This window comes from Rousettus aegyptiacus, unplaced genomic scaffold (assembly GCF_014176215.1).
Source record: "Rousettus aegyptiacus isolate mRouAeg1 unplaced genomic scaffold, mRouAeg1.p scaffold_m13_p_11, whole genome shotgun sequence".
NCBI lineage: Eukaryota > Metazoa > Chordata > Mammalia > Chiroptera > Pteropodidae > Rousettus > Rousettus aegyptiacus.
In genome coordinates this window covers 18,871,133-19,159,490 of record NW_023416286.1, presented here as the reverse complement: position 1 = coordinate 19,159,490, position 288,358 = coordinate 18,871,133, and the positions used below count along the sequence as shown (strand labels likewise).

General features: G+C 35.3%; 1 protein-coding gene, 1 non-coding gene and 3 pseudogenes across 7 annotated transcripts; 3 read left to right on the top strand and 2 right to left on the bottom strand.

Moving 5' to 3' along the window:
- Window positions 1–108,881: 108,881 nt before the first annotated feature.
- Window positions 108,882–282,792, top strand: FNDC3A (fibronectin type III domain containing 3A). 6 transcript variants are annotated; one of them, XM_036228570.1, is made up of 26 exons: window positions 108,882–108,964; window positions 133,339–133,476; window positions 176,843–176,918; window positions 216,804–216,880; window positions 233,494–233,731; window positions 236,802–237,071; window positions 238,202–238,260; window positions 241,997–242,154; window positions 244,089–244,148; window positions 245,185–245,323; window positions 249,173–249,226; window positions 251,434–251,558; window positions 251,917–252,091; window positions 255,857–255,943; window positions 263,833–263,971; window positions 264,699–264,767; window positions 265,575–265,693; window positions 267,264–267,369; window positions 267,457–267,632; window positions 269,009–269,122; window positions 269,846–269,995; window positions 270,094–270,377; window positions 270,479–270,691; window positions 272,824–272,990; window positions 273,910–274,037; window positions 280,266–280,580. In XM_036228570.1, exons 2-26 carry the CDS (start codon window positions 133,378–133,380, stop codon window positions 280,578–280,580), a joined length of 3,597 nt encoding a protein of 1,198 aa, XP_036084463.1. In that variant the 5' UTR covers window positions 108,882–108,964; window positions 133,339–133,377. The 6 variants fall into 6 exon arrangements, with proteins under 6 accessions (XP_036084463.1, XP_036084467.1, XP_036084465.1 ...); XM_036228572.1 differs by lacking the exon at window positions 108,882–108,964 and adding an exon at window positions 109,745–109,810 and having other exon boundaries at window positions 280,266–282,792; XM_036228571.1 differs by lacking the exon at window positions 108,882–108,964 and adding an exon at window positions 109,822–109,839.
- On the bottom strand, window positions 119,863–119,978 carry LOC118609834 (annotated as a pseudogene).
- Window positions 130,365–130,469, bottom strand: LOC118609461. Its single transcript, XR_004953443.1, has one exon. It is a non-coding gene; the product is annotated as a U6 spliceosomal RNA (small nuclear RNA).
- LOC118609354 lies at window positions 167,971–169,947 on the top strand (annotated as a pseudogene).
- On the top strand, window positions 264,304–264,422 carry LOC118609493 (annotated as a pseudogene).
- Window positions 282,793–288,358: the final 5,566 nt, after the last annotated feature.

Here is a 288,358-nt window from a genome sequence, read left to right as displayed (position 1 = left end):
GAGCAAGCTGACTGTGAGCAATTGACCCTGATCAAGTTGCTGACCATCCTAAACTTCAGAGCCCTCCTCAGTCTGGTGGGAATAATAACAATAGTATCCACCATTTAAAGTGGTTGAGCTAAATGAGTAATGCATTAGAAGTACACTTGCCAAGTGTACATCAAAGGCTTAGTCAATATTAGGATGATGATTGATGATGATGCTAATGGTAATATACCTTGATTATTGGAAAGGAGGACGGAAATTGGAGAGGAAGAAGGGTGACGGGGCTTGAGAGAATATTTACTTGATTCGTGCCTTGAAGATGTCAGCTAGACATCAAGGAATCTGCAACAAGCTGGGCAGCCAGAGATTGAGGGGAAAGAGGGTGGAGGAGCCTCTGTAGTCTTTAGAAGGCAGTAAAGCTGGATCCCTGAAGAAGAGTAGTTTCCAAGGCAACGTGAAGTCTCCTTGTTGGGCAGTAATAACATTACCAAAGAGCCCAGTCACCCCGACTCTGTTCCTGAGAAAAACCAGCCCATTCTGAAGATTCTCTCAACCCCACCAGCCCTTCCCTTACCCACCCATAGCCCCTCAGATATCCCTGCTCAAATCAAAGTTCTCGCTTGAGTCTTAGCCATGTCTCCCTCCCCAGAATACCCAGTCTACGATCTGACCTTCCAATTCTAGAATTCTAATTTTCTTCCTATTTTTTTTCTGCTGTGGTATAATAGAATATTAGAGGGAATTGCTCCAAACTTTCTGAGTTCATATTCTGGCTCTGTCACTTGCTAAATGTTTAACCATGGTCAAGTTATCTTCTGAACCTCAGTTGCCTATCAGTAAAATAGGGACAAAAATATTACCTATGACATAGAGTTTTGTGAAGATTAACTAAGAGCTTACAATTGTGGCTAGCAAGGAATTTAAGTGCTCAGTAAATGTTAACTGTTATGATTTTCCCCCTTGGAAAAAGTCAATTCTAGTAAATGCTAATTGGGGAAACATAACAATTACTCACATAAAATCTGAGATTATTTGTATATTTCAGCTATCAGTTTTAAATCTGTATTTTCTCAAGCATGGGTAAATAAGAATTCCATTTTGGGACTTTTTGTTTGTTTGAATTGGTTTCCAAAGATAATATAAATGATGCGAGAATATCCATTAATAAAGAAGGAACATAATACCTATTAATGACACTTTAAATATGGTCATCAACTTTCCTAAACATCTCCAGAAGCCTAAAAGTTAAAAATTGCAAGAAGAGGGGTGTGCGTGTCTGCCATTTATATCCATCAGAGTTCCACATGGCAACATCTGGATGAGATAAAGACAGAGGGACTGATTCAGGAGAAGCAGAATTGAAATTGCTGAGATTCAAACCAAGTCTCACTGCACGTGCTATTGCCTAAACAGCCCCCCTACTACTTGCTAATGTATGGTAGAAACTTGAAGCTACTGTCTGCTATTGTGTTGTGTAAAGTAACTTTCATATTTTTATCATTACAAAAGTTATACTTGTTCACTGTAAAAAAACTGAGAAAATATAATTAAGGAAAAAGAAGAAAATAATCATCTACAGTTACAATTCTCAGACTAATCCAGGTTTAACATGTTTATATCATCCAGTTTTTTTTTTCTGTACATTAGGCATATGAAAAATTTTCAGAAAAAAATAGACATTATTTCAAAAAGCAATTCTAGAGTTATATAAAGATATTTCATAATGATCAAAGAGTCAGTCCCCCAGAAAGACATCACAATTCTAAATCTGCGTGCACTCAATAACATAGCTTCAAAATACATAAAGCAGAACTCAGTGGAAATAAGAAAGAAATTTTAAAATACTTTTCTCAATGATGAACAGTTTTTTAAAAAGACAAAAATTAGTAAGGATAGCGAATATCTAAACACCACAATTAAAAATCTTGACCTAATTGACATACATAGAATACTGCATCCAGTAATGACAGAATACACATTCTTTATCATTGTACATAGAGTATGTCAAAAATTGAGCATAAATAAATCTCAACAAACCCAAATGATTGGAATTTTGAAGAGTATATTCTCTACTATGAAATTAAGATAAAAATGAATAACAAAAAGAACTGTACAATCTCAACTTTTTGAGGAATAAGCCATGGCTAAATAAGGACAAACAAGAAATTGCAACAAAAATTAGAAAATATTTTTAACTGAACAATAAGTTGTGTAATATTCTAAACGTACCAAAACTTGTAGGATATAACTAAAGCAGTGGTAAAGAAAAATATATAGCCATATTTAACATATATTTAATACATGTATTAGAAAAGAAAACTAAAAGTCAGTATTCTAAGCTTTAATCTTAAAAAGCTGCAAAACATGCTAATCCAATGCAAACGAATGAGAAGGTAGAAAATAAAATAATAAGAACAGAAAAACAAGAAATGTACATAGAGACAATCAATAGAAACGAAATTAGGTCTCTGAAAAGATTAATAAAATAAATAAACATAGAAAACTGAGAGAAAAAAAAGAGTGAAAATATGTATTACTAAAATCAAAAATAAAAAGGGAATATCAAGCATGGGTAATTGAGAATTCTGTTTTGAGATTTGTTGTTTGATAGTCATTAAAATATCAAGGTATTAAATATATATATAATGAAATACTTTATATTAATAAACTTGCCGATTTGACATATAGGACAATCCTTTAAAAACATGTTATCAAAACTTACAAAGGAAGAACTAGAAATCTTATTTTTTTTAAAACTGCCAATAAAAAGAAATCCTAATCATTGGAACAGTGTGGTATTGGTGCAAGGATAGGCAAATAGTCCAATGGAATAGAATATAATCCAAGAACATAGAAGGTTACCTAATTAAAATTAAAATGACTCCACTGCAGTGCAGAAAGGATGATCTATTTTTTTAATGGTGCTTGGTCAATTGGATATTCAAATAGAAAACAATGAATCTTGACCACTATCTACTATGTTGTATTACACCATACAAATATCAATTCCAGGTGCATTATAGATCTAAATGTCAAGAAATTTAGGTCTTAAAAATAGGAAAAAATGTCATTATGATAGGCCAAGATTTCTTAAGTAGGGCATAAAAAGCACTAGCCATAAAGGAAAAAAGAATGATAAGTTGGACTAGTTGCAAGAAATGGGCCATTAAGATCTAGAGTGTTGGAGCAGAGTGGAAATGCTGGTGGCTCAATCAGTGGCGGATTTACCAGGAGACTAAGATTTAGGACCCTCTTTTGCACAGGCTCCTTCTAATGCACAGGCAATCTGTTCACGTGGCCATATACTTTTATTAAATTATACAAAAGCTAGGCTTCAAGAATCCTGGTCCTGTTCCAGGGAATGCTGGGTACAGTTCCTCTTCCTATCCTATGGCATTCTGCCCCACAAATCAGACTCTGTTCACCCTGAGCTCCTGGTAGCCACTGCCAATCAAGCAGAGCTGAAACCAATTTGACCTCCTTTGTGAATTCTTTTGCCCAGAGTTGGGGTTGGTTCAGAGATTCGAGACTGTCAGCAAGTATGGGTTAAGTGACTTGGAGAGAAGAGAACTGTGGCAGGGAAAAGATGATGGGATGCAGGGGGTGACCAAATATATAGGTGGTCTCTTTTTGGCCAAACTTTGGTCAGGCTCCTGGAGTCCTCTTCTGGACTTGGTCCCAGTCATTGGACTTCTGTATTTACCTTTGCATCACCCAGTTTTAGCAAAAGTCTAAACTGGTTTAGCAAGAATTCCCACCCTCAATATCTGATCAAATTCCTCATCCCCCACCTTTGGTGTCTGATCTCCCTGACCTGCTTAATTGAGTTAGCTAGAATCCCTCCTTACCCCTGATGTTTCCTCTTAGCGATCTTCCATCCCGACCCCAACCCTGCTTCTTGGCTATGAATCCCCACTTGCCCACAGTGTATTCAGAATTGAGCCCAGTTCTATATTGAAGTCTCTTTTCCCCTATTGCAAAGTTTGTGTTTTTTAAATAAAATTTATCTTCACTGTTTGAACAAATGTCCAGCTCTAGTTCTCTTTGACAAGTTAAAGGACTTGACACTCGCCAAAATTCTAGAAATGTGTGGTTTGGCTTTAACAAAACAGACTCATATATGGATGCCATTTCTACCTAATTATCATTCAGCACAATAACGATTACATATATTTTTATTAACTTTGATGACAATTCTCAGCAACATTGAGGAGAGACTTCTTCATAGTGTTGCTCTCTGTTTGCTAATCCAATGGTACTTGAAAAACTCAGAGGATGTTGCTTTCAAGCTGCACTAAGTAAGTTGTGTTACTACAGTGTCACAGTTCCCACATAGAACTGGAAGTGACTCATTTTCTCAGTAATGTGTGCTATATATACTTCAGAAAAAATGAGTTGGCATTTCTAAGAATATCTTATAGAAAACAACAGAATTTTTTCCTTCTCTCCCTGTCATCTGAAACTCTTAAATCATAGACAGTGCAATGAGTAGGGAGCTGAAATATGCACTCATCCACAGAAGCAGCTAGTATAGCAGCTCCCACCCCATCCTACCCTCACCTCCCCCCACCCCCCCCCCACCCCCCACACACACCTGGTATCGAACAAGTTCTCTAACTCTGAAGAAATTTTCTTTATGAAAGTATAACAGTAGTAAGATATTTTTTCATCATGGAAACCAACAAAGAACTATTAAATATCTAAAACAAACACAGCTCATTTCTTCTTTTCCCTGAGGCTTGTTTTTTGATCCTATGATGGAAAATTTTGGCTGGATAAATAGGAAGCATAGAACTACAAGTTATTACCCACAAGATATTTTATTCTCTCACTTCGCAGCTCTAGATACTCCTGGAAAAGATGAAGAGGAATAGGTGAAAGAGTCACTGTGTATTTTAAAAGTCCATTTATTTAAGTAATCTGAGACGAATAAAAGTTTATCACATTAAAATATAATTTACGTCTGAAAGCTTTCCCTTTGTGGAAATTGGAATTATGGAAGGATTAACAGTAAGGCCTCATGGGGGTGAGATTCATTGACTTACGTCTTTAGTACAGCTGTGTTACTGGGGTGAAACCAAGTTGATTGACCAAGTAATAACTGTATCATTTGTTTCCACTTCTCTCTAGATAAAGTCAAGAAACAGGAAGTAAAGAGGAAACATCAGAACAACAAAAATATTCACTTAAGCCCATATAACTTAGAAGAAATTCATGCACACTCCCTGCAAGTCTCTCTTAGAAGTTTATTTTTAATATATTCAAGGAAGCTTGATTGTTTTTTCAGCCAAAAAATATTAGAAGCCAAGTGGAGGGCCAGGGATGTTACTAAGAAGAGACACATTAGCTATTTTAAAAAGGGAGAGCTAATAATTTAACACAGAGAGAAGAGGCAGAAAAGCAAGTACACAAAATAAATAAACAAAGAAATAAATAAGTAAATGAAAAGAAGAGCTCAAACCCATAATAGCCCAGGTCATTTGGTATGGGGAAAAGGCCCCACCTACTTCAAGAGCATCACAACTATGTCAAAGCAGAGCACAGTTACTAACAATAGTAGCGATGACCTCAGAACCACAGGATATCAGTACATGTTGCTGAAACAGAGTATTCTATGTTACGTAAGTATAAAATATCCTGGATTAAATTAAAATAAACGTTTTTTTTTTTCTTTCGCGACTTCTCATATGCCTTAAGATGCTGAACTATGACTTTCTAAGAGGGAAATATGACATGCTGCTTTTCTTAAACTTTATCCGACCATAAAACTTTTGTCCTGTTTTTTTTTTTTGGTTGTTGTTGTTTGTTTTGAGAACACCTCACAGGATTAGGTTAACTAGGAACAAATCCTGGGAAACATTGCACTAAGTTTTCAAGAAAAGACGACATCCTATCAACCAGAAATAGGTCTCATAAATTTTAGGGAGATTTCCATCTGTATCAGCATAGCTGGCTGTACACCAAACATTTGTACTTGATTCAGAGTTGTCATTGAGAAGCGGCTATCCAGCCAGGGACTATATTTCTGACCCACCTTTGCGGTTAGATGAAGCCAGGTAATTAAATCCTAGCCAAAGTAAGGTGAGCAGAAGTGATACTCACCAAGTTAGGTTCCTAGTCACATGTTTTCACCCTAGGCTATCAGAATGCTGACAGTCAAAGTGACTTGGGAACCTAGCAAGGGGGCCATGAAAGATGCTGACAGAGTGACTCCTTTCAAGTACAATTGAATATCTTAGAAATCAACACTGACTGGGCCCAAGGCCCTTCACCCTTTAGAAAGGCCCTAACTTTATTTGGAAAACCCATCTCATTCTCTAGAGGTGCCAGATAAATTAACTTTTCAGTAGATATGCCTACTAATTTTGTATTTGTGCAAATTCCTTGATCTCTGGGAATCCTGTTAGAGCAACACTTGGCATAGCAATGTTGATTGAGAACCCACTATGCATCAAGTGCTTGGCAGCTAAGAGAGGTTTTGCTCCAGAGCAGCAATAACCAAACATCAAAATAAGACAAGGGACTTGAAAGCCACATTCCCAGGCTAAGCTGGAAAGCAATCCACATTCATCATTAATGCTAGCCCTGATGCATAGCACTTTAATGCTACCCTATGGCTGTCTCTTTACTCACACAAGTACAGCCTTTCAAAACAGTGCCCAATGCTCTAAGTCAGTGATTCTTAAAGTATGGCCCCCAAATCAGCAACATCAAGACTACCTGAGAACTCTCTAGCAATGAAAGTTCTTAGGCCCCATCCTAAGCCTGCTAAATCAGAAGCTCTGGGAGTGGGGCCCAATAACTTGTGTTTTGCCAAGTCCTCCAGGTGACGCTACCACATGCTAAAGTTTGAGGATCATTGCTCCATTCTTCCTACTTTCCTTCCCTTTGAATGTAATCTCCTTCTACCAATTCCACCTGGACTCTTCTCTCTGCTAAGACAATGAACTAAATGCTTACATTAATTGATGACAATAGTTAAAATATTGGCTTTCTCACAGTTAATAGGTATTTCAAAGGCCAGACTTTTAATACATAGGCAAGAATTTCTGTCTGGGCCTCATGTTGGAGATTAACCCTGTGTCTTTGAAGTGAGAATGTCAAGGCCATAATTCCTGTCTGCTGGCTCTCTTCCAGCCCTAGACAAGGTTTCACTTTTATCACACTCGAGGCAACTCTGCATGGCAGAGTAGAGTTGCAGCCTGATGCTTCCACACAGTTGCAGAAGTCACATTTGGACTTCAAGTGGTGGTAGCTAGAGGGAGCAGGGATATGGTGAGCCTGTCTCCAGCCTGAGACTGCTTCTCACTTACCAGAAAAATATATATTTTTATATAATAGCCACTGTTACCTACTAACCAGCAATGTTCAACTTTGGACCAAGAAGATAATATTAATAACAGTAAAAACATATAGCATTTGTTGAGATCTTTTTCGTGTGCCAAACATTTTGCTAAATGTACTGCTACTCAATTTATTCTTCACAACCACCTCATGAAAGAGGTGCTTTCATACTGTCACATTTTACAAAAGGGAAAATTGAGCAGTAGAAAGAACCACTACTTGGAATCCTCCCTCCCACTTTGACGTATAAAGCCTCCTTTCTGAAATAGTATTTAATATCTGGCTGCCACAGGTAAATAGAGTAGTAGATAAGAAATATTAGCAGAGTGAAGCTTAGAACAAATTTTTTGAACCCGTGTCCTGGGGTATGCAAGCCCAGGCTCTCTCCTAACTTTTGCAAGGCTTGACGCTACATACAGCACCAAGAGATTTAAGTTGTAAATCAAACTAGCAAACTTAAATAGAGTATCTTACTGCCTTTGGAAATATACCTTCATAACAACTTGGAAGGCCAAGTTCAAATTTAGAGTTCTTGGACTCCACAGCATTCTGCGATGAAACGATTGTAGAGAGTGAAACCATTCTCAGCAATCTCCCTTCTCTTCCCATCCTTGACTCCTAACCATACCAAGAGAGACTTCATGTGTGAATATAATAGTACACACATCCAAGCTCTGTCCTCAAACCCCAGTAAACAGCTGCCTTTGGCCATCCCTTGGCTTGGGCACAAGGGAGTCCACTCTCGGGAGGACAAGTTAGAATAGAAACACAGGTAGGCCCAGAGCAAAATGTGTAAGGGTGAACCATGATTCTGAATGAGAATATCCCCAATGCCTTGCAGGAGGGACACAGGCAGAAGAAGGCCATATCAGATTCCAGGCAAGGGGACTTTCTTACCTTAGCTCAGGGCGGTTCTGCCCATACCATCCCCCAGATGCTCTGAGAAAGATTTCTATCCAAATAAGTTTGAGAAATACTGCCTTAGAAATTTATAGTGAACATTGGCATCTGAGTAAACATTAGAGTCTTTGCTCAGATTGCCATAATAAAATACCACAGACTGAGTGGGTTAAAACAACAGGAATTTATTTCTCACAGTTCTGAAGGCTAGGAAGTCCAGATGCCAGCCACTTCAATTCCTTCATGGAGATCTTCGTCTTGGCTCAGAGACTTCTCACTGTATTGTCCATGGTATACAGAAATGTCTCTGGTCTCTCTTCCTCTTTTTATAAGGACATTAATCACATCATGGGATCCCGACCTGTATGATCTCATCTAAATCTAATTACTTCACAAAGGTCCTAGCTCCAAATATCATAATATTGGATGTTAGGGCTTCAACATTTGAATTTGATAAGATATAAATATTCAGCACATAACACATAGTAAAGGCCCTGAGAAGGTCTGATGAAAATAAACCTATATGACTTTAACTCAGTATTACCTGCATATATTTATTAAAAAAAAAATTAAACTTGGTGGACCAATTATACCAAAGAAAGTCATAGTATTTGCTCTAAATCACAAGTACTTTAAATCAGTTATCACCTTTGGCTCTATCCTTCTTGGCCACAGTTTATTTCACCAATATGGCACCTTGCTTCAGTCTGTGACCTCACATCTGCATGTGATAAACACCATTAATAAACCCTCAACTAGATTTCTTTGTCTTTCATTCTCAGACCTGTCCTCCTTTAAGTTGTTTGAACAATTTGAACAATCCTTAGAGCAGCAGTCAAGCTTATTTTATTCACATTTTCTAGAGTAATACCTACAATATAACCCTACCTCAGTAAGCAAGCAGGTGATGCTATGACTAACTTCTAAATGCAATCATTAAGCAAGTGGTTAATGAAGTGCTAAACGAAGATTCTGACTTCATTTCTGGAGGTGTATTGTACAGTATAACGATTATAGGTAGTAATACGCTATTGTGTACTTGAAATTTGCCAATAGAGTAGATCTTAAGCATTCCCACTATATACATACACAAAAATAGTGACGATGTGAAGCAAAGAATACATTAATTAATTAAAATAATTGTGGTAATCATTTCACAATGTATACTTATATCAAAACATCGCATTATACACTTAAAATATATACAGGTTTTATATGCCAACTTTACTACATTGTATACCTAAAACATATACAGTTTTTATTTGCCAATTTTACCTCAGTAAACCTTTGGAGAGGAGAGGGACAAAGTTATTTTCTATCGAGCCTAATCATAATTTTGTTTAGAACTGCATAAAAAATAGACTAACATAATATATTTTTCAACAACTTTACTTCTCATGTATTTTCAAACATTAATCTATTTAAAAACCTTTGCTGTTGTTATATAATTCTCATCACTCTCAGATCATTTCTCAATCATATCTTATTTATCCCCCCTTTTTTTCCAATAATAGGCCATTATAGAAAATTATGACTATATGGCTGAACTGTCTGATAAAACATTCCTGATTTTTTTCCCAGTCTTTCATTCCTGATGTGAATTTAAGCTTTATCATTTTGATTTTAATATTGATATATCTATAGTGTGAGAAATTTTGTAAAAAAGACTAACTTCATAAAATAGATTAAAAACTACTCTTTGAGTTCACTATTCTTCTCCCCTTATCATCTTGCTTTTTCTTTCAATTTGGAGATATATGCAGCCTGGTAGGTAGAAAATAAAGGGAAAATTCAGGAATGCAGAATTTAAAATGAGATAAAACCTATGTTTTTCTATACCCTAAAACAAATACTTTACTCACCCCCTGCCTTTCTACCACCCTTTAAATTGATATATACTATGAACATATCCTTAGCATTTATAAAATCTAGAAGAGGAAAAATAGTAGAAGTGTTGTATAAAAATCCAGAAAAGTGTTTTATGTTGAAGAACAATCACAGTGTATACTTATGTTTACTAGAAAAAAACATAAAGGGTTCCCAGCAGGCTAATTCTAAAAGTTAGTCACTATTAATTTCATTTGAAGCCATCATCATAGCTTCCCTTATTCCTCAGCTGAAAGCTCCCAAGGGTTCCAGTCACACCGTTGCTGTGGTGACTGCTGCAACCACTTGCTCATTTGAGTTGAAAAACATATTCAGGTTGTCAGCCTGTGCCACCAGATGATTTTGGCTCTGAACACTGAGATTATTGACATTGCCTTCTCAAAGCATGTCATAAATCCAACATGCTGCAGTAAGGGAAAAGCTGTTGTCTAGGCTGGTAACCAGTCAGGGTCTCAGCGGGTAACAGTGTCCTTGGTTATCTCATTTAGAGTCCAGTCCTCAAGTTTGTGTCTAGAGGGTCAGTTCTGTTGGTATGCCTAAGAGAGAGTTGCGTTCTAGGGTGTCAATTAATTTTAATCAAATTCACAAAAGAAAAATATATAAACTAGAATGTCTATTATTTTTTATTAAGAAATATAATCACCAAGAATACTGTAGTTACCATGCCCATTACTCAGTAAATTCTCTGTGCAGTACCTAGAAAACCAAATTCAAGTGGGAAGATTGTCCTGTTATCCGGGAATCAAAGCCATGGAAATAAATGAGATGATTTGGGTGGCTGTCATTATCAAACTCAACAACTCTGCTCCAACCTTTTTCTAAGTTTGTTGTAGTGCATTTCTGTGTAAACCATTTTCTTTAACACAGTGCAAAACCCAATTAATTTGCCTACCTCTTTAGACAGGCAAATACAGGCATGTTTTTCTCAGTTTATAGTTTGAATGCCTTAATTTAGTGTTGGGTATTTCCCAAATTTTTCAGGTTCACTTTACAAGTCATTGCTTAGGATGTGGTCGTTCTATAGATGGTTGATGTCAGGTTGACTTTTCCTAATATAATCTTATGTTCAGTTTTGAAGAAGCCTATACCAAACACCAAAAACACTTCATTTTTTCAAACGTTAGAAGGAAAAAACAGTATAGACACTATAGAATAAAGACTTGGTACCAATTTAATATGTAACCTTGAGTGAGAATTAATTTTTTTTAATTAATTCTTAATATGCTCTGAAAGATGAAAGATAGTCACCATTTGTGGAAGGCATAATTCTAAGATACCACTCAAATTCCTACCCCCTGGTATACAGGTCTAATATAATCACAACCCCACTTGAGTAGGGGCAAAATCAGTGAATATATTGGGAATCACTACTGTGATTAGAATCCTGATCAGTTGACACTGAATTAATTAAAAAAGAAAATATCTTTGGTGAGCCTGATCTAATCTGGCAAGCCCTTTAACAGAAGGTAAAGCAGCAGAGAAATGCTCTCTCCTGCTGGCATGGAAGAAAGCAGCCATGTGGCGAACTGCCTGAGAAGAGGGCCATGAAAGATACCGTTACTCTAACAACCAAACTTCATCAGATTTCATCTATATACATTCTTCCAAGGAACTTATACTCTATATGACATAAGAAAAATAATAAGACTCCCATAAGTCACCAAGAAGGAAAGAGAATATATAGCCGTTCTAACAAACATGCTTTTTTTTTTTTAATGCTATACTTTATCATATCTCCTTCCAAAAACTACTAAAGAGATAGTTCAGGGCTTATTACAGGGTTATGTCTTTGTAAATAAGCTGAGTTGAGACAACATTCTATAAAACATACTGCTACCTGGTATTGCCCTTCTTGACAGGTAAGACCCATACAGAAACAAGAGTTTTTCTGAAGACAAGCAGAGTATTTGTTGATAATGACTGAAGCCACGATAAGAATGAAATACAATTCATTCTAAATACTTAAATGTGTATGTTTATGAATAACTAAGACTTAGGAGGAGTAATATTGACCTCATGTTGTCTGAAGGAATAATTTAGCCCAGATTAGATCCTTCTTGTTCTAGTCCCAGAGATCCCTGTGTGTGTCTCACTCACACCATCTTGTCCTGTGCCGTGCAGACTGGCTAGAATGCCCTCTCCTTTTTTCAGGAATCGTGATGCAAAATTTGTAGTCTTTGTTTATGAAATTGTCAAAAATGTCATCTTTAAATGCTGAATCTTTATCAGTGAATTTCTGGGGACCTCTTAAGGTCCTCTTAAGAAATATTAGGTTTCCTATAAATATGTTTTATGAAATACTGACTGCCTTCATCCTTGTGTAATAAAAATGACAAACCACTTCTGCTCCCTGGGGGCACCGAAATAGCATAATCTTCCCAAAGGGAAAATAAATTCCTACCTTCCTACTCCTTTCCATAAACCGAGATGCACGAGGAAAAAAAAATTACACCTATGTCTTGATCCTATTAAAGAGAAGACCACAGTGGTGCTTCGAGTACCAGGACAGATGGATTTGGGTGAGCAGCTTAATGAATTATTTCTCGTGGCTATCTGATCTGAGGTCCAGAGCTACGTTTTGGAATAGAAGCAAGAAAAAACCAAATTGCCTAGAATGATGCAGTGAAAGAGGAGTTGAGCTTTAGGAACAAGAAGGGAGTTCAACAAGAAGGGGAAAACCCAAGGGCAATAGAGGACAGAAACTTACTTGGGCAGGAATGACCTAAGGACTTCTGAGTTCAGGATTAAGAGATATTCCAAGGCTGCGGGGACGCCACCCCCCTAAATATGATAGAAGCTTAAACCATTTTAATTTAAAAATTATAATGGAACAGATGAGCTAATAACACTGAAGGACTTAGGAAACCTCAGAGGATTGACACTTGCTCAAAAGACTCACTGTGTGATGCTACAGGTATCTCTTTATCTCCTTAATTTCAGCATCTATGGATGCATTCCCCCTGCATAAGCAACCCTCACTATGGGAAGAAGAAGGGCATTCAAACTTCTTATGGTAAGAACTACTGCTTTGTAACAATGCAAACTAAAAAAAAAACCTTTGTAATACTAGGGATGCCATTTCACTGCCTGAACCCCACCACTGGATGTGCCCCTGATCGCAGAAACTTAGGGACAGCTTGTTTGTTCAGATACATTGTTCAGTTGCTGCAAACCCATCAATTGTCATCCACTTCGGACATCATCAGAGGAGTAAGAAGCCCCTCTGGGGACAGAGGAGAGGAGAGCCCATTAACTCTGACCTGGAAATCCATGCGAGACACTTTAAAACTCCTCATGCTGTCATCTCAGGTAATGGATGATGCCAACATGAATACATTGCTCCCATCTGACCTGGTAGATCAAGCCCTATTATAAGAAAGCCTGTTTTAACAATACCCCATACAATATCAGACTCCTCTCCCATAAGACTTCCACGATTATGTTTTTTGAGCATTGATCTTGCATGATCCCATATTTAAAAAAAAAAAAAAACTCAGATGCAAATAATAAAATCACAGAATCTCTCTGAATAATCTGAAACAGTAAACTTCATAAAGGCAGAAATTCGAGGCAGCTTTGGTTCACCATTATCTCCCAGAATCTAGCACAATGCTGGGAAAGTAATAGGCCTTCCACGACTTGGTCTTTTGACTATTCCTAAATGTCAGGCTCCATTTGTGTGGTCCGGTCTCATCTTCAGGCACTAGACTTTGCTCCATCCAGGCTGATGGCTGCCTCTTTCCCTGAAGGCTTCCAGGACGAGAGGCTACACAGCCTCCTTGACTACTGAGTCATCTTCCTATCAGGAAATTGTTTCTGCCTTAGCTAAATAAGTAAGCAACTTTTTGCCCCTTTCAGTACTAAAACCTAAGTTTAGAAAAAATTAAGTGAATAGTTCAAGGTTATCTGCAAACTCTGGCCCAATTAGGAATAGAATGCAAGTGATTCCTAACATTCTATCCTACAGTTTCAATCCTATTCCTTTTGCAGAGGAGCCTATCTTTATAATTTATAAATATTGTTCCCTAATCACTCACTAGAAATTCTGCCTAAATTGAAGATAAAACAACTTAATGTATCCAATAGAGAGAGAATAGGTATAAAAAGAAATTTTTCCCACATGAGAAATGAATCACTGTAAGGAACATTTGCTCAGTTGTTTCATTATAAAATAAGAGCATTCTTCCTGGCTGCCACAAAATCCAAATGCTCTATTTTGTTACTAAACAATCCTTTTAACACCAAGCCAAAAATAAGTCACAGTGTTAACGCAAACATCTTGCAAGCCAAATAAAAGGACTCGTGCCTAATTTATCAGATTTAGAGGGAAATTGTGTTGGATCTGTCTATGAGAAACTTTCTATTAGATCACTAGTCAATAGGGTACCAGCATCTGCAGATGCTGACTGAGGGATGTGAGTAATAACAGACAGCTTTAGAAAATATATCTTTCTTCCGTAGTTAGTAATGTATGACTCACTAGAACTCTCCAGACACTATACTTCATGAATGACTCAAAAGTCTGCCAAGGACAGAGCACAATCAGTTCTCTCTTCCTGCACCAGGATTTCTCCTTTCAATTATCACTGATTTGTTATCTTACTTTAAAGGCAGAAATTTTTGATCCACTCTACTTCCTCTTTTAAAAACAGGGGTACATGTTTTAACACAAAAATAAATATTGAAGTGCTACAGGAAAACAGAAATTGAACATTATAAGTGAATGCTGAAAGCGAGCTTCAACTGGCCCTGTTCCTACTGTTTAGGAGACCATATTGGACAATGACCATGGTTAATTTCCTTCTGGAATATTGACAAAGAATGGAGACTGTTGAGAAATATCTTATTGTGACAGACCAATGAATGACCTGCTCATCCAAATCTACAGTAACCAGTAGAAGTATCAAAGATATCCTAAGAAATATTTTAGTAGTTACTCTCCATGACAGAGGTCTAGATTTTCTTCAAATAACTCTTTTTTTTTTTTTTTATAATTGCAGTAGCCTCCCAATTATGGTACACACTTCTAGGCTCTTTCCTTTCCATTATATCTGGCATTCCAACTCTAGATTATTGTTCTGATTATGAAATCAGTTTAGCATTATGACGAAGAGCCCAAGTCTTAAAATTGGACCAACTTAATTCAAATTTTGGATTCACCAGTTAATTTTTAACTCCTCTATGCTTCAGTATTCCCTCTGTGACATAAGTTCGTAAGATGCTTGCATAACTTTATTTTAACTTTGTGTAAAAAAAAAAAAAATGAGCATGTAAGAAAATAGAGCATTCATGGTTAAGAGCATAGGCTCTGAAGTCAGACCTGGTGTTAAAATCCTGGTTCTACCATTGAACTGTCTACAAAACTATACCAGTTATCTAACACTGTGTTACAAATTGCCCAAAAACCTTCTGGCTTCCAACAGTGAAATTCATTTTTTATCTTCTGCAGATATTTGGAAGTGGCTTGAATAGGTAATTCTGGCACAGGGACTCTTCATGAGGTTGCAACGAAGTGTTGGCTGGAGCTGCAGTCAGCTGAATACCAGTCTGGGACTGATAGCTCACTCATATGGTAAGTAGGTAGAGGCTATTGGCAGGAAGAGTCAGCTCCTTCACACATGGGCTCCACAGGCTGCTTGTGTGTCCTGATGACATGGCAACTGGCTTACTCCAGAGCGAGTGATCCAAGAGAGCAAGGCAGAGGCTACAGTGATTTCGTGGTAGTAACATATCATCGCCTCTGCCATTTTTTACTGGCCACACTGGCCAGCCCTGATTCAGTGTGAGAGTGGACTACACAAAGGCACTAACACCGGAGGGTGAGGATCATTGGCAGCAAACTTGGAAAATGATTACCACAAAGAACTTGGACAAAAGTTTTTAAGCTCTTTAAACCTTAGTGTTTTTATTTGCCTAATACAGAAAATAATCATACACTTATTGCCTAGGGTGGTTATGGAAATTGGATGAGATGATACACATAAAAAGTACTTGGCTACATAGTAAGTATTTTAAAAAAACTATTTAGCATTATTATAATCCAATAATAGTCAAACTATTCCAGGTGCTATCATGAGGAGGAAGATATTATATTCTGGAAAGAAGGCAGAGCTATAAGCTCTCTCCTTCCCTGATTATTACTTCTTCTGGTGGACTTTATCTCATATGCTTTAGGTTTCCTCATAAGATTTTCACTTGCAGAAAGGATTCAGCATCTTTAAAAAAAGCGAACCACTGCTGTAAGTCATTATTTATTTAATATATTAGAAATTATAGCATAAATATGTGTATGTATATTTTTTCCATATAGAAAGCAGTGCCTAGCTAACAGACATATAATGTGACTGGAAAGCAGAGAACATCAGATTGAAAAGCCCATAAGAGACTACCTAGTTCAGTGTTAAAAACCTTAAGATTATCAAACCACTCATTTTCCACAGCAATCACATGGAAGTAGTGACATTTGAGGCTGCTGAATGAATGGATTAAATAAACCCCTATATATCCCAAAGGTTCACCCATTTAATATAGTATTTATTTAAGCATCTATCTTGTGCATGGACTGTCCTAACTTTTGGATAAAAATCTCACCTGTCATAGAACTTACATTTTAGTCAAGGAGAAACATGAAATAAACAAATGAATAAACATCATAATTTCAGGCAGTGATAAATGCTATGGTAATGAAACATAGCAATGTGGTAAAGTGACTGAGGAATGAAAGGGCTGATTTAGCCAGGGTGGTCAAGGGAGTCTTTACAAGGAGATGGTATTTGAACTGAGACATGAACAATGAGAAGAAACCAACCATATCAGGAACTGAGAGAGGAATTCATAGACATGTGCTAACATGGCACTTTGGGAAGAACCTCATTTCAATGGAAGTCTCACTAATCATTAAATCTTTAAAATTTGGTTTGGAAGATACCCAGGATAAACCTGTGTGCCTTTGATTATCTGCTTAGGGAAATTTGGCTAAAATTGCCGATCAGAGTCAAGTTTTCTATTAAAAAAAAAAAAAAATGATGGAATTGACAATAGTGTGGCTAAACTAATGCTTCAAGTTAAAAAAAAAAACTAGGCCTGAATCTGGGACACTCTAAAAATATCCTAGACTATCTGGAAGAGCAAATAAAGCCTATGAAAACAGAAATCAGTAGAACAAAGACCTAAGTGTAGAAGAGGTAACATATACACTCTAATCTACTTTCTCCCCAAACTTTCGACCCTTATTTTCCCGACTAAGTAATACAGTTAGAAAGGTGTGGGAGTGAAGCAAAGAAGCAAAAAATAAATGGAACCAAAAATCTTAAGGAGGAGTGGGTTACAAGGTAAAATCGAACTATGTTAAAGGTGGAAGAGACCTTAGCTATGGCCTTGTCCAAATCCTTAATGTTATACATGAGCAAATCAAAGTGAATCAATGGCTGCAGGCAGCACTTTCACACACAAACAGAAGTGGGAAGGAGTTCCTTGATTCCCCTACAGCTTCATCTTCATATAGGTGAACAAGGACCCCTTCATCCTGCATTCAGGTAATGCTCCACCCCCAGATACCCTTCTCAGTAGATACCTTAATCTACAAGAATCTTCTTCTGAAACTTCTTGTCCCTGGGATAGTAATGATAGAGTCCTTTTACCAAACACCTTTTAAATATTATTTTTAATTGATCCTTCTTTCCTTGCTCATATTTCCCTTTCTTTCTCTCTCTTTTCTTTCTCTCTCTTTCTCTCTTTCGGAGGAGGAGGGAGGAGGGAGGGAGGAGGGAGGAGAGTCCTATTTCTCTTTTCTCTATTAGTGCTTTCTTTGCATTTCTGAGTTCTTCTTCTTTATTTCCTTCCTTTCCTTTCCTTTCCTTTCCTTTCCTTTTCCTTCCTTCCTTTCTTCCTTCCTCTTTCTTTGTTTCTGTCTTTCCACAAATATCTTTTTAGTGCCTGAGACATACTAGTAAGCAAGATGAATACAGTCCCTGTATTAAAGACCTAAAAACATAGGAGGAAAAAAATCAATTAAACAAATCTCTGCAATATACTTTGATAAGTGTTATACTAGGGGAGGTTCACGGCATTATGGAAATGCTGAGTACGGGCAACTAACCTGGTCCAGAGGAAGGTAGAAATGAGGGAAGTTTCCCTAAGGAAATAGCATTTAATCAGAAGACAGAAAAGGATGGGATGTGGCTTGAGCATTCCAGGCAAAGAGAAGCACCCTTTCAAAGGCCAAGTGGAAAGCAAAACCATGACACATCTCATGGATTAAAAGACGTTCAGTGAGATTGCAGTATAAGAAATAAGAGGGCAAGTGGCAGGAGATGAGAGGTCTGGACAGAAAGATATCTATTACTTGGACTACTCTGGTGACAATGAAGAGCGAGAGAAGTGGAGAGATGTTTAGGGTATAACATGGACAGGACATAGTGATGAACTGAAAATGGAGTAAGGCAGAAGGTGAAGTTAGGGATGCTGCTCAAGCTCTGGTTTAAGGGATTGGCTGGAATGGGGATCCATTCACAAATCTGGGAAAACTTCAAGAAGAGCAATGTTTTGTTTTATTGGGGATGGAGGTGAGGATGAGTTTGGTTTTGGACAAAATGAATTTGAGCTGCCCAAGAAACACCTATATAGTGTCTAGTAGGAAGCTGCACATAGGGTTAGGAGCTTAGGAGAGAGATTTGGGCTGAAACATAGATTTGTGAGTCTTCAGCATATTACTTCCTGTTTTAGATGATAAATCTGAGACACAAAAGTATGAATGAAATTGGCCAGAGTCATACTAGTAGATGCAGAGCAGGGATTTAAACCCTAGTCTTCCCAACTCCCATGTCTGTGCCCTTTCCATAGAGACTAGCAGATGTAATTATGTGCTTTAATGAGGAATAGTAGGAAGGCGTTGGAGCAGAACCATACTCTGACTACCACTGCATATTTCTATGTCTAGAATACATAGAGAAATATATGTCTTATGTGCGTAGCTATATGCATTCGGTAGCGTGTGCAACCACCAGATTACTTACTCACAAGAACCAGTCACTCACCCTTGTCCTTTGGGTACATTTCCAACAAGAAATCTCTGCCAAACTAAAAGAAATCCAGTAACAGCTTCTGAAAGTTCTCTTTGTCACTCCTGTAATCTATCAAAAAAAGTACAAGCTGTCAGGTGTGCCCTTCTTTTACAACCACCTTAGGCCCCTGACTGTTGTCTGTGCATCCCAAGGAGTTTGTGTGGGAGGAAGCAGCAGGCATCAGGGTGTCAGTTGCACCAAGACTGGGAGTCCCACAAGTCATCCATGCAGCCATAAAGTAGAAACTGTAACATCTAAGGTAGTTGAGTAAGTGGATTAAATGCTTTTATAATAACTATATTAGAAAAATGGCAGAGTGAGAGATGTCCCAGATCTCTCTCCTTAAAACAACAATAAGCTGAACATCTAAAACTCAACAAAAAACACCCAAACTACACACCAGCATGTTTGAGCATGGGATCTGCTCATAAGAGCTACCACAGGCTAAAGAGAAACCTGAATATAATAAATCTTATTGCTGGGAGGAGGGGGAGAAAGCAGACTACACTTCCATTAATGCCAACATAGAGAAATAATCCATTAAACACCATGAACAACCAAAGTGACAAGACATCTCAGAAAGAAAGAGAAAAATCTCCAGAAAATAAGCTTACAGACATAGAAATATGCGACTTAAATAACAGAGAATTCAGGATGGCACTTCAGAAAAAAACTCAGTGCAATACAAAATGATTCATATCAACAATTTCAGGAATTGGAAAAACAACCAGATGAGCAGAATGAGTTCTTTAGCAAGGAGGTTGAAACCTTCAAGAATTACTGAATAGAACTTCTGGAGATAAAGAACACACTGCAAGAGATGAAAAATGAAATAGAAAGCTTGGAAATAGAGTTGACCAAATGGAAGAAAGGGTCAGTGATATCAAAGACAGAGATCTAGAAATAAATCAAAAGAAAGAAGAGAGAAACTAAAAAAAAAACATAATTAAAAAGAAATTAAAGAGTAAACTGATACCATCAGGAAAGGAATCATAAGAATAATGAGCATTATCGAAGGAGAGGAAAAGGAGCAGACTAGGAAGCATTTTCAGAAAATTGTTAACAAGAATTTCCCAAATCTAAGAAATGAGCTGGAGCTTGGAATTCAAGAAGTCAACAAAACACCCAATTATCTCAACCCAAAAAGGCCTTCACCAAGAAACATTGCATGAAAATTATAAAAATCAACGACAAAGAAAGAATTCTCAGGGTAGCCAGGGAAAAGAAGACAGTGACCTATAAAGGAAAACCCATTAGATTATTGTTGAACTTCTCAACATAAATCTTACAAGCTAGAAAGGAGTGAAATCCAATATTCAAACTATTAAATGAAAGGAACTATCGGCCAAGAATAATGTATTCAGCTAGGCTCTCCTTTAGATATGAAGGAGAAATAAAGACCTTTCCAGAGGGAATTCTCCTCTGCAAGGCCTGCATTACAGAAAATACTGAAAGGGGACAGCTAACCTAAAACAAAATGACAAAAAAAAAAAAAGCATAATTAGGAGTAAGGTGACTAGCAGGTCGATAGGAGCAGAGGAGTGCAACCCTTACTAGGAACAGAGCATTATGAATTTAAACAATAAGAAGAAATTTGCTATACCAAGATAATAATGAATATTCAGCACACATAGGGACAAATTGAGACAACGATGACAGAAAAAAGGAATGGAGATAAGGCACAAACAGAAGACAATGGATGTTATATATATGTAACTATCCTTTACATATTCGTAATGGTAACCACGCACCAAAGATTCAGAACTTAAGTATATAACATAAAACAAGAAGGAACAAAGGCAAAACCCACAAAAGCCAACCAAAATAAAGAAAACAGAAACACAAGGATAAGAAAGCAATGGAAACATCGAGCTACCAGAAAGCAAAAGATAAATGTCTATAAAGAGACCTCATGTTTCAGTAATTGCCCTAAACTTAAATTGACTAAACTCACCAATAAAAAGGCACAGGGCTGCAGATAGGATCAAGAAAACCCCAACCATATTCTGCCTCCAGGAGATATATCTCAGTTCCAAAGACAAATATAGACTCAAAGTGCAAGAGTGGAAAATGATATTTCAAGCAAATGGCATTCAGAGAAAAGCGGAAGTAGTGGTACTAACATCAAATGAAATAGACTCCAAAATAAAAAAGGTAAAGAAAGATAGTGAGAGACACTTCATAATGATAAACGGAATCATGCCCCAAGAAGATTTAACACTTATTAATATCTATGCTTCCAATCAAGACCCCGAAATATATAAAGCAATTACTAACAGAACTAAAGAGAGAAACAAACCAAAACACTATCGTAGTAGGAGACCTAAATACCCCACTGTCAGATATGGACAGATCATTGAAACAGAAAATCAGTAAGGAAATACTTCCCAACTCATTTTATGTGGCCAATATTATCCTGATACCAAAACCTGGTAAAAATAACTCAATAAAAGAAAACTATGGACCAATATTTCTCACAAACACAGATGCAAAAAATCCTAAATACGATATTAGTGAACTGAATACAGCAACATATTAAAAAGATTATACACCACGATCAAGTGGGCTTCATCCCAAAGGCACAGAGATGGTTCAATATATGCAAATAAATTAATGTGATACACCACATAAACAAATTAATAATAAGAATCATACGATCACATCAATAGATGCAGAAAAAGCCTTTGATAAGATACAGCACCCCTTTATGATCAAAACACTTAACAAAATTGATATAGAAGAAAAATACATTAACATAAGAAAGGCCATATATGATGAACCCTCATCCAGCATTATACTTAATAGTGAAAAACTAAATACTTCCCTCTAAGATCAGTAACAAGGCAAGTCTGTCCACTATCACCATTGTTATTCAAGATAACATTGGAGGTCCTAGTGAGTGCAATCAAGCAAGAGAAAGATATAAAAGGCATCCAAATAGAAAATGAAAAAGTCAAATTGTCACTATTTGCGGATGACATGATTCTCTATATAGAAAACTCTAAAGACGCCACAAGAACACAACTAGAAACAATAAACAAATATAGTAAATTTTCTGGACACAAAATCAATGTTCAAAAATACATATCATTCCTATACTCTAATAATGACTTGTCAGAAAAATAAGTGGAAAAAATAATTCCTTTTGCAACTGCAACAAAAAGAATAAAATACCTAGGAATAAACCTAATGAAACATGTGAAGGAGTTTTATAATGAAAATTATAAAACTCTATTAAAAGAAATTAAAGAAGACCCAAAGAAATGGAAAAATATTACCTAAAGCATTATACAGATTTAATGCAACCATCATCAAAATCCCATCGGCATTTTTTTTAAAAAGTAGAACAAAAAATTATCAGATTTGTATGGAAGCACAAAAGACCCCGAATTGCCAAAGCCATCCTGAGAAAAAAGAACAAGGCTGGAGGCATCACTCTGCCCAACTTCTATACTACAAAGTGACAATAATCAAAACGGCATGGCACTGGTAGCAAAACAGACACACAAACTACTGGAAAAGACTCGAGAGTCCATAAGTAAACCCATGTTTAAATGAGCAAATAATTTTCGACAAAAGAGTCAAAAACATACAGTGGAGAAAGCCTCTTCAATAAATGGTAGTGGGAAAACTGGAAATCTACCTGCAAAAGAACGAAATTAGACTGTTGTCTGTCACCACACACCAAAATTAACTAAAAATGGATTAAGGATCTGTATATAAGACCCAAAAGAATAAATTGCATAGAAGAAAACATAGGAATTTAACTCATGGACCGTGTACTTAAAGAAGATTTTACGATTTTAACCTCAAATGCAAGGAAAGTAAAAGCAAAAATAAATGAATGAGACTATATCAAACTAAAAAGCTTCTGCTCAGCAAGAGAAACCATTAACAAGGTAAAGAGACTACAATTTGAATGGGAAAATATATTTGCAAGCAATACCTCCGATAAGGGCCTAATATCCAAAATATATAAAGAACTCATACAACTCAATAACAACAAAAAACACAAACAATTTAATTAAAAAATGGGCAGAGAACCTGAAAAGACACTTCTCCCAAGAAGATATACAAACAATCAACAAACATGTGAAAAGATGCTCAACATCACTAGCTATTAGGGAAATACAAATCAAAATCACAATGAGATACCCTCTCACGCCTATTAGAATAGCGGTTCTCAATAAGACAAGTAATAACAAATGTTGGATAAGATACAGAGAAAAAGGAACCCTCATACACTGCTGGTGGGACTGCGAATTGGTATAGCCGCTATGAAAAACAGTGTAGAGGTTTCTCAAAGAACTAGGAATCGATCTACCATATGATTCAACAATCTCTCTACTTGGTGTTTACCCCAAAGACTTGAAAACTCATATCCGAAAAGATATTTGCACACCAGTGTTCATAGCAGCATTATCTACAGTGGCCAGGACATGAAAGCAACCAAAGTGTCCTACGATAGATGACTGGATAAAGAAGCTGTGGTACACATATACAATGGAATACCACTCAGCCATAAGAAGTGATGAAATACTGCCATTTGTGACAACATGGATGGATCTTGAGATAATCATATTAAGTGAAATAAGCCAGACAGAAATGAGATCATTATATGTGGGAAATAAACCTAAAAGCAACGAATGAACAAGACAAACAAACAGAGACTCATGGACATGGACAATAGACTAGTGGTTACCAGAGGGTAGGGAGAGAAGGAGAAGGGATGTAGATAGGGCAAAAGGGGTCAAATATATGGTGACAGAAAGTATTCTAACTATGGGAGGTGAACACGCAGTGTAAATATATATACATATATACGTATATATACACATATATATACATATACGTATATGTATATATATGTGTGTGTATGTATGTGTGTGTGTGTATATATATATATATATGCCTTACTGTTAAAGTGTACAGCTGAAACTTACTGGATTTTGTTAACCAATGTCACCAATAAATAAACAAATAAATAAACAAAAAAAATAAATGAATAACTATACTGAATACCAAACAATGATCAGAAAAGCCCTAAGGGTGAATTAATCATTTCGACTGTATTATTTTATGGTCTGAAGTACACAATGAAAAACAATGGAAGATTCATAGCTATAGATTAAAACTCTGGGGACACCACAAAAAGCTTTCCAGTCACAGGGAGACTGGCCCACTATTCAACCTCCTTTTGTTCAACAAGCTTTTCTTGAGGCCTTCTAAGATGCCAGCCTCTCTCTCCCTACAATTCTTTTTGGTCCTGTATGTTCTGTTTCTCTGCCTCAAGCCTAATTAGCTTTACCCCAGACCTCTCAATATTAACTTACAATTTAAAAAGTAAGAAATTTACTATTATTAACCCCTCTATTCCTCCTAAAACTCCTAGCTATCCTGCTTTCCCTGACATCACATTCCCATTGTTTATTTCCTACCTTTCTAACAGCTTCATTTCTGCCCATATCATTGACAGCCTTTCTTTATTTCCTTTAAATAAGAGTGCATTTCCTAACGTTTTTTCACTTTAGATCTATTTTCTGCAATCCTTACTATTAATTCCTTTGTGATCTCATCAACTTCTCCCTTCCCTCATTCAGCTTTCTTTGTAGATAAATGACTTCTAAATTCACATCTCCAGTCCTGAATTTAAAGGTATATGTTTTCGAGTGTCTGGTAAATATTTCTCCTTGTAAGTCCTAATCAGCCCCTTTTCTAACTTACATGCTTTGCTGTTCTTAGGCAATGAGACTCTGAACCACCCAGACTTGAAAACTTAAGAGTCATGGCTCTATTCACTCTAATCTTCTTGATCACCTGAGCCCACTGTCTGGAGTAAAAAGTGTAAACTTGGATGACATTCACAACTGCACACAATCTGGTCCCAATCTATCTTTCTAACTTTATCATTCACTTTTCTCTCCTCCCGTCTATTCTAATTCTTTCATCTTGCTCTTTCACTTTTGTTGTTCTCTAAATTATTTTTATATCTGGCATTTTCATTTTTCCCCTTACCTTAAAGTCGATTCCTTCACAAGCCTCATCTTTAACTGTTAGAGAAAAACCCATTTTCAGACCCATCTCAAGTACCATATTCTCAGAATATGGTATATTTCCTCCAGCAGGCACCCACCTGTGAGAGACAAATTATCCTTGATGTCCAAATGTTTTCTCTCTCACTCTCCATGTTTAATCTACCACCAATCCAAGAAATTCTACTCTCTTAATATTTTTTGAATCCATCCATTTTTCTTTATCTCCACTATAATACTTCTGTCCAAGCCGTCACTATTTTTCACACTTTCTGGCTGACCACTAGGTCTTCTGTTGTTACCTCCAGTTTGTGCCTCACAATACATGTAGAGTGATTATTCAGAACACATATTCCTTCAGACCTCTTTCAGTGACTTCCAATAATGCCCAAACCCACAGCCCCTGGTGCTCTGGATTATGCTTGTGTCTCCAGCTACTCTGGCTTTTTCTCAGTCTATACCATGCTCTCTTTTGTCATGGAGCCCTTACACCTTCTCTTCCTTCTACCTAAAATTCTCTTTCCTTTCTACCATGTTCTCTTACCTTAAGAACTCACTCAAGTGTCTTTCATTCAGAAAAGCATTTGCTGCCTACCTTCCCTCAGTTATCAGTGGTATTGTGTGTGCGCTTTTCCTTTATGACACTTCTTCCTGCCCATTATTTACTATATATTTTTATTATTTGGTCATCCCTCCTCCTCAACTAGATTCTCACCGTTTCATCTGCTTTTATTTCAAGTTTCCAACAAAGCCTGGACATAGCAGGAGATAATAGATCATTGTTTATTGGAGTGAGTTGTTACTCTCTACCTTCAGATTTCCTAATTAAAAGAGAATCTCTACTTCACACCTATTTCTCTCTAATAATATTGACTATGGTTTTCTGAAAATTAAGGTGAGAAATTTTAATCCACTTTGTTTAACAGGTTCTGTGTGTGTAACAACAGGCATGATTTCATTTTCTAGCTTCTTAAAAAATGATTAATGGGTACAAGAACTGGCAATGAGATGGAAAACATAGGTAGGAGTGAATGAGGTTAAGGGAGGTTCATGTTTTGACTCCACAGTAGACCAAAGTAATTTATATGTCTTTCCTTCATCCCACACACCACTACTTTTCAGAAATTGGAACCAAACTATGGCACTAATAAAATGTGATGTTCACAGGTCATAATGAAAACATTTTTAAGTGCTTTCTCCCTCAGTTAACTAATTTATTTTAAAGCTCGTACTGAAAATGATTTAATCTGAGTTTTAAAACTAAAAAATTCAAAATCTTTTTACGTCTGAAATTTCTGTGAAAACCAAAGATGGGAATGAGAATGGCACTGAGTTGGGGAAAATATTCAAAGGAAATACAAATTCAGTGTCCATCCATCCATCTGGTTCTATGAGGCATATGCTCAAAACTCTGTTTGTAAACGTTCCTGTTCAGATGTATTGAATTTCACTGATAAGGACTGAGAGGACAAAAGTAGTGAAGAGGCACAAAGAAATGGAAAAAACTTTAGACTAGGTGACGGAAAACTAGAATTCTATTTTTCAGCTCTACCTCTTAATAATCATTTGACAAAGCATTTAATCTTTCTGTGCTCGAATGTCAAGATCAAGCTTTGGCTAGAAGGGCAGACTACACACTTGCACTTACCTCACTCCCTTCGCAGACATCCCATAGATAAACAATAAAAAGGTATGAGAGGAGACACATTCATAATGGTACTAGGAACTTAAGAATTTGAAATGGCTCATGTTGAGAGAGGAAGTCACAGCCCTGGATCTACACCGGATATTGCAGCAGAAATAGTGTTTAGAGGTGTTCTGCCATCTAAGACCAGGAGAGGCTCCAAGCCCAGAGTTAGCACGTATGAGAGCAGAAGTGGACTGAGGAAGACAATAAGCATGATTAACTAAACATCTACTATTAAAACAGACCAATTTTCTCCCTCTCCATGAAACTCACATACCCAGAGATACTGGCAGAACTGTGGTTGGCATAGGAAAATCATACCAGCTCCCCATAATAATCCCTAGTACTTTATTCATGAATAAAAATGGAAAGCTAAGGATTCCTCATATTTAAAGGGGAAAAAAGAACAAAAAACAAACAAACAAACAAAAAACAAAAACAAAAACAAAAAAAGAGAGAGACCAAGCTGAGTGAAATTATAGAAACTTCCCAGAAAGTAGAGCATAATTTTTTTTTTTTTTAAAAAAAGGAAACCAAGAGAACAAAAAGTTAAGAAATATGGCAATAAATCTAGGCAAGCCATGGTGCATCTAATAGAAAATTCAGAAAGGGAATAGGGAAAACAAGAAGCTTTAACAATAAGTGACTCAAGAAAATTTTTCTTGGAGCTGAAGAAAGGTTGAGTTGTCAGACTGAAAGAACCCACTGAGTGTCCAAATGGATAAAATTTCAGAAAACTCGAAAGAAAAAAGCTGAAAACTTTGGGAGTAAATAATAGATTTCCTATCCACCATCCATCCCCCACCCCAAAGAATTAGATTGACATTGGGTTTTCATCAGCAACCTTATAAACTAGAATACAAGGCAGAATTGCATTTAAAGGGATTAAGGGGGATTATTTTGAAGCTAGAATTATCTGTTCAGCCAAATTATCAATCATAAAGTTAGTGAAAATTTTTTTTCAAACTTTCATATCTTATAAAATTTACCTCCTGTTTAACTTTTGTGACAGTTACTTGAAATCGTATTATATGTTTTTAACACAAAAGGTAACCCAAGAAAAAAGAAGATATTTGACAGAGCACCTAATCCAGGAGTGAAGTGATTAAAGAATTTTTAAGAATTTAGATGTATAGTATACTTAGAGAGCAATTGATCCAAACTTCATCAGGAAGTTCAGAGGATTCTAAGAGAAATGCATTCAAGATGAAAGTGGATTTCTTCAAAAAGGAGTAATGTAAAAAAGTAATCATTAGTGATTCAGTGAAGGCTTGTGATCTATCAAGTGTCTTGGGTTGCATTTTCTAGCTGTCTTCAGCAGCTCAAGGTAATATAATAAAATGGCATAGACTGGGTGACTCTAACATTTATTTCTTACAGTTCTGGACACTTGGAAGTTCAATATCAAGGTATCAGCATATTTAGTATCTGGTAAGAGCCCTCTTCCTGACTTGCAAACAGTGGACCTCTTGACATACATTCACATTGCCTTTTCTCTGTGCATTTTCATGGAGAGAGAGGAAGAGGTCTGATCTCTTTTCCTCTTCTTATAAGGACGTTAATACCATTATGAAGTTTCTACCCTCATGACCTCATCTAAACTTAATTACCTCCCAAAGACCCCGTCTTCTAATACCATTACATTGGGAATTAATTCTGTAAAACATGAATTTTGGGAAGACACACATTCAGTCCATAACACTAGCAGAGTCTAAGATGAAGATTCTTTTACAAGTGATTTATTGAGAAAGCGCACTTTGGAAAGTGGGATGAAGGAAACAATAGAACTCAAGAAGAAAGTTAAGCAAGAATATAGCTCAGCTGAATATGAGCTATACATTGACTCCACAGAGAGATAAGAATCACAAATTCCACCAGAGAATGGATCCCATCTGGAGGCAAATTGGTCTCTTACACCCTGTGTCAGTCAGTCAGTCAATCAGTAAATTAGCTACAGGTCTTGTGTGGGAAGAAGTAACTTCCGTGATGAGGCAGCACCTATTAGACCAAAGGCAATTCTCTGGAAAAGTGGGCAGCTATTAGAAGCTAACTCTGATTGCAGCTGAGGCATATCTGTTAACTGAACCACTAGCATAATAGAAAAAAGTTAAGAAATTTAAAATTCAGGAAAAATTAAAAGCTGTATAAGAAAGCCGTAGATACAAATGTGAAGCAAATTGCAACATTGTAGTATAATTTTAAACAATTGGTATTAGTTGTCTCACTTGACTTTGATGCTTAAACATTCTTCTTTGAATTATATAGGCTTAGTTACAAGATGACCTTTTCTCCTTTGTGAAACTAATCACTAATTAAACCTGTAGATGATATTTCGTAATCATTTTAGTATAAGTATCACATCTTAATTTTTTAATCAACCTGTAAACAAAACATATAAGACTTAGAGTTACAGGATAGAAGGTAAAAATTTAAAACTTTAACAGTATAAAAGTTCTGGTAGAACTGATAGTTAAAAATAAAAGGGGGAAAGATGAGTTGAAGTAAAGTATAAGAATAAAAATTCTTCGTCTTCCATAAATGAAGTTAATATATACTTTTTCTAAAGTTTAGATAAAAAATAATACAGATGTGAGCACTGTTACTTAATATTATACAACAAAAGAATCAAAAATAAATATAACTAACAAAAATTTGAAGGAAGGAGAAAAGTAATTTAAATAAGCTAAATATTGCTTCCAGTCAATATGGAGGAGCAGCAAAATGCTGTGCTCACCTCCTCCCACAATCACACTGAAATTATAACTAAACTACAGAAAAACCATCTTTGAGAACCACCTGAAGACTAGCCAAACAGAAGTCCTATAACTAAAGACATAGAAGAAGCCACCTCAAGACTGGTAGGAGGAGCAGGGTTGCAGAATGGGCTGATCCCACACCCACGGTCTGTCAGTTTAGAAATGAGAGGATATCATGACTGTGGAGGTTCCCCCTGAGAAGTGAGGGGTCCCAGCCTCACACCAGTTTCCATGGTGGAAAAAGAAGTACCCATAACTTCTAGCTATGAAAATCAGCAGGAATTCTGTCTGGGTAAGGCAGAGAATAGCTAGAGTGCCAGGAGGTTCCTCTTAAAGGGCCAACGCACAGGCTTACTCACTGACAGACTCACTCCCTCTGAGCTCCAAAGCTGGGGCATCAGCTCAAAAGGCACCAGGGACATATGGGTTGAAAATGAATGGTCTGGCTTTAGGACTAGGGCTGGAGAAGCAGCTTTCTCCCAGATGGAAATGCAGGCAAGCACTATTGTCCTTTAATGAGCCCTCTCCCAACCCAGCCTGTAGGCACAGGCAGGAGCCAAGTTTGAATCACCATAAACCTACATAACACTGTTCATCCTGCCCTGGTGATTACATGAGACCCACCTACCCACCCAACCTGTCGCCAGCCAAAGCCATTTCTAGTGGCTTTTCCATACAAATGGCCTGTCTTGGCTCATGCTTCAGATATCCCTAAAATCTCTCAAAGGTTCACACACCACAAACAAGCAGCATCTGGCCTTGGGGCTAGGGCGGGGTGTGTTATGCCTCTTACCAAGCCCAGCACTAATAGCAGCTGGCCTCAGTTCACAGCTTAGCCTCTCCCTGACACCTCCAAGCCCTGAACAAATGGCAACCAAAGGCAGATCATTTTGTAGCTCATACCAGGTGGTCCCTGGCAGAGAACAGGCAGCAGCTGACCTTGACCTGCACCAGAGCCCTTCCTGAGAGACCCCAGAACCAACATACTGGAAGACCAGCTTCAGACCACACTAGAGCACCACACAATTAGCTCCATAAATGACAAACCTAAAGGGCAGACTCATCATGACCACAGGTCCAATAAAACTAGTCCTGCTCTGTAGGTTCAGCCCCTGCACAACAGCCCCTCCACTCAGGCATGGCCAGTCCTCACAGCAAATGAGCTGAAGGGTCAATCCCTCTCATTGACATGCCAACAGGAATCAAGGCTCAAATACAACATAAGGGCAAACACAACCCATATAAGGGACACACTTGGAGCACCAGGCTCAAATGACCAGAAAAACTGTGTCAATGGGCTCCATGGGACACCTACCACATAGGGCCATTCTACCAAGACCAAAAGACATAGCAGATCTACCTAATACATAGAAACAAAAACAAGAAGTCATACAAAATGAGGAGACAAAGAAACATGTCCCAAATGAAAGAATAGAACAAAATATCAGAAAAAGAACCAAACAAAATGGCAACAAGCAATTTACCAGATGCAGAATGCAAAACCCTGGTTATAAGGATGCTCAATGATCTTAGAGTGGAATGTAGATGAATTCAGTGAGAATTTTAACAAAGAGATAGGAAATATAAAAATGAAATCAGAAAACATAAAAAGAACCAGTCAAAAATGAAGAATACAGTAACTGAAATGAATACACTAGAAGGAATTAACAATAGATTAGATGAAGCAGAGGATTGAATTAGTAATTTGGAAGAAAAGAACAAAGAAACACTCAATCTGAAGAGCAACAGGTAAAAAGAATCCAAAAAAGTGGGAATAATTTAAGAGGCTTCTGGGACATCAAGCATACCAATATTCACATTAGAGTGGTACCAGAAAAAGGAGAGAATGAGCAAGAGATGGAAATCCTATTTCAAGAAATAATGATGAAAAACTTCCCCAACCTGGTGAAGGAAATAGACATGCAAGTCCAGGAAGTGCAGAGTCCCAAACAAGATTAACTCAAAGAGGTCAACACCAAGACATCATAATTAAAATGTCAAAGTTCAAAGAGAAAGAATCTTAAAGTCAGCAAGAAATCACATACGAAGGAGCTCCCATAGGACTATCAGCTGATTGTTCACCAGAAACTTTGCAGGACAAAAAAAGTTGGCACAAAATATTCAAAATAACAAAAAGCAAGGATGTACAACCAAGAATACTCTACCCTGGAAGTCTATCATTTAGAATTGAAGGACAGATAAAGAGCTACCCAGACAAGAAAAAGCCAGTTCGAAACCAAACAAGTATTATAAGAAATGTTAAAGGGACTTCTTTAAGAAGAAGAAGGGGAAAAAATAAAAAATATTAATAATAAAATGCCAGTAACTATATACTTATCGGTAATTATTTTAAATGTAAATGGATTAAGTGTTCCAATCAAAAGACATAGGGTGACTGAATGAAGAAAACAACAAGACCCTTACATATGCTGCCTACAAGAGACCCACTTCAGATGAAAAGATGCACAGAGACTGAAAGTAAAGGGATGGGAAAAGATATTTAGATATTTCGTGCACATGGAAAAGAAAAAAAAATGCTGTGGTAGCAATACACATATCAGACGAAATAGACTTTATAACGAAGGCTGTAACAAGAGACCAAGGAAGACCCACCAATTCCATTTCTGTGTATTTACCCAAAGAAATCCAATACATTAATTCTAGAAGACATATGCATACTTATGTTTACTGCAGCATTATTAACAATAGCCAAGATATAGAAGCAACTTAAGTGTATACTGATAGACGAGTGGATAATGTAGATGTGGTACATCTATACAATGGAATATTGTTCCACCATTAAAAGAAAAATTTTACCTTTTTTGACAACAAAGATGGACTTAGAGAGTATTATGCTAAGTGAAATAAGTTAGGCAGAGAAATACAAGTACCTCATAATTTCATGTATTATGTAGAATCTAAAAAACAAAATAACAAACAAAATAGAAACAAACTCATAGATATAGGGAATAAATTGATGGTTGCTAGATGGGAGCAAGTGTTGGGGAGATGGCTGAAAAAGGTGAAGGGATTAAGAAGTACAATTGCTAGTTATGAAATTAGTCATGGGGATGTAAAGTACATTATAAGGAATATAGTCAATAATATTTTAATAATTATGTATGGTGTCAGATGGATACTAGACCTATCAGGGTGATCACTTTATGAAGTATATAAATGTCTAACCATTATGTTGTACACCTGAAAATAATATAATAATGTATGTCAACTGTAACAATAATAAAAAAATTATTTATGAAAATAAGCTAAATTTTTTATCTTTCACAGAGATCAGTAGGTTGTACCCAGGCTGATAAATAATTTTTTAAAAATGACCAGTTAATATCATTAGGAGTTATGGAGATAAACATCTGTTTTCAACAGAAGAGTTGAAAACAGAAACAGTTGAAAATGGTTACCTCTGAGGAGTACTGTGGAGAGGGGTAGAGAAGCAATAAATTTTCCTTTTGATTTTGTAACCATCTATTAATTTCTCTAACTTATTTTTCCTGTCCTCCACATGTATTGCTTTTGTAACACCAATAAAAATGGCAATAAGAATACTTTCCAGCCTATCCTATCAAGAGAATTAATTAATTAAGAGAATTAATTAAGATAATGTATAGAAAAGCATTTTGAAAACCCTCAAATGCTGAGATAAATGTGAAATGTTATTAATAGCTCAGTCTTAGGCAGTTCAAGGTTGGAGGAAGGAACGTAGTGCTTTCCTTGATCAAGCCACTTTTTAAGATGCCAAGATCCAAATTAAAAAGGAAGCTGTCTCTTAAATGCTGACTGTAAAATATTTGAGAGTAAGCATTTGGAAGAATGACAAGAAGGAAATTTACATAGTAAGTGTTGAGACAGAATTATTGAGTTCCCAACAAATTATTTCTCTAAACCAAAAATTGTGTGAGGACCTAGACAGCAATAGCAGTGCTTTCATCTTAGAAAACACCATGGCAAAACATTTCTTGTTAAAACATAGGCTTATCATGTCCTTACATCTGAAACTATTGTGAGTACTTCTCTAAACAGTTTCATAATTAGCATCACAAATGTACTAAATACTGTGTGTTCCTAACTTCTGAAGTAAGCACATAGATCTAATCAATAGTACTGTTAGGACTTTGAAATGTAATTGTTGGTCCATGTTTCTGCCTCCTTTGCAGGAAAGGAACTATTTCTAAACAAGAAATAATGTGTTAAACACTTTGTTCTGTCTCTAGCGCCTGTCTCAGGGCCCCCTAGCACATAGTAGGTGCTCAATGGATAGATGGATGAAAGAACATGGGAAAAATGCTTTTTTATAACAAAAAATTAATATTGTCTCTGAGCCATCCTGCCTTTGACAGTATGTGGCAATAGAGGTACAGTAAATTGAACCTGCACTAAAATTGCCCACTTGAGCACTTTAGATGGGACAACAATTGCATCTTCTGTCTCTACCTGAGATCTTTCATGAACATGAACTTTGGCTTTGGATAGAGGTGGGTTTATTCCCACTCAGCTGTTTAGAAACTGTGTGACTTTGAACAACTTTCTGAATATTTATTCAACAATCACAATCAGCATCCAATAGGTATTTATGGAGGACATACTATTCAGATACACTTTTGGGTGCCTGACTTCTCAGAGACTCATCTAAAAAATGAAAATGATGGTATCTAACTCAGAGAATTGTGATAATGATTTACTGAAATAATGCATGCAAAGTTCTGGGCACATAGTGAATTTTTATTAAATGTTGTTGTTATCAACTTGCAGCTGTTATTACTGAGAAACTACTATGCGCTGTCACTGCCCACAGAGCTAGCTCAATAAAGATAAACAAGACAAGCTCCTCACAACCCAGTAGGGGAAATAAACAAGCTGCCAGGCCACCCTATTGTGTGTTTCTTTCTCCATGTGCTCCGTGGACAAGCTCCTCTAAGAAAGTATCTCTAACGGGAAAATGTTCCCTCCTGGATACCTACTAGGTTACCGGCCAGTAAGAGAGGAAACATGAGGTAGGATAGTCAATTACAGAGGTCCTTGTACTGAATTCTCTGTGAACATCTTTCTCTCTCCTCTAAACGGAATGAGGGGTTAAAAAAAAAAAAGCCTTCTCTGTTACTCCTAGTCTCTAGCACTTGTTTCCCATAGAATACTAAATGAATGTTAGTTGCATGGGCCTATGTTAGTCAAGAGACTGAGCAATGAGAAACAATCCAGAAAGTAGTTCACAATGAAATACAGCATGGAAAGTCATGGATCAAGGGGGTCATGGTCTGACCCCAGGCACAGAAGTTCTGATTCTACTACTCCCCAAACTACTCCTAACAAAGAGGCCAGAAGCAGGTTTTTATTTAAATCATCAGACTTTGTATCATGTGACCCTTCCACCCTGGCTCCAACATACTGGAGCTGGGAATTGGTGACTAAGCCTTAGGATATGCAAATAAGCAAGGAAGTAATTCCTTGATTAGTTCCTTTGCTAAAAGCCCTGCCTTCAGGGTCTCCAGAAAAAGATGGAACAAAGGACCCATTTTCACCCCCCACCCCTACCTCAGCTCTTAAATTATTTTCGTCCTAGGTGCCATAGTCTTACATTCTTTGGCATGTATGAGATGACACGAATAGCGACATCTTACTGGAGTCTCCTCAGTTCTGTGCTCTTTCTGATTATATGGTAAATATTTTCTATTTCTTCTCTCCTCATTTTCTTGAACTCAGATTTTGTTCTTTTTAAATTAGAAAGGTAACATCCAAACTTGACAATAAATTGGCATCATTTTAAACCTAGTTTCCGTTTTTTATATCATAAATGTTTCATCTTTATAATGTCCTTTTTATTTGAGGAAGAAAGATTCGAAAAACTCTGTGAGAAATCAAATGTGCAAAAATTTTGTGATTGTTTGAATTACAGAGAGTGCATCAGAACAGCCTCTTCCTTGAGTTCACTTCAGAGTCAGGCCTGGGGTCAAATGTGATCACATTCTCCACATCTCTGGTTGATATACTTCATTCAGATCCTTATCTCACAGCACAGCATCAGTGTCTCCTGATTGTCCTTAGCCCCTGCTGATCAAATGGCAAGGACCATTTCTCCTGGCCCTATTATGATTTTTCAGTAAAGGGCAGAATCGATTTCAGAGGTATGACTCAAGTCCTGGTAAAATATTGGTCAAGAAATAAATATAAACAGACATTGACACTATGGAGATTTCTGTTCCTTGTTAGCAGCTAAAAATATTCATGTAACCAATTATGCTAATTTAAAGAAAACATCTAAGTTATTTGAGTACTTAGAGTTTTCTTCAGAATCTTTAAAGGATTAAGTACAAGTACCTCTGTAATCTTTCAAGGATTGCTATACTGATATTCTTTATTCAGCCATTTTGTGGGGAAGAAAGTGGGCTGGTGTAATTAATAAGGCCTTTTCTTTACAAGCCTACTATGTGTCTGCCACTGTATGGAGTAGGGTTAGGGTCGGACAGGGAGGTATGTAAACAGAAGAAGCATAAGAATGTAACTTCCAGGAATTTATAGTCTAGTTCAGGCAGCTGAAAACAGTTTGTTCATTAAACAAAAGACCCAGGAGGAATGGCCAAGGTTACTAGTGCCGCTGGGGCTCAAGAATTCAGGTGACCATGTGTCCCATGATGCAGGAAGAAATAGGAGTGGAGAAGGGGCTTCATGCCAGCCAAGCACTGCTGAGCCATCCTGGGTCACCCAGACAACTGGGGCTTCTACCATGCACCCCTGTCATGGCCATCTTTAAGGATGAGAGGGGAGCTAGAGAGCTTTTTGCTGCCGAACCTCTAGCTCCTCACTCCCCCTGTCTTCAATCATGTGGAAGGAGCAGATGCTTTTCCTCTTTGGGCTGCAACACTGAATATGACTCAGAAGTAACAAGTTGGTCCTCCCCCATATCTTACTGCCCACACAAGAAGCCCTAAAAATTCACGGAAGAGCCTCTGTGACCTGGCCCCAGCCTACCTTTCTCCATAGTCTTTCCAACAACAACTTTTCCAATCTTTGTGCACCATAGAACCAGATTCTTAAAACCTGCCCTGTGCTTTTTTAATTCTATGCTTTCACTCATTCTGTCCTTCCTACCCAGAAAAGCCTTCCTTGCTATTTTTCCCCACTAAAATTATATCTACCCTCAAAGCCCAGCTTCAATATTCTTTCTTCACAAAATCTTTCCTGACTCAATCCCTAAGCCACTGATTGGCTAAAAATAAACTCATTCCACCAACCACGCCAACAGCATTTTGTTTTAGCTTACATCATAGTCTTCACATTATACCTTGACCTGAATTCTCTGTGAACATCCTTCTCTCCCCACCAAACTCTTTGAGGGGCAAGAAAATGTCTTTTGATCTCTGCACTGACCCCAATTTCCTGTGTGTTTCTCCCATAAAGTACTAAATAAATATTTGGTGCATAGCCCTAAGCTAGTCAACATGAGACCAAGCAATGAAGAGCAATCCAAAAGGAGGTGGTAATGGAAGCTCTGGTCTTTGGCAGCATGTTCAGAAGTGACCATGCCAAGGCTTCAATGATTCATTGTAATTTAAGATGCTGGTTGCCATTTTACATTAGCAATGATTTTTTAACATAAACAAATGGTAGTCAAGTGTAAACAGGGCTTTGAAAACGCTTTAAATTTTCATTTCAAATTAAATGGAGAACTGTCTGGTTTAATGTGATCCTTCCACTTGAACACTGCCCCACTCCTAGGCAGCATACCCTAGCTCGCCTCTATACCCACCACAGCCCCAAGCTTGGAGATGGCTCAAAGGTCAGGAACAAGACTCAGGTGCCTGTATTGTACCTTGGCCCTGCCAAGCTAACTGCTTAAGTTACAAAGCAAAGGCAGTTGAAAGAGATTTAAACAAAGAGTTTTTCTTTAAGGCAAAATAGAAGTATGTAATAATAATTTTAAGTAATATTCAATAAAACCATAAAACCTTGAAAGGAATTCCTGGATCTAGATAGCAGATTATTTTGGGTTATAGTGACACCTTTCAAAAGAAAATTTTAATTTCTTTAATTTCTTTCTGAAATTAATTATAAACTGCTTTCTAGACAGAGCACACAGAATCAAATTTACTCTCCTTTGTACATGACCTATCGTCACTGCTATGAACACCAATGCAATTAGTTAACTGTGCAGATCTGACCCAGTCATGCCAACTTCTTTGCCTTCTCACTCAGTGCTCCTGGACAACAGCACTGGAGGTTCTAGGTCTAACACCTAGTTTGTCTGATTCCTTCCATGCTCTCAGCATTCTAGCCATTACTTTTTCTTACTTCTAGTAAGCCCGCCTGAAAAAAAAACCCCGAACCCTAAAGTCTTTTCCTACTCCTAGCCCATGTAACTGTCTCTTATTTACTTTGTTAGAATGAGATCCATAATATTCAGAAAGAGGCTCTGACTGAATGGTTCTTCAATAAGCAGAGAAATTTTTCAACAAAACTTTTGGCTACCCAGAGACCTGTGTTCATGTATTATTTAGTATTCAGCTATGTTCTCAAGTAATGGGAACTCTAGCTAACTTGGATCTGCATAAGAAAAGCTTATTTTGACATCATTAGTCAAGGTAACATATCCCATGATAGATAAGGAAAGAATACTTTCTTTTTGATAATTCTTGATGATGTTCTTTTAATGCCAGAAATATTTTTTTCCTAAAAAAAAAAATGCTATTCCCTCTGCCTAAAAGGTTCTTTCTGCTTTCTCTCTTTAGCAAAATCCTACTTATCTTTTAAGACTCAAATCCACATGTTTCCTTTTTAGGGGATTTCTTCCCTGATTATCCTTGGTAAAATTATCTTTCCTGCCCTTCATACTTCCAAACCTACAGTAGAAGTGTCTGACCAAACAGACTGTGAGCTATTTGATATCAAGAAGCACATCTTGTTCACCTTTGGATACCCAACACCTGACACAGATACCGACATTTAGTGCTTAAAATATTTATAAAGAAATGTATGTATTTTAGATTATTCTATTGCACTTTGTGGCCATCTTAAGGTGGTTAGAAAGATGTAAAAATAATTGAGGATGGTACCAGAAAAAAAAATAGATGCGAAAGAGGAACAGGCAATAAAATCGAGGAATGGAGAAGGAGATAAGGAGAAAGAGAGTATGTGAATAATGGAGAGGGATATATTGAGAAAGAGTACAAGATTTGATAGGTTTAGAGCATTGGATTACCCACTTTACCAACTTTTCCATTTGTTTAAGCCATACATTTCAGAGTCTGGTTCTTTTCTTACCTGTCCTCTGAGATTCTAATTAGCTTTCAAAACATTAGTCATAATATTTAATTTTTCCTAACTTAATTCGTACAGCTTCAGAGCTATTCATCCACCACTCCTACTTTCCTCACTCAGGTTTTCAAGTCTCTTAACCCTCTTCCTCTGTGTTAACATCAGAATAATATACTCAGAATGCAGGAAACATTTCTGTTTTCAGAACACATAAAATGGGGTGAGAGGGATGTGTTGTTTAAGGACCTATGATTTATCCTTGAGCAGAAGAAATTTATTGTGACCATCACCAGAGGAAATAAGTCTCATTTAAATCTTGGGACTGTATTCGGTACTTCACAAGTTGTCCCTTTACTTAAGAAGAGGATAGAAAGAAGAGGGTGGAGATGAGAATGCAAAGAACTTGCTTCATATGATCTATAAAATCAAAAGTCAAACAGCAGAGAGTCAGATAGCAATGGGGGAGTTAAAGAAAGAAAATATCAAACTTCTGAATTCTATGGTTTTAAAACTGGCTTATTCACCATGAACCAATCTTACAATTCATTAGCTTCACCGCAGAAACAAGACTGAATGTTAACTAGTTTTCTGACCTATAAATAATAGGTACCACTTGCATAGAAATAGATTTAGAGCATAATAACAAAGTGAATCAATATAATTTTTACAAAAATTACAAAGCTGAAAAAAAAATAATAACAGGCTAAGTCCTGAATCTTTGGAGAGAGGAGAAAATTCTTATTCCCTGCTCTTTATTGAAAAAAAAATTTTGACAAGAAAATTGATAAATTATCTTTTAGCAGCACTAAATTTGAAACAAAAAAAGTCTAAAAATCAGAGATTAAACAGCACAGTTTTCAACCCTTTGTTTAACCTGAGTAAATAGCTGAGACAATGATATTACCTCATAGGTTAATGATAATGGTGGGTAGTTAAGTGTGGCAAGACAGAATCCCTGACAGTGTATGTGAACAGAACGTGTTGCTTCAAGGCCTGGCCCTAAAAAAACAGCCATGCACATTCCTCCATGCTCTTTCTTCATTCCTACTGATGAGAATGAAGATGATTATGATGACTTGGAAAGCATTTGTTCAGTATGGCAGAGCCTCTATCAGCCTGAGTTCCTAAATGACTGCATGGAGTAGAGCCACCACCAACAAGCCTGGCCCCTGCAGTATGCTCTGTTATATAAGTAAGAACTATACTTTTGGCTTTCAAAGCCACTACACTTTGGAGTTTTATTTGTCAGAGTAGCTTATATACATACAGGCTTTTATTTCATCTTTAAAAATTTTTAATAAAAATAATGCAAAGTCATTGAAGAATAACTACAAAAGTTCAAAAAAGAGGATATTAAAATCCATAATTATTTAACATAATGAGATCTACTATTTCAAAACAGGAATCACATTTTACTTACCATTTTGTAAAGCACTTTTTACTTTTTACTTAAAAAATCATAAACATCTTTACTTCTGTTTCATTAAACAGCATTTTGCCATGTAATATTTAGTAGACATGACAAAATTTATGCAAGTCATTGGAAAAATCACAATTGAACAAATAGCAATATTTCCGTTCACAAACTAATGAACCTAGAACATCTCTAGGCAATAGTCCTTCTCAGAATGCTTAGATCCCAGATTAATTTGTGACCATTTGGAAAATTATATTTGGTCTGGTACATGAGTATTGAACTATTTGATATTATGGTAGAAGTTAAGCTGCTATAAACAAAAAAAAATCTGTCAGAATGCAGGAGAGATTTCTATTATCGGAATAGATTATCAGATGGGGTGAGAAGAAGTAGTTGTTTAAGAACTGTGGCTTATTCTTGGTCAGAAAAAAATTAGCAGGTCCAGTCCAGCTTGGCAGCTCTGCTTTTCCCCATGGGAAAAAGAAAAGTCCATGGTAAGCTATTTTTTTTTAATAGCTGAAAATATTCACTGGTGAAAATGACATAAAAAATTTTTTTTAATAAAATTTTTTAAAATTATAGTTGGAACACAATATTATATTAGTTTCAGGTGTACATCATAGCAATTAGTGATCTACATAACTCACAAAGTGATCACCCCAATAAATCTAGTACATCTCTGCTCCCATAGATATTTATTACAACATTATTGACTATATTCCCTATGCTATACTTTGTATCTCCATGACTATTTCATAACTATCCACTTGTACTTCTTAATCCCTTTCCCTTTTTTCATTGACTCTCCAATCCCTTCCCACTGGTGACCCACAAAATTTCCTCTGTATCTATGAGCTTGTTTCTGGGTTTGTTTGTTTGTTTGTTTGTTTTGTTTATTTCTTTGTTTAGTTGGTTGGTTGTTGTTGTTGTCATTAATTTTGTTCTTTAGGTTCCACGTGTACGAGAAATCATATAACATTTGTTTTTATCTGATTTACTCCATTCAGCACAATGGACCTCTAGGTCCATTATGCAACATCTTTTCCCATCCCTTTACTTTTAGTCTGTGTGTGTCTTTTAATCTAAAGTCTTTTATAAGCAGCACATTTAAGGGTCTTGTTTTCTTATCCATTCAGCCACCCTACCTTTTGATTGGAGCACTGAATTGTTTTTTCATTTGAAGAACTTGTCGATAGACATGTAGTTATTGTCATTTTTTATTCATATTTTTTATACATGTTTTTTCTTCTTCTTAAAGAAGTCTCTCCAACATTTCCTGTAATACTGGCTTGGTAGTGATGGACTCTTTTAGCTTTTTCTTGTCTGGGAAGCTCTTTATTAGTCCTTCAACTCTGAATGATAGCTTTGTTGGATAAAATAATCTTGATTGTAGACGCTGGGTTTCCATCACTTTTATTATTTTGTGCCAAACCCTTCTGGCCTATAAATTTTCTTTGGAGAAATCAGCTACCGGACTTATGGGGGCTCCTTGTAGGTAACTAACTACTTTTCTCTTACTACTTTTAAGATTCTCTTTGTATTTAAACTACGGCATTTTAATAATTATGTGTCTTGGTGTGGACCTCTTTGGGTTCATCTTTTTTAGGACTCTCTGAGCTTCCTAGGCTTGTATGTCTATTTCGTTCACCAGGTGAGGAAAGCTTTCCATCATTACTTTTACAAATAGGTTTTCAACTTCTTGCTCTTCTCCTTCTGGTACCCCTATGATATGAATGTTGTTACATTTGGTATTTCCCCATAGACTCCTTATATCATCTTCATTATTTTGGATTCTTTCTTCCTGTTGCCATTCTGATTGGTGATTCAATCCTCTTTTTTATCCGCTCTGTTTATTCCCTCTAATATACTCTTCATCTCAGATATTGTAGTCTTCATTTCTGACTGGTTCCGTTATAATTTCCATCTTCATTTTTACGTTTTTTATCTCTTTGTTAAAGTTTTCACTGAATTCTTCTACTCTTCTAAGTTCATTGAGCATCCTTATAACCAGTGTTTTGAACTCTGCATTTGGTAGATTGCTTGTCTCCATTTTGTTTAGATGATTTTCTGGAGCTCTATTCTGTTCTTTCATGTGGGACATACTTCTTTGTCTCCCCATTTGGCTGTCTTTCTGTGTCTCTTTCTATGCGCTGTGTGAAGCTACTAAGTCTCTAGGTCTTAATAGGATGGCTTTGTGTGGTCCAGGGGCAGTTCTGAGAGGGATTCAACTGCCTCAGCCTGTGCCCCTCCAGGGCCACCTGTTAAGATTCAGCAAGCAATCCACAGATTGCTTATAGTTGCCTCAAGAGGCCACACCAAAAACCAAGACCAGCTTGCACCAGAGTGGGGCTTGGAGCTGCTCAGCAAGGGGCACAGGACACACTGAAGACACCACTGGATGTGGCTTAGGTAGGGCCACAAGTTGGGAGGGGTGGAGTTTCAGGGAATCCTCTGGGAAGAGCGACCTCTATTTTCCAGTTTGATGATCTCTTAGCTATGATGGCACCTGCATTTGCATGCTAGGAGTGGGGAAGGCTCAACCAAGGATTGATGCCTACTGCCAGCACTTCTTTCCAGAGTAAACTGCCCCTCTACTCCTCCTCTCTGAAGCCGTGCAACTCAATGTCACCCCTGTATTTCTCTGGCACACACTCCCCCTCTGCTCTGGAGCTCAGGAAGAGCAATTTGGTCTCCACAAAAGTCCGGTTGCAGTCATGGCCACTTTAAGAGGAACATCTGCACCTGCCAGCTTCAGCCTGAATTCCGTGTCCTCCTCCTTCAATTTCCCCTAATTTTATCATTTCACATAACCGTAGTACAATTGTTAAAACTAGAAAATCAACATTAATACAATGAAACTAACTATTCTATAGATCTTATTTCACCAGTTGTTCTACTAACTTCCTTTTTCTAGTCCAGGATCCAATTCAGGATCCTACTTGACATTTAATCATATATCCCATTCTCATCGATTTGGAACAGTTACTCTTTTAAGAAGACTATAGGCCAGTTATTTTGTAGAATGTTTCTCAGAACATCTCTCAGTTAGAATGTGTCTGATTTCTTCTCATGATTCGTTGAGGTTATGTGTGCCTAGCAAGAATACCACAGAAGTTCAATGCTCTTAGCGTGACATACTAAGAGGTACAAGGTATCTATATGTTTAATTATGGTAATGTTAACTTTGATTACTTGGTTAAAGAAATGTTTGCTGGGTTTCTACTCTATAAACTTACTGTTTTCCCTTAATAATTAAGACTATCTTTAGAGGAATGTATTTTAAAAGTATACAAATATTGGTTTCTCATGATGTCTTTGTCCACTAATTTTAGCAACCACTGATGGCATTGGTAACAACTGTTACAGTTGTGTTTGCCAAAAATTGATTTTTCTATTTCCATCATTTCTTCTACTTTTTAAAATTGGTATTCTACTGTAAGGAAAAATGATCTTTCTCATTTATTATTTATTCAATTATTTATTTATATCAATATAAATTCTTAGATATTTATTTTTGGGTTATAACCAATTACTGTCATTCTTTATTTTGTTACTCAAATTGTCCCAGATTTGGCCATGAGAAGCTCTAGAAGGGCTTACCGGTTTCAAAATTGTCTCTGAGGAGACCTACTGGAAAGACCTAAGGCCATTTGTGGGCTTTGAAAGAAATGACTAAGGAATGTGTTTTATCGTCTTCTTAATCATTGTAAAATTTTCCCATAGCAAGCATGTGTATTAGAGATGAAGTTTTTGGACTTTGTTCAGAGTTGCCTGGGAGACAGACATTCATTTATGTGTTTACTGCTATAAATCCAGGAAATACTGACATAGGTTAATATCCTTTGGATTTCTCCATTCAAACATACAACAAAATCACTTTCATCCCTTTGGGGAAGTCAGACTCTCCCAAAGATGAAGAAGTGTCCAGTCACATTTCTTGTTCTTTTTTCCAGTATACTATAAGATCTTTCCCAAAGAGAAGGAGCATCATCAATCTCATTAGAGACTAAATACTGATTGGGCTATGATTTACTACTGGGTGAGCTTACTGTGCCTTATAAAAAACACAAAGCCATGCCCTGCTTTTCCCCTTGTTCTTCCTGGGATATCAGCTAGCCTGCATGGTCTGCCTCCAAGGCAGACTAGCCAAGGCCTCTCTCAGGTCCATTCTTTCCTATTTCAGATAGATACAAACAATGCATTCATTTCTGTTTTCAAGCATAAATGAATCAAAGGCTAATTGCAGCCTCCCAGCCTAAGCCATCTTTGAAAATATAGCTTTTTACTGGTGAACCCTGCTTTGGAGAGTGTTGAGTTCTTACCACTCAAAGAGCAGTACTTTGTCCTTTGGGCAACTGTCTGGGCAATACATACCGTTGGGGAGAAAGTGTGTTGAGTAGGGAAAAAAATGACAATTTTAAATCCCAACATCCCAGAATAGATACGTGATCACCCCTGTGTCATCCCATTTCTCATCCCTCCACAGTCACTTGCTCATCACGATGATCACCTGGACAAGCCTCACCTGTGGTTCAGATGGATCAGCCAATCTTGACAAATAGAAAACTCACTGTATGATCTGTAAACCAGAATCATCTGCTAAAAGTTCGGATTTTGAGCCTCACCCCAAATGGACTTACCAGGAGTTAGGTTCCAGGAATCTACTTTTTTTTAAGCAGATGCCCCAGATGCACATTAATTTTGAGAATCACAGTTCTGTTGATTGGGCCTAAAGTTAAATCATCTTCTTGAGAGCAAGTGGTCCAATCAGAACTGTAGACATTCCAGGTCTCTTTGGCCCACCTTCCCTCTTGTGAACCAGGCCAAGATATTTTATATTCTTTAGCAGCTTCCAAACTTGTCATATTCCATACCACCAGTATAAGTTTATATGAAAGACTTTCTAACGAACCCCCTTCCCTACCCCTTCCTGCTCTGCCTCACATTCTGCCCTATTTTAGGATAGAAGCATAACACTGAACCCTAAGCCTCTTGGGGACCAGATCCTATTCCCTGCCTGACAAGCTAAGGCCTTCCAGAATCATACCATACTCTCTTCCTGATTCCCAAGCATTCTACCATTTCATGAATTTCTTCTGTGCTGACACATACCACTAACTCAATATTCCATGACAGTGCCTTGAGATCTAGGACTGGATCCCTTAAACCTTCCTAACTGTACCTGGACAATCTAGTCCTCCCTCCTATCAAGGTAACATCCCTGTCAGCTCTATTTCCCTCATTCTTTCCTGTTCCTGTTTCAATCTACTCCCTACCAGCTCCATTTGGCTGAGATCTCAGTCCATTCTTTGCCCTCCCCCAACATATATATAGGAGAAAAGACCAAACTCCAACACGTGGGGATTACCCTGATTTCTAATTTCTTCCAAGCTTGTTTAAGGCAGGGACCAAGCCACGTTATTTTTTAATAACTTAATAATGCTCAGCATTCTGCTTTGACATTTACAATTCCAACCCATATTGAGAAGTTTTAGTTCCAGGTAAGATGGAGTAAGCACCTGTCTCTCCCACTGAAAACAGCTATGGAATGCTTGGGACAGCTATTTAAGGATACTTTAGAGTAAATAGTAGCAGGCAGATTGGGGAAGAAGATAAATTTCAAAGTACCATCAGAACCACAGTGAGTTTATTGTATTTTCCCCTCTCATCTCCTCTGGCCTGGCAGCCCAAAACCTGGATGTGGGTATTGGTGTGGACAGAGAGGGCTCCAGGAGAAGCCCTGTAGTTCAAGCTCAAGGAAGAGTCAGAGGTCTCCTAGCAATGATAGCAGACGTACTGGGGTCCCACAATGCCTGGTATATCATTGGTGCTGAATTGACTAATAATAATAATAATTATAATGAATTACATAATGATGGTAATAACAACAACAGCTAGTATTTATTAAGGTCTTACTGTGTGTCAAGAACTCTTCTAAGCACTTTGTTAATTCTCATTTTTAAAAAAACTGACATGAGGTAGGTGATGTTACCATTCTATTTTGGACGTCTCCAAACTTTTTCTGTTAAGGGTAAGATAGTAAATGTTTTCAGCTTGGTGAACCATATGGTCTCTGTCATAACTGCTCAACTCTGTAAGTGACAAACAATATATAAATAAATGGCATGACTATGTTCCAATTAACCTTTACTTATACAAACAGATAGCAGAGTAGGTTTGGCATGAAGGCCATAATTTGCTGACCCCCTCCCTATTTTGAAGATGGAGATATTGAAATGCAGGGAGGTTAAGTAACTTGCCCAAGATCGCAGAGGTGATAAATGGCAGTGTCAAGGTTAAAACCTGGTTCTTGTGTCTGATTCTCAATCACTATGCTACACTGATATTTTTTGAGTCAGTGAATGAACCGATGACATGAAGATGGACCCAAGTGATATCTTTGGGATGAAAATTTTCAGAGCCTACAGGTAGATGATGAATGTCAGAATGTGCCAAAGATAATAAAATCACAGTCCTGAATAAAGTCTTATTAGTTTTGTATTGCTGCTATAACACACTACCACAAAGTTATGGCTCAAAACAACACAAATTTATCTTAAAGTTCTGGAGGACGTCACTCTCACTAGGCTGAAATCAAGGTGTTAGCAGGGCTGCATTTGTCCTGGAGGCTCTAGAGGAGAATCTACTTTCTTACCGTTTCCCCACTTCTAGAGGCCACCTGCATCATTTGACTGTGGCCCCTTCCTCCATCTTCAAAATCAGCAACATAGCACCTTCAAATCTCTCTCTGACTAACCGTCCTGCCTCTCTCTAATAAGACTGCTGATTACATTGTCCCACCTGGATAATCCCGGGTAATCTCTCCATCTCAGAATCCTTGACTTAATCACATCTGCAAAGTCTTTTACCATGTAACAGTTAACAGGATTCAGGGATTAAAACGTGGACATCGTGGAGGAGCTATTTTTTCTGCCTACCACAAGGCCTTCAGGATGAATAGAACTGACCCAGCAGGCTTTTTCCTCTAATGTCTGTTCACAACACTTCTTGCAATTTGAGCAAAAGCAAAACTGATGCTGTACTGTGCCCTCATGTCTTTATGCATAAGTGTGCACAGCACATGTCACACTCACGAGGAAAATAAAATACTTTGGGACCCAAGATAAATAAAAAATAAAAATAAAAAAGATTGGGTCATCTTATCCAGGTCTAGCCATCAAAATAAATGAAACCAGAAGCCTTTCTTTTAACAAAATGGTGGTGTTAAAGTTTTGTTTCCTCAGCAAAAAGTTCAGCCCTGATGATGATGCAAATATTTATTCAGGGAGATGCTTGTGAAGGATTAAGGGTCTAGGGAGCTGGAGAAGGCTGGGAGATATCTGTGAAAAGAGAGGAGGAAGGAGTGGGTATATTGTAGAAAGAACCTTTGGGTCCAGTACAGCTTTGGGAATGTCTCTGCCAGGTCAGTGGGGAGCTTCAGGGAAAAGACTGATCTTTAGAAGAGTGGCCAGACTTGTGTGCCCCATCATGCTCAGTCCTTGGCTAGGAGCACCCAGGGAGACAATGGACTTGGTGTAAATGCTGTGGCACATCCCGAAGGTGTGGCAAAGCTGGAGCTGCCCACTAACTACTTTTTCCATGGGAGGTTCTCTCTTGAAATCTGAGAGGCACACCACCATAATACAAACAACCTTTATGGCTATGATAATCACTAGAGAAACTTGTCTCTCTTCAACTCTAAACATACTAATTGCAAGGTGTTTTTCCTTTAAGTCACTAGAATTTTTAAATATTCAACCAGCTGGTTCTTTTGGAAACTTCTTTGTGAGTTTCTTTGCAAGTAAACTCATTTCATTCCTAAATGGTTTGTCTCATAATCTTCCTTTGACTTTTGTTATGGTAATAAAGAGGGACGTAGGGAGGGTAAAGAAACTAAAATGAAAATATTAAAATATTGCAATAAAATAAGGGATTTTTCATTTGGTCAAATGCACTTGTATGAGCTGGACTTGTTACAGTGCTTGCTCCCATAGTTCTATCAGAACCATGAGGCCAACGTGCTCTCCTGAAGATCTGTGAGCTGAACAAACTACCATCTTTACTGTATCCCAAGAGGCGGCAAGTCGCTGGGGGCTCCTGGTGACTATGGATTTCTGCCCCAGCCTTTTCTAAAGAGGATTTGAGGAGGGAACAAGCTATCAGAATAGAAATAACTCATAAACTGAAAATGGTCTGCACATGGTTTTACTGATAGTTTTAAGTAAGTGCACTGACACAATGGCAACTTTGGAAACACAGTTGGACAGAGACACAGTTTAGAGGAAACAGGAAGAATGGTCTCCCCCACCCCTAGCACATTCTCCAAAGTATGACATATTTTCCTTTTAGACTTCCTTACAGCTGCTCAATACACATTTACCAAATTGAGTTCTGTAGGCAAGCTCCTTTTAATAAATGTTAATCCTTGCGGGGGACAGATCTGGAAACAAACAGAAAAGAAGTCAAAGGGTGGGGTTTTCTGGTGACTTCAACCATTGACAGTCAGTCTTGTCCCATTTCTGTGCATTTCAGGTTCCTAGGGTAACTCTGGGAGAATAAGACAGGCCAGGGTTGGGGAGCGTGAGAATAGCAGTGATGAGGTGAATAGAGAAAGAATAGTCCACGTATTCAAAATAACTTGGAAAAGGGAATAGAAAAAGAAGGGAAATAGGGGAGACAAAAGCAACTGCTGACTTGACAGTTTTGCCTTTGTTCTTCTTTGCAATAATCTCTTCTCACATTTTGACATAACTCTTTGAATGTCACACTTGTGGTTCGCCTGGGCAGCACCACCAGGGAATTTAACTTATATTGATAAAACTGAAAAAAGAGAAAAGAATACAACGCTGTTAGTCAGAGTCCAACCAGGAAACAGAATTTAAAATAGGGAGAATTTAGTGCATTAAATTGGTTAACAAGTTGACAAAGGAGGCTGGGAATCCAACTAGGGAACAGTGAAGGAAACAGCAATTAGCCACCACTCCTAGGCTGGAGGGACAAAAGGAGGAGACAGTGTTCCCAGAGCTTAAAGCCAGTAGGAACTGAGACCTCTCCAGGCCTGTCCTGTGGAAGCTGGAGAGATACAGCACCTGGTGGACACTGTTGAGATGAAGTGAGAAATACCCTTGCTTACCCTTCCTCCTGGTTTTCTATCTCCCACCAGTGCCTCTCATTGGCCAAATCAAGCCAGGAACCAACTGATGAGAAAGCCTGGGAGATGCAGCCTTCAGCAGTCAGCCCCTGCAATATAGAACAGGATAGAGAAAGGGGTGAGCGAGCAAGTCTAGGGCATACTCAAGCTATGTGTCGTGGCCAACTTATAAGGCAGAAATTGCCCTGTAGACAGACAAGGATACATGGGTTGGAAGTTTCTTTCTCAAGTGATATAGCTACATTTTCAATAAATTAAACCTCAGGTGGAGTTATGTAGGCTATGAGAGGGCCTTTATAAATAATTCACCTTCTCCAAATGAATAGATTGTCTTTACAATGCTTCTTTGAAAGTCAGTTGCTCATGACTTTAGGATCGTTTCAAAGAAACAATATTATGTAATGGTTCATTTGCCAAATAAGCATTCAGGAACACTTTTAAACTATAATTTTAGTGACCATATTTTCCAAAGCATGGTGTCTTTCAAAGGAATTTTGTGCCTCTTCAGGATTTAAAATAATCTGAGATATTTGGCATTCTCAAGGACAATGGGACAAAATATTTGAAATTATACAGTTCTTGAAATTTTTAAATTTAAGATCCTTGTACCAATATCACATTTGCCCCCAACACATAAGTAGAACATATGTCCGTAGGAAAACTTATATCAATCCAACTCAAAACACCAAAACACATCTTTATTCCCTATAGAACTCACAGTAAAATTGTTTCATCAAGTGTATGGTTTCCCTTTAGAACTGAGGATCTAGGCAGATAAGGGAACATTCACCTCAAGATGAGTTAAAAAGTAATACAGTCATATGACTAGCCCTGCCCTTTGTTGTAGAGTAACATATGGGCCTTGAGGGCTGCTCAAAAACCAGGTCATAGGACTAATAATACCTGTCTTCAGTCAAGTCAGAGCTTGGGGCATGTTTAGAATGATTCATTTTTGTTTTAACAGATGCAGTCACCATTCTTGAGATCTTTATTTGGATTTCATCCTCCTCTTTTTTCCCTGGGCCTAGATTCAGCTCTGGACATTCAGGCTCCTGTTAGCCATAGGAAGTTTTGGCCAAAGTTTTTGATCACAGTTTCATAAACTTGATTCATAATACTGACACCATCCTCCCTTCTCATTCCAACATACTTTTTTTGCCCCTGAGTGAGCTCCTAGCCCCAATTCCTCCTTGCTTGGACCACCCTATTCTACTGTCCCCACAATAGGATGTCTTATATTCACACAAGTACAGATATCTATCCAAGCCAAGGATGACAATGGGGACTGTCATGTGACAAGATCAACCACTTAGTAACTGCTTGAAATCCATTTTTGAAAAGTATTCTGAGGCTCAGCTGCAGTGCACAACATGATTGATTGCCAGTTCCTTTTGCTTGATTCCAAGTTCCTGGATGCTTCATCCAGAAAGATCAAGCTACTTTTAGTAATAATAATCCCAGTGAGAACCTCTAATGTTTGCATGCTTGGTGTACACTGGACCCTGGACACAAGCACTTGCATGCTTTCTTAATTAATCCTCATGATGAAGAAAGTGAGGCTCCCATAGCTAAGCAACTTCCCATTGTAATACAATTAGTAAGGGACAAACCTGAGACTTGAACAATTTGACAGATTTTAGTAAAATCTTGAACTCCAGTCTGTCTCATCAAGAACCTTGGCTCTTAGGTCAAACACTTCTTTATATTCTGCATAAAACACCTAAGGGCACCTGTTCCTATGGATTAAAAGAAGCCTCATCACTCATTAGGGGTACAATCATTGGTGAACCATGTACTCGTCAATTGAGATCTGCCTATTCAGACCTTTAAGGAAACCAGGGGATGGCGGGGGAAGCACAAGTTATAAGACTGAATCAATGAAGGCACCAAATGAAGAAGTTTAATGGAAAGATATGGCAAGAAAGATGAATACAAGATAGTATCTGGCATTCTCATCTAAATACAGTGTTGAAAATAAAGTACTCATTTTACTCCCTCAATCACTGCACCATATATTGGACACATTGAAGTCCTGAAACTTGAAGTCTCCCTACTTGAAGTACAGTGTTCTTTAGGAGAAAAATACAGCAAAAAAAAGCTTCACCTTGCAGTTCTCTGTGACTATCCAAGGATTTCTCTAGTTCTACCCAAACTTTCTAGTACCATGTGACAGCACCCAGCCAAGGGGACTTTAAGGAGGGACCAGAAATGTAAAAGAGCACAAAATTCAGGTCTAGCTCTACTCACCAAGTTCTGTGCCTTTTTTTTTTCCTAATTGGCCCACCCAGAGGGCACACATTTTCTGAATTAAGTGATAGTTACTGCCCTGTGTGAAGACTCATTTTTTTCCTAGCCTCCCCAGACCAGATTTTATTTATTTTGTAGTTCTTTAGACCTTTCTCTGGGAGTGGAATGAACCAGAGATGTGGTTTGTTCATGGGTTAAGAAAGGAGATCTCTTTGATAATGTGACATTTGAGCCAACAGTTGAAGGAGGGAGAGAGTAAACCATAAGGCTAATAGAAGGCAAAAAGCATTCCAGGCAGAGAATAGCAGATGAGAAAGCCCTGAGGCAAAAGTGGGCTTTTATGGTTAATCAGGAGACCAGTATGACTGGAGAGAACTAACTTTGTAGGAAATAACATCAAAGAAGTAATGGAGAGCCAGTGACTTTTACTTTGGAGTAGATGGGGAGTCAGTGGAGGATTTCGAAAGAGAAAAGACATAACCTGACTTAGATTTTAAAATAATCTATAGGCTTTAAAAGGCTGCTATGTTGAGAATAGACTGGGACAAGGGACTGTGGAGGGGAGTGACAACAGTAATAGCAGGAAGACTAGTTAGGTGACACTTACAATAACCCAGGAAAGAGATCACAGTGGCATGGACCAGGGTGACAGAAGTTGAAGTAATGAAGTGGTCAAATTCTGAAATTGTTTGGAAGATGTCACTGATTGGATTTGCTGATGGATTCCATGTGAGGTGTGAGATGAAGCAAGATTCAAAGATTACTTCATGTTTAGGGCCTGAGCAACTGAAAGGATGAAGAAAGATAAGGTTTAAAGTTGGAAATCAGAGGTTAAGTTTTGTACACATTAAATGTGAAATGCCCATTAGTCATTCAAGGAGAGATATTGAATAGGGGAACCAAGAAAGTGGTTCTCTAGAAGCCACTGTTTCAAGGAGGGAGGAGTATTGTTTTCAGATGTTGCCAAACAAGTAAAATAAGGACTAAGAATTGGCCTTCATACTTTTCCAATTTGTGGGTCATTAATGGCCTTTACAAGAACAGTTCCAGTGGAATAACAGGGCAAAAGCCTGATTGGGATTCAAAAGAGAATGGGAAGCGAAGGAAGTAGAGACAATGAGTGGAAACAATTCTTTTTTTTTTTTTTTTTTTAAGGCAAGGCAATCCTTGGTTGACCTCACATATTGCAAGGACCTTATCAGCTTAAGGTCCCTTATTTTATTTTATTTTTTAAGCCTACAGGGCAAGGTATTCCTAGGTGGTCTCCCATCCAAGTACTAACCAGGCTTGACCCTACTTAGCTTCTAAGATCAGACAGGATCAGACTTATTCAGGGTAGCATGGCCATAGATAAGTAGAGACAACTCTGACAAACAGCTTTGCTGAAAATGGGAGCAAAGAAATGCAGTGGTAGTTGGGGGAGAATATGAAGGTTATGGGAGGATTATTTTGATGGGAACAATCCAGCTGGGCTCCTATCATCCCACTATAGGATTAGATAGAAATCTCTTACTGAAATTCTTTGATCCTCTTTCTCATTCACCCATACCCAAGCAGTTTTTTCCTATCCTACAGCAGCTCAGACATGCAACCTATCTTCTCCCATTTTCTAACTACTGACCTTGCTGATTTTTCTTGATTCCAATAAGTTTTTCTCCATCATGATTCCCTTCCATCAGTAGTTCATTCTCTAAACAAACATTTAATATGCAAGACATTGAACTGATTGCTAAGGATGTAGGGATGAGTAAGACTCAGTTCCCAACTTCAAAATTCTCACCACATTGTTAGGGAAGGAAAACATGTAAAATAATAATTATGATAGGGTGTGATGAATAGTAAAATAGAGTTAGAGAAGGGTGTAATGGGAGGAACATAGGACAGACCAGAGGAAGCAGCTTGAAATTCCAACTTTATGAAAAGTCAAACAAGACTCTACAGAGTAAGGTGACATTTGGTAATTTAGGTGGCATAGGGGTGAGTGTTGGACCTTAGAGGCAAAGAGATAAGTTGATTATTTTCTTCAGTTTATGATTCCTTACCTATTTTGCTTTCTGCCTTTTATTCCCATTAATTACTCGCATAGTCCTCTCTCTCACAATCATTCACTTTGAGATGTTCAATATTTCTCTTTAACTATATATATGCATCCTTGTAAAATCTGGAATGTTACTTTGTATGTGTACATGTTTATAATTTAAATAAATAATATCCAGCTATTGATATTTGTTTTGTTTTGTTTTGTTTTCACTCAACTATAGAGCTATCAGTAATGCTGTGTAGTACACCTAGTCCATTGCTTCTAATTGTTGTATAGTATTCAACCTTTTACCTATCACTTCCCTATAGGATATACTTGCTTCCAACTCCTCACTACCTTAGATAATTACTGCACTATAAATAGCCCCTTATTTGTCTCTCAGAGACTTCTGCACAGTGTCATAAGACATATACAGACTTAATTTTACTAAAATATGTCAAATTGTTCTCCAGAATAGCTGTAGCAATACACTCAACAAATAGTGCTTAATGGTCCCCATTTATCCACATCTTTGTCAACACTTGCTATTATTTGTGCTTTTAATGTTTACAAAAACATTAAACGAACAATGATATTTCATTATTTTTTTAATTTGCGTTTTTCTGACTGTGAATAAATTGAGCCCCTCTTCATATACTTGTTATACTTCATATACTTGCATTCCCATTTCTGTACATATCCTTTGTCTATTTTTCAATTGTCTTAGTAAATAATACTAAATTGATAATTTTTAACATTGGAATTACCTTCTCTTGGTTTGGCATCTGTCTGTTAAATCTATTAAAATGTCATGTGTTAAAAAGAAATCTTTAATTTTTGTATAGTCAAATCTTTCAGACTTTTGCCTTATGGTTTAGGTGTGTTTATTATTTTACGTGTTCTTTTCTTAAGTTAATAGATTTATGCATCCATCTAGAAGGCATCTTGGTCTGCTTAATAAGCTAGGAGTTCAGGAAGGGGACAATTGAGTATAAAAAGTATCTGCTCATACACATTTCTGTCTCTCCAACTCCCACCATGCTTAAGTCATTGAAAATAACTACCATCCTAGAATTCTACATCTAATGAAATTATCTACCAAGAATGAAGTAAAAATGAAGCCATCTTCATACAAACAGAAACAGAGAGAGCTTGCCACCAGCAGGCTTTCACAGAAGGAAATTCTAAAGGACATATTTCAGGCCAAAAGAAAGTGATTGCAAGTGGAAGAAATAGAAATCATTTAAATAGTACATATGTGAGTAAATATAAATAAATAAACAGTAATATTATTGAATTATGTTTAAAACAAAGCAAGAATTCAAATATTTGGCATCTATATCATTCTGGTAAGGAGAGTAAACAAATGCGGTTTAAGAATCTAAAATCTATATTGTTTGGAAAGAAAGTAAAGATACTACAGTTTATATGTAGATAAGTTAGGATTCATGGTGTACTTTTTGGAGTAAAAAACACTGGAAGAATAAAAATAATAATGTAACTGTCAAACTAATATGTTATTTCAAGTCCAGTGAGAAGTAGGTGCCAGAACAGTATTAAAAATGAAAGAGATTTGTTGGGGCTAATGCCTATGAAGGATAAAGGAGCAGAAGTCAGAGACAGCAGAAAGAACCTTCAGATTATGATGCAGATCTGACATCTGTGAAGGAGAAGGAGAAGGAAGAGGGATTGGTTAGGATCCACGCTATTTTTTGAGGAGAAAGTTCCAGGAAAAGGAGGAACAAATACAAAGCCAGAAGGAGAGAGAGGTCATAATACATTCCATGACCTGAAAAGGGTTCAGTATAACGGGAGCATTGTGCAGGGACCTCTAAAGAGCAAGGTAGGAAAGGACTGAACAGATTAGTAAGAGCACGGTCACAAAGGGCCTTGCATGCCATCCCAGGAAGAAATTTGGATTTTAACCTGAAAGCAATGGAAAGTCATTAGGTGATATTTTCTAAAAAAATAATATCTATTCAACAAGTATTGGAGCACCTACTGTATACCAGAACTCTGTGGTTGCCTTGGAACAGAGACAGACCCACCTTTCTGTTGCAATCAGGATTGGCAAGGGGAGACATAGGTTTCAGAGTAGGACTAATCAGTAGATAGCTATGTGGGGAACTGGGGTTCCAAAAATAAAGTAGTGCAAGTAAATAAAGTACAAGATCCAAATACACACCAGGGGAAGAGCTGCATAGTGCATTGGTAGGGCCTGGACTAGGATGAGGCAAGCAAGATACCCAGAGGTTAAACTTTAATGAGGCACTTACTCTTAGGTTGATGCAAATGCAGCATTCACACCTGAAAATAAATGCCTCCTTAAATTTTTCTTTTGAATAATAATTTTATTAAGACATAATTTATTACCCTGATACCAAAATTCGGTAAACATAAAAAAAGAAAACTACAGACCAATATCTTTTGTGAACACATAGACAAAAATCCTAAATAAGATTCTAGCAAACAAAATATAACAACATATTAAAAAGATTATACACCATGATCAAGTGGACTTTATCCCAGGGGCACAGAAAATGTTTAACATATGCAAATATATTAATGTGATACAACACAATAACAAAACAAAGAATAAGAATTGTATGATCATATCATTATTTGCAGAAAAAGCCTTTGACAAGAAACAGCATTTGTTTATGATCAAAACACTTAATAAAATAAATATAGATGGAAAGTACTGTAATATAATAAAGGCCATATATGACAAACCCTCACCCAGTATTATACTTAACAGTGAAAAACTGAAAACATTTCCTTTAAGATCAGGAATAGAGTAAGTCTGCCCACTATAGCCACTGTTATTCAGTATAATATTGGAGGTCCTAGCAAGTGCAATCAGTCAAGAGAATGATATAAAAGACATCCAAATAGAAAATGAAGAAGTCAAATTGTCATTATGTGTGGATGACATGATTCTCTATATAGAAAACTCTAAGGACTCCATAAAAACACTACTAGAAATAATAAGCAAATTCTGTAAATTTTCTGGATACAAAATCAATGTTCAAAAATCCATAGCATTCCTATACTCTAATAATGAAGTGTCAGAAAAAGAAATGAAAAAAACAATTCTTTTTGCAATTGCAAAAAAGAAGAATAAAATACCTAGGAATAAATCGAACAAAACATGTGAAAGACCTACATAATGAAAATTATGACTCTATTAAAAGAAATTGAGGAAGATACAAAAATGGAAAGATATTCCATGTTCTTGGATAGGAAGAATCAACATAGTTAAAATGACTTTATTACCTAAAACATTATACAGATTTAATGCAATCCCCATCAAAATCCCATTGGCATTCTTTAAAGAAATAGGACAAAAAAAAAATCATCAGATTTGTATGGAAGCACAAAAGACCCTGAACAGCCAAAGCCATTCTGAGAAAAAAGAATGAGGTTGGAGGCATCACACTGCCTGACTTCAAATTATACTACAAAGTGACAGTAATCAAAATGACATGGTATAGGCAGCAAAACAGACATGCACACCAGTGGAATATAATCGAGAGTCCAGAAGTAAACCCATATTTATATGGACAAATCATTTTCAACAAAGGAGTCAAAAACATAAAATGGAGAAAGAAAAGCCTCTTCAATAAATGGTGTGGGGAAAACTAGAAAGCCACATGCAAAAGAATGAAACGACTGTTGTCTATCACCACACACCAAATTTAACTCAAAATAGATTAAGGGCCCAAATATAAAACCTGAATCAATAAAATGCACAGAAGAAAATATAGGTACTAAACTCAAGGACCTTGGACTTAAAGAGTATTTTATGATTTTGACCTCAAAGTCAAGGGAATTGAAAGAAAAAATAAATGAATGGGACTACATCAAACTAAAAAGCTTCTGCATGGCAAAAGAAACTATTGCCAAGGCAAAGGAACAACCATCCAAATGGAAAAATGTATTTGCAAACAAAGCCTGTGATAAGGGCCTAATATCCAAAACATACAGAGAACTCATACAACTCAATAACAACAAAAAACAAACAATAAAATTAAAAAATGGACAAGTCTACAGCCATGTCACCCTGAACAAGCCCAATCCCATCTTATCTCAGAGGTTAAGAAGGGCCAGGCCTGGTTAGTACTTGGATGGGAGACCACTTAAGAAGACCAGGTACTATAGTCACAAAAAATAAAAAATAAGGGATTGTAAACTAACAAGGTCCTTGCAATCTATGAGGTCAAACAAGGATTGCCTCATCTAAAAAACATAAAAATAAATTTTTTAAAAAAATGGATAGAAGACCCAAACAGACACTTCTCCTAAGAAGACATACGAATGGCCAAAAAATATATGAAAAGATGCTCAACATCGCTAGCTATTAGGGAAATGCAAATCAAAACCACAATAAGATATCATCTCACACCTGTTAGAATAGCTGTCATCAACAGGACAATAACAAGTGTTGGAGAAGATGTGGAGAAAAAGGAGCCCTCATACACTGCTGGTGGGACTGCAGATTGGTACAACCACTGTGGAAAACAGTATGGAGGTTTTCTCAAAAAACTAAAACTTGATCTACCGTGTGATCTAGCAACCTCTCTACTGGGTATTTGCCCAAAAAAACTTGAAAATATGTATCCAAAAAGATATTTACATATCGCTGTTCATAGATGCATTATTCACAGTGGCCAAGACATGGAAGCAACCAAAGTGTCCTATGATAGATGATTGGATAAAGAAGTTGTGATACATATATACAATGGAGTAATACTCAGCTATAAGAAGAGATTGAAATACTGCCATTTGAGACAGCATGGATGGATCTTCAGATAATCATGCTAAGCGAAATAAACCAAACAGAAAAAGTTGAAAAGCATATGATATCACATATATGTGGGATGTAAATCTAAAATCAACAAACCAGCATGATAAACAGAGACTCGTAGACATGAACAGTGGGCTAGTAGTTACCAGAGGAAGAGGGAGAGAGGGGAGATAAATAGGGTTAAAGTGAGTCATATATGTGGTGGCGGAAAAAAATCTAACTATAGGTGGTGAACACAAAATGCAATATATATATGACTTACTGTTGAATTGTACACTTGAAACTAATTGGATTTTGTTAATCACATCACCCTCCCAAAAAAATATTTTTTAAAAAGATATAACTTACTACCATCAAGTTAATCATTTTAAAGTATGAACTTAGTTATCCCTCCATTACCACTAACTCAGAACATTTTCATTACCACCCCCCAAAAAACTCATACCCATTAGCAGTCACTCCCCTTTCGCCCTCCACCCCTAAATCCCTGGTAACCACGAATCTATTTTCTCTGTCTCTATGGATTTGCCGATCTGAACATTTCATATAAATTGAAGCAGATAATATATCTGGCTGCTTTCACTTAAGATAATGTTTTCAAGATTCATCCATGTCATTCCATGCTGAATGTTTTATTGTATAGATCTGTCTTTGTTTATCATTCCTCAATTAATGGACATTACAGTTGTCTCTACTTCGGGTTATCATGAATATTGCTGCTATGAACATTTACGTACAAGTTTTTGCATGAACATTTGTTTTCAGTTCTCTTGGGTATGCACCTAGGGTCATATGGTAACTGTTAGCTTTTTGAGGAAATACTAAGGTGGTTTACAAAGTAGCTATACCACTTTGCATTCCCACCAGCAACATATGAGGGTTCCAATTTCTCTACAATGTCACCAACACTTTTTATTTTCCTTTCTTTTCATTATAGCCAACCTAGTTGGTGTGAAGTATTTCTCGTTATGGTTTTGGTTTTCATTCCTCTAATGACTAATGATATTGAGTATCTTTTCATGAGCAACTTTTCAATTCACTTGTCATCCCAACCATCACCTCAGAATGTAAAGAAACGAGGGACATAAAAGCATCTCCTTCTCAATAATATAGAAGACTCTGGGGATGCCTGTCCTGTGTCTCTCTCTCCTGCACCCAGCAGGTCCTAAACTCCTCTTAGCAGGACTTCAGAATTTATACATTTCAGCAATATGGAACCAAATATTCTTACATTTTGGTCACAGGCTCCAGCTTACTCAAAATCACCCTATAACATTATTTACTTTATCAGGAGAAGGCTCAAGATTTCTTCACAAACAGCCGACCTAGGAAGACCTTTAGAAAGAATGCCTCTTTAACCTCCTTATCTGGTATAGTTAAACCACCTTTTTACTCACACAATGCTTCTCAGATACAGGAGAATAAACCAAGACTTTTGTTTTTGTTTTCCTGGATTGAGCTTCAATGTCAAATATTCTCCATGCAGACGAAAACACTTGCAGACTATGAGGCTAGCACAGTTAAACTTAAATGTTTGCATGTGATTTATTTGGTGGTAAATTATGCAGCTTGTTTACATCAGCCTTGTCAATAGCAAAATGAAGCCATTTACCAAAAAGCCATATGATGAAGGATGCTTCTGTGGCATAGAACTGAAATCTGACTGAAAGATATCAAGAAATACCATCTGTGTTGTGATTTATGACAATATTGAAGAAAAAACCTCTTAGACTGCTTTGGAAGTACTAAACGCATTAAGGACTGAATGTAGTATTTGGTACTGCCTTTTATTATTTGAATGCATTTTAAGTATTTCTGCCTCTGAAATGCACTGTAGTTTCAGGGGAAAAAATGTCTTTCTTAGGTCTGATTTGTTTTGAATGAAGACAATCATGGGAAAGTTAGGCATCAGTTTATTAAAACTTAAAGCAAGATTCAGAACAGCTTAATTACGGAATATCCTTGCAATTAGTTCCTGGAGGAAACTTATTCCTGACTATTTCCATATTTTGTTCCTTATTTTTAAGGCCAAGTTTATCAGCCATGAATCTATTATGAATCACTGAATCGAAACAAACATATCTTAAGTAAAAAAGAAAGAGAATGTCTTTTAACTAGTAGAGTATCGATTAAATTTGAATTTTGCCTTTTAAAAGAATTTTATCACATTAAGGGTCAAGATTTTATGAGGAATCAATAGAATGTCAAATGCCTGCAAAGTATAGAATAAGAACAGAAATAAATTGTGTTTAAACTAAATGCCAAATTGCATTTTTCTCTATTATTTTTCCATTCTAATTAATCCATTTAATATCACCTTCTTCCAGCTTTCAGTATTTTCATCATTGAGATAAGAATTCCAGTTCTTATAAGCAATAAACACAATTCTTTAAAGGCTTTTGTTCTTTAATATGGAATTTCTGAGTAAATAGCTACCCTTACCAAAGTGATAATTATTTCTAATGGTTCGTAAATAAATGTTTCTTTAATTCTCTCATTGTCTTGCTTTCTCATAAACTCGAAGTAATAAGAAAACTGGGGAGTCAAACAGAGTCTAAGATTGTCCCATAACTGCAAACCCGCCCTTTTGTTCCCTGCTGTGGTACCCAGGCCAGGACCCTGAAAACCACATTTCTGCTGTGCCAGCTGGCTCCCTTTGCCACATGGCAGCACTAGAGGGAGACGGCAAGGCTGGAGAATAAAGAAGAGACTTGCAGTTCTATTTGCTTTCTCTTTGCTTCTTGTCCACTTCCAGTTCCTGTATCACCCTACACTGTGGCAAGTATGGTCCTTTCCTGTAGCAGAAGCTGGATTGATTTTGCAATTTTTCTAATACTTGCAGGATGCGCCATATTACACTCCACTCAGAGACATCAGCACCAGCTGGCCAGGGTCCCCATCTCAGATGTCTGAGCCCCAGTTCCACAAGGTTTATCCTTCAAATTCAGAGACGTCAGAGATTGTTAAGCTGTGCCTCTTTCCAGAGGTTTGAGTTCTAGTTCTACTGGGCCTCCCCTCCAAAATTTTAAGTTTTAGTAATTCCAACTTCTTCCCTTTGATATCCAGCCACAGCAATAGTAGCTGTTCCCATAGTTGCTGTCTTCATGATATATTAATGTTATCTTTTTACCTCTTCAGTTACCTAATAACAATTTAATATACACTTAATAATTTTATAGCAAATTATCTCTTAAAATAATTGGTATGTTTCTGTCTCCTTAGTAGATACCAACTACATATAAATTAATACTAGGATTATTCTAGGGGGAAAATGTTTATAAGTGTGATTTGGGGGTTGGTTTGGTTGTGTCATTGGACTTGAATGCAGTGCTGAACTCCCTGACAATGGAATATGGGACACTAATGATCCATGCATTGGCATTAAAATTAACAGTATTATACCTGTGGTTGGTTATGATGAAGTTCTTAATGAATTAAATACCCCGGGGAAAACAAGTAATTGCTTCACTTAATTGTTAATGAAATAATGTTGACTACAAGGATTGTGGCATTGAATGATTCTTCTGAGTTCATTAGAGCACTTATGGAAATAAAATTACACGCTCAGGTCTTTACACACTCAGCTTAGATCATAGATTACCAGAGAATTTTGATTATATCCCTAAAATAATCTCTTATTTCTTATAGCCACAGGGCAAATATTGAAACCAAACACCAAATTTAACAATATTGGTTGCAGAATTACATATAAATTGAATGCATAACCTTTCTAAGTCTCCTATATAAAAGTTATGTCATTGATTAGGTAAGAGTGAGACCCAAAACTTGGAAAGGGAACATCTACTTGGGTTTGCAACACTGAGAATCTTAACCCCAATACCGCCATCACCAACTCATTCAAAGGTTCTCTTGCACATTTCTTGCTTAAATACCTTGTAATAACCTCACCTGAGGCAGTTGCCTTGCAAGGTGGTACTCATTCTCCTAAAGAGCCCGAACATTCCTTGTTGCCACCAGGTTCATGAAGATCAAATCTCATCATGTTCAACAGGGAAAAGTTCATAGTCTGATCTAGGAAAAAAAAAATGATGTATAAACCAAAAGAAGGACAAGAGTTGCTAATAACATTGACATAGACTTGGAGAAAACATGCAAGAATATAAGCCAGAAGGTGAAAGATAAACCCCATGACAATTCAGGAACCCATCACCTCAGTAAAGTTTCTGGGTTCCAATAACCTGCCGAGCTGTCCCTTCCCATGGAGAAGAAAAACAAATTGCTGCATGCTCTACCACCTACCATTAAAAAGGTGGCATGACACTTGGTGGGACATTTTATTTATTTGTTTTGGGGGGACTTTGGAGCAATTTATATCATGTTTTAGTACGCTACTTTAATTTGTTTTCAAAATACATGTAAGACCATCAGTTTTGAGTGTGAACCAGAGCAAGAGAAGCTGTAAATCAAATCCAGGCAGAGATGCAGCTGCTCTTCCAAAGGCACTTTTGACCCATTTTCTACAATGGTTTTCACTATACAGACCAGAGAAACATAAGAAGGTATAGTTACTGACCAATTTTATTCAAGAGTACATATGCAGAAATATAAACAAAATTTAGCAAATTCAATTCTTCTGTGTGTAAAACACTGGTATGTAAGCTCCATGCAGGTAGTGATTTCTAGTAGTTTGTTTTTCCATAACATATCCCAACACCTTAAACACCACCTGGAACACAAATGAGCATTAAATAAAATGAACAACAAAAATAGGTGTAACGCAGGAACACAAAGTTTGTTTAACTATGGTTAATCTATAAATCTAATTTTCCTTATAACTAAACACACATATGATCACTTTAATGGATGCAGTAAAAGCATTGGATAAAATTCATTTCTTAGCAAATATAATTTAAAAATAGATACAACCTACAATAACAAAGAATATCTACTTAAGAATAAACCTAATGTAAATCTATAAGAACTTTATGGGAAAAAATTTGATGTGTTATTAAAGATGATATAAAAAAAAGTCCTAAGTAAAGAAAGTAGTTCCCCAAGCACAGTTTTATAACTAAATATGTTGAGGGGTTTTTGTTGTTGTTTTTTCTGTACATCTTTGCCCTGGAAGACTGTTGGGGTTTCCATAAAGTTGGAGAGACATAAACAACCCAGTGTGATAAAAGTGCATTAGAATCTGTAAACAATATTTACAAGTCTTACTGTTCTAACCAAGTCTTCAATAGCCCCTTGAGAAATGGGTACTATGCTCTTATCATAGGAGCAGTTTCTGGGGTCCATATGGTTTCTGCAATCAGTATTATTGGGGGGAGCAATTCATCTACATGATATCCCTTCTCTTTCCTTATTCTTCCTCTTTTAAAAATAAAAAGATCTCCCAACAAAAAAGTCAGGGATGGTAATTAGACAAATAATCATAACATTAAAAAATTAGAAATTCAACCTGAACCATAAATACCCTAATAATAATTGCAAACATTTATTGATAGAGTTGGTTCTCTCTGGGGGTCTGAGAAAGAATCTGTTCCATCCCTCTTTCCTAGCTTCTTGTGGCTGCCTGCAACCCTTGATCTTTGGCTTTGAGATGCATAACTTCTATCTTTGCCTTCATTTTCACATGGCCTTCTTGTATATCTCTGTTTCTTCTCCTTTTCTATCTCTTATAAGAACACTCGTCATTAGATTTAGGGCCCACCCTAATCAAGAATGATCTTACCTCAAGTACCTTACCTTAACTATATCTGCAAAGACTTATTCAAAGGTCACATTCTGAAAATTCCAGTGGCAACATATTTTGGGGCCACAATTCAACCTACAACAGTTAGTAAGCAGTAGAACCAGGAATTCAAATACAATTCTGTTTGACTTTAAGATCTCAATCTCTTATACACTATTCTATATTTGTCTTTTTACCAATTCTTACGTATAGTAGTTGCCCAATTAAAGGTTAATGGCTGAATAAGAATTAAAGTAAATAAGATATCTGGAGTTTGTTTTATTAGAATTCATTCTATAGTTGCTTCTCAGAAGACTACTTTTGAGTAATCACACTGTGTATAGTTACTATTCCTTCTACAAAAATGTCACTAACTTACCACTTCCTCCTTGTCATTATCCAGTTCCTCTTTGATCCTTCACAATCTGTTGTTCTAAAAACAGAAACTAGAGGCAAATTACAAATTCACTCAAGAAAGAACTGAAGAGAGAGGTGTGGTCAGAAAGCCCCACTAATTAGGTAAAATTATCAGTACCAGACTTTATTCCCACTGATCAAAAGGCAAAATGAGCAGTCACAGGCCTCTCTCAGTGTCTCTGTTTTAACTCTCAAATAAACCTTGGACTATAACACTAATTCACTTCTCATGTTTTCTAAGAACTCTCCAGCAGAATTCCTAGAATAAAAAGGTAGCAAGATCACAGGATTTTGTTTTGATTTTTAATTTCTTTCTTTCTTTCCTTTTCTTTTTTCTTTTTTTGTCATTTACTGTGATATGAGCCTCAGGATGTTTCTGAGGTGGTTAATCTTTCAAATCTGTGTACCAAAAGAATAAGGGCATGGAAAAATAAGAGAGAAGAAAAATGATACTTCTGTTCTAAGTGTTTTTTAACCAAAAAAAAATGTCATCATATGATGAATAAAATGTATAAAATTTCCAGTGGATGCTATCAGCTCTCTGTTCTAAAAATTGTTTCTAAAATGTATGTGAAGAAATATTTATATTTGAAACCATAATCATGAGAGATTGCTTTAGTCTTTATGCTTGAGTCAAAATAGTGAAAACCTTTAAGAGTAAATAAATATGTGTAATTGTAATCTATCTCTCTAATTATAATATGTCAAGTACAAATATGTTCTTAGATAATGACAATAGAAAAAGGTTTTTTAAATATATTGCACAGAATTAAATTTGTCTCAAATTGTCTTATTGCCTGTCCTCCTCACTCCCACAAATGCAGGGCTAGGGACAGAATTGCGGGGGCACAGTTAGGGATTGGTTGACTAGTTAATTTTATCTATGTTGTCACACTTTCTGGAAATTATTTCCAGTTTTTCCACCAGAAAGTTGACAGTACTATCTTATAGTGATAACTGAAGTCGATGTTCATCTGTTTTTTAGGACACGTGTCCACATTTTTAAATTACAAATAAGGTCATATATTTCACAATTCTACCACCTTAGGACACATAAAAACTTGTTATTTAGAACTGACATTTTGTGAATCCTGAATAAGCCCTGGGTCTTAGATATCCTGAGAAGTCCACATCTTCCTCTTTCTACCCCTAATCTTCCTTGAATGACCTGGTCCCCAGAATTAAGCTTCAGCCTACGTTACCTAAGTTCCAGCTTTCTGTCTACCTTAGTCAACAAGTGCTGTAGTCTCAGGATGGCTTATGCCCGAGGTCACCCAGATTTCAAAACATCCTACTTCATCTCTCTGTAGCCTTTGATAAAGATCGAGATACATTGCTACTTTGACTTTTAGGACACATCTGTATCTTAATTTTCTCCCTACCTCTCTGCCTATTCTTTCTCATTCTCCTTCACCAAATTCTCTTCCAAAGCCAACTACTCTAACAATGAGGTTCCTCTGGATTCTCTCCATAGCCCCCTGGCCTTTTCAGTCTATTCTCATAGGTAATCTCATCCAATGCTATGGTTTCAAGAAGACGTCAGCAAACTATAGCTCACAGGCCAAGTCTGAACAACTGTCCATTTTCAAAATGTTTGTGAAAACACACCTGCACTCACTTATTTACATACTGTCTATGGCTATTTAGGGGCTACAACAGCAAAGTTGAGTAGTTAGACCATGTAGTCTATAAGTCCTAATCTACTTATTAGTTGAGCCCTTACAGAAAAAAAATTATTGACCCCTGGTTTAAACAATTGCTTCTACATTGATAATTCCAATTCTGGTTATTGCACCTAGCTCAATAAGAGACTGGAAAGATACAATAAGCAAAGCCTGCAGATGTGCAGGATCAAGGTCAAAATCAATGAGCAGACAGTATGTTCAGTCCATGACCTACAAAGCAAGAATGAGGCTAAGCAACCAATGTCTATATCACAATGCCATTTGGAGTCACTGAGAAGACTCCCAGGTTTCTTTCTGGCCATGAGCGATTGGTAATCACTGCTTGAGGAAGGGAATATAGGCAGAGGAATAATTTTAACAGGAATGAAAGGTGGCAAGAGAATACATTTGACTTTGGGATCTCTTCAATTGTGTCCCAATAGGACAGCCAGTTTATATCTAGAAAATAGTCAAATATACAAGGCTGAAACTCAAGAAAGCAGTGTGAGGATACAAATTTGGGAGTCATCACTGTTTACATGAGAGCCGAGTCCTGAACCAGCAAGCATGTATAAAGTGTATTTTAGCAATCCCAGCTAAAGGAGGCCAAGGTAAATGAATATCTTCTTGAATGTAACACTAATGCACTAATTTGGTAAATGCTGATACTCCTTAAGAAAAGAGATAAGTTAATGCACAGAAGAAGACAACAGAACTGTGCCCTAAATGCTCAGTGCTGGGGATCAAATGCTAAAAATCTTTGTTGCTGCCGTAGCACTGTTGCTTTAGGCAACCAACCTTGTAACTTTAGATAGTCTGATAGAAAGATAAGCATGTCCCTGGTAAATTTAATACATTTAAACCACTAGTTTAGATAAATCTCAAATTCATTCTCAGTAACAAATCATTTTATCTGAATTGCCTGAATCATCATTTCTATACCCACTAAATTTTTTAAATTAATATTTTGTTTTGGAAATATAATTATATTTCAATTAAAATGTATTATTTATGTTTACATGTAAATGATTTATTTTTAAGGAAACTTTTTATTTTGGGAAAATTGAACATTTATGGAGATGTTACAAGTACAGAGTTACTGAACATCTCTTGCTCAGTTTGCCCTAACATTAACATTTTACATTACAGCAGTACATTTGTCAAGACTAAGAAATCAACATTGGTACATTCTATTAACTACAGTCTCTAGACTTTATTTGGATTTTTTCAATTTTCTCACTAATGTCTTTTTTTTGTTGTTCCAGAATCCCAAGCAGGACATCATGTTGTGTTCAATCACCATGTCTCCTTGGTCTCCTCTGCTCTATGACAGTTTCTCAGTCTTTCCTTATAACAGTTTTGAAGAATATTGGTCAGGCAGTTTGTAGAATGTCCCTCAATGTACACTTATATGATATTTCCTCACAATTAAATTAGGGTATGGATCTTGAGGAAGAATATCAATGCATAGGTGAAATGCCCTTCTCATCACATCATGTCGCCAGCACACAATCTCAAGATGACTTATTGCTGGTGATGTCAACCTTGATCATTTAGGCAAGGTAGTGTTGCCAGCTTTCTCTATAAAGTTACTATTTTCTCCTTTCCATACTCTATTCTTTGACAGGGAGTCACTAAAACCAGTCCACACTCAAGGGATTAAGTTCCACCTCCTGAAGGGGGTAGTAACTACTTACATTATTTAGAATTCTTCTTTAAGGAAAATTTATCTCTTCTCTTTTATTTGTTTATTCAATCATTTATTTATATCAGTGTAGACTAATGCACATTTACTTTATATTTGAGTTGTTTTTCAATACTATGCTATTTTCTTTGTTGTTCAGCTTGTTCCAGGTTTGGTCCTGGGTCCGTAACAGCTATTTTAGATTGGGTTCTGGCCCCTTTGTTATGCCCCAGCATTTATATTTTTAGCACTTCCTTGCTTTTTGGTACTGCAGATGCCATAAGCTCATCTTTTATTTTCTCTCCTAGAATTACCCACTTTCTTGCTACTTAGAATAAGGAAAATAGTTTGGCAGTTGCTTAAAGTGTTAAACATATAGTTATTATATGACCCAGCAATTCTTTTTCTAAGAAAATAAAAAAATGTATGTCTACACAAAAACTTGTACAAAAATGTTTATAGCAGCATTATTAATGATAGCCAAAAAGCGGAGATAATCCAAATGTCCATCAACTAATGAATGGATAAACCAAATGTGGTCTACCTATACAAGGGAATATTATTTGGTATTTCATTACTGATAATATTGATATTATACTGATACATGCTAGCTATAACAAGTAAAAACCTTGAAAATACTATGCTAAGTGAAAGAAATCAGTCGCAAAAGGACACATATTATCTGATTCCATTTCTATGAAATGTCCAAAATAGGTAAATCCATAGACCCAGGAAGTAGAAAATAGTTACTAAGGGCTACGAGGAGGGAGGGATAGGGAATGACTGCTAGTAGGTATGGGGTTTCTTTTGGGGCGATGTGATGGAAATTTCTAAAATCAGATAGCAGTGATAGTGACACAATTCTGTGAATATGCTAAGAACTACTGAATCGTATACTTTAAAAGGATTAATTCTATGAAATATGATTTACATCTCAATAAAACTATTATTAAAAAAGAAAAAAAATAAAGTATTCTATATGATTGCCCTTTGGATACATAAAGGCCTTCATCGATATGCAAATATTCTAATATTTTCAAGTAAATAAATCTTTAAAATACTGAATGAACACAGCAATAATAATGGTTACTCTTAACTGAGCATCCACTGTGTGCCGAACTGGACCACATGAAATTTTGGACATTTGACACTCTTTAACTGTGATATGGCAGTTTCATATGGCTCAACCTATCTCAAGACTTGATCCTTGGATGTATATCCTTTTCAACACCAGAAATGTTTCCACTAGCTAAGAAACAGGTCCAGCGAGTTTAAGTAAGTTGCCTAAGGTCACAGAGTACCTGAAAAAGCCAGAATTCTAATCCAGATCTGCCTATTGCAAATGTTGAGCTCATTTTGTTGGTCCACACAGGCTTCCATAGTAAACAGGGCTCTTAAATTTTACATGTAGTGATTCTATTATTTTCATGAAAATTAGCCATATACAAGCACACTTCTTTTTAAAGGAGACAAGGAGAATGGGACCACTCATTTGCACCTTGGAGTAGACTCTTTCTTGGTAGATCTCGGATCAGAGCTTAGACTTTCCAATTAAGGTATCCGTGTCTGTCACATTGCTAATAGTCCTGACACCTCTACATAGGCAAGACTTCTCATTTTTAAACCTTTGATTGTTTTCTAGAACAAAAAAGTGAAAGAAGGAAGCCAGGACTTTTATGCAAAACATAAACAATGATACACAGGTTGTCTAAGAGTGTTAACTCTGAAATAACGAACTGTTCTTAATCTTACTTGATTTGTTTCTAATTTTATCTCAGAATTTCTCTACCCTAATCTAGTCTTGCCAAAAAATCTCAGAGCTTGATGTATGAGTGTAAACTTTTAATGATGAGAATTTTTTCTCTATCTCTTGCCAGTTCCCTCTTTTATTTGATGCTTTTTATGTGTATTTCCTCTGACTTTCTCCATTTCAGAGTTAGCACCCGGTCTCTTGTACTGCATTAAATGCCATACAAATACCAAGAAAAAATACCATGCCACTAAATGTATAATAATGAGCTGTGGGTTTTTTGTTTGTTTGTTTGTTTTGGTAGAGAAGGGAACAAAGAGTTGGCATTTTTGAGGGAGAAGGACACACAGTCTTACAGAGTACAGAGTAAGAATATGTATGTGACTGGAAGAAGATAGAAAAGCTAATAGCTCCCTGACCCAACCCCAGATTCCCAACTCTTACCCTGTTTTATTTGTTTCATTCGAATTTAACACCATCTGACATAACACGTGATTACTTTCTCTCTCCCCACATTCAGATGAAAATTCCATGAGGGCAGAGTTGTTTATTCCCTGCTATATCCCCAGTATCTAGAATAGAGCTTGGGCTATTGGAGCCTCTCAGTAAAGATTTGTCAGATAAACAAATGAATCAACCATATAATCAAAGTAAACACAAAATAAATAATTATATTAAGGAGAACTAGAGACATTTTCCTCTATAATATTTAAAGTTATAATATTATATTTAACAGCAAATAAAAATGAAAAAAAAATGCTTCTTATTCAAGCTGAAAATGTTAAGTTCAAATGCTGACAGGCTTCATGAGACTAGCAGACCAGTCTGAAACATAACAGAAGGTAGAGATTAAATGATTTTCTCAACAGAGGAGCAAGCACGGGGCCCCTGGGCAGGAGGACTGGTAAAGGAGCAGTGAGGAAAGAGCTCATCTGACAAGAGCATGGAATAAACTTTTCTTTTTCCCTCCTCCCTCTCCTTCTTTGAAACATAGCTGACTTCTTTGTCTTAAAATTAATTGCAATAGTAAAAAAAGGACACTGATCAAGAACAAATTCTGTTTTAAGCTACATGAGTAGACGACAACACTGTTTGAAGGAGCCTGTGGCCTTTGGCCGGGGTTAAATGATTCTGAATGACTGGAGAAGTGAGGCCACATGCTCAGAGACAATTAGATTCACGGAATATCCAAAATATAGCAAACTCTGGTTAAGTAATGAGGTGTTCTTCTTTTCTTTCTCTTCCTTCCTTCCTCCCTCCCTCCCTCCCTCCCTCCCTCCCTCCCTCCCTCCCTCCCTCCCTCTTCTCTCTTCTTCTTCTTTCTTTCTTTCTTTCTTTCTTTCTTTCTTTCTTTCTTTCTTTCTTTCTTACTGTACAGGCTTACTGCCACTTAAAGACAAACTCTTTATTATTATGAGTAATTTTTTTAGTAACTATAACCTGTCATTCACCAAAATGACACTTTAAAAAGTCAATTTCAAGTATCACCCTGGTAGTCACTCAATCTCATAAATCTTTGAAAATCCCTCTACAGATAGGCTGACAGCACAGCTTCATGCAATTTAGAATATGTCAGCTATACCTGTTGCCTGTAAAAAGTGTGTGTTTTTTTTGTTTTGTTTTGTTTTTTTTTACAACAAATACAATTGTAAACCTATATGCCTCAATGCTGCTTTTATGGTAAAAAGCAAGCACTCTTGACTTTTGTATTTGATCCTTAATGGTTGTCTTGAACAGCACACAGTGTTCAATAACTCTCAATGTAACTGTTTTCGATTCTGGTGAATCATAAACTGACTTTTATGAATCATAGCTTCTCTAAGATAAACCATATCGCCCATTAAATGATTAAAAAGTAAACAAAGCTGTTACATGATCTCTCTAAAAGCCTTGCATTTTTCTCAAATAAGAATACGGTATCTCTCTGACAAAAGTTTCCTGACCAAATTACAAATCTTATAATTATATACTGACTCTACAAATCTATTCCATTTCATTTCAAATGAATAAATTATACTCACCTCATCTTAAATGCTATGGAGATTTGCTCTGCACAATTAAATTGTTGCTTCCTTCTCCCCAGAAGGTAATAATAATGTACATTTGTATAACTCATCACACAATTTGCAAATTCCTTTCACATAAAACTTTTTATTTTAATTCATGATGGAATAGCTATGACCTAGATATTATTAGTTCCAATTTTACAGAGGAGAGAATCAAGGTAAAGAAGAGTTGAGCAACTTGCAAAAAGTCAAACAATGATCATTCCTTTGTCCATTTCAAACTCAGACAATGCTATCTTTTACCAGTTTCCTCAGGCCTGTCTAGTTTCTACCCAAAATAGAGAGTATACATGCATTAGGAAACCCAGGTACTAGCTAGTAGGGCTGGAGTTAGTCTTGCTACAGACCTGAGTCAGTTAGTCCTGGGCAATCTGATGTTCTTGGACCTGGTGCCCTTCTCTGTCTTAGCCCCATCCCAATACCTGGTTTATGTCTCAGTTCTCCCATTGGCACTGGAGCTATACTGATAACCCACTCCTGTTTATTTTGGCTTAAGACTTGACAATATACCTAGTCCATGCCAGCTTCTCTTCTTTAGGAAATGAACCCAGTATCCTTAGCTGTTGCTGCTGGAAACTTACCTTAACCCATAGAATTCCCTAAAATTATGTGATAAGGCTAACCCTCACCTGCACAAAACAAGCCACTCTCTGGAGAATCCCAAACATGCTCTGGGTACCAGATAAGATCTGGTTCAAGTGAAGCCTATGAAAAGAGACCAACCACATAAATATCGCCTAGAAAGCGGACTCTTCAATATTGAACAAGATTATCTTGTTTAACAGTTGATTAACGAAACCCAGACTTGCTCCCAGTAGTTTCTTGGCAAATAACAGAAAACCATGTTTTCAAGAGATCACTTCTTACTGGGATCCTTCAGACATCCACACACAGAACAGGAAAATCCTCTGTATCAGTTAGAGTTAAGTTCAGCTGTTGTATTAGATAACCCAGATTAATAATAGCCAAAACACAAAATATTTTATTCTATTAAAAATTCTGAATTTGTACTACAGAGTTGGTATGAAATCCAGAAAGTTCTAAGGAACCTAAGTTTCTTCCAGGTTTCTGTTCTACCATCCTTAACTTATGACTTTTGTCTACCTGGATCAAAATGGCTGCTTGAGCTTCAGCCAGAACTTCCATATTACAACTGCTAGCTAAAGGAAGGGATCAAGAGGGAGCATCTCAACTCTTTAAAGACTTTACAGAAGTCACATGACACTTCTACTTATATCCCATCAGCTAAAATTTGGTTACATGACCACATCTAGCTGCAACAGAGGCTAAGACTTAATCTTTATTCCAGGTAACTACTAAGTGCCTCATTGAAAATGAGGATTCTATTAGTAAATGATAAAAGGTAAGTAACTACTGGGAGGCAAGGAAGTTTTTGTCATAGTTCCTTCCTCAAACAACTGTTGGAACTCTTTCCAAAGCAGGATTTCTTAGTCTACCTCCCTCCAGGACTCTATGACTTACCCTTCACACTCTCTCTCTGTCTCATCCACCCCAACTCATGCACCTTGGGATCTAGATTGTGGTTCTCAAATTTAACTGAGAGCCCAATGAGCTTCAAAATAATGTTCTAAGAAATTTATTTAAAATACAGATTCTTGGCCTTCAAAATTTGAGATTCTGATTCAATATGTCTAGAAAAAAAGTCTTAATAGCTGTTATCTTTAAAGCAAAACCAAAAACCTTTCCCAATGAAGCTAGTTAATGAGCATGTTCATAAAAGTTTATAAAATTTCATCAAGTTTACATGTTTAACACATGCATTTTTCTTTATGTATATTATGCTTAAATAAAAAGGATTTTTCCTAATGTTAAAAAACATTTCCAGATGATTCTGTTGCACATTAAGAATGTCCACTTCCTAGAGTCAGAACCTTTGCATATGCTATTTCTCCTGGCTAGACTGCCATTATTTTTTACGCCAACCTTACTAAAGGAAACATTCATTTATTCATCTGTTATCAACTGAATCTAAATTTGGGACAGATGATAGGAGGATATGAGTTGAAATATTACCCTATAATTTTTGGAGGGGAAATCTAAACTCATGTTATCACTTTTCAGCATCCCAGAAGCATCTAGGGTGTGTTTTGGTTATCTTTTCCTCTTTGTTTCATTAATTTTCCCCTTTTTTCTACTGGCTTTTCCTCTCTCCCTGTCTGTGTTTACCTATCCCTGGGAAAGAAATTGGCAGTTGTCACATAAAGTGGTATAAGTAGAAAAGAAGTCAGATGAACAGAAAAGTTAGAGTTGCAAAAAAGAAGACCCTGTCCACCTAAGCCAATACAGCTTTGCTGGTGTGAGAGATCAATGAGGCCCTTCTTTCCATATAAAATAATAAATATTTTCAGGGTAGGGCATTATATCAGAAATTCTGGGCTCTGTTTTTACGTGAAGTGGCAAAAGGGGCACTGTAAAAGATACAACTCAACATAGGGCTGCCTTGGAGTAAAAAATGTTGAGAAATCCCTTATAACAGCTAGTATACTGAGCAAAGAAAAAATTATCTCACATTCTACCAGGGCTTACTTTTTCCATTAAAAATTATGGGTGGAGATGTTTTGAAATACTTGCCTATCTTCTCAACCCCAAATAAAACGTTCACTGCAGTCATAACAAATTTTACCTCAGATCCATTTGAAATGTTTGCTGATGGTACAAGCATTCCTCATGGAAATGTGTTTGCTTTTAAAACAATGCCAAAGGAAATTATTCTCTGCGCATATAGAACAATTTATTTTGAAAACCCTTGCTTATATATGCAGGGTCTGTGCAATGTCAAGAAACATATTTAATCAAACATTCCTAAGAGAACAGTTCAGTACCATTAGCTTCATTATACAGATAAGAACACTGAGATCTAAATAGGTTAACCAGAGGTTGCAGAATGCTTCATAAGAGCAGAGTACTCTAAAAATATTATATGTACAGGAAGAAAAATGTGATCTCTTATAAAAAAAAAAAGAGACCAGGGGAAAATACTGTGAGTTGGGGAAAATTTATATTTTTGTCTCGAAAGCTTTCATGGCTAATGTCAAAGAATACATTGTTCTCCTGAACCATGTACAATTTTCACATGCCGTATTTTTAGGAATTATGTTACTTCATCTTCAAAATTTAAGCAAATTAAATGTACATTCATGGCTTTCTTCTGTGGAGTGCAGAGTAGTAAGAAAATATGGTTCTGTTATTGTTATCAATATCATGTACAATCAGCATATTGTTGATGGTGCCACATCACATACAAATCTAATAAATAAGTTGCAAAAACATATCAACCCTGGTTTCTTCGTTCATCAAATATTAATTGAGTGGTAACTCTGGATCAGTCAATGTCCTAAGCCTGGAGATACAATGATAAATAAAATAGTCCCTACTCTCTAGTAGCTTAGTATATAGAAAAGAGAAAAATGTAATGAAATAATTAGAAGATAAAGTGATTAATTAAATTAGAAATATGTACAAAGTACCCTGGAAACACAAAGAAAAGTGCAACATGCTCTGCCTGGAGAAAACAGCAAAAGAATTAGAGGTATGATATTTGAACAACATCTTAAAACAAAACAGGGCAAACAAGGTGGAAGGCATTCCACGGTGGTAGAGTCATACATGGAAAGGCAGAGAAATACAAAGATTATGTTATGTGACCTGAGTGTGTGATGTACAGGTGGGAAATGAAGATAGAAGGTAAAATGAATGTCTATATAACCAATGAGAAGCCAATGAAGGTTCTGAAACACGGAAGTGACATGATCACACTTGCATTTCAAAAAGACAATTATATCTAGAAAATGGACTGAAGAGACAGGCATTGAAGGTAAACAGGGTCAGTTAGGAAATCCTGAGTCTGGGTAGTAGTGCAGGACAGCGATGATGAAGACCTAAACCTCTGCAATGGCACTGAGTGTAGAAAACAATGAACAGATTCAAATGATGTTTGGGTGGTAGAATCAATGGGACTCAGGGACCAGTACTGGAAGAGGTGACTTGAGTACTAGTTGATGCTGGTGTCATTACCTAAGTTAGGATTATGGGGAAAAGAGCAGATTTGGGAGAAGATAATAACTTGGAATTTTATGTCCATATGATTTTCTTTCTGAGTAAATAGAATGCAGAAAATATCATCAAATCCTTTATTGATAGTCTTGTGATACCTCACAATCATCATCAACAACACAGAGAATAAAACTATTCCCAGGGAATGACTAACTAATGAGTAGTGAAGGGCATTTTATAGATCATAGTGAAGGGACGTAACTTCATTATTTAACATTAAAATAACACACTTAAACTCTGAACCATTATTAAGAAAGAATTGAAAAATTTTGACAAATACTACCTTCAAATTTAAAATAAAGTCACTTTAATTGCTTACTTGATTTCAATTTTAAAATTAAATGGCACAGGAGTTCCAGTCAAGATGGCAGGCTAAGTAAAAGCAGGGTTCACCTGCTTCCACAACCATGTTAAAATTACAATCAAATTCTAAAACAAACAACTTGGAGAACCACCTGAAGTCTAGCTAGCTGATCACAACACATACATCTGAGGATTTAAAGAAAAATCCACACCCAGTATGGTAGGAGTGGCAGAGTACCAGGCTGGTCCCTCACCTGGATGTGGCTGTTGAGCAGCAGGGGAGGGAGTATGGTTGCAGAGGCTTCCCTCAGGGAATGAGGAGCCCTGGCCCTATGCAGGGGCTCCCCAGAACAGAAAGAACAATTCCCACAAAATCTGACTGTAGGGACCAGTGGGGACACTGGCCACTGGGGTGAGACAAAGGAAGCTGAAAACCCAGCCCTTCCCTTAAAAGGCCCACTACAGACTCACTCATTCACAGGCATTCATCCTGAGCTCCAGCAGAGAGTCAGCAGGTCGGGAGGCTCAAGAGATAAATAAGGAAGAACTGTGTTGCCTGGCATCGGGGTGAGGGCTAAAGGGACAGTAGCCATTGCTCCTTTTCTCAGGCCCCCTCCAGAGCAGTCTCCAGGTGAGCACCATCTTCCTGTGCTGAACCCACCCCCTGCGAGGCCAAGTCTGAATCTGCATTGGCCCAAAGAGATCAGTTTGCTCCACTGAGTGTCTTCCTGGGGCCTTGCCCACAAATTACCCTGCATGGGCCTGTTGCCAGGCAACCAGCCCCACTCTGCACCTTGCCTGAACAGCACATTTATTGGCAGGTAACAGCCCATATGCAGTCAGCACGTTTCAAGGAAGAGTTTTGGTAGGGAGACTTTTGGTGGCAAGCCACTGGTGCCAGACCAAACTGCAATAGCTCTTGAGCAGATCACAGGGGTCTGAGTGACTAATGAGGACAGCGGCTGGCTTTGCTGTGATTTGAGACTTACAGGAAGCCATAGGTTCAGCACTACAACAAAACCTGACTCTGCGTTTGCTTTATCCCAGTGACTCTTTGGGTCCCGGCACCATCCAACTCACACTGGTGAGGTGCACTGGTCCTTTTGCTAAGCTGTCCTAGGTCCAGTACTTGGGGTAACTGACCTCAGCTCGCAGCGCAGTCTCTCCCACTTGCCTCCAGATTCAGCACAGGCAGCAACCATCTGTGGATCACTCTGTAGATCCTATTAGGTAGCCTGGGGAAATAAAAGGCTGCAGCTGAACTTGGCCTATATGGGAGCGCCTCCTAAGAGATCACAGAACCAATACATTCGAAGGCTGGCATCAGAACACAACAGAACACCACCTGACTCGCTCCATAAGCGGCACACCCAAAGGGTGGTCTCAACAGGTACCCAAGACTGCTGGGGTGAATCCCACTCCATAGGGTCAGCGCCCACACAGCTGCTCACCTGTATGGGTGGAGTCAGTCTCCACAGCCAGTCAGCCCAAGAGTCAATCCCATCCATTGACATGCTAACAGCAATCAAGGCTTAGCTACAACAGAACATAAACAACCACACAATAGGGTCGAGCCTGGTTAGTACTTGGATAGGAGACCACCTAGGAAAACAGGTGCTATAGGCAAAATAAATTTAAAAATAAGAGATTGTAAACTCACAAGCTCCTTGCAATCCGTGAGGTCAACAAAGGATTGACTTGCCAAAAAACAAAAACAAAAACAAAAACAAAACAAAAAAACCCACACACAAGAAACATGCCCAGAATCCCCAGTGCAGGTGACCAGGTAAATAGTGCCACTAGGCTACACAGGACACCTACTACATAAGACTACCTAGCCAAGGCTGAGAAATATAGCAAATCTTCCTAATACATAGAAACAAACACAGAAAGGCAACTGAAATAAGAAAACAAACAAAAAAACATGCTTCAAATGAAACAGGATTCAGGGAAAAAAAACAACTAAACAAAATGGAGGCAAGCAACCTACCAGAGACAAAGTTCAAAACACTGGCTATAAGGATGCTCTCCTCTTAGGGGGAGAATAGATGATCTCAGAACTTCAAAAGAGAGATAGTAATCATAAAAAAAGGACATAGAAACCATAAAGAAGAACTGGTCAGAAATGAATAAAATAACCGAAGAATACACTACAAGGAATCAATAGATTAGATGAAGCAAAGGACCAAATCAGAGAATTGGAAGATAAGGTAGCAGAATGTATCTAATTGGAACAACAAAAAGAAAAAAGAATTTTTAAAAAATGAGGAAAGTTTAAGAGACCTCTGGAACGACATCAGATGTACCAATATCTGCATCATAGAGGTACCCCAGAAGGAGAAGAGAGAGAGAGCAAGGGATTGAGAACCTATTTAAAGAAAAAAAAGAGAACTTCTCGAACCTGGCAAAGGAAATAGATACATAAGTCCAGAAAGTGCAAAGAGTCCCAAACAAGAAGAATTCAAATAGATCCTCACCAAGACATGTCATCATTAAAATGCCAAAGGCTGGAGACAAAGAGAAAATTCAAAAAGCAGCAAAAGAAAGGCAGGTAGTTACTATTTACAGTGGTACTCCCATAAGAATGTTAGCTGACTTTTCAACAGAAACTTTGTAGGCCAAAAGGAATTGGCACAAAATATTAACAGTGATGAAAAACAAGAACCTACAACCAAGACTACTCTACCCAGCAATGCTATTGATTAAAACTAAAGATGAGATAAAGAGCTTTCCAGTCAAGAAAAATCTAAAATAATTCATCACCAGCAAGCCAGAATTACAAGAAATGTTAAGGGGACTTCTTTAAAAAGAAAGAAAAGAAACCCATAAATATGAATAATAAAATGACAATAACTATGTATCTATCAATAATCACTTTAAATGTAAATGAATTAAATGCTCCAAACAAAAGACATAGGGTAGCTGAATGGAGAAGAAAACAAGATAATATATATGCTGTCTACAAGAGACCTACCGCAGAAAGTAAAGAGATGGAAAATGATATTTCATGCAAATGGAAATGGAAAAGAAAACTGGGGTAGCAATATTTATCAGAAAACAGACTTCAAAACAAAACCTGTAATAAGAGACATAATGATAAAGGGATCAATACAACAAGAGGACATAACCCTAGTAAACATATACACACCCAACATAGGAGCACTTATATATATAAAGCAATTATTGGCCAACATAAAAGAAGAGATTGATAGTAATACACTCAGAGTAGGAGACTTCAGCACCCTGTTGACACCAGTAGACAGATCTTTCAGACAGAAAATCAATAAAGAAACAGCAACCATAAATGACATACCAGACCAAATTGTTTTAATTGATATTTTCAGAGTGTTTCACCCCCAAACAGCAGAATAGACATTCTTCTCAAGTGCACATGGAACATTTTCCAAGATAGACCACATTAGGCCACAAAACAAGTCTCAATAAATTTAAGAAGATTAAAATATTATCAAGTGTCTTCTCCAACTGTGATGGTATGAAACTAGAAATCAACTACAAGAAAAAAAACAAATGGAAAATGAACGCATAGAGGCTAAACGACATGCCACTAAACAATGAATGGATTAACAATGAGATCAAGGAAGAAATCAAAAGATACCTACAGACAAATGAAAATGAAAACACAATGACTCAAAATCTATGGGACACAGAAAAAGCAGTCCTAAAAGGGAAGTTTATAGCAATACAGGCCTACCTCAAGAAACTAGAAAAATCTCAAATAAACAATTTAATCTTACACTTAAAAGAACTAGAAAAGGAACAGCAATCAAAACTCAAGTGAGCAGAAGAAATAAAATAATAAAGACCAGAGAGGAAATAAATGAAATAGAGTCTAAAATACGTGTGTGTGTGTGTGTGTGTGTGTGTGTGTGTGTGTGCGCGCGCGCGCGCGCAAAAGACTGATGAAAACAAGAGCTGGTTCTCCAAAAGGATAAACAAAATTGATGAACTTTTAACCAGACTTATCAAGAAAAAAAGAGATAGCACCCAAATAAATAAAATCAGAAATGAAAGAGAAGAAATAACGATGGACTCCACAGAAATACAAAGGTTTATAAGAAAATACTATGAGCAATTAGGTGCTGATAAATCAGACAATCTTGAAAAAATAAATATATTTCTAGAAACAGAGTTTCTCATAAGACTTAGTGAAGAAGAAACCAAAAATCTGAACCAACTGATTACCACTAATGAAATTAAATTAGTAATCAAAAAACTTCTAAAAAACAAAAGTTCTGGACTGGATGGCTTTGTAGGTGAATTTTACCAAACATTAAAAGATGAATTAACACCTATTCTTCTCAAACTATTCCCAAAAATCCAAAGGGAGGGAAGGCTTCATAACTCTTTTTTATGAAGTCACCATTACCCTGATTCCAAAACCAGACAAAGACAATACAAAAAAACAAACCAAAACAAAACAAAAAAATTATAGGCCACTATCCCTGATGAACATTGATGAAAAAATCTTCAACAAAATATTAGCAAACCAAATTCAGCAATCCATTAAAAATATTATACACTATGATCAAGTTGGACTTATTTCTGAGATTCTAGGTTGCTTTACTATCCGCAAATCAATTAATGTGATACGCCATATTAACAAATTGGAAGATAAAAATCTTATCCATAGCTATAGAAAAAGCATCTATTTATAATAAAAACTCTCAGCAAAGTGAGAATAGAGGGAACATATCTCAAAATAATAAAGGACATATATAAAATACCTACAGCTAACATCATACTCAGTGGGGAAAAGCTAAAAGTGTTTTCCTTAAGGTCAGGAACAAGATAAGAATGGCCATTTTCATCACTTCTATTCAACATAGTATTAGAAATCTTAGTTACAGCAATCAGACAAGAAAGAGAAATAACAGGCATCCAAATTGGAAAAGAAGAAGTAAAACTGTCATTATTTGGAGAAGATATGATACTATATGCAGAGACCCCAAAAACTGTTGGAACTGATAAGTGAATTCAGTAAAGTAGCAGTATACAAAATTAATATTCAGAAGTCTGTTGCACTTTTATGTACTAATGATCACTCTATCGGAAAGAGAAATTCAGAAAACAATCCCATTTACAATTGCATCGAAAACAATAAAATACCTCGGAATCGAACTAACCAAGGAAGTAAAAGATTGTTCTTGGAAAATTATATGTCATTGAAAAAAAAAATGAAGAAGATACAAATAAATGGAAGCACATACTAGACCTATGGGTAAGAAGAATAAACATCGTTCAAATGTCCATACTACTCAAAGCAATCTATAGATGCAATGCAATCCCTATCAAAATACCGATGGCATTTTTCAGAGAACTAGAACAAATAATCCTAAAATTTATACGGAACCATAAAAGACCCCGAAAAAACACAGTAACCTTGAGAAAGAACAAAGTTGAAGGTATCATGCTACCTGATATCAAACTATAATTCAGGGCTATAGTAATCAAAACAGCATGGTACTGGCATAAAAACAGACACATGGATCAATGGAACAGAATAGAGGGCCTAGAAATAAATTCACACCTATATTTTGTAATTTCATCTATGACAAAGGGGCAAGAATATACATTGGGGTAAAGACGGTCTCTTCAACAAATGGTGTTGGGAAAATTGGACAGATAAATGCCAAAAAAAAAAAAAAAAGAAGAAGCTGGACCACCTTTTTATACCTTATATAAGAAAAGACTCAAAATGGATTAAAGACTTAAACGTAAGACCCGAAACCATAAAACTTCTAGAAGAAAACATAGGTAGTAAACGCTCTGAAATTACTAATAGTAATTTCTTTTCAGATATATCTCCCCAGGCAAGGGAAACAAAAGAAAAAATAAACAAATGAGACTAAAAAGTTTTTGTACAGGAAAGGAAACCATCACAAAACAAAAAGACAACCGACTGGGAGAAGATATTCGCTAATAATACATCTGATAAGGGGTTAATAGCCAAAAATATATAAAGAACTCATATAACCCAACAACAAAGAAAACAAACAATCTAATTAAAAAATGGGCAGAAGACCTGAATAGGTATTTCTCCAACGAGAAAATACAGATGGCCAATAGACATGTGAAAAGATGCTCAAGGTCACTAATCATCAGAGAAATTCAAATTAAAACACCAATGAGACATCACCTCACATTGGCTTTCATTAGTAAATCAGTTGTCAGATTGTCAGATTGGCTATCATCAGTAAATCAAAAAACAACATGTTGGCGAGAATGTGGAGAAAGGAAACCCTCATGTACTGTTGTTGGGATTGCAAATTGGTACAGCCACTCCGGAAAACAGTTTGGTGGTTCCTCAAAAAATTAAAACCATAACTACCTTTTGATTCAGCAATTGGATTTCTGGGTATTTGTTCAAAGAAAAACAAAACACTAAATCATAAAGATCTATTCACCCCTATGTTCACAGCAGCATTATTCACAATAGCCAAGATATGGATGCAACTTAAGTGCCCATCAATAGATGATTGGATAAAGAAGTTATGGCACATATATATAACGGAATATTACTCAGCTATTTTAAAAAATGAAATCTTACCATTTGCAATGACATGGATGGATCTGCATGGTATTATGCTGAGTGAAATAAGTCAGAGAAAGATAAATACTATATGATTTCACCTACATGTGGGATTTAAGGAACAACAACAAAAAAAATGAACAAATTAAACAAAAACAGACTCCAGATACAGAGAACAAATGGTGATTGTCAGAGGGGAGGGGAGTTGTGGGGCTGGGTGAAAAAAGTGAAAGAATGAAGAAGTACAAATTAGTAGTTACAAAATGTCTTGGGGACATAGGCTACAGCTTATGAAATATAATCGGTAGTATTGTAATGGCTATGTGTAGTGCCAAATGGATGTCATGAAGAGTAAGGGATCATTTCATGGTTTGTATAATAAATGTTTAACTTTTTAAAATTAAAAACAATAAAATGCACACATAGCTAAGGCCTCTGCTACCCAGTACCATTCAAAGCCTGCTCTAATGGATGAACCATCATGCTTATCTTCTCATTTACCTCAATTATTTTCACAGATATGCTCTCATATATGAGGATGCAAATGTAGTCTCGCTCTTTATGCTCTATAGGGAAATTCTCACTTTCCTCAAAAATTCAAATTTATCAGTTAGTTAGACATTCTGTCAAAAAGAGACCAGCTTCCCTTCTCAAACTACAAATCTGGGTTTCTTTTTTCATTATTTTGTTCTTGTTCTTGGAGCAAAAGAACTTAAATACAATTAGATACTTATTAATTTTTGTCACATTACTTGCTTGAGTGAAGAAAGCTGTGAAGATTAACAAAGCTTTAAAACTTTTGTTGAATTTACTTGGCATGGGTTTGAGAAATAAGAGCTGGTTATGAACCATGCAACATAAATGAAATTCCAGTTATTGATCTTCATTCAGAGGCTGCATTTTAATGTTGCTGGTCAAATGGAAAACCCCCTTACAGTTTATACAAAAGAATTCAACTTATATTTCAATAATTTGAATACATGACTTCTACTCTCCTTTAAGAATGCTAATAATATTTCTATTTTGTTTTGTTTTGTTCTACTTGTTTACTTGTTTATTTTATTTAATTATCTTTTGGGAAAAAAGATTTTATATGTCTTTGAAACTAAAATTACCTTCTAAATATGCCCTCTAAAAGGTAATTGACTCATATTTCCTAATTCAAAGCAAAACATTAATCCATTTATTAACTTGAATTATATTGTGAGTTAATCAGAAAGTTATTTTGTTTAAAAAGATATATCTTCCATGGACGCATTATCGAGATATTTTTTCTTGGCTAAAGTTGTTTGTCTTGCCTGGGTAAAACTTTGGGAATTCAAACACATGTCTGTTCATGGGCCCGAGAGGGCACATTCGTTTTTGAAGAAAAGTTTCTCTCCAGAAGTTGCTTTTGATATTAAGTCATTATCATCTTCAGAATTTTCTGTAACTCACCCATCTTTCCGACCTGCAGCATACAACAAATGCATTTCAGGTTAAGTGATGTTTCTAGGTAATTAAGCTCTTACTATTATAAATGATTAATAATTTTTCAATGTTGATTCTATTTACTGACTGTGACTTTAAATATGCCCTTTAAAAATAGCTTGTCCCATTTCAAATAAATAGTGTCATTGCAGACCACCTCAAGGGTTGTGGCCACAGCCTCGAGAGAGAAGCTACAACTGTAAACACGTTAGCCTTTTAGAAAGACATCATTATTTGGTTCACTATTACACTCACTCACATTTGTATATGTTTTAAGTAATCATGTGCTAAAGGATTTAGCCCACAGGATTTACTTTATGAATACATGCAAAATAAATTTAATATTTTTAGTTAGGTATTTGATTTTGGAGAAAGAAGCGACTGCAGTGTTCTTAATAAGCATCAATAAGAGAAGAAATTACCTTTCCTGGAAAAGTAGAATGTGGGAAAAAGAAATGATTATTAACCTAATTTCAAAGTATTCCTAGAAATGTTTTACCTGAGTGTTTTGGCCAGCGGGCTCAAGGGGGTAAAAAGGAATGTATCAGAACTTTGTCCAAAAGAAATAGGAGCCCAGTTATTACACCTGGAAATGGAGTCATTTTACAGCCATTTAGACCTCTAGACACAGAAGTGCTCTGCGGTCTGCATCTTTGTTCTCTGTTACAAGGCAGAACTTTGTGTTCAAGAGGAGGAGGGGGCGTCTGGAACATCCTGAACAAAAAGAAGGCATTTATGGTTCAGAGTTTACATAATGCGTGTTATCTTCCAATAGGTCTCTTTGCTTTCACTGAGCTGTGACATGTACTGAAATTACATGAAGTCTATTATCTCTTACAAGACATTTAGATCATTCGCAATTCGGGATTAAAACTGCCATTTAAAAAATATCATTTGGACTCAGTTGACATAAAAATATATCTATCCAATGTTTCCTATCAAAAAAACCATTGCGCTAAATCCCCCATTTTAAAGTTTTCTGAAACCATAGATTAGGGACCTTTGGATCACTACTGTTTTTTCTTTTCTAACTCAATAATCTTTCCATCTTATAGTTATCTTGTTCTTTCATTTAACAGGTACTTATCGAATTCCTATTGTGTGTGTATACAGTTCTTTGTTAGTACTACAGACGTTCACAAGAAGTATAAAAGAAGCATATTCCTATTAAATATTCAAATGACATAGACAAAATAAGATCCAAAACCAAAATGAGTGGGAAAGGAGTTCAAAAGAGAAAACTATGTGGGCAGTAATGGTCTCGAATAGCTTCATTATAGAGTCATCTTAAAGCAAAAATTGTCAAATAGCTCCCTCCCACAGCTTTCCTTTCAGCATCCCTAACTCCAGGTACTCACTGTCCTCCTATGACCTTTTACATTCGTCCTTCGGCCGCACACAAATACAGCACCAGCTGGATTAGGAAACCCCACCATGAACTTTTTCAAAGCAGGCCACATAAGATCTTTCTTCCCTCTCCTCTTCTCATAGCTCACCCAATCTTCTGCTAGGAAACATATTGATTAAAGGTATAAACTTTTCTACCTATCATATGCTTTCCAGACTAAATCAAAGAAATGGTTTGGCAATGGTAATTAATATTCAACACCAGTTTAGGTAACATAGTGGTAGTAATATTTTTGACCTGAGTCAATCTATGTAGCAACGTGGTCTGCCAGCACAATAGGTTAGCCCATGATGACAATCTCTGTGTGAAATTTTCTTCCTTGAAAATGGGAATAGGTGAGGTGTTGATTACAATAGATGGGGTGTTAAAGGCAAAAATTTCACTTCGAGAGTGCTCCCAGTAGACACAAGCTGTTGCAATTGAGATTTTAACCAATCCATTAAGGGAGGAGTCCCCAACCCCTGGGCTGCGGATCGGTACTGTTCTGTGACCTGTTAGGAAATTGGTGCACAGCAGGAGGTAAATGGCCAGTGAATGAGGAAAGGTTTATTTGTATTCGTAGCTGCTCCCCAGCGCTAGCATCACCACCTCAGCTTCACCTCAGATCATCAGACATTAGATTCTCATAAGAGACCAGTGCCTGGTGCCAGAAAGGTTGAGGACCTCTGTTTTAAGGAGTCCTAGACTAGGATGTCCCTCAGAGTTGTCCCAAATTGAAGTATGGAGGCTGGACCTTCTGTTCCCATATCATCTAGTCATCAGCCACAAGCCATCCATGGTTCTTGGTCAAGGCAGTTCTTTGTGGCAGAGGGCAATTTTCAGTGGGAAACACAGTGTGAACTGACAGCAACCAATATGTCCAGCAGCTAGGAGTTGGAAGTGGTATTCCTGAAAAGAGAATCTGAGAGGGGACCAAAGTATGAAGATCAGAGAGTATCTGTTAGTATACAAAGTGTCCTTAACTCCCAAGTTATTTTTAAGATTAGGCTTCCCCCACTAACAGAATGGACATTGTTGTTATTCCCTGATATCTAGTCCACATTTATATTCAATGATCAATAAACTAAGTTTGAAGACTCAAGATAGTTGTTTCAATGACCTTAATACAGCTCCCAGGTGACAGTAACATAGTTCAAGGAACTCTCTAAATAGCCTAAATGATACCATCTAGTTCTTGATGATCCTGATGTAGTGAACTGTTAATTTGAGGCTGCCGTTAGAGCTACAAGAATCTAGCAACACAAGTTCAGGCTTTTAAATTCATACATTCAGAAGAAAATTATATTTTAACTGAAACTCTTTACCCTTGTGATGAGGCAAGAAAATTGGTCTTCATGGAATTTTTACATGTTTACACATGGAAGCAAAAAAATCCCTCTGAATAATTATAATTTTACAAACTCCTGATTCCTCAAGTAATTAAAGATGGGATTTCACACCTTCAATTTAGTACATAGTCTTAAATTTTAGTTTTTCACATTGTACTTCTAAAAGAGAATCTACAAAAAGAACAAAGATTCTCATTTTAGAACAGGTAATTTAACATGGTACCATTTCATTTGAAATTTTCAGACTCAACCTTCTACCAAAAATAACTAGTGTTGAATTCAAAACATACCACACAGGCCAAAAATTATATCCTCTAATTATCCGGTCTAAATTTATGATAGTCTCAGACGAGTCTCTAATCTGTTTAGACATACTCCTTTTTAAATCATTGTGCTTACAACGAATATTCACAGCTGTTATTTGGGATGTCTTAACATCATTTTGAAAATCGATTTGTAACCTTCAAAATATCAGTTTATCAAATTATGAGCTTTTTGACCAGTTTAAATTTGTATAACTTTTGAATTATAAAGCGGAAGGCTGAAGGCTATCGGGGTTCGCTGGATAAGCATCAAGCACACAAGTCATAAAAATTGACTTCATGCAAAGGGACTGAAAATTCAATTAATTTACTGGCAATTGTATAAGACTGTTGCTAATTCCCTGAAAAAGAGTAAAAACTTCCCAGTAAATAATCTCTAAAGATACATTTGATGACTCTTACAAGAATAATTATTAAACCCAAATACCACAATTAAAAGGACTTGGTACATATCTTTATGAGACCCCAAACTAAATAGCCACTTGATCTTGTATTACCCACTTAATTTGGGGGGGCAAGTAGTACTGCTTAAGACAGTATTGTTAAATCTCATTAGCAGAAGCAAACAGATTTCTCTAAGACTGTGTGTACAAACAAACATGCAGGGAAACCCTGTAACAAATGTGTTTATTAGTGATAAAAGGAAAATTAGAGGTTAAATTCATGTCTCTCCACATGTAGATTTGTGAAGGTAGTGAGGACATGTAGGAAAGATTAGATGGTTTAGAAATAATTTATCTTTCCCAGTTTAATTGGAAATACCAATAAGGACAGATCCTTTTGTCTTTCCCTTTGAATTTTTAAAAGGTAGGATGTTTATAATAATGCTTAATACTTAAATAATATCTTTCTTCTTTGAAGAGTAACTACCTGCTAGAATCTCAGCAGGCCAGGAGAGCTTCTTACCTCAAACTCAGCTAAATCATTGAATGACACATGTCAAAGTACAGTGATAGTGGAAAATTGGAAGAAAATAATTGATCCAAGGTTGTACAGTAACTCATTAAAATCCTGAGCTCTTTTATATTCTTAAAGATCTACTATATTTTTCTATTACATTTAATATTCTTTATTCCTAGTTTTAAAAGGAATGCTTATTGACAAAAAAAAAAAGAAAAAACTTAGAAAATACAAGCAAGAGAAAAAAATCAGTTTAGCATATTGCTAATTTACTTTATAAAATGTAACGGCAGCCTCATAACCTTTATCATTTCTTTGTTTTTAAAGAGTACAATAAGTCATAGTGAAATATTAGAAGTTTAAACCTGAAAGGAGTTCTAGCATAACTAGAGAACACAATCACTCTGTAAAGAAATAAGAAATAGCAAGATCTACTTAAATCACGCAACTTGACTTTTTCTTTTAAGTTATCTATTCATAAACAAAATGATTTGGTTTCAATTTTAGCAGCCAAAATATTTACTAGAATGTATTAATCAGATTTTTCAGATTTTTCCCTTTGAATCTTTTTTGTTCTTTCTTCATGTATTGAGAATATGATGTTGTAAGCAGATTTGTGCTAGGAGCTGAAGAACATATTTATCCAGAGCCTGAGACCCTGACTCCTTGTTCCCTGAGTTGGACTCACATAATTTCTAACATTATAAGTAATTAATACCAATGTATGAAAGAAAGATTTGAACTAGTATTTAGAAAATAAAAATCTTTAAGGATTTCATATTTCCCTTGTTTCATTTATGAGTGCAATATTTCACAACATATTCTAGATCAAGCTAACTTAAGGATTTATTTTTCATACTACTTGAGCCCTGCTTGAACTACACAGAACTTTTTTCTCCTTCGAGAAACTAATTACAATACCTCATATGTAATATTTCATATAATATAAATTTTACCACTAAGAGAAACACTATATAAATTATGAAGTAGGAAAAAACTTTTTAAGGGCATAATAAGTAATAAATTTCTAATTCAGTGAGCTCCTTTGGAACAGGGAAAGCATTTTTCCCGTATTATTCACCTACAAGACTTTCTCCCTATTTTAAACAATCAAATAGATAACACCCTCTCCAGGAGCTTCCTAGGTCCTTCTGGCATACAGGAATTATCTCCCATCTTTGAAATCCTATGGCATTTATTGTGCACATGTTGTATATAAGACATGTGCATAAGACAGAAGTCTTGTTGGTTGTCTTGCTGTCTGAGTATATTTGCCCTTCTAAGCTGGATTATAAATGCTTTGTGGGAAAGCTGTTATGATGGTTAATTTTATATGTGAACTTGACTGGGCTAAGGGATACCCAGATAGCTGGTAAAACAATATTTCTGGGTGTGTCCGTGAGGGTGTTTCTGGAAGAAGTTAGCAGCCTAAATAATAGAAGAAAAGATAGAGAAGAAGCAAATTTGCTCTCTCTGCTTGAGCTGGGACATCTACTTTCTCCTGCCCGGACATCAATCCTCCTGGTTCTGAAGCCGTCAAATTAGGAAAGAAATTTATGCCATCAGCTTCCCTGGTTTTCAGTTCTTCAGACTCAAACTGATTTACACCACAGGATTTCTTCATTCTCCAGCTTGCAGACACGAATCATGGGACTTTGTGGCCTCCATAATCACGTGAATCTAATCTATCTATCTATCTATCTATCTATCTATCTATCTATCTATCTATACACATACACACATATATCCTGTATATTTAGTCAATGTCTCCTTTCTTCTGAAATATGCTGATAATCTTGTCGCTCTCTATGTTTAAGCCATTTTAAGATGGCTACTTGTACAAAAGGAGGAACAGGACAAAGGGAAATGCTGGTAGGCCCCAGACACCATGTAGGAAAGTCTCCCTGGGACAGGGAGTGGTTAGAATGGTTAGGAAGGTAGGACCACTAACCCAAGAGAGGGGAATGCTGAGAATTGAAGTTGTTGTGTTTTGTTTTGTTTTGTTTTGTTTCCTAAAAACAACCACTTTATTACATATCATGACATTGTAGCCAAGGATCAACTGGGTGATTCTTCTGCTCCATGTAGAGTTGGCAGAGGTCATTTGCTGGCATGAGGGTGACCAGGAAGCTTATCTGGCAGTTCCAAGATGACTTCAATTTCTGCCTGGTACCTTGGTGGTGATGGCTGAGAGGCTGGGCTCAGGTAGGATATGCACCTGTTTGTGGCCTTTCCAGTAGAGTGGTCCAGTCAGACTTTCACACGGCAGCTCAGAGCTCCTAGAGGGAGTAAGTAGTCTAAGAGCTCCCAGAGGGAGTATTCTAAGAGCTCAATTTCTTTCTGATGGCTTAAAATCTTGTCCTTTGCTTCATCCCCTCAAAGTGTCATTGAATTAGATAATTTTCTTAGAAAAAAATGTTTTATTTTGAATAAAAACATTCTTTTACTTCATAATTTAAAAGTAGTGTTATTCATTTTGGTATTATAAAGATCATATATCCACAGTCATGTAGGAGATACAAGCAATACCAAAAATTACAAGAAATAAAGTAAAGATAATATGGACATCTTGCCAGTGTTAATTATTGGGGGCTATGGTAAATACCTTTTTAGATAGCTGCGTATATGTATACATACATATTTATATATATACACATACATACATATATGACGTTTAGAAATGTGATATTGATATAAATGCCACTTTATAACTTAGGGATGGAGAGGCTAGATAGAATATATGTTTGTTCTCTATATTGGCCAAATAGACAACCAAGTATTGGCCATTTCTATAGTTAATTTTCTGCTGCACTAACATAGGTTAACAGGAGTGTATCCTACTCATTGATGAGACTAGGTAATTGTTAGTCACAGGTTTGCATTGTTGCAGAAACCCCAAAAAAAGAGAGGGTGAAGAAAGGAAGGAAAGAGGGAAAAAGGGAGGGAGGGTGGAAGGAAGGAAGGGAGAGAATGAAATTGAAGAAGGGAGGGAAGAGTAGCTTAAATAAATTAATAATTTATTTTTCTTCAGTTACAAGAAATCTAGAAGTAGAAAATTCAGGGCTGGCCAGTGGTTTCATGATGCAATCAGAACCCAAATTCTTTGTCTCTTTCCACTCAGCCATCCTAGTATGCTCATCACATTGTAGTCCCAAGATAATTATTCCGTCTCCAACATTGTATCCATCCAGGTTTGAGAGAGAAAGAAGGGGAAGGTTAAAGGGAAAGGGCAAAAATGTTTAAACCAGAAAAATCTGTCCTTCTTTTAAGGATTTCTCTTGAAGTCCTACCCAATAATTTCCAAGAACTGGGTAACATGATTGCCCTTTTCTGTAGAGAAGGCTGGAAAATATAGGTTTTGCTCTATTGTTTTGTTTTGTTTTGTTTTTATAACTTGTAAGAAGGGGAGAATGTACATTGGAAGGCAACTATCTCTGCCACAATAACAAATAAACAACTATAAAGTATTTTTTATATGTAGATATATGTGTGTGTGTGTGTATATATATATATATATATATATATATATATATATATATATATATATATATTTAACATTCTCAAGAGACTTGATCCAAGAGAGGAAAAGATAAAAAGAGTGAGACCTTTATATAGGTAGAGAAGTTTGAATCTGCAAGAGATTGATTTCAGAATAAAGTCTATGACAATTCTCAATGAGCAGGGAATTTCTTCATTTTCAATTCAAGTTAATAGCTAAGATGTGAAAAAAAAGAAAAAGAAAAAGAATCATGATAGATAGAAACAGCCCCTGCCTTTGAGGATCTTGGCCTAGTGACACAGATGTTTCAACAAATAATTTTAATATAAGAATTCCTACTGCCCTAAGAAATACATAGAGAACTATGGGGGGTGGGCTTTGGGAAGAAATAAATGTAGAGGTGTCTACATGTGCTCTAGGCTTAACAGATAAGTAAAAGTACACCAAGGGGAGTTTGAAATAAATGAAGCACTTTTCAAAACAATGGAGCAGTAAAATGCAATGTACATCATGTACTGAGTGGTCCCTTTAAAACATGTAAGGAGAGAGAAAAAAATGGCATAGATGATAGAGATTCTGTTCATCCCTCTGGCAACCAAATCCAAGTTGTGATGGAAACAAGGAGTAGCAGCAAGAAAAAACTGCCTGGGGTCTAGATGAACAAGCCATACAACTATGGAGAAATCCAAGAAATCACCCTGCAACAGAAGAAGGTAGGGTGGGGCGCGGACAGAGGCTGCGGCAGTGGCAGAGGCAGACACCTCTTAAAGGGGCCATAGCTACAAGCTATGGTGACAGATCTGCTCGCTCTGAGCACCAGTGCTGATTAGGCTGCAAGCAGGGGCTTACATTGGAGACTTACAGGCACTTACAGGGACATATTTTCGGAGTGAGGGCTAGGTGAGACTTGATCGGTATGGAAGTGCCGGCGGTATCCATTTTTCCCTGTTGCAAGACATAACGCCGCCATAGCTGTAACATCATCAAACTGGATAACAGAGGTCACTCTGCCCAGAGGATTCCCTGCAACCCCACCTCCCCCAACTTGTGGCTCCACCCAAGCCACATTCAGGTGTATCCTCAGTGAGTCAGGTGCTCCTTACTGAGCAGTGCCTAGACTCACACTGGAGGCAGCTGGTGTGGCTTTTTGAGGTAACTATAAGCACAGCATCTGTGGATTACTTGCTGAATCTTGACAGGTGGCCCCAAAGGGGTAGAGGCTTGGGCTAAATTTTGCCTGCAGCTGAACCTCTCTCAGGACTGTGCCACCGGACACTTACCACACAAAGCCACACTTATAAGACCAGGAGACTTAGGACCTTTGCTTAGTACCTAGAAACAGACATGGAAAGGCAGACAAAATGGGAAGACAAAGAAGTAGAAACCATATGACAGAACAGAACAGAGATCCAGATATAATGGAGTCAAGTAATCTAACTGATGCAGAGTTCAAAACTCTAGTTATAAAGATGCTCAATGAACTTTTGGGAAGTGTAGAGAACTCCAACAAAGAGATAAAAATGGAAATGCAAATTATAAAAGGGAACCAGTCTGAAATGAAGAACACATTATCTGAGATGAGAAGTATATTAAATGGAATAAACAAAGGAATAAACAAAGTGAATAAAGAAGAGGATCACATACCCTGTCTAGGATAGGAAAGTCAACCAGGACACTCAATCAGAATAGCAAGAAAAAAGATGCCAAGACTATAAAAATAATTTAAGGAGCATATGGGACACTATTAAGGGTCCAAATATCCATCTGAACAGCGTAACTAAAGAAAATCAAAATGTTGAACATCTGTTTGAAGAAATAATGATGGAAAACTTCCCTAACCTGGCGAAGGAAATGGACATAAAACCCCAGGAAGCTCAGAGAATTCCAAAAACAAGGGATCCAAAGAGGTCCACACCAAGACACATCATAATTAAAATGCCAAAGTTTAAATACAAAGAAAGAATATTAAAAGCAGCAAGAGAGAAAGAAATAATTACATAAAAGGGAAAACCCATAAGACTGGCAGCTGGTTTCTCAAAAGAAACTGCAGGACAGAAGGGCTTGGCAAAAAATATTTGACAGGATGAAGACCAGGATATATAACCAAGAATAATTTATTCAGCAAAGCTATCATTTAGAGCTGAAGGGCAGATAAAGAGCTTCGCAGACAAAAATAAACTAAAGGAATATATCACCACTGAACCAGAATTACAGAAAATGTTGGAGGAACATCTTTCAGAAGAAAAAACATGTATCAAATACAGGAATAAGAATGGTAACAGCTACATTCCTATCGATAAGTACCTTAAATGGTAAAGAGTTAAGTGCTGCAACCAAAAGGTAGAGTGGCCGAAAAAATAAGAAAACAAGACCCCTACATATGAAAAGGAAGGGAATGGAAAAAGATATTGCTTTTATGAACCTAGAGTATAAATTCAAGTCAGACAGAGAAAGATAAACACTATATGATTTCGCTTATATGCAGAATTTAAGGAATAAAAAGAATGAACTAATCAAAAACAGACTCACAAATATAAAGGACAATTTGGTGATGGACAGAGGGGCGGGGGCTTTGGAGGCTGGGAGAATAGGGTGAAGGGTTAAAGAAGTACAAAGTAGTAGTTCATAAATGGTCATGGGGATGGGGAGCACAGCATAAGGAATATAATTAGCAATACGTTGGCCAGGTTGAGGGTCAGGAGAGAGAGGGAGCAATTAGGGGGATCATTTTACTAACTATATAGATGTATACTTAAAACTAATTTAAAAATTTTAAAAAACTAAAAAATAAAAGAATTGTCTTTACCTTAAACTTATACAGTGAGGTATGTCAATTATTTCTCAATAAAACTGGAAATAAAAAAGCAAAAAAAAAAAAAAAAACCCGCATAAACTGAGAAAACATCAGCTAAACCTAAATTGAAGAATATTCTATAAAGTAGCTGGCCTGTAATTTTCAGAAATGCCGATGCCATGAAGGATTAAAAAAAAAAGGAGGGGGGTTGTCAAGGAAGGAGACTAAAGAGTCATGACAATTAAATACAGCACATGATCCTGGACAGAATCCTGTACTGGAGTAGAATAAGTGACAAAATCAAAATATGGACTACAGAGAGATAGAATAATTGTTTCAATGTTAGCCTTTCTGAATCCAATAGCTATACTATGGCTATGTAAGAGAATAATCTTTGTTATTAGCAAATGGCACACGGAAGTCTTGAAGCAAAAGGAGCACATAACCTATTTTCAAATGGCTTAGAAAAGTGTGTGTGTGTGTGTGTGTGTGTGTGTGTGTGTGTGTAGACAGACAGAGTGGAGGAGGAGGAAAAGAGAATGACAAACAAATATGGCGGAATCTTAAAAACTGATGAATCTAGATAGAGGGTATACATTTGCTCTCCACTATATTTAAAACTTGAATTTCAAAATAAAGTTATTTAAAATTTTTTTTAAAACATTACGTAAGAGATGCATGTATAGCCCAGATTTCTCAGAGTTTGGTCTATCAAGTATATTCATCACAAGTATGAGACTCAACCATAGTGATTTTGATTTAGTTAAGTCAGTGTTTCTAAAAAATCTCTTCAGAACCCTTACACATACCAAAGTTTGAAACTCCAGGTCTAGCCTGATGGAAGAGAAACTGGGGCCAAAGATTATCCAGCACTCTATCAGTACACCTTCTTGGATTCCTGTATTTTATCACTTAACCATATTTCTATAGAGAGATAGTAACTATATTTCTGAGTTATATTGATTTTGACCCCTTCTCAGACACTCCTCTTGCATAGTCCCTCTCTGAGGTCCTGGGTCTGACCCTATCCCACAAAGTCCACTTAGGCAAAACAATACAAAAACAAAGAAGCCCTGGTTGAGATTTTAGCCATTTTTTTCTGTGAAAGATCCTTTTGGTAACCTAGTGAAGCTATGGACCTCACTTCTAAAAATAATGTTTTTGACTGCATAAAAGAAAATACATGAAACAAACTAAACCAATTATATTGAAATGAAATTATCAACATAGGAAAAAGAGAAATAAAGTTGCACAACCATCATGTGATTCTTTCTTAATGCACTAAATAATAAGCAAATACATAAATTACAGGCAGAGATATATTAACATGAAGGTTATTATTGCTTAGCTTGAATAAGAGCGTTAATGGTGGTCTTTGACATAGGAGCATATACATCATATCAAATGTGAAAGCATATGTATATTTTCTTCCTTCCAATTTCATGGACTTTCTGAAATCATATGGGTCTCTCTGGACCCTACGTTAAGAAGCTGCATCTAGGAAATCATCTAGCTGAGTGATCCTCAAAGAAGCACTGCTCTCTGCGGCACAGTTGAGAAATTTGAGGGGCCAATTTGAGTTATCACAGTAACAGGGGGAATGCTATTGGCTGTTAGAGGGCAGGAGGGCCAGGAATGCAGGCTGACCTGAAATGTGCTAGGAAAGTGCCATACAAGAAAACATTATACTGTCTTGCATGACTCTCTAATGACCTGCCATATATACATATATGTGAAAATCCTCTCCATAATCACGTGAACCTAAAATATATTGCCATATAAACACAAAAATAATATATGCTGAATTATTCAGGAATGCAATTATGATGAAAATTAAGGGATAACTGCAATTTGTTTTATTTAAAATGTTACCAAGTGTTGTTCACAATTTTGAAAAATAATATCACCAATAGCGAGGCCATTCAAGGAATTTGAGTTTCAATAATATAACACACCTATACTTTGAAGAAATGATATTTATAGTGATTTTAACTATAGACATGTTTATGTGGATATATGTATACATATTTAGCCTTTTTATTAAGATGTTAAGTACAAAGTTAAATGTAAAATACATAGCAAATAAGATAAATGATAAAATGTAAAATAAAAATATAAAGTAAAAATACTGATAATATTCAGTTGACTATTGTTTTACTTCTCTTAAATCCAAACATAAATATTGTAAGTGGGTATAAATATGTGGCTACCTCATTATATCTTCTAGTATGGTCAAGTTGAGGTATCTATTTACATATCAAAATGTACATTCTTTTCGATAACTTACTTTACTTTTACTAATATATAGCAGTTATGACATTGTATTGACTGTGTAGAAATTTTATATATTATTAAGTTATATTATTTATGTATTTTATTTCATGAAGTAAAGAAGACATTACAAAATATTTATTACAAAATGATGTATCTGGGTCTGATATGGTTTAAGAACCATTTGATTCAGTCCAAAATTTTCACAAACTGTCACTAAAAGAGCTATTAAAGTATATACTTCATTCCACCAGAGGAAAAGTGAACCTAGAGAAAAAATGTAGGATATGCGAATCAACAAGGAGCACGGAAACTAACATAAAAATATATTAGTTAATATAAGTAACTAAGTAAAAATTTACATGTAAATACATATATTAATGTTCAGAAATACAGTAAAACTTTAGATGTAACAAAAACAATAAGAAAATGAGAGCACTAAGGAAACAGGGAAGTTGTCTATACCAAAGAATAAAGTATGCCAAAATAGGTATTGTGCTTAGCAAGAAGATATAAATAGCAATATAAATAAGTAAATAAATTTATCGGAAATAGAAAAATAATCTACAATTTCCAAGCCATCAGAGAAAATTATAGGTCACATAGAAAACATCTTTTAATCCATTAGAAAGCAGGAAAAAGAGAGAAAGCAAAAAAAAAATGATAAAAAGAAAATACAGCTAAATATAGAAATGTTTAAAGAAATAAAGAATCACAATAAATATAAACAGATGATACTCACCTATAAAATGATAGATTATCAGAATAAATAAAAAAATCTAACTCTATACTGCTTGTAAGTTACACATCTAAAACATAACTGCACCAAAAGACTAAAAATAAAAGCACAGAAAAATAATATATGCTAAATCAGACAAATAGAAAAAAATTAGAACAAAAATTAAATGAGCCAACATGGAACTTAAGGCAAAAAGTATTAACATAGAGACACTGAATAATACTAACAAAAAATAATCCACCAAGAAAATATAACAATATTCAACGCATATGTGTTTAAAAGCTGAGGCCCCAAATATATAGAGCAATATTTTACTGAATTATTAGGAGAAATAAACAAATTGACCATCTCAAATTTTAAAGTAAGAGCTCAAACTCAAAATGATTAAAAAGAATATTGAAGAGTTGAATGACAAAATTAAAAAGCTTTATCCAACAGATACAAATAGATTTTTGCACCAAATAGAGAAAATACATTCTTTTCAAGTGCACATTTTATAAAAATGACCACATATAACATCATCAAAGAGAGTTTAATAGCTCAAAGAATGTCTGTTACATAAAACATATTCTCTGCCCAGGATAACAAAAGATTAGAATTCAAGAATAACATGTGAATGTAAAATGGTTGGAAAGAAAACAGAAAATGAACTTATAAATAACTCTATGGATTAGAGAGAAAATCATAATAGAAATTAAAACACTTGTAGAACTGAATGGCAATGCACACAGTACACATAAGCTTCTCAGGAATTGGTGAATGAGTAAATTAGCATCCAGGGCTTTTGACTCTTAGGTTGATGGTTTTCAATTGCCATTATAAGGAATACTAAAATGAAGTATTAGAAAATCAACATCATATTTAGGTAAACTCTAAATAAAGATGATAATTTTCAACCTTTCAGACTAAAACTTCAAAAAATACTTAGGGTATCCAATAGAAAAAATGTTTTTAAGATCTCACTATAAATGGTATTATTCCTACCAACCTATGTGATAAATGGACCAGGAATAAATATGGTTTATAAATAGTCAAACAAAAAAATTCAGGGGGTAAAATAGCAAGTGAGCCTTCATTAAGAACACCAGCATTCATTAGCTTACCTAGCTGATAGAGAACCAAACTCTACATAATTTATGGAGTATCTCTCAAACCTATTAGCTATAAATATAATGAACTGAACTGAAATCTTCAATAAAGTATGAATTGATGGAAGAGAGATATATTTCTTATTTTGTTTGTACCTATTTCAAGTATTCTCTTATTATAAAGGAAAAAAGAAATTATTTGAAAAAGTAAAATTAACTGAAAATCTAATCAATTGTTTTATATCCCTTCCCTGGACAAAAAACATTTCATCCTCTTGATAAGAGACAATTTTTAACACTAGATATCATTTATAGGTCTTTGCCTGTACCTTTTTCTGTAATACTCAATGGAAAATTACTGCAGTAATCTTCACGGTTCTAGTCTGGAAAAATTTCACCTGCAGTATACAAATGTCATTATTAAGAAAAGTTTAAGCAGGAGTTTTAAGGATAATTGACTCAATTCTTTACTTTGTATTACCTTTTCATTATAGAGACAATGCAAAAAGATGAATACTGTCTTCCATTATAAAAACACTTGGGTATTTTTTAATTTATTATTTTATTCTTTCTTTTCATATACAAAATGTTTGCTTCCTTATAACCAGTCCTTTAACAGAAAAAAAAATTATTGGATTTGCCAGGTAGGTACTTTTTAAAACCCCTTTTCTCAAATTAGGTATTGGATTTGAAAGAAAGGTACTAATTTGAAATCCTCTGAGATTCAGTGGCATTAAAGCCCTGATTTCAGTAGAGGATCTACATTCAAAACACACATAGTCCCCAAGTTGCAAATGGGTTATATTCCAAAAGTTAATTTGAAAGTAGGCTGTTTAGAACTTGCAAAGGCACTTTGCCATGGAAACACAGTTATAAATGACAGTTGAATTTCCAGGCTAGTCCACAAAAGTCTATCTAACCCATAATGTGTCTGAATCCAATTGCTTCAAGGAGAGATTTGTAACAGAACATAATAAATAGTCCACTGACGAGCTGATTCGTGACCCGCATTATCAATCTCTCTCAATTTAGCATTGTTGGCTTCTCATTTAATATTTCTTTATTTATCCCCTAAAGATGTATTAGACAGATAATAATATCTTTCTATAAAATGTATTTAATTAATTTCTCTCAGCCATGTAGATTTTAGGACTTCGATTTATCCTAAAGCAAGAAATAAACATGTATTCCTTCTCTATGATAAGAATTAGTTTTTTTCTTTAAAAGTTTTTTTCTTGATGTCTGCTTTTTACTTATCCTGAAATTTATGCAAAGTTAAAATTCCTTTTCTAATCACTTGTTTTGATAGCAGTAATCCATATAAGTTTTTCTCTTGTTTTAATTTTTTGGTTATTTAAAAAGCCCTTGATAACAACAGTGGATTGATAAATATCAGTGATAAAATCTATTAATCAACAATACCAAATAGGTTTTCACTTTTGCCATTTCATGTCTCTGACCCCTGACTAAAAATAAGTTATTCCTAAATTCTTCACATGCCTACCGAGGTCCTTCTTAATCCATCCCAACCTACTTTTCTGCCCTGTATCTCCAAACCTTCCATCACAAACCTTTGCACCAGCTTACATCTTACTCCTAGGCACAATTGGCATTTTCCCAATAGTATGCCTTTATTAACTATCATTCCCATTAAATTGCTTTCCTATGACCATTCTATCTGAAGAAGATTCTTCAAGGTTCACCTCGAATTTCACTCTGAACTAATATGGCATAACGGAAAGAACGAGTTAATTACACAGACCTAGGTATGAATCCAAGCTCTCCTCTTTCCTAGCTGTATATATGCAAACATATGTTTAACCTCTCAGAACCAACTTTTCTCATCTACAGAATGGGACTAATAGTATTTTGATCACAGTGTTGAAGATTAAATAAAAGAAGTTAAATTTAATTTTGTTTTGAATTTTTGTAAGAATTTGAACCAAACTGACAACATATGCTGGGGAGCAAGATTTTAAATGCTCCAGGGAATAGCTGTTTTGCAGCTTTTTGTTTGTGTTTGAAATTAAGGAGGGAATGTAAGATTATGTGGAGGTGGGTTACAGGATAGTTAAACAAGATCATGTGCTTTTTCGAGGGTGATTAAGGCTTATTTCAAAGGTGTGTTAACCTAGATGCATAGAAACAAGGGACAGGGCTGGCTTAAAACCTCTCACTAAAGAAGTTACATGCCTGGCATGACTACCTACCATGATCTGCCCAGTTAAGAATTTCTGAACAGATCACCCTGTGAAGTTACTTCCCATTGAACCCATTTTTTTCATCCACAGTTTCCCCTTTTGGTTATAAATCGATCTGAAGGATGCGCTGATGACCAACTTTTGATCAGATCGTGTAGTCTCACAGTGCTAAAAAGTACCGACGTTGTTTTGTTGACCATTGGGGATAGGGCAATACTGTAACCATGAGATCTGAGTTGAGGCTGAATTTTTTCCCCCCAAAAGGAAGGGCAGGTAAATGGAATGCAGTCAGGTTTTATGGCCTTCATTGCAAAAATAACACCCTGGATCATTTCTACCCTGTGAGTAATCATGATCTGAGTTTTGCCTTCTGTCTCATTTTTCTGTTTTTGGCATCTAGTATAACATTTACATAAGTCACGAGAAGAGTATTAACAGCTATCTCATATATTTTTAGTAATCATAAACTGTCGGACTGTGTAGAAAACCCCAAAGGATAAGTATAACTATTATTATGACCAGTATTGTTAGCAAATAGACAACAAACAAAATGGTTTCTGAGTTCGATATCAATCTGTATATACACAGACTTCGTCACTGTCTGGGGATAGGTGTCTATGTGTGGTGCCAGCAGTGTCTCAGCTTTGAGGAGTCTTTAATGACCATAGATAGAAGTAGATGCTCAAGCATCTGTGGCTGGATTAAACCAGCTATCGATTATGACCCTCCTGTCTTCTGTCTCTGAGAATGTAGGAAGGATTCTCTAACTATCAGTAGGGTGTTCTTTGGGCAGTCTCTAGGCTGGGCTTCCATTCCTTTGCTCTTTTGTTGCTCGTGTCTGACTAGCTACCTAACACAGAGACTTCAACATAAAATGTATTCTATAAATAGTTTTTGATTGATTTTTTCTTTTACAATGGACCCCTCTCTGAAGCATATTTAGATTATCAATTTACATTAGATTCTTACAAAAAAGGAATTTGCTCTTATTCTACGTTGAATAAAATGCCTAGTGTAATATCAATGTTCAAGAGACACTGTTATTAAGAAAATTAATATAGTAAATCATTTCATTAACACCCACATCCCCCCTCCAAAGTACTTAATTATTTTTGTAGCTGGAGTCACAGCTTGAGCTTAAATTATTTTTTGCCCTAGGGTTTGAGCATGTCTGGGCATGTCCATACTGCTGGTAGAGCAGGCCTATTTACAAAGGAAGGGGAAAAAACTATCCTAAGTGAAAAGACATATGAAAAATTTGCTTCAAGGTCAATTGCCGAATGTTAGAGGAAAAGGCTTAGTAGTACATGTCGTCTATTTTATAAATTAATTCATGCCTGAGTCCTAGACCTGCAAACAAATTATGTAATTACATGCTCCCCTATGATAGACATAGAATTTTGGGAGCTGAAGGCAGAGCAACAGGAGATGATGTCTATAGAAAACCATATCAATGTATAGGCATGGGTTCCCTTCAAGTCAGGGATTGACAGTCTTAGCACAGACAGCACTGCACTGGGGGAGCTTTGCTGGCTTTGGAAATAATAGGTGGAAACACCTCAAGCTAGAAGAGGAAAGATGGAAAATGGTGAATGTCTTGTAGTTAGTTGCTCAGGGAACTAATACTTGGAGTACGCCTGTGTAGATTCTTGGAGATTCTTAGAATCGTCTGGAAAAAATTTAAGTGTAGATGAGAGAAGGTTGAGAGACTACATCTTGAGAGTTCTACAATACCCTATTTTTACTCTTAGTCTTCTGTAGCTTTGGAAAATGGACTACATTTAAATTTCCAATGTTTCAGGTCATTAGTTCCTCTAATTTGAAGCTAAGTATCTTTGGTGAAGTCATCTTTTATTATTTTGTAATTAAGTCTCTTTATTTTACTTTCTTTTAGTAGTGGTAATTAATATTAGTAATTAATTTTAGCTTTTATCTTTCAACATAATAGTTTATAACTTATGTGTACAGCAAAAGAAAAAAATAAGATCAAAGTTCAGGTGTGCTTTGATTTTTTAATACACTTGCAATTTCTCTCCTTCCTTGTGCTATTATATTTTACTTTCACATGTTATAAATCCTACAATCATTATTTTTACTTTAAAGTTAATCGTCTTTTTAAGATATCTAAATTTAAAAAGGAACTCTTATTTACCCATGCCATCACCATTTTCAATGAGTTCATTGATTTTGTAAATCATTTAATTTGTAAATGATTTCCCTAGTTTTTCCCATTAGTATACATCATTGCCCTTATTTAAAAGATGGCTGTTTTATTTGCATTTTATATGTCAAAATTAAAGGTTACTTATGGTATAAAGATATTCACCCTACTTACCATGAATAGTTGATTTGTCTGGTAGTTCTAAATGCAATTTGGTTCATATATTTACTTCTGGAATTTGAGGAAGAACTTTAAATTTGGTGACAACTAACTCATTTATATTTTATTTTTATTTTTTCATATTAAAATCTCATTGTTATCTTGATAAAATATTGCTCTGGTTTTGAAATTTTCTTTTTGGAAAAAAAAGCAGGTAGTTTGGAGATAATTCTTTTTCAAACCTCAAATTATCTTCAGCCTCATTATCCTTATAGATGCCTATCTCCATCTTCTGTCTTTAAAATTGATTCATATGTCATCTGGTTATGCTGGATAATGATCATGGTGTGTTCAACCTCAGAGCTGCTATCAGAGCCTTCTAAAGCTGTACAAAACATCAAAGAGCTGTTGACAGTCTAAAAGACACATACAGAAACCTTATTTTTTCAACCTAGAGAAAATCCTTATAATCTGTCTATTATTGTATAACTCCTCAGGTCAGGAATCTATTCGATAAGTCCTGGCCAGTAACCAGATAAGACTTTCCCCTCTTTGGAAGTAAGACTGTGTCCAGTAGCAATGCTTTGAAACCATATCATTAACATTGACAAATTTGGACTATTAGGATTATTATCATTTTGTGATTAAGGTCTTCATTGGACTTTTACAATTGGTTTCTCTATAAAGAAGAAACCATTTAAAGACTTGAAATATAGATGAGTGGTTTTCATGAATATTTGAGTCAATCCTAGTTTAACTCCATGTCACAGAAAAAAAACTATCCTATTTGTGAAAATTGACTGGTATTTGAGCTTCCCTAAGATGCTCCAAGTATGGGTCATGGGCAACCTTCCTCAGAGTCTCTTGGAGTGCTTACAAAATGCAGATTCCTGAATCCAAATCTTTGTGTGGGGGATATATGGTAGAACCACCATATGTTAAAGCACCCAAAGTGATTTTTATTCATGCAAAGTTTAAGAACTATTTCTTTAGGACGGAGTTACTCTTTGGTTTAGCAAACCACTTGAATGGATTTTTGATTTTGAAAAGAAAGCTCAGACTTCCGAGGCTATTCTGGATAAAAATGAGGACAGACAGCAAATTGCTCTGAGTAATAATAAATTAACAAGAACTTCAGAATTATCTCCAGGTAGCTTTAAAGTAAGATGGCTTTAGGGGTGTCCCAGAAATTTAGAAAAATGTAAAAAAGGTACTTCTTAGAATGAGGGTCCATAGGAACAATGTGGCAGGGTGGGGTCTGAGAATGATAGCCAGTGAGAAATTCTCTGCTGTGGGAATGGCCAGTGTTCAATATCAAGTTGGTCCCTATTTTGCACCTTGTTTCTTTCTTTTGGGGGATGGAGCTGTTCCATCCACGGAGTAAAGCGTGGCTGGGAAAGCACAGTGAGGGATAGAAATTGCAACAGGATCAAGAATTTAGAGCAAGAGTTGACCCTGGCAAAATCCTTTCCCAAGTATCTTTGGAAATATCAAGGAAGGTTCTAGACTTCTCTAATCTTACCAGGTCACAATTAGCCATGATAATCCTAATCATACAACTACCCTTTATTTATTGAGCATTAGGCATGTGCCAGGCATTTTCACGCACTATGCCACTTAATCCTGCAATGTAGGTATTTTCTCCTAATTTCAGGTGAGGAACTAAGGCTCAAGAATAACATACCCAAGATCAATACAGCTGAGATTTGAGCTCAGATTTACCTAACTACAAAGCCTTTCCTTCCCAACATTATACTACTCATTTTTGGAGACAAACGAAAAGCTCTGGCTGCTTTAATTGGTGTACATCCAAAACGACTGCTTTCATCTCCCTGTCTCCTCTTCCAGACTTGCACCAGTTCCCATCCAAAGAGAAGAGCAATGGCAATAGTGTTCCTTCTGGCCCTATTCAGTTTTAGGACCCCCCGGTGTTACTCAGAGAATTCAGTCAGCATAACCTTCCCACCTCAATCTGCTGTCCTAGCTTTCTTCCTCACAAAACATTTTTCCCCAAAACTTTTTAAATGACAAGTCTCTACTTGCTGTTTGACTTCTTCATCTCCTTTGTTCTCTTCAATGTACTGTATCCTAATAAGAGCTGTGAAGGATCTGAGATTTTATGCTCTTTGCAAGCTAACGACTTAGCCTGCTACAGTTTCTTGGATGCTAGCAGAAAACCTGAGTCTTCTGGGTCAAAGGACTGTATTACACATGGCACAGCAAGCAGTACCAGCTTTATGTTCATGTCAGCATAACCTCACCTCCCAGGTCTCACTCAGGATCAACATGCAGTGGATTTGCATCACAGTGGAGGAACTCGAAGCTTAGAAATCCCCCAATCTTTTATAATGGGCTGCAGGCAAACCTGTTCAACCTTCGGCTCAGAAGGAGACATTATTACATTGGATGATAAACAAAGGTGCCCGCCACTCCAGTGAGAAATGCTATTTCTATCTCTCAAAGCTATTTGCTATACGAACATCCTAGAGAAGATAGTCTGAAACAAAAGTTGCTAGTCTCTCTGAGCACAAGATGTACAGAAATATGACAGTTCCATGGAGAGTTTTCTCCCAAAATATTCCTGTATCTCTTCCCACTAATCATAGAGAAGATTGTTCTCTCAAAAGTCATCTGTAATCTCAAATTGCATGATTCAACAACCTTTTAGAATCCTGAAAAGGACCTCAAAGAACAACATTCAATCATTCAGGAAATATTTATTGGGCACCAGCTACATGTGTAAGCAAAAATAAGCACAGTCCTTTTCTTCGTGAAGAGAACAACAGACGTATACCTAGTATTTACACGTACCAAAATGTTATAAGCTGTGGTAAGTCACAGGGAAGGGTACATGTTAGTAGAAGAGGTGACATCAACAAGGGAACTTGAATTTGTCTGGGAATTCAGAAATGTTAAAAGGCAGAAGGGTATGTTCAGAGAGCCTGTGGCTATTGGGATCTCAGCATATTTGAGAAACCAAAAGATTGGGAAATCTGCCCCACAGAAAGCAATGGGAGAGTGGTGTAAGAAGAAGATAGAAAAGGCAAGACTGTACTTGGCCTGGTAGGCCACCTTAAGAATTCTAGTCTTATTTCAGGAAAATGAAAAGGGATTTATGTGAGAAGTGATATATATTCTTATCTATTTTTAGAAAAATCATTTTATCTGCAATGTGGAGAATGAATGGAAAGGCTCTGATTATACTCAGTGATACCAGATTATACTGGTGGCGATTAGAAAGAAGTATACCTTATTGTATACCAGGCACTGAGCTAGGAGTGCCTACAGAACTCACTACGTTGTGACAAGAATTTGATGGTGATGACAATGATAATTGTGGCGCTGTTAGAAGCTTGCATTTGTAGTATGAAAGCACTGGTCAAAGAGCCTTTCATGCTGATTAATTCCTCACTTAGAATCACAACCACCCAGGAAAATGAAAACTGAGACACAGAGAAAAGAAGTAAACACCTATCTAGAAGTGTGAGGTGGGCACGATGGTTAGCTCTACTTCATGGGAGAAGAAATTAGAGCCGATGGAGGTGAAGTGACCCATGCAAGGTCAGAGGTACACATGCAGTAAAAGTTGGAGGAATGATTAAATAAATGTTACTGGGTTTAAAAAAAAATTAAAAAGTAGACCAGTTTGAGAGATTTGGAAGATAAAATTGCCAGGATTTGGTACTGCAAGGAATATGGGGATTGAGGGTGAGGGAGTTATCAGGGATGACTATTACATGTTTGATTTGAACAATTGGTTAGATGAAGGGAAAGGAAAACAGTTTATGAACTCAGTTGGACTAAACTGTATAACTTTAAGACATTAAGTAAACATGTCAAGGAAGCAGTTGGTGTTAGACTTAGAATTTAGGCAAAGGGCCTGGGCTAGAGACACATATGGGAAAATCATCAGCCTATAAATTGTAACTAAAGCCATTGATATCGGTGATGATGTTTAGGGCAAGAGATTATAATGCAAATGGAAAATAACCTAAATGAATTATGAGGTACTCCTATATATGATAAACTAGGGAGAGAAGGAATCTGCAGAGAAATTAGAGAAGCAGTACTCAGAAATGTAGGGAAAAAGAAAGTATAGTGCTAAAGGAAAAAAGAAATATTCAAGGAAATAAGTGGTCAAAGTGTTAAGCATTGTTGAAAGCTCAAGAAAGGTGAGGACTGAAAATGACCTTTACTTAATTGATAAGGAAAATGAAGCACTGAAAAGTGACTTGTTCATAGCCGATGTAAATTCTTGTTCCTCTCTGAATTCCCAGAAAATTCACTCTGATGCCCATGCTAGGGTTACATGTGTGATCCATTCTCTCAAAAAAATTCCTCATCCTCAATCGACTCGGTCTTACAGCATTGCGTATTGTTGCCTATAAGCTCTAAGTCTACTTTAATGATATTCCTGAATTATGTCTTAGACTCCTTCAAAATAACTGTCCTTCCGTTGTTGCACTTACACAGGTAGGTATGCCCAAAATATACTTTTTAAAAATATAGGGGTTTTTTTTTTTAATGCCATTTTTAGGCCTATACCTGATACACACAAAGGAATCAAAATCTTGATGAGTGGATTACAAGATTCCTTCTGTTTTAGAAGCTCCCCAGTGGGAAGCTTTGGAAATTATTAGCACAGAGTCAGGTTTGGAAACCTGTCACAGACCAAATATGGCTGGGGCAGCAACGTGGAAAAGCCACCCAACTTGGCCACGTTCTGACAAATCCCCATATTTTAAAACAATATAAAGTTATGCTTTAGTTATTCAGAGTACAGTTTTCCAGCAATTTTGTCTGGAAGAGGGCCAACTCTGGAAGTCAAAAAAAGAAAATACCTAAAGGAAAGGGATTAAGAAGTACAAACTTCCAGTTATAAAATAAGTCAGAAGAATGTAATATACAGTATAGGGAAAAGAGTCGATGATATCATAATAACTATGTACAGTGACAGGTGGTTACTAGACTTACTGTGGTGATCACTTCGTAAGGTATATAAATGTTGAATCATTATGTTGTACACCTGAAACTAATATATTTTATATCAACTATAATTAAAAATAAATTTTAAAAAATAATTTTAGAAAGAAAAGGAACACCTCACAGGGATAAAAGTTTTGATAGTGAACAACAATGAAAATATCTCAAGATACCACTTGCTATAGAGTCACTGTCTTCTTTAGAGATGGGAAGAAAAAATTCTCTCATTAACTGGCTGTAGATATAAACATCTGATTAATCGTCACCTAGAGCCATAGAAAAAAATAGTCAAGAAAGGAGAAAAGAGTAAGAAATAAACAGTAAAATAGAAACGATGACAGGAAGGATCAGAGTGGATAAAGAAGCAGATGAGATGAGAAGTAGTGACAGATATTGGAAAAGGTGATGAGTACATTCCAAAAGGAAAAAAGAGATCACCGAAGTAGGGATTCTATATACCTCAACAATCTCCTGGGACTTCCGGGCATGACCAAGCTATCACATTTGGTGGTCAGTCATCAACAAAGGATTTCCTTAACCATTGTATTCTTTAAGAATGTAAGGAATGAGTACATTTTAAAAGGACTTCTGTGAAAAGGTTAAAATGAAAATACTATTTTAAAAGGCAGCAATTTATTCATTTAATAAACAAATAAAGCACGAACATGGATCCGGGTTACACTCATCATTGCTTTTGAAGGGACAATTACTGGGTTGGACTCCCAGTCCCAAGGACGCCCCCTTCCCAAGTCCTCCAGTGGAAACAGAATTAGTACGCAGCCCTGGCCAGCCTCAGGCTATGTCGCAGTGCCCCAGTTGCTGGAGGTTTAAGGAACTCTGCTGCGTTCACTTGTCTTCGTGCCGTTGTACAAATTAAGGTAATGGGTTTCCACGCGATTTGACTGGGGAAGAACCCAAGAAACTAACCCCCATGTTTTTAACTGAAGTAAATATCTAAATACTTGTGCTTGCTAGAGAGGTCGCGGACTCCGGTGATCAGGACTGAAAACACCCAAGCCCACTTCGGTTGGCTTCCTGTTCCGTGGGGGAGTGTCTAAAGGCACCTGCCCCGCGTTAAGTTCTTCTGCTTTCGCAGAGAGTTTGACCCGGTGCATCCCGGGGTGGGGGGACTTTACAATGTGGTCTGAGAAGTCTGTGGCCCTAGAAACGTCAATTAACTCCACATTTCCGTAGCGTGGCTCGCAACCTGGGCGCCGCGGAGGCTACGACGAACCAGGCGCAGCCGGGCCCCGGGAGAGAGCCCGCAGCCCCGGAGGGCGGTGGGCGCCCCGGGAGCAGTGAGGGGAGTTCGGACGCCACGCGCCGCTGGCTCCGCGAGCGACTCGCGCTCCCGGGAAAAAGCTTTGGGGAAGGGGGCGCAGACGCGGGAACGCGGAGTCGGGCCGTCGGCGGGGCTCGCGCAGCCGCACTCGGCGCGCCGACTCCGGGCTCCTCCTCCAGGCTCCGTAGTAAGCATGGCGGCGGTAGCGTTCGTGGTCCCTCGGGTGAAACAGAAAGCGGGAGCTACGCGGAGAGGGAGCGAAGAGCGGGGCTGAGGCGGCGCCGTCACTGCCGGGAAACCACCCCAAGAGTCAGTGCGCCGGCAGCCGCGGCGGCCCCGAGAGCCGGCTCTGCCGCCGAGGTAGAGCGAGACCGATCAGGAACCCGAGGAAGAGGCGCCAGCGTAGCCACCTCCCTCCGCCCCAGAGCGGCGTGACTGTGAGGTGAGGCGCGGGCGCTCGCTTCAGGAAAGGTGGGGGAGACCCTGCCGTACCCGTCGCGTCCCGCCCCTTAGCAGGCGCCACGGAAACCGTTAGGCGGGGGCCGAGGGGCCGGGGGCCCGGGGCGCCGAGCGGGGCTCGGGCCCGTCGAGGGCCCGGCTCCCTCCGTTCCGCGGGCGCGCCAGGGGCCGAGGGGAGTGGGGCCGGGGACGCGACGCGACCACTAGCGGGGCACCTGCCAGGCCTGAGTCTCACCGCCAGGCGATAGCGGGGGCGCGGCCCGGCCACCCTCCTGAGGCGGCGGCGCGGGGGCGCGGGCGGCCCTCCCACCGCCTCCCGGGCCGCGGGCTCGCCGCGAGCGGCGCCGCTGGGAGGCGCGGGGGTCGGGCGCGGAGCCCTCTGGAAGGAATCGTCGAGCGGCCGCGGCGCCTTCGGCTTTGGCGCCCGGCAGCTGCCGAACTTGAAATGCTTTTCTGAAGAGAGTTTTCCCCGCTCATCTTGGGGTTAAAACCTCGAAAACCCGCCCTGCGTGTTTGATTCTGTCGCGCTGGTGGCAGTACCTGTCCTTCCCTCTACCCGGAGGAGTTAACCACCTGTTCAGTCAGGAGGATGACTCGAGGCTGCAGCCCTCGCCCTGTGTTAACAGCCTGAATCTTTGAACTTTTGACAAGGCTGTGGAGGGACTTCATGCGTTAGGTAAAGGAAAATGAACAAATAATTTAGTCATAAAATCGCGGGTACTGGGGGAGCTGTTTTAATTAATGTAATTGTTCATCGTTCTTTTATTGAACTGTTAGCGTTAAAAGCCTTGGGATATTTTCTTTTTCTTTCTTTCTTTTTTTTTTTTTTTTGTCGCGGGAGGGGATGTGTAACGGTTGCTGAGGTGCTATGAATCGTGAATCAGAGATTTTCCTTTTGAAATTTTATTTCAGTTCCTTTGGACACCTTCGTGTCTGAGCATCTATTAACTAAGAATAAAAGGCTGACGATTTTTTTTACAGTATAATCCTTATGCGTGTATTCACTGTGGACTTTTAAAACTGAGCAACATAATAATTATTTTGCTTCTTAACTGTGGTCTGTGTTTTTAGTTCTTTAAACCAAAGTTGGTGTGTGTTTATTTGTATTATAAGAATGAAATAGCAGTTGAGCTGTTACTATAATATTTTATCACCATGCTCTTACCAGCACCAGTGTTAAACATATGCCACTTAGGAGTTAGCACCATATGTTAGGCAGAAACTAATTGAGTTTTGTGGCTGCAGTCTTGTGTTTGGACAAATATTTAGTTTTCATGTATTTGCTAAATCCATAGTTCTTGCCATTGTTTACATTTTGTTTAAAACACCTAAAATGTTCAAGAAAAATTAGTCTTTTTGATATTTTCTTGGTTGAATGGATTTTTCTCACATAATGAGATAAAGTACCCACTGAGGTGGTGGACTTCACAGAAAACAGTGATAAAAAGGATTTCTAACCTATATTTTACAACACAATCTAAAATTTTGCTTTCAGCTTTTTAGCCCACTGATAATTCTTGTCAATACTAATAATACCAGTTAGTGGGAAGAAGAGATGATGACTTGACAAGAAAAAAAAAATCCTGTTATAATTTTTATGAATAATTGTATATTTAAAAACTTAAGCACTACCAGAGTAAATTTTACTTTATTTTCTTCTTTCCCTGCATAGATCATCTTTCAGTTTTCTTGTGTAGGTTAACTGAAAATTTTTAATTCCATCCTGGCTGCCTTTAGCCACCTGTATGCTTCTGAATTAACTCCTTCTTTTTCTCTTTGTCTGAATCCTCAAAATCATTTAACGTTCAGGAAGAATAAATTTCTGGCTTCAGTCAAACATAATTATGAGGGTAATTTGCTTCTCCGAAATTAATGATACCGCTTTGAAAAAAACTGATTCTAGGATTATCTTTTGATGTCATCTGTGTCATCACTTCTCTTCATAGAAGAGTAATTGAGAGCTGATTTATTTTACCGTGCATTTAGTAATTGTTTGTGAAATTTTTACAGTTAAAGCGTATTTTATTTCTAATTAAAAAATTTCTCCCTCTTCTCTGACCAGCTAGGCATAGGTCAGAACCAAAACACATATAAAACTCAGCAAAGAAAAGAAGGGATGCATGATTAATATTCTCATTGTATTTTGTAGCCTTACTTAGGTGAAGAACATTTCATTTATAATTCATCTATTTTTAGTTTAGACTTATGACTAATATTTATGCTTCTTTAAAAATATTTGTAATTTTTTGTTTATTATCCAAAGCTTGTGCACCTTATATTGTGCTCATACTTTTAAAATACTATTTGATGAAGTAACCTAAAGAGTCTATTTTAATGTTTTTAGTGCCTTTTTAATGAAAATGGGTCTAGGTGGTGTCTTTGAGAGTAATGTAGGGATATGCACATGATTTCCGATTTTATTAGCTAGGTAATCAAAAGGTAAAGTTTCCTTTTTTTTTTTATTCTTAGCAATTTCTAGCAGACTTCAGACAAATTAACAAGATTGTAAATCCAAAGATTTAGAATACTGTGCATGTCTATTCCATTGGATCTTTTAGTTCTTCAGTTTATGACATTGCAGAAAAAGAAAAAAAATGGTCCCTATGGATATCAATGTCAAGAGCTACTTGTTAAAAAGAAATGAATGGCCAATAATGTTGAAATGTGAATTTTTTTTATATATATTATGAGCTTTTATAATTTTTTTCACTTTTTAGTTCTCAGTTTATTTCAGAGTATTTTAGAGGATGGCGAACTATTAAAGTGAGGATACAGACAAAAGCAGTGTGATGTGTTTCCTTCAGTTTACAAACTAGTTGGGGATACTAGACTAACATACAGGAAATCATTAGGAAAAAATAAGATGGTATTATTAAATTGTGTGATGAGGACTGTAATTTAAAGGAAAGCAAGGCCACTGAGAGCTAAAACAATCCTGAGGCATTTGGGGGAAGTGAACCTTGAAGCTTAGGAAGGATTTAGATAGTAAAAGGAAAGACATTCCAAAAAGATTGACAGACTGAGCTGGAAGTAGTAGCAGGGAGACAGTCTGAGAGTATCCAAGGACAAGTATTAGGAGGAAGAAAGAAAGGTTCGTTTAAGATTTTGGCTAAGCTTTAGGGGTACAGTCCAGAGAGAAATAGGCAGGACTGAACAAGATAGTTTGGCTGTATCATTATGAACCCATCATTGAAAGAACTATATATCTCCTTTGACATGTTCATAGCTTAAGCTTTATAAAGAATTGCTTACATGTTTTATATGTGTTTGTTTATTATAGCTTAGATCAGGGCTTGGCAGATTTTTTCTGTATTGTGCCAGATAGTGAATATTGTAGGCCTCGTGGGCCGCTTAGAGTCTCTGTTGAATTTAATTTTTAATTATTTTATACAGTCTTTTAAAAATATGGAAAACATTCTTGGTTCAAGGGCCAAACAAAAACAGGCCAACTTTGGGCAGGATTTGGCCACTGGGCCTAGTTTGCTGACTACTGTCTAATAATTGGCTAGGTAATTGACCACATAGCACATAATGTGAGGCTCCTTATATCATTTGTGTACATGGTTGATGTGTTTCGTTATGACTGTCACTTATATTTTTTCCTATGTTATAGTAAAAATAAAATATGTAGAAGTAAATACTATTGTAATTGTTATTTTGTGGCCACACTTGTAGCAACAGCACAGGCTAGGTCTCGGAGCTAGGAAGTGAAAGAAGAAAAGCTTTTGAGCCAGGCCATAGAGCAGTGAGAATCACTACACCGAAGCTGGATTTAGAATTTGTATATGATTATCAACTGTCTGTTCTGGCTTTACATATTTTAAATTACAATTGACATTTTAGAAACCTTAGCTCTAGGGTGCTGGTGGCCTTTATGTGACAACAGGGGAGCAGACAGTAGGAAACCTGGTTTTTAAAAGTATTTTAGGATGGGAAAGTGAAGAGACAAAACAATTGGACATCCCTCAGTAATTCCAAGAGTCACTGTTTATAGAACAGTCTAATTATTGATATTTACAGTGATAAGCTTGAGTCATCAAGAAAAGATGATATTGTGTGCAGATTAGAGAAAAAAGACCTAGAAATCTCTCTTAAAATATTTCCATTAAGATTGTTTAAAGATAAGTTTCGATGATTTAAAGGGCAAGTATCAGTTATTTTGAAAATTGATTTATATAAAATATCTCTTCACAGTTTCTGTATTTATAAATGTATATTTCTAAGGCAGTTCTCTTTTCTTCAGCACATTGTGTTTCATGTACCTTTATCAGGTGAATAGTGATTCTCTGGTTATGATTGTATGAATCAATTGGTTAGGGTTACTCTGTGTTTTATGTTATCCAGAAAGCAAGAATATAGCATAAGAACATTCCTTCATTCAGCAGGCATTAGTAAATACATTCTGTATAATAGGAGTAGTATTAGGTCCTGGAAAAAGTAAAGATGTATAGGATGGAGAGCTGCTTGGGTGAAATCAGTATTTTTTTTCCATTTAAAAACATAAAACCAATTAAAACCCCCAAAACTTAACTGTATTTTTGTTTACACTAGCATTTTCTATACTTTGCAGATGTATATACTGCCTTAAGTTTTAAGGCAGTACAAACTTTTTGAACTAAATGTTAGCCTTCATAAATTGCTACCTAATAAAACTTTTTTTTTTAATTTACAATTCATTGTCCTTACCCCCACCCCCCCCACCCCCGCCCCCTTTGTCAGTGCTTGAAACAGTTCATTATTCTAGCTGTTTCCATTTCCTAGATAGATAAAATACCTTGGCTGTTCGTTCTGACTTCACTTGTATTAGCCATATGATCTCAGGTTGGTGTTTTCAGTCTTGGGTTCCAAATCCTTAAAATAGAGAATAACATCTATCCTGTTTTCTCCACAAATATATTTTGAGCGCCAAAAGAGATGTTAGAAAATTTGAAAACATTGAAGTACCATATAAGTGTTTACATCATTACTGCTTATGTTGATTTGTTGGAAGCAATGCTGTATTTTTGTAGTAAGACCAGAAATCATGAATTCAAGTTGTATCCTCCAAAGTTATGTAAATATGCTTGCAATAAACATTTGGTTTATTCGGAAGTTTTGACTGCTTTCTTGGCATAGAGAATGCATATAGGAACTTTCTTTCCATTCTTATTAATCTTTCATTGTAGTCCCTATCCAATGCCTCTGTTCTTTTTGCTAGCAATACTCATCAATTCCAAGCAGCTTCAGGTATTCTTTCCAAAATGGGGTTAAAAATATGCAAAAGTGAATTCCTTATGGTTTTCTTTTTTTCAAGTAGAAACTATTTATGTATCTATAGTAATAAGAACCATTTGTTGAACTCTGACTGGATTTCGGGCCCTGTAGTTTTAGGCTCCAGTTATTCTTTAAATCTTAAACACACCTGCCAGAAATGTGGTAGCATTCTCATTTTACAGATGAAACTATTACTTCTGATTCACTTCCATGTCTACCTTCCTCCCTCACTTCTTGAGATCTCTTATGTTCTAGTTGTTAGAAATACAAAGTAAGAATGATGTGTACACTTTGAAATAAACGTTGGTGTAAATGTTATCTGAATTTGTTAAATTGTGTTAATCAGCCTCTATTAGAAATGTCTGAAAGGTACTGTTTTCTTTTTTCTTCTTCAGAAGTCACCTTTTAAGATACATTTGACCAGGATAATTTTTAAAGTTTAAGTGATTTCTTCATTATCTAACGCCCCAGTGTGGGGCATGAAATCTTCCTACTTCTTTGTGGGGGTCTAAGCAGTTACTTAAGTACATTTTAAAGCACAGTTAAAATATTTCTTTTGCAGAAATAGGTGTCATATATAACAACTGCTTTTGAGATTTAACTTCAATAAGTAATTTCATCTATTTCAACATCAGTTTTTCTTAATATTTGCTTAAATAAAAAGTGAAAACATAATTTGTAATCACTGATTTCATTGTTTTCATTTTATAGATTTTTTTATTTGCTTAAGACAGCCATTCTCAATTATAGTTTTAAGACTTGATTTTTTTCCATGTAATATTTTCATTTGCAATACATGACTTTTTTTTTTTTATCACATTTTAGTTAATAGCTTATGAATTACCTTTTTTGTTTCTTTCATAAGTGTTAGGACCAGCTATTTCTACTTCAGATTAGTAGATAAACTGTTATTCCTCAAGTTTCATAGTGTGCTAACAATTTTATTTTTTAATCTGTTACTTGAAGCTTACTATAACTGGCCTAATGTGGTAAAGTAGCCTTTTGATAAAATGTAGGGGCAACTGTTTTTTAATCCATTTTGCAGACTGCTTCCAGGCAAATATTTAAAAAAATATGGATTTGTTCAAATCGCTTGATTTTAGAAATTAAAATCACATGACAATTTCAGCTGTATCAATTTTGTCTTCGGTCTCTATTTCAGAGTCTATACTCTGTTGGTATCCTGTGACTATAACCATTTCCCACCACTTTCCAACTTTGTAGTATAAAGAGCATATGTTTTACATCAGGTGTATATAGGTTTATTTGTTGATTTTCCCCCCCTTATTGGCTGTATATAAACATGAGCGTGTTACTTTACCGCTGTGAATCTTAGTTTCTTCACTTTAGAGAGGGGTAATAATAGGATCTGTCCCTTAGAATTGGCGGATACGTGGGGGTCAGAGAAAGCCTTTTCAGGTGAGACAGGAAACTTAGGTGTCATGAAAAAAAGCAAGCAATAGATTGGGATTAACTATTTGACATGTAATAGGCAAAGTTAATATTCAAAGTATATAAAGTGTGCCTACAAATCAGTGTTGAAAGACAGCCTGGTAGAAAGTGAGAAAAAATGTAAGCAGGAAATTCATAAAAGTAGAAATCTAGCCAATAAAGTATTGAAGAGATACTCAACCACACCAGTAATCTGAGAAATTACAATTAAAACGTCAATAAACTGATTTTTTAAAAAATATTTACTGATAAAATTGGCAAAATTTGGATAACTTTACATTAGTAAGTGTCAAAATGGAAAGTAGGCACTCAAACTATTGAAGTGTGTATAATTAGCTTCATCTTTTTAGGAGAAAATTTTGGCATCATCTTTAATTTTTAGAAGTGCATACTTCTGAACCAGAAGTTTCATTTCTGTATGTCCATAATACAGAAATACTATGATAGGTTCATAGAGAGCGTTACATGGTTATTCCTTGCAGAGGAGTTAAGGTATGAAGAAAAATAGAATCTTTTACAGTATAATATTAGGCAGCCATGAAAAGGAATGAAGTAGATAAAAATGTGCTTCTTTGGGAAAATCTTAAGATATTTCACATGAAAAAGCAAGACATTTGCCAGTACTTATGATTTCATTTATGTAACAACCACTGCCAGAATATCTCATATACAAGTAAGTACAGAGAATTTTGAAAGGGCACCTTCCATAATGAGTAGCCATAGAAGTGAAAGTTGGTTTTGGAGGCAGGAAGCAGAGTTAAAAATAATGTCTCTATGTTTTTAAGTACTGTATAAAACATACAACTGTTGTGATGTAACAAAAATAATAAAACATAAGAGGGTTTATATTTGTGATTATGATTAGTCCTTGTTAGAACTGTACTTGCTAGTTGAACAGCCTTGATTTATGTCTCTTTTCTCTGGGTAATTTTTAGTATCCCTTCCTTTCACTTGCAGAAGCTTTCCAATTGGTGTCTGAAGTCATTGGTGCTTTTTAAAATAGCAATTTCAGTATAGTATTGTGTTTAAAGCTATGTTACAGTGAGTTAAAGAAGTGAGAATTACAGACTAGTGATTCTCAACCTTTATAACCATACCTGCCCTCCAAGACAATTCTAGTGTACTTTATTTTCTGAGTTTCTAATATAAAAGTGATTTTCTTTTTCAAGTATAAAACATAGTTCCCTCTTTTAATATTAGAACCTAATATTTTAAGAAAGTTATTGATACATTTCAGGAGAGATGTCAGCAGCTTAAGATGAAGACAGAGTAAATAGGAAGATGTTTTTTAAAACTAAGATGAGGGTATATGAGCATGTTTAGGCAGTTTTTAACCCAGGCGTAGTTGTAGATTTATAAACAAAGAATTCAGTTACCTTGGAAATGAGAACATTAAATACTGAATTCTGCAGACAAATCTTTTTTTTCCCATGGAAAATGCAGAAATGTTTCTTGGTTTTCTTATGATAAAATTCTCTATTTGGAAGGAATTAACGAAGGAAATATGTTAAATATGGTGAAGTTATAGTAACCAGTAGGAATTCAAATCCTCCTGTTGTGAACCTAGATGCTAAGGTGATGAATTAAATGGTCAAGAACTTTTAAACAATTATAACTGTGATTGCAGTCAAAATTACAGTGTCAGAACACATTGGATGAGGTTAATGGCATGTTAGACATTGTTGAAGAAAAGATTAGTGGACATGAGGACATAGCAATAGAAACTATCCAAAATGAAACAGAGAAAAGGGAATTGTTTAAAAAGATGAACTGAAAAAGTACTTGGAAGTAATAATGGCCAGATTTTTCCAAATTTGATAAAAACTATAAACCGAGAAAAACATAGTAAGTATAGGAAAGATGAATAAAAATGGCACGAAGGAACATCATAATCAGATTGCTTAAAATAAGTGATAAAAAGGAAAACGACCTTAAAAACAGCCAAAGAAAAAACAAAACAAAGGTAAAGGTAACATTTCTTATCAGGAACAATGTATAAACTAGACGATAATGGAGCAGTATCTTTAAAACAAACTGTCAACCTAGGATTCTTTACCCAGCAAAAGTATCTTTCAAAAAACAAAGGCAAAATGAAGACTCCTCAAACATATAAAAGTTGAAAGAATTCATTACCTTTGGTCCTTTACTAATAGGCATATTAAATGGAGTCCTTCAAGCAGAAGGAAAATTAAACCATATGTATACCTGGACCTACAGAAAAGAATGAGGAGCATTGAAAATGGTGATGGCATGGGTATATAAGAGTTCGTTTTTAAATTTAGATATCTTTAAAAGACAGTTGACTTTAACATAAAAATAATGATTGTAGGATTTATAACATGTAAAAGTAAAATATAATAGCACAAGGAAGGAGGGAAATTCCAGGTGTATTATAAGGTTCTTATACTTACATCTGAAGTAGTATAAATTAAACTTATACTGTTTATATGGTGATGTTAGACTGAAAAGTTAAACTGTGTTAAGTTAAAGATGCATATTCTAAACCCTAAAGTAGCCACTAAAGTAACAAAACAAAACAAAGAATTTTAGTTTGTAAGCTAACAAGGGAAATAAAATGAAATAATAAGGAATAATCCGGAACAAAACAGAAAAGGAAGAAAAAGGGAATGCAGAATACATGAGTCAAATAGAAAACAAATAGTAGAATGGTAGAGTTAAACCCACCTGTATTAATAATCATGACATACAAATGGTCTAAATACTATAATTAAAGGCAGAGATCATTGGATTAGATTTTTGTTTTTACATCAGGACCCAAGTATATCACATCTGTAAGAAGCCCACTTTAAATATAAAAACAAATGTTATAAGGTTGGAAAAGTTACACTATGCTAACACTATCCAAAAAAAAAGCTAGAGTGACTATATTAGATCAGAAGTTTGATTTAAGAAGAGGCTATTACTAGGGATAAAGAGGGACATTTTATAGTAATAAAGGAATTAATTCATTAAGGGAACATAATCCTAAATTTTCATGCATGTGATGAAAGGTTCAGATTACATGATGGAACTGCAAAAAAATATATATGCAATTTTAGCAGAGACTCCAGTACCCCTCTCTCAAAAATCGATAAAACAAGTAGAATGTAAAACCTAAAGCTATACAGTTTTATGTAGAAAACAAAATTTTTGTGACCTTGGATTGGGCAAAGATCTCTTTAGATACAATACCAAAACACCATAAAATAACAAATTGATAAGTTGGACTGCATCATAATTAAAACTTCTGTTTTACAAAGGCATTGGTGAGAGAATGCAAATACAGGTCACAGACTAGAAAATCCTTTTTTTTTTTTTTTTTTTTTTAAATGCCTACAGCACCTGGATTTCCTAGGTGGTCCACCATCCAACTTCTAACCAGGCCCAGCCCTGCTTAGCTTCCGAGTTCAGACATCGGGCTTGTTCAGGGTGGCATGGCCATAAGCCGTGGACCGTGGCTCTATTGGGGCATGAACCCAGGACCTTCTGCACATAAAGCAGGCGTGCTAACCGCTACACTATGGAACCACATCTGAGAAAAATCTTTGTAAACCTCTTGACAGAGAACTGGTATCCAGAATATATAAAGCACTATCAAAACTGAGTAAGAAAACAAAACAACCATGTAACAAAAAGAATTGAACAGATACTTAACTAAAAAGCTATAGAATGGCAAATAAGTCCATGAAAACATGTGGAACATCATTAGTTATGGAAATGCAAAGGCTAGGATTATAAATAGGAAAATTTGGGGGGGATGATTGGTAGGTTCATTATTTTGATTATAGTAATGATTTCATGGGTGTATTCATGTGTCAAAATTTATCAAGTATGTGCACTTTAAATGTCATTTATTATATGTTAATTTTACCTCAAAGCTATTTTTAAAATTTAGAATAGTTGCCATGTTGTATGTGTTTATACATGTTTGTTTAATTTCTCAATAACATTTGAAAGTTCTTTTTTTTTTTTTTTTTTTTTTTTGCTCTGTAGGAAATAGCAGTTTCAATCTAAGAGGAAGTTGATTTGGCTCAATTTATTTGGCTGAAATATCCAAAGGCAATATCATAAGGCCTCATTAAACTTGATTATTTTACAAAGGAAACTATTTGTATCTATTTCTAGTTGAACAAGAATGTATTCACATCTGGGATATGGCCTTCAAGTATACCTTACATTGTTAGCAACTTGACATCTTCACTTAATACATTATCACTTAATACTTAGGTACAAATTAGTTTTACATCTGTTTGTTCATGGTATTAGCCAGCATCACCTTAACTTGGCAATTTATTAGAAATGTGAGTTATAGGGCCCTTCACCACACCTGTTGAATTAGAAACTCTAGATGAGGAGTCCAACAGTCTGTTTTTATAAGCCTTAGAGTGATTCTGATACATGCCAACATTTGAAAACCATGGTCTTAGAGCAACAGTGAGCGTTTAAATACTTAGATACTGGTAATGGTAGAACTCGTTTCAAGAAATCTCACATGATGGCATACTTAAGATTTGTGCATTTAATCACATATGAATTTTGCCTTCAAAAAAGATAATATTTAACAATAGTTAATAAAAGATGACCTAAAGTGTTTATACTGAAGTATACTGTCTGCAACTTTGAAATGCAGTTTTTAAAAAGATGGATAGAGGAATGCATGTGATAAAGGAAATGTTAACTTTAGAATTTAAATAGCAAGTATACGGTATACACTGTTTATTAGTTCAGCTTTCTCAAAGTTTTGAAACTTTCATGATAAAATAAAAATTTCCTACATGACTCCTTTTTAAATTTTTGTGCAAGAGAAATGAAGTGTGCTCAGATGTGCACTTAGACAAAATAATGGTAGGTGGTAATAAAATTTTAGTATCTTAACAGTAATAGATAAGTGTAGAGGACTATGTTTCAGTACATTCATGCTGCATTTATTTACCTTAGTAATTGGCTACTTGAGATTTTTCTAGTCAAATGATTTTGTGGGAAAATATTTCCCAAGTATTTCTGACTTCTAAATGCAATATTGGAGGACTGCCTCTTTTTTTTTTTTTTTGTAATACTCTTAGTCGCACTCTTTTTTTGTACCAAATCTTGTACCAGTATTCCTTTTATACTTCCAATGACCAAAGGAATAGAAACAAGGAAAGAACAAGAAGCCTGAATTGTGAATCATAAGACTTTTGAATGATCAAGAGTTGTATTTTTTCCTGTATATTAGTCATTTAAAATTGATAGCACTATCCTTGCTATCCTTTTCCTGTTTTACTCTCTGTACAAGTACAAATTTCTTTTATAAATTAAAAAAAGCACAATCATCCTTTAATGTCCTAATGAAAGTTTAAGGTGTAGAAATTTAGATGAACTAAAATAATACATTTAATTGCATATATTTTCAGTCGAGTTTCTGGAGTACAGTTAAGGTCAAACAGGGTAATTGCAGGAATGAATTAGTCTAGAGAAAAAATGATCTAATATAATTTTATTTTTAAATCTAAAGTATTTGATTTAGGTTTCCGATAAATGATAGGATGATTTCACAGATTGGTTCCTGTGACATCTGAGGAAATTATACTACGGGTTATTTAAAGTGCCTTTAAAAAAAAAAATCTAACCTCAAGTTTAGAAGCTAGGAAATCCAAAAGTTAAATGAAATAGAGATTTAAATTGGAAAAATGCAATTTAGGATATCAGTTTGTAAGATGAAATTAGTCACTTGAATAAGGTCCAAATTCAAGCAAAATTTATTGAAATTTCCCTGAAAAGGTAGTTAGATGGTTGATAAGCCAAATGTGATTCTGTAGTTGCCTGGGCCTCTTTAAGACTGGCCACTTTTAAATCAAAATTTTAACGAAAATGATATAACCATATCCACATTACAAAAAAATATAAATAGGAAAGAGAGAAAAAAATTGTTACCATAATTCCACCATCTTAATGCAATTGCTACTGCAATTTAAATATTTTTACCTAATGTTTTTTCATATGTATATTTTCAAGTATTCCTGAATTCTAGTTTTAAATGTGATACTAAAAATTTTTGGAGTATATAATAATTTTATGATTTCACATATGGAGTCCTGTATTTTTTAGTTTCATTGATTTAGGCAAGTCAAAAGACCAAAAAAATACATTGGATTTCTCATTCTAAATATACATACTTTTCCTATAGGTCCCTCAATTATGCTATGGCTGTCATCCAAAGAGGATCCTGCTTTGTATTTTCTCACATATTGTTTAAACAAGTAGAGCTGAAGTTTCAAACCCCAGGCCAAGCCCATTATCATGAGCTAACTACCTTAGATTCTAGGTCTTATCTAGGCCATTGTCATAACAGCAGCATCCTTAGAATAGAAGAAATTTAGATAGAATGGATGGATATGAATGAGGAGGTTAAGGAAGAAAAACTGTGGCAAACTATATGAGTAAGAAAACTCATATAAGTTCAGCATTATAGCAATGACTGAGAAAATAGTACTGTTTGTAAACTTGATAGAGTCATGGACTGAGCTATCTATCCCCTACAAATTCATATGCTGAAATCCTAACCCCCAATGTGATCGTATTTGGAGATAGAGCCTTTGGGAGGTATTTCCATTTGGAAGAGTTTGTGAGGTTGGAGCCCCCATGTGGGTTAATGCCCTTATTAGAAGAGGAAGAGAGCAGAGCTTTCTCTTGGCTTTGTGAAGGTAAAACAAGAAGATAGACATCTGCAGGCCAATAAGGGGGCCCTCGCTGAGAACTGGTAATACAAGCACCCAGATATTGGGCTTCTCAGACTCCACAATTGTGAGAAATAGTCTGTTGTTCTGGCCACCCAGTCTGTGATATTTTGTTACAGGCAGCTCAAGCTAAGACAATAATTGGTACTGATATGTAGAGTGTTGCTATAACAAATGTCTAAAAGTGTGGAATGGAAGCAGCTTTAGAACTGGGTAATGGGTGGAGGCTGGAAAAGTTTCGATGTGCATGCTAGAAAAAGTAAAGATTGCTGTTCAGGAACTGGTGACTGGTGAGAGCAAAGAAAGAAAAGAGCTGGAGAGAAAACATCCTTTTAGAGAATATGTAAATAATTATTAACAATGTTTGTAGAAATATGGACTTAAAACTAAAGGCCATTCTGATGAAGTTTCAGATGGGAATGAGAAACGTCGTTACTGGATAATAGAGAAAAGGTGATATTTGTTATGAGGGGACAGAAATTGACTGAGTTGTATTCATGTTCTAGTGTTTTGTGGAAGGTAGAACTTGTGAGCGGTAAAACTGGATATTTAGCTGAGGATGTTTCTAAGCAAAGTGTTGAATAGTAGCTTGGTTCTTTCTGACCACTTATAGTAAAATGTGAGAGAAGAGATATGCATCAAAGAAGGATTTGTTAACTAAAAAGGAACCAGAACTTAAGGATTTGGAAAAATCTCAGCCTATTCAGATTGCAAAAAATGAAGAAGCATGTTTGGAAGAGAACACCAAGAGTGTGACTGACCAACTGTTTGGTAAGGATATTAGTATGGGTGTGAGCCATGGACTTAATCAGCATCTCAGCAGAAGCCAGGAAGAGAGATGGAATTATACTGGCAAAAACGTTGCCAGCTGGGACTAAAGGAAAAAGAGAAAATGGAAGGGAATGAAGCTAGGCTATGAACCTCTATTATCCTTCAAGAAAAAGGAAGAAGTACCCAACAGCTGATTCAGAGGTCATCAGGGCTGCCACTCCCACCACAGGTCTGAGGAGAGGGCTACCTACACCTAAGGTACAGAGGATTGGACCTCTGCTCAACAAAGCCATTTCAGTGGTCTCCATCAAGCTGAAAGAATGTTTGTGGTGATGATGCCATACCCCATTGGGTCCGGAGGGCAGAGCATGGAACCAAAAAGATTATTATTGAGCCTTAATGTCTAATGGTATTTGCCTGCTAGGTTTTGAACTTGTTCGGGACCTGTCACCCTTCTGATTTCTGGTTTCGGAATGAGAATGTCTATCCTACCATTGTATTTTGGAAGCAAGTAACTTAGCTGGTTTCACAGATTCATGACTGGAGAGGAATTTTGCCCCAGGATGAATTGTACCTCGGTCTTATTCAAATCTGATTTAGATGAGACTTTAGACTTCAGAGTTTATGTTGAAATGAGTTAAGACTTGCTGGCCTGGAATGAAGGTGTTTTGCATGCAAGAAGGACATGAATTTTGGGGAGCTAGAGGAATAATGTATGGTCTGAATATGTTCTTCCAAAATTGATATGTTGAAGCCCTAACCTCTAATGTGATAGTTTTAAGAGGAGTGACCTTTGGAATGCTATTAGGTATAGATGAGGTCCTGAAGGTGAAGCCTCCATGATGGGGTTAGTAAGGGCACTAAGAAAAAAGGAGGAGACAAAAGAAAAGAAGACCAAAGCTTCTTCATGTGAAGAAGAACAAGAAAGTCATGTGAAGACAGAACAAGAAGGTGGCTCTTAGCAAGCCAGAAAGCGGGCCCTCACCAAGAATCTGATGATACTGGCACCCAAATCAAGAACTATGAGAAATGTCTGTTGTTTAAGCCACCCAGTCTATGGTATTTTGTAACAGCAGAAGCAAAGTTTTCCAACTATTTTTCTCCTGTTCCGTAGGTTGCCTTTTCACTCTGTTGAATGTGTCCTCCGATGCATAAAAGTTTTCGAGTTTGATGTAATCCCATTTGTCTATTTTTGCTTTTGTGGCTTTTGCTTTCAGTGTCATATCTAAGAAATTATTAGCAAGGCCAGTGTCATAAAGCTTTCTCCCTGTTTTCTTGGAGTTTTATAGTTTTGGGTCATACAATTAGGTCTTTAATCCATTTTAATTTTTATATATGGTGGAAAATAAGGGTCGGGCTACTTTCTTTTGCGTGTGAATATGCAGTTTTCCCATCAGCATTTGTTGAAGAGACTGTCCTTTTCCCATTGAGTGGTTTTGGCACTCTTGTTGAAGGTTATTTGGCTGTATACGTGAGTTCATGTCTGGCCTCTCTATTCTCTTCTGTTGGCATGTTTGTCTTTATTCCAGTACCACTCACTGTGTCGATTACTGTGGCTTTGTAATATATTTTGAAATCAGGAAGTTTGAGTCATCCAACTTCGTTCTTTTTCAAAATTATTCGGGCTGTTTGGGATCCCTTGAGATGCCATATGAATCGTAGAATGAATTTTTTTTTTTTATTTCTGCAAGAAATCCTATTTAGATTTTGACAGATTGCATGGAATTTGTAGAGTGCTTAGAGTAGTACAGACATCATCATAATATTAAGTTTTCCGGTCTATAAACATAGGATATCTTTTTAGAATGTATTCTTTTAGCAATACTTTGTAGTTTTCAGCATACAAATCTTTCACCTCTTTGATTAGATTTATTTCTAAATATTGTACTCTTTTTTTTATGTAATTATAGATAGGATTGTTTTCTTACTTTCCTTTTCACATTATCTGGTTAGTGTATAGAAATGCAACTGATTGTTGAATGCTGGTTTTGTATCTTGCTTTTTTACCGAATTTTTTTTTTTTTAATCTAGGTCTTTCCACATATAAGGTTATGCCATCTGTGAACAAAGATAGTTTTACATCTTCATTTCCAATTTGGATGTCTTTTATTTCTTTTTTGGGACTAATTGCTCTGGCTTGGACTTCCAGTACTATGTCTAACATTATGAATGGATGTGGTGAGATAGGGACATCTTTGCATTGCTCTGAATTTTAGAAGAAAAGCTTTCAGTTTTTCATCATTGAGTATGATTTTAGCTGTGGGCTTTATTATGTTGAGATAGGACCCTTCTATTCCTAGTTTATTGACTTTTTATTATGAAAGGACATTGAATCTTGTCAAATGCTTTTTCTGCATCAGTTGAGATGATCATGTGGTCATTTTAACTTGCAAAAATAGTTTTATGAGGTACACACACCAAGGTACATGGTGTACAGCTCACAGAATAATGTATTGGCAGTTATTGCATAACAGCCTCCCAAATCCAGACATAGCACAATACCAGCACCCCAGAAACTACTTTCATGCTCCTTCCAGTCCCCATTCTTTCTTCTTCTCCAAAGGCAGTTGCTATCCTGACTTTTAATATCATAGATTGGTTTATCAGTTTTTGAATTTTCTATAAATAAAGTTGCATAGTATGTGTTCTATGTCTGAGTCATAGTTTATTTTAAAAATTTATTTGTGCTGTTTCCTGTATTAATTTTCATTGCTATATAGTAGTCCAATTGGATGAATCAGATACACTTTACCATTTACTGTGGACGGACATGTAGGCTGTTTACAGTTTGGACCCATTAAAGAATAGTGCTGCTTTGTACCTTCATGGACTTATCTTTTGGTACACATGTGCATACATTTCTTTTTGGTATCTACTAGGAGTCTAATAGCTGGATCATAACTGGGTCATAGAATATTTATATGTTCAGCTTTGATAGATAATGTTAAATTGGTTTCTGGAGTGATTTTATGAGTTTTCATGCCATATGAGTGTGCCAGTTGCTCTGTACAGTCACTAATACTTGATATTGTCGATCTTTTTCATTTTTATTATCCAATTGAGTATGTGGTGGTATTTCATTATGATTTTTAATTAGCTTTTTCCTAGTAATTAATTCGAGAATCTTTTTATATGTTTATTGGTCCCTCGAGGTTATACTTTGGTGAAAAGCATATTCAGTTTCCTTGACACTTTCTATTTTTTAAATCAATAGTAGGAAGCCTATATATATGTTAAATATGTGGTCTTTTTCAATTATGTTTGTTATAAGTATCAGTCTGACTTGCCTTTTCATTTTCTTAAAGATACTTATTTTCATTTTTTTAATAAAAAATGTCTTCTTCATTTTTCAATTACAGTTGACATACAAAACTATATTAGTTTCTGATGTATACACAGTGATTAGACATGTATATAACTTACCAAATGATCACCCAATAAAACTGATAGCCATCTGACACCATACATAGTTATTACAATACTATTGACTATATTCCCTATACTATATATCCCTGTGACAATTTTGTAACTACCAATTTGTATCTCGTAATCCTCTCCCCTGCTTCACATATTCTAACCTCTAACTCCCCCCACCCCCCCACACACAATCAGAATGCTCTCTCAATAAGCCTGTTTCCTGTTTCCTTTTTGTTTGTTTATTCTTTCTCTAGATTCCACATGTAAATCAAATCTTAAGACATTTGTCTTTCTCTGGCTGGCTCCACTCAGCACAGTACCCTCTAGGTCTTTCTATTTTGTTAACAGATGGCAAGATTTCATTCATTTTTATGGCTGAGTAATATTCCATTGTATATATGTATCACCTCTTCTCTATCCATTCTTCTATTGATAGACACCCAGGTTGTCTCCATATCTTTGCTATTGTAAATAATGCTACAGTTAACATGGATGCACATGTCCCTTTGAAGAAATGTTTTGGATTTCTTTGGATGAATACCCAGAAGTGGAATTGCCGGGTCCTTCTTTGTTTCTTCTTATAGCCTTTGTTTTAAAGTCTGTTTTGTCTGGTGTAGTATTGCTATCCCAGCCTTTTTCTCTTTCTTTTCTTTTTGTTTTATTTTCATTTTCATGAAATATCTTTTTCCATCTCTTTACTTTCTGGCTATGTACGTACGTCTTTGATCTGAAATGAGTCTCTTGTAAGCAGTATAGGTAAGGGTCTTGTTTTCTTCTCCATTCAGCCATCCTATGTATTCTGATTGAAGCATTTAATCCACTTATATTTAAAGTTAATTGTTGGTAGATGTGTAGTTATTGTCATTTTCAATTCATATTTTTTATCTTTTTTTTTTAAAGAAGTCTCTTTAACATTTCTGCAGTACTAGCTTGGAGGTGATGAACTCTTGTTAGCTTTTTCTTGTCTGGGAAACTTTATCAGTCCTTCAGTTCTAAATAATAGCATTGCTGGGTAGAGTAATCTGGGTTGTATATCCTTGCTTTTTAGCAGTTTGACAATTTTGTGCCAGAGGCACAAAATATCCCTCTGGCCTACAAAGGTTCTGCTGAGAAATCAGCTGGCATTCAATGGGCTCTTGCTTGTTGGTAACTAACTACTGTTCCCTTGCTGCTTTTAAGAGTCTGTGTTTTAAGCTTTGTCATTTTAATTATGATGTGTCTTGGTATGGACCTCTTTGGGATTATGGTTCATTTTGTTTGGGACTCTCTGTACTTCCTGAGCTTGTATGTTATGTCTATTTCATCCTGTAGGTTAGGGAAGTATTTTGTCATTATTTCTTCAAATAGGTTTTCAGTTCCTTGTTCTCTCTTCCCTTCTGATGTCCCTATGATGTGAATGTTAGCATGCTTGATGTTGTCCCAGTGGCCTCTTAAACTGTCCCATTATTTTGGATTTTTTCTTCTTGTCGCTGTTCAAATTGAGTGTTTTCTGCTACCTTGTCTTCCAAATTGCTTATTTCACCCTCTGCTTCATCTTATCTACTGTTGATTCCCTTTAGTGTATTCTTCATTTCAGTTATCGTATTATTTCTCCTTTTTGTTTTCCGTCTCCATGTATGTGTTTCCTATCTCTTCATCAGTCCTCACTGAGATCAATGAGCATCCTTACAACCAGTGTTTCGAACTCTGCATCTGGTAGATTGCTTCTCTCCATTTTGTTTAGTTCTTGTTCTGGAGCTTTGTTCTGTTTTTTTCATTTGGGACATGTTTCCTTGTCTTCCCATTTTGGCTGCCTCCCTGTGTTTGTTTCTATATATTTGGTAGCGCATCTATGTTTCTTGGTCTTAGTAGAGTGGCCTTATGTAGTAGGTGTGCTGTGGAGCACAGTGGCACAGTCTCCTGGTCAGCTGAGCTGGGTGCTCCAGGTGTATCCCTTGTGTTGTTTGAGTGTGCCCTCCTGTTTTAGTTGAGCTTTTATTGCTATTTGTACATCAGTGGGAGAGATTGACCCTTGGGTTGATTGGTTGTGAGGACTGGCTGGTGACTGGTTGAATAGCTGACGGGCAGGGGCTGAGCCTACAGAGCAAAATTCGCTTTAGCATGGCTGTGGTGCCTACTGAGTCTGCCCTTTGAGTGTGTCATTTGTGAAGGTGCTTAGGCGGTGCTCTGGTGTGGTTTGAAGCTAGCCATCATGTGTATTGGTGCTGGCCTCTTGGGAGGGGTTCTCTTGCCAGCCAAGAACAGCCACTTCCTGTCCCCTGCTAGGAGCACCTTGATAGGAGACACAATGTGATCTGCAGATGGTTGCCACTTGTGTTGTTTTTGGAGGTGCCTGGGACATGCTAAGCTAAGAACTGAGGTTGGCAGCCACTAATGCCTAGTTTTGGCTGCTTAAAAAGAGGTATTGGGTATGCTTCAGCCACTGGCTGCTTATTTGGGTTTATGAACCTTTAAGAGATTTTAGGCAAGTCTGTAGCATGATCCAAGATGGGCCATTTGTGTGGAAAGGTCACTGGAAGTGGCTTGGGTGGGACTATAAGTTGGGAGGCGTGGGCTCTCGGGGAATCACCAGGGTGGGGCATATGATGTGAGCTGGGTTGATGGAGAATTAGAATGCGACTTGCCTCTGTCTGTTCACTAGGTGGTCGGAGGGTTTAGCAAAGGGACAATGGTTAATGCTAGTTCTGTCTGGGAGAAGGCTGCCCTTCCACACCTTGCTGTTAATCCAGGCCATTCATTTCCTCCCTGTATGTCCCCAGTGTTTTTCAAGCTGCTGCCCCAGTGCTGGAGCTCAGAGTGAATGGGTCGGCCAGCACAGAATTCCATGAATGGGTCTTTTAAGAGGAATCCCTGGAACGTCAGCCACCTTCTGGCTTACTCAGACCAAACCCCTGCTGGTTTTATTGTTTGTTTATTTTTTGTTTTTTAAAAAATATGAAACGCTTCACAAATTTGCATATTATTCTTACGCGGGGGTCCATGCTAATCTCTGTATCATTCCAATTTTAGCATATGTGCTGCCTAAGTGAGCACCTCCCCTTCTTTTAATAGCCAGGAATTATGGGGACTTCTCTTCCCGGCACTAGAACCCTGGGCTTGGAAACCTGGTGTGAGGCTGAGACTCCTGTCTCCTCTGAGGGAACCTCTGCAGCCAAGATATCCCTCCCAATTTTTAACCGCTACATGTGGGTTTGGAGCCGCCCATTCAGCATCTCTCCACCCTTCCTACCAGTCTTGACATGGCTTCTTTATATCTTAGTTATAGGACTTCTGTTCAGCTAGGTTTCAGGCAGTTCTGTAGTTTAGCTGTAATTTGATGTCTTGTGGGATATGAACACAGCATTTACCTACTCTGGCATTGACCGGAATGCTTAAAGATATTTGTTCATAAATAGTAGTTTTCAGTTTTAATGAAGTTCAATGTATTATTCTTTTTTCTTTATGACTTAAGAAATATATTTGTACTCCTTAAAAATTTTTCTTTGTCCCATGATTATGAAGTTGTTTTTTTATGCTATCTTTTAGAAGCTTTTCTTATTTTACCTTTATTTTTAGATCAATCTACCGGGCATTAATATTTTTAAAATATTGTTTTACTTAAAACACTCATTAAAATTTCAGATTTACAGAAAAGTTACAAGAATAATACGAATATATCCAACTTTTCTTTACCCAAATTCCCAAAATCTTAATATTTTATTATTACTACAAAGATAGTTAAATATTGACATATAGACATAAACAGTGAGATGCTGGAGCCATCTTGTGTACAAAAGTTGATTGTTAAAATTCAGGAATTTTCAGGTCAATTTTTAAATTATGATAGCTTGAAATGGGGCATTGGGCAATATTATTTCACTGAAATTAGCAAATGCAAGAAATCACTTCTCCTCTTTTTGGCATATATCAAACATTACATTACCACAAAAACAAAAATAGATGCATGACTTCAAACAAGTAGGTATTTGTGAACACAAGGTTAGTGAGTAGTAACAAAATTAGAAGAAGTTGATTGAAAGAAGCTGACAGTGTTCCCTATGCAGGAATAAAGGGAATTTCTGCGTTTCTAAATCCAACATTTCAGTTGGCCAACTGAAGTTTACGATTTGCAATCTGAAATAAAACAGCTACTTTGCATATGTTGTGGTGAATACGGCCTTACAAGAAATTAATTCATAAATGAAACTTGATGTGTTATAGCTTTGCAAAGAATAAAATTATAGATAACACTTAAGTGAATGATAATATTAAAACATTATCTGACTTCAGGTCTGATACATAATAGCACTGTTCTTGGAATTAACTGGAGGTTCAGAAGAAATTTGTAAAGCTTCCAGTCCACCTCTTGAAACCAGACTATGCTTGTATCTTCAGCATTATGTTCTAAAATTTAGGCAATAATGGTGGTTTGCAGTTTTAGTTAAATATGTATTAAATATTACAAATAGAATAAAATGACAAAATAAAAAATTACTGTTTTTTTAAATTGCTTTACAAAAAAAAATGAATTACTTATAAACTTATCCAGTTAATTGTGAGTTAGCTTCCCTAAAATGTTTCTTTTTGAACTAAATTATGTTACATATAAGAAGAAAAACAGTACATTGACTCCTCATTTTATAATTCTGTGTATATTCCACAGAGTGAAATTACTTGACATGATTTAAAGTATAAAGTACTCTTGTGATTTTATTCAACTTTAAGAAATATAGCAGTACAGATTAAGCTAGAAGTTACATTTTCCCCTTTATATATTTATATATACATGTATATAGTGTTTATAATATAAATATATGTTATGTTTAAATGCTCACATTTTTATGAGCTAGTTTAATAACAATGTTTCATACTGTCGTCTTGTGTATAACAAATATCTTTAAGTAGATACCTGCATGGAATATTTTTTGAAATTTTATAGCAGTTTTTATATATCCAAATAGGAAATTGTTTTGCAGTTAAATCAACTTCTATGAGTGTTTCTGCAAAGATTTAAGATTTTAAAATAAATAACAGGACTTTAATGTCTTAGTAAAGTTAAACATTTTAACACTACTGACTGAATTGTAAAATGCTGCAAGCATCTAAAAATATTTGTTATTTTGCCTTTCAATATAGGTTGTGTAAAATTTGTGATTGAGCTCAGTTGTGCTCATCGTGATAATTTGTTGATGTTTTGTTGGTTGACATATATCATAGATGATTTTTGCTTACATTAAGTCCTTTACTTTTCATATAAATGATACTCTGTCTACAATTTTAGATTTCTGGAAGTATGTACTTTTAACACTGAAATGATTTGGTCCATAAAGTAGGTGACACTTAGAAAAGAATAATCAACCAGAATGTCAGGCCAGTGTCAGAATATAAAACTTAAAATTTGAAGGTTCATATTTTAATTCTGAGCAAATTTTTCTACCATTTTTCTATGTCTGAAGAATCAGTGAAAAATCATAATTCTTACGTAGTTCCTATAGACTGATAGGATGAGGAGGGAGAGTTGGGTCTTCGTAATCACCTCTGCTTATAGGAAAAAAATCAGTAGTAGAGTTGCCTTGCTCAGTCATTGCATTTAAGTTCCTTTCCCAGTGTTTAGCTATAGTGGTGGTTAAATTAAATAAAATATTATATAGAAATAAAAGAGATAGAGAGACATGGAATTTAAATAGAAGCTACTGATATATTGGCTTTATTATGACTTGTCTACATTGACAATTGGTTAAGTTGTAAAATATATTTCTTTAAATGATCTGTTAACAGAAAAAATAGGCAGCAGAATATCTTAAAATTTCCTTTGACAAGTGTATATCTTTAGGTTAAAGAGTGAGATGAATCTTGAATGTATTATATTTTTATATATTTTTAAAGATATACACATAAGTGGCAATATATTTTTGTTTTTCAGAGTTGGAGGGTTATCCAGTATATTAAGTTCTTACTGATAATGGCAGAACATCCACCACTCCTGGATACATCTCAGATTCTAAGTAGTGATATTTCTCTTCTGTCTGCCCCTATTGTAAGTGCAGATGGAACACAACAGGTAAGGAATATTTATTTCTTTATATCTAGTACACATGTATTTCAGAAGAATGCAAAATTTTAAGCAGAATGAAGCATCACAACAGAGATTTCCTGTTTATTCAACTCCAGTTCAAAATGTTGTTTTGATTCTATAAGACAGTGAAATAATGAGACTGTTTTCAAAGTCACTTCTAAAATGTCTCACTAATTAATGTTTAAATTTCTGGTGTGTATATTTAGTTACCACCAAGTTGTTCTGTTTTACTTTAGACAATGTACTAGTCCCTGAATGTCTTTTAACTAAGTTTAACCTTGTACCTTGATGCTCATAAATCATGACCTCAGATTATTGAAGTCGTGATTTAATTATGAAATTTAATCACTGCCTATATTACATAACAATAAAACTACCTTTTTCTTTCTATTCTCTTGTCCATATCCCCTTTCCCCAAAAGGAAATACACAATTCTGGAAAAGCAGGTGTTTTCCCCACAACCATGGCCTTATATAGTTCCGTAAAAGGGTGAGAATGATGGGCTTTCATAAGAACCTCTTATTCACCAAGCAATGTGCTTAAATCTCATAGCAATCCTATGTGGTAGGAATTTTAAAATTGTAAGTGAGGAAACAATAATTAAGGAGATAGTAGGTAATACTGTAAAAATGCTTACTATGTAAAAAATGTGCTCAGGACTTTATGATGGTATTTCTTTCAAAAGTCATATGAGATAGGTACACCTGTATCTATTTTTCAGATGAAACAAAATGAAAGGTTCAATATCACAGCAAGCTTTTGCTCCTAAGCATTACTTATACTGCCTCCCTGGGAAACTAAGAAATAAACAGTCATATTTTGTTACCTTTATAAACTTAGTATCTATAGTGGAGGATGATTTGCTTATAAGATAAGGAGCTACTTTGTTAATTTTGCTATGGAAAAATCAAAAGTGATTGATTTGAGTTGTAAATTTTTCAGTTTTGAATAAACATGGCAGGAAAAGTGTGTCCTGGTTTAATTTTCACGTGCGCTCAGATAGCTTTTTGCATCAACTTCATTAACTTCCTTTTGTGGTCAGATTTAAGTCTTAAGGTCCCCTCCACCCCCCTAAAAAAATCAATCAGTGTGGCAGATATTCATTTACTTTGAGGCTCTAGGAATGTCCAGTTGTCATTGTTGCCTCAGGCAGGTCACTGTCTTCATCTTCGTTTGTATGGTCCAGTGCATAAATCTATTAAGCAGTTAATTACAGTACATTGATGTTGCTACAGAATATATAGTCTGTTAAGAGGAAGACAGTAGGCTGAAACAGGACCATAGTGTCCTCTCAAGACATCTTTCTTTTTCCCCCAAATGAGATTCTGTAGGCAGAATTTTTCTTGAAATGTGAGGGCAACATGGTTATTATATAGCAGTAGTGGTATATTAAAAAAAGGTACTGGGAATGGAAGAACTTAGCAGAGCAAGGTTTGACACAAGTGGTGTCATTAAGTCTAAAAGATAGGTTTTTAGGCAGGATTTGAAAAACAGGTTTCAGGAGGTAAAGCCTTAAATTCTAACTAGCAGAGTGTCTTGTAATTTGATAGGGAGAAATAAGGATGCATAGAAAGAGCACAGGACTTGGTTGATAGAGTTAGGTTTGATTTGGGTGACCTCAGACAAGTTATTTAACTTCTGAATATATTTGCTTCTCTATAAAATGGAGGTAATAATAGCTTCTTTGGAGTAGCTGTGAGAGTCAAGTGAGCTTCAAGGAGCTTCGTAAATGTTTGCAGAATCTGAATTGAAGCACTCAGTAAATGTTTAAAAGACTGAAGAAATACTATAGATATGCCAGTCAGGACGTAATTTAATAAAGATAGCTATGGTAAGCAGTGGATCAAAAAACTAAGAGATAATGTAGGAGTAGACCAATAGCTGTGGTAAGAATGAAGGAACTGAACAAAAGTAGATAACAATTGGAGGTGGGAAGTCAATAAACTTGACAACAGGCATTTTTTGTCTTAAGAACTTATCAGTATTCTAAGTATGACCAAGTTAGAGCTTGCCTGTGGACATAAAACACCTGGTTGGTGCCTGTAGTAAAAAAGCAAACTCAAAGACTGTTCCTGATAGGATTCGGAAGTGTCATTTTACATGCATGATATTAAAAATTCAGGATAACGCATAGTTTGTCACTTGTCTTAACTTTCTTGAGAATATGTTACTGCTTCCTGGGAATATATTATGGGATGATTTCTGTTTCACCTCTTAAGATCAAATTAATTTTCTTATAGTTGATGCTCCAAATTTTCTATGGCTTCATCAATGTTTCCTGGTTTTATATAGTAAACAGATTTGATACTGTGTCATATTATATATAGTGAGTCTTTTGGCTTGTGAATTATACTAGAGGGAATTCTTCCTGACAGCATTGTTACTATTGTTGTTTTTAAGGAAGCTGTAATAGACATTTTTTATTCATTTGACCTAGCACTATCGGAACCATTTTTTTGTTTTTGAAGAGTACTCATCTCCCTTTTTTGTAATTAATAGACCTTATTTTTAGAGCAGTTTTAGTTAACAAATTGAACAGAAAGGTGCTTTCTTATACTTCTTTCACAAAGTTTCCCTATTATTAACATCTTATATGAGTATGGTACATTTGTTAGTCAATCAACAATACTGATACATTATTATTAAGTTCCGCAGTTTACATTAGAGTTCATTCTTGCTTTCTGCAGTTCTGTGAGTTTTGACAAATGTATTCTGTCATATCACCATTACAGTATCATACAGAATAGTTTCACTGCCCTAAAAATCCTCTGTGCTTCACCTATTTATCCCTCCCTCACTTCTTGCTCCACACTGGCCCTTAGCAACTACCAATATTTTTACTATCCCTATAAATTTATCTTTTCCAGAATGTCATATAGTTAAGATTCATACAGTATGTAGCCCCTTTAGACGAACTTCTTTCACTTAGCAGTATGGTCAAGACAATTTCTTTCTGTGCCTTAATAGCTAATTTCTTTTTATTGAATAATATATCGTTATGTGAATTTACGACAGTGTTTATCTGTTCACCTATTGAAGAAGAGCTTGATCGTTTCCAGTTTTTGGCAGTTATAAACAAAGCTGCTTTAAACATTCACGTGCAGGTTTTTGGATAGATATGTTTTCAACTCAATTGGTTAAATACCAAGGAGCATGATTGCTGGATCACGTGTAGTAAGACTGTGTTTAGTTTTATAAGAAACTACCAAACTGTTTTTCATAGTGGCCATACTATTTTGCATTCTCAAGCTTGTGCTTGATTTGAGATTATACCCTTTCTTGATGGAAGTGATAGAAGCATGTATGAGTGCTTGTGCTGCCCTGTTAGAACTTCCAAATTTGCCTTAGGGAATTTGAGCTTCAATCACAAGCGGAATTCTCCCAGCTCTATTTACTGTTGCTGTCATCAGAAGAAAAGTTCAGATATTTTGGTTTCTTGTGTGTTTCAACACTTTCCTAATTTAACTTTACCTTCTCTAATTTCTACCTATTTATCTTCCACAAGGAGCAAATACATTTAAACTTTTGGTGAAGATCTTTAAAAACTCAGTCTGCCTATTTAGCTTCTTTTTCAGTCTTCTCCATTTTATTAATATTTTTAAAATTATTATTTTGTAACTGTCTCACTTGTACCTGTGAGATTTTAATTTATGGAGGTGACTGAGTAGTGACATAGAGAGGCTACATTTTCCAAAAGAAGGGAGACACAGGGAAAGCATCAGTTTTGGTCAGGAGGCAGAAACAGAAGCAAGAAGAAAGCCTAGGCAAAAACTGTTATTGGTATTTCTACAGGAAAGGCACAGCAGGATAAACAGCTTAGAATTAGCTCCTTTTAATAATCATAGCAGACAAGATTTAAGTGTTGGTGAGGAGATAGAGAAAAGGGAACCCTTGTACACCACTGGGAATGTAAATTGATACAGCCACCATGGAGAACAGTATGGAGGTTCCTCAAAAAGTTAAAAATAGAAAAACCCTTTGATCTAGCAATTTCACTTCTGGGTATTTATCTGAAGGAAACAAAATCACTGTCTCAAAACCATTTCTGCACCCATATGTTCATTGCCACATTATTTAAAATAGCCAAGACATGGAAACAACTTAAATGTCCATCAATAGATGAATGGATAAAGAAATTGTGGTGTATATATATATATATATATATATATATATATATATATATATAAAGAAATCCTGCCATTTGTAACAACATGGGTGGATCTTAAGGACATTATGCTAAGTGAAATAAGAGAAAAACAAATACTGTGTAATCTTATTTATATGTGGAATCTAAAAAAATCTGAACTCTTATAGATACAGAGAACAGATTGGTGATTGCCAGAGGGGGGGGGGGTCAGGGTGGGGTGAAGATGGTGAAAAGATACAAACTTTCAGTTAAAGAAAAATAAGTCCTTAGGTTGTAATGTACAACATAGTGACAATTGTTAATACTGTATTGTATATTTGAAAGTGGCTAAGAGAGTAGATCTTAAAAGTTCTTATTACAAGAAAAAAAATTTGTAACTGTATAGTGGTGGATGTTAACTAAATTTGCTGTGGTAATTTCACAATGTATTCACATACTAAATCACTGTGTTCTGCACTTAAATTAATACAGTGTTATATGTTAATTATTTCTCAATAAAAAATAAAAGTAAAAAAATTCTGGCAGGCTTTGGGCTCTACGGTGGTCTTTAGTTTGCTGGTACTCGGCTCTGGGTTGTTACAAGGCATGGGGAACACTGACTTGGTATGTAAGAGTTCAGTGAGGTTGGAGCTGTAGACTTGGAATTTGTTGGTTTGCATATGAGATGTGTGCTCCTGGCCCACCTTTTCGCTATCTCTAAGAATTAGCCCTGGGTGAAGCAGTCTCCCTCGCCTGCTCAGCCACAAATGCCAGAGCATCAAGAACACACAAAATAAGAAAACAGTTAATATAATTGGCTGTGTGATTAATGGATGCCAAATAGGCAAATACGGAATTTAAGAAAACATAGTAGATGCCTGAGCTTGCTTTTTTTAAAACCTGTTTTAAATTTTGAACTATAACATATAAAGTACATAAAACAAATGTGTAGAATATGATAAGAAAGCACAAATCTTTACAACTCCCAGCCATTCTGAGATAGAATACTGCCAATACCCTAGAAATCACCTGTGTGTTCCTTCTCCATCACAGTAACCTCTTTAATTGGAGGATAGTGTACCACTATCCTTATGTTTATGACAATTGCCTCCAGACTTTTCTTTATAGATTTATCTACCTATACATCACTAAGCAGTAATAGTTTAATCTGTTTTATTCTTTTTTTATCTTTACTCATTTTTATTTTTATTCATTAACTTATTTTTTGGTGATGACATTGGTTAACAAAATCAGGTAAGTTTCAGCTGTAGATTTTAACAGTAAACCATATGTACATTTACATTCTGTGTTCACCTCCCATGCATAGCTTTCTTTCTGTCACCACATATTTGACCCCTTTTACCCTATCTACCTCCCCTCTCCCCTCTAGCCTCTGGTAACCACTAGTCTGTTGTTCATGTCCATGAGTATCTGTTTGTTTGTCCTGTCTGTTTGTTGCTTTTAGGTTTATATCCCACTTGTAAGTGATAACATGTGATTTTCAACTTTTTCTGTCTGGCTTATTTCGCTTAGCAAGATTATCTCGAGGTCCATTCGTGTTGTCACAAATGGCAGTATTTCATCTCTTCTTATGGCTGAGTAATATTCCATTGTATATATGTACCATAACTTCTTTAGCCAATCATCTATCATAAGATACTTTGGTTGCTTCCATGACCTGGCTACCGTGAATAATGCTACTTTGAACATCAGTGTGTAGATACTTTTTCAGATATGAGTTTTCAAGTCTTTGGGGTAAATACCCAGTAGAGGGATTGCTGAATCATATGGCAGATCAATTCTTAGGTTTTTGAGGAACCTACGTACTGTTTTCCATAGTAACTGTATCACTTTGCAGTCCCACTAGTAGTATATGAGGGTTCCTTTTTCTCCACATCCTTTCCAATATTTGTTATTACTTGTCCTGTTGGTAATAGCTATTCTAACAGATGTGAGATGGTAACTCATTGTGGTTTGGATTTGCATTTCCCTAATAGCTAGCAATGTTGAGCATCTTTTCATATATTTGTTGGTCATTTGTATGTCCTTGAGGGAGAAGTGTCTGTTTAGGTCCTCTGCCCATTTTTTGATTGGATCGTTTTCTTGTTTGTTTGTTGTTGTTGTTATTGAGTCGTATGACTTCTTTGTATATTTTGGATATAAGGCCCTTATCAGAGGTGTTGCTTGCAAATATATATTCCCATTCAGATGGTTGTCTGTTTATCTTGTTAACGGTTTCTTTTGCTGTGCAAAAGCTTTTTAGTTTGATGTAGTCCCATTTATTAATTTTTGCTTTTATTTTCCTTGCCTTTGAGGTCAAATTCATAAAATCCTCTTTAAGTCCAAGGCCCTTGAGTTTAGTTCCTATGTTTTCTTCTATGCATATCATTGTTTTAGTTCTTATATTCAGGTCTTTAATCCATTTTGAGTTAATTTTGATGTGCAGTGATAGACAACAGTCTAGTTTCATTCTTTTGCAGGTGTCTTTCTGGTTTTCCCAGTCCCATTTATCGAAGAGACTTTCCTTTCTCCACTGTGTGTTTTGGGCTTTTTTTTTTGTCCAAAATTATTTGCCTGTATAGACATTGGTTTACTTCTGAACTCGCGATTCTGTTCTACTTGTCCATGTGTCTGTTTTTCTGCCAAAACCATGCTATTTTTATTATTGTCACTTTGTAGTATAATTTGAAGTTGGGCAGAGTGATGCCTCCAGCCTCATTCTTTTTTTCAGGATGGCTTTGGCAATTCGGGGTCTTTTGTGCTTCCATACAAATCCGATGATTTTTTGTTCTTTTTCTTTAAAAAATGCTGATGGGATTTTGTTGGGATTGCATTAAATCTGTATAATACTTTAGGTAATAAGGTCTTTTTAACTGTGTTGATTCTTCCAATCCTAGAACATGAAATATATTTCCATTTCTTTGTATCTTCGATTTCTTGTAATAGAGTCTTACAGTTTTCATCATATAGGTCTTTCACATGTTTCGTTAGCTTTATTTCTAGGTATTCTTTTTGTTGCAATTGCAAAAGGAATTGTTTTTCGTCTTCTCTTTTCTGAAACTTCCTTATTAGAGTATAGGAACGCTATGGATTTTTGAACATTGATTTTGTATCCAGAGACTTTGCTGTATTTGCCTTTTGTTTCTAGTAGTGTTCTTGTGGAGGCTTTAGGGTTTTCTATTTAGAGAATCATGTCATCCGCAAATAATGAGAGTTTGACCTCTTTGTTTCCTGTTTGAATGCCTTTTATATCTTTCTCTTGCTTGATGGCACTTACTAGGACCTCCAATGTAATATTAAATAACAGTGGCAATAGCGGACAGCCTTGCGTTGTTCCTCATCTTAGAGGGAAAGTTTTTAGTTTTTCACCATTAAGTATAATGTTGGCTGAGGGTTTGTCATATATGGCCTTTATTATGTTAAGGTACTTTCCTTCTATACCGATTTTGTTAAGTGTTTTAATCATAAATGGATGTTATATCTTGTCAAAGGCTTTTTTCACATCTGTTGATGTGAACATATGATTCTTATTTTTCATTTGTTTATGTAGTGTATCACAGTAATCTATTCACGTATGTTGAATCATCCATGTGCCCCTGGGATGATCATGGTGTATAATCTTTTTAATATGTTGCTGTATTCAGTTCACTAGTATCTTATTGAGGATTTTTGCATGTGTGTTCACGAGAGATATTGGTCTGTAGTTTTCTTTTTTGTGTGTTATCTTTACCAGGTTTTGGCTTCAGGGTAATATTGGCCTCATAAAATGAGTTGGGAAGTATTACCTCCTCTTTGATTTTTTTTGGAAGAGTTTGAGGAGAATAGGTATTAAATCTTCTTTGAATGTTTGGTGGAATTCACAGATGAAGCCATCTGGTCCTTGACTTTTACTTTTGGGTAGGTTTTTGATAATTGTTTCAATTACCATACTGCTGATCAATCTATTTAGATTTTCCAGTTCTTGATTCAGACTCAGAAGGTTGTATATTTCTAAGTATTGGTCCGTTTCTTCTAGGTCATTAAATTTGTTGTTATATAATTTTTCATAGTATTCTTGTATGATCCTTTGTATTTCTGCTGTATCTGTCATAATTTACCCTTTTTCATCCCTGATTTTGTTTATTTGTATCCTTTTTTTCTTTAGTGAGTCTAGCCAGGGGTTTGTCAATTTTCTTAACCTTCTCAAAGAACCAGCTCTTTGTTGCATTTAGTTTTCTATAGTTTTTTGTTGTTGTTTTCAGTTTCATTTATTTCTGCTCTAATTGTGATTATTTTTTTCCTTCTGCTGATTTTAGGCTTCATTTGTTCTTCTTTTTCTAGGTTTTTAAGATGAAGCATTAGGTTATTTGGGCTCATTCTTGTTTTTGAAGATAAGCCTGTAATGATAAGAACTTTCCTCTTTGACCGCTTTTGTTGTGTCCCAAAAGTTTTGATATGTTGCACTATCATTATCATTTGTTTCTATGTATCTCTTGATCTCTTATTTCTTCTCTGATCCAGTTATTCTTCAGTAGCATGTTGTTTAATCTTCCGTGTATTTGTGGTTCTTCCTGCTTTCTTTTTACAGTTGATCTCTAGCTTCAAAACATTATGATCAGAGAATATAATTGGTCAATCCTTAAGAATATTCCATGTGCACTAGAGAAGAATGTGTAAGCATCTGTTTTGGGATGACAGGCTCTATAAATGTCAACTGTGACCAGTTGGTCTAATATGTCATTTAAGGATGTTATTTCCTTATTGATTATCTATTAGGGTGATATTTCTATATCTGACAGTGAGGTATGTAGGTCCCCTACTACGGTAGTGTTTTGTTCTGTTTCTCCCTTTAGTTCTGTTAGTAATTGGTTTATAAATTTCGGGGCTCCCTGATTGGGAGCATAGATATTAATAAGTGTAATGTCTTCTTGGTGCACGATTCACTTTAGCATCATGAAGTGTCCCTCATTATTTTTCTTTACTTTTTCTGTTTTATTCTTGATAAACATTTGGCTGCTTTCTAGTTTAGGATTATTATGAATGATGCTTTTCTCCTCCTCCCTCCTCCTTCCTCCCTTTTTCCTCCTTCTTTCCTTCCTTCCTTCCTTCCTTCCTTCCTTCCTTCCTTCCTTCCTTCCTTCCTTCCTTCCTTCCTTCTTTCTTCTCTTCTTTCTTCTTTCTTTCTTCTTCAACACTCCTGATATATATTCTGGCTGTAAACCTTTTGTCAATCATTGTCAATTATTGATATGATTATTTTTTTCTTCTGTCTTGGTTAGTCTTTCCACTCTCTTTAGTGTCTTTTAATGAACAGTTCTTAATTTTAATGTGGTCAAATTGATCAGTTTTTTCCATCTAGAACTATTGTTGTTTCTTAAGAAATTCTTTCCTACACTGAGGCAATGAAAATATCTACATAACCTTCTAAAAATTATAGTTTTGCCTTGAACATTTTATTCTAAAACCCACTGAAATTGTTTTTTGTGGCTTATCAAGCATGGGTCCAATTAGATTAATTTTCCTTATGTATACCCAGTTATCTCAGCACCATATGTTGGAGACTAATTTTTCTATTGCTCTACAGTGATACTGAAGTTATAAATTAAGTGACCATATATTTTTTGGACTATTTCTGGATTCTTAATTCTGTTTCATTGGTCTGTTTGATTATTCCTGTGCCAAAAATATACCAAGACTTTAAATGAAGTCTTGGTATCTGGGAAGGCAAACTCTCCTACTTTGTTGTTCTTTGAGTGTCTCGATATTCTTGACTTTTGCATTTACTTATAAAATTTAGAATTAGCTTATCAATATACACACATACACAACGTGCTGAGATTTTGATTTGGATTACTTTGAATCTATAGATAATTTAGGAGAGAATTGACATATTTACAATATTGTCTTTCAGTCCTTGAGGTCGGCATATCTATACTATTATTAATTGTGTGTGTATCTGTGTGTATGAAATTTCATGTTCTGTTTTTGGTAAATAGAAAAACAGTATTTTTTTGTATATTGGTTTCATGCCTAGAAGTCTTGCTGGATAATAATAATTTTGTATATCTGATTTTTAGTTATTTGTAGATTCTTTCAAATTTTTATGTATAAAATCATCATATGCAAATAATGAGTTTTTTCTTGTTTTATAATCTTATACTTTTTTTTCTCATTACTATGCTAAGACTTCCAGTATAATGTTGACTAGAAGAAGTAATAATGGTAAGCATCCTCATTCTGGTCTTAAAGAGAGTGTTTGTAGCATTTGGTCATTAAGTGAGATGTTTACTATAGATTTTTTATAGATATTCTTTACAAGATTAAAGAAGTTCTAGTCTGTTCCTTGTGTGCGAAGAATTTTTTGCCTTAAGTGTTTGAATATTTTTAGTTTCTTTTTCTGCATCTCTTGAGATTATATTTCTCCTTTAAATTTCAATATAATAATTTGCATTTATTTTCTAATGTTTGATATTCCTGGGATAAACCTAACTTGATTGCAATATGTTGCCCTTGATTGTAATATATTGCTGGATTTTGGTATGCTAATATCTTTTCAAAGATAAAATATTTAGTTTGTGTTCATGAGATAGATTGACCTATAATTTTTTTCCCTAATAGCCTGTCTTTGGTATCAAAGATATGCTAACCTCATAAAATAAATTTGGAAGTATATCCTCTTTTTCCTGTATTCTCTGGGTAAATTTATATAAACCTAAAATTGTTTCTTCCTTGAATATTTGGTAGGACTTGTTCAGTGAAGCTTCTGGGCCTAGAGTTTTCTCAAGTATAGAAGTGATGAAATAAATCAGACTCATGCTATTAATACTTTTTAATGCTATGGGTAAGTCTGGAAGTAAGTGTTGATGTTACTAAGCTGATCTGTATGTATAGTCACGTGCCCCACAACAACATCTGGGTCAACAACAGATTGTATATACCACGGTGGTCCCATAAGATTATAATGGAGCTAAAAAATTCCTATCACCTAGTGACATTGTAGCCATTGTAACATCTTAGCATAACAGATTACAGTATTCATGTATTAATGGTAATGCTGGTGTAAATAAGCCTACTGTGTTGCCAGTTGTATAAATTATATACCGTACATCATACTTGATAATAAACTACTATGGTACTGGTTTATGTGTGTACTATACATTTTATTGTTATTTTAAGGTGAAGTCTTTCTACTCACATAAAAAAAAGTTTACTGTAACAACATGTTGTGTCACACCAACAGCAGCCTCATACAACTCCTGTTTACTGCCTCTCTTGATTGCATCCTTTTCTCTTGTGCTTGATTTAATTTCATGTTATTATGTTCTTCATGGCCCCTAAGCATACAAAATCCACTACTAATGTTGCCAGTAAGAGGCCACATCAAGTGATTGATCTGGAAACTAAATTAAAAGAGTTAAGGACAACTGAGGTAGAAAGTCAGTGGTGGTTATTGCTTGCCAGTCAGGGATGTCCCATTCTGCCATAGCTATAGTTTCGAAGAACAAAAACAAAGCGACAAGCTGTTGAAGAATCTACTTCATTGAAGGCAATGAAACTAATAGGAATTCAAGAAAGGTTTATATCAGACATGGAGAAACTTCTAATGACCTGGATTGAAGACCAGACGTAGAAGCTCAATTCTCTCAGCACCATGATGATCATAGCCAAAGCAAAAAGTTTGTTTGCGATGTTGAAAGAAGAGGCTGGACCCAATTGTTATGTTGAATTTACTGCTAGTTCTAGGCGGTTTGTGTGATTCAAGAATTGTTATTTATTATGTAATGTGAAAGCAAGTGGTGAGTCTTCAAGTGTTGTTGTGAAGGCAGCTGAAAAATTTTTGAAAACTAAATAAACCGATTATATTATGGAGGAATATTACCTGCCAGAGCAAATGTTCAATATGGATGAAACCTCCCTATTTTGGAAATGGACGGCTGAAAGGACTTTCATCCACAAGGAAACTAGGTCAGGCTTCAAGGCTTTTAAGGACAGGATAGCAGTCTTGCTTGGGGGCAATGTCGCAGGCTACAAATTGAAACTCTTTGTGATCTGGCACATTGAGAACCCCAGGGCCTTCAAGCGTATTAGTAAGCACACTCTGCCAGTGTACTATAGAAACAATAAGAAGTCACGGATGACCCAGCTTCTTTTCCAAGATGCATTGTTGAATTGCTGTGCCAGCAAAATGGTGAAGTACTGTTTGTGGAATAACATATACTTTTTAAGATTTCGCTTATTGTTGATAATGCTTCCAGACATTCTTTTTTTTTTTTTAATTGATCTTTGTCCCAATGTCAAAGTAGTGGTTCTTCCTCCAAATACCACCTCTTCGATCCAAACAGTTAATGGATCAAAGAGTTATAGCAGCTTTACTGAGGTCCTCCTAACCTGAGGAGGACTTTTGGCCAGGCTATTGCTGTAACTGAGAAGACACTGATGCAATTCTGGAAAGATTATACCAACTCTGATTGCATCTAGAACCTTGCTTGGGTTTGGGGTGATGTAACCAGAGAGTGTTTGAATTGCATCTGTAAGAAACACTACAGAGGTTCATCCATGACTTCAGAAGATTTGCCAGAGACGAGGAGGTTGCAGAAATCAACAAGGCCGTGGTTGATATGGCAAACAACTTTAACTTGGGAATAGATGAGGATGACGTTGAGGAGCTTCTAGAGGTGGTTACTGAGGAATTGACTAATGTGGAGTTGTTGGAACTAGAACAGGAACACATAAATGAAGAAGAGGCAAGAGAAAAGGAAACTATATAGGAGAAGAAAAAGAAGAACCCTCAAGAAAATTCACAGTGAAGAGTTTAGCAAAAAGTTTCGTGGGTGTCAACAAGCTCCTTAAAAATTTGAAAACATGGACCCTAACACCGAAAGATTTTCATTAATAGAAAGGAATGTTTATGGTGCATTATCTGCTTACAAGCAAATCTGTGATGGAAAAAAAAAAACCCCAAGCAAATCACAATGGACATATTTTTTAAAAGAATGGCACCTCCTCAAGAAGCGCCTCAAGCAGGTCCTTCAGGAAGTATTCCAGAAGAAAGCATTGCTATGGTAGGAATATTTCATGTGTGTTATTGCCCCTGGAGACCTTCCAGTGGGACAAAATATAGAGGTAGAAAACAATGCTATTGATATCCTGGCCCTGGCCCTGTGTAGGCCTAGCCTAATTTGTGTGTTTGTGTCTTAGTTTTTAACAAAAAAGTTTAAAAGGTAATAATAGAATGAAAAAAATTTTAGAGAAAAGCTTATAAAGTAAGGATATAAAGAGAATATTTTTGCATAGCTGTACAGTGTGTTTTGTTTTAAGCAAAGTGTTATTACCAGAGACGAAAAGCTTTTTTAAAGTTTATAAAGTAAAATTACAGTAAGCTAGAGTTAAATTATTGAAGAAAAATGTTTTTGTTTTTTAATAAATTTAGTGTAGCCTAAGTGTACAGTGTTTATAAAGTCTGCAGTAGTGTTACAAAATGTCCTAGGCCTTCACATTCACTCACCACTCATTCACTCACCCAGAGCAACTTCCAGTTCCACCAATTCCATTCATGGTACAGGTGTATCATTTTTAAATCTTTTATACCATATATTTTACCATACCTTTTCTACGCTTAGATATGTTTAGATCACAATACTTACCTTTGTGTTATAATTGCCTACAGTATTCAGTACAGTAGCGTGCTGTATAGGTCTGTAACCTAGGAGCAATAGGCTATACAATAAAGCCTAGATGTGTAGTAGGCTCTGCCATCTAGATTTGTGTAAGTGATGTTCACACAATGACAAAATCACCTAATGATGCATTTTTCAGAATGTATTTCCATCGTTAAGCAACACATAACTATATTTGACATTTAAGCAGTATTAAAATGTTTGAGAAAATCTGAGTTTTATTAGTTTAATAAAAACTGTTTAAGCACTTATGATTGTGGTCGGGCTTTTAAAGAATTTTTTTTTAAATAAATACATTAATCTTACTAATGCCAATTAAAATGTTTAAGGGAATCAAGGCTGGGAAAAGAATATTGTAGTAATAGATAAGAGAATTTGAATTAAGGTTGTATTAATGATGCACAATTTGAGAAGTATTAGGGATGTAATTGACTGGAATTGATGGACACCTGGTCATAGCACAAAGCAGAATATAAATATTTTCCCATGCTCTTTCTTTGAACATTCCAGTGGATGGCGAGGCCTTCACTAAGATAAATCTTTTCAGTCAGGATTGGGAAGGTTATTTAATGGTAACAGACTGTAATCTCATTTGTTTACCAAAGAGTTTATTGCTTATACTACATGTCTTTCAATGGGCATCTGTAGCTGTGCTCCACAGAATTTTAACTTGAGGCCCAATGTCTATGTGGAATGCTGCTGGTATCATGGCAAGGATCATGGTGAAATACATGCTGACTTCCATCTATGTTTCATTGACCAATGCAAGTCACATCGTCAAACCTGCCATCGATGGGGTGGGAAAAGATAAGCTTACCATAGGGAGAGACAACAAATATTTGGGGAAATAATATAGTCTTCTACAATAAGGAAAACAAATAGCATAAAAGAACAGCATAAGAATTTGAGATGTTTGGGAGATATGTAAATAGGAATAATAAAAATGGTAGCAGCTACTATTTGAGCCCTTGCTATGTGGCAGATACTGAGTCAAGTCCTTTATGTGTATTGTGTTTACTCTTCATAACAATCCTAAGAAATGCTTTACTATTTCCATTTATAATAACTAGGAATTATAAAGATGTTACTTGTTACTAGGTTAAGTAACAGAGCTTCTGAAAGACAAAAATTATGATTCAAAACCAAGTCTGTAAAACTAATAACATGTCATGTCTTAATTACTATAATAATAAGTAAATTAATGGATTAGATTTTAGGAAAAGATCCGATTCGAGCTAGAGACAAGGAAGTCAAGAGTTTTAGAGGTAGTGAAGTCATAGGAATGAAGAAAATTATTTTTACTGAGGGAATTTTGATTTGATGCGAAATTAGGTTTATACTTTTTGGAGCTTATCTTGTTTCCTAGCTTTTCCTCTCGAGGTTTTTTTGGTCAATTTTTTTCTTTTTAAAAAAATTACTATTGACATTATATTAATTTCAAGTGTACAATATAGTGATTAATACCCATATGACACCATACAAAGTTATTACAGTATTATTGACTATATTCCCTATGGTGTACTTTTATGACACTATGACTGTTTTTTTTTTTTGAAACTGACAATATGTGTTTTGATTGAAGCATTTGGTTCATTTACATTTAAAGTAATTATAGTTACATAGTTACTGCCATTTTGTTAATTGTTTCTTATTATTTTTGTAGTTCTTCTCTGTTCATTTCTTATTCTTGTCAACATAAGAATGTGCAGACCAGTAGAGAATTTACATATGCTGAGGAGCAAGACCTCTAAAGCACCACTGAATAACGGTTTTATAGTTTCATTTATGCATTTGAAATTGAGGAAGATTATATGGAGGTAGGAAATACCCCCCTTCAGGTGGTTATTACTTCTAATATTTAAAAGGTGTGGTAACCTAGATACACAAGAACAATAGACAAGGCCCAGCTTAAAACCTTCACTAAAGAAGTTATGTGTCTGGGGTGTAACTAACTACCATGACCTGCCCAGTTAGGAATTTATGATTAGATTATCCTGTGAGATTACTTCATCGAGCCTCTTTTTGTGTGTGTATATTCTCTTGTACTCTTCTCTTGTATGTTGATGACTTTCTATAGTATCATATTTGTAATATTTATTTATTTATTTACTTACTTACTTACTTACTTACTTACTCTCTTGTAGTTTTTGAGTTTTTGGTTACCATGTGCTTCCAATATGCCAAGCCATGTTTATAGCAGTCTTTTTTAAGTTCAAGCACATTTTAAAATTACTACTATTTTTACTCACCCCCTCCACATTTATGTTTTTGTCATTATTTTTAACTTCTTTTGTGTGTCTCTGTGTATCCCTTAATTTATTTTAGCAATTATGCATCTCTTCGTACTTTTGCCTTTTAACCTTTGTATTAGCTTGAGAGTTCGTTGATCTACTGCTTTTATTATGTATTTGCCTTCATCTTTGAGAATTTTTTTCTTTCCCATATTCTCTTTCTCATATTTTTAATCTTTTCTTAAAGAAGTCCCTTTAACATTTCTCGTAATACTGGTTTAGTGGTGATTAACTCCTTTAGATTTTTCTTGTCTGGGAAACTCTTTATCTCTCCTTCCATTCTAACCGATAGCCTTGCTAGGTAAAGTAATCTTGGTTGTAGGTCCTTGCTTTTCATCACTTTGAATATTTTGTGCCAATCCTTCCTGGCCTGCAAAGTTTATGTTAGTAAATCAACTGACAGTCTTGATAAATCAACTGACAGTCTTATGGGAGCTCCCATGTATGTCAGTAACTGCTTTTCTCTTGCTGCTTTTAAGATTCTCTCTTTATCTTTAACCTTTGACACTTTAATTATGATGTGTCTTGGTGTAGGCCTCCAGGTTCATCTTGTTTTGGACTCTGCACTTCTGGACTTGTATGTCTCTCTCCTTCGTCAGGTTAGGGAAGTTTTCAGACATTCTACAAGTAGGTTTTCAATTCCCTGCTCTCTCCTTTCTCCTTCTGGTACCCCTAGGGTGGGAATGTTGGTAAGCTTGACATTGTGCCAGAGTTCACTTAAACTATCCTCAAACTATCCTCATTATTTTTAATTCTTTTTTTTCGCCCCCCTTCGGGTTTCTTCACTGTTTGGTCAGCTTCTTGTTTCCCCAGCTGTTATCATCACCTCAGGCGACTGATACGTTAACCACTTCCCACTGATTGTTTGAGACTCACTCCCTGAGGTGAAAGGTATTCTCTGTGAGAGCTCTGAGGTTAAATAAAGGCAAGTCCTGGGAGTTAGTGTTTTCAAGGAACTATCAGACTAGTCAGATAATGATAATGCTCTGGAGATGGGACTTTTGTGGGACTCTAAACCCATTTTGTCCCCCTCAGGGTCAGTTAAAGGTACTGGTTTTTATTACTTCTGTAAGTTTGAGGCTGTTGGTTTCAGGCTACCATGAAGCTGGGGAGAGAAAATATTTTTATTGCTTTTATGGAGAAGTGGATTTTAGGAGGCTCATACTCTTTTATTCCTGGGACATCATCTAAACATGGGATTTTAATAAAATAAAACATGCAGAATGATCAGAGAATAGGTTCTATTCTATGTGGACTATAACGTTTTCTAGTGTCTCATTTTAGATTTTTTATTGACACCTAAACTTTGGAAAACAAAGTGTTTATTTCCAACATGGATGAAATAATCATGTTGCACATTATATAAACATATAAAATAAACTTGAATTCAAAGCAGGCTAAATGATTATAACAAGAAGGTATTTCTTCATCTGACTCAGATATCTTCACTTAAGAAATTTAGAATAAATAAACCATAGGTTAATAAATTTCCTTATTTAGCGGTCTTCATCATTTTCATTGATATGTGTGTAATAAGCTCATGTATCAAGCTCTTTGGTTGGACTTTTGACAAAATTGTTTCAAATATTCAGAGCCTTTTTGTCCAGAGATATTAGGAACAAACCAAAAAAGCAGAGCAAGTGAAAATAAGGGTGCTTCTCCCTTTCTATACCGCCTAAAACAAATCCTAAAATGTTATTTTCTGAGATTAGCTTTTCTCTGAGGCTACTTTCAATCAAAATTTATCACATTGGAAGTTGTATTCATTTTAAATGGAAATAAGAAGGAAAAATTTTACCAATAACCAAAAATCAGATATAAGAACTTAAGTGATCACATTGATAAATTTATAAATATATTCATTAAAAATTCTGATAGCTAAATGCCAGACTATAAATGTTTAGTATCTTGGGAGTGAGATTACTGAAACTCTGAAATAATAGCTCAGCTTTGTGACAATCTTGTGCTCCAGAATTATAACTCATACTCTTAATCATAAAAAATTCACAGCACAAATTAGTCCTCTAACTGCTCTGGAGTTTTGCCTGGCAAATAGTATAGATACTTGCTAATTCCTCATTCTTAGAGGCTTTTGGAAAAGTTAAAATTTAAACAAACCAGTCTCTTCTTTTCCATTAGTTTGTTTCTCCTACATGTCTACACCATGCCACTTTTATGACATTTCATGAGAAAATCAAATACTTTCAAAAAAATTACAGTATTAACCATTATTTCCTTAGAGATAAAAACTTTATACAGTAGGTACAGGTATGAAAACTTGCCTATATTATCACATTATTATAAGCACATCTTTTTAAAACTTAACTTTATGATAAAGATTCAGCAATGCTACTTTAAAAAAATTAGCTTCACATAACAAGTACTATGTGCAAAATATTGTGCTGTTTTTGTTCTAAGAGATAATAAAACCAGACTTATAATTGATGTGCACATTTTAAGGTAGTCTATGTAAAGAAAAGAAAAGTTTCCTAAAATGTCAGCAAAAAACAAAAAAGTTCCAGAGAATGTGAACTAACTAGAATTTATTTTTATATTTAGCACGCAAGTAATAGTAGTATTGAATGACTAGGACCAATATTATTTCATTTGTTCATTTTCAAAGTGTATCTTTCATCTCAAGAAAGTAAAATTATTTTGTGTTTTATTGACAATTTCATCTGGAAAGTGAATAGCAAAATGTTTTCATGTAAATCAAGCCAATATCACAATATTATAAATTAAAATATTAAATATTTTATAGTGTTTTAATGAAATATGTTTGTATTTAAACCTACTGTGAAGGACAAGATCATCAAATTCTATAGAGAACATCTTGAAGAAATGAAACAGTGTTCATGGGATTTTGATGGATTCTGGCGTAAAAAATAATGGATACTCTATTAACTTCTAGATATTCTACAGTTAGAATAATTCCTAACTCTCTAGTTAAGGGACTCTGTAGTTAGTCATCTGCACCCTAGTATGCTGTAGAAATTGTTGACTTTTAAGAAATAAAATTTGGGCCGAAGTGAGGAGAAAATAAAGAATAACTTGTAAGCAGCACTGAGTAAACAGGGAAATGCATTCAACTGAAAATTATCCACAGAATACTGAAAGATTTAGAAAATGAATCTGATTATAAACCTCTGTAATAACAGAAAAGGAAGCTTCTTACAAAGATGATTTCCCCCATAATTTTACATGTTCTTACATTAGCTTAACGCAAAGCGAAACTTTTTGTCATTTTCCCATAATTTTATATGTTCTTAGCTTAATGCAAAGCAAGATGTTTTTGTCAAAAATTGTTTAGTTGTTTGTAGAAATAGAAGTTGAATTCTTTTTAGTCTCAGATTTCCCTTTCATTAGTAAACTATGGTGATTATGTATTCAAAGTACTGTTGTATGTCTTCTTATCACCAACCAGATAGAATGCTGAAGATTCAAATTCCTGAAATGCTGCATTTGAGTGATTTTTTCAAAACCACTTTGAAAATAGGACAGATATGCACACACATATAAACACATGACAGAAAAATGTACAAGAAATTATAAGGGTTAGGGACTAACTCCAGAAAGTTGATGTTACCATACAGCTCTTTGTAGTGTTTGAATATTTTAAAATGTTCTAAATTCATTACCTTTTCAATTTAAAAAAGCCTTGAGCAGTTGAAAAAAAAAAAAAGAAAACATTTGCAATTCCAAGTGTACCTACACATATATCACAGGGCAAAAAGCTCTGAACAAATTCATACCCCTTTGTTAACAGTGGTGATTCTTCTCAGTGGAGAGATTGGTTGGCCAGAGGTAGAAAGACAGATTTTGCTTTATCTAAACTGTTTAAAATTTTAAGTATGTTTTTATTTAAGACTAATATACATTGGAAAAGTTCACATATTTCTGTGCATCTAGATTAAAAAAAAAAAAGTGAACACAGCTCCTATAACTACCCTTGGGTCAAGAAATAGAACATTACTCACACCCCTAAGAGAGTCTTCCTTCGAATTCCTTCTCAAAAAATACTTTCTTCTAAGCAGTATCCTCTTTTTCCTCTCCAAACCAAAGATAATTTTACCTGGTTTTGAAATTATGTAAATAGATTTATACAATATGTATTATTTTGTCTGTGGTTTCTTTCACTCTATATCACATACTTAAGATTCATCCATGTTACCACCTATAGTATAATATTTCTTGTATATCATTCCATCATATGAATATATCTTAATTGCTTCATTCTCCTATTGATGGAAATTTGAGTTGTTTCCAGTTTTTGGCTATCACAAATCTTTGAGAACATTCTTGAAAATGGCTTTTATTGTACATCTGCGTGTATTTTGTTTGGATATATACCTGGAAGTGAAGTGCATGAGTCATAGGGAATATATATGTTTAAATAGTAACTGTTATTATTTTTATTTCTATTTATACACCCCAAAATGCCTCAAATTCAATTAACTCCTCTTATATTACCTCAAACATCAAATTTGTTACTTTTCCTATATGTTCCTTATTGTAGAGGACTGTTATTTTCTCCAAATATCTACTGCCTCCTTCTAGGGTTAAGAGTATTTTTCTCCACCTTGCTAATGGCAAGAAAGGTTTCCAAACAGTCTGTACCAGTTTATACTCCCATAAACACTATATCGTTAGCAGTTGCTCTGCAGTTAAATCAACATTTGAAATTGTCTTTTATTTTAGCTGTCATAGTGGATGTATGTACTATTTGAATTTTAGGGGAGTATCTGTGTGTACTGTCTGTATGAACAAAAAGAAATATAAATTTTAAAAATGAATATATAAGAATATTTCCTAAGTTTCATTTTCTGGGATTCTTGTTTTTTGGGTATATACAGGTTGAGACATCTTCTCAATGATACAGTCTTGAAAATAATTGGCTCTGATGAGTTCAGAATTAGCTAGTTCACATTATTTTGTTTAATAATCAGTTTAAAGTAGTAGTAGTTCATATTTTCTCCATTGTCTCTGTTCCTCAAAATTTTATTATAAAAAACATTTTATTACCACCACTGATATTTTCTTCAGTATTTTAAATTGTCTCCTAACTAAATATCTTCCTTTTGCCTGCTCAACATGGATAGGTAGGAATTATCATTGTGTGACAAATCATAAATCATTAGATTTAAAATTAGGTATTATGATTGGTTCTCAAATAGTACCTTTTTTAGAAGCTGAAATACAATTCAGTTTCATAAGCATTTGCTAGGGTAACCTCTACTAAGTTAAGTTGTATAAGAAATACTAAGTACAAGATATGATTTCTGCCCGTAAAGATTTATAATTGTGTGAGTATACCCCACACTCATACACACACATTATAGTATAAACCAGTATATGGATAAAGGCCAAAAGTGATTTCGAAGGCTTTTCTTATCACTGTTGCCTTGGAAATACTTGATTACACTTGAAAAAAGTGTTTTTTTTTTCTTTCCAAGATTTCAGTGTGGCTCTAAGTTGTCCGTTTTATCTTCTTTTGGGGAATGTCTGAGTAAAATAGCTGTTATTTAACTAGCAAACATCAATCTCAGTGTCTCTTATGTGTCTATAAAGATACATATTGTTGACCACATAATAGTCTGTATATCTGTATAATATAGAAACACATTTTAAAGCCCAAAAGCTAGTAAACAGATAAATTAGTGATAATGATAAATACTGATTCAGTTGATACTAATAAAGCAATTCAGAAAAGATAACACTTGGGTTATAGGAATGATTAGGGAATGCTTTTTCAATCCTGTTTCCTTGCATTCAGTAATGACTGTTCACAAGACATTGACTGAATCTATATGAAGAAATAAAGAGTACTAGTAAAAATAACTGGTATAAATATATATATTGTTTTTAATTCTTCTGTCTCATTTAAGACATTTGTAAAAAGAATGATAGTGTAGGAATCATGATTCCTACGTGAATTAGATTGTAAATTAAGAGGTTAATTGTAATCTCCATAGCATCTACTAAAAAATAACTCAAAAATATAGTAAAAGTAAAAATAGTATAAAGTGAAACACTAGAAAATATTTAACACCAGAAAACCAGGAAGTAATGGAAGAATTGAGGAACAAAAAAGGATTACATGAAGAAAGCAAATAGCAAAATGGCAGATGTAATTATACGTTATCAGTAATTCCATTATATATAAATGAATTAAACATGACAATGAAAAGACAAAGTTTGACAGAATGGATAAAAATCCACATACAATTTCTCAAGTGTACATAGATCATTGTCCATAACGTCATAGTCTTGGCCATAAAACAAAGCTCATTTTTTAAAACATAAATAATATAAAGTATGTTCTCTGGCACAATAGAATGAAATTAGAAGTCAATAACAAGGAAATTTGGGAAACCGTGGAAATTAAATAGCATATTTCTAAATAACCAATGTGCTTATAAAGAAGATATCATAAAGAATTAGACAATACTCTGGGAGAAATGAAAACAAAACACAACGTACTGAAATTTATGATACAACTAAAGCCGTGCTTAGATGGAAATTTATAGCTTTAAACGCCTATGGGAAAAAGGAAGAAAAATGCTACAACATGGATGGTCCTAGAGGGTATCATGATAAATGAAATAAGAGAGAAAGACAAATGCCATATGATTTTTCTTATATGTTGAATCTAAAGAACAAAATAAATGAACACACACAACAAACTGACTCATAGATACAGAGAACAAACAGATGATTGCCATTTGGGAGGAGGGTTGAGGGGCTGGGTGAAAATGATGAAGGGATTAAGAGGTACAAATTGATAGTTAGGGGCATGTAAAATACTGCATAGGGAATAGAGCCACTAATATAACTGTATAGTGCCAGTTGGATACTAGACTACTTGGGGAGATTATTTGTAAATCATATAAATGTCTAATCACTATGTTATTCACTTGAAACATATAATATTGAATATCAACTGTAATTGAAAAATAAAAATTAAAAAAATAAAATAGGAGATTGGTGAGAGTGGTGGCCTAAGTTAAATGCATGTAGGTTGACAGTGATACTGTAAAGATACCACCTTAAATTCAGGCAAATAATAATGCATCAAGAAATAGTAAATAATGTATAGCCAGTCTCTCCCATCCCCAAATAAAAGATCCAGCTCAAAAAAATCAACTTGATAATTTCTAAAAAGAATGTGAGTCTTCTAAAAATAATAAGCTAGGTGATATGAGTTTGTTTTAGAATAAAGTTATTAATAAAATTAAAGTTATTAAAAGATTCACATGAAACAAACCTTTGTCCTGTCTACCCTCTGCAACTGGTAGAGGTCATTTGATATTTTTAAAAATTTTATTTATTTTCGAACTATATGTTTTTAAAAAATTTTAACCACTTTATTGAGGTATGATTGAAATACAGCTGTATATATTTAATATATGTGACTTGATGAGTTTGAAGCACTTGATTTTTTTTTTAAACTAACCTGTTTAAGGAAGAGAGTATGGTTGTTTTGAAATATTGCTTTTCAGATTTTGTTTGTATTCAAATAATTTCTAATAAAAATGCACATAAAGTATTAAAAAGAGGAGCAATCTCAAATCAATAACAACCTTTCACCTTAAGGAACTAGAAAAGGAAGACCAAACTAAACCCAAAGCAAGCAAAAGGAAGAAACTAGTAAAGATTAGAATAGGAATAAATAAAATAGAGAAAAATCAACAAAACCAAAAGTTAATTATTTGAGATCACAAAATTACCAACCCTTTTGACTAATTAAGAAGAAAAGACTCAATTTTCTAAAATCAAGAAGTGAAGGCATTACTAGAGATCTCATAGAAATAAAAAGGGTTATTAGAGAATACTGTAAATAGTTATATGCTAACAAACAGATAACTTAGATGACCTGGACAAATATCTAGGAAGATACAGACTACCTAAATTGATTTAAGAAAATTGATAAAATCTGAATAGAGTTATAGCAACTAAAGAGAGTGAAATTGTAACCAAAAAAAACTTTACAAAGAAAATCCCAGACCCAAAAGGCTTCACCAATGAATTCCACCAAATGTTTAAAGAATTAACACCAAACTTAAACAAAGACATCACAAGAATACTACAGACCAATATCCTGTATGAATATAGACAAAATCTGCAGCAAAATACTAACAAAACAAGTATAGCAACATATAAAATGGATTCTACACCAAAACTACGTGAATTTATTCCAGGAATGCAGAATGAGTTCAACCTATATAAAGCAGTCAATGTAATACACTATATAATAGAAAAGAGACAAAAACCACATTGTTATCTCAATAGACTCTGAAAAAGAATTTGCCAAAATTCACCCTTTCATAATTAAAAATACTCAGTAAACTAGGAAAAGAAAGGAATTTTCTCAACCTCATAAAAGACAACTATAAAAACACTTGATAGCTAATAGACTTAATGGAGAAAGAAAATGTTTTTCCCCCCAAGATCAATAAGACATGGATGTCCTGCTCTCATTACTTCTAATTAACTCTGTACTGTAAGGGCAAATAGGCAAGTGAAGGAATTTCCTGGTTTAGGAAAGGAATAAAACTATCTTTATTCTCAAGTGACATACTCTTATAAAAAGAAAATCGTAAAGAATCTAGTAAAAAAAACTATTAGAAGTAATGATCATTATCAGCAGGTTATAGAGTACAAGTTCAATATAGGAAAATTAGTTGTATTTCTATACTAGCAATAAAGAATATGAAAATGAAATTAGGAAACATTTTCATTACAGTAGTATCAAAAAGAAAAATAGTAATTTAAAAAAAATACAAGACTTGAAAATTGTAAAAGTACATTGAAATAGCAAAACAGTATTGAAAGGAAGACTTAAATAAGTGGGAAGACACCCTCCATGATCTGAGAGACAATATTGTTTAGATGGCAGTACTCTCTAAATTGTACAGATTCAACACATCACCTACCAAAATTCCAGCTGGATTATTTGTAGAAATTGACAAGCAGACACTAAAATTCATATGGAAATGCAGAGGACCCAGAATAGCTAAATCAATCTTGAACAAATTTGGAGAACTTAACATTTCATATTTTCAAAACTTTGTAGCTATAAAGTAATAGTAATCAAGACAGTGTGGTACTGGCATAAAGACAGACGAAAATATCAATGAAATAGACATGAGTCCTAAAACAAACCCCCTTACATTTATGGTTAGTTGACTTTTGACTAAGATGCCTAGATGATTCAATGGGAAAAGAATAGTCTTTTCAGCAGATGGTGCTGAGACAACTAGATACGCACATACCAAAGCATAAAGTTGGACTCCTGCCTCACACAATATACAAAAATTAACTCAAAATGAATCAAAGACCTGAAACAATAGGTGAACTATAAAATTCTTAGAATAAAATACAAGGATGTGTCTTCATGATCTTGATTGAGGCAGTGGTTTTCTAGATATGTCATTGACAGCACATAAAAAAATGAAATATAGTGTACTTTATTAAAATTAAACAATTTTGTGTTTCAAAGGACACTGTGAAGAAACTGAAAAGCAGCCCACAAAATAAGAAAATATTTTGCAAAACATGTCTCTGATGAGAGGCTTGTATAATTACAATAATAAAAAGACAACCCAATTAAAAAGTGGGCAAAGGTTTTAGTCATTTCTTCAAAGAAGTTACGTACATGGCCAATAAGCACATGAAAAGTTGCTCAACATGTTTAGTTACTAGGGAGATGCAAATGAAAATCACAATGAGTTACCACTTCATACTTGCTAGAATGACTAGAATCAAAAAGTCACAAGTGTTGGCAAAGATGTGGAAAAATTGGAACACTCATATACTGCTGGTAGGAATGTAAGCTGGGGAATCCACTTTGGAAAACAGTTATGACAGTTCCTCAAACAATTATGACCCAGCATTTCTCTTAGGTACATACACAAGAGAAGTAAAAACTTATGTCCATGTAGAACATACAGTATTCACAATAACCAAAAGTTGGAAACAATTCCAATTTCCATAAGCAGATAAATAGGTAAAGAAAATGCAATTCGTCCACACAATGGATTATTTGACCATAAACTATAATGAAATACTTTAGTATATGCTACAACTTGGATGAACCTCAAAAACTTTATTCTAGTGAAAGAAGCTTATCGCACATGTCTACAAAACATTTTTCAAGATGATGAAAATCTTCCAAAATTTACCTTGGTGATCATTGTACAACTCCGTACTAGAAACCACTGAATTGTACTCCTTAAAGGGTAAATTTTATGGTATATAGATTATATCTTGAAATATGTTTTAAAACCCCTCTGCATATTTTAGATAAGTGTTCTTGAAATATTAACTTGATTGCTAGAACCAGAAATTATTGTTATAAGATAACAAATTATTGTTATAAGACCATTACCAATTTTTTGTAAATTGATTAGATTTAGTTACAGAATTAATGCACTAGTAGGTTATTTCTAAATATATGATGTTCAATTGTTTGCATAATGACACTGTCTACTTTCTTACATATATGTCTACATGTAGTATTTATAAACTAAATATACTGACATACTCCAAAATCAGCAAAAATAAAATAACTAAAATGATGACTTTAAAAGGAAATGTATTTGGAAACAGCATACTTTTAAATTCCAACTTGTTATAATCAATGTTGGATGCTACTGACATTGGATCCAGAAACTCATGCTGCTGTAGCTCTTTGTTGATTTAGTTGCTATGGTGACCTGACATTCATGAACAACAGGAAGCTCACTGTACATTGTCTAATTAGATAGAAAGCAAGGTTGGAAGTAAGAGTTAATGATATACTGGTAGGTTATACCTTTAGTATCTCACCTCTTTTGGATTTTTACCAGATAGCTATAAAATGCTTTAAGATGCTACTTGGAATGCAGTTTGTAAAGTTTGACTTATTAGACTAAGGGCAGTACAAGGTACAACTTGGTAATGAGGTTTTACCTCAGTATTTATTGAACGGAACAAATTGGAACACCTGGAGCAGAAACTGTTAAATCTCACAGCAGCTTTTGATAGTTGTAACAGTAGTTGAATGAGAAAATTAAAGTGGATGCAAACAAGAGTAAGTAGAGTGCTAAGGTTTAAAGTAGCCTCACTAGATAAGTATGTTTCTTATTTAGCACAGTCCAATTTTATAATTTATATCTAAAGCGTATGTTAAAAAAGTAAAATCATGACACTTTTTAAAAAATGCAGGTTGGATAAGGAATAAAAGCTTCAAATTTACCAGTTTTATGATAAACTTACAGTCACTGGTTTTGTTTAGAATAATTTTATTAAATCTATAGTTATCTGTATTTTGAAAATATACTATGATTTAAACTTTAAAAATCTTAGAAACAACTTTTAAATTAAAACTTTAAGGACCCTAATATTTTAAATATGTAAATTATATATAAATGCAGTTTTTTAGCCTCTAACTTACCTTTATTGCTAAGATAATTATATTTTAGCATTTTACCATTTCTGGAGCAATAAATAATTGCATGGTTTTTTGATGACCACCATAGCAACTTATGAGTAATTTAATTAGAAAATACACATGTCTTTTCAAATTAATATTTTGGGTTTCTTTGGATAAATACTGTAAGTGGAATCACTGGGTCCTTCTTTGTCTTTTGTAATAGCTTTTGTTTTAAAGTCTATTTTTATAGTTTAAGTATTGCTATCTCAGCTTTTTCGTTTTGTTTCCTGTTTCATGCAGTATCTTTTTCCATCCCTGCAATATCTTTTTCCATCTCTTTACTTTTTGTGTGTTTCTTTTGATTAGACGTCTCTCATAGGAAGCATAGATAAGGGTCTTGTTTTCCTCTCCATTTAGCTACCCTGTGTCTTCTGATTGGAGCATTTAATCCATTTATATTTAAAGTAATTGTTGGTAGATATGTAGTTATTACCATTTTTTAATTTATATATTTTTTATCTTTTCTTCTCCTTAAAGAGTCTCTTTAACATTACTTGCAATATGAGCTTGATGGCAATGAACTGCATTAGCATTTTTCTGTCTGTGAAACTCTTTATCTGTCCTTTAATTCTAAATGATACGTTTTCTGGGTAAAGTAATCTGGGTTGTAGGTCCTTGTTTTTCATCATTTTGACTTTCATGCTAATCCCTCTGGCCTGCAAAGTTTCTGTTGCGAGATCAGCTCCCATATTGGTAACTCACTGCTTTCTCTTGAAAAAGATTCTCTTTTGTCTTTAAACTTTGGCATTTTAATTATGGTGTGTCTAAGTATGGGTCCTTTGGATTCTTCTTGTTTGGGACTCTGCACTTCCGGGGTTTATATGTCTATTTCCTTCTCCAGGGTAGGGAAGTTTTTTGTCATTATTTCTTCAAATAGGTTTTCAGTTCCTCGCTCTCCCCTTTGGTACCTCTGTAATGTGAATGTTAGCATTCTTGATGTTGTCCCTGTGGCCTTTTAAACCGTCCCTATTTTTTTTGGATTTTTTTTTCTTGTCGCTGTTCAAATTGGGTGTTTTCTGCTCCCTTATCTTCCAAATTGCTTATTTGATCCTCTGCTTCATCTAATCTTCTGTTGATTCCCTTTAGTATATTCTTCATTTCAGTTATTGTATTCTTTATTTCTTTTTTTAATGTTTTCCGTCTCCTTTATTGCATTTCCTATCTTTTCATCAGAGTTCTCACTGCGATCAGTGAGCATCCTTACAACCAATGTTTTGAACTCTGCATCTGGTAGATTGCTTCTCTCTATTTTGTTTAGTTCTTACTCTGGAGATTTGTTTTGTTCTTTCATTTGGGACATGTTTCCTTGTCTTCCCATTTTGGCTGCCTCCCTGTGTTTGTTCCTATGTATTAGGTAGAGCTCCTATGTTTCCTGGTCTTAGTGGAGTGGCCTTATGTAGTAGGTGTGCTATGGAGCTCCGTGGCACAGTCTTCCTGGTCGGCTTAGCTGGGTGCTCCAGGTGTGTCCCTTGTGTTGTTTGAGTGTGCCCTCCTGTTTTAGTTGAGCCTTTGTTGCTATTTGTACATCAGTGAGAGAGATTGATCCTTGTGTTGATTGGTTATGAGGACCGGCCAGTGACTGGTTGAATAGGTAATGTGCAAGGGCTGAGCAGAATTCGCTTTAGCATGGCTGTGGTGCCTACTGAATCTGCCTTTTGGGTGTGTCATTTGTGGAGGTGGTTTGGTGGTGCTCTGGGGTGGTCTGAAATTAGTCACCAGGTGTGCTGGTTTGGGGACTTGTTGGGAGGGACTCTGGTGCAGGCCAAGGTCAGCTGCTGCCTGTGCCTTGCTTGGGCCTTACCTGGTATGCGCTACAAAGTAATGTACAAGTCATTACTGCTTTTGTCAGGGCTTGGAGGTACCTGGGAGTGGCTGCCACCAGTACCCTTCTTGCAGCTGCTTAGGAAGAGACGTGAGGCCTGCAGAGTCCAGATGTTGCTTGTTTGGGGTTTGTGAACCTCTGAGATTTTAGAAAAGTCCGCAATATGAGCCAAGACAGACCATTTGTGTAACAAGCCACTAGAAGTGGCTTGGGTCAGCCTGCAATTCACGTGGTGCAGGGTCTCAAGAAATCACTAAGGCAGAACAAACGGTGTTAGCTAGGTTGATGGAGACTTAGATGTGGTGCCTGCCTGCAAGTGCAGTCTGGGTGAGGGGAGGGTTCAACAAAGGAAAAATGGCTATGCCAGTACTTCTGTATGGGATAAAGCTGCTCCTCTAGTCCTTGTCCCAATTTATTTTCACCCTGTATGACCCTGGCACCTTTAGAGCTGCTGCCCCAGTACTGGAGCTTAGAGCGAGTGAGTTCTTCAGCAGGTCCATGTGCTCCTTTAAGAGGAGCACCTGGGACTCCATCCACTTTCTGTCTTATTCAGTCATGATCTCCTCTGGTTTTTACGGCCAGAAGATAAGGGGACTTCTCTACTCAGCATTGGAACCATTGCCTGGGGAGCCAGGTATGAGGCTGGGAACCCTCACTCCTCAGGGGTAGCCTGATGGGGTTGGCTCACTCTGCCCTTTGTCTTCTGAGACCCTGCCCCAGCCAAACCAAATTTTACACAGCAAGGCTAGCTGCTGTCTTTGTCAGGTCCACAGACCCCCATGATTTGCCCAAGAGACTGTATCTCATGCCAGATCCAGCATAGGCAGCAACCATCCAGACTGCTTTGTAGCTCCTGAGCAATCAAAAGGCAGAGGCTGACTTTGTCCTACATGGGAGCCCCAAAACATATATACCTAGAGGCTGGATGTCAGACCACAACAGAGTACCACATGACTAGCCCCATAAGTGGCATACACAAAGGTTGGTCTCAACAGGTACACGAGCCTGCTGGGGCAAATCCCACCCCATAGGGTCAGCCCCCATACAGCAACTCATACCCTGTGGGCATGGCCAATCACCACAGCCAGTCAGGCTGAGTCAGTCCTGTTCACTGATGCGCTAACAGCAATGGAGACTTAGCTACAACAGGAAAACACACACAGCTTAAACAAGGAACATTCCCAGAGCACTCAGCGCAGGTGATTAGGAAGACTGTGCCACTGGGCCACACGGGACACCTACTTAATAAGGCTACCTGGCCAAAGCTGGTAAATGTAACAGATCTTCCTAATACATAGAAATGAACACAGAGAGGCAACTAAAATGAGAAAACAAAACATGCTGCAAATGAAACAACAGGAGAAAACTTGAAGAAAAAAAAACTGAATGAAATGGAGGCAAACAGCCAGAGACAGAGTTCAAAACACTGGTTATAAGGATCCTCAGTGAACTAAGGGGGAGAATAGATAATCTCAGAACTTCAACAGAGATAGTAAGCATAAAAAAAAAAAAAAAGACATAGAAATCATAAAAAAAGAACCAGTCAGAAATGAAGTATACACTAGAAGGAATCAACAGTAGATTAGATGAAGCAGAGAATTCAATCAGTGAATTGGAAGACAAAAGTAACAGAAAACACCCAATCAGAACAGCAGAAAGAAAATGAATTTTAAAAAATGAGGAAAGTTTAAGAGACTTCTGGGATAACATCAAGCATTATGATATCTGTATCATAGGAGTACCAGAAGGAGAACAGAGAAAGCAAGAGATCAAGAACCCATTTGAAGAAATGACAGAAAACTTTTCTAACTTGGCAAAGGAATTGGACATACAAGTTCAGGAAGCACAGAGAGTACCAAACAAAAGGAACCCAAACAGACCCACACCAAGAAATATCATAATTAAAATGCCAAAGGTTAAAGATAGAGATCTTAAAAGCAGCAAGAGAAAAGCTGTCACATATATGGGAGCGTCCATAAGACTGTCAGCTGACTTTTTACCAGAAGAAGCACTACAGGCCAGAAGGGACTGGCAAGAAATATTCAGAGTGATGAAAAACAGGAACCTACAACCAAGACTACTCTACCCACCAAGGCTATTAATTAAAATGGAAGGTGAGATAAAGAGCTTCTCAGACAGGAAAAAGCTAAAGGAATTCATCACCAACAAGCCAGAATTACAAGAAATGTTAAGGGAACTTCTATAAAATGTGAGGGCCCAAAACGTGAATAATAAAATGGCAGTATCTATGCTCCAGTCAAAAAACACAGGGTGTTGAATGGATAAGAAAAAAGGCCCAAACATATGCTGTCTATGAGACCCACCTCAAATCAAATGACACACAAAATGAAAGTAAAGGGATGGAAAAAGATGTTTCACACAAATGAAAATTTTGAAAAGCTTAGGTAGCTGTATTTACATCAGACAAAGTAGACTTTAAAACAAAGGATATAATAAGAGACAAAGAAGGGCATTACATAATGATAAAGGAATAAATACAACAAGAAGATATAACCGTAGTAAACATGTATGCATCCAGATAGGAGCATTTTTGTAAACCAATGATGTACTGTCAGGAAAAAAAAAATCAAGAAAACAATCTCATTTAAAATTGCATCAAAAACAATAAAATACCTAGGGATCAAATTAACCAAAGGCAAAAGTCATTTAAAAAAGAATTTGAAGAAGATGCAAATAAATAGAAGCATATACCATGCTCGTGGGTAGGAAGAATCAACATTTTTATTAAAATGGCCATACAACCTCAAGCAATCTATAAACTCAATGCAATCTCTATCAAAATACCAGTGGAATTTTTTAGGGAACTAAAACAAATAATCCAAAAATTTATATGGAACCATACAAGATTCCAAATGCCACAGTGATCTTGAGAAAGAACAAAGTAGACAGTGTTACACTACCTGATATCAAGCTATACTACAAGGCTGTAGTAATCAAAACAGCTTAGTACTGGCATAAAAACAGGTACATAAATCAGTGCAACAGAATAGAGAGCCCAGAAATATATCCATGCCTATTAGGTCATTTAATCTATGACAAAGGAGGAAGGAATATACAGTGGGGTAAAGACATTCTTTTCAACAAATGGTGTTGGGAAAACTGGACAGTTACAAAAAAATGAAACTGGACCTCCTTCTTATATGCCATATACAAGAATAAACTTAAAATGGGTTAAAAACTTCAACATAAGACCTGAAACCATAAAACTTCTAGAATAAAACATAGGCAGTAAACTCTCTAGCATTGCTATTAGTAATTTTTTTTTTTCAGGTATATCTTCTCGGGAAAGGGAAACAAGAAAAACAAATGGGACTACATCAAACTAAAAAGGGTTTTCACAACAAAGGAAACCAGCAAAACAAAAAGACAATCTATTGAATGGGAGAATTTGCCTGTGATACATCTGATAAGGGGTTAATATCCAAAATTTAGAAAAAACTCATACAATTCAACAACAAAAGGACTAACAATCCAATTTTTAAAAAGAGAAGACCTGAATAGGTATTTCTCCAAAGAGAAAATACATACAGCCAATAGACACATGAAAAGATGCTCAAGGTTACTAATCATCAAAGAAATGCAAATTAAAACCACAGTGATAGATTGGCTATCACCAATAAATCAAAAAACATAATGGTGAGGATGTGGAGAAAAGGAAACCCTCATGCACTGTTCTTGGGATTGCAAATTAGTATTGCCGCTGTGGGAACAGTTTGGTGGTTCCTTAAAAATTAGAAATGGAACTGCCTTTTGACCAGCAATTACACTTCTGGGTATTTGTCCAAAAAAAACCCAAAACACTAGTTTGTAAAGATCTATGCACCCCTGTGTTCACAGCAGCACTATTTACAATAGCCAAGATATGGAAGCAGTCTAAGGGCCCATGAATAGATGATTGGATATAGAAGTTATGGTACATTTATACAATGGCATATTACTCAGCTATTTAAAAAAATGAAATCTTACCATTTGCAATGACATGGATGGATCTGCATGGTATTATGCTGAGTGAAATAAGTCAGAAAGATAAATACCATATGATTTCACTTACACGTGGGATTTAAGGAACAAAAGAAATGAACAAACTAAACAAAGCACTCGCAGATACAGAGAACAAACTGGTGATTGCCAGAGGGGAGGAGAATTGGGCGGGCTGAGTGAAAAAGGTGAAGGAATGAAGAAGTACAAATTAGTAGTTACAAAATGTCTTGGGGATGTAGACTACAGAATAGGGAATATAGTCAGTATTGTAATGGCAGATGGGTGCTAGAGTAATCAGGGAATCACTTCATAAACCATATAATTGTCTAACCAATGTATCGTATAATTGAAACTAATATAAAATTTTTTAAAAAGAAAGATTATTAATGGTGTTGTTCAGATCTTCCATACCGATGATAACTTTTTGTCTGCTTGTTCTGTTAATTACTAAGAAATGTGTTGAAATAGCCTACCATATTAGTGGGTTTGGAATTTTCTCTTTAATATTTTTTAATCTAATTTTATTTTCTTTCTTTTTAGTAGGCAAGTGTAGTTTGTTTATATTTTATTAATACTTGGATTTATTTCTAACAATTTATTTTGTGTTTTCCATTTACCTTACTTTCTGTGCTGGAGTTTTTCTTTTTCCTACTTTTTTTGAAGTGAGGGTCTTTCAATCTTTGCAGAATATTTTTATTTTACTCTTTTATTAAATGGTGGTTTAGAAATCTCAGTATAAATTTCTAGTTTGATGGTTATTTTCTCTTAAGACTTCGAAAAGCTTTTTCACATTGAGTTTGCTTCCAGACACAGATATGTAAAAACCACTGCTAACTATAAGCCAAAGATAGAAAGGAAAAGACTCAAAGACACTTATCAGCATTGTTGTCATTGGACTCGTTGATTTAGGCAAGTCTACCACTACTGGTCATCTGACCTACAAATGTGGGTTGGACAAAAGAACAATCAAAAATTTTGAGAAGGAGGCTGCTGAGATGAGAAAGGACTTTTTCAAGCATGCCTGGGTCTTGGATAAACTGAAAGCTGAACAGGAGTGTGGTATCTCTATTGATATCTCTCAGTAGAAATTCGAGATGAGCAAGTATGTGGCCGTCACTGATGCCTGAAGACGCAGAGACTTTGTCAAAAACATGATTATAGGTACATTTCAGGCTGACTGTGCTGTCCTAATTGTTGCTGCTCGTGTTGGTGAATTTGAAGCAGGTATCTCCAAGAATGGACAGACCCAAGAGCAAGCCCTTCTGGATTACACATTCGGTGTGGAACAACTAATCGTTGATGTTAACAACATGGATTCCACTGAACCGCGCTACAGCCAGAAGAGATACTAGGAAATTGTTAAGAGAGTCAGCACCTACAGTAAGAAAACTGGCTACAACTCTCACACTAGCATTTGTGCCAATTTCTGGTTGGACTAGTGTCAACATGCTGGAGTCGAGTGCTAACATGCCTTGGTTCAAGGGAAGGAAAGTCCCCTGTAAAGATGGCAGTGCTTGTGAAGGAACAACACTGCTTGAAGCTCTGGATTGTATCCTGCCACCAGCTTGTCCAACTGACAGGCCTTTGTGTCTGCCCCTCCAAGATGTCTACAGTATTGGTACTGTTTATGTGGGCCAAGTAGAGAGGTATTCTCAAACCGGGCTTGGTGGGCGCCTTTCACAGTCAACATTACAAATGAAGTAAAGTCTGTTGAAATGCACCATGAAGCTTTGACGGAAGCTCTTCCAGGGGACAATTTGGGCTTCAATATCAAGAATGTGTCTATCAAAGATGCTCATTTTGACAGTGTGGCTGGTGATAGCAAAAATCACCCACCTGTGGGAGGAGCTGGCTTCACGACTCAGGTGATTATCTTGAACCATTTAGGCCAAATCAGTGCTGGATGTACACCTGTGCTAGATTGTCACACTGCTCACATTGCTCTTAAATTTGCTGAGCTGAAGATGGTTGATCATCATTCTAGAAAAAAGAAGATGGCTGAAGTTTTTGAAATCTGGAGATGCTGCCATCATTGATACAGTTCTTGGCAAGCCCCTATGTGTTCAGAGTTTCTCTAACTGTCCTCTGGGATAATTTGCTGTTCATGATATAAGACAGTTGCTGTGGATGTCATCATAGCAGTGGACAAGAAGGCAACTGGAGCTGGCAAGGGTCACCAAATCTGCCCAGAAAGCTCAGAAGGCTGAATGAATATTATCCCCAATACCTGCCACGTAAATTTAATCAGAGGTAGAAGAGTGGTCTCAAAACTTTCTTAATTGGCCATTTAAGTTTAACATAATCTGGTTAATGGTTACAACACATTGTAAAACCTTCAGAAGAAATGTTTTGTGGACCATTTGTTGTGTATGTGTGGCTGTTTTTAAGTTATTAATTTTTAAAATCAGTATTTTTTTAATGGAAGCAACTTGACCAAAAATCTGTCACAAAATTTTGAGACCCATTAATGTTTAATAAGAAAAAAAAAAAAGACAAAAAGTAGTACACTTTTTTCATTTGCTGTTGCAGCTGAGAAATTTGCTATTCTAATTGCTATTCCTTTATAAGTAATGTCTTTTAAGGTCTTTTCTTTGTTTTGGGCATTGTACTACTGTGTGTTTAGGAGTGGATTTTGCATTCTAGGTTTTTTTCTTAGTTTTCTTGTGATATTATTGACATACAAAGCACTGTATAAGTTGAAGGTTTACACTATAATGATTTGACTTACATATAGTATGAAATGATTTCACAATAAGTTTAGTTAACATCTATCTCACATAGATACAAAAGAAAAAGGGGGGAAAAGTGTTTTTCCTTTGTGATAAGAACTTTTAGGATCCGCTCTTTTAGTAACTCTCAAATATACCATATAGCAATGTTAACTATACTCATTGCATTGTGCATTACATCTTATGGGTTCGGGGGTGGGGGGGGGGGGACAAGTCTAGCCCTACCCACCTCCACCTCTGTAATCACAAATCTGATCTCCTTTTCTATTTCTTTTTTAAGATTTCACATTTAAGTGAGATCATACAGTAGTTATCTTTCTCTTCCTAATTTATTTTGCTTAACATAATATTCTCTAGTTCCATACAGGATTTTTTTCTTTTTTTGTGTTTTAATAATATTCTATTGTATATATATATATATACCACAACTTCTTTATCCATTCATTCATGACAGATACTCAGGTTTCTCCATGTCTTTCTTGGCTGTTGTAAATAATGATGCACATAGTGGTACAGATCTTTTTGACATAGTATTTTAATTTTGTTCAGATCTATATTCAGAAGTGGAATTGCTGGACCACATGGTAATTCTATCTTTAATTTTTTGAGGAATTTCTATACTATATTTCGCAGTTTTTGTACCACTTTACATTCCTCCTAATAGTGCACAAGGATTTCCTTTTCTCCACATCCTCCCAGTATTTATCATCTCCTATTTTTTTTGATGATAGCAGTTCTAACAGCTCTGAGGCGATATCTCATTGTGGTTTTCATTTGCACTTCCCTAATGAGTAGCGATGTTGAGCACCTTTTCAGGTACCCTTTGGCCATTTGTATATCTCCTTTGGAAAAATGTTCTTTTGCCCATTTTTAAATTGTATTATTTGTTTGTTTGTTTGTTTTGCTATTGAGTTGTAGGAGATTTTTATATTTTTTGCATATTAACCCCTTATCAAACATATGATTTGCAAATATTTTTTCCCCTTTCAACAGGTTGTCTTTTCATTTTTTTTGATCATTATCTTTTGCTGTACAGAAAGGTTTTCAGTTTGATATACTCCCACTTGTTTATTTTTTTTTTAATTTTGTTTGTCCTTAAGTGTCATATCCAAAGAATCATTGGTAAGACCCATGTCATGGGGCTTTTTTCCTTATGTATTCTCTGGGAGTTTTATGGTTTCAGGTGTTACATTTAAGTCTTTAATCCATTTTGAGTTAATATTGTGAGTGGCCTAAGATAGTTTCATTCTTTTCATGTGAATATCCAATTTTCTGGTACTCACAGCCCCACCCAAGCCACATGTATCCTCAATGAGTCAGGTGCTTCTTGCTGCGACTAACACTGGTGGAGGCAGCTGACCTCGGTTTCTGGTGTGGCCTTTTGAGGCAACTGTAAGCCCAGCATCTGTGGATTGCTTGCTGAATCTTAACAGGTAGTCCTGGAGAGGTAGAGGCTTGGGCTAAATTTGGCCTGTACCACTGGAAACCTACTACACAAATCCACACAGTAAGATCAGGAGACTTAGGAGCTTTGCTTAGTACATATAAATAGACATGAAAAGGCAGCTAAAATGGGAAGACAAAGAAGCAGAAATCATATGACAGAACAGAACAGAACAGAGATCCAGATGTAATGGAGTCAAGTAATCTAACAATGAAGAGTTCAAAACACTGGCTATAAAGATGCTCAATGAACTTTTGGGAAGTGTAGATAAATTCAGTGAGAACTTCAACAAAGAGATAAAAACCATAAGAATTATTAAAGGGAACCCGTCTGAAATGAAGAACACATTATCTGAGATGAGAAGTATATTAAATGGAATAAACAAAGGAATAAACAAAGTGAAAAAAGAGGATCAAAAGCCCTATCTAGAGGACAGGACAGCCAGTTAGGACACTCAATCACAATGGCAAGAAAAAAGATGCCAAGACTATAAAAATAATTTAAGGAGCATATGAAACACTATTAAGGCTCCAAATATCTGTCTGATCAGTGTAACTGAAGAAAATCAAAATGCTGAACAGCTGTGTGAAAAAATAATGATGGAAACTTCTCTAACCTGCTGAAGGAAATGGACATAAAACTCCAGGAAGCTCAAAGAATTCCAAAAACCAGGGATCCAAAGAGGCCCACACCAAGACACATCATAATTAAAATGCCAAAGGTTAAATACAAAGAAAGAATATTAAAAGCAGCAAGAGAGAAAGAAATTATTATGTAAAAGGGAACACCCATAAGACTGGCAGCCGATTTCTCAAAAGAAACTATGCAGGACAGAAGGGCTCAGCAAAAAAATATTTGACAGGATGAAGACCCAGGATCTAAAACCGAGAATACTTGATCCAGCAAAGCTCTCATTTAGAGTTGAAGGACAGATAAAGAGCTTCCCAGGCAAAAATAAGCTAAAGGAATTTATCACCACCAAGCCAGTATTACAGGAAATAATGGAGGGACTTCTTTAAGAAGAAAAAACATGCATCAAAAACAGAAATAAAGAATGGTAACAACTACATTCCTAGCAGTAAGTACCTTAAATGGAAAAGAAATACTCCAACCAAAAGATAGAGTGGCTGAAAGGACGAGAAAACAAGAACCCTACATATGAAAAGGGGATGGAAAAAGATACTACTTTGATGGACCTAGAAGGTATTTAAGTCAGAAAGAGATAAACACTATATGATTTCACTTATATGCAGAATCTAAGGAATAAAAAGAACAAATTGATCAAAAATAAACTCACAAATATAGTGGACAATTTGGTGATGGACAGAGGGGAGGGGAGTTTGGAGGGCTGGGAGAATGGGATGAAGGGTTAAAGCAGCACAAATTAGTAGCTGATGGATGGTCATGGGGATGGGGAGCACAGCATAGGGAATGCAGTTAGCATTAATATGTTGGCTAGAAGGAGGGTCAGGGGAGGGAGGGAGGAATTGGGGGGATCATTTTACAAACTATATAGATGTCCAATCAATGTACGGTATACTCGAAACTAAGGGGAAGGATATAGAAAATAAGTCTGCTTAACAGAAGAATGCTAACTGGTAAATGTAGAAACAATGATTTTTTTTTTAAATCACCATTTACAGTTACCATAATAATGATTTAGTAATAATTGCTGAAACCATTGGTGAAAGATGGTTGGGGAATAGGATAGTCACAGTCTCAAAGTATCACCGTATTGATTTTTTATTACTTTCAAAAGGAAACGATGGTACCTTTAGAATACAGACATCTGACAGATATCACCTAAACCAAGTGATCAAACTTAACACCCCTCAGGTACTCTAAAATGGTTTATAAAAATAGTGTGTGTGAGAGTGAGCAAATTTGGCAACATGTTAAACAGTTGGTGAATCTAGTTGAAGGGTAATAGTGAATCTATTTTAACCAATCTTGCAGTTTTCCTGTACATATGAAAAATTTCAATATAAGAAGTTGAGGTAAAGGTAAAATTTGAATATGACCCTTCCCTGTGTAATAGTTTTGCGTAAAGATTTAACTGTATAACTTGATATTTAAGGATCTTCATGATATAGCCCTTGCTTATTAATCCCAGTCTTCTCTTTTTCCATAGCATTTCTCAGACTAGTTTAAACTTTAGCTATACCACACTTCTCCATTTTCAAATTGTCCATGATCTCTTTCATCTTCATTACTTCATACATGCTATGTGGCTCTCACCTTGAAATGTCCACTTCCCATTTTTAGCCTGTTAACTCTTGGTTGTCCCTATGAACATTATGTAAAAAAACTACTTCAAGAATTTTTCCTGATTATCTTGCCTTGAATGGAGCCTACAGTACATTGGTCATATCCTCATTATACCACTTATGACACTGTACAGTTAATTGGCTGTGTACTTGTCTGCCTCCCTCACTAGGCTGGACTTTTTGAGGCCTTAGAGTTTGATTTATTCTTCTTGCTATTCACAGTACATATAAAAATAGGTACTAAACACTGGGTGTTTAGTAATTGATTTTTAGATTAAGGAATAAATTTCACTGCTTACTATTTTTTGGAACATCTTATAATTTAAAGGAGGTCTGTTTATCCTTTTTTTACTTAATAGCAAAATATATTAGTTGTGTATATATCATGTTTGGTTTTCTTAGTTTTCTTTTTTACAACTTTATAGTGAATAAATTTATTAGAGGAACAATTAGTTTTTTATGTAACTTCACAATAGCAATACTGTTAGATGATCATGGTTAAAAGAAACAATATGTATGTAAAGCACACAGCATGGTGTGACATAGCACTAATTTGGTTCTTGGATCCTATTAAGAGTTTAATGAAATCTAAAGAAAACAGTGAACATTTTTCTAGAAGTTATAATATCTACAGAAAGTTTCATACAATTCTGGTGATTCACAGACCCTTTGAATGGATACCTATGGCTCCCAGGTTAAGAACTCTTTTGCTTTAACACAGTACTGGCCTCAGGTAACATCCTTCAGCAGTTCATCACCTCTAGCAAATTCTAAAACTAATTAAGAAAGAAGTGAATAAGACAGAATAAGTTTAAAATATTTTTTAACAACCATGGATTTGTTGAGATTGATAACAATGTATTGGAAATAAAGGCAAACTGAAATCTAGCCCACTTTCAAAATTGTAAGTTTTTATAGAACAATTCTTAGATTACAGAGGAAATCAAGAGCAAAATAACAGAAAATCTTTAAAAAATAGTGAAAATACTCTGAATAAAGCTGAGTTAAGTCAAATTCATAGTCTTAAAAGCATGTGTTACTAAAGAAAGAATGAAATACAGTATTCAACTGAAAAAGTTATAAAAACAACATGGTAAGCCTAAGGAAAACAAAATAAAGGAAATAATAAAAGTTGAAAATAAAAATTAATGCATTAAAAGAAACCTACTTAGATGAGTGCTATAACCTCCTGATGGGTCTTTCTGTACCTGATTGCTACACTGCTGCCAGGGTAATCCTCCATAGCACTACCTGCTTAAGTAATACTCTTGATTGCCCTTAAAACGGCCCACAAGACCCTATAAAGGCTTGTGTCTACCTTTTCCCGCATTTCTCACCTTTTTCCTGTGTTCCCACCCCATACTCCAACCATATAGAACTATAGAACTTCTTTTGGTTCATTGACTATGATAAATTGTTTATGATATTGCCTTTCCTGGAGCTTTGCACTTGCTCTTCTTAACACGTGAAAGACTTTCCCTTTCTTCTTGCTAAGGTAGTTCCTGCTCAGTCTTCAAGACTCAGCTTAAATTTTACATTCTCTGGAAGGCAGTTACACAAACATACACATGGTACACATACGTACACACACATGCTCAGATAACAGGCTAATTGAGATACTTTGTCCTGAGTGCTTTGGTAGCACTTTCCTTCTCTTACCTAGCACTTATTACCAGTAAATATCAAAGAAAGATTTGAATAGAAGAGTAGTGATTGAGAAAACATCAGAAAACATTTTTGAAGTTACAGTGTTTAAAATAATTTAAGTAAAGCTTTTCCACAGCTATTTTTGCCAAAGTAGATAGTGGTGTGGATGAGATAAGTCAAAGTCTATTGTGTGCTAAAGGAGATATCTTAAATTTAGCAAATTGTATTGGTTAGCTCTCTAGGAAAAGAATATTTCTGAATCTTCTCCAGATTTAAGATGCAATTATTTAAAAGCTAAAAGAAAATAGAAATCTTAATTTTTATCAAACCTCTAGGTCACGTTATCCAGTGGAAATATAAACACATAAATACTTTAAAAATTTTTAGTAGCCACATTTAAAAAGTAAGACAGGTGAAATTAATTATTATAATGTTTATTTGACCCAGTATGTTCAGAATTTTATTTCAACATGAATCAATATAAGAATTATTAACAAAGTATTTTACGTTGTTGGGTTTTTTTTTTAACTAAATCTTTGAAACCCAGGATGTATTTTACACTTAGAGCACATTTCAATACAGACTAGCCACATTTCAGGTGCTTGATAGCCAGCTACAAGTTGAATTTAGAAGCAACAGAAGATGGTCACAAATGCAAAAATAGATAACATTGGCTCCAGGAGAATAAATAATTGTATTAAAATTAAGGAGAAAACAAAATGGGAAAATATTTGCAGCATAATATAATAAAGTTTTATTAATATGCAAAAAAATTATATAAATCACTAAGAACACCTAAAGCCCCCCAAAATAAATGGGTATGATGACATAAACAGCCAGTTTACAAAAGAGGTAGTAACAAACATAAAGATAGTATTTTATCTCATTAAGAAGTGCAAATTAAAATAATAGTAATAACTATTTCATCTATCATAGTGACAAAGATTTTACAACTCTGATTTCCAAGGTTGCAGAAAATTTGGTAAAAGTGTTTCCTCATGGACTATGAGGGAAAATAACAATTAGTAAAACCTTTTTCAAAAGCAGTTACACATAACGGATACAAGAATTCTATCATAAGGGAGCAATACTAATTATAGAGAGGGGAAAAGTACATACTAAAATGCTCATTTCTTCATTGTTTATAATAATGGAAAAATTGAAGACTACCTAAATTCCTTACGTTAGGAGAATGGTAAGTAATTTATGGTATAGTCATTCGATGAAATGCTTTGGTAATGTAGAAACATCTTTTTATAATATTAAACTAGAAAACTATATGGAATTGAAGATCTTATGTCTATATTTAAGGAGAAAAATTAGGCCCGTGTATAGCGAAATTTATTAGAATGTTAAGTGTTTATTTTGTGATAGAAAGACTTCAGATTTTTTTCCAGTTTTCTGTTTTTCAAATATAGTAAACTCAGTGTGTATTACCTATAAAATGAAAACTACTTTAAATTATGAGATTTAACACATTATCAAATATAATTTGAGATATTGTGCTAATTCAGGTATGCTAATCCCATGTTCTACCTGTAAATTTATGCTTTATTTTCTAAAAAACACAATACTTAACAACTGATGAACTAAGTAAGCATAGATGACCCACTATGACTTGATTTCATCTTTGTTTCAGAGTGAACTTTATTGACTTTCCAGTAAAAGTTTACCACTATCTTTTTTTATTATCTTACTTTGGCTTAAGTCTGACCTCCAGAAAAGTGAAATAAAACTTTTTTAGCAAATGCGTAAGATGCATAATCCCCATTTTCCTCCCCAGTTTCATATGGTTAAACAGCTTTACATCTATTCTCTTACTAGCAGTATATAATATTTTGATATACTAATTTGCTCTGTTGTTTTCATTAATACTTCTTCCTCTTATTTTAAGGTTATTCTAGTTCAAGTTAACCCAGGGGAAGCATTTACAATAAGAAGAGAAGATGGACAGTTTCAGTGCATTACAGGTAAGAATGGTAATTTATTATTATATAATCTTTCTTCCTTACTTTCCCCACCACACGAAGGCACAAACTTTGAATACCTTACGGCTTAACTGTTTCAGTAGTATCCTAATTAGTCTCTTTACCCTGGTTTCTTGATTAATCTTACTATAATAATGTATATTGTTCATGTTACCCCCCTGCTTAGAAATCTTAAGTGAATCCAGTTCAGGTTCCTTAGTCTTTTTAAAAGATCATTCCATCTTTCTAGTCTCTCTTTCTACTTTCCCTTCAATACTCTTTTACTTTGATCTTGGTAAATTAGTAATTTACTATCTCTTGAACCTGTTTTGTACTTTCTGTACTATTCTTATCTAGAATTGACCCTTATCACCACCATTCCCCAGCCTATTCAAATGCTACCTATGCTTCCAGACTGAGCTCAGATCTTATCTTTAAAAGGTTTCTTTTGGTGAAGTCTTAGCATTTCCTTTACACTACTCACTAGCCACCCCCCACACACATTTGTGACAAACAAAACTGTCTCCAGATATCACCAAATGTCCCCCTGAGAGGCGAAATCACCCCCAATTGAAAACTACCACCCTGTGTGAAGACAAGAGAAATGAAAAGTTCATTGGCTTTGTAATTAGAGAACTTGAGTTTAAATCCCAACTCTGTCACTTGCTAGCTGCATAAAGTTTCATGTTATTTAACCTCTGTTAGGTACATTTCTCATCAGTGAAATTCCCATCCTTGTGAATAATAGTACACCTCATAGGATAACTGTGAGGGTTAATATATATGTAAAGTACTCTAAACCAGACCTGACACATATAAGGCACTCACTAAATGGTGATGTTGTGTTCAGTGGAGTTAATTATGGAATAGAAAGTTACCCTACCACCTATGAAATCTCTTAGTACCAATTATTGTGCCATTCATTTAGCAAGTAACTATATATGTTCTTATAACATTTCTTCTAGTTATATTTTTAAAAACCATTTAAATTTTGTATATTTAACCTGAAAAGTTTATTCAGTCTTTTCAACTACGTTTGAAGCACTTCGAGGACACTTTGTAATCCCTTTAGTTCTTGGCTTTTCACATGGGCACCTAAATAATAGTTGTTGCTTTGATTTGAAAAGAACACATTAGAAGTAGGACTACCATGTTATTTATCGCTCAACCCAGGATATTTTGAGAATTAAAAAGGACTCTATCAATTACTCCAAGACCGGTGTCAGCCAAGATTGTCCCAGGAAAACCAGAACTTATGGTTCCCTCCATTTTCCTTGGGGAGGGGGGGGGGGGGGGGGGGTGTCTGCTTGATTTAATCAAAGAAGAAATATGCCTTTTTCTAGAGAAGCAATTAGCTCAATGATTACAATTAAAATTTTGCCTGCCATCTAAACCTTACATGTCTTAGATTAGTACTTCCTTTAATTCAAATCTTTTGAGTGGCAAATCAGGTAACTTCAAAATAGGAAGGGTCCAAATATTTGGGCTAAGAAGAAACCAGGCAGTAGAATTTATAAGCAATATAATAAATTTTTTGTCTTTACTTGTCAGTTAGATTTCCATAAAAATAATGTTATTTTTCTTTTGGTACCTCTTAGAATTTACATTTTTAGTAGAGAATACACTTTAGGTTTATTAGTATATCTTTTCAAATTGTTTTCAGTAAATATCATTTATGATGGAAGCCTTTTAACTATTATAACATTGGTCTTTTCAAATGAGGATACTCATTACTGTTTTTAGTATGACTTAAAACACAGAAACTACTGATTGCAGTTGGATAGTCAGACTTTGATTTTTAAGTAACATATGTGAAAAGTCAGTTGTAACTGTAATTTATAAATCCCCTTCCTAATTAAACTGATTTTTTGTAGAAGTTACTCCTTCAGTCAGGACCAAAAAAGCCTAATTTATAATATGGTGCCTGAAGTACTAACATCCTAATAGTAGAAACTGACTACTATGTGAAGATATTTTTAAGTAGGGATACATTTCTTTGCTTCAGTAAAAAAGGGAGACTCTTCTCTCTGTATGACCAGTTATACAAAAGATAAGGAAAAAAACTCTTCTCTCTTTCCTTATGTTTTTGTTTGTCCAAAAATAAAAGGTGGGATATAGGTGGAAGGAGTAGTAGTGAATGAGGAACTGAGATTTGAGTCTTTGTAAAGACCATTGTGCCCTCACTCCAAGCAAGAGAAGACTATGACCTCTGGAACTCTTCCTCTTACATTTCTTTCCCTTTGCAATCACTAGTTTCTGTCACATGCCAGTCATCTTCCTTAACTAGTTCTAGAGCTAGGTTAAAAAGTTAAGAGTGGAAATAGAAGTGGAGTCAACAGATAAAGAGAAAGTCTTATGGGAGGAAAATCAAATGCCAGTGAAGCTGAGATTAAAAATAGGACACTATGACAGGCCATCAAGTTCTTCTTTTTCACAGGCACTATACTAATAATAGAAACCTCTATAGTGAAACATAAAGAATTGTGATAAATCCAGTATAAATTGTAAGCATTTGAATTAAAGACTATTCTTTTTAAAGTAGTTTTATTCCCTATCAAGAATTTATAGGAAAAAAACTAAGTTAGCAGAGATCATAGGAAACTTGAGAAATTGAAATAATCTCCTTATTTTATTGGAGGTTCAGAATTTGTTACTTATAGCAAATTATGGGCAGGACTCAATATAGTACTTTTTCTACTATAGTGTACTCCTTGGAAAAATGAATTACTGTGTTTTTGTTTTTGTTTTTTTTTTTCATGAATTCACCAAGTATCTGCTGAGGCAGATACTGTGCGAGTTGCGGGGGACTCAGAGAAAACTAAGACACAGTTCCTGCCATTCAAGAACACAGTGTAGTAAGGAAGAAAGAGAGTAAATTAGCAGTTGTATTGCAGTATAAAAAGAACGATTAGAAATGGTTCCCTTTTTAACTGCATAGAGTGTTGTGGAAGCATAGGATGGGTACTGTAACATGGAGTAATATGTCAGGAAAAATATTCAAGGAGAAAATACTAAGAATTTTAAACTTTATTGTAAAGGCGAGGAAGAACCATTGAAGAACATTATGCAGGAAGATTAACATCCAATTTACAGTTCTGAATGATCAGTGATGTCTCCTGTTAAGTGGTTACCTGTTAAAAATCTTCTTACTGCAGATATCTAGAAATGTTCAGTAAAATGTTACAAATATTCTTTTAAATGCACTGCTGAGCTTCTCTTTCTTCCCTCGACCCCTCCCACGACAAAAAGAGGGAAGGGGGAAGGAAATAAATTATGGTCCAGAAACAAGGACTTTTTAATATTTGTTTTTCAAAATATTTCGTACGTATAATGAAAAGAATATACTTTGTTCATTCGATTTGATTGTTTTTTATTGCACCTTGCCGTTCTTTCTGAGTCTTATCCAAAATCTGATGTCAATCTTTCCTTACTCTTTGCCTATTTCATGTCCTTTTAGACCCTGCACAACTCTTAAATATCTAAATGTGTAGTTTCCTACCATTTACCACTTTCCAGTTTGCCATTCCTTTCATTGGTTAGGTTTATTTATACTGCCTGATTCAAACCCATGCTTCATTTTTGCCATCTTAAGCCAATATTCATTTGTTTTAAAACAAATACATTATTACTTTTAAAATGACAGTACTACCTTGAATCTGTCTGCTTTTTTCTGTTAAAAGATATTTTGAAACAAATCTAGCAACTTGATTTATTTTAGTGAAGTGTTTTGATAGGATGTCAACAGATTGTCTTATATGATGATAGATATTGCAGAAATTAATCCATATTTGTAATTATACCAAGGAATGTAAAAATGTATCAAACGAGTAAATCTTTAGGTTTAGTATTAATAGATCTTTGTAATATGTGCTAAAGACTATTCTTCTTAGTTTCGTTTTGTGGCAAGTATACAGAATAGAGAATTAGGCAAGGTTTCTGAATTTTGGTTACTGGGAAGGTCCGAGAAGCATATTTCATAGAATATATGTGGTGAACTTTTAAGATCCCTGTTGTAGAGCTGGATTTCCTGGTGATAAATTGGTCCCATCCTTCAGACATCATTTGTTACATGAAGTGTTTGCAGACAGATCTCTCTTCACTTTCTTTCCTCTCCTATCCCTGATTGCACGTACGGAAATAAATGAGGGCAGAAAGTATATTTTACTTTTGTTTGTAGCTCTGGTGCTTTTTGTGTCACCCAGTACATGGAGAATGCTTGGTAAATGTTTAATTAAGTTAAATAAGGAAGATTAAAAAAAAAAAAACAACTACTGTCTCTTGAACATTACTATGTGCCAAGTAAATAGATTCTATGTAGACAAACAACTCTGTCTAAAAATCCTCCTTATTGAGAGACAGGTGTGGCTTCCTTTTTTCCTTCTTTCATGATACCTCAAAATGAAGAATAAAAATTTATTAATTAAATATCTAGGGATTTTGCATTGTTATGTCACTTCTGCTTTGGTATTATTCCATGCTGCTACGTGCAAGAGAGAAAGTTATTAAAAAGCAAAAAGAATATACAGATCAGCTATGCCTGAATAATTTTTATATGCCCTGGTCCCTTCAAATTTGATATTTTAGGAAGACAAGCAAAGATATTGATGATTGTTTAATTTCATTAACCTAATAGGACAGTAGTTAAGCATATTACCTGGGTTTGAGTTCCAGCTCTACCACTTACTTTTATATCAGTCAGATTATATTAAGCAATTTAGTGATGAATTTTACATCCTGTCTTAGACTTGTTAATATAAAAAGAGAGAGTCCATCATGTAAGGCTTGTAATATAATTAGTCTTAGAGACTATTACTAAACTATACCTTTTTGGACCTAGTGTTTATATGTGTGGAATCATAGAACCCAATTCTTACATCAGTTCTATGACCACAGGCCCATTGCCAGTGTAAAACTTTGTCTTAGGTGATATTATTCAGGACTTTGTTCTCTTGAGCTTCCTTTCTGTGCATTTTTAATTAATAGCTTTGACAAAAATAAATGACATGTTTATAAAATTTTCAGTTGTCATAAAGCTACCAAAGACAACTAATAACTTAAGTAAATGTCAAGCTCAAGAAGATCAACATATTTTGAACTGATAGATCAAAACCAATAGGATAAAATTTAATAGGAATAAATGTAAAGTTTCACATTTTAATTTGAAAAATGACCCTGAGTGGTACTTTATAGATGTGTATTTGGCAGGGTTCCTTTTTTAAAACTGACTCTTGTCAATTAAACATAAAAAGAGTTTATTAAGATAATAATTGAAACTCTTTCCATTTCTTCTTCCCTTTCCTTCCTGACTAAAGCCATTAGGTGGAACAGAACAATATAGAGGTCTTAGTCCATTAGGGCTGCCATAACAGAATACCATGGACTGGGTAGCCCATAAACAACAGAAATTTGTTTCTTAACAGTTCTGAAGGTTAGAAGTTCATGATTAGGGTGCCAGCATGGTCAGGTTCTGATAAGAGTCCTCTGCAAGGTTGTAGACTGCTGGCTTCTCACTGTGTCCTCACATGATGAAAGTAGCAAGGGAAGTTTCTAAGGTCTCTTTTTCAAGGGCGCTAATCCCATTCATGAGGGCTCTACCCTCATGACCTCATCACTTCCCAAAGGCCCCACGTCCTAATACCATCACACTGGGGCTAGGATTTCAACATGTAAATTTATGGGGGACACAAACATTTAGTCTGTAGTAGTACTGAATTGGTGGGAGTGGAGGAGGTAAGCTACAGTCCCACAGAGTGGGATTTCAGGACCAAAATTGGGTGAGAAGTTCATTACATAGAACAGCTTAATGTAGAGAGTTAGAGCCCAAACAGTGAGGAGGGAATTCACACACGAAGTTATCCTGGTACAGGGACTTAGTGTCTAAGCAGGCTGAGAAGGGTATCCTCAAGAAGAGGTGGCCTGGTGTAGGGTATTAGAATCTGAGCAAGGTGAGGAAGTCATCAATACAGTGAGGTGGCCCAGCATAGGGAATCAGTGCCTGAATAAGATGAGAGCATTCACATATGAGAGCAACCTGATGCAGAGTCAGAGATCTGTGAAGAAGCCATCAGTGTGGAGGAGAAGCCTGACATGGGTTACTAGAGCCAGCAGGGACAGATTATTCACATGCTTGGGGTGGTCTGGAGTGAAGAGGCATAGCCCAAATTGGATAAAAAGGCATCCACACAAAGGATGGCCTGCTGCTGAGTAGGGAGGGCATCTACACAGAGGGGCAGCCTGGCATGGGGTTTTATAGCTCCAGCAGGGTGAAGAAAGTGTCCCTGCAGTGGAGGCTTATGAAGAGTCTGAGCTCAAGCAGTATGAGGGCATTCAGAGGGAGGGAGGTGACTTCGTTTGAGATGTCAAAGCCCAAAATAGGTGAGGATGTTGTCTATATGGAGGTAAGGTAGGGTGTAGCAAAGAGAATGAGATCCTGAGCATGGTGAGGAGGGGATCCCCATGACATGGCAGGAGTTATCAGGGCCCAAGGAAATCCCCGTCCACTCATGGTGGGGCAGCCCAGCACAGAATGTGAGAGCCTGAGTGGGGTGAGGAAGGCATCCATCCCCATAGAGAAATGACCTAGTGTGCATAATTAGAGGCTAAGCAGAGTAAGAAGGTAGTCCATATGGTGCGCTGATGGGTAGAATGGCCTGGTATGGGGAGTCAGAGCTTAAATTGTGGTGAGAAGAGAATATACACAAATGCACAGTGGGTAGACCAACACAGAGTGGTAGAGCTTGTATGTGACCACATGGAACCAAGGAAAGGATGACATCTACTTGGGGGGAAAGAGCGTTTACATTAAGAATTGTGAAAGGATGACATCTACTTGGGGGGAAAGAGCGTTTACATTAAGAATTGTGAAAGCTTACTATCAGATTTCTTACTATCAGAGCAGGAGTTTTAGATGTGAAAAAGAGGAAGCTAGAATGAATCTTGTGACCACTGAATGAGAAAGATCAGACATTTCTGATTCAAGGTCTGGGAAAAAGAGTGTACAAGATATGACTGGAACATATGTTGCCCCCAAAAGAAGAAAGTGCTCAAAAATGGATAGAGACATGTCAAAAGAACATAGTAACCAGCTTAAAGGAGCTTTCGTTAGCAAAATTAAGCACAATTTGAGCATCAAAATAATGATAGAAATGGATTAGAGCCTGAATAATATAGGAAACTGTGAGTCTACACAAATATAGATAGATAGGTAAGTAGATGGATGATTGATGATAGATGGATGGATTGATGGATGAGAGGGAGGAAGGGAGAGAGAGAGAGAGAGTTTGATGAGGTTCCAGAAAAAAGGGACTACATGGTTTTAAAGTACCTCCCTACAAAATACTTACTGATTAATGGCAAAAAAAAAAAAGGGGGGAGGAGGTGGGTAACTTTTCAGTTGAGAAGCCTGGAAAACACCATTTTAATTACATAATCAAATTGTATATCATCAGTAAGCACAGAAATCAAAATTGTGTGCACCTGATAATGATGCTCTGAGGGGAACATGGTGTCAATTCTGTGATATTTCTGCCAAAAAATGTATGATCTGAATCTTAGCACAAGGAAACACACAAGGAAACAGTAGGTAAACTCAAATCAAAGACATTCTACAAAGTAACAAACCTATAATCTTTAGATATCAAGATTATGCAGGTCAGGGAAAGACTAAGAAACTGTTCAGACTGACAGAATAAAGGGAAATGCGATATGTGATTCTAAACTAGATCCTTTTCTTAGAAAGCACGTTAGGGGACAACTGGTGAATCATTTTTAATTACAAGTACCACAAACTAGGTGGCTTAAAACAACAGAAATTTAATGTCTCAGTTCTGGAGGCTAGAAGTCCAAGATCAAGGTGTCAGCAGGAGTGGTTCCTTCTGAGGGAGAATTCATACCTCTCTCCTAGCTGCTGATGATGGCCAGAAATTTTGGGGATTTCTTGGCTTATAAATGCATGACTTCAGTCTCTGTCTCCATCTTCATATAATCTCCCATGTCTCTTTGTCTTCACAGGGCTGTCTTTTTACAAAGATATTTTATTGGATTAGGAGCCCACTCTACTCAAGTATGACCTTATCTTTAATTATATATGAAGCATACTACAGTATTCTGTGGGTGAAAGGCCATCATGTCAGCATCTTACTTTCAAATAGTTTAGGGAAGAAAGTTTTTTGTGCTTCTGGACATCCATCTTGTAAGTGTGTGATTGTTTCAAATTTAAAAAAAAAAATGTATTACTTTAAGAAAAATGGTATTGGGTGCCTTATAGAGTCTTTATAAGGACTAGATAATGAGACTTAAGGCTAAGCTTCAGGAACAATGCCCCCAAACCATGCCACAGAACTTGTCTGATTAGGAAATTCTCATCACTGCCATGATTTTACCTGTGCCATTTCTTCAATATTGCTTACTTCCAGCACGGATACCACTTCTGTAACAGGAATTGTAGCTATCCACCAGTGCCTCCTAATTATTAGAACCTGTAGGAGCAATATTCTTTACCTCACACCGGGGTTACTCCTCCAACACACAAAGGGGCTTAAGATCCTGTGCACCAAAACAAATTACAGTGTCCAGTACATGCAAGAGTAGAGGACTTTATGAATAGAGCTTGGTTATTTTAGTAGATATAAATATTAGTTACCTATTGAACCTCATTTGCAAAAGTGAAAACAAATGAAATCTTAGACTGCAAAAACAAATGTAAGTTCTAAAACAGATGGTGCCATACTCCGTTTAGATGTTATCCTTTTGACATTTAAAAGAAGTATTGACAAACTGAGATTGAACTCAGGAAGGTAATTAGGAGAGTATAGAATCATGAAATCATTATAATAAAAGACTATAAAAATATGTGAAGGATCTTTAACCTAGAAGAGAGAGCTGTGACTTGGAAGACATTGTTTTCTACACCTTTAGAAGGCAAAATTTAGACTTAACAGGTGAGAATTACAAAGAAGCAAATTCTGACTCACAGGGAAGAGCTAGCTGTCCAGCAGTTATGGCTGTATCAAAGTGGAATCATTGCTTTGTTATGCCAGTGTTCTATCATTCTATGTGCTCGTGCACTGGTAAGATGATTTTATAAAAAGTAGTTCTTGCATAGAAGAATTATTTTGATTGGGTAAGCATCAACATTTCTTATAACTGAAGATTCTTTGATTCCAAAATAACCTGTTAATTAGACTGAGATCTCTTTAGTTAATTCTGGAAATGAATACTCTGAATGGGAGTCTTAAATTTAATAAATATATCTATGCACAGGTATATATTATAAAATAATTAAGCTAGTGAATGGTTATTGCTCATAATGGACTATAAACAGGATGCCACTAGTTAATTTATTAATTTGCATTTCTAATGAAATAAACACTTAGGAGAGAAATGTCCACTAAACTTCTGAATCTTTAGGGGCAGAAACAATAATGCCATCTTTGTCTTGCTACATAAAATCTTACTTTATTAAAGTGTTCAAGGAATATTAGCTTCCTTCCGTTTTGTTTCCTTAACAACAGAAATTATTTCTTTTTCATCTCTGATTCTGTGTGCTAAAATTATGCCTTTTGCTTAGTAGGCATACTGTCAATATTTATTAAAATTAACTGCTAAAATTTTTTTTTAGGTATACTTGGTATAATCTTTTGCCTTAGTAACTTACTTATATTGAAAATATTCTTTTGAACATAGGGATATTTTAGTGCCGTAGAGTCTTCAATATGAGCACCAGTTAAGATTGTAGAGTAATATAGAAATGTTAATTTAAATATGTAAATAGTAAGCCATAGATAATGCCTGGATGTTGATCATTTGACCAAATCCTGGACTTCTGCTTATTTTCTTATGGTTTGACTTTTATGTGTAAAGAAAGTGTCAAGGTGAATTTAAGTTATTGAGAGGTTTTACCTTTGTTTTCTCATATCTCACCTTACTTAGGGAAGCCAAGAGCCTTTTTTGCTTCCAAATGGTTCGGACCAGCTTCTCAGCAATTGCTGATGTTTCCTTACCGATGTTGCTTCTGTTGTCATTTTCCAGTCAGCCAGTGGGGGTTTATTTGGCCCTTATTGCTTCTGCAAGTTGCTTATCCAAGAAGCAACTAGCTTTTTTGCTCCTGGGGCATTTATTGTCAGGAATTCTGTTCCCATTTTTCTTTTCTTCACTGCTGCTACATTCATCACTGCTTTTCTGTTCTCACCTTGTCATCTCATGCACCTAATTCTGACTCTTCCTGCTATTATAGGCTTTTTTGAAGTTAAGGGAAGGTTTGTCCCAAATAGTAAGTATTGCTATATCCTCTCTGTGTTCTGGGATCATGGTAAACATAACCACATGTATATCCTCCCACTCACAATTGGTCTGCTCTTTGATATTTACCATCTTCATTACAGAGCATTTTTTAAGCAGGTTCCCTGAACTAAGCTAGATCATTTTTGAGGTCATTAATAAATACAATATTTTGTTAAATACTTATAAGCCCTGTGTCACGTTAATCCCAACTTTTACCTCAGAGTGAGTTTTCCACCCTCCAAAAGTAGGAGCTCCTGGTCTTGCTCATCTGTGTGTTCTAGTTTGAATTCCCATGCCCATCAGATCTATTCAAAGCCCTTTTCTCCCAGGATGTCTTTGTGAAGAAGAGGAGGGAAAGATGGAGTTATCATGTAAATAAGACTCCTACAGACCTGCTCTGATATCCTGGAATCCCTGAGACATGTAAACAAACTACATTTCAGCCCCATGACTCTTGTTATATATGTCAGAATTTTGATATTGAGAATATCTCTGAAATTTATGAGGAGTTAAATATTTATTGTCTCATATATCATGGTCACTGCAGTTTTTGCTATAGTTACTATGACTAACAGCATGAAATATTATAATAACTTTTCTTCCTAAATTCACAATAAAACTTTAAAGAAATAACAAAATATATGAATGAATTAATGGTGTATTGTTAATGGCACAGATATAGGAGTAAGTCTACCTGGGTTCTAGGACCAAGGGTGGGAGCTATAAGAAAACATTTAGCTCAGTAATAAACAGCTGTCAAAGAGGCTCAAGAGCAATCAGTTCCCCTTTCATCTTTGTAGGTAGCAGTGCATATGCTGGCTCTTCACTTAATGATGCTATTAGAGAGAAGCTTTAATTTCTTTTGAGTGGATAGTTAGAGTTGATACCTTTTAAGGTTCTCACAAGTCTAAAATTTTATGATTCCACATATCTTTGGATAGATTACTTAAATTCTGGCCATTATTTTGCACATATGTGAAATGGGGGTGGGCTAGTGCAAATTACATTCAAATTTCCATCAGTTTTCAAATTTTTAAGTATTCATACTATATTAATATGCCATCTTAAATTTTCAAAAATTGACGTTGGTTTATAACATGATGTAAGTTCTTTATGTACAACATTAATTCAATAACTGTATATACTAGCATGCTCACCACCAGAAGTCTCATTTCCATTCATCATATATTTGACCCCCTTTGCCCATTTTGCCCTACCCCCACTCTTTTCCCTCTGGTAACCACTAATTTGCTGTCTATAGCTCTGTTCTTGTTTGGTTTTTTGTTTTATATCCCACATATGAGTGGAATTATCCAATTTTTGACCTTTTCCATTTGAGTTATTTCACTTAGGATAATACCTTCAAAGTCCATCTGTGTTGTCACAAATGGCAATATTTCATCTTTTTATGGCTGAGTAGTATTCCATTGTATATGTGTGTGTATACACACACAGGACACTTAGGTTGTTTCCATAGCTTGGCTATTGTAAATAATGCTGCAATGAATATAGTGTGCACACACCTTTGTAAATTAATATTTTCATATATTTTGGATAAATACCCAGAAGTGGAATACCTGAATCATATGGTAGTTTTATCCTTATTTTTTTGAGGAACCTCCATGCTGTTTTTTATAGTGGCTGCACTAATTTACAGTCCCGCCAACAATGTTCAAAGGTTCCCTTTTCTCCACATTTTCTCTAACACTTATTTCTTGTCTTTGTGATAGTAGCCATTCTAACAGGTATTAGGTGATAGCTCATTGTGGTTTGTTTTTCATTTTCCTAACAATTAATGATGTTAACATCTTTCTACGTACCTGTTTGCCAACTGTATGTCTTCTTTAGAAAAGTGTTTATTTAGATCTTTTGCCTATTTTTAATCAGGTTGTTTGCTTTTTTATTTTTGAGATTTTTGCATTCTTTATAAATTTTGGATATTAATCACTTATGGGAAATATTTGTAAATATATCCTCCCATTTGATTGGTCACCTTTTCATTTTGTTGATGGTTTCTTTTGCTGTGCAAAAGCTTTTTAGTTTGATGTAGTCCTACTTGTTTATTTTTGCTTTTGTTTCCATTACTGTTGGAATCAAGTTTACAAAAACATTTCTAAGACCAGTGTAAAGGAACTTACAGCCTATGTTTTCTTTGCATTTTATCATTTCAATTCTTAAATTCAAGTCTTCAATCCATCTTGAGTTAGTTTTTGTGTATGATGTAAGATAGTGGTCTAGATATTTTCTTTTGCATGTGGCTGTTTAGTGTTCCCAGTACCGTCTACTGAAGAGGCTTTTCTTACTCCATCATGTCATAATTAGTTGTCTGTATACACGTGCATTCATTTTTGGGCTCTCAGCTCCATTCCATTGATTGTGTCTTTTTCTGCCAATATCATACTGTTTTGATTACTGTAGCTTTGAAATATAGTTTGAAATCTGAGAGTATAATACCTCTGGCATTTGGCATTTTTTTTTTTTTTTCCTGAGGATTGCTGTGGCTCTTCAGAGTCTTTGGGGTTTCATACATATTTTAGGATTGTTTTTCTATTTCTGTGAAAATGCTATTGGGATTTTGATAGGGATTGCATTGAATCTGTAGATTGCTTTAGGTCATACGGACATTTTAACAATGTTAATTCTTCCAATCCATGAGCATAGAATAACTTTTCATTTTGTCATGTCATCTTCAGTTTCTTTCAATAATGTCTTATCATTTTCAGTGTACAGGTTTCACCTCCTTGGTCAAATTTATTCCTAGGTATTCTTTTCGATGTAATTGTTTTCTTCATTTCTCTTTCTGATAGTTCATTGTTAGTGTATAGAAAACAAGCAGATTTTTGCATATTGATTTTGAACCCTGCAACTTAACCGTATTTGTTTATTATTTCTAATAGTTTTTTGGTGGAGTTTTTTCTATATATAAAATCATGCATCAGATAGTGATAGTTTTACTCCTTCCTTTTCAGTTGGAATGGCTTTAATTTCCTTTTTCTTGCCTAATTGCTCTAGCTAAGATTTCTAGTACTATTTTGAATAAAAGTGACAAGAATGGGCATCCTTGTCTGTCTTCTCATCTTACAGGAAAAGTTTTCAGTTAGCTTTAAGTTTATAATATGTGGCCTTTGTTGTATTGAGGTACTTTCTTTTTACACCATTTTATTGAGAGTTTTTTAATCATATTTGGATATTTAGTCATGTCAAATGCCTTTTCTGCATCTGTTGAGCAAATCATATGCTTTTTATCATTTGCTTCATTTTGTTCATATGGTGTATCACATTAATTTGCAAATGTTGAACCATCTTTGAATCTCTGGAATAAATCCTACTTGATCATACTATATTATCCTTTTAATGCATTCTTGTATTTGCGAATATTTTCTTGAGGATTTTTGCATTGATGTTTGTTGTAGTATTGATCTGTAGTGTATGGTGTGTGTGCATATGCACTCATGCGCACGCATGTGTGTGGTCCTTTTCTGGTTTTGGTATCACAGTAACGCTGGCCCTGTAAAACTTGTCAAATGAGCTAGGAAGCATTTCCACCTCTTCAATTTTTGGGAAGAGTTTGAGAAGAATAGTTATTAAATCTTTGAATGTTTGGTGGAATTTACCAGTGAAGCCATCTGTTCCTGGACTTTTGATTTTGGGGAGGTTTTTGATAACTGTTTAAATTTTCTTACAAGTGATAGGTCTATTCCGATTTTCTGTTCTTCAGGATTCAGTCTTGAAATGTTATGATACTAAGACTTTATCCATTTCTTCCAGGTTATCCAATTTGGTGGTGTATACATTTTTATAGTATTCTCTTATGACCCTTTGTATTTCCGTGGTATTTATTGTAACTGGTCTTTTATTTCTCATTTTATTTATTTGAGTTTTGTTGGCTGTTTTTCTTAGTGAGTCTCGCTAAGTGTCTCTTTTCAAAGAACCAGCTCTTTGTTTCATTGAGCTTTGCTATTGCCTTTTTAGTTTCTTTTTCATTTATTTCTGTTCTCATTTTTATTATTTACTTCCTTCTGCTGACTTTGGACTTTCTTCTTTTCTCTAGTTTCTTTAGGAGTGAGGTTATATTGTTTATTTGAGATTTTTCTCATTTCTCGAGGTAGACCTGTATCGCTATAAGCTTATGTCATTTTTATTTTCATTTGTCTTTATGTATTTTATTTCTCCTTTGTTTTTTCATAAACTCAATAGTTGTTTAGTAGCATGTTGTTTAATCTTCATATATTTGTGATTTTTCTAGCTTTCTTCTTTTAGTTTCATACCATTGTAGTTGGAAAAGATGCTGGATATGATTTCAGTCTTTTTAAATTTATTGAGCTCTGTCCATGTACATTTGAGAAGAATGTGTATTCCCTTGCTTTTGGATGACATGTTCTGTATGTCTATTAAGTCCATCTGGTCTAATGTGTCATTTAAGGCCTATGTTTCCCTGTTGACTTTATGTCTGGATGATTTATCCACTGGTACAAGTAGGATGTTGAAGTCTCCTACTATTGTTGTGTTGTTGTCAGTTTCACCCTTTAGGTCTATTAAGAATTCCTTTATATAGTTCGGTGCTCCTGAGTTGGGTGCATATATATTAGTAAATATTATGTCTCCTTGATGGATTGTCCCCTTTATCATTTTTTAATGTCCGTGTCTGTCTCTTGTTAGCTGTTTTGGCTTGGAGACAAAGGGAGCTTCTCTCTCGTTTAAATTTTTTTTTATAGAGAGATCAATATTCTCAGAATATTATTTATTATAACATCACTGATTATTTTTGGCCCACTGACTTTCCATTACTACAACTATAACTGAACTTAACTCAGTTCTTTAGGTTTTATGGAAATTGTAAATAACTCAAGTCAAAACCCTATGAGGTCAATTCTCATCCCCGTATGAGTAGGTATTATTTCCTTTTTCATAATTTAGCAAATCAAACCATGAAGAAGTTATCTCCTTTATACATTACTTAGAAAGTCTTAACTACCCTAAAAAATGCTCTAAAGTATAGTTAACTTTTTCATACTGCTGGAAATCATATTATATTAAAAACTTTATGCTTTATAGATCCTACTTCTAATACAAAAACCTCAGTTCCAGTAGAGAGGCTCAAAATACTGGTTTTGAAACATTCATGAGTCTTGTTTGTGAAAATGAATCATAACAGATCATCCATTCATAAATTTAGCCTATTTTAGGTTGAGTGAATTACTGTGACTCACTCTGAGTACATTGTGTAATAGTCCCAGGTTGTCTCTAAAAGCTTTTAAATGTTACTTTTTAAGAGAAACCATGTTATATATTATTTAATTAAGAGAAAATTGCAACATTTATGTTAAGAAGGAGAATATAGACAAATTAAGTTGTCATCAATTCTTTATGTTCCTAATGAATATGTTGTCGCTATTACAATTATTCTTGTAGAAGTAGAAAATCTAAAGCAGTTAATGAGTTCTATTAAAAAAAAGTGACAAAATCTCAATTTAAAAAAATTTAATGAGTGATGACAAAAGGAAATTAAGACGCAGAAATATAAATGTATGAAATAGTTTGTATTAACTTTTCAATAAATGTTTATGAACCCATTGCATTCTTACTCTTTTTATATTGGTTAGTGACAAAAATGGACCTATCAGAGTCTGTGCCTTCTCTAAACTGTCCTGAAAAAATTGTATTTTATTAAATAAGAAATATGAGTATAAAATGTTTATTTGGGGTACAAGTCTCTCTCTTTCAAGTGCCCAATTTTCCCTTGTAGAAGAGAAGCCACCTATTAAAGGTAGATAAGAGCTGGGAAATGAGGAGGATAGGAAAACAGGTTGACCTAGAATGGGGAAAAAAGGAGAATTAGGTAATTTTAAAGTCAAGAAAGAAAAATGAATGTTGGATGCTTTAAACAATTAAAACAAAAAGTAAAAGGAGAGCAAGAGGATATTTATTTTAAGCAAATTTTAAACTAATTACTCTTCTGTAGAGCTGTTTCTGTTCAGTTTGATTTAAAGCTGCCTTTTGAATATACTATACAGCACATTTGTAAACTAAGTATTCTAAGTAAAAGAAAATAGTAACGTGTTTTCACGGGGGAGTGAGTTGGTACAAATGTTTAAAATGAAATGGCCACTCACATGGGCAGTTATTTTTGTTTAAAAGTAGTTGATATATTCTAGGTAATGGATAGAAAATTGGAAATAATTTGTTTTCTATAAAATAAAATTTTTTCTACCTGTTCTTAATTTCTCAGATAATTGGTTCTCCCTAGATTATTGTTCAGATTTTTATTAGAATCAAATTTACTGAAAGCCTTTAATTAGAATATGCATCATTATTTGTTTGTTTAGGGTAAAGTTAGCCCAGTAGACATACCGTTTTTACTGACCATTCAGATTTTAAATAATCTTAACATTTTTATACCTGAAATAGTTGAGGGATGTACATTTTTAATGAAGTTTATTCCTGGCACTATGTAGGCACTCAGTAAATATCTGTTAATGAATGATCTGAGTAGATAATTATGTACAACATATAGATAATCTCTTGTTTTTTTCTACTACTTATGTTTTTCCCTGAAATATTTCATTTAAAATTCCTTTTCATCATGAAAGGGTTTAGAAACTGAGGGCAAAGGGATTGTGTTTGGGCTATATTGATTTTTTTTTTTACCAGCTTTATACCACTCAGCTTGACTCCAGAATTCTCATACCAGGGGAAAATAATCCATAACAGCAGTAACCACGATAATCATATACAATTCTACTCCTTTGGTAGAATTATTGTGTAACATTCTCATCAAGGTCACCATTGTCCTCTAGTTGCCAAAATGAGCGATCTCAGTTCTCAATCATACTTGACCTCTTTAGCAGTATATGATACAGTGTATTATTCCCTCCTTCTTGGAACATTGTTTTCTTTTCCTTCTGTAGTTTACATATTTTTGTGACTTTTCTACTCTCTCATTGGCAACTTCTTTTCAGTCTTTTTTGATGTATATTAAGATTTATGTACGTTTGAAAGTATGTAACAGATAAGTTATATAAGCCAGTCACAAAAGGACAAATTACTGTACGATTATACTTAGAATAAAATAGGCAGATTCATAGAGACAGAAAGTAAGATGGTCATTGCTAGGGACCAGAGGAAAATGGGGAGTTATTGTTTAACAGGTACAAAGTTTCAGTTTTGGAAAATGAAAGGAGTTCTGTAGATGAATGGTGGCAGTAGTTGCACAACAGTGTGAATGTACTTACACCACTAAACTGTGCATTTAAAAACAGTTAAAATGGTAAATTTTGTTTTGTGTATTTTAACCAAATTTTTTAAAAATTAATTTTTTAAATTTTTATTTTTAACAACAAAAAATGTATGCAGGAGATACTTGAAGCCAGGGCTTAATGATATAGAAGTTGGAAATCTGAGATGTCCCTCAAGGTCATTGCCCCTGTTGTACACAGCATGCATAATCCCTGGGACTATGAATACAATTAACTTTTACTTCCATGATTGGGTTATATGGCGCAGTTGACTTTTCAGGAAGAGAGATTGTCTGGGATGAATCTCACCTAATCAAGTAATCCATTAAGAAGGACTGGACTCTTCTAGAAGTAAGAGATTTGGGAAGGGGCCAAATGGCAAGGAATGCGGGTGGCCTCTGGGAGCTGAGAGTAGCCCCCAGCTGACAACTAGCAAGGAAATGAGGACCTTAGTCCTACAGCTGCAAGAACGTGAATTCTCCACAATCACTTGAGTTTAGAAGAGGACTCCAACCTCCAGATGAGATCATACCCTAGCTGACACTCAGATTTTTACCTTGCAAGACCCTGATCAGAGAACTCAGTCACACTGTGCCTGGACTTTTGAACTACACAACCATAGTTCTGTACTTTTGGGTGCTTTTTTAAACCACTAAGTTTGTGCTAATGTTACATGGCAATAGAAGACTAAAACAAATAGTATGAACTTTTTTCTCTAATGCATTCTTGTTCAAAAGTAGGTAGGTAGTGCTTGTACTGAGTTCTCTGCCCCATAGGTGATACAGGGACCCAAGATACTTCTCTCTCGCTCTGCCATTCCTAGGATATCAAGCTCATCTGCATGATCCAAGATGACTCACTACCCATATCCAGTCCTAGATGGAATGGAAAAGGGGAAGAGAAGAAGAGATGTGAGATATATGCCCTCTTTCTTTAAGGAAACACCCTAGAGATTGTACAGATCACTTCTTACATTCTCATTGGCCATAGCTTAATTGATCGCTTGTAGCTAGAAAAGAGGGCCCCCCAAAAAAGAGCCTTTAGTTGGAGTTCCTATGTATCTGACTAAAATTCAGGGAATAATTACTGTGGAAGAAGGGAAGAACAAATACTAGAAGGTAACTAATGGATGCCATACTCTAAAAAGAATAATAATAATAATAATAATAATAATAATAATAATAAATCTTGAAAGCTTTCAGAAGTAATGTAGTGGGAGTGCATAAAGTGTGAAACAAGAATAATGTGAAAGTTTTCCCTCTGTACCTTTTTATATTTTTTATTTTTTAATCTTATAAATGTACTTCCTATTAAAAAGTGTTTTAAATAAATAAAATAAGGACTATCTATAAGAAACTTCTACCTCCTCCCTTTCTTTTTACCTAGAAGTTACTTATCTGCTTTTCCTCAGTCATTTCACCTGTCCCTTTGGGAATACTGTTTCTCTATACTTTTTATTTGCCCCTCTTTAGATTTTTGTCATTTGGATTTTAGCCAATCTGTTTGGTCCAAAGGAAGCCATATCAGATACAGATAGGTAGATAAGCAGGTGAGTGGGTAGATGGATAAATGGGATAGAAAGGAGTATTTTTCAGTGTTCAATACATTCATATATATTTTACAATAATTAATAGAAAAAGATCATTTCATTTTTATCATGTATGCACATTATTTTAACCTTATTTTAGGCTATATCAGTTTTTATTGGTGCATTTTTATTTATAGCAGAACCTTACTACCATTTATGAAATAGAGAGTAGGATAGTGCATTCTGGGTTTGAAATATCCAACTTGCTCATTCACTTGCTAATAAGTTGAGAACTATCTTTGTGAAGCAAGTTCTTCTTAATTGAGGAAACAAAGACTAGAGATATTGTGATTTAATCAACTCCACCTTAACTACCTGTATGAATTGGGGGAATTTCCACAAATAGACACATGAGAGAGCTGTACATTCTAACTAGATTTGATTAAAATTTGTCATAGAAGTTCATGTTTAACATGTATTACACCTTAGTAGTTTTATGGCCTTTTGAGAGCATTAGTCCCACATTAATCTTATTTAAACCTTCAGAATGAGAAACCTGAGGTTCATAAAAGTCTCATAGCTAGATATTGGTAGATCTTAGACTCAAATGAAGGTCTTTCTGACTACACAAAGGCTATAATTTTTACCACTACACCAAAGGATCTCAGAATCAACTGGGGAGTTTAAACATACAGACGTCTAGACCCACATCAACCTTTCTCAAGTGATTATGGTACAGAATCATGACACAATAGTGTTCTTGTGTGCTAGATCTCCTTCCCCTCCCCATAGCACCTAGAACTGCTCCTTACATATATACAAACTCAGTAAATGTTTATTGACTTATTTTAGGGATAAACAATAGAATTGTCTTCATGTTAGCCGTTATTCCTTTCTAACTGTAAGAACAATGTCTTACAGATCCTCAAGTAATGGAAAAATGAGGGAAAGTGATTTTGTAATTTAATTAGCATTTATGATACTAACTAATGGTTATTGAATAATGACTGTATCAGTTACTGTTATAAACATTATACATGTGATTAACCTTCCGAACAACCCTTTGAGATAGCTATTACTGTCTTCATTTTATGGATAAGGAAACTGAAACATAGGTTAGTAACCTGCCCAGGGTTACCAGTTACTGAGTGATTGAGCTGGGACATGAACTCTGGCAGCCTGACTGCAGAGTCCACACTTTTAACCATTACTTTACATCTGCTTCTCAAATATAAGGTACCTAAGGTGGTACTCTATTTGTAGCTCAACAGTGGTTAGTTCCTCCTAGCCACATACTTTCTTCCTGAAATATTTTCATGTACTTCCAGCAAACCATTCAAAATTATGCTAAAAACTAGAGTGTCTTATTTCTAAAGATCTGAAACCAAATTTCTTTTAAGCCAAGAACGTTACTCATAATTCATTTCTGAATCCCAAGACCATCCATACCAAAAGTACCAATTGGCTTTACATACATCATACTACATGATGCTGGGGCAAACAAAATCTCTTTTGCTTTTAAAAGCAAAATGTAATTTTTCCTCACAGCATTTAAAGAACATGTTTTATTTCATTTACTAATCCTGTTCTTTGAGGAGAGAGTTCACCAAAAGAATTTAAGGAGTAAACAATACCATATTTTCTATTAAAAACACTAAGTATTAGAATTTGAAAAGGTTCCTTCCTCATTTATACTTTAAAAAGATCTTAATGTTTATTACACTAAAAGGTGGTGGGGGGATTAATATCATTTGATTCCATCTTCTCATCTTTTTTGGGAAGAAATCTTCATCAATTGACTTCAAGATGATGATAAAGTATGTGCGCTTTAAACTTTAATCTAGTGCATGGTGTTCTTATACCTTTCTGATTAACTGAAAACCAGAAAGCCTCTTTCCAGTTCATATTCCCAAAAATGTTTACAAAATAAACACTTAAATTTAACCTTGGTAAACTGGATATACTGAAAATAATTCAGAATATTCCAGTGCCCTAAATTATTGTAATCATTCATACTGATTGTATAGTAATATAGTATAGATTATTAAGAAGATTGAGTTGAATAAATTACTGAGTCTAGATTACAGTATGGCCTAGAGATTTCTTTTTAACCCAGTCTTTTATTTAACAAATTATCATGACCTTAACATGTACAGTCACTATTCCAAAACTGTGAAGATTTAGTGATGAGTAAAATAGACTGTATCCTTGCGCCACAAGAAGTTATGGTCTCCTAGGGAAGACAATAAAAGTATTCAGTAAAGTGAGGGAAGTGCTATCATGATAAAGAACAGCAAAGGTATTATGGAAGCTCATAGCAGGGACGTTCGAAGCAGTCTGGGTTAGGACATACTTCTAGAGGACACACAAAGGATGAGTCTTGTTCTTTATGTTTTACCTCCCCAAAAATGGAAGATTAAAAAGTTTATTAATTAATGGATATCAACATAATTAGCTCATTTTGTAATAAGGAAAAATATTGCTTTTAATGCATTTATATCCACCAAATATAATTTTGACATTTCCTTCAAGTGCCTGTCCCTGTATGGTGCAATTACAAGAATTGTTTTTCTTTTTTACACTCGCTGTATAATTAGATAATATCGACCAATATTAATTGGTCAAATCACATAAATAATGTTTTTACCTCATTTAAATTTAGTCCTATTTTATTTCATAACATTCATAGATTTTTTTTTCATTTAAAGCTGATACCTTAAGCTCATTAAGGAAAATAATGAACCATACAGTGTATTTTGGTACAGATAAGTGGATTTTTTAACTAGTGAAAACTAAAAAAAAATGGTACATACCAAGCTTGTATGTACATAATTAATAGTCTGACAATTTTTGATAAAGGTGTGGGAAAAAAGAAATGTGTAAATTTAATTTCATTATATAGAACTGGCTTTTAAAATTTTATGACACTAAGAAGGACAGATAAGAAATTCAAGGCAAAAAACTTTAAGTGTTGAGGATTTTGTCAGCCCCCCAAAAAGTATCACGATAACCCAGGCTATATTTATGCAAGAAAATGTATTTATTTAGATCCTCTCTATTTAGCCAAACCATTCTGTATAGGAATGCTAGGGAAAGAGACCAGTATTTACTACAACCCTACTTTGTGCTTTGCATATGTTTTCCTGAGCCTATGTAAAAGTGTCTAGAGAGATCACTTTTCTTATTAAAAATAAAAACCAGACTCTCTAAAGTTGGCTTCAGTAGAAGGATCTCCGGGTGAGAAGGGCCACTAAATTACATCAGAAATCTACTTTAGTTTTGCCTTGTAGTTACTGCATTTACAATTTTGGACTAAGGGAAGTGCTAATTAAGTATTCTAACCCAGAAATAAACCTTTCTATTTTTTCCCCCCCTCCAAAGCCCAGCTGGAATAAGGCAAGGCTAGGATCTTCAGAGAACATTTATATAAAGTTATAAAGTGACTACTAAGAATTTATAGAATCTGATTACATACGCTTACACCATCTGCCAAACTTGTTTAAGGAAACAGTAAAAACCTTTCCTGGTTCCTTTCTTTATATGGTGAGATGTCAAGTGTAATTTTTATTGCATACTTAGATACATAGAAATGGAAAAATCATTCCTTCTTTAACTTGTCTAGGATTCATCCTCACAATTCTAATTTTCCTCTCTTTTGGCAGCCAATACTTGGCATAATTTTATTTCTTAGAAAGATACTTCTTATATCTACAAAGTACAACTTGTACTTCCTGCTGTGGTTATGGTATTATATTAATACCATACATCCATACATGCTACCATTAACCGTAAGAGTCATGCAATAACATAATAATGGTGATGGTAAAAGATTTCCTTGCAGTTATGTATTAATTTATCTAAGTAAGGCTCCAGAGGTTAAGTAACTCTCTGCCAGAGTCATAATTTTAGGATTTTGATTCCAAACCTGGTGTGATAAAATTATTTGAAGATATTGATTCACTTTTAGAGAGTAAATTTTAATCAAATCCTGTTTCTGTTCTTTATGGAGCAACAAAGTTCTTTGTCTTTGATGTCTTGTTCTGCTTCATTTTATTATATAATCCTTCAGTACTTTTGGGAAATTTCTGTATGGTTACAATGAAAAATCATCACATTTTAATATTTTAGCATTATTTTTAGTCCTAATTGTTAAAATTCTTCACCCTTTTGTACTCAGTCTCCCATGCCCAGCCATTTGCCAGAACACAGAAAACATAACTAAATACATCCCCTTTTTCTGGAGAGAGAATTTGCCCTAAATTTCTCTTTGTCCTTAGAACAACTTATTCTTGACAGCCATTTGAAACACTTAGACTGCCTCACAGCCTAGTGGGGGAGATAGGCAAGTAATCCACAGTTAAAACAGAGTGAGTAATATGTGCTATGATGGAATTAGGTATACCCAGATATATGTAGGAGGCCGAAGGAGGAATACCTAACCGAGCTTGGGCCGATCTTTGAGTACTTCCAGGAAAAGATGATGCTAAAGAAATAGAAGTTAACCAGAAAGAAAAAAAAATAGAAAATTGTTTTAGAGACAGAAAGAATAGCATGTGCAAAGCCATAGCACACAGAAATTAGAAGAGACTGAAAAGGTATGATTGGAGAGATAAATTGGAGAGCCCCGTACATGAAGGAGTGTCCGAAAAGAAACTAAAAATGGAAACGTAGTCTATTTACCAATACCTTTGTATGGCATACCAAAAATTTCAGATTTTATCCCGCAAGGCATAGGGAACTACTGAAAGATTTTAGCAGGAAAAGACGCAAAACAATAGTAATAAGGCTGAGACCTGCGGGCTAAATGTAAAGGGTTAAAAGAGAGTAGTATAGTTTACAAATTTCATAGTCAGTTGAGCAGAAAGATAAATGACAGTGCCTTCCACTGTGCTAAACAATATATAGAAGAGAAAAAGAATTGGTTTAGGTAGAAGAATAGAAATGGTGAATTTATTTCTGAACACATTAGGTTCAAAATATCTTTGGTCTTAGAATATGTACTATGGTTCTCCAGAGAAACAGAACCAATAGAATATATAGAGCTATATGAGAGGAGATACATTATTGGAATTCACTCTCTGGAGAGCCAGAAAAGCTGGCGTTGTAATTCAGTCCAAATCCAAAGGCCTAAGAGAATCATTGAGTAGTCCCAGTCTGAGTCTGAAAGTCTGAGACCCAGGAATGCTAGTGTCAAAGGGCAGGAGAAGATAGATGTCTCAGTTCAAGCAGAGAGAGCAAATCTGTTTTCTCTTCCTTTTTGTTCTTTTACTGCCTTCATCCTCAGAATTGGATGATGCCCACCCAAAACTGGGGAGGGCCATCTGCTTTACTCTGTTCACCAATTCAGATGCTTATCTCTGCTAGAAATATCCTCACAGACAAACCCAGAAATAATGTTTTACCAGCTATTTGGGCATCTCTTATCCCAGTCAAGTTAACATATAAAATTAACCATGACAGAATGGAAATAGTAAATTTGTCACTATGTAATGTGAAGCCGTAAGTATTTTTCAAAAAAGTATGCAAAGGAAGAAAAAAAAAGAATATTGAAGTTGGAGGCATGAGAGGCATGTAACATTTAAGAGCTAGGTAAAAGAAGAAGAGTAAATAAGATAACATATAGAGAAATATCCAGGTTTCTTTTATGTATTTCCTTTTAAGGCTAGAGCAGGTACTGTAGGATTGTTCATAGGTATTATAGAAGGAAAAAAGGCAATAAGTTTGAGGTGTTAAGAAAACAGCTTATTTGCTGTAGACCTTTCCAATGCCTTTAACGTGCTAATATTCATAATGAATTTTCAGGAAGTGATTGTTGGTTTGCAGCTTGTTCCAAATTCTTTTGAAAATGGAATTCTTACTTAGAAGCACTTTATGAAACCAGATTTTCTAAAATACATTTTCAGAAACACTATCCTCGAACAAACTAAGTTTCAGTTTTCAACTTCAAAATGTTTTGATACTAACCCACAGTGCCACCCCAGCTCACCATCTTAGCATCCAAGAATATATGTATATATTATTGGGAGAGGAGGAGGGAAGAGGGCAACAACATAAAGAAAGTTAAAAGACAAAGAAATAGAAATATTTGCAGCTTATCACAAGAGTCTTTGCAAATCTAGTAGGAAAATAGGCAAGGGTTAAGAACAAACAGGTCACAGAAAAGGAAAAATAAATTACTTAAACATTTAATATGGATATTCATCCTTACTCATAATAAAATGCAAACTGAACTACACTGAGGTGTTATTTTCACCTTTTAGGTTGGCAAATACCAAAAAGTTTGAACTACTAATGAGGGTATGTGGACTAGAATATATATTAGGACAAACTCTGAGATTTGGTAATGTTAAGAAAGTAAATTCTCATTGATATAACAATTCCACTTCTAGTAATTTATCCTGCAGATACATTAACACATCTATGAAGTGATGTTTGTACAGAGATATTCATTGCGGCAAAAGGTTGAAAATAACTTGAATATCTATCTATAGGAGAATAGTTAAATAAAGTATGGTACATTGTTACAGTGGAGTACATTGCAGCCATTAAGAGATTAAAGCAACTGTACATGTACCAATATGGAAAGATCACTAAGCTATATTATTAAGATGCAGAACAGTATGCATAGTATACTATCATTTCTATTTTTTTTAAATATACACATAATTGCTTTCATGTGCATAGAATATCTCTGAAAGAATTTATAAGAAACAAAGAATGGTTGCTTTTGGGAGGGAAACTATAGCTGGAGGACAAGCTTGAAAAGTCAGGCCCCAAACCTGCAATTTGACCGTCTCTAAAATGTTACATAGTCACGAGCAAAGAGCCTGAGAAACACCTTGTCTCCTACCTTTCTCTGCTTAATCCCATCTTAAATTATCTACATGTATAAGACTCTACTTCCCTGTCTAGTAATATTTGAACCTGAAGAGAAGAGGAGGGAAGTGAGGCCTTTATTCCTGTCTTTGCCTTTGTGGAATTTTTTTTTTCTCTATCTCTAATTCTTTTCAGTCTTTGGCATGCCAGCATCACAGTGCATTTTTAATCTCCCTTTTTCCATTTAAGACATGTTAGCTGGTAGGGACTTGCCCGGAGAAGGTCAAAATGAGTAGGGTGAAATAGGGGCCAACAGCAAATGATCAAAATATACAAATCATGATAGAGAAAAATAAAACCTTATAGTCTAGTCCTCTTCTGATGAAAGTTGATGTATAGTGAATAAGTATAGAAATGTTTTCAACTGTGTTTTTACCATGCCAAATCTAGATTTAAAGAGCACCCCTCAAAAAAAAATAAAAGACAACTGTCTCAGTAATTTTTATGTTTTCTAAATACGTCTTTTAGATGATTAACAATTTAAAAACAAGTGAACCTTAGAAGGGGTGGAAGAGCCCTTGCTTTTGTTTTTTTGGTTTTTTTCTTTACAATTTCTCATAAGAATACTAGTTGAGGAAACAACATGAAAGCAAGTGCCTGAGAGTATGGCAAAAGGTCCTTGGTATGTTTTCAACTTAGTCTGGTTATATCAGATTGATGATGGTACAGCAGAAGATTATTAAACACCTCTAACTCTCATCTCCTTTTGGCTGTCCAGTTTTCCTGGGAAGTGATAATATTTGATATGATTAATACTAAAGTAGAAGGAAGGGTAATGCTTTAAGCCTAGAAGCCCAGTTTCTTTTCAGAAGAACCTAAAGTAGGATGTGAACATTTTGGGGCAAGCCTCCAGAGATAGGTTCTTTTCCTGTTACAGAGGAGAGGAAACCCCTTATTCCAGGTGGATATGTCCAATTCAGGGAGAAGATATTTTGAAACCTTATGTATGGTTACTTATAAGCCATCTTTTCCAATCCATCTGTAACCATAAAAAAATTGATATATTTGGTTGTCCATAAAACTAAAACAAGAAAAGCCCAAAGGAAAAGGTAACAGTGGGAAGAAGACTCTGAGGTAGCAGTGAATTGTGAGGCTACCACGTAGTGCTCCAAATCAAAATCTAAATGTTATTTGTCAAGCACATGTTATATAAAATGTTTAATTAATTATGGCATATTCTACAAAAGATTTGTCTGAAGAACCTGACTATGGGGCTATTTTCCAGATAACTCATATGACTGGTGAAACTTTAAGATATGTTTTGAAAAGTCCAGACTTTAAACCACAGAAATTATGAGGCAACTTAAATATAAATATAATCTGTTATATAGGAAATCTATAGTTAAAGTAAAAAAGCTTAACTGTTATATAAAAAGAACCTTCTACAACCCTTTTCAACATCAGCAGTAATGATTTAATGCAATCTGTATATGTTGGATGACTGGTCTGCCCTTTCACATGGGCCCATTTTTTGTCAACCCCTCTGGCCTTAATGTTTGGTTCTGACAGAATTTGCGTCATTGATCAATATCACTGCCTGTGTGACGTCAGCATGTGGGTGTGAGACATAGTTAACCTAATGTGCTGCCGTAAATCCCAAGCACTTTTTCCTACTAGAATAACAAAGAGTGATTCATCATTGTTCACATTAGACTGATACTAAAAAAGCAGTGCTCATAACCAGCTGCACCCATGCACATTACTGTCACAGCCTTGTAGCTTTCTAAACAAGAACACTAAATAACTTATTATTTAGAAACAGGTGGTTGGTAAATACATTTAAAGTTTTTTTTTTTTTTTTTTTTTTACCTATATACAGTTCAATTTAGTGCTAAAGGTAGAGTCTAACCATAATATGGTAGTCATTCTTCAAATTTTCTTAGTGTGCGGATTGTTGATACATCTAAATCCTTAGCAGATCTAATGATAGAAATTTTCAGTTACCTGTACACAGATAAATGAAATTGCCCATAACTCTGACACATATGTAGGTACGTAATCATCTAAGCAGTGAATAATGACCTTGATCTTTTCACTTTCTTCTATAACTTCCTGCCCCATTCTGTTCGCATTAAAATTACCAGCTTATTAAATTCCTGGACTCAAGGCCTGTGCTAATTGCCTGCGTCATGTGAATAAATGTTGCCAGGTGTTTGGTAGTTTTAACAAATAAGCAATTACTATTAATAGGGTGACCTTCTGTCCCAATTTGTCTAGGACAGTCATAGTTAATGCTTCTCATATTCGTGTCTAACCAATTTAACATTTGTCCCAGACTTCTCATTTTTTAACAGAGTAAAATTAGTAGTTGCATTAAAATAAGCTGTGATGTATCTTGTCAACCATCATATATATTTCCAGCTTCTGCCATGATCTCTTTTAAGTAAGCAGTTTATCCATCTCTTGTTTTCATTTTACCTGCGATTAAATCTCAAAGTCAACCAGAATAACCATTTCTCTTTTCCTGACCCTTTGCAGAAGCAAGTCAAAGAGAGCAGCAGTTAAGGAATTTAACAGTAAAGCTACAGGGCTAAGAAGGACTGCTAAGTCCTTCCAGTCTCCTGGAGGTGGTAGTGGCAGAGGTATGTAATGCTGCTGCCCCTGCTGGCCACTTGGTGTCATCAGGCCACTAGTTGCAGGAATCTGTGAGAAGCATATAGTTTAGATGAATCTAAAATATATGCAGTGAATAAAATATAAATATTCCTAATCATGCTAAGCGAAATAAGCCAAACAGAAAAAAGTTGAAAATCGCCTAATATCACTTATATGTGGGATATAAACCTAAAAGCAACAGACAAACAGGACAGAGACTCATGGACATAGACAATAGACTAGTGGTTACCAGCAGGGAGGGGAGAATTAGGCGGGGTAAAAGGGGTCTAATATGTGGTGACAGAAGGAAATTTAACTATGGGAGGTGAACACGCAATGTAAAAATATATATGTCTTACTGTTGAATATACAGCTGAAACTTACTGGATTTCATTAACCAATGTCACCATAAAATAATTAAATAAGTAATTAATTAAAAATTTTTGTGTAGAAATATTCCTGCAACAGAATATATAATAGTCTTACTTGTTCTGTCATTTATTATATAAATATTACTGGCAGTGTGTTTATATTTTGCAATAAACCCTTTTAGCAACAATGAGCTAAACAAATTAAATGTGGTGAAACATGCAAAAGAATCAGAAATAGAATTTAATGAGTTTTGTTTGTAAAAATATTTGAAGGTATAGTACCAGTGAAAATATTTGGTCTGAAATATTTACACATTTCAATAAGATAAAAAAAAAAAATAGAACTAAGAATATTCTTCACTTAGCAGAATTTGCTCTCAGCTTATTAGATAGATAGCACCTCAGAATCAGAATATTTTTTTTAATATAAATAATATAGTTTTAAATTAAAATACTATAGAAGAATCGGTTGAAGGTATCAATGGCTTCTAATTTATTAACCATAAAATAAAACAGTTGAAGACAGTTTTATGGAAAAAAATTAAAAGATGACTATTAGCTATATCTGTTTTGTTAGCTATATCTGTCTAGAATTTAATATCACTTTAACTTCAGTGATACTGAATTCTAGAAAGATATAGCTAACAAATTGAAAATACATGGTATTATTCTGCTTGTACTACTCTTTAATATTCAGTATTCAATATAATGAAGTTGATAAAATGCTCTTTAACGTACTCACCTGTGTATTTTGACCCTCTGAGCACACTGTAAGTCTAGAGAACACTGTAAAGCATGGTGCTGAGTCCTCTGATGCAGAGGAAACATCCTGTCTGCTGTGGAAGAACTGAGCCAAGTTAGTTTGTGAAAAACGGGAACGATGTGGCTAATGTTCTCTCAGTCCCACTGACCTAGAGCAGGAGGGTAGGGAGGGCCCCTTCTCAAGACATGGACTTTCAGCCAGAAGATTTGGAGATGCTTGGCGGGTTTGCTAAAATGAGTCTCAGAAGATAAATCTGTTTTCTAACCTGTGATCTTTGACATCAATTATTTCTTTTAGTTTTTTCAAGAGGACTATATATTATGGTTCCTAAATTTCAAAAAAAAAAAAATCTTCATGAAATAATGTGATAATATAGGATGGACTTCCTTCTGTCTGTCCTTAATTCTCTCTTTTTTCCATTTAATGTCATTACTGGACCTAATTTTTAAAAAAGTAGGTCACCTGAATGGGTCTCCAGTATTTGTTTTGAAATTTAACTGGTACGTAAATCCAAATACTTGGGAAATATTGCATTAAAATATAGATATCTGTCTGTATAGCCATGCTCTAGCCAGTATCTAAACTCTTAACCTCATCCAGCTACTCCACAGTCAATCCAAAATATATCTGATTTTAGGATGATCCTCATATTGCTTCTTGTTGCATGAATCATATAAAGTAACAGTTGTTAAATTGATACCTTAGTTTAATATAAGGAATTTATAGAGAAGACAATGCTACTATATTGCCAGATCTTCAAGGTAACTAAAGCCCATGAAAAGTGAAAGGAAAAACATGTGTAAGCCAAGAAGAGAGACTAAATAGAAATAAGATTTGATGTGTGTCCAAAAAAAAGTTATAGGTTCTAATCTTTCGATCCTCCTATCTTCCTGAGATTCTTTGGATATATCATTGTCAGTCATTCCCAAGAAACAGACTCCTTCCCATAGAGACCTGATTATTTTCAAGTTTCATTGACCTTTCCATGGTTCCTTGACTCCATGGACATGCATCAGTTGTGATCTAAGCTTCGTGAGTTTAGTGCATGTCATTTAAATGCTTCTTTGGAACCTGTACTTTAGTACAGCCACAGGATCAGGGTCACCATCATGGTCAGAGCCAGTCTTTTGAAGGATTAGATATATGTTTGTAGAGGAGTACAAGAGGAACATATTGTACCTCCCCACTCTCTTAAATTTATATCTTAATGATTCTAAACCACTTTTTTACTGAATTGAACAAGGCTCTTAAATTTTCTGACTTGGAAATAACTCAGACTTATTATTATAGTCTAAGAACAGCCTTAATAAACAAATGATCTTGTTTAGTTATTGCCAGAAAGAACTTTATAAAATCAATGTCAGCTTCCAAATTTAATTTGCTTCATAATTACCAATCCCTTTCTGCAAGTCAACTGATTCAGCTGTCTTGCTGTGTTAGCTGTTCATTTTGCAGCTAGTTATTTTTGAGGGTACATTACTTAATGTTAGACATTTATTGGTGCTTTATGGAACATTATACTATATGGCAGAAGTCAGCATTGAGTTATAGCTGCTTTAGTTTTTTTCATGCCAAGTATTTGGAGCCATACTCTATGGCAGTTTGAGACATATAGTTCTTGATTCTACAGTTCTTGATCTGCAGAAGAAAAGGACAGCCTGACATTGTGGTCCTTGATGTTTTAAATTCCATCACATTTCAGCTCAGTGTCATATTCTAATCACGTTTCAGTTTATACAAAACTAGAGAGGTTTAATGGCCCAACTCTAGAAAGGGCATAAGACTAGCCTCTCTCTTATTTATGTTATATTTTTTTTCTTTCTTAATTTTCCCTATTTTAACTTCCCCCTTTCTTTAATTTGTCACCTATTTTGTTTGGGTTGGGGGGGTAGTTTTTATGTTTGGTGCTATTTGTATTTCTTAAATCTTTAAATTATCTTTTAGAACATGTTTGGCTATTAAGTGATTCAGTGACTGGTTTTCATATGATATCCCTCATTTAAGAAACTTTTAGAATCTTTCTTCCCAACAGTTTCAGTGAGATACATTTAGGTACATTTTGTTTTGTTATCATTATAACTACCAGATATTTGGGCTGTATTATGTGAGGCCTTCCATCCAAATGTTCAGTGCTTTTCAATTTATAGTTTATTGTCAAGTGACTTTTGGTATTATTGTGCTGCAGTTTTCTCATTCATTTTATAATTTGTAATATATCCTGAAGAACAGAGGTAGCACAATATAAATAGTGAAGAGGATGGATTTCAGAGCTAGACCATTCAATTCTGTTGACAGCTTACTAGTTGAGACTTTGCTAAGTTACTTAACCTCTCAGTATCTTAGTTTCCTCACTCGTAAGATGGAAATAATAGTTATTCAACTTCATAAGGATATTATGCAGATTAATTGATCTGTAAAACACTTAGATCATTGCCCAGTGACATTGATAAACAATGTCATCCAAGTATAGTGCTAGTGCTTGTGTTGACAAGCCTACCTGAAAATCAGTATTCAGGAATGCTAATAGTTAATGTGTTTAAAAATGTTACCAAGAAGTCCAAACAATTGGTATGACATGTCATGCTATTAATATAAGAGAGCCCTCTGCAAATAGTTGATACAGTGTTGTGAAAATAAAAATCAGGTGCACTGTAAGTTTGCTAATGTTGTCATATAATCAGGTAAAAAAGGGAAAATGAAAAATATGCTCATTACTGCATAATGCATTCCTATAATTGTAATGTTCTTAATGTATCCTCTCACTTAATATTTTTATCTGTAGGAAAGGTGATTGACTAATGTATATTCTTGAATTAATAAGGTTTTTAGGACACATGAGATACATCTATCTTATATTTTTCTTATTGTAACTGAAAGATCCTTGAAAGTATGGATGATATCACAACTCCTGGACATTAGAACTTGGTGACAACTGTAAGGATAGTTGAGAATAGTAAGGCTAAAGAGCTGAGTCTTGTTATAAGGGTATTGAAAACAGTTGAAAATACTAAACAGGCCAGGAACGACCAATAAAGCAAACCCAGTGAAGGAGGAAGTAGAGATCAGATCAAGAGAAGTGGAGAGATAGCTTTGACCTAGTGAAGGAGCAATGATTCTTCCAAAAGTAACATTGCAAGAATTCAGTTTCATGCTGAGACATGTGGTTGAGGTCAGATTGGCAGGCAGGGGCGTTCAAGAGTGGTGAGGATCTCTGATAATCACTCTAGAAACCAGGGATAAATTTCTGAAAGGATTCCTGAGCAGTGTTGACAGCGGAGTTAAAGTTGGATATAACTAAATTTATAAACATGCCAGTCTGAGTACTATTTGATTTCTGCAGTTCAGGTCTAAGAGACGAGATGGTAATTATCAGATTGATTAAAATTGCACATTTTCAGGGGAGAAGTAAAAGGAAGACATGGAAAGGGAAGGAAATCAGTCTCTGAAGGCAGCATTGGATCAGGAAAAAGGGGAGATTATTATGAGGAAAAACACACGTGGGAGAAGCAAAACTGGAGAGATGAAAAATATGATGGCCAGACACTGCAACATAAAAATTTTAAGATTTCAAAGGTGAGATAGTGAAATTCTAAGTGATAAGTTAATGAGGACTGAGCGTGACAGCAGTGAGAAAGGGGTAGAGGGTGGCATACTCATGTGGTATGATCTCAGAAAAGAAACTTTAGCATGAAACGGTAACAGTGGTAATGGGAGCAGCCTTAAGGTATCAAGAGACTGCCTCAGGAGACAGTGGGAAGCCTCTGCTCCCAGGGGCTGCTAGAAATTCTCCTATGGGAGAGCCAGGTTTCATTTAAGGGGAAACACATGAACAGGTGTTCTATGAAAAGGTTTAGATGGACATAAGGGAATTTATAACAGAGGGGAAAGTTTTATTGAGCACAATGGAAAGAATTGAGAAGATCATCAGTTAAAGAATCAAGAAATGGAAACGCAGCTGTGTGAGAATATGATCCAGAATGAGAACTTGGGCTGCAAGGGCTTGCTTTGTTTAGGAATTGAAGATCAGAGGCAAAGTAGGAATTACAGAGAGGCAGAGTCCAACAGTTACCAGCAGATTCTGTTATGATTCTGTTATTGTTGAGTCTTGTTCTTCAGGCCAGCTTTGCTCAGAAGTTAATAGTTAACCTGTCCCCACATGTGAGAATGGTCTTTTAGTGTTTTATCTCCTCTGGGGTATCTGCCATGTATTTGTTGAAATCAAGTTACCCCTTGTCAGTTCTTTTCCACTTTTTTTGGAAGACTGGCTCTTTAACATGGTTTACTTATTTTTTTTTTTTAATATAGCCTTATTATTAGGTAATTCTGGTTTTGCCTCATAGTGTGCCCTTGGCAAATTACTTAACTGCATTCTCCTTCAGTTGTTTACCTGACGAGGCCTACTTCAGTTATTGTGAGGATTAAGTGAGTTAACTCATGTACAACACTCCAGATGGTCCCTGGGATATACCGTGCACTATATAATTTTTATTTTTGAAAACATAGTGACCATACTTTTAATATTAACTATCATTTATTGAATGGTGCCAACCAAGTATACTTGGTACTTTAAATTTATCTAATTTGATTCTTACGACAATTCTACAAGGTTGATTATTTTAACCTTTTACAGAAGGAATACAGATTCAAAGAATAAATTGCCTTGCTAACAAATATCGAGCTGTTATTAAAATTTACATCTTTTTGTTGCAGGACAGGGTAAATTTCTCTGAGTGAGAGGTGGCGGGGAGACCAAACTCTGCACTGAGAGAAGAGGAGGGTCCTTTGGCAGAGTGTGTGGAAAGAACTCAACACATCCAAAGTTAGAGTCAAAAAGAAAGTTTATTACAAAAGGGGCAACGCTCCACAGACAGAGTGTTGTCTCCTCTCAGAGGCAGAGAGAGGGACAGTGAGAGGCAGTAAAGGCACTGAGCAGAACTCAGAGGGACAGGGGACAATAGAGACAAGGACAGTGAGAGAGACAGAAAAGTAGCTGAGAGAGACAGTGAGAGTTCAGGAAATTCAGTTTATATATTGTTCTTTAGTTCCTGTGAGTTATAGTTTAAAAGACTTTGTTAACCCATTTCCTTTGATATGGACATATAGTGAGGAAGAAGAATTTGTAGCCTGAAAAGGTAAGAATATGTAGAGCAAAAAGTCTGCGGCAATTCCCAGCCTTTAATCCATAGGCTCCCCAGGGTTTTAGCTATAGGGAATGACAAAAGTTGGTTTGGTTCCTGTTTCCCCTTCACAGGGGTGGGGAATGAGTTGTTAGCATCCCAGCAGAAATCTTCCTTTGTTCTGAAGGTGTCCTCTTGGCCTGGCTGCAGGGCTGATCTGCATAGTGCAGTCTCTGATTGTGGCTTGATTAACATTTTAATTCTCTTGCCTCCTCCCTATATTATTTTGATACCAAAATCCATTTTATTTCCTTTGTGTAATTCGTTACAAATCACAGTCATTATCATTACCCGTATATTTGTGTTAACTATTAATAAATTTCCTTACATAGCACAATAAAAAAATGAAAATACCTTCAAAACTTTTTACAGTCTTTCTCTTGTAATCTTTGGTGTCATTCCTGGTCTCCATGTGTGCTTTCGTAGAGTATCTGAGCCTGAATCCATGAGCTGCCTTTTCAGATTTCATGGCTAAGGGTAAGAATGCCATCTACCAAGTATCTATATTAATGCCCAAGTTAAATCATTAAAAATAGATAAGTAGGTAGGTAGATAGATAGGTACTCCCTCCCCCCAAAAAACAAAACACAAAATCCAGAAAAAGAAAGTAAAACCAACAGTAAAAGTGGCAGCCTTTATTGGCTTGAGAGGTTAAGTGCCAGCCTAACATATAAACCCCACATTTGAGGAATACATTGATCAAGTTTATATTTTTAGTCAGTTTTTTGTGAGCATTCCTTAAGGGTTGAGTATGGAGAGTGGATCAAATTACACAAGGATGTGTCAAAGAGAATCTTCCAAATTAATGTTATAGGTATCCTAAACTTTTCTAAATGAAAAGTAGCAGGCTGAATAATAAAATTTGAATTGGAAGATTGTGCCTGTGATGTTATTAAAGTGTAAACAAAGAGAATCGTTTTACATCACATATATACTTTTGTACGCGTATTTTGATGAGCTTTGAGTTGGTTCTTAAGGAAGTCTGAAAGATGGTGAGATTCAAGGCAGTGGCAGTAAAAATCCTTTAATCATTTCCTATATTCAAATGCTGTCAGCAGGACATTTGCTTTTTTCCCCTCTTCCCTTTCCGCGGGTCACTGCAGGTCACGTGATGGGCATCATGTGACTCGGTCAAAGGATCTTTTCCTCTCTCAGCTTTGCCAAAAAAAAAAAATACCCAGCCGTTCTCCAATTAAAGCTGTTAACGTGTACTACGCCGTTTCCCTGTTGGATTTTCTTGTTCTCTGCTGCCACTGTAAAAACAAAATGAGTGGTAAGATTGCTGTTTTTGAACATTCTGCTTTTATTTTAAACACAGAAGGCATTGTATTAAGCTAAAGTCATGCTGTGTGTGTGTGCGTGCGAGTGTTTTCAATAGATGCCAAATCTATCGCTATAAAAATGTTTTAAATTGTTGCCATGTAGTTATAAAAAGATCAGACTCCAGCGTTGGGCTGATTTTATATTCCACAGACTATTTCTTTCCAGAATTTTTATTTTACTAGGTTTTTTATTTTTACAACTAAATCTGAGAATTGGCATCAGATAATTGGGAAGCCATTGTGAAAGCTTGCTTACACAGAGAACGTGTAGTATGCTTACAGCCCGTTGCTTTTCAGAATTTAAACTCAGAAAAATTTGTAGTTTTGTTTTTTTAAAAACTCTTAAATGGTAATGTATGCTAATAAAAAATAAAATGTAACTTATACTAGATGGAATATCATCTTTATTAAGTCATCGATGGCACTCTTCAAGAATTGAAGTGAGGGGCATCTCAAATTCTTAAGATAATTGATGAATAGAATTGTTTCCTCTTCTGCAGTATTTTGGAATTGGAAATATGCCATTAAAAAAGAAACAATAGCTCTGTGACTTGGCAGATTTTGCTCAAATCATGTAGATTATTAAGTTGCTAGGTGTCTCTACAGTTGTTCAGATATAGCTACTCTTGTGCAGATGTGCATATAATGGTACAATCTGTAACGGGTTTAGCTTCTTGGTAGGAACAAAATCCCCCTCATTGTTTTTAATCAGGGATTGTAGTTAATCTTTTAGTACTTCTTAAATTAAAAAGTATTGTTGAGACTAAGGAGGTAGTCAACCATTTGCAGCATTAAGTATGTATAAAGTTTTAGAGTTTTGCTGCTATAGACAAGAATAGCACCAGAAATAGTACTATAAATATTGTAGTTCCAAACATCAATACTTGTATTTACTGTGTTTATACAATGGTAGTTGTATATGTTTTGCATTGAATATTACTTCACACCAATATTTTAGATATTAATGAATTGTCTTTTTTTAAGTCTAACCATGTACCATTTCTGCCTCAGGGTAAGAAAATTTGCTTAGTGCAGTGAAATGATTACTTCCTAGGGAAATAAGTTAATCATTATTCTTGGACTGAAACTGAAATGTATTTACCGCTGGTTTATTTTAGGTTGGGTTTGTTTTCTGTTTTCAGATTCACACTTAAATATGATTAAAGGATAAAGCAGAATTTTGTGCTACTAAATTATAAACTATTTGGCAGCTTTCAAGGTATAAAATGGTTTGAATTATAACTATGGTATTTATTTATTCATATTTTTAGTAAAAGAAGAGCAAACCAAAACAGTTATGTCATTTTACAAGTTTAAATGTGATCAGCAGTAACTTTTTTATTCTAGTGACTAAAAAGCAAAAACAAAAAACCTATACTGATGACTTGATGAACTGTAGTCACTGGCACATACAGTAGAAACTGTTTAAATGTTAAACTTCTTTATTAAGATTACGACAAGATTTTCAAGGAATTTTCTTCTTGATTCCCAGCTAAATTTCACATAACAGGATTCAGAAAACTAATTTACTACATTTTTATGTAAATTAGCTAATTGAAGTAAGCAAGCATTAGTTTTAAACTGTTCTCATTTTCTTCTGAGTCCAGCATATGGAAGTTAAAAGGTGAGTTTTGGATGAAACCTTTATTGCCTAAAGATATATAAAGCATTTCACAGGTTTTATTTAGTAAATTGTTATTTCTTTCTCTTTATTTTTCAAGACTATAAAGATAACAAGGCCTTAGTTTTCCTTAGAAGCATCAAAGTATTCTTAAGTCTCAAATTACATCAGTTGCCAATAATGCATAGTATTTCAATGTTTACTAAGTATGTAGTAGCATATAGTACAGATATATACTTAGAAATGAAACTGCCTGGTTTTAGGTAAGCTTAACCTTTCTGCCTCAATTTCCACATCAGGAAAATGGGAGTAATAATATTTTCCTAATAGAATGAGTATGAGGAGAAAAAAATACATAAAAGGCCTTGCACACAGTAAGTCAATATTAGATAGACATATATACCTGTTGTAAAATAATCTGGACAATTTCATGTATTCAGTGGGCTTATTTTGGATGGGAGGAATATTTTGTTGAGAAGTTATTTATATAATAATACATTACATAGCGTAATTTGGTTGTCTGTGCCCTGCTGCCCACATACACTCTCACTCTTTCCTCTTAACCACTTGAGTTTTTCCCCTACTTCCTTCCCTTCCCTATTCCTTCTCTTCCCATTCTTCCACCCATTATTTCCCTTCCCCTTTCTCTCCCTTCTTTCTATCCCTCTTCACTCTCTTCTCCTTTTCCCTTTCCTATTTATTACCTCTCCTCCGTTGCCCCTTCTTCTCACCCCTCTTGCCTTTCCCCTTTCCCCCTCCCTTCTTATTTTCTCTACTCTTTCCCCCCTTAACACTGTTTAGTATTCCCCTTCTGGGCTCTTTTTCCTACATTCTCTTTTCTCTTTCCTTCCTTACCTTTCAACATCCCTTTCCCTACCCATCACCACTACTTTGTTGTTTGGTTGTCACTCTTTCCGCTTCCCTACAAAGAGGAGAGTGGCTTTAATTTGGATTTTCCCTGCTCTTTATTCTGTTTTTCTGAAATACGCATAATGTTACCAGTGAAATTTGTTTCTTTTCTGTCCTATGATTAAGCTTTTCCTTCTTCATTTCTTTTATAACTGAGATCCCTTATATGTCCTGCAGGTTGAAGTTCTACATGTAAAAGGAACTCTTTCCCCCATTATATTCTTCATCAGACTCTTGGTTAACTTTATTTCATTAGAAATGAGTAAGGTTCTGAGGTTTCGTTTCAAGTTATTAAAAACTAATTGGTGAGGAGACAGTGCAGTCTAAAGTTAAAAAAAAAAAAGATCTGAAGGTGAGATTTTTCTTTTTAACTTACATAAAGCAAGTAAGATTTCAGTTCCTAGAAAGAAAAAAAAAATCTTCCAAAAGTACCTGTTGTATCCCAGAAAGGTTAAGAAAGTAAACGAGAATATTTAGAAAGGGTAACACTATAAAATGAAAGAAAATGTAAAATAAGAAGCTAAATTTTCTTTTTTTTTTAAATAACTTTTCAGTATAAAATACAAAAAATTTTTATGTGCCTAAATATACACGTATGTTATTCCTCTTAACTTTGTTCTCAAGCTCCCACAGACATGACTTACACATTATATAAGGAAGCTTTTGACCCTAACAAAGCAAGTTTCAAATTTCTAACTATATTCTTCTATATTTCTCTCTTGACTTTCTAATTTTTACTGTTGCTTTTCAAAAATTTACTTTTTTGTATCTTTCATTGATTTTATATGCAAAGTTTGATTTTATTTTTCTCTAGTTCAGTTTCTAAACTCGCACAATAATAAGAACCACCTGGGATATTTGTAAAGTAAATATACTGATTCAAGACCCCCACTTACTATAAGTATACTAAATAAGGATCTTCAAGAGAGCTGGGAAATCTGTGTATTTTAAAAAGCTCCCTAGGTGGTTATTATGATCACAAGGCAGGTTTGAGAAACACAACTGCAGGTAAAGAGTAATCAGTGCACTTTGTAAAATAAACTTTTATGTTTTATAACAGATGAATCATCCGAAGTTTTTTTTCATAGTAATACAGTCCCTATTAGTTTGAGTGTTTAGATGAGTATTCAAGTATAAATTACATTGTTTGCAGCAGCCTTAGCTTACTAAGTATTCCTGGATTAATACATCATTTCTGTGGCCCATTCAGGTCCTGCTCAGGTTCCAATGATGTCTCCAAATGGTTCTGTGCCTCCTATTTACGTGCCTCCTGGATATGCCCCACAGGTACGTTTTTATGTTAGTTTTGTTTTTATACCTTTATAATAGTGATCATAATATGTACTATTTATCTTAATTTCAATAAAAAATACAGTTCAAGAGCCTAAGCTTACCCAGTTTAGTATGTCTTTGGTAAATCCATTTCAGCTATTTTAATACATTTAGTACATTCGAAAAGGGGGAAAAATTAAATTGGCAGCACTCATCATTTGGCCTTATTTTGAGGTGTTGAATTATAAGAGAATTCCAGAGTTTTATCTCCCTGAATATGTGAATAATGTAAATAATATCTTAAGGTTTAAGTGCCTACACTAACATTTTTTTAAATTAATGATTTACTTAGAAGTAACCAAAGATAATACTTCAAGCTTTATTCATACAGTGGCTCGCAGACATCCATAATAATTGTATGGCACACTGTGGTAAATAGAAGAGAATTGAGACCTATAGACCTACAATCCTAAGGGCTAAAGAGATTAGATATCACTACTTACCTGTAACCCTTTCCCGCATACCAGTTGGGAAGCTCTGACTCAAAATAAAGTATAGGTAACTTATTTTCACAGGCAAACTTAATTAAACTGTAAGTTCTGTAGGTGTTCAATATCTTCTGCTACTGAAATTCTGTGTAGTATGTACTTATTGCCTCAAATCCTTTTTGGAAATACACAGGTTCTTTTCCTAACAATAAATTTATACTTGACATTTTTTTCAGGCCTGTTCTTACTTCCTCCTAGATCATGCCAGGATATTGGTGGGATATTATAGTGGATTCACTGCTCATTCTGAGAATAGAAGTAGTATGAAAATTAGAATCAGAAAAGCTGGATTTATATCTTATTTGCAACCCTTGCTGGCTGCATGGCCTTGGACAAATTAACTTTCTTGAGTCTTACTGTTCTCATTGTAAGATGAGGTGATAACATATTTGAAAGTACTTTGTGAGCTTTTCAGAAAAACATTCTGCCCACTATCTCTACTTTTGCTTAACACACTGACTCTTTAATTTATTGGACTGTGCATTCTGCCTATATTACCCTACTAAATCTGTTCCCTGATAGTGTACCAACCCCAAAGGCCTTTTTTCCAGACTGATCCTTTTTGACCTCTCAACATTTGATACCATTGATATGAGTTACCTCAGATTTCCTTGACATAACGCTGTCCTGATTCTTTGTTTCTCTGGTTACTTCTCAGACCTTTCTCTACTTACATAAGACTATACCTGGTTTTTCCTCTCTAGCATAGTTCAGTTCAACAAACAGTATTGACAGTTAATATCAACAAACAGCTCTGTATTGGATGCTAGTATAATAAAGGTGATTAAGACAAATTTTTTCAATGCAGTTATAGGGTATCCTGCTGTTCTCTCAATTAACAGTACCTTTTATTTTTATGGCAAATTCCTGGCCTTCTCATTTCACTCAGTCATGACCTCCTAGTAGTACTTTCCTTGAACCTTTCCAAGTTCCTCCTCTTTTAGGTTCTCATGGCACATTGTATAGATTTCTATTTCAGTGACTGTATCACACTGTTAATAAATTATCTTTTCCTGAGAAGATTATGAATTCTTACGGTTCCCACATTGAACAGTATATGAGCACAGTTCTCATATGCCAGGTACATTTATAGATGCTTGGGATATATCCATAAATAAAATAGGCAAAGACCTCTGTCCCTTTGTAGTTTACATTTTTGTGGGGAAAAGTGAACAAAAAATATAATAAATGTATAAATTACATAATGTATTGGGTGGTGAGTAATTGGGAGAAGTAGAATAGAGCTGGTTACATTTTAAAATAGGTGGTCAGAATAGGCCTTTTTGGAAGGGTGACATTTAAACCAAGTCTTGAATGTTAGCCATGCATTTATTTGGAGGAAGAGGATTCTGGGAACAGAAGCAGCCAGTTCAAATGACCTAAGATGAGAACATACCTGGGAACAAATGGCAAGGAGGCCACTGTGGCTAGACTGAGTCCTCAAGGCAGAAAAATAGTAAGTAATGAGGTCAAAGAGGTAACAGGACCAGATAATACAGGACTCATACTCATCTTTATTTCCTCAGTGCTGAGTATAGTGCTTGTCATATAGTAGGGGTTTAATAAATACTTATAAATTGATCAAATCATTATCCAAGTTGAGGTTCTGTATCTTTAGGCCAAAAACCACTAAAATAATCTTCCTATATTCTTCCTGTAATCTTTTTTGATCTTCTCACTTCTGTGCTCATAAAGAGCCTTTAATTGGCTTGTTCACTCAATGAAGTCTGGATTTCTTGACATGTAAGGCCTTACATAATTCTGTCCTGGTTTGCCTTGTATCCTTCTCTTGTTATATCTAAGGACAATTCCATTTTTACAGCCAAATATAACTACTCACATATTCATTTGATGTTTTCCTTTCTCCATGGTTTTGTTAACACTGTTGTCTGGAGAATGTTCTTTATACCCTCATTTCTGCCTTTTGAAATTCTACCCATCCTTGAGGATTTGGATCAAGTTATTTGTACCACTTCTTGGTTATGTATTAAATAGCACCTAGAATTATGATTATACATGTATATATTTTTAAGTTCCTTGAGGGTAGGAGGTGCCTTTTAATTTTTGTTATGTGGTAACTCGAATATAGTAGGTGTTTCATAAATACTTGTTAAATAAGTGAATGAGTTTTAACAATCTTACTGGAAGGATTAGCTAGACTAGTAGGTTACTATTATCAGTCTTAATATAAGATTATCCCTAGGAAATGTATCATTTTCAATCACAGAGAGTAATCCAAAGATAAAAATCTAATCTCATCATTATTGAAATAATTTAAGTATCCACTGTCTAAGAGTGGATTCTAGCATTTTGACATCACTGTCAAAACTCCTTTCATTCCCTGACATACACAGTTTCTGATTAGAAAATACTTATTAAGACCTCAGTTCTAGCACAGCTAAGCACTTGATAATTGTCCAAAACTTGACATGTAAGCAAACATAGTTATATTAGCAAACTTAGAAGCTAGGAGTTGAACCAAATGTTAAATCACATAAATGTCTCTGATAAAGTATCAGTTATATTTGGCTCAGTGGGAACCAGGTGGCACACACATTAAACCCATGAACAGCTATCATCTGAAGTCTGCTTTTAGACTTTTATATACTGATACACCCTTGTGGCAACAGGTTTAATCACCTCCATCCCTTGTATCTATTGTTGAAGGCCAGTTACCCCAGGAGGGTCAAATAATGTTTTTGCTATATCATCATGTGATTCAGTAAATACCAATGGGATTCAGCAAATTTATGTGTCCTAAAAAGTTTGGTTACTCTGACAAAGACTATAAAAATGAAAATCCAGTGTTGGGACCGTTTAGCTCTTATCACTGAGGAAATAATAGTGCTACATGCATACCTAAGAGCATAGCGGGGTCCAAAAGCTAGATAAATCTTAATGTAAGATTAAAATCAAGATTAATGAAAGTACTTATAGGAGAAACATATGAAGAAATCATGATTTACATAGGATACATCAACCTTCAAATAGGTGATGTTTGTACTAATGTGTATCCCTATTAAGTTTAGAACTACTTCAGATATGAACATATTATTAACTTATGCATATATTTTAACTTCGTTTTTGAGAATAACATTTGACAGAGTATCATATATTGAGTAACTTTGGGTGTAATTAGTTCTGTTACTCATTTTCAGTTTGCAAAGCCCAAACCTGCTATTAAAATTGCCAGTTGTATTATATATCCTTTGCATTCTTATTTAAAAGTTCCATAATATAGTTTATTTTATAATCTTAATACCTTATTATTTTGATACTTTAGCATTCTACTCAACATAGTGAGAATAGTGAAACTTAATTTTTTAGTTATAGACATAACTTTTATTATTGGATCAGAAAAACTGAATCATTTTTAAAAATCATCATTTAAAAAAATTTTTTTCATCATGATACTGTTTAATATGATAGGAAGACCTAAAGCTAATTAAATGATATGCACGAAACAAAATTGTTCACCAGAAGTTTAAATATAAAGGAATATTAATTTTTCAAACAAGGAAATGGAAAAAATATTTAATAATAAAGAACAAATATAGTTGTATGTTTTAAACTATTTTTGAGGTCATTATTATGTAGAAAACTTGGAAAATATATAAAAGGGTAAAGAAAAAAATTACATCAAATATTGTAACCTAGAACTACTTTCTGTAAACATTTAGTTTATTTCCCTTTAGCCATTTTTTATAATTAAAAACATAATTTAGACATTACCTTAATGAACTTTATTATTGTATTTAACAAATAAGAAAGAATTTTGTGAGACATTGACATAACGCATAGAGGCAGAAATACTTGCCAACTGAACTAAGGTAACAAATGGGAAAACAAACAAACACTGTAAAACTCAAACATGTGATTGTTTGACACAATGCAAAGGTCACAGGAGTAGAAGGAACTTAGTTTACTGGCAAATAATACTAACTAGTAGTCATTAAGAACATTGCAGAGGAATGACATCAGAAGCATGGCAGATTAAGAGATGTCCCCTTGAAATAGCGATAAGCTGAACATCTAAAGATCAACAATTAACACCTAACCTCCACATAAGCATGTCTGAGTGAGTAATCTGCTCATAAAAGCTACCAGAGGTCAGAACCGCAAGAGTCTAGGGGCTAGATTGAGAGGAACAAAGAAGCTGCCTTTTGGAGCCGGAGCTCCAAGGGGGAGGGGCTGAAATTGCCGCCAGTTCCAGGGCTGTTCTGTCTGAGAAATCTGTAAGCTTCATGCAGTGGAGCCCAGGAGTCAGGGCAGAAAGCTGAGAGAGGCCTAACTGCTAGAGGGGCAACAGCTGAGTCTAAGCAGCAGTGGTTGCTAAGCCCGGGGCTGAGACACAGACACTGGCAGGAACCCCCACCCACCAACCCACAGTGTGCCCTCTGCCCCACATCCTCCAAAACCAAACACTGTGGAGCCCCAAGGGAATTTCAGCAAACACTACTAAAATTGTGGCTAACACTGACAGGGACTGAGACTGAAGGTAGCGATTGTGATGAATATTTATGAGAAAAATATCTCAAAGCAGGGATCGAAGAGGCTTGGACACCACCTACTGGAAATCAAAAGAAAAACACCTTAGCAACAAACCGATGAGAGACCTCTAAATAATCTTTCTGGTGTGTGTGGGGGCGGGAGGGGGGAAGGGGCAGAATACACTCCCATTAATGTCCAGGAGGAGAAAAATCGTCTTTCAAACATCTTGAACAACCAAGGTGGCAAGGCAGCTCAAAAAGAAAGAAAGAAAAATCCAGAAAATAAACTTAAAGACAGAAATATGCAATTTAAATGACAGTACAGATTGTACTTCTGAAAAAACTCAATGAGATCCAAAATAACTCAGATCAATAATTCCAGATGTTGAGAAAAAATTAGACCAGCAGAATGAGTTTTTTAGCAAGGAGATTGAAACCCTAAAAAAGAACTAAATAGAACTTCTGGAGATGAAAAACACTAAAAGAGATGAAGAGTGAAATAGCAAGCTTAGGAAGTAGACTTGACCAAATGAAGGAAAGGATCAGTAATATCAAATACAAAAATCTAGAAAGAATTCAGAAGGAAGACGAGAGAGACCAAAGAATGAAAAATAATAAAAGACAAATACGAGAACTAGGTAACATCATCAGGAAAGGCAACATAGGAATAAGGGGTATGCCAGAAGAAGAAGAGGGACGAGATCATAGAGCACATTCAGATAAATAGTTGATGAGATTTCCCCAAATCTAAGGAATTAACTGAAGCTTCAAATCGAAGAAGCCAACAGAACACCCAATTATCTCAACCCAAAAAGGTCTTCTCCAAGACATGTTATATTAAAATTATCAAAAATTATTGACAAAGAATTCTCAAGGCAGCCAGGGAAAAGAAGATGGTAACCTATAAAGGAAAACCCATTGCACTGTCTTCGGACTTCTCAGCATAAACCTTACAAACAAAGTATGGAATCAAATATTCAAACTTTTAAATGAAGGAATTATTAGCCAAGAATAAAGTATCCAGCAAAGCTCTCCTTCATCTGAAGGAGAAATAAAAACCTTTACAGACATACAAAAGTTGAGGGAATTCTCCACTGAGGCTTGCATTATAGGAAATACTGAAAGAGATCACCCCACCTGAAAAAAAAATACATAACTATGACTAAGGCTAGTAGCAGACCAAAGCAGAGTAGTACAACCCTTATTAAGAATAGGGTATTATAAACAATAAAGCGATAATTGCTATTGCAAGATAGAAATAAATGCTCAGCATACAGAGGGACAATTTGAGAACAATAACAAAAGGGGAGAGATCAAATACCCATATTCGCAAAGGGGAATGGAGATAAGACACATGCAGAAGAAAATGGACTCCCCCACACACACATGCAAATACACACTATTCTTCACATATTTTCAATAGTAACCACATGCCAAAGATTCAGAACTGAAGTATATAACATAAAACATAAAAGACCAAGGGTAAATCCACAAAACCCAACCAATTAAAATAACAGAAACACAAGGACAAGGAAGCAATGGAAACACCATGCTACCAGAAAGCAAAAGATAAAATGGCTATAGGAAAACCTCATGTTTCAATAATCTCTCTAAATGTAAATGTACTGAACTCACCAACAAAAAGGCATGGGTTGCATATTAGGTCAAAAAACAAAACCCAACTATATGCCGCCTCCAGGAAACATATTTCAGTTCCAAAGACATAAAGACTCAAAGTGAAATGGTATAAAATGACATTTCAAGTAAATAGCATTCAAAGAAAAGTGGGAGTAGAAGTATAAATATCGGATGAGGTAGACTTCAAAATTAAAAAGGTAAAGATACTGAGGGACACTTCATAATGATAAGCTGAATCCTACACCAAGAAGACATAACACTTATTAATGTCTATGCTCCCAATCAGGGAGCCCCAAAATTTATAAACCAATTACTAACAGAACTAAAGGGAGAAACAGACCAAAACACTCTGATAGGGGGGACCTAAATACCCCACTATTGGATGTAGACAGATCATTCAAACAGAAAATCAATAAGGAAATAACATCCTTAAATGACACATTAGACCAGCTGGACACAGTTGACATTTATAGAACCTGTCATCCCAAAACAGATGCTTATGCATTCTTTTCTAGTGCACATGGAACATTCTCAAGGATTAACCACACAGTAAGACACAAAACTAGCCTCTACAAATACAAGAGGATTAAAGTCGTCATACCAACCATATTCTCTGATTATAATGCTTTGCAGCTAGAGAGAAAAAGGAAGTGGGAAGAACCACAAATACATGGAGATTAAACAACATGCTTCTTAGGAATGACTGAGTCAGAGAAGAAATAAAAAGAGATCAAGAGATACATAGAAACAATAATGATAGTACAGCATATCAAACTTTTGGGACATGGCAAAAGTGGTCATATGAGAAAAGTTCATATCATTACAGGCCTATCTCAAAAAACAAGGAGCCCAAATAAACAACAATGCTTTGTCTTTAAAAAAAAAAAAAAAAAAACTAGAAAAGAACCAATGAAGTGTAAAGTCAGAAGGAAAGATAATCAAAATTAGAGCAGAATTAAATGAAACTGAAACAAAAAAAATAATAGAAAAAATAAGTGAAGCAAAGAGCTGGTTCTTTGAGAAGTGTAATAAAGTAGACCTCTGGCTAAACTCACTAAAGAAAAAAGAAAAAGAAACAAATTAACAAAATCAGGGATGAAAGAGAAGATACCACAGATACTGCAGAAATAAAAAATCATACAAGAATACTATGAAAAAGTGTATGACACCAAATTTAATAACCTAGAAGAAATAGACAAGTTCTTAGAAGTCTACAGCCTTCTTAGACTGAATCAGGAGGAACTGGAAAATCTAAATAGACCCATCAGCATTATGGAAATTGAAATAATCATCCAAAACCTCCCCAAAAGTAAAAGTCCAGGACCAGATGGCTTCACCAGTGAATTCTACCAAACATTCAAAGAAGATTTAATACCTGTTCTCCTCAAACGCTTCCAAAAAATTGAAAAGGAGGTAATTCTTCCTAACTCATTTTATGAGGCCAATATTACCCTGATACCAAAAGTTGGTAACGATAACACACAAAAAAGAAAACTGCAGACCAATATTTCTCATGAACAGAGATGTAAAAATCCTAAATAAGACACCAGCAAACCAAATACAACAACACATTAAAAAGATTATACATTATTGTCAAGTGAGATTCATCTCAAGAGCACAGAGATGGTTTAACGTACTCAAATCAATTAAATCAAATCAATTGGTACACCACATTAACAAAATAGAGAACAAGAATATTATCATATGCATAGATGCAGAAAAAGCCTTTGACAACATACAGCATCCATGTTTGATCAAAACACTTACTAAAATAGGAGTATAACATTGGAGGTCCTAGCGAGTGCATTCATGCAATAGAAAGATTTAAAAGCCATCCAAATAGGAAACACAGAAGTCAAACTGTCAATATTTCCAAATGACATGATTCTCTATATAGAAAACCCTAAGTACTCCGCAAAACACTACTAGAAACAATAAGCAGATACAGTAAAGTTTCCAGATATAAAGTCAATGTTCAAAAATCTTAGAGTATAACATCCCTATACTCTAACAATGAATTGTCAGAAAAAAAATTTTTTTAAATAATTCCTTTTGCAATTGCAACAAAAAGAATAAAATACCTAGGAATAAACCTAACAGCTTCAAAATTATACTACAAAGCAACAATAATCAAAATAGCTTTGTATTGGCGGAAAAAAACAGACTAGTGAAACAAAATCGAGAGTCCAGAAGTAAACCCCCGTTTACATGGGCAAATAATTTTTGACAAAAGAGCCAAAAACATACAATGGAGAAAGGAAAGCCTCTTCGATAGATGGTGCTAGGAAAACTGGACAGCCACTTGTGAAAGAGTGAAACTAGATCATTGGCTATCACAACACTCCAAAATTAACTCAAAATGAATTAAGGACCTGAACATAAGACCTGAAACAATAAATTGCATAGAAGAAAACAGGAACTTAACTCGGGAACCTTGGACTTAAAGAGGATTTTATGAACTTGACCTCAAAGGCAAAGAAAGGAAGTAAAAGCAAAAATTACTGAATGAGACTATATCAAACTAAAAAGCTTCTGTACAGCAAAAGAAACTATCAACAAAGCAAAGAGACAACCATCCAAATGGAAAAATATATTTGCAAGCAATGCCTCTGATAAGGGCCTAATATCCAAAACATACAGAGTACTCATACAATTCAATAACAACAACAACAAAGAAAACAATCCATTAAAAATAGGCAGAGGACCTGAACAGACACTTCTCCCAAGAAGACATACAAATGACCCATAAACATATGAAAGGATGCTCAACTTCACTAGCTATTAGAGAAATGCAAATCAAAACCACAGACACCATCTCACACTTGTTAGAATGGCTATTGTCAACAGGACAAGTAATAAGTGTTGGAGAGGATGTGGAGAAAAGGTAATTTTCTTACACTGCTGGTGGGACTGCAAATTGGTATAGCCACTATGAAAAACAGTTTGGAGATTTCTCAAAAAGCTAAGACTTGCTCTACCATGTGATCTAGTAATCCCTCTAGTGGATATTTACCCAAAAAACTTTAAAACATTTATCTTAAAAGATATATGCACACCCGTATTCTTGGTAGCACTATTCACAGTGGCCAAGACAAGGAAACAACCTAAGTGTCCTATAATAGATGACTGGATAAAGAAGATGAAATACTGTCATTTGCAACAGTATGAATGGATCTTAAGATAATTATGCTTAGCGAAATAAGCCAGACAGAAAAAGTTGAAAACCACATGATATCACTTATGTGGGATATAAATCTAAAAGCACAAATAAACATGACAAACAGAGACTCATGGGCTAGTGATTACCAGAGGGAAGGGGCAGTGGAGGTAGGTAGATGGGGTAAAGGGGTCAAGTATGTGGTGACAGAAAGAAATCTAACTATGGGTGGTGAACACACAATGCAATATATATATAAATATGATTTATTGTTGAATTGTGTACTTGAAACTTGTTGGATTTTGTTAATATTACCATAATTTTTAAAATAATTATTATTAAAAAATCCATTATGGCTTTATATTTTCACTTGATATTTTAGTGATTAAGTTAATGACTTATCAAGGAAAGGTTATAACCCGGATAGGACCCCTAAAAGGCAACATCAGAAGTTCTCTCCTTTTGTCTTTCTTGTAATTACTCCCCTGTTTTTTTATGGACTGTTGTTATGGTGATGAAAGAGTACCAAACAGGGAGGGGATTGTAGATCTCATAATGCAGGGAAGGGGCCTATGTCAACTCAGGAAAGGTTTCAGATTATGACTTTAAGCTGGGCTTGATATTTCACTTAACTATTTTTCTTTACTACCTTTATGATAGCATGCAGCAAAGAGGTCGGTACATTTACATTTTTCAGATTCTGCAAACTAGTCTGACCTGTCTTTGTCTCTTATGGGGAAAACAGCCAAAAAAGATGGGCAGCAGTATAAGAGACTAGAAGGTAGGGGGACTTAGAGGTTTAGGTGAGGATGAAGAGTCATAGTTAGAACTAAAGAGAAAGTTCGTCGTCATTTAGTTTTTGTAGAATTAGGCATATAAAATAAATATCTGTTGAATGAATGGTCAGAATGCCTATATTGTTTAGTGGCTTGATGTTGGAATAGTTTGGGTTCAGAATAAGGCCATAGAGTCGGGGGGGAAGCAAACTTTGTAGGAATTGAAATGACAGAACTCAAAGAGTTTGGTGGTGTTAAGAGGGGGAAAGATGGAGCATTGTAGTAGAACTAATAGAATACATTTATTTATGGTCATATTCACACAATAAAATTTTTTGATTATACATCAGGTGTACTAAACCATGCATTAGGGAGAAAATGGTAAATAGAACCAGTTTGTCATGGAATGTATATTCTGGTGGAGAAGACACATACCCAATATAAAATGCCAGATAGTAAACACAACTTCTTTTCACTTCAGCCTCTCAATTATGTCTATATTCAATAAAGGAAAGAAAACAGGGCTTTGCATAATTAGAAACTACATGGCCTGTGTAGGTGGTCAGACTATGCTGATGGCCCAATTTAATTTATATTTCATTGTCTCTGTTTTCATTTTTATTTACAGAGATTAATTTGGATTATATTTTATCTTTTTTTTTTCCTTTTCACAACTCGTTGATTTTATTTTAATCATCATTGTCAGTGTACCCTGAGGGTATAAAATTTGATATCTACATGATTGGCCATTTCTCAGCAGCTGGACACTTAGCAGATAGTTTTGAGGTCTCCAGCCTCACTCTGAAGTTACTGTATGGTTACTTGTAGTGGTGGAGTTTTCCACACTCTCTTAAGTCCTGGTCTGGCTTTTAAAAATTTTTCTTCTCAGCATCCTAACTTTTTATTTTGTTTAATTTGGGTAATATACATGTAACAAAATTTACCATAACCATTTTTAATGTAGTTTGGTGGCATTAAGTATATTCACACTACCATCACTACCATCTTTTCATTGTGTAAAACTGAAACTCGGTACCTAACAATAACTCCCCATTCTCCTTTCCCCCAGCTTATCTTTGTATTTTAAATGTTCATTTTCAGCAGAAAAAGTTTTAATTTCATAAGGTTAGCCATTTCTTTTTTAACTAGTGAGATCTCACTTGTGTTGTGAAATTTAAAAAAATAAAAAAGAAGAAGAAGAAGATGGGTACTTGTGAACTCTGTGCCCATAAAGTGGATAAAAAAATAGAATTAAAGCCAGATTACCTGAGTTAAAATACTGGCCTCCTCCACTTACCTGTATAACCATAGCAAGTCATTTAATATCTCTGTGCCGCAGTTTCCCTATCAAAATGAAGACGATAAAAGTACCTTTTTGTAGCATTGTTTGAGGGTTAAATAGCTAATACATGTCCCTTAAAGAACATATAGTTAAGAGTAACATATACGTTTGGAAAGTTAACAAATATTACAGTGTTATACCAGCGAGCAATACAGAATAAGTGCAATAAAAATGCTAAGAGGGAGACATCACTGAGATTGTGGTGTCCAGGAAAGAGTTCATGAAAAACAATCAAAAGAAACCTCCTACAGACTCCTAGCTTTACAACTCTGCCAGCATCTAGAGTTATATGCTCTGCCTTGTCATATCGAGCCACACACTCTTCTGTCTAGACCCAATGCTCCTACTGGAGTCCCAGGTCCGATCCTCTTTTGCCTGTTCAGGACATTACTGTAGCATTTTTCTTCTCTCACTTCTAATCATCAATTTCTTACTCACTGATGGATCATTCTCAGTAGTATATTGGCATATTTAATTGCTCTCAATAAAAACAAATCGAAAAGTTTCTTGACTATATATACTACGGCTAGCAACCGTATTTCCCTTGACAGGAAGACGTCCCGAATTTGTGCTATAAGCTCTTTAATTCTCCTCCCCACTTTTTGTCTTAAACTTACTCCTATCAGGCTTTGTACCCGTGATTACACCAAAACTGATCTCATCGAGGTCACATGACTTAACATTGCCAAATCCAGTGGTCAGTTCTTAGTCTTCATTTTATTTGACCTGTCAGAAGCATTTGACAAAGTTGATCCCTTGTCCTTGGTACAAATCACCAAACCTCCAGACTCCACACTCTTTTAGTTTTCTTCCTGCCTCACTTGGTTATCCTTTCCTAACCTTTCCAGAACTACAAACTACTAAATTTAACTGTCTGCCCAACATTTTCAATTAGATGTCTCATAGACCTACCAAACTCACATATTTAAAACTCAAATCTGTTCCCTGCTACAGCTTTTACCATTGCTCCCATTAATGGAGCGTCATCCTTCTTTAGCCTCTTTTTCTCACTTCTCTAGTGGAATCATCAGTTAACCTTATTGTTCTGCCTTTATGTATATGTACATTTGTATGTATTCATGCATACAAATGTGAGGGGTTGTCTCCTGTGGGTATTTAACAGCATCCCTGGCCTCTAGCTTCTACCTACTAGATGACAGTAGTGCCCCCCACCAAGCTGTGACAAACAAAAGCATCTGCAGATACTGCCAAATGTCCATGGAGCAAAATCACCCTTAGCTGGGAGCTGCTGGCTTCTATGACTCTTATACTTCCAACTCTGTGGTGGTTCCCCATTTCACTGAGTGTAAATGCTAAAGTCCAAGTTCTTAATGGCCTATACAGCTCTACCTGACCTGGCCACCTACTCTACCACCCCCTAATCTCTTTGACTTCATCTGCTTCTGCCTTTTTCTCCTTTATGCTGCTCCAGTTAAACTGGCTTTTTTCTAGCCACTTCTACTTTAGGGGCTTTGTTTTAACTCTTCCCTCTGCCTTGATTTCTGCATGGCTGATTCCTTCAATTCCTTCAGGTCTCTGCTCAAATTCCATTTTGCCAATAAGGACTATCCTGGTCATTCTATTTTATACTACAACCTGTCCCTTTCTCACAGTACTTTTAATTCTCACAGTGCTCTTTTATTTCCATAGAACCTATCACCTTGCAACATGCTAAATAATTTACTTTAATTGTTGTGTTTTTCTGCCCCTGTGTGTATGAGCCCCTACAGAGATAATACTTTTTTTCTCTTCTAAAGTAATAATGTCTTTGTTTTATTCAAAAACAAATATATATTTTTTAAATGAGTAGAGGAAGTAAAGTTAGAACTAGACTTGGAAGTGTAGATAGGATTCACATGTTTGTAGGTTAAGGGGAAACAGTGAAAAGGAAAGATATAGAAATGTATAAGTCAGTGTGAAGATAGGTTTTATAGTGTGCCTAGCTGGAATTAAGTGTTCAGGATTTGGTGTTGAAGAAAGATACAGCTAGAAAGGTTGGAACCAGATTGATTTGAGTGCCAGGTCAAAGAATATGAACTATAATCCTATTAGAAATGGAGTCATTTGAGATTTGTGAGTCAGAGAGTTGATTGATAGTATGCTATATTGTGACAGACGCTGTGGTTTGGCCACTCAGAATTCATTTCATACTCCTTCTGATGCCCCTTTCCGTAGGTTACAGGTTTAAAACCTATATAAATAGTTTCCAGATTCTCCTCAGCTAGGACTTCAGATATGATTTTGTATCCACCAGTCATATGCACCAATCTCTTGTCTAAGAGTTGAATCGAGAACTGAGTTAAATAGGGAGAAAGACTGGATATGAGGCATCCATTTTGCTGGAAGCAAAGCATTATAATTCTGAAGCTAGCATAATAGTCCCATATTACAGACAAGTCATTTCACTCTCCAACAGGTAAGAATAGTTTAATAGACTATTTAAAAGAAACTATCTTCTTTCTAAAGCAATAATTAATTTGTAATTTAGGCTTATCTTTACTCAAGGGTGTTTTAGACCTACCAAGTACATATATGTTTATATACAAAATTTGCTATGATTATTTTTTGCATTACTTTAAATTTCATTATTAGTTTCAAGTATACAGTACATTGATTAGACATTTATATAGTTTATAAAAACAATCCCCTTAATTGCTCTTTCTCTCCTCTCACTCTCCACCTAGCCATTACATTACTGCTGACTGCATTCCATATGCTGTGCTTCCCATCCCTGTGATCATCTATCAACTACTGATCTGTACTACTTTAACCCTTCACCCTTTCTCCCAGCTCCCCAACCTCCCTCCTCTCTGGCAGTCACCACATTGTCCTCTATATTTGTGAGTCTATTTTTGATTAATTTGTTCTTTTTGTTCCTTAGATTCTGCATATAAGTGAAATCACGTGGTATTTATCTTTCTCTGTCAGACTTATTTCACTCAGCATAATAACCTCTAGGTCCATCCATGTCATTGCAAATGGTAGATTTCATGGTTTTTTTAATGGCTGCGTAATATTCCATCGTATATATGAACCATAACTTCTTTATCCAATCACCTGTTGATGGACATTTAAGTCACTTCCATATTTTAGCTATTCTAAATTGTACCGCCATGAACACAGGGGTGCATAGATCTTTATGAATTATTGTTTTGGTTTTCTTTGGATAGATACCAAGAAGTGCAACTACTGAGTCAAAAGGTAGATCTATTTTTAATATTTTGAGAAACCTCCAGACTGTTTCCCATAGTGGCTGTACCAATTTGCAGTCCCACCAATAGTGTGTATGAGGGTTCCCTTTTCTCCACATCCTCGGCAGCACTTGTTGTTCTTTGATTGATGATAGCCATTCTGAGAGATGTGAGGTAATATCTCATTGTGGTTTTCATTTGCATTTCTCTGATGATTAGTGACCTTGAGCACCTTTTCATATGTCTGTTGGCCATCTGCATTGCCTCTTTGGAGAAATATCTGTTCAGGTCTTCTGCCTATTTTTTAATTGGATTGGGTTTTTTTTTGTTGTTGTTGTTGTTTTCCATTGAGTTGTATGAGTTCTTTATAAATTTTGTATATTAACCTCTTATTAGGTATATCATAAGTGAATATCTTCTCACATTCGGTCAGTTGTCTTTTTGTTTTGTTGATGTGTAAAATCTTTTTAGTTTGATGTCCTATTTGTTTATTTTTTCTTTTGTTTCTTTTGTCCAAGGAGATATGTTCAAAAATAAATTACTAGTAACAATATCAGATATTACTGCCTGTGTTTTCTTCTAGAAGTTTTATGATTTCAGGTCTTACATTTAAGTGTATAATCCATTTTGAGTCTATAAAATTTGCTATTCTTAACCATAATAACACTTGTTTTTCCTGAAAATATTAGGATTTGCCTTTAAAGTTAGCACTTTACATTTTAATCACTTTCTGTTTTTCTTAGGAAAGGTATTATCTATTTCTTATACCTTAATAGTAATCATTTAAGCCTAAAAAGTAAGGGCCCTCTTGTAGAGGGATTCCAAATATAGAGATAAAATCCTATATCCTTTTAGGCTTTTTATATGCCCTTGATGCTGCTTCATTGAGGTTCAAAGAGAATAAATCTGTCATTTAAAAAAAAAAAAAAATCCTTTCCCACAGTGTGACTCCTATTTAAAAATGTGTAATTTCCAAGACTCAAAGCCGTAATTTTTTTTTCTTAACCAAGAGTGTAATTTATTAGGTGTTTGTCTCCCTTGGAATGATCTTCACCTGTTAGGATTATCTTGGTCATGATCATAAGAATTTTGTACCTAAATTCAGTATATGGTTGACCTTAGGAGTCTGGGTCCAGTTCCAACTCCCACCCATAATACGGAAAATTCTCTTGAGTCCCCCTTCATTTTTACTTTATCACTAAATTCAGGAAACACAAAAGATAAATACCTAATATCATAGCTTGTTTATATTACTATTTAGCCAGTTTCAGTGTTTTAAGATTTATATTACATTACATAACAAAATCTGTGGTGTTCAATGCTAATTTGTATGTACTTAATGTATTTAATAAATTCTTTTCATGTTGATTCTGTAATATTTTTTAATTAACTTGTAATGATGTAAAAATTCTTACTCTAACATATTTTGAAAGAATTACTTATACTCTGTGGAAGAAACTTTTAATCTCTAATGTTCATTTTACAGGTTATCGAAGACAATGGTGTTCGAAGAGTTGTTGTGGTTCCTCAGGCACCAGAGTTTCATCCTAGTGGTCACACAGTCATCCATCGTTCTCCACATCCTCCTCTGCCAGGTTTCATTCCTGTCCCAGCTATGATGCCCCCTCCACCGCGCCACATGTACTCACCAGTGACTGGAGCTGGAGACATGGCAACACAGTATATGCCACAGTATCAGTCTTCACAAGTATATGGAGATGTAGGTAAGACATCTAAAAATATTCCTGTTTTATGGAGTTGGCTGTTCTTTCCTTGGATATAAAAGATACTGTTATTATATAAAAGAAACAAAAAATGATAACAGTATCACAGTCATTTTCTGTTACCAAGCACTATGTTAAGTATTTCACTCTCATGGTTATCCTTCAAGGATGAGTAAACAAAGGATCAAAGAGAGGGAAATAACTTTTAATATCATGTGGCAATGTTTAGTAGGGATGCATTCAAACAAGAGATCTTCTTCGTTCTGCTGTCTAGGCTCTGAAGAAAATTTCTAGCCAGGAATAATAATGCCATTGTTAAATCCTAAAGGCTGTGATACCGCTAGTCAAATTTGGTAGGTTCTGTTACAAAAAAAAAAAAAAAAAGTAAGACATGACCTATGCCCTCAGGGAGTTAATAAATTGTTGGGAAGACTAGGCAGCCACACACATAAAATAATCTGATGCTGTAGCTTTAAATACCATCTACTAAGAGCTCTCAAATTTGTTTCTTCACCATAATATCTCCTCTGAGCCCCCAGCCTTATGTTTCTAACTGCCTTTTTGATAACTTCACTTAAATGTCTCATTCAACTCAGTTACAGCATTTCTAAAATATAAATCTCAATTATGGAACCTTTTCTCTGTCGTCTTCATCTCAATATGTGATACCACTGTCCACTCAGTTCGCTCAAGTTAAAATCAAATGGTAAAATTCGATTCCTCTACATCATTTGGTATTAGTTTTATTTTTAGAAGTTTATCTGTTTTTTTCTCCACCGCTACTCAGATCTAGGCCACCATCAGCTCTTGTTGGGACAACTGCAACAACAGCCTTCCAGATAAGCCTTTGGTGTGGGGGACAGGACTGTGCTTTGTAGGTAGTTTAGCAGAATCCCTGTCCTCTACCCACTAAATGCCAGTAGCACAGAACTCCAATCCTCCCCTCACCCCACCCAGCTGTTACAACTAAAAATATTTCCAGACATTGCCAAATGATCCCTGAGAACCAAAATTGGCCCTGGTTGCAAACCACTGCCCTGGACAAGGCTCTGTACTGTAGCAAGGAACCATCTGTGGCCTTGCCTTATCAGTCTCTAGCACTGAAACCTGTTTGTCTCTTTCACATAACTTAATACACTTTGATTTTTTTGTTCTTTTGTATGACTTTCTCCCTTATTTGACTGTAACCCCCCTAAGAAGTGAATCTGTTTTATTCATCACTGTTTCCCTTGCACTTGACAGTAGCTGTCATTGATGCTTAGTAATTTTGTAGAAGAAATAACTCTAAATACAAAATTTTAAATATGCAGCGCAAGCCGTAAGTAGTAGATACGTTATATATATTATATCATATATATTTTTCAAACTTATTTCTGTTGCCCAGGTAATGCACATTGATTTCATAAGTCTGAGTGTGTTTTTAGTATAGACATTTCTAACCAACTCCCAGGTGAAGTTCATACAGTGTTAGCCTTAATAAAATCCTGCAAAATAACAGATGAAGAAACTGAGGCTCAGAAATGTTAAGTAATTTCTGCAAGGTCACTGCTAGTTCATTGCTGAGAATTTTAACCCTCAGATCTTTTTGTTAATAAAATTCCTGTTCTTTCTACTACATATTCTTTATCCTCCCACTGCCATTGTTGCTTTATTATTTTATCTTGAGTAATGAAATATAAAAACATTTGGATTAACTACATTTAAAAACTATGTACTAATTACAGTTCCTCTGTTTTTTTAATTGAGATATAATTCACATAACAAAATTCAGCATTTTAAAGTATACAAGTCGGTGGTTTTTAGTACATTCACTACCACTGTCATCCCAAAAAGAAACTGTGCCTATTAACAGTCAGTCCCAATTTCTTTTATTCCATCTTCTGATCGATTTTCTGTCTCTGCATTTGCCTATTCTAGACATTTCAGATAAATATGCACACAATGTGTATGTTTATGTGGCATTTTGTGTCTAGCTTTTTTCACTTAGTGTATTGTTTTCAAGGTTTATGTCAAGGTTGTAGCACTGGGGTTCCCAATCCCCAGGTTGCAGACTGGTACCAGTCCGTGGCCTGTTAGTAACCAGGCCGCGCGGCAGGAGGTGAGCAGTGGACAAACGAGGAAAGCTTCATCTGTATTGCCAGGATTACCATCACCGCTTGAGCTCCACCTCAGATTATCAGGCATTAGATTCTCATAAGAGCACCGGTCCCTGGTACCAAGCTATATGAAGTACCAATAACCAAATGAAAAGATGCTTATCACCTGTAGTTATTAGGGACAAGCAAATCAAAATCATGAGGTAAAACTTCACACTCACCAGAATGGCTAGAATCAAAAGACAGACAACAAATTTTGGCAAAGATATGGGGAAATTAGAGCCCTCATACATTGCGGGTAGGAAATATAAAATAGCGCAGTCACTATGGGAAACAATTTTGCAGTTTCTCAAAAAGTTAAATGTAGAATTACCATATGAACCAGCAATTCCACTGTTAGGTATATACCCAGGAAAAATAAAAACATATGTCTACACAAAAACCGTATATAGATGTCATAGCATCGTTATTCATAATAGATAAAAAGTGGAAAGAACTAAATGTCCATCAACTAATGAATGGGTAAATAAATTTACATTCACAAAATGGAATATTTTTCAGCCATAAAAAGGATTGGAACACTAATTATGCTTCAACAGCGGGGGATTCAGGCAGATGGTGGTTTTCTTTTTACCTATTTTACATTTTTGAAGTTGAAAGAGATGCTAAAGGCTTCAAAAGTGTAAAAGAGAAGTACTGTACACAACTCAGTTTAGGTCTTATTTCCCACTTGTGATAATCATAGCATACCACCAAGCTATTTCTACGGAGAATAATAGTTGGGAAAAGGAAAGAAACATCTCTATAAATTTATTTGAAAGAGAGAAAGATAATTATAATCAAATTGCAAAGGTTGGTTCTGTCAGTTGATAAAGACACAGAAATAGCTTTTTTTGCAAAATTATTCTTTGAAATATTTTTTTATATAATTATGATGATAGATTTAATGTTTTTTATTTTTTATTTCTTCCTAGATGCTCATTCTACACATGGAAGGTCCAACTTTAGAGATGAAAGATCTAGTAAAACATATGAACGTTTGCAGAAAAAATTAAAGGATCGCCAAGGAACACAGAAAGATAAAATCAGCAGTCCACCATCATCACCCCAGAAATGCCCTTCTCCCATAAGTGAACATAATGGACTTATAAAAGGGCAGAGTGCTAGTGGGGTAAACACAGGATCAGGAAGAAACAAGTCAGGGAAAGGGAAAGGTGGCCCACAAATTGATACAGAAATAGAAGGTAATTATTTAAATTACTCAGCCATTCTTTTTGGTACTTTTCATCGGGATTTAACCTACTAAAACTATAACCTTTCAGTCATTTTGTCATGCTCCAAATAAACTAGATTAGTAGCCTAATCCTTCCTAAATGTGAGAAAATGTTTTTAGAACGTAAGTTATTACTAGGGTACTTCTTTTTGGCGATTTTGGGGGAAACTCAATTAGTAATTTTACCTATGTCATAAAATTTAACAACTAAGAGAAATTTCTACTTGATAGGAAAACTTAAAGTTCATCCAGCTTCCTCTTTTTCTCTTTCTGGGCCTTTGATAAGGCTGTGCAGGTTTTTATTAAACAATTTTTCCCCAACTTTATATGTAAGTCACCAATCTATCAACATACTCTATAGTTAGGATAGAGTATTCTCCATTTCTTTCTTCAAAAGTTCTTTTAAAACTCCCATGTTTCCCTTAGATCCTTCCTTTAACCTGTGACTTTTACTATATGAACTCTGAGTACTACTTCCTTTTCTTTAAAATTTCCATTCCCTACCAACATTGCTTTAGTGGCCTCATGTCTTGTTTATTAACATTTACAAAAATGGTCTCCATATTTTTTAGACCTCCTAATCATTCTTTTTCAGCACCAATGTTTCAGAAGAGTTAATCTAAAGTTTTCGATATATCAGTGGGGGCTATAAGTTATGGTCAAGTCAATTATATTCATGTTTTGGGAACCACAATTAAGGCATGTCATGAAACAGATACTCATTTAACTTGTCATTAAGAGGTAGAAGATTAGCAAATGAGAACTTTGCAGGGAGAAAATATTTTTTACAACTATGAATAAAAATATACTTTTATAAGAAAAACTTATTGACTGGTTATATACATGTATGTATATGTATGTACATACGTGTGTGTATATACATATATAGTGGCATTGTAATTAGTAATCATGGTTAAAATGGAAATAGAAGCAGAAGAATCCTGAAGAGCCACAAACTACTGAGTATGAACTAAGGAGTAAAAAACTAGAAAATAAAAATCTCAAATATTAACCTAGTTTCAGAAGACATATTGTGGAGGGAGCAGGGTTTGATTGCATTTAAGCTCATTTTTTTGTAATATTCAAAAATTTTTTTTTAAGAAAAAGATGAAGAAACTAAGGCTTTTGAAGCACTTCTTTCCACCATTGTCAAACCAGTGGTAAGTATCTCATGTATTATCTTTACATTATATTTAGTGTATCCATATACGATTTTGATATCTTTTTATTTAGGCCTCATTAGTTTAGTCACATAGGATTTTGGTATCTTTTTATTCAAATCTTACTTAAAACTTTACGTAAGGAATATGAGGTCAATAATGGACTTATATAGATCCAAAATAAGGAAAGAAATGTTAATCAGTAAGGCAGAATATACAACCAAGAATTCATTTTTTAAACAAGTGTTTAATATACACTAAATGATATTGAAAATCACTGGACCAGGCAAAGATCCAATATAGCGTATGTGGGTACAATTAATTATCAGTTTTTAAAAACCCATTTTTATGATTTTCATATAAAATGTATTAAATTAACTCCATATGCAAAAACAGTTCAATAAAATCAGACTTCAGGAAGAAAGTTAATAATCCTCAATGATTTGCAAGTGTAGATGTAATCGAAGAACTCGGAAAAAGGCATGGCAGCAGAACTGGCTACATAAAATTTTCTGCATATTTTTAAAGTAGCCTACATAAAGGTTCTCATTCTAGTAGAAAAAATACATCAGATATGGCAAAGATTGATATTAAGTAAAGTGCTTATACAGTTGTATTTTTTAGACTTGTTAAGACTTCAGAGGGGTCTTTACTAGTAACCAAAAGAAATATAAATTAAACTTACCTATGTGCGGTCCTGTTTCTGAATAAAAAACTACACAAACAAAAATGTATGTTGTAGTACTAATAGTAATAAAAATAAAACAAAGGAATACGTAAATAAATTGGAATGTCTTTACTGGGCCAAATGATATAGCCATTTAAAAAATGTGGTTTGAAGACTGCAAAACATGCAAAGATGCTTTTGCAGGGAAAAATGCTGGAGATCAAACTATTTGGACACCATCATTATAGCCTTATGAAGAAAAGGCTTTAGAACAAATAAGGATAAGACAAAGAGGAAAACAAAATTTCACAGCAGTCGTTTAGATCAGTCTTCTTCTTTCTCTGCTTTTTTTTTTAAGAGTTACAACTTCACTCCATTTTAAAAGTAAGCTAATGGAAGTGTCAGTGATTAATTGAATCCGAGATATTTTATAATTAATATATTAAAATATGTTAAGTAATGCATATATACAGAGAGTAAAAATAGATCTGTTTCAGTTCAATTGTATGGTCGGTCTATCCACCAAAATATAAACTTTTTCCTTTGTCTCTACCAAAAAAAAAGGTTATACTGTATCCTGTTGCTCTGTGGCAACAGCTTCACTTACTGTGTTATGCCTTAGCAATCTTTCTGTTATTACATTATTCTTTGAAGGGCTATGTAGTTACTTATTCAGTCAGTCAAAATATTTGACATCATGACAATCAATCAGAATATGTATTGAGCCATTACTATATGCCAGTAAATAAAAAACATACACAAACAAAATTGTGTGATTGTAAAAAGTGCTATCACAGAAATAGAGATATTATGAGCACTGAGGAGAGGGAAATTATTTAAATAGAGCAATCAAAAAAGCTTGCTCTGAGCCTTTGGAGAGTTAGAAAAGGTACAAAAGTTGGAAGGAACAAGAGGAAGAACAGGAATAGGCATGACAAGTTTGCCAGATAGGAAGAACCATTATCACTGGAGTATAGTAAAGTGGAGGGATAAGTAATACACGATGGGTGGGGAAAATAGGGCTTTTTCAGCCAGGGTAAGGCCATTTATTGAACATGGGTAAAAATATTTTTTGGTTTACAAAACAAAAAGCTCTCTACCTGTCCCCAAAAAAGATCCATGCTAAAATATTTTATAGGAAGTTACCCACAAATACTTTTCTCTTAGTGTTTATACAAGAACAGATTAGAAAAGAAAGATCGTTACTGTTAACACCTTCTCCACAAGGGTTACCTTTTAATTTTACCCCATTTTTATAAGGTTGAGTAAGACGTTCACTAATCTAATAGGCTACTGTGGTCCTGGTTTTTTCTGGCAACCCTAAAAAATGGATTTGGATGCTCTAGTTTTCTTTTATTCTAATTTGTTTTCTCTTAAGAATTGAGTATATGCATGTAAATTAATGTAAACATATACAGAATGATTTCATAATAATAGCTAAAACAAGTTTACTAGTGTCAGACTGTCCAAAATGCTTTGAATACATATATGCATTATTTTCTTTATTCCTACAACAATCCTTTGTACTATTTTTCCTATATTACAAATGAGGAAACTGAAGCAAAAGTAGGTTTAATAAGTAGTGTTGAAGTTGGGATTGAAATTCAAGCATTATCCTTACAAGATTTTGTGTGTGTGTGTGTGTGTGTGTGTGTGTGTGTGTGTGTGTACAAATGTATATCACTAGATTAACTCGAAAAGTAATTTGATAACAATAGAATTATTTGTATGACAGAATAGCCAATGCTAGCAGCATTTATTTGTTATGGTATAAAATTTTAAAAAATATAATTTTTCAGGCATATAAAGCTTAAAACAATTCTTTTATAGAATTTCTTGTCCAATATTATGAGGAAGATGTAATTTAATAAAATAATCTCTGTGTTAAAGTAATGCTGATGGTTTTGTTTTGCTTTGTTTTTGTTTTTACAGTTTGGGTAGCTATGCCTTTTTTATTGTGAGCTATGAAGTACAGGTCAGGTTTTTTTTGCTGTTTTTGTGTTGCTTTTACATGCTCTAGCCCATTCAGAATACCAAATTAAATGTTTTCATTCACTTTAATCATTCCAAAAATATTTGACCATTTACAAAATGCCAAATGTTGTGCATAGAAGCTAGAGATAGAATGGAAAGCATGACCCCTGCCCTCAGAACTTTAGTAGAGTAAGCATCATGCAGTGAATATAAAATTATACCTGTGAATTGTCAAAACAGAGAGATAGAGTGCTGTAAGACTTCGATAGGGGCACTAGACCTTAAAGAAATTTGCCTAAGGAAGGATGATTGAACGGAAATTTAAAGAAAAAGTTGTGGTTGGGCACTGTCGGGGTATGCGGGGACAGTAGTGCAAACACTGACCAGCATTTAAAAGGAACTGAATATGGCACATGTAAGGAACCGAAAGAAAAAGAAAAAGGAGAAAAGCTCATGGGTATGACTGAAGTGCTGTGTGTGGGGAGATCACACTAATCTCAGCCTTAGCTGTGTACTCAGGAGTGGAGTAACCTGGGACTAATCACTTAACCTTTCTGAATCTGTTTCTTCTTCCATAAAATGGAGTATATGGTATTGAATATCCTCACATGCTGGTGCGTAAAATGTGGTATCTTATTTTAATTTACATTTATTTAATTATGAATACAGTCGCACATCTCTTCATATATAATCTATTTATATTTATATGTCTTAGCTTAGACAGTCCCTGTCCTTTCCTTATTTTTCTCTTGAGTTTTTTGTCTGTTTCTTATTATAAGACACTTTATAAAATGGAAAAAATGAACCCTTTCTAATGTGTTACAAGCGGATTTTTTCTTCTATTCTTTCTTTTGACTGTTTGTGGTGTTTATACTAATAGTTTTGTAAGGTCCAAAATGGTCATTAAACTTTTGTTTAACCCATCCACCCTTTTAGAACAAATTATATATCATCTACAAGTGGACAGGTTTCTATTTGTGAACCACTGTGTATAAGAAGATAGATTTTATTTCATCTTGAAACACCATTAGATTTTTCACTGTACATTGTGCACACTGCAGTGTTTCAAAGAGGTTTTAAATACTGTTTTTGCAGGCCTCGGACATCCAGGCAAGGACAGTAGTTCTTACTTGGTCACCTCCTTCCAGCTTCATTAACGGTGAAACAGATGAGACTACCGTACCAGAACTCTATAATTATGAAGTTCTGGTCTCAAGTACTGGAAAAGATGGGAAATATAAAAGTGTATATGCGTAGGTATTTATGTTTTTACTCCCTCCCATTATGTAAGTTATGGTTTATCATATAAGAGCTTAATACTAATTTTGTTCTATTTTTATCTCTTAATGCTTTTATTTTGAATCTATAAATTGAGCAGTGATAGTGATTTCAATGTAAATAGTTCAGATGCCAGATACATACATTTCTGTCTACAAGCCCTTGGAACAGTTACTTTTATTGGCCACATTCAGCTTTTTTATTTTTTAGTAGGCTCCCTAATGTTTCTCTGCTCACATATTCCTGAGGCATAAATATAAATTGTAGTATTTAGAAGCCAGGACCAGAGATAGAGAACTCCTAGATTTTGAACTCATGAAATGCGGTATTGCTCCTCTAAAGAGTTGGATTTAATCCATATATGTACAGACTCATATCTATTGTAAAATGAAATTATTACCATTGTTCCTCATTTGCTTGTTGGTTTATTAATAATCATATTTTGAAAACCTATCACAGTTCTCTTTCCTTGGTTCAAAAGTATATTTATTATGTACCAAGAAGCCTTAGAAAGAGTCAGAGTGGCTCTTATGATTGTGACACTTATGATTGTAAAATAATTGTTCTGTTCTTATTAATTTAAAAATTGCTATTCTAATGAAAAAAAATAAAGATTAAAGTTGATTATTAGTTATCCTTTAAGTACCAGAAAGATTGTAAACAAAGGTGGATAGTCATTTGATCATAACACAGAACCCTGGGTACATCAACCTTCTTGGAATCTTTTTTCAAAAAATAGCTAGTATAGGGAAGAAAGGAAAGTGAAACTACCCAGTTATTATCATCCTGTAATATAAGGCAATTAAAATGTCTTGTCTCTATTGAGAGACTTCCTTGTGTTTTTTCTATTCATTTTTCTTAGAAGAGACAGATCTACCTAAGGAATAAATAGGGGATAAAAGACCATCAACATAAAGGGTTTTGTGCATGCCGACATATGTGTGTGTTAATGGCTGTTTCTAGTTAGCTGTGGTTGCTTGCTAAGAGGAAGGATTTTATCTCCATGTATAGCCTGACCGGAGAGCCCAAGAGGAACATTAGTCATAGTCACCTCCTTTACCCTAGACCGGTCAAGGTCTCTCTCCAAGGATGCTGCTGCAACTGCCTAAACTGCCTAATTCATTAAAGTATATTTTCACCAATGAGACATGTTTTCTTTCTCATAATATTTTCTGACTTTGATTTAAGAAACAGGAAGCAGAAAAGCAAGGAGAGTAGTCTGGGTGGGGGGAAAGAACTCCATAAAGTAGAGAGGAGAGAAACTTCTCTGAAGGAAATGGAACAGAAAACAGTGATTTTAAAAAAAAGAAATAGAAAACAAACTGATTGGTTGGCTACATACCAAATAATAGTTGTATCATGGTAATATTAAGATGAGTATGTACTGTTGTGTTTAAAAAAGTAATAGTGGCCATGTGAAATCCTTCACTTTAAATTATGATTCACTGTTTTTCTTATCTACTCATTAAACTAACATTTTAAATAAAGTTCCATTTTAAATTCTAATAAAATGCAACAGTGACAGACTCCTTGTAAAAATTTGGTAGTTTTGATTTCAGTAGTACATACGTTATTTCACATTTTAGCTATGTGCAAAGTAGATTTTTAAATAATTGAAAATGGTTCTATTTCTTCAGTAAGCTAAATATGTTTCCTAACTCCACTCAAAAAAAGTCTGCTTACACAGTTGATTTGGTAAGCACACCTGTTTGTTTTAAAGTAGTATGTAAATACATACTTAAGTTTGACACATATTCTAATTACATAGATTCCACATTAGTAGAATTTGAATATGATCACAGTAAAGTAAGAAGCAATATAATTTCATGAAGTACTTTAGTGTGTATAGTGCATAACCTCTGGAAATACTGTATTTATCAGGCAATGAAATATTCCTTTTTTCCCCCAGAGGAGAAGAAACAAGTGTCACTTTAAATGATCTCAAGCCAGCTATGGATTACCATGCAAAGTAAGGAGCTCCTGTGTGTTGCTTTTTATATGATATAGCATAGGTAGTTTTATTTTTAATTATTTCTTTAAAAGTCTAGAATATAATTTAATTATTAACTTTGTATTAAAAACATGGACTTTGTGGACTTCGGTTTTTCTTTTGGTACAATTATCAGCACTTTCTCCAAAAAATAAAACATTTAACTCTGATATTATATTGAAGGGTCGAATGTATCACCCCCGTTTGTAGGACCTTGGGATTGGAATGAATATACAGATATTATGTACAATATGTCTACAGTATCTAGCTTAGTACTAGATAATTGTCCCAGCTTTTGAAATTTTTACAGAATCATAAATATTTGGCTTGTACTTACATGTTTTTACTACATCCTATTTTGGAAAGAGTGTGCGATAATAAAACACTTAGAATTTCACATTGAATAGGGACAACTTAGAAACTGTTTTACTCTGCATACATCTTCCATTGTAATTTATGAAAATTTTATAGACTCCAGAGACTTCGCTGGTTGGCATCAATATAATGCATTAAGTCAGCCACCTCAATTTTTAAAAAGAACATTTGTGGTTAGAAGTATTCCTATTAAATTGTTAATTTTTCAGTTATACTTCCTATGATGAACCCAAAGTATTGTCCAACCTAGTATTTTTCAAACTGTGGATCGCCACTATTATTGAGTCATGTAATTAATTTCAGAGGTTATATTCAGCATTTTTAAAAATTAAATATAATCAAGTGGAATAGAAAGGAAGTATCAGTATATTACACTAGTTAAGGATATTATTTCTGGAAACTTGTTCCACACATATGCGTGCTTGGTACTGTTTGTATACCTGTGTGCAGATACATATTGCACATACACAGTTATGTCACAATTTAAAATTTAATTATCTACTTTTTACTTATGTATATTTTCTCACTAAAATATTTAGTGGGGGGGGCACCATTTTAACTTGAGGGTACTTAAAGGCAATGCTATTGAAAGGCAGGATATAATAATTCTCTAGGATTAAACTATTTATTTTATTACCAGAGTACAGGCAGAATACAACTCTATAAAGGGAACTCCTTCAGAAGCTGAAAACTTTACCACCTTAAGCTGTGAACCTGACATACCTAATCCACCAAGAATAGCCAATCGGACTAAAAATTCACTCACTTTGCAATGGAAGGTAAGAGCATTCTCTAGAATATTTCCAACCGGGCATTTATTTTCTTTTTTCCTCCTATAATATTAAATTTCAATTGTTTTTGGAGACAAGAGCTTTAAGCTAACTTGCTCTTACTCTTTATATATATCAAATAGGCATTTGTTTTTTTATATCTTAAAATAACACTTATTGGTTTTTCTTACTATATGTAAATGTAGCAGACAAGACTGATTTATAGTTAGCAGTTCTTATACTGGACATGTTGATGACATTGAGTGTCACAACAATAATTCTCAAGTTCTTTGCTCCTTTTTATAATAGTTCGTAACAATGATTTTGCATCCTAAATTTTATCCTAAATGAGATTTATAATAACTAGACTCATGGTTTTTAAAATATCAGTATGATGCCTTAAAGGAGGAACAAAATTATTTTTAATAGAATAATACATATTTCAATATGTAAATGTTTGGACCTAGGTACACAAGATATAATGAACTGGACAGACACTGGAGATAGAATTGGTAATTCAGATACCACAGACAGCACTGTCATTGGTGACATGATTTGCTGAAATAATATATAGATCTTGAGAAATTACAGAGCAAAGTTAAGTACAATCTTTTCCAAATTGCACAGTAGTTGCATTTTGGGAAAATTCAGTAACTGTTTAAACTATACAAAAAAAAATACATTGTAAAATGGAATTAGGTTCTAGGCTCTGATAATTATAAACAGATATTTCACCTACTTAGATGTCCAGTAGGATATCCAGAAGTCTTTTCTAGAGAAAGAGAACAATTATTTATTGTTCTGATTGTCCTACACTTTAGAGGACTGGTAGCATCCTTGATCCCTACCCCTCTGATCATCAGCTCCTCCTCCTCCTGACATTATTGTGATGATCAAAAACACCCCCCACGAAATTTCAGAACATCCTCTAAAAGATAACACCCCTAATAGCGACCATTGATTTGCAGTGAGAAAATAACTGCGTATCTTGATTTAATTATCTACTCTTACCTCAAGAGCAAAAACCAGGGCTAGCTTTCTTTCTGAAAGCTCTTTTGAATATTGGGAGCTTACTACTTATTCAGAGCTTGTTAGTTCTTCTGAAGATATTAGATGCTTTGTATACTTCAAAACTATCATTAGCACACAGTAATCAGACTAGTATATACATATTGATAAGTATCACTAATTTTATTTCATGTCACTTGGAATAGCATTTCATTTATCCATATGCTAAGGCCTTTTCCTTTGATAGGGTAATTGGGGTAGCAGCCCAGTGCCCTTCATATAGATTTGAGATTTTTCTAGGGTACTCCTCTTTATCCTGATGATAATTTCAATTGAATTTTGAAATTTTGATCTTTAACAATATCCCAGTAAGCCTATACAAGTGCTACCTCTTAGTTACCCATATAGATTGCCCAGGCTTGCACTCTTTGAGAAATGGTCCAGGATATACACAGAGTAATCAGTATGGTTGAGGAAAGAGTTAGACATTATTGTTATGGTTATTGGGAATAATGTGATATATAACTATGCATCACGTAATGATATTTTGGTCAATGACAGAGCACATGTACAACAGTGGTCCCAATAAGATTGTAACAGAGCTGAAAAATTCTTAAACCCTAGTGACACCCTAGCTGTCATAAAGTCATAATGTAACACATTATACACATATTTATAGTAATGCTGGTGTAAACTAACCTACTGCACTGCCAGTTGTATAAAAGTATAACACACAAAACTATGTACAGTACATAATACTTAATAATGATAATAAATGACTGATACTGGTTTATGTATTTACTATACTATTTATCATTATTTTAGAGTATACTCTTCCTACTTATTAAAAAAAAAAAAGCTTGCTATAAAACAGCATACCCTGTTACTCCAGCAGCAGCCTAATACATCTTGTGTTTACATCTCTTAATTGCATCATTTTCACTTGTGCTTCATTTAATCTGTTGTTTTGTACAGTAACATGCTATAACACATAGCCTAGATGTGTAGTAGGCTATATTATCTAGATTTGTTTAAATACAGTCTCTGATGGTTGCACGATGACAAAATCACTTAATGATAATTTCCCAGAACATATCTTCATTAAGCAGTGCATGACTATATCTCAGAGTTGTTGGGAGGGTTATTACATAGTATATGTAAAGCCTATAGTACAGTGCCTGGAACATAATAAACATATTAACTATTGGTATTTAATTTTAAAGTTGAAGACAACTAGCATCATTTTAGTGACTTTTGACTTTCCTGCCTCATATAAACTAAAGACATTATGGAAATTAAGAATAGTGGCACGCTGCGGAAATTGAGAGAAGTACTTTATCCACTGACATTGTTTAGAATTACTAGTGGATGGCGATGATAACAAGTTGACTGAGGTTGCTTTTTTACTCCTGATATTGCTAGTACCTGAGCAAACCTTCTATTGCTTGGCCCCTGGAATACTGATGGATAGGAGCACTGATTTTGTATCAGATAGACCAAATTTAGTTCTGCTCCACTCCTAATGACCCTGTGATCTAGAGCAACTTATTCACACTCTTTAAAGCCTCCTTTTCTCTTCTGTACAGTTGGATAATAGCATTTCATAGAGTTGATGTGAGTATTAAATGAGATAAAGACAAAACACTTTACACGTTATATTTTCCCTCTAACTCAAAGAAAAAATGGAGTATAGGTCACAGGACATTTTAACAGCCTCACAAAGTAGAAGAAATTAAGCAAAGTAAATGTGAGACTTTAGCAACTAGACTAGAACACAATTGAGTCATTTACTCTAGGGAAATATATTTTCACACCACTCACATCCTGCTGAGACTTGGCTACCTTCTCTTTCTTTGGATTCTCTTCCTCTGCCTTTTTCTCTGTGTAGTCACTTTTAACTGCCACTGCTGTGCCAGTCAGTGAGCTATTAATGTAACTTACATAGCAAATGTTACTCGTGCTAACCAGTTGAAAATTATAATTTAAAAAAATTTTAAATACAAGATCTGTTCAACAACTAATCCGTGTAATAAAAGATTATATTAAAAACTTAATGGTTCTTTATTGCTGTTTTACATAGTTGGCAATATTATATAAAACTAGATAGAGTCCAGAAAATTACAGAAGTTCTCTGGAGAACTATTTAAAAAGTTAAGATTATTTAACTCTGATAAGAGAACTCTTCCAGTCAATTATCTTCAAATAGATGAAGTTATTATTATAAGGACAGTTCTGCATCCACATGAGGGCTAAAGAGGAAATAGGTTTAAAATGTAGAAAGAAATAAGGTTGAAATTCTTGACTGATTAAATACTGGAATAAAATGCCAAGGGAGCGTGGTGATTAACAGATCGATGAATTAGCAAGCAGTCTTAGGTAACTGGCACATTGAGTCTAGAAGCGAGGATCCAGACAGTATGCCTTCTTGGAGTCCCTTTCAGCACCCTAGTTCTTTCACTCTTTGATGCAATGCACAATATTACTCTTAGCTTGTAAGGTGAGTTTTAATGAAAATGCCAGAATCGATTTTAGGGGCCTAAAGCTGATAAAACTTGATGAAAGGCCAAGTAATTTTTTTTTTTTTTTTAGGATTATAAAAGTTAAGAGAGTTGTTGCTAAAAGAGATAGTTCAATGTTTAGAAAAACTTAAATAACCTCTTGCTTTGTTTTCTTTCCGTGCATTTAAGAGGATTATAGAGTATACAATACATAGATTTCTGTATTCTCTGCAAATTTTTCTAGGGCTAAGTATGTCACAGAGAACATCTGCAACACCATAGATTCCTTAGATTAGGTCATCACAATATCTTTTACAGAAGTACTAATCTGTATTCATTTTGTTTGTTTTAGGCACCTAGTGACAATGGTTCTAAAATCCAAAGCTTTATTTTAGAATGGGATGAGGTAAGTAAACTGAATCTTTTTAAATTAAGCTAAAATTCAGTGCATATTCTCAGGAAGAAATAACTTTTTTGTTTAGTAGTTAAGTTTTTCCCTCTTTAAAAACAGTGTGAATGATTTCATGTGGTACATGAGTAAATTGATGGTATCTTAGAAAACATTGTTGACTGGACCTCCTTATGTTTTGTTTTTCCAACTAAACCACCATCAAGCTGTCAACTTGGGAATTATTTTGTTTTTTAATTTATTTAATTGAAGAAATGATTTTAATTTTCCCCATCCCCTCCACCCCTATCTTGGATAATTACTTTGATGAAAGTTTTTTTGTTATTGTTATTGTTCTTACATTAGCCTTGAAGGCAAGCACATTCGTTTACTATGGCTGTTTTAACATAATTACATAAACCTGATAACTTAAAACAATACACATTTATTCTCTTATAGTTCTGAAAGCCAGAAATCCAAAATGGCTTTCGTTGATCCAAAAACAAGATGTCACCATGACCATGCTTCCTCTAGACACTCTAGAAGAGAATCCATTGCCTAGCCTTTTCCAACTTCTGGAGGCTGTCATTGCTTGGTGAATGGCATCCAATCTTTTCTCCCCCCGTTGTCATCATTACACCTCCTTCTTCCTCTTCTGTCTTCAAATTCTTCTCTGCCTCCCTCTACAAAAGACACTGCAATTCCATTTTGGACCCACTCAGATAATCCAGGATAATCTCTCCATCCTCAGATCCTAACTTAGTCACATCTGTACAGTCTCTGTTACCATATAAGGTAATATTCACAGGTTCCAGGTATTAGGATCTGGATTTCTTTGGGAGGCATTATTCAGCCTACCACAGCAGGCATACTGAGCTTTATTTTTAGGACTTTGTTTTACTGTTATTTATCATGTCCTTTCATACCCCAATGCTTACACCACAGCTAAGAGGAGGCACCAGGGAGAGTAGAAATCTCATTAGTAATTTGAGAATTCAGCAGTATATTAAGAGCAATGAGGCACAACCAAGTGGATTTTTTCCCAGAACTTCTAAGAGAATTCAGAATTAGGTAAACCTATTACTATATGATAGTAATTTAGAAGAAAAACCATATCATCTTAATAGTTTATGAAAAGATATTTGATAAAAATTTAACACCCCATTCCAGTTACAATTCAAAACAAATTAGGAATTGAAAGGTAATTCCTTACTTGATAGTTATTTTGTGTATCAAGCAAAGTGCCATCACTAAACAATAAAAGCATTTCTAGTCAAAGCAGGAAAAATGCAAAGTTAACCAGTTATCTCTATCTTTATTTAACATTATTCAGGAAGTTAGAGTTAATTCAGTATGAATTGGAACCAAAACAAGAGGTACAGCTTTGGTGGCTGGACTGGGGGACAAAAATTATCATGATTTGATTTTCTTTTTGGACAACTCAGTAGAATCAACTGTAAAACTATTAAAACTAACGAGAGTTCAGTAAAGCTGCCTGATATAGACTGAAAGTTTTCTCTGAAGTAGAAGTCACCCTATCCACCCTTTACCTCTGCTGACACATGCAGAATATAGGTGGAGAATAAGAAGTTTGTTCATTTTGTATAGCACCCTAACTTTCTAAAACTCTTTAGTTGTCCCAAGCTGCAGACTTCTATATCTCCCATTTCATTGCCTGTAATTGGGCTTTTCTCTTTGCTCATACTGTTTTAGTGTTAAATCTAAGGAATAGTAGCTCCAAAAATCTTTATTATAAAGTAGCTTTGCAGCTATCTAGGTGTAGAAGTTTGGGGATGGGTAGGAACATTTTCCTAAAACTGTTTGCAAAGAACTTCATAGGTTGAGGAACACCACCAGTTGCGTATATGAATAATCACCCAGTTTCCACCACTACCAGTCCCCCCATAGAGATTGTGGGGTCCATACCTGGAAAGTTTCTTTAACTGAAGCCAGAGGTTTAGCATCCGCTAAAACAGGACACTTAATCCTAGAAGCTATAAAAAAGATACCTATTGCCCAGTTTTTAAATTCTGCATTTAATGAACAGTAAGTATATATAAAATGTGTGCTATCTCAGCTTTCACTTGAGATCCATGATTCATGTGTAACAAAGATGACTTTTAATGTATGCTGGCTAATACGTTACTATCTGTCAAGTGGGAATTGATGTTGATTTACTTTTTTTACAATAATGTACATGACATATAATCAGTCATTTCTTTTAGGGAAAAGGAAATGGAGAATTTTGTCAGTGTTACATGGGCTCACAGAAGCAATTTAAAATTACTAAACTATCACCAGCAATGGGTTGTAAATTTAGACTATCAGCCAAAAATGACTATGGTACAAGGTAAGATACCATTTTAATGTAAATATTTTAATTATCCACTCAACTTCACTTGTGTAAATTATTCACAGTCCAAATTATCCACTAAAATCCTGGTTTAAGTTATTTTGTTGATATAGTTAAGATGTGTTAATAATTATGAGAAGTTATTAGTTACATAAATTATACTTTTAAAAGAATGCTAATTCACTTTTAGGTATCTGATCTGGTTATCATAAAGGTTATCAAATTCAAAAGATATTATTTAGATTGTAATTAGTTATCTATCAGAAATTGTCATTTTCCCAAAAATGTTATATATCAAAAATTCTTCTTAAAAATAACTTTTTCGTTCCTTCATAAAACCTATTTGTTTCAACAGTGGTTTTAGTGAAGAAGTTTTATATTACACCTCAGGCTGTGCCCCTTCTATGCCGGCAAGTCCTGTGTTAACTAAGGCTGGGGTTACTTGGTTATCCTTAAAATGGAGTAAGCCCTCAGGAACACCATCAGATGAAGGAATTTCTTACATTTTAGAGATGGAGGAAGAAACTTCGGTAAGTATGAATATGTATTTTAAATTGGGTACTTAAAACATATTTCAGTGTGGTGTTAATCCTAGTAATACAGTAAATATTGCCACAATAGTTAGATTCTTCCCCAAATCTTTTGAATCCTTGATTGGTGGTTATTTGGAAGGGACTGGAAGTGACGGAAAACTCATTTAGTTTTCTCAATGTGTAAAAGTGGGTTTTGTTTCTTATGTGTTGTATGGTTGTGCCTTGAAACAATGTAGACTGCATTTTAAATATAAATATACTGCAAAAAGTAGAGGATAGGATCACCACAGCCTTCTAGATGAAGCAGCTCTAAAAGATAAGGAAATGATGCATCTGTCTGCCTTCTGCAACTGTGTTTACACACTGCTTTCCCAAGTATCAGAGATCTGAAGAGTCTCGCATGAGATCATATAGTGCAACCTGAGTCTAGTTATCATTGGCTTATCTGCTGTGAGCTAGAACCAAGCTGAACAAGAGTTAGGATGTCTTGGAGTCATATATAATTCCATAGCTTTTTAGAGCTACTTTGAGGTAATAAGAATCAAAAACAGCATTGGTTTACTCCTAGGTATACATCCAGGATAAGTGGAAACACCTGTTGGTTCAAAAAATTCTACCCAATGTTTATAGCAGTTGATTTATAGTAGTCAAAAAGTAGAAATAACCCAAACGTCCATCAGTTGATGAATGGAAAACCAAAATGTGAAATATCCATACAATGAAATATCGTTTAGCTATATAAAGTAAAGTGGTGAAGTACTGACACATGCCTCAACATGAATGAATCTTGAAAACATACTGTGTTAAAAAAACAGTCACAGGGAAGGGGAAAAAAATGGCATAGATGATAGAGGCTCTGTTCATCCCTCTGGCGACCAAATCAAAGTTATGATGGACACGAGCAAAGAGCAAGGAAAAATCACCAGGGCTCTAGATGAATAAGCCATACAATCAGGGAGAAATATAAGAAATCACCCTGCAATGGCAGAAGGTAGGATGGGGTGAGGACATGGGACTGCCCGGTTTCAAGCAGCTATGTAAAAAGCAGCAAACGCCTCTTAAAGGGGCCCCGTCTGTGAGTGGATTTTCCTAGTGATGGACCTGCTCGTTCTGAGCACTAGTGCTAACTTGGCTGCGCACAGTGGGCACCAGGAACTTACAGGGAAACATTTATCAGAGTGAGGGCCGAAGCGAGACTCACTCTGTACAGAAGTGCTCGAGGTATCCATTGTTCCTTGTTGAGCCCTCCCCCCTCCAAGTGTGTGGACACAGTGCCGCCATAGCTGAGAAGTCATCAAACTGGATAACAGAGGTCACTCTGCCCAGAGGGTTCCCTGAAACCCACCTCCCAAACTTGCAGCCCCACTGAAGCCATATCTAAGTGTATCCTCAACAAGTAAGGTGCTCCTTGCTGTGCAGCACCTAGACTCACACTGGAGGCAGCTGGCCTCAGTTTCTGGTGTGGCCTTTTGAGGCAACTGTAAGCACAGCATCTGTGGATTGCTTGCTGAATCTTAACAGGTGGCCCCAGAGGGGTAGAGACTTGGGCTAAGTTTGGCCTGCAGCTGAACCCCTCTCAGGACTGTGCCACTGGACACCTACTTCACAAATCCACACTAATAAGACCGGGAGACTTAGGACCTTTGCTTGGTACATAGAAACAGACACAGAAAGGCAGCCAAAATGGGAAGACAAAGAAGCAGAAACCATATGACAGAACAGAACAGAGATCCAGATATAATGGAGTCAAGTAATCTAACAGATACAGAGTTCAAAACACTGGTTATAAAGATGCTCAATAAACTTTCGGGAAGTATAGAGAACTCCAACAAAGAGATAAAAATGGAAATGGAAATTATAAAAGGGAACCAGTCTGAAAATGAAGAACACATTATCTAATATGAAAAGTATATCAAATGGAATAAACAAAGTGAATAAAGAAAAGGATCAAATGCCCTGTCTAGAGGACAGGAAAGCCAAGGACACGCAATCAGAATGGCAAGAGATAAGATGCCAAGACTATAAAAATAATTTAAGGAGCATATGAGACACTATTAAAGGTCCAAATATTCATCTGATCAGTGTAACTGAAGAAAATCAAGATGTTGAACAGCTATTTGAAGAAATAATGATGGAAGACTTCCCTAACCTGGTGAAGGAAATGGACAGAAAACCCCAGGAAGCTCAGAGAATTCCAAAAACCACCGATCCAAAGAGGCCCACACCAAGACACATAATAATTAAAATGCCAAAGATTAACTACAAAGAAAGAATATTAAAAGCAGCAAGAGAAAAACAGACAATTACTTATATGGGAACATCCATAAGACTGGCAGCTGATTTCTCAAAAGAAACTATGCAGGACAGAAGGGCTTAACAAAAAATATTCGACAGGATGAAGACCCATGATCTACAACCAAGGATACTTTATCCAGCAAAGCTCTCATTTAGAGTTGAAGGACAGATAAAGAGCTTCCCAGAGAAAAATAAATTAAAGGAATTTATCACCACCAAGCCAGTATTATAGGAAATGTTGGAGGGACTTCTCTAAGGAGAAAAAATACAAAAGACTCACTTCAGATAAAGACACACACAGACTAAAAGGAAGGGGATGGGAAAAGATACTGCTTTGATGGACGTAGAAGGTATTTATTTCAGAGAGAGAAAGATGAACACTGTATGATTTCACTTGTATGCGGAATCTAAGGAATAAAAACAAACTAATCAAAAACAGACTCACAAATATAGTGGACATTCTGGTGACGGACAGAAGGGGAGGGGGTTGGGGAGTCTGAGAAAATAGGGTGAAGGGTTAAAGAAGTACAATTAGTAGCTGATGGATGTTCACAGTGATGGGGAGCATGGCATAGGGAATGTAGTTAGCATTAATACGTTGGCTAGGTGGAGGGTTACGGGAGGGAGGGAGCAATTGGGGGAATCGTTTTATGAACTATATAGGTGTCTAACCAATATACTGTATACTTGAAACTAATTTTTTTAAAAAATAGTTATAAAAGACCACATATTTTATTATTTCATTTGTATGGATATAGGCAAATCCACAGAGATGGAAAGTATATTAGTGGATGAAAAACGGCAAGTGACTGCTAACCTAAAAGAAAGTACAGGCTTTACTCTGGAATTAGAAATTAAATGATGGTTATACAACCTTGTGACTGTACTATAAACCACTGAGTTTTATACTTTAAAATGGGAATTTTATGGTACATTATATCTTTTTTTAAAACTTAAAAAATAACATGGGAAAGTAAAGCATTATCACTGGGACTATAAATAGCAATCCCAAACCTAAGTAATATCTCTGCCTGCCAGCACAACCAACCATTCATTTGTTCACCTAAATACAACTCTGTGTTCAGGGCAAGTTAAATATGTTGGTTATAGCTCTGTTTAGCTCTTAACAGCATCTGTATGGGAAGTTCTTATTTCTAGTGATAAACTGACTGATGGTAAAGTTACCACTGGCTCTGACTCTTTCCTCAACACAAAAATCTTCTCTTGGCTACTGTTTTTATTGAGAATAATTGGTCTCTCTCATCCTTCTACAAACATTCAGTATCATTTCTGGATCCATTCACTCAAGTCAGAAGCACCAAGGTGAGGATTACATTGAACAGAGCATTAATCACATTGCACATGGTAGAAAATGAGTAGGACCTGGGTCTTTTCATATATACATATTCATTATTCCATATATTTGCTCTGTTACACATCTAATGAAGATTTGTTTTTCCTTTCCAGGGATATGGTTTTAAGCCTAAATATGATGGAGAAGATCTTGCTTACACAGTGAAAAATCTCAGGCGTAGTACAAAGTATAAATTTAAGGTAAGCTTTGAAGGCCCTTAAAAGATGTGTTTGTTCTTATTATTCCTGTTGTTTTAAAGCCAAGTATATACTTCACTCCCTTGATTTAAAATCTTAAAGAATTTTGTCCTTTTCTAATGAGCTTTGTTTTACATTTTACTATATGGCAGTGCTTCTCAAATTTTACATACAGAAGTCCCCCCTTATCTGCAGTTTTGTTTTCCGCAGTTTAAGTTACCCATAGTCAACTGGGGTCTGAAAACTTTTAATGGAAAATTCCAGAAATAAATGATTCATAAATTTTAAATTGTGTGTATTTCTGAGTAGCATAATGAAATCTCATACCTTCCCACTCGATCAAGCCATGGATGTAAATCATCCCTTTGTCCACTGTATCCATGCTGTATATGCTACCTACCCCTTCAGTCCCTTATTTGCCATCTCTGGTAGCAAATCAACTGCCACAGTATCAGTGTTCATGTTTCAGGTAATCCTCATTTACTTAATCATGGCCTCAAAGCACAAGAATAGTCATACTCGCAATTCATATATTCCAAAGTGAAGCCATAAAGTGCATCCTTTAAATGAAAAAGTTAAAGTTCTCAACTTAATAAGAGAAAAAATCATGCCGCGGTTCCTAATTCATAAATAAGATCTATAGTTAAGAACAAATCTATCCATGAAATTCTGAGAAAAGGAATTCATGCACTTTTTGCTGTCACACCTCACACTGCAAAAGTTACAGCCACAGTGCATTAAATGCTTAGTTAAGATGGAAAGGGCATTAAATGTATAGGTGGAGGACATGAAGGAAAATGTACAGTTGTCAGCAACATGTTGCGCCAAAAAGCATTGAGCCTATATGAAGACTTCAGCAAGGGTCCCCATAAATGAGTGACTATAATAACACAACTTTTATTACAGTATATTGTTATAATTGTTTTATTATTAGTTATTGTTAATCGCTTACTATGCCTAATTTATAAACTAGACTGTCCTACGTATGTATGTATGAAAAAGCACATATAGGATTTGGTTCTATCCACAGTTTCAGGTATCCACTGGCAGGTCTTGGAACAGATTGCCCACAGATAAGGGGGGACAGGGCTACTATATATAAATTCAAAACAGTTTTAACATTTTACAGGACTTTATTTGTATAATGTGAACAAATATCTTTTAAACTGTGCATGTCGTTAAAAATAATTAGAACATGCTTTTTTTTAGCAGCGATATCAAAATAATGCTATTTTTTTTTTTCTTTTTTAGTATATTGTGTCAAGTGGTGCACAATTTCAGTTTGTTTCATTACTGGTAGTCATTTGATGAAAATGGTACCTACCATGTTTCTTCACTGAAAAGTTGTTCTTTTTCTCTTTGTAATTAATAAGTATTTTGTAAATATTATATAAACATCTGTTCCTCATCAAATTTTTACCCACTAGTTTTAACACTCATTAATAATTCTTGCCTGAATCATTACTATGATTAATAGTTGCCAAGTAATTTTTTAATTTTATCATTCCTTCTACGTTTATTAGTTGGCTTTGTACTATAAGGAAAAGCTTTTCTCTTTTCATGTATTTATATCAGTATGAGTCCATGGATTCCTTTTTATTGAGTAGGTTATATTTTGTTACTGTGGTTATCAGTAATGAAACTCAGATTGTCTAGATTTGGAAGACCATTCAATCCAGCTTCTGAATCCTTTTGAAATGCCCTCCCTCCCCCCCCCATTCTTTGAGCCCTTCATTTCTGGTACGCATTATTCCAGTCTCATACTTTACCTTCTTTAACCCTGGAATTGGCTATTTCTCAAAGTACCTGGGTTCATTAGTAGACAATGATATTTAGAAGCCAGGATCTGGCAGTATACTTATTACTATAAGGCATCCACTGGGGGTCTTGGACAATGGACAGAGCTAGCAACATTGTGTTGTGCTGTGTGTGTGTGTGTGTGTGTGTGTGTTTCTTTTTTTACACCACAGGTTAATTCTAATTTTCTCCCTTTCCTTATTTCTGACTTCATTATTTCTGACTTGGACAATGGACAGAGCTAGCAACATTGTGTTGTGCTGTGTGTGTTTGTGTGTGTGTGTTCTTTTTTTACACCACAGGTTAATTCTAATTTTCTCCCTTTCCTTATTTCTGACTTCATTATCAGTGAGAAACATTGGCCCAGTTACTTACGTTCAATACAATGTTTTATTCGATCAAACTCCTCCCCTTCCTATCATATCCTTCCTTATTCAGGGTGCTTTAGTTCCCACTAGGCAAATGCCGCTTCCTCCACCCAACCCACCCCCCTCTCCCAGTGCAAATTCTTTCCTTGTTTAGACCATCTGGCCTTTGGACTGAATTGTTTCAAGAGGAAGGCAGAGAGACCCTGCATGTTATTCTTGCTCACTTGAAGCGGTAGCACACATTGAAAATTCTACTATGGAGACTCCAGATATTCTGTATCTTTTATAGTATAGCATCCCTTCTAGGCTATGTGTTAGCTCTGATCTGGTCAGTGATAGACATTGCTATTTCTTGACAGATAGTGCTTGAATTAATTAATATACCAGTTCATATAAGCTGGCCTACTTTTTTAAGTTTTCCAAAAAATATAACAGGATGCTCATTAGTTGATAAATTCAACATTCGAATTTTCTTACCAATGCTTTTTTTAATCAAATCATTTCAAATAAATAACAGAAACCACTGTAAATTTTCTTTATTAAAGAACAAGGATAATTTATTACTCAAGGACCTTAGAAAGAAAATTTTAATGATAATGGAAAATTTGATTATGTAGTGCATAATTATATTTGTTATACTTTGCTTTATACATTAGCTTCATTTTAAAATTTTCTGATAACACCTGGTTATTTTAATTTCTAAATACAGTTTTCATATTTACGGCATTTATAAAATACGTGAGAAATATATTCCAGTTTTCCTCTTATAATGATGTTGGATTGTATTTTTGTTTCAATAATGATTATCACATCAACAGGTCTTCTAAGGGGAAGTTGTTAATGTATTTATAATTTAGTAAGTTGATTAAAATTCTTAGAATTCTACTACCATGTAACACCATAGTGTTTTTGCCACATAGGAATAAAAACACACACACAGATAGGAGTTAAATACCTGACTGATTCGTTATAAACAAATCATCAATTTCTATTTAAAATTCTCACTGTGGCAGTCACTCTCAAGTTGCAGGGTTGACAATCCATATCTCCAAGAAGACAGTAGGCTTTTCTAAAAAAGAACCCGCACCCAAATAACTGGAGAGGAGATGGGGAAACTATGTCCTTAAACTACCTCTTAACAAATTGCTGGATTATAGGAAGGAATTTTATACTGGTTTTTTAAACAAATTAAAATAGTGGTAAGATCTAGAACAGTAGTTCTCAGAATAGTAGTTCTCTATCAGCATCACCTGGAAACTTGTTAGAGATGTTAATTCACTGGCCCCACCCCAGATCTACTCTATCAGAAATTCAGTTTGCTAAGGGTGAGGCCTAGCAAACTGTTTTAGCAAGCCCTCCAAATGATTCTGATGCTTACTGAAATTAAAGAACCACTGATCAAGAGGGCAAGAAGAAAAAAAACTAGAAAAGAGAAAATGATGACTGTACAAAGTTATCTAGAAACCCAGATATTTATTTTGAATCTGCCATGTAGTGGGTGCCAGCTGAGAGGGTTTTTAATCATTAAATCCTGTTGCTATGTCTGTCTTTTCTAGCTTGACATTTCAGACTTCTCTTTCGAGGAAAACATATCAAAATAAAATCTTAACACTCTAAAAAATTCCTAGGCTACTAAGCAAAAGGAATAAAAATATAAGTTAGGAACTAATAAAAAGATAGTATGCTATTGTTTGTAAAGGATATGATTAACATAAAATAAAATTCTAATATGACCAAGTTTTCCAAATGCCAGCATTCTAGATTCTATACTGAGGACAATCCTAGGACCCTCAAAATACTAAAACAAACTTAGAACAATGAAAGAATTTAAAGAAAAACAAACAAAAATGTATAGACACATACAACAGTATAGTATTTACCAGAGGGGAATGGGAGAGGAAGGAGGTAGATAAAGGTAAAAGGTGTCAAATATATGGTGATGGAAGGAAATTTAACTTTGGGTGGTGAGCACATAATGTAATATACATATGACATAGTATTGAATTGTACACTTGAAACCTATATAATTTTGTTAACCAATGTCACCCCAATAAATTTGATTTAAAAAATAAAAATTTAAAGGATAAAAGAAAAATTAAAATTTGACACATAAGAAAGCAGTCATTTCTTAAAATCATATAAAATTCAGAGTGAAAACAAGCAAAACAATGCCTAACTCCATCAAATGGCTCATAGGAAGCTGAGCCAGGACCAGCTTTCCAAAAAAAAGAAGAAAGACTTCAGAAGTGGCGGCCAGTCCCTATGACTCTGGGCATCACTAGAAAGCTGATGCCTTGTTTCCTGAAGTTCCTGAAAAACAGTTTTTCAAGTAACAAAGCTTCTAAAGGTCAAGGTCTGAGTACCTTAAGCGGGGAGCTCTTAGACACTTTCACTTCAGCTTACTTATCTTTGAGGACTTTTCATCAGTAGAGAAAAATCAAAACAGTATTTGGATCCATTAACTTCTGTCTTCCATCCTTTAAAATTCGCTTACACATCAGCATCTGTGGCAGCACATAGTCATGGTCCCTTCCTTTTTCTCATCTTTTCTAGTATCACTTTACGATGCCTTCTCTGCCCTAATCTAAGTGTGCCCAAGTTTAGTCCTTAGTTTTGTTTGTTTGTTTGTTTGTTTGTTTGTTTTGGTATCCCTTTTTCCCTTGGATATATCACCTCTTGCTTTACATCACTGTCATTTCTGTCCTGAAGAATGCTAAATCTCCAGACCTTTTCAGGCTATTCTTTCTCCTAATCCAAGTTCTATTTTATACCTAAATAAACCTTTCTGAAACACAACTTTCCCTTTGAAAAACAATTTCCTCAATTTGACATAAGGCTCTTTATATTCTGACTAGTAAAGTTTTTTTTAATATACTGCCTTTCACTCCTTACTTGACCTGGCTACCTTAGCAGATCAATTATTCATTTTCCCTGAGCAAAGCTCACTATTTACTATTTACTTCTGCTTTTATACTCAGGGTTTTCTGTTCTTTTTCACTGCTGTTGCCCATGAAGACCTCATATCACCTCCATTTGCCTTTTCAGAGCTTTCCTAGACCATTTTAGGCCATAGTCATCTTCTCTTAGCTAATTCTTTTGATATGCATACTGTCTGTCTCCTGTATAAAGATTCTAAACTCACTGAAGGTAAGGAGTGCACCACACCATTGCTCCCTCTAAATGAATATTTTAATTATTTGTGAATTAGGGTGGGGTTGGGGGAGATAATCTTAGGGCTTTATACCTTCATGGCTAACTGAAGTAACATGAGGCAGTGTTGAAATATATAGCCTTAAAAACATTATTAGTGTATCTTTGTGTTTTTTAGGGAATCTTTTTTTTAAAATTTTCTCTAGTTATTAGATTTAAGTAGACACTGTACCATATTGAGAAGTGCTTTGATTCCCTTTGAAGTCTGATTTTTAAAACAGCAGGGTGAGAAAACATTTTGAAATCTATTTGAGAGGACTGAGGAAGCCTGAGCAAAATTGAATAATTAGACAAACAATTCATGCAGCCCATGAGAACTCAGTAAAATAGTCTGAGTTTTTTGGGGTAGTAGATTTACTTACATCCTTCCTTGTCTGTAGTGTCATGTAGCATCATATTGTCCCTATCTATGAGTCATTTATTCAGCCAATAGTTATTGAGCATCTACTCTATGATAAGCACTATTCTAAACACCAGGAATACAACAGTGGTCAAAATAGCTAATCTAATGGAGGAACTAGACAATTAACAAGCAAAAAATGTTAGTGGAAAGTTAATGAAAATAAGGTGAGGTGACAGAGTGGGTTAGGTAGTAAAAAAATCTTCTCAGAAATGACATTTAAACAGATCTGAATAACAAGGAGGTAAGCACATCAAGATCTTAAAGAACATTCCAGGCAGGGGAAATAACTGCTAATGCAAAAGTCTCTAAAGTGGAGGCAGTCAGGGTGAAATCACATAGGGTGTTATATGCCATGGTAAGGAATTAAGGTTTGATTCTGAGTAAGATGAGAAGCCCTTGAAGGTTTAAGCTCAGATGTGATAAAGTACCTCTGGCTGCAGTGTAGAAAGTAGATGGGATTGAGGAAAAGAATGGAAGCTGGGAGACTCGTTAGGAATATATTGTAGTCATTCAGAAAAGACAGGAAAAAGGCATTGACTAAGGTGATGATAGTAGTAGAAAACAGGTATAATTGATGGTGTTTACTGATAGAGCATTCTCCCCTTATCTGAAGGGGTTACTACTATCCAAGAACTTCCCACACACACACACCCTGGTGGATGCCTGAAACCACAGATAGTACCAAATCCTATGTATACTATGTTTCTTTCCTATAAATATATATTTCTGATAAAGCTTAATTTATAAATTAGGCACAGTAAGTGGTTAACAGCAATAACTAATAATATAGAACAATTATACCAATTTACTAGAAATAAAGTTACGTGAATGTGATCTCTCGCTCTTTCTGATAACCTATCTGATAACCAAGATGGCTACTAAATGACTTAATGGGCAGGTGGTATATACAGCTTGGATACGCTGGCAAAGGGATGGTTCACGTCTTGGGTGGGCTGGAGTGGGACAGTGCAATGTTTCATTACGCTCCTCAGGGCACTGCACAATTTAAAACATGAATTATTTATTCCTGGAATTTTCAATTTAATATTTTCAGACTACAGTTGGCCGCAGGTCACTAAACTGTGGGAAAAGAAACCACAGATATGGGGGGACTACTGTAGATTTGATGTGTAGGTTTAGAGAAATAAAAATCAAGGATGTCCCCTAGATTTTTTATTCGAACAAGTATGAAGACGGTAGTGCTTTTTTAGTAATGGGGAAGAGCAGGGATGGAGCAGGTTTGGGAAAGGAAGAATCATATCAAGTTTGATATTGGACTTGAGGAGCTTTAAGTTCAGTAGATGAGTAAGTTAAAATATAAATGTAATTAAATTACTAAAGTCAAATATAATAATAGCTAGATATGAATTACATTTATCTATTGCTGTACAACTTAGTAGCTTGAGAAAAATATTTATTATCTCATTGTTTCTGTGAGTCAGGGAGTCAGGACCAACTTAGCCAGGTGGTTCTGATTCAGGGTTTCCGTGAGGTTGCTGTCAGATTGTTGACTGGTTGCGGTCATCTGAAGGCTTGACTGGTGCTGAAGGACATGCTTCCAATTTCACTCAAGTGGTTGTTGCCAGGAGCCCTCAGTTCCTCACTGACTATTGGGCAGAGGTTTCAGTTCTTCACCACATAAGCTTTTCCATGGAGAAGTTACACACATCATCATATGTGCTACGTTCGATTTGTGAGAAGTCATTAAGTAAAACTCAAAGGGAAGAGAAATTAACCTTTATCTTTTGAAGAAAGAATACTCAAAGAATTTGTGGACATCTTGTTAAACTCCTGAAGAATATTGAAAGAATAAGTGAAACAACCTGAAGCCCATCAAATATCATCAAATTATAGCTTTTTCCTGTGTTGACTTTTGTTAGTATTATAAGAATGTTAGACTTACATTTGTATTCCCAGGACTGACTCTAAAAGGGGATTATACCTGAATTCATCTCTGGCGAGTCCCTATTAAGGACAATCAATTCTTACATAAATAAGCCATCACATCATGAATACTTTATCATTTGAGGCTTTGTTTCTCATCACTTTGTTCATTAAGCCAATATCATTAGATATCAAACGTTAATTATTTTATTTTTGTGTTCCCGTCACAGGTTATTGCTTACAACTCAGAAGGTAAAAGTAATCCAAGTGAAATAGTAGAATTTACTACATGCCCTGATAAACCAGGAGTACCTGTAAAGCCTTCAGTTAAAGGAAAGATACATTCACACAGTTTTAAAATAACTTGGGGTAAGATATAATGTACATCATTACTTTTATATTTGATTTAAATGACTTGAATATTAAGATAATTTTTAAGATATTTGAATAAATGTGTTAACTCAAGTAAGTTCAATAGAAAATGTGAGAGTCATTGTTTGAGGATCTTTTTTGTAGAAAGCTAAGTACTCACTCATATAGGTTCAGATTTGATACAGAAAGAACTTGGGATCTACTATAGGGTTATTAGCAGGGATAGCACTGTGTCAAATGAAAGATAACTGGAGTAGCTAATGTCACCTGGCTCATCCTTGTTCTCATGAGAAATAAAAATCACTTATTCATTTAAAAAAAAAAAAAAAGTCTGTGGCCATACCGCCCTGAACAAGCCCAATCCCATCTGATCTCGGAAGGTAAGCAGGGTCGGGCCTGGTTAGTACTTGGATAGGAGACCACCTAGGAAGACCAGGTGCTGTACGCGTAAAAAAAAATCAAAAATAAGGGATCGTAAACTGACAAGGTCCTTGCAATCTGTAAGGTCAACCAAGGGTTGCCTCATCTAAATAAATAAATAAATAAACATCGAGCACCTGCTTATACATTACTTAATGTAAAAACAGTAGAGTAATGAGATGCTGATATTAAAAAGTATTGCAAGTGATTCTTTTTAATTTTTAAGCAATCCTAGTTTATTAGGATTTTCTGCCATTTAAATTGTCTGTACTTCACCTAATGTCACTCTTGCTTCTTTGAATAGACCCACCAAAAGACAGTGGAGGGGCAGCCATCAATAAATATGTAGTGGAGATGGCCGAAGGTTCTAATGGTAAGAATAGCTATTAAAAAGTAATAGATTTATAGCAATCAGCCTGCCTATACTCTTCATGACTACACTTTATATGATCTCTTTCCTTTTGATTTTAGTTAGGATTTTGACTGTTATGACCCACTGTAAGTTTTAGTCTCCAGAAATATAGCAGACCAAATGTAAGACTTCTCTACACCTACATTATTACATATATATTTTCTTACTTTTTTGTTGTTTGTTTGCATTGCTAAGTACCAGTTTACCTAAAGTATCCTGAAAGTTAGTTTATTCAGTTAGACTCACAGCCAAATGTATCAGAGAAAAATTTTATCTTCTAGAATCTATTAAACTTACATTATACTAGTTTTATTTGTAATTTCTATGAACTTTATTTTTGAATGACACATTAAACAGTCTTTATTTCCGTGAAATGACCTATTGCCTGCAAAAAATAAGGATATCTTTTAGTTAAGACTAAACTTCCTATGGTATTGGTTTTTTCTACTCTTTGTGTGTTATAATGTTATTACTGGACCAGTAAACACATTTAAAATGCTTAATTAAAAGCAAATTATCAATCTAAGTGGAAGTCTGTACAGAGTTACAAAGATATGTTCCTTCAACAGAGCCATGCAGAATTTGTCTAGGAAGCTACACACGTAAAGAAAATTAGATCATTTCCAGGAAACTCGAAACAAGCTTAAATTGTTTCTGACAAATTGTATAAACACATATTTAGTGAAGCTAGGATACCTGCCGTGTCCATGATACCAAAATGTTAAACATTACCTTGTAGCTGATAGAACATAATTTTCCACCTTACAGGAAATAAATGGGATATGATATACAGTGGAGCTACTAGGGAACATCTTTGTGATCGACTAAGTCCAGGCTGTTTTTATCGTTTACGAGTTTACTGCATCAGTGATGGAGGACAGAGTGCGGTAATGCTTATAGATTTTTTCTTTTTTTCAAGTTCGGTCACCAGATCACCAGATGCCACTTCAAATAGCGAAATGTATTTATAAATGTATAAAAGTAATTTCTGAAACCCAGGTGGTTAATTTTATAATGACTAGAATATAGTGACCACTTAGCTCATAGTCTAGACTGTATTCAGTGAATATCTATTTTCTGCTTATTTGGCTTTGGAAAACAAATGTATGAAAACATTGCAGAAAATTTTATAAAGATAAATTTTAGGGTGATGCTCAGTAACCATACCTAACAGAAATAGAAATAAAATAATTGTAGACCAGTTTACTGTTCTGTAAGTTATGAGTATCATACAAACCATAAAATATTTACTGTGTAAACACAGATTCTAATATTTTCTTATTTCAGAAATGTTGGCAATTGTTTTTATTATTAGAGACCCAGTAACCAAAATGGACTTCAGATTGACCATATATATGAGACATATGTAATGTTCTGGAGAGAGATGTTTTTTAATAGGAGTGATTTTTTTAAACAATTTAACCAAGAATGATTTCTTAGAGCATTCATAATTATTATTTTCAAGCAGAACTTAATGCAATAAAAGTACTTTTGAAAATGGATTATAAGCTTTTGTTGAAAATGCAAGTATTGTGAAACTTCAAGTCCTGCCCAATAGGCTTGGAATCCAATTGCTTCATTTTCTCTAATACAGAAATCTTCTCGGATTTTAACAAAAGCAAACCCTTCCTGCCCCGCCCCCTCCCCCCCATTAAAAACAAAAAACAAAAAAACTTTTTCTAAAATACCATTATAGCATTCTTTTATAGGATACCTTTCTGAATAAGGTGATGATCAAATACTTAGGTTTGGAAAGAAAGTTAAGTGTAAACCTTAATACAGTGCAGATAAGAAACATGGCATAGGGTTTGTGTCAATGTTTTTAAGAGAATGTCTTTTAAAATAAAACTAAAAGATTTAAAAAAAAAATAGCATAGAAGCTAAAAGCAATACCAAATACCTGGAAAGATGACAAATATTTGGAAAAGCTTACCTGATTTTTTAATTATTTTTAGGTGGAAAAGAAGAAGGAAGAGCTCTTTTTAAATACATGAATTGATGTTTAAGTTAAAAATACAGTATACAGTAAAGTAGCCAAAATAGTCCTGAAAACATAGCAAACAGTATTTATAGAATGTTAAAACATCCTTCCTTAAAAGAGATTTGTGGATCCATTTGGACAAGGTCAAAAATAATGTCCATTAGGTTGTGGTAGAGGTGGATTGTTTTTTTGTTTGTTTGTTTTAATGGAAGAAAGAAGAGTGTTTTATTTTTGGTAACTTACTTTGTATATAGTAGTCACACAGTACATGTCTTTTATTTGTCTATGTAAAATTTAATTTGAGTTTTAATGATTTAATTGGGTTTTGATTTTATTCAGAACTTTATTTTCAGTTGATAGTTACAGTTCTACATTATTGATGCAATTTTTGTGTTCATATTATTTTCCTTTAACAAAAGCAATCTGATTATTTGGCTTGGGGCATTTTTGTTTTGTTTTTGCTTTTGTTTTGGCAGGTATCTGAAACTTTACTTGTGCAGACTCCAGCTGTGCCTCCTGGCCCATGCCTCCCTCCCAGATTACAGGGTAGACCCAAAGCAAAAGAAATACAATTACGATGGGGTAATTTCCATTTTGGTAATAAATTATAATTAAGTTAGTACTAAATATAATCCTCTTGTTAAGTTGCCTAAATCTTTCCACCTTTAGGACCCCCTCTGGTCGATGGTGGATCACCCATTTCCTGCTATGGTGTCGAAATGTCTCCTTTAGAAAGAGATGAACCTAGAGAAGTTTACCAGGGTTCTGAAGTAGAATGTACAGTGAGCAGCCTTCTTCCTGGAAAGACTTACAGCTTCAGACTGCGCGCAGCTAACAAAATGGGGGTAGGAAGGACCATGCTGACTGAATTACAATCACAGTGGTGTTTCATGTAACATGTATAATTGCACTTATTATTTAGCTTTTTGGTTTCTAACGTGACTCCATGTTATATAATTTTTAATAACTATTTATAAATAAGAGAGAGACTAGTATATACCATAATTTAATTTTAGTTTTATAGAATCTCAGTATTTTCAAATCCCACTTACAATTTGTGACACTTTGAACTTAAGCTGGGCTAAAGTTTGCCTTTTGAGTGGTGCTAATAGGGTTCATTTAGTAAAATAAGAGTAGAAAAGAGATCATATGGTGAAATACTTGTTTTTTGAGGCTGGTTATATGCAGCATTTACTTCAGTTGGCAACTAATTGTGATGTACTTTTTTGCCTAAGGAAAAAGCTTTACATTTTAAGCATTTCTGGTTTGGTGTGAGATTTTTTTTTAGTATTATGTAAATAATTGTACAACTCCATAAAATAGGCAATATAAGTGATATCTCCATTTTACAACTGAAGAAGCTGTTTGTACAGTCATACAAAAGAGGAAGTGATACAGATAAACCTCAGACTATAGAGGCGAAGCCCTTTCCCCTCAGATCTCATCTCTCTGCATTGAAGCAGGTTCTGTAAAGTCAAAGCAGTAATTTCTTCAGCTGAGTAACATTGCTTCAAACTATTCTATAATTAAACTTTTACAAAATTAAATGAAGCCTCTTCCCTCCCTATTATTTTGGATTTTAGTCAGTGGTACTGTTTTATGTTCTCCAACTGAGATCGGTATTTATATGTGTAAATTTATTTTTAAATTTCTTACATATTTCCTTGGCAGTTCTTAGATAAATCATCATCTTGTGAGTCCCACAAGGCTACAATAAACTGGGGTATCATTTTTAATATTAGTACCCTTAATCTATGCTTTCAGGTTTGTAATAATTTTCTAAATCATCTTAAGTAAATACTTGCTTTCTGTATTTCCGGAAAATATACATTTTAGACCCTTCTAAAGTTATTCTAAATTTTAAGATACAATTTATGCCTCCTATCTCCCATGCTTTTAATCAGTATCCATTCCTTCACTCCGCACATAATTTGTTCCAACTGATTCCAACTACCTAATTCCCTAATACCCTGCCCTTCTTAACAAAAACCAGCTCAAGAAGGAATAAGGGACAGTAGAAGCAAGTACAGTAAATTAAACTTAAAAATACCCAACATATTCACTTCCATGATCATTTTTACTTTCTGTGTATGCTTTTAGAATTATGACCAATTAGTCTTGAAGGAGAGGAATGATACACTTAATTCTTTGTGAATTTTTATGGAGAGCTATGCAATCAGTAGGTGAAAAATGAAAACACTGATTATATTTGTTTTTCTAGTTTGGACCATTTTCAGAAAAATATGACATTACTACAGCCCCTGGACCACCAGATCAATGCAAGCCCCCTCAAGTGACATGCAGATCTGCAACTTGTGCACAAGTAAATTGGGAGGTATTGTAAATTCCATTGACTTATATTTATTTTCTTAAGCAATTAGAATAGTTTATATATAAGAATAAAGATATTGTTCATGTTGTCTGCTAAGTTATACAGAGTATGTCCAGTCAGAGTCATATGGTAAAAAGTGAGTTCTTTTTTCCCTTTGAAGCATTTAAGTAAGGTATAGTTGCAATACGAGTATTTAGATTCTTGTTCACGATGTGTTTTGTTTTTTAACAAAAGCTTTGTCTCAGGACTGAGATATTTAACCTAACTAACATTCAGTATAAACATTCATAGGAATTAGTATAATAGTATTTCTCATATTTATTATGTCCAGTGTATTTATTGTGTATAGTAATAATAATAATTATATTTTCAGTTTCCTTTGAAATTTAACAAAGAAAATGTCCATGTATGATTAAACAGTTTATATTTTTTTATATTAATAGAATTATTTAGAAGTATATTTACCTTCAAATATTCTTTCTAAAGCTATTCAGTCCTATTTTTATTTCTAATTGAAAGCAACGTTATATTTTTTTGACCAATCTTAAATTCAGGTGCTTTAATGAATAAAAATACAATATTGAACAGTCTTAGTTCTGCTTAAACATTTTAAAGACGTTCAAAGGCAGTCCAGTTCTTGATATGCTTGGGTAAAGAACATTTTTGCCCAAAAACTATTTATTCATTGTCAAAATTTAAGACTTTTATCCTTTTTTTAATTTAAAGGTCCCTTTGAGTAATGGAACTGATGTCACTGAATATCGATTGGAATGGGGAGGAGTTGAAGGAAGTATGCAGATATGCTACTGTGGGCCTGGTCTCAGTTATGAATTAAAAGGACTTTCACCAGCAACTACCTATTATTGCAGAGTTCAGGTAAAGGCAATGAGGGCCTTGTCACTTACTCTATCTAGGGTTTTATGAGCATTTTCATGGTCATGTCTTTGTTAACTAAGGGCTCTGTTAATTTGCAGGCTCTGAGTATTGTGGGTGCAGGCCCTTTCAGTGAAGTAGTAGCCTGTGTGACACCACCATCAGTTCCTGCGATTGTAACCTGTCTTCAAGAAATAAGTGATGATGATATAGAAAATCCCCATTATTCACCTTCTACATGCCTTGCAATAAGCTGGGAAAAGCCTTGTGACCATGGTTCAGAAATCCTTGCCTACAGCATAGACTTTGGAGATAAACAGCCCATGACAGTAGGAAAAGTTACAAGCTATATTATAAACAATTTGCAACCAGATACAACATACAGGTACACTTAAAAACTATGTTAATTTTTGCCTAGACCAGAGAGACACTTTAAATAGAACAATCATAAACTAAACTTTTTTGCATTTTTAATTTGGCATTTAGAATACGAATTCAAGCTTTGAATAGCCTTGGAGCTGGTCCTTTCAGCCACATGATAAAATTAAAAACTAAGCCCCTCCCTCCTGATCCACCTCGTCTGGAATGTGTTGCCTTCAGCCACCAGAACCTTAAGCTGAAATGGGGAGAAGGAACCCCAAAGACATTGTCAACAGATTCTATTCAGTACCACCTTCAGATGGAGGATAAGAATGGGAGGTAGGTGCTTTTAATTGCTGTTTTGTGTAGTTTTTTATATCTTAAGCATGTAAATTTTATAAACAGTAGAAATAGATAAAATAATTCCTTAAAAACAGAATTCTCATAAGAAAAATTTTTCAGTGTTCTGTTTTTGAAACATCAAAGCACAATGAAGATTTCCTGGTTTTGACTTGTGAGTGGGATGCCAAGAGAGAAAAAATTAAGTGGGCTCTTTGGCTCTTTTCTATAACCCATTTACCCACTTCATGCTAGGAAAAGAAAGATAGTTTTTGCTAGCTTTTCAGTGCTTACAGTAAATGATTGATGGGCTTAAGGCCTCTGAGATCCTCGAGGGCAGGGATTATGTCTCAGTCTCCTCCACACCCAGGGCCTGCACATTAAATGAATACAGTTCATTTCCTCACTGTTGGATCTCAGTCAGACTCTGATTGATTATCCAATCCCCTTGCTGCTCAGGTTCTTATCTATACTGCCATCCTTTTCATTTTTTGTTAAATTCATGCCATATATTTCCCCACTAAATTATGCATTTGAATTACAGTGTTACTCAAAATATTTATAATATACATTATTCAAATGCCACTATGGGACATTACACAGAGCAACCCAGTATTGATCATTTCCTGAAATCTGTGCTGCTGTGAATGTTAACCTCTGTTCTTGGCAGAATTTTATAGACTCTGTATCATAATCTCTAGAAAGAGGTTCTTCGTCTTGCCACAGGTTTAATATATGTTTAATATATATATCTTTAATATATCTTTAATATTTGTTGTTACTCTTCAGTGAATTAATTATTTAAGTTATTTTCATTCCCTTTCCAGCATTTATATTTAGGGTAGTACAGGAAGGTTTACTAGAAACAGATCTAATAAGTCTTTGGTTGAAAGATAATAGAATAAAGATTCTATTAAATATAGAATATATTATAGGCTCTATTACAGAACTTCACAGTTATTTTTTTTAATTAAATTTATTGGAGTAACAGTTGATAAAATTATATAGGTTTTGAGTATACAATTCTATAATACATCATCTGTATATTGCATTGTTTGTTCATTACCCAAAATTAAATATTTCTGTCACCATATATTTGACCCTCTTTTCCACTATCTTCCTCTTCTCTTCCCCCCACTCCCCCCGCCTTCTGGTAACCACAAAACTAGTGTCTGCATCCCTACATCTGTAGAACTTCACAATTAATATTTAGCTGGCACCTAGAGAATTATTACATAGTTTGAGTATGGCCAGTGGCCTTTGGCTGTGGAAAATAAAAGTTTTTATGATATTGTGAATTTTTACTATATAAATTTAGTAAATCAGTGGAATATTATTACTTTCCTTCTCATCGATTTTTCACAACTACTTATGCTTGCAGTCAGAGTGCTACTTCAGCTGTTCCCTGACCATAGGTTTTGTTATTGTTCCAGCAGTGGTTTGTTCCCTATCATTAAAAGGGAAAAAATTTTTTTGAAGATTTGAAAGGCAAGGTTTATCCAATTATTGCTTCTTGGAAATACTGTTACTTCAGGTCATTAAATATTTCATTTTTAACCTGACTACAGTTTTCAGACTACCAGAACATGTTAGTATACAGCTTCCAAAAATTTAGAAAACAACCAGTTAAAAATATCGGGGAACATTCAACTTAAGAGTAACATATATGATGTTAAATTTCCCACCAGTGTTAGTGGATAAAAATGAGAAATTATATATTCTTTCATACTGCTATGTAAATTTCTAGAAAACATCACCAAATCAGCTAAAATTATGCCTAGAAGTTGACCTTTTTTTTTTTTTTTCTGATGAGACAAACTATATGCCTGTGACTCTAGTTAGAAATAATTTATAATGAAAATTGTGGTGTGGATCAGAGAAGCGTGAAAAGAAACAGTTACCATGGTTGGATATGAAATTTAGCAATAAATTTTCAGATAACCATGTCAAATTAGGAAATTTACCAATTCTATGAATTCATCATGTAATGGAAAAACACATAGTAACCATTCCTGGCATTAAATTCTAGGAATAACTTATTGTCCCTAAATTATATCCCAATTATACTTTTTTAGTAGTTTTTAAATATAAGGTAGTCAAGGATTATTTTTAATGAATCATTTCCATTTTAGGTTTGTATCCTTATACAGAGGTCCATGTCATACATACAAAGTACAAAGACTTAATGAGTCAACATCTTATAAATTCTGTATTCAAGCTTGTAATGAAGCAGGGGAAGGTCCTCTCTCCCAAGAATATATTTTCACTACTCCAAAATCCGTCCCAGCTGCCTTGAAAGGTGAGTTATACATCCTCAAGTTATTTTCTTTAATAACAAGTTAATTTTAAATGCATTTTCATAAAGTCCATTATGTACTGTTATTAGAATTTATCAAGTGTATGTCCAACATTTTAGACAAGCTCACCTACCGGTAGTTTCACTCAACAATAAACACTATTTTATCTTGGCACATTGATCCTCAGACAAATACTGATTAATTTTAGAGGAGTTCTTATTTTAAAATGACCTCAGCAAGCTTGTACTTTGTACAATGGTAAAATTCCTCACACTCTGAGGACAAATCACAAAGACTTCTAATACAATGTCCTGGATCGTGTACTTGAATATATCCTTTGTTAAAGAGATTCATAGTTAACAGGACTGTTCTTCAATAGTGTTTCCAGTAATGTTGATATAGTCCCATTGAGTCATTTTTCTGTTCCCTCATCCAGTTTAGTGTCTCTTAGCTTTAAGAGGATTGCTGATTTTTTTAACTCCTTCATGCCCCACTATTAACTGAAACAGTTATATGTATTCAAGTAACTAGGAGTATTTCTCAGCTCATCTCCTTAAAAGATTTATTAAATATACAATTTTATGTTCTAGTTATGTTCTTAAAAAGTACCATAGTAGCTATTTTTGAACTGCCATATACCCACTCTTTTGTTGGCTTTTTAGCTGAGCAAAAATACTGCTTACCTGAACAGATCTTTCAGTCTAACCATTGTAGCATCTGTAACTGTATACCCTGGAGATAAAAGTAAAAAACCATTGACCATTTCTCTGCAAATTTCAAAAGTTCACTGATATTTATTTCAAGTTTATAATTGAGTTTTAAAGGTTTGTTGATTTTAATTAAAACAAGTATCTATGTGATGTTCCAAGTTAAAAATCAAGTAGAGCAGATTTTATATTTCATTGTTGTTGTTCTCTATAGCCCCCAAAATAGAGAAAATAAATGATCACATTTGTGAAATTACATGGGAATGTTTACAGCCGATGAAAGGTGATCCAGTTATTTACAGTCTTCAGGTTATGATGGGAAAAGATTCAGAATTCAAGCAGGTATGTGCAATATACATTTTTCTGTGGATATATATTTTTACCTTTCTCATTTTTATATATTTTCAATGCAAGATTTGACTATCTTTATCATCCTGATTAAAAAACATTTGTTCAACTCACAAATACAGAGAACAAATTGATGGCCACCAAATTGCGTGAGAGGTGTGAAGAGGTGAAAGGATTAAGAAGGACAAATTGGCGGTTATGAAAGTAGTAGTGGGATGTAAAGTAAGGCATAGGGAATATAGCCAATAATGTAATAACTATGTGTGGTGTCAGATGGGTACTAGACTTACCGGGTGATTACTTCACAAGTTACATAATTACTATATTGTACACCTCAAACTAATTTAAAATTGCAAGTCAACTGTAATTTAAAAAAAAAAAAAAAAAAAGATTTATTCAGTACTTGTTATGTTCCAAAGATGAGTAACTACACAGTATCTCAGGATTCAAAATCTTTGTATGTGAACTACACTGAAACAGATTATTCATTAATTGGCAAGTATTTTATTGAACTCTATGCCAGGCACTCAAGATATAACACTGAGTAAAAAGTTCTTGCTTTCATGGAGCTTACATTCTAGTATAAAAAGATACTAGAAACACATCAATGCATTCTATGTTAAATAGTGATAATTGCAGTGGAGAAAAAGTAAAACTAGTAAAAGGAATAGGGACTACTTGGGGGAGGCACAGCCAGAGCTGTTTCATTAAAGGCAATCAGATGACATTTGAACAGAGACCCAAAGGAAGTAAATATTTGGGGAGAAGAGTGTTCCAAGAAGAAAAAACAATAGTGCAAAGGACTTGAGGTAGGAGCATGCTTGTTAAATTTAATGAACAACAAGGAGGCCAGCATTCCCAGGGCAGTGTGAACAAGGGGAAGAAAGGTAGATGCAGTCAGGTGGTTGATGATAGGAGGTCTGTGAGTAGTATGGAGATCATGTAGGTGAACAGTATAGGCCATACTGTGACTTTTACTCCATGTAAAATGAAAAGCCAATGAAGGATTTTAGCCGGAGTTGTCACATGATAAGACTGAAGGTCATTTTGGCTAGAGTGAGGCAAAGACAGGAGCAGAGAAGGAAGCCTTTACAACAATATTAACAGTTATAATGCAGTGTTATAAATATGACAGTTATTGTGGAAGCCTAGAAGTATCTTCCTGACCAAGAAATTTTAAAGATAAAGATCTTTTTATGCCCAAAAGCCTAAGTTCTATCTTCATTTCATCAGATTTTTCCCTTTTTGCTGTCAGCCTTCTTGATTTTGAGGGCTCCTAAGCCAGGTTGTTTTCATTTTAGTATCTCACCTATTTTCTTTTCCCACTGGAAAACCAATCATTTTTACTTCAGCCTTCCATTATAGCTATCAATAATAGAATATTTTCCAATGTAGATATTTTTTCATCCAAGTTTTATTAAGTATGGAAGTATAATTTAACTGAAATTACAAAAGGCCCCAAAGAGTCATATTAAATTTGGCATATGATTGTTTTTCTTTATTAAGCCATCTGCAAATTGACATGATAATTAGATTTGAATATAATTTACAGATAAGCGGGTTTCCTTTCAGGGAGGAAGCAAAATTAATATTACAGAAAATGAAATTATATTACGTTTAAAGGAAGTAGGGACCCCACATTTAAATAGTATGTGAATTTTAATAAAACATTTCACTACATAAACGGCAATGCTAATTCTAATTTAACTTAAAATCTAAACCCTGTCATCGCTTTCACTTAACTTCGTTGATTGTAAACGCACTATAAGATTTAAAATACTGATTTCCTTAGAACTTTATCCTATTATTATCTAAATTTCATAAATGTTCATAAAATTTTATGATTTATTAGCAAGTTGTATTCTAAAAGTTTGAAGGTTGTTTTTGGAGTTTAATTTCATTCATGTAATTTGATATTTTACTTAAAATGTATTTGATATTCATTAAACATGTATTAAATACTACATATGAAGAAATATAGGAGGCTATATTATTTACTGTCTGATTTCAAGAAAGTTGTTTAGAATTAAATTTACCAAGCAAGCAGAAATGTTATAATCTTGACATGTTACATAGCCAAACAAATAAAAGATCATAATAAAGATAAAACCTACTTTATAGAAAGGAATAATTTATTGCAGCTGGACTTTGTAATGTTTTCCAAAAGGCATGTAATTTAAATAAGTCTTTTGTGGGGGTTGGTAAGTCTAGTAGGAAGCATATATTCTTTTAAGGCTCAGGAATGGAGTGTGTATGGAGGAGGCCAGGTCTTGTTGGGTCTTTATACTGTAGCAGTAGGAACTGTTGCTGTTTTTAAGAAGGGGGATGATTATTTATATGTGGTGGTTGAGTGTTTAAGCTAGCCTATAAAAAAACGTTTTTAACCTATAATGTTATTCAGTTTGGGGGTTTGGAAACAAAGTAGCCTCACAGCAACAAGTACCTTTGACCCTGAGCCAAATTTAGAAGCAAATTTATTTCTTTGCATTCTTCCCTTTCTTTATCCTCTTTGATATTTTGTTGGCTTTGACCAGCTCTTGCTGGCTTCTTGCTGGTCTGTGCATTGCCATGTAGCACCTCACCTAGAGTTGCCCCGTTTTCTAAAATTATATTCTCCCTCTGACTCTTGCCTTCCTGTCTCACACACATTAACTCCCATATACACAGTATAGCTGTCTTTATTGGCATTAAGAGAAAGGCTACTTGCTTGCGAAAATTCATGCCAGAAGTCAGGTGTCTCCTGGCTCTTTTAGTCATCCCAGAAATATGTATGTTTTTAAAAGCAAGTACTTTTTAACCAAAATGGCATTTCAAGTGATATAACAAGGTGAAATGAAAATATTGGAGGACAGTAGAGTCACTTCAAAGCAGATCAGCCCCATCTGGGAGTCTGTACCTAAGGCAGTTCTGTATCAGAGCTCATTATGTTGCAAATGACGAGAAAACCAACTCAAACTGGCTTATATGCAATTAAGTGTAAATCCTCTTAAGGAGGAGCCTTGAAGGTAGTCACGCTTTAAGACTAGGTGATCCAGAAGCTCAACAGGGTCATCAGGGACACCATTTCTTTCCCAGTCTTTAGCGGCTGCCTTCAACGTGGGGAACTTACTCTTCCTCATCACATGCAGGAAGGAAAAAACTCTTTGTGTTGTAAAGAACCCTGACAATGCCAGTACTTAAGCCAGCCAGGGCCCACCTCTGGAGTTAAGAGTCAGGCCAGCTTCTCCTAGTACATGGGCTGGGTAAGCGAGAGTTTGACAACCCGTCCAAAGTCAGAATGCTGTTGGCAGTGTCAAGAATTGGTGCTGGGACAGTGGCCTAATGGATTCATTACAACTTCTTCCTTTACAAACTTAGATTCTCAAAAACAGTGCTCCTCAGAGTGGCCCGCAGACGTAATGAACCCTAATGTCTTTGAGTGGGACCCACATTTCAATTTTGTTTTGTTTTGAAGTTCCAAGTGACTATATGTGCCTAATTATATGATAGCATATGCCTTATTTGTCATAATGAATAATTACTTTTAAATATAATCTAATGCATAATAAATCTTAAGGAAAGATTTAAATCTGCACTCAGTATAGAAGTAACGTATGGCTGAATTCATTGTCTTATCTAACTGCTATAAATAATATATACTGTGCATATTATTCAATGTAAAGTCAAGTCATAGATATGTAATGTAAAGAAAGTAAAAATAGTTAAACAGAATTTGTTTCTCTGCAATGACAGAGATTATCTTTGATAGTAAACGTGTACACTGTTCTTAAAAGATAACAAGGACTATTTTGAATTTTAGTATGATGAGTACTTTGGTAAGTTAAAGGTTTTCCTATAAAACTCTGTTGCAGTTGGCATACTATTTCAAACTTCTTGGCCAGCTAGGAATGCATAAATTTCACAAGCTTAAATTCAGTTTACCTTTCTTAATTAAAATGCAAAGTAAAAACAGTAATCTTACCTGCCATTCTCTTAACTATAAATCTGCATTGATATTTGCTACCATCTGCTTATAAATGGGCTGCTTTATTTTTGTTTTAATTATTTGTAATACTATATATGCAATAACTATAAGCCAAAAATTAATTTATTCATTTTTACTTGCTCTTTTCTATTTATTAAGGTCACAACAATTTTACCTTGTCAATATGAAAAGGGTAGAAATGGTGTTATTCATTTTAATTCTTATTTCTCATTTTAAGACCTAATTCAGCTCATCTCAAGCTTGAGGCTTATTTTGAATAGCTTCACTTAGATACAGAAACCTTTTTAAATTAGCTTTAGCAAGTTCATCAGCTTTATTCAGTCCTGTATTTAGTTATCTATAAGATTTCTCCCTATTTAGATTTTCTCCCAACATCTAAAACACAACATTGAAAACTTCTTCACATCATCTTCTCTCTCAATGTCTCCTCTCCAACTTTCTCTTTACTTCATCAGTGTCATGAACACTCACATCATTTTGGTCCCCAAGCTTTAAACTCTTGGAAGAATGGCGGGCGAGGGGGTGGGGGCGGTAGTTAACTCTTGTTCAGATAATAGTCATTTCTGAAAATGATCAATAAAACTGCTACCAAGACCTCATAACCTTGTGCTTTTATACAGCAAGCAGCCCACTCCTGCCCAACTCCCACAATCCCTCACTCAGTCTTATGATCAGAGTGCCTTAAACACATTTTAATATCACACCTTAAACACCTAAAGTGGCCTCCATGGAATTAAACCTAAATTTGCAACTACTGTATTAGCATATTTCTTCCTCCCTGTCAAATCTCACTTAGTACCCTTGTTCTATTTGTTGTTTTTTCTGCTAATCATATTACCATGCTTCTTTGGATACAAATTAAGGTGAAGAAATTTTTAAAGACAAATATAAATATCATCCATTATATCCATAAGACAAATACATATTTTTTACTTTTACTAAGTTGGCCTCATTACATATGCTGTTTCTCAGCACATTCTAATATAACCTGATTTACTTAAGTTAGTCCTTTTACCATTACCTAGAAATAAACCATTTCTACATTCCCACTTCCATTTTCTTTAAGATTCATCTTAGGCTTACTTCCTTCAATAAAAATTGCTTTATATATCTTCTCAGTACCCACTGATACACATTTTGAAAGTAAAAATAGTCAATAATTCACTAATTCAGTTGCTAGATTCTGGAGACAGAAATGTGACAAAGATTTTAACCTTGCTCTTTTGGGAGCAAACCAGGATGTTAAAAATTTAGATTTGCAACACAGATACAATTTGGCAGCTAAAATTGTGTGAAGGAATGCTAGCCCAGGTTTTGATTAATCTGACTTATTGCCCACCAACTAGCTGGGTGAACTGGGAAATCACCGTGAGCCTGGGTTTTCCTGTGTACAGAATCAGGGGTAGGACTCATTAATGGAAATGACAGCTTCCTATACTGAGCGCTCAGTATATGCTGGGCACTGTGCTCAGTGCTTTAACGAATATTAGTTTAATTTATTCTCATAATTACTATGCAAGAATAACTACTATTATGTTTGTTATACTAAGGTAATTGGTCTAAGCTCACATGGAGTGTAAAGTAGTAGAGCAGAGCTTGGACTCAGGGGTGACCTGTGCCAATATTTGGTCTCTTAATCACTAGCACACTCTCCTGAAAATCCTTGGAATTCCATTCTTGTTATTTCCCTTCTAAAGGATAGGGAGGAGTTGAGTTTTAAGATCCAATTCTTTTATTCTAAGCAAGCTCTCCTCTTTTAAAGTATATAAATGATTTGTCCTAGGTACCTATAGAAAGCTCTTCTTACTCATTGTTTTATTCAACAGATATGTTTGAAATTGTACAGGAACTAGTTATTCAGAGATGTAATGGGCAGCAAGATTATATACTCTTCCCCTTCTCATGGAATGATTTCACAATAGTTTGACTTCTTACATTTGAGGAAACCAGGGAAAAGCCTGTGGGCTAACTTTGCTTGTTCCATAGCTCCTGTGGGGGCACATCTTCAGTAGTCTGTAAGTTCTATGAAGGTAGATCTCACATTCTCACCTTTCAAATTTCTCCTGTCCTTACACAACAGACAGATAAGTTCTTTAATGAATATTTTTTTAAATATAATTTAAAAGATAAAAGCAGTGGCACTAGTTATGGGTCAAAAAATAATTCTAAAACTAGCCAATTTTAAAATAGATTATCTGCCCAGCCTCCACACATAATTCTTTTTCTAATATTAACAGATTTACAAAGGTCCCGACTCTTCATTCCGGTATTCAAGCCTTCAGCTGAACTGTGAATATCGTTTCCGTGTGTGTGCCATTCGCCAGTGCCAAGACCCTGTGGGGCATCAGGACCTAGTAGGTCCCTACAGCACAACAGTGCTCTTCATCTCTCAGAGGACTGAACCACCAGCCAGCACCAACAGAGACACTGTGGAAAGCACAAGGACCCGGCGAGCACTTAGCGATGAGCAGTGTGCAGCCGTCATCCTTGTGTTATTTGCTTTCTTTTCCATTTTGATTGCCTCTATCATTCAGTACTTTGTAATCAAGTGAAAATATATCTTTATTTTTAATACTGTATTACATTTTATTTTGTCATGTACTAAAATTATTTCTGTATTGCTTTTACAAAAACTGGCATTTAGCACTGGCACTGAGACTATAGTACATCGTTTTTGCCATTTTCAGTGCTTATATTGTTAGGTAGAGGCTGGCACTTTATTAGAATGCAAGCCACAGAAATAGCAATTTGGGGGGGTTTGTTTGGTTGGGGCTTTTTCTTTCCTTTTTTTCTCTTATTTTTTTCTTTATTCTTTATTCTATTTTTTTTTCTTTTTTTTTTTTTGGTCATGCCTTCTTGTCAAACTTTCTAAGAGGTAACAATATATAATTGATATTTTGACCAGTCAGCATGAGTGTAACAGTGGCAACCTGATCTAAAGATCTAGTGAATGATTCAGAATGATTAAAATTTACACTAACATGCTATATGAAAATGTTAAAGTCTGATGCTGTGAAAGCAATCTAGTGCTATATTTCTACCTCCTCATTTGTCTTAATTATTTGGTAAGTGGGATTATGATGAATAACTGGAGGGGCTTAGCAAACAAAAACTGGATGAAAGAATATGCATGAAAAAAAGGAACCTTCTTGTTTGATAAATGTGGAGTTCTTCATTACAACTATATATTCATGAAATCACAGATAAGCCACTTAAAGCACAGTTTACTTTGGCCTAAATATTTTAATGTTTACTCAGAAGGCACCTCTTAATGTCTTGAGGATATGGAAAAGAATTGAGGACTTTTAGATAGTTACTCTTTAAACGTAATCATAATCAACTCTGAATTTCAAACCTATTTAATTTGGTTTTGTGAACCTCTGAAGTACATGTATGTGTATCAGGACATGCACATACATATGTGGCATATATATAAACTATAAATACCAAGTGTAGAAATATATATATATACACATGTACACTCACTCCATTTATCTAGGATAGGCTAATTTTGAAGAACTCCCATAAATTTTGCTGCTTCTTCCTTAACTACTGCCATCACCATCAGAATTCATAATCAAGCCTAACCTTTTTTGTTTGGGAAGCCAAATTCAAAGACAAAATTAATTTGCACCAGTAAACTTAAAGCTGCTTTCTTTCTTGAAAAACTAATGTTTAATGTAATGTCCGTTTGGATACTTCTGAATTGTTGATTGCATGTGGTTAACGTTGCATTAGAGCACTTTGCAATTGCATAATTCATTAATGTTTTGTGAGCTTGCATTTGTGAGTTATTGGATGATCAGATTGTATTTTGTCAAGTATCACATTGTACATCTTGCATAGATGTCAATGACTGCCAGTAATAATACAGTTTGTAGTGAAACTATCTAAAATTCTTGTTTTATCACATCTGTTATCTGTAAACACTTGTAACTAGTCTTTTTAATTTATTATTTGAATTTTAGGATAGCGAATCACTAATTTTTAGTTGCTAAGGTTAGCATTTTAGTGATTACTAAGCACTTCTGTCAGTCTTTGATAAAGGACATGTTTGTGCTTTGAAGATCTCTGAAGATTTCTCATATTAGAATGGGCATGTGTTGTACTTGTTTTATGTCAAATGATCTGTGCTGTAGAAAAAAACATTAACCTTTGTTCAAAAGAAATGGATAAACTTGGCCTTTACAGGTAGTAAGAATGGTCTGTCACTATCATATACTGTATGTTTACATTTTATTTAAATTTAATCTCATGTATAGGCTGATAACTTTCCCCAAAAACAAGTGATTGCGATTGTTTTCTAGAAACTTCTTAAAAATGCCACATTTGGCAGTACAAATGAGTTTGAGTGTAATAGCCCAGAGATTTCTATATAGTTGAATGTCTAAAATGGTAAAATGTGCCACTGTGGCAGTTACAGTGGCTTATGTTTTTCATAGTAACTCAAAATGAACTCCTATTTTTGATAGTAAATGTCATTTAATAGTGTACTTGCCATTTGAACCTCACTGCAAAATTAGTGCAGAGGAGAAAACAATTTTTAATGTAATCTTGATTTTACCTCATATACTGTACATTCCAAAAACTCTAAACTTTTTAAAGATTATAGATACACTACCAAACATATCAACTTAAAATTGTATAAGATTGAACTTCATACAAATGAAAAAATATAATCTCATAAAAAATGCATAAACCGTGTAGCAAAAGTATCTTTAAAATCCATGGAAAATAAAAGTTGTATCATTCTTTTTTGAGATATGTTTATTGTATTCACATGCATTCGTTAGCTGCCTCTTTTAGAACATGGTCTCTCCTCTTACAGTGGGCTTACAATTTCCCAACAGTATTCAAATCTTCAACATGACAGGAGTGATGTTCAAGAACATAAAGACCAGTAGATTAAAGAATGAAATTAGTTTTATCCTAGTGACTTGATTTTGGTGCAATTCATGAGATATCTTGCTTCCTTTACATCTATAAAGAATAAGGACAGGTCTGAGGTAAATCTCCTACCTCGCCTCACCTTTACTGTATTCTTCACCTGTTTTCTAGTACTTTCTTTCTCCCACCTCCAGGGGCCTGGAACCTTCCCCAGGTCTGCCCTACACCAGAAAGGTCAGCGTTCATATCTCTTATTCATCCCCTGTTAAAGTTTCCATTCCACAGACCTCATCCAGGGATACATCGCTCTTTAAAATCCTGGTGTCTGTCTAATTGCCACAACTGCAGGTACCATAATAAAAATTTTTAATGTTAGGCTGATGAAGAGATACTTTGGATGTAGGAGCATCAATCAACAGAAGCAGCTAATCATGAGTCCAGCCTTGAGAAGAACATGATACTGATTTACAGTGTTGCATATCACCTCATTTTTCCCCCCATAGATTGGAAATAGGAAATATCCACGTTTTGTTTGAGCATTCCAGGGTTTGGTTTCCAACACAAACACTATCATAAACAGATTCTCTGTAGGAGGCTCCCATATTTAAGGTGGCTCAGTCTAGCAAAAAAGACGGCAAAAGAATGGTTCCCTTAAACCTGGTCACCCTGTAACCCAACCACTTACCATCAACATAGGCAGTGATGATGCCCCGTATTTTAAAAGAGCTTTTTAAATATTCTATTTTCGCATGCACTTTTTAAGATAATGTATGTGCCCTCAAGAGTATCTTTTTATTTATTCATTCATTATTTTCTCCCTGATATTGTTAAAGGGGAGAGAACACTCAGAAAAAAGAAAATTGACAGAAGAACTAAGATTTTAACAGTTATCCTCAAATTCTTAGTATTTAGAGTGGTGCCTTCAAATGTTTAGATGCTATAAAGGACTGTTTTTCATCTTATGTAATAAACAAGATGATATTTACTAAGGGAAATTTGTCAAGGGAAAAGTTTCAAAAAGATAGATTTTGAAGCCACGTGGCCCATTCAAATCCTAACAGCATCTGTTAGTCAATATGTGCCGGGCATTATGTTCAGTGCTTTACCTTAGTTACATAATCCTCTTAAGTGCTGTGTTAAGTATCAACTGAAACAAGTCAAGTACTCTGCCAAAGGTCACATGACCCCCCAAACTTGACCACTCTTCTAGTCCTGGATTCTAAGAAGGAAATTACAATAATAACTGACTTTTATGCATTAAAATAATGCATTTATGATAGTATTTATTGAGTACTTTGTGTATGTCAGACATTGTGCTAAACACTTCCCACAGCCCTCTAAGAATTGAAGAGATCAGAAAAGGAGAATGTGGTATATCAGACTAAATGAGAAGCTCTAATATCTTTCCTTTAGAATTTCATTCTTTGATACTTTGACTCCCATTTTGAGCCCACACCTATCTCTAGGAATAACCTAATGTCTTAAATACTCATCCAAGGATGAAAATACCTTTACTGCCCCTTAGCACAAATGAGAAAGGCTAACTGTTCAAAAAGGGAATATAGTAGCTTCAATGTGCATGAACCTCGAAAACAATATGCTAAATGAAAGAAATCAGACACAAAAGGTCACATGTTGTATGATTCTATTTACTGAAATACCTAGAATAGGTAAATTTATAAAGAGATTAGTGATTGCCAGGGGTTGGAGGGAGGAGAAAACGGAAAATAACTGAATGAGTATGGGTTTTATTTTGGAAATGCTTGGGAACTCAATAGAGGTGGTTGCACAACATTGTGAATGTGCTAAATATTTAGCCACTAAATTATTCACTTTAGAATGGCTAATTGTAATATAAACTTCCCCTTAATTTCTTTTTAAATATAGAATATAAGACTGATATACAGGACTACAGAATCTGGAACATTATCAAGTCGAAATAAATTAACCTAGTCATCAAGTCCATTTTGCTAAGGAGACGAGCCAATTTCTCACTTCTGGACCTTGCATGTTCCCACTCCTCTCAGTGGGTGGGTTGTGCCTAGTTTACAACTGAATGTTTTAGGTATGTACTTGAAAGCCATTAAATGATCTGGCCTGTCCAGACCTAAGTTATCAGCTCTGATTCTTTAATATTTCTTGGATGATCTGGTAGCCTTAGAGAAGAAATCGCACTTTACAGTTTCACAGTTAACCAATGACAGCTGCTTTGCAGTAAGAATGTTCACATGTAGTAATATAAGACCTTTTTCTCACAGCCTATATTCTGAAAAGTAATCTAGAAAACATTTGAGGAAAATTCATGTGTTGGGTGCTCAAGTAATGATACAAATAGAATTTATAATTCTCTAAATTTGATTCAGATTAACTTAAACCAACATGAAGTCTAGTATCCAGTCATGCTATGAAAACCTTGGAATCCATTGTAAACTTGGGTATAGAGGGTAAAATGGCAAAGAAATGGGGAGTACACACATTTCCAAAAAGAGCACACACAGTTTATAATGATAGTTAAGAATTACCTTAAAAAAAATTTTTTTAAAGATACTGTAAATCCACTGTAAATAAAAGTATGGTACTACCATTCATTTGGGAAAAAAATTAAAACTGGAAAACAATGAGAGGGGATTAGCCCTGTTAAATTATAGAGCATCCATACTTATAATACCAGCTCAAAAAAAAAAAAAAAAACTAAAGAAACAGAATAGAAAAAGTCCATAATCCCAAACACATACAGGAATTTTATATTTTATAAAGCTGGCACCTCAGATCAGTGGAGTAAAGTGAACAAGTCAATAAATGATATTGGGACAATTGAGTAGCCATCTAAAAACTAAGATCCATGACACACACACCTTACACCAGGATAAATTCAAAATGAAACATTTAAATGTAAAAAATGAAACTACAACTAGAAGATGTGGGAGAATTCCTTAATAATCTTGCCATGGTAGTGGCCTTTCAAATCAAATATTGATCATTTTAACAACATAAAAATAAAGACTTCTGCATAGCAGTAAAGAAAAAAAAAGCAAATAGCAAACAGTAAAAAAATATTTTCAGCTCATATCCCAGAAAAGAGCTATTCTAACCTACCTAATACAAGAAAATATAATGAGTTCAGAATTATGAAGATAAAAAGACCAATTGCCCAATATGAAAACAGTCAAGGATACCAGAAGTTCACAGCAAAGGAATTACAAAGAACTCAAATATATGACAAGATGCTCAGTCTCACAGAAAATAAGAGAAATGCAAAATAAAACATGCAAAAAACATTTTTCTCTGCCATTGGCAAAAATGCATGATTTTGTTTATACACCATGTTGGTACCACTGTAAAGAAACAAGACGCATTGCTGTAGAGTCTAAACTGGATAACCCCTACGACGGGAAATTACGCCTTCATGTACTCTTTGACCAGGCACATCCACTGACACGTATCCTACAGATCTGTTCACTCACTTGTGTCATCATGGACAACACTATTCACTGCAAACCTGTGTGTAACAGCAAAAGGCTGGAAATTACCTAAATGAGCAACAGTGGGAAACTGGTTAAATAAATTGTATATCTAAAGCAACGGAATACTATGTGGCTGTAAGAAAAAGAATATGGTAGCCTTCCATTTACTGATCTGGAAAGAACACCAAGATTGATTATTAAGTTAAAAAGCAAAGTGAAGAACAGTGCAGGTACTCTGGTCAGGTGTCCTAGTCTTTAAGTCTCTGGGTCCAGGCACCAGACAGGTGAGTAAATGAGCCTTCACATGATGCCAGCCCCCAGCTGTCAAGCTACTCCCAGCCATCGAGTTTTTTGCAGCTAAGGTATAAGACATCATGGAACAGAGACAAGCCATCCCTGAATTCCTGATCCGCAGAATTAGTGAGCATAATTAAATGGTTGTTTTAAGTCACTAAGTGGTCTGAAATTGTGTTAAGCAGCAATAGTTACTGGAAGACATTGTTCGAATTCCAAAATACAAAGTCTCCTGCCTGCTGCTTGTATGGCTTCTGTTTGTGTCCAAAGGAGCTGGAGACTGGAGCAAAAGCTGCTCCAGGGAGCAAGAGGGAGAGTAAAGGGCTTTGAGGGACAACACTGAAGGAAGATGAGCAAACAAGTTGGTGCATGTGCTTCCTCCCCTCCCCCTACCCCCCGGCACGCCTATGAACAAGCCTAATAGGGAGCCAGTGGGCAAAGGAGACGAGTAGTTTGCAGAATCCCAGAAAGGTGGGTTTGGAGCCAGGGACAATGGCCTAAAACCAACATAGTCATTTCTGGGTGTTAGCATTTAAGAGGTGGCCTCCATTTTCTCTCTTCCCCTACTTACAGAGATGCTATATGATCAAAGCTGCCTAGAACAGCCCAGAACAGTGAGCCAGCAAATGGAGATAACTGCTCTGGACCATTCTCCAGATATGAAAAGTATTCTAGGGGAACAAGAAATAAGCGTGAGGTGTTAGCCACTGGCCTTTGGAGGCTATTGTTTTGGGCAGCATACATCACCTCTCCTCCATGCTGACCATGTGCTCCACCTGTAGACATGGCCTGTTTACACTGGACCCACCCCAGCCACCAGCACAGGTGTGAGAGGCTGCAGAACAGGGGCAGCTCCCTAGTGAGGTGAAGGTGAGAGGCAAGAGTCTACTCAGCTGTGCCTCAGCCCAGTATGTCAGGGTGTCAGGTAAGTAACAAGGACCCTGGGAGCACCCGAGACATCACTCGAATCCCACTAAGAGGCTTGACGTGGAAAGGGAGATATTTTGGGTGCTCGTGAAAGACAAGTGGGCTAGACAAGTGGGTTGGACAAGGACAAAAAGTTGGAAGGAGACCTAAGAGCAGGATGAAATCACAGCAGCCAGAAAGCATAAGGTCAGACCAAAGAAAAATCTAGCCAAGAGGCCAGCTGGGATCTGAGGACGCCATCTTCCTCTTATTATGATGACTGATGAGAAGGCTCACTACATGACAAGCACCGAGATGACGAACTTGTGTTCACTCATTGGGGGCATCTGGGTATTAGCAGCCCCTTTTTACTGATGAGAACTATGAGGCTCAGAGGCATTGAGTAATTTGCCCAAGTGCACACACTAAGGGGCGGACTGTGCCCCGGGAGCTCTTCAGCACCCCAACTCTCCATTACTCTGTTCAGGGGCCCTGAAGGGACTCCCCACACCGACTCTCACACAGAAGATGAAGGGACCCCCAAAGAAAAACTGCCTTCTCCCTCCAGTCATACCCCTAAGACCTGAGACAGAAAGTTACATCCATACGGCTTCCTTGAGAGATAAAAATAACCAACAATAACAACTCTATTCACCTAGAAAATGAAAGGCAGGGTGAGAGGTGCCCAAGAAATCACTCCATGTTACATTATGCAAGTCTTTCTTATTGGGAATACCGTGGAGCATTCAGACTGGGCCCTGTTGAGGTCTGAAGGGTAG

What these genes read in the sequence shown, in the direction of transcription:
- FNDC3A (XM_036228572.1), top strand. Translation starts at nt 133,378, where the DNA reads ATGGCAGAACATCCACCACTCCTGGATACATCTCAGATTCTAAGTAGT. An exon ending in AGATGGAGGAAGAAACTTCG is followed by an intron (nt 252,092 to 255,856) that starts GTAAGTATGAAT and finishes TTTCCTTTCCAG; the next exon opens with GGATATGGTTTTAAGCCTAA. An exon ending in ATGGAGGATAAGAATGGGAG is followed by an intron (nt 270,692 to 272,823) that starts GTAGGTGCTTTT and finishes TTTCCATTTTAG; the next exon opens with GTTTGTATCCTTATACAGAG.